At 40.0% G+C, this 250,145-nt stretch overlaps 1 protein-coding gene across 1 annotated transcript; it reads left to right on the forward strand.

The window, feature by feature from the left end:
• The first annotated feature begins 37,525 nt into the window (after positions 1–37,525).
• LOC149168155 (Peptidyl-tRNA hydrolase II (PTH2) family protein) lies at positions 37,526–242,856 on the forward strand. The gene is made up of 6 exons (XM_089426892.1): positions 37,526–38,191; positions 65,009–65,067; positions 150,938–150,997; positions 167,795–167,864; positions 242,204–242,273; positions 242,700–242,856. The coding sequence occupies exons 1-6, from the start codon at positions 37,973–37,975 to the stop codon at positions 242,849–242,851; spliced, it is 630 nt and encodes a 209-aa protein (XP_089283018.1). The 5' UTR covers positions 37,526–37,972; the 3' UTR covers positions 242,852–242,856.
• Positions 242,857–250,145: the final 7,289 nt, after the last annotated feature.

A 250,145-nucleotide genomic window follows, 5' to 3' on the forward strand; every position in this document is an offset into this window, starting at 1 on the left:
GCATTTTTGAGAATCACAATGTCTTGCAACAACTACGTTGTGGAGTGAGGATCGATTAATATTTGTTTAATTTTTTTGAAGCTCTAAATGTTTTGATAGTGGAAGAGCAGGCATATTTACATGGACAATGTATAAGATTTTTAGTTTTAATTGAGGTTGACTCAGAGAAATATAGAATTTCCTTTTAACAAAGTCAACTATTTTGTAGGGTGTTATGGAGGCAATTAGAATCAGCTGTGCTGGGTATCCAACAAGACGAACATTTGATGAATTTCTTGATCGTTTTGGTATTCTTGCTCCAGGTGTGCTTGATGGAAGGTAAGTAAATCATTCAATATATGATGGGTTAATGCTTGATTCAGATTATCAGCTTAAAATACCAAAATCTGGTTTTGGTAGTTTTCTTGTTGTAGCTATGATGAGAAGACTGCAAACAAAAAGTTGCTGGACAAAATGGGTCTTGAAGGTTATCAGGTATGTTATGTTGTGTGGCTGCACTTGTTAGGTATGTGCCACATCTTACACCAGAATCATAATTTCTGTGGCTGGTCCCGCAGGACCTTTTATGCACAAATGGTTAAGCTAAACTAAAGTACTTAAAATTTTAATTGCCTTCACACAACCATTGTTAAGGTTTTTGTTAATCAGTAGTACATAAGTAAATTGTAGTAATCCGCTTGTTTCTTAATTCAACTTTTGAGGCATTTAAGGCTTTTTGTTACATGAATAGCCCGTCGGGAAACTTTTTTCAAATCCATAAGAGCCTCAAGTTTTAAAGCTATTATTTTACTGGTCATTGTAGCCTATTGATCAAAATCTTTTTGACAATGCAATTATGTAACGAACAGGACAGCACAATCAGTACTCGACACTTTTTACTTTTTAACCTTCTATATGTTGCAATTTTGAATTGTATGACCTAAAACATTATTGATAAAAATAGAAGGGATTATGAAATGCATCCTTCATGTTGGTTTGTGAAAATCTTGTTTTGCCATATTTGAAAAGAAAAATCACCCTTTCTGACATTTTACATGTCAATATCCAAGCTTAGTGGGAATCCATGATAGACTACAGCTGTAAAGAAATAGCTCATACAAATTGATTTTCAGCTGGTGATTCTAAAGGATGAATTGTAAATACCACTTATGAAGGTGCCTACTGTATATCTTGGCCTGAAGAATGTGTAGCACTGGAAATCTAGGTAATGTAGTCCACCACATCACATATAACTACTTTTTTGTTTAATGCATTTCTATGAACGCAAGGTGGATGATAAATAGTCTAAGAAAAGGAGGTCTTTATGCCCCATTGTTAAATGCCTATTCTACTACAAATGACAAGTACGTAACCCAAAAATATTGAAATCAAATGTAAATCCTTTTCTGTTTATTGCTTTTCATTTCCCTTTACATTTAACAGATTCATGGAGTCACATTAATGCCTATGAATCTGTTAGTTGGAATCCATGATAGACTACAGCTGTAAAGAAATAGCTCATACAAATTGATTTTCAGCTGGTGACTCTAAAGGACGAATTGTAAATACAACCTATGAAGGTGCCAACTGTATATCTTGCCCTGAAGAATGTGTAGCACTGGAAATCTAACCCATAAAGATTGAAATCAAATGTAAATCCTTTTCTGTTTATTGCTTTTCATTTCCCTTTACATTTAACAGATTCATGGAGTCACATTAATGCCTATGAATCTGTTAAATGCCTATGAATCTGTTAGTGGGAATCCATGATAGACTACAGCTGTAAAGAAATAGCTTATACAAATTGATTTTCAGCTGGTGATTCTAAAGGACGAATTGTAAATACCACTTATGAAGGTGCCTATAAATACCACTTATGAAGGTGCCTACTGTATATCTTGGCCTGAAGAATGTGTAGCACTGGAAATCTAGGTAATGTAGTCCACCACATCACATATAACTACTTTTTTGTTTAATGCATTTCTATGAACGCAAGGTGGATGATAAATAGTCTAAGAAAGGGAGGTCTTTATGCCCCATTGTTAAATGCCTATTCTACAGACTACTACAAATGACAAGTACGTAACCCAAAAAGATTGAAATCAAATGTAAATCCTTTTCTGTTTATTGCTTTTCATTTCCCTTTACATTTAACAGATTCATGGAGTCACCGTAATGCCTATGAATGAACAAAAAAGTTGACCAATGAGATTATATCATCAATACATGATGAGTAGATTCATACTTTCTATGAAAAGACCTTAGAGCTATGAATCTGACAAACATTCTAAATCTCTCAAAACTTGGATTATATTCTTTTCTCTTCTACTGTCTGCCTAGAATAGTGTGCCCAAGCTATTAGCTCTTGTTAATTCTTACACTGCTCTATTCAGTATCAATTACTTTAGCGCAATTCAATTATTGAATTAGCAATCTTTTCTACAGTAATTAATTCTTCCATTCATCCACAGTAATTGAAGATACCACAGTAAATGCAATGACAAATAGGAGACAATCAACACATCAACAAGAGACACCGGTTTGGTCAAAGACCAGGGAAAAAACTCCACAAGGGGGAAACCCCTTTGTAATTCTTCTATTAGATTGTCATAAAATGTTCAGCAGAGAGTACAATGAGCAATATCTGTCAACAAGAGTCAAATCTGGTCAACTGTCTCAAATATGCAATTCTGTCCAAGTCAACAGCAGTCAAAGTCTGCCATAACCAGTCCATAACAGTCAATGGTCAACCCTCCAATTAACTTTGTCAAAGAAGATGTTGGTCAAGTTTAGCCCAAAATCAGTGAAAGTAGAGAGAGAAAATTGCTGTCACAGTCTGAAATTTCCTGTGGTCAAAGTCTGAAGTCAACACTTGGTCAAACTGCCCAGATTTTCTTGGTCTTAGTGCCAGTCAGGTTGGCCTCTGAAAAACAAAATTTCCACACTCAAAGACAGTTAAAACATGAAGGCAAACTCGGTCAAACTGTGGTCAAAATATGCAATTTCCCTGAAAAGATCAAACCAAAATTTAGCCCAGAATGATAAAGTCAACGCTGGTCAAAGTTGGTCAAAGTTGCAGTCTGCTTTAGATTTCGTCCACCTGAAATTTTGTCCTTCTTTTCTAGCCCACATGTGAAGAGACACTGCAATTTGTAGGAACCAATGAGGAGAGGAGAGATGAGAAGTTGTGAGTTGATGTGTGTGCAAATGAGTTGGAGGTCTCCTGTATTTATAGGCATTGGAGGAGGGCTAATTAGTCTCTCTAGGCTGACTTGAAAATTTGTGCAACCGTGGACTTCACTTCAAAAATCCACTTTCCCTTCTCCAAATCAAGTGCTTCAAAAGTCAACATTGGTCTTCTCGAAAAGAGGAATCTAGTCCTATGGTTGGAGTTTGTCACTGAGCTGCCAAAAATTAACAGCTTTTGGGTTGCTTTGAAAGTGGTTACACCATGCTAGGGTTGCTTTGCATGTGATATGGGGAACATGGTGAAACCCTATTCCCTTATGTTAAATTTTTGGTTGATTGACATTTAGAGAGTTCACTATTGGCAAATGCTTGTCCTTGTTGTTGCTCAAATTGTATAGGCACGGTGCGATGACGACTCAGGGTAGGGGCTATCACTCTGATCCTTGCGCACTCCGTTCTAGTTGTCTCCCAATAACAGGCTATGGGGGGTAGTCCCTATGGAATATGAGAATGTAAGACTCATTGGCAACCAACATGTTCGGGAGCTATATTGAATGGCCTAGCCACTCGGTTGATTTAGCAAGTTTTAAGGATTAGATTAGATTAATATGTGGTACTAGTGCCTTGTGGAGTCAACTACTTGCTTTATATTGATTAAGAACCATATGACTAGATGAACAATCGCTGCTTAAGGGATGCTAAGCTATCCTATATGCTATGCAAATCCTACAATCTAAGTGAAATTCAAGATCTTGATTTATTTTAGTTAATGCCTAGCTAAGTGTATCCCTTAATCCTTAGTTGTTTTGAGGCTAGTCTCTAAAGTAGGTTGTAGAGAGAAGTCAAGGTGAAGCAAGCAAAGGCTTGATTAATGATACCTCCCCTTGAAATCTAACCACCTAGTGCCTCCGACGTTGCAAATACTGTGGCTCTGACGACTGCAAGGTCACCGTGTTAACCACTAGAGAGGGTCTATCATTCGCAAGCTACAAGATGAAGGGTGTTCCTATCTTTTTATCAACCAAACTTAGGCTTGGAGGTTAATTCCTCTGCTAACCAGACCTTAATCCTTTGCAAAACTACCCCTGCACCTTGATAATACATAGTAATATCCTTCTTATTGTTAGACTCAGAAGATGGATTTTGGTCCTTAGGAATATGTTGCATCTCTGATTCATCGTCAAAAATGGGTTCACACTAAAAATTCATCCAATATTTCTTAAGATTTTTGTGTCCAACATCTAACCTTCTATCCACATCAACTTCAATGGTGTTCTCATACCCATAAATACTTGGTTGAGTCTCCAAAAACTTTCCAAGAACAGAATCCTCATCTTCCAGGATGGTCATTCAGCCTCTCTTCATCCCCATCTTCAATTACAAGGGTATTAACTTATGGAGCATCCCCTGAGATATATCATATTGTGAGGCTAATTGGTCTACTCAAATTTTCACTTAGGTCTGCATCGTTTGTATTCAAAACGTTCAATGGTCTATCAAACATGTTAACATATGATTGGGTCTCTAAATATTCTTGAATCAAACCTGTGAGATAATTAGACTTAGACTCCTTATCATCATGAATGCAGATCTAATTCAGTTAAATACCATTGAGATTGAACATCACTCAAATCCCAGGTCATTTTTACAAAGTCACTATTGTGAATCTTTTATGGACTTCTAAATGCTTTACTAGCTTCACAACTAATATGGGAATGTTTAACTAAGGATCAAAGGCAACGAGGACCTATGGGCTAATATTTGTAATGATTTTAGCATGGTTTCATCAATACTTTACAATAAAATATGATTATATTATTGCTAAACTATCAGTCTCCTCTTATTCTTCATAATTATTCTTTGTCTGTAAATTTCAGATACCAACGAGAAGAAGCGAGAATTGAAGCTTGGATAAATCTGCAGACTTCAAAAGCTGAAGCTGAAACAAAAAAACTTGAGGTATAAAGAGTGTGCCTTTAAATATTTGTGCACATTTTTCTATTAAAACATTCAATGATATTTCGTCCAGGAAACATCTTTGTCTGCTACATAATAGTTGGCAAATTGTCTTGGATATCTTAATAATTAGATTGTAGAGTATAGAAATTTGAAACATCATGCATTTGGCATGAATCTTACTTCTATTGAAAAGGAAATGTTGGTAACCACATTTATCAACGTGACAGAATGTGAAAAATACGAGCAAAATGGCAATCAAGAAATATGCGATCCAATTACGCATAAATCTCCATTGGTGTTTGGTATGCCATCGTTGACCTTGCATCTTCGACTAACAATATTTAAATCCCCATGACAAAAGTAAGTTCATTCCCATTCATTCCAAATTCATTTTAACACAACTCACATGCAAACTATTACTAATAAATTTCACAATTAATTTACATATTACAAATTTTAACCAAATATACATTTTGCAGGTTCATCGCTGCTTCTTCAGGACTTCGATGCCTCCAACAAATGATTATGCATCTTCAAATATGGAATGACAACCACAATGTTCTTCACAATATTATATTTCTTTTGTCACCTCATCTGTTACAATTTACTAGTATTTTTCAATTGAAACTTGAAAAAGGATGTTTGAAGATCAAAAGACTTCCTTTGTTACAAACATTCTACTTTCTGTAAATTATACCTTATGTATATCACTTGGCTTCATCTTCCACCATTACATGCAATCTTATTTATTAAATATTATTATCAATAACCTTTCCCATGTAAACTACTACTAAAGAATTTCCATAATAAATTTACATTTTCCAAAATATCAATATTACTTCTACAACACATTAACAAAAAAAAATTCAACTATAAAATGACAACCATCAGGTTGTTCACAATCTCGTATCATTGTATCGCTTTTTTCAACTCTTTCATTAAAATCCACTTGTATTTTTTAATAACGACATAAATATGTAACATATGGAAAAACATAATCTCCAAATACAAAAAAAAAAAAAAAACCTTACAATATTGAACAAAAACATGTTCACATCAACAACAACTACTTCATTGATAATGGATAACCTATACATGACATTAACTATAACTCATTATGATCCACCATTTCTTTCAAGAATATCCATTCAGATATTGCTATTCTTCCAAACACTATTGTTACTTACAAAATATCCATATTCAAAACACACATAACTAATACTTCAATTGTAACTCAAATTGATCCACCCCTTGCTTTCAACAATGTCCATTCACATGTCACTATTCTTCAACACACTAATTTTATTTACAAAAAACCATATTCAACATACACATAACTAACAATTTCAGTTGAAACTCATTATCATTGACCCTTGCTTTCAACAATGCCCATTCACATGTGGCTATTCTTTCACACTTTATACCTTATGGCGTTTTCTTTGCAACATTAGGTGCAAATGCTAGTTATTTATAATCAATATGAATTTAGTTAAACAACTGCGTTATTTTATATGATATTAAATTTTATATTTATTTAAGAGCAATATGAATTTAATTTTAAAATACCCGTGACAATATTGAACTCTCAAATTAATTAATGACTGTAATATGTCATTTAAAAATACCGAGAGAAAAAATAGTATTTAATATACGGAGGTTCCAAACCATATATATATATATATATATATATACACACACAGGTTCCAAACCATAGTAATTAAGGGGGGAATTAGAAATAGAAGGTACTAGGATTCTTATCCATTATTTAAAATAAACTTAATTATTTTAACCCAAAAAAAAATTATAAAATAAATTAATATATATGTAATTTATATTTATTTAAAATAAATATAATTATATTAACATTAAAAATAATATATATATATATATTTCGCACAATGTAAAGTAAATGGTAATGGTGTATTGTTAACTTATTTTTTGATATAAAGATTATTAGTTCAAAATTTAGTGAGAAAAATAATATTGAGTTAGATTATTAAAAAAATTAGTGAAATGAATCATATAGCATCAATCATTACTTTCGGTACTTGCACCGGGTAACCAAGACTCCCTGAGAGGTCACCCATCCCCTTTGGCTCAAGAGCCCTTAACTGTGGAGTTTTCACCACAAACAAGCCCCCTTAGCTTGCTACCCCATTTGCAAAACCTTAACGAATATTGTGCCTCATAAACCATTCAAGTAAAGTTCCAATTACTTTAACAATTTATTTACTTTTAAATTCTATAAAAATTTGGTCTTTATAAATCTTACCATTTAATCTCGAACAAATAAATTTACACTTAAAAATTACTCCAAACACCTCAACAAAATTTCCTCAATTAAAAAAAAAATAAAAAATTAACAAACGCTCAAATGGCAAGAATCACATCACGACATATGAAGAAATCCCTTAAGTAATATCAACATGACCATTAAGACATGAAATGATAAGACATTCTTAATAGCAACCGTTTTACATATTCGCTTTAGCCTATTTTGCCGTAGGGATTGGATCACATAAGAGCAATTACCCCTACCCGTTGTCTTAGTGTGTCCCCTCGATGTCATAGAGTGAATGATGGTACGATGCCTAGTGATTTAGCCTTTTCAATATTCAAAGAATATTTGAAAGAGAATTCACTATTTTTTTATTATAAAAACAATCCATTTAAATTATAGTTAGTTTTAATATATTTTCATGTTATATTAAGTTAATAATATTATTTTATTTATTATTTAAAATTAATATAATTATATATTTTTAAAAAACAATTTGGTAAGTTACCATGGAGAGATTTCTTTAACATAAATTACCTTTCTTGAAAACAAGTTTCCCATTTATCTTTTCTAAATTTTATGTGCCACTTAAACATGTTAAAACAAATGATTCGCATAAAGTTTTTATGAGAGCTCTTCACTTAAACGCCAAATGGCCCTAGGTCACTTTAAAGTGAGATTTGTTTTCCTAAAGCAAATGTGGATGGGATTAAAAAAAAATTGTGAAGATATGATAAACTATTTTGATGCTGGTATAATGAGTAAAATTCAGATACAAAAAGAGATGTATATAAGAATAGATATGAAAAGAGATGTATGTTTCACATATTCATCTCTAAAAAAATTGAAAATGGATCCAATGTTATACTATTTTAGGATGGTTACATTGTTTCGGAAGAATTATAATATATATATATATATATAATTTTTATTATTTGGATAGATTTTTAAGCCAATTATTATGTTTGGGAATATAAAAATTAAAATTTATTTATTATAAGTATGAATATTTCAAGTTATCCTTAAGGTTTTATGAGATTTTCTATTATATTTGTTGTTTCTACTTTTTTGACATTTACATTTTTTTTTAATATTTAAACTTTTCATGACAATATTTATTAATAGATCTGTTAGGATCATGAAATCGAGAGAAGCGATGTTGTCTAAAGACATTGTTGTTGAGATCTCAATGGTCATCAAGGAAAATTTATCTTGAGTTTTTCTGCTTTTAAATAGGCTATATTAGAGATGAAGACCATGGGAAAAACCATGGGTTCTCATGAACCTGGAGCTCAAAAATCGTTGATAACTTAACCGAGTCAAGTTTACCTTAACAACCCTAACAATCCCCCCCTTAAACATAACTCAAAGAGATTAACCTGGCCCAATCACTCTGTTGAGGTCCATATAAAAAGGTTACTATCTACCAAAGTACATGGGTAACTTCTCGTTGTTTCCACTAGTTATCTACGACACCTTTTCACGTACATGGTTCATCAACAATCCCACATTCCCACACTACCTCCCATAAGCTAGGATACCAGTACACTAGCCACCCTAGTACTTATCCAAGTGGTCTATTCCATAACTTTATAATTCCATGCACCATTACACTACATGTATGCCTGACCAAAATCTTAAGGTCTTATAACAACCAACCTCAAACTAGTGTACAAGTACACATGCCACCCTCATACATATCCAAGTGGTTCATTCCACAACTTGAGTCATCACATGCTCATGTGCAACATGTATGCCTAAAAAATAGGTCTTACAACTTCTTGGGGGAATACACCTTCCTATGGCAAGATTTCACAACTTTGACCAAAAACCCTTAGGGTGCACACCATTTCAGGTCTCATCAAAAGCTGGCTCCTTCACTAAAATTTAAACCATTGGCTCCATCTGCATTTTCTTTTCCATACGACCACTCTCTTGCTACATGTGTAGCTTTGTTAATACATATCTTGACTTTGCCTTTCTCGCTATTTGGTCTCTCTCTCCTTATCTCTCCAACTCATGTTATTCATCTGCATCCTTTGAAACACTTTATTTAATAGGTTAATTTTCCTTGCCAATATCATATTTCTTTAGCATGTGTTCCTCAACTTCTTCATCTAGGGGAGGAATGCACCCTCAAGAATGAGTTTCAATTAGTTAACCACAACTCAGCAACCAATTTGCATTCCATCTAATAGATAACAAATTGAATGACTGCAACCCCAATGCGAAACCTTCTTCTTAGTCTTCAGAATATTCATAGCATATTGGATCAAACTCTCACATAATCTAAAATCCTCTTCATGATATTTTCACCGACAACAATGCAAACGAGGCACCCGAACACCTCACAAGTACAATTTTGTTCATAGAATTTCCTCAGCTATTAGTCCTCCCTAAAAAGCTTTGGGGGAAACTTTTTGGAATAGAATTCCTTCCTTACAACAATGCTACTTGGCATAGAGGTTGCATCAATAGTCATTCCTTCATCATCTTCTTCTTCAACTTCTTCTTGTCCTCATAATCCCTAGTCAAAAACTCTTTAAAAGCCCTAACAACCTTAGGTTTCATATTAACATTTGTGAGATGCAACCGCTCCCCTTCAGTTAAGAGCTTAACCAATTTTTTGCTCGATGAACGTTCCCAACAACCCAATACAAAATTCTAATTTCTATAAGCATTTTTAGGATCCTCAGCTTTTTCGTGTGAGTCCTTAGGTTTCTTCTGTTGAGTGTTTCTAGAGTTACTTCTTCTCCTTCCTTTCTCATTCATTTTTCTTTTTTTCCCTTTGATTTCTTCTTTTTCTTCTTCTTCTCACTCAAAGGTTCAATCTTCGTCCACTTGCTATTGTTTCCTTCCTAAGAAGGAGCAACATCTTCAACACGAGTTCTTCTCATGGGGGAACCTTGACACCACAAGGAATGTAGATACAAAACCTCTTCAACTAACCCCTACTCAAAATCATTTGTACCTCCTCTATAATTCGTAAAGATATGAGAAGATGCATAATGAGCTGAAGATAGATGTATGGTGAATTCAATCTTTTTCTAAATTCGCCAACCCTCAAAGATCTATATATGTTACCTAGCCTCTCTGCATATCTCAGTTTCCCTATCGACATGGGAATTTTTCTTCTTCATGTCTTCTATGTATTTCTCATAGAACTCTAGCCATTCATAACCATGCTTTGATCAACACACAAAAACTTTAACTATAGCTTTGATTGATTTACACACATTTTCTGCTAGGTCATCCATACTTAGCTCTAGCTTTGAAATTCACTAAAGCTCTAAAACAAATTGTTAGGATCGCAAAACCAAGAGAAGTGGTGGTGTCTAATGACACCATTGTTGGGATCCTAGTGGTCACTAGGAAAAAATTACATGGACTCTTTCCGCATTTAAATAGGCTACATGAGAGATGAATACCATATGAAAAAACATGGTTTCTCATAATCCCAGAGCCCAAAAATCATCGGTAACTTAATGCATCAAGTTTATTGGAATTACCCTAACAAGATCAACCCTAGTTCAATTGTCATAAGGCCAAAGTGATTCATACAATCATGCCTCCATTCAATTTCCCTTAGAAACGTCCCTCTGTTAAAGCATGAAGAAACAACATCTATGAAAGTTAATATCAAAAGTCTTCTATGAGGAGATAAAATTTCGTATAGTGAAAATTGTTATTTATTTTTTTGTTAATGAATATGACAAATATATATATATATAGGTAAGACCCGTGGGGGATTTGAATAAGTGACCTATTGCAAGGAGTACCTTAATAGTGCACCCATTCAGCGTCAATCCAAAGCCCCATAGGCGTTAGTGAATATGATATTGTGTGTGAACGGTTTATGATTATAAAAAATTTGGTTACTTTATGGGTAGAATTCCCTAAAAAAAAAATATTAGGGATTGGGATAAGGAAGCCTATGAATCCTATGGGTAATTCTACATGACTACTCAAAGCCTAACAAAATTTTAACCCACTTTCAAAGAGGATAAGCAGGATGTTGATGTGGTTACCTAGGGTCCACTCATGTTGTGATCTACCCTTTTCATATTCTTTAAATGGTATAAGGAATTCTCTTCCATTCAATCTACTAAGATGCATTGTTACTTATAGATTGAATTCCTGGGCCCTCTAAAGAAATTTGAGGATTTTCTTGAATGCAACTCAACCTCCTTAGGTAATTAATATGTCATAATCCTCAATATCTCTTAATCCAATGTTTTTGTAAACGTGTTTTCATATGAATTAACCTATCTCAAGATTAGAAGGAAACAAATACTACTACATTAAGCATTTAGTATTATATATTTGTGTCATTAAATATGAATGATTCATTTTTCTTGTTGTTCAATGTGATGTAACATTATGCAATGCATCATATTTAAGTTTTGTTGCAAATGTTTTGTGGCATAGAATGGTGTTAAATGAAATTATTTTAATAAATTTGTGTTGTATGCATACCTCATTGCTTCGTAATTATGTCTTATTTTCATTAGCTACATCACAATTATGATGCATAATCCAATGTAATAAATGATTTTGATTCATTTTAATGTAGTATAATACTAAATAAGGTTTATCCACCATATTTCATTTTAAATATATCTTTTTGCATCATATTCGTGTCACTTTTACATTATATGTCTCATATTAAAAAAAAACAGTGTGCCATATTTTCCCCATAGTGGGTGGCCGAACACAAGTATGATGGAGTTAATGGTTCGACAACAATGGAGAAGGTGGGAGGGAGCAATTCCCTCCCCTCGGCACATGACTAGTGAACTTGATTCCAAAGGGGATATTGTCACACCCTATGCATTCAAGGCATTTGCAATGAGAGAGCAAGTATGATTATTCATTGGTTAATCGACAATTCCATATAGGATTTGAGGTACTATTCTGTAATGGAGGATGTAGGGGTTGATTATAAGAAGGATATAAGCATTAGCATCATGACAAGAGGTCTAGAGACCACACAAAATTTTTAAGGTCAAGGACTCGACCAGGAGGATGAGCCATTGTATTTCCACTTGCTATTAAACTAGGTGTTTCCATTCCACCCTTGGTTATTTCCTGCTATTTTTTTCTCCCATTTTAATCATTTCTTAGTTATGTATATTTTTCTTTGGCAGTGGGTTATCCTATAGTCACATGATTTACATGTTGTGGTAAATTTTCAAAGAAAGGTGGGTTCCTTTTATATAACATAGCATTGGAAATTATTGAATGTATACAATGTGCCACTCTCGACTCTTTCTGGTCACAATTTCCTATAGGTCCTTTGTTCTTTGTACATGTGTGGATAAACTTTAGTCCACCTCGCTACCTTTTATTCTCAATTTAAGTTTCGGGCTTCAATTTTTCCTGCTCTTGGTCTTGCTCTCTATCTTGATTTGAACTATCCTCAAGTAAGATATCAAGAAGCCAACTCCCACTTCAAGACTCCCAACAATTTAGAGGTCAATGGTCATGATTGGATCCTCTTACACACATCCTCTTTAGGGTATCTTCATAAGGGTTCCACTCCAAGGATTTCCCTAGTTCCCTCTCTTGGTCATTTTGTCTATCAGTCGATGGGGTATTTATATTAGTTTTCTCATTTCTCCATGGGTTTGATCTCATCTCCCTACTACCTCAATCTTATTATGGTAAGAGGTAAGGGAGAAAGAAGTCACAAGGGGGTGATAAGAGGGTTTGGGGCCCTCTATGTCCTAGGCACAAAAATTTATAGAAAGCTTAGCCCATATATATCATAGTACCACTCCTTGTCTATCCAACAAGAGATTGAGAAGGTATAAGAGGATCGTTTGATTGAAAAAAAGCTTACAACCAATGAGGAAGCACTAATGCTAAAGGGGAAATGGAATCCTAACACCGGACCAATTAGAACTCGCAAATACAAAATACATGTAGCTTATTGACATATAATGGCAAGTTAAAATGATAATGGGGTGAGTTTTGGTGGAGCGATCAAAGGAGCAACAAAAAATACTTTTATACCTAGATGAGACCCAAAAATAGATGAGGAAATTAGAAATGAAGGTGACAAAGATGGCATGGGCACTAGCTAATCTAGAGTTTATGGACTCCAAGAATGGTACCAGCCCACCTGTTAAGGGGAAATGGATTCCTAACATTGGACCAATGAGCACTCGCAAATACAAAATACATGTAGCTTATTGACATATAATGGCAAGTTAAAATAATAATGGGGTGAGTTTTGGTGGAGCGATCGAAGGAGCAATGGGAAATACTTTTATACCTAGATGAGACCTAAAAATAGATGAGGAAATCAGACATGAAGGTGACAAAGATGGCATGGGCACTAGCTAATCTAGAGTTTATGGACTCCAAGAATGGCACCAACCCACCTATTACTATATAGGTGGATTCACCCTTCGAATGATCATCTTTGTTATGCAATTCTATCAATCAGTTCAGTACTTCTTTATGTTTGTTAGTTGTAAATGATATGGATAGAATTGGCAAGGTGAGTTATGTCAGTATTAGCATGTAGTTTTATTTAAATTTCTATTTCAATTTTCGACGTTTCATATGGACAAATTCAATTTTGAGGTGTGATTGGTTTGGTTTCCCTAGTGGCAGGCTAGTCACATGCATACATAAGTGTTATCAAATTTGATATAATATAAATTTTATCATAATTATATAAATTTGATATACTATATTGTATTTGTGTCATTTTTATGATAAAAAACATCACAATAAATAATAGTGTATTATTATTGTTGCATCATACTTATGTCATTTTTGCATCTTGTTTCCATTTTGATTGCATCATATTTGAATCAATTGCCGCAATTATAGAAATTATACTAATTATTATTTTTACTATTATTACATTGCTTCAATCAAAAAATATCATATTTAATAATAATAAAAAATAAAAAACAATTTAATAAACTATTAGTATTCAATTGTAATAATTTAAAAATAATTTATTTCTAATTATTTTATTTTATTTTAATTAAAGGAATTTATTATATTATATTAGTAACCATTTATAATAGAAAAAGATATTGAGGTCATTAAATATTTTTTTAAGAAAAATATTATGAGGAAAATTATTTTAGTTATAATTAATAATGATTATATTTGATTAACAGTCATAATAAATTTGTTAATTTCAATAATAATTACTCAAAGCATAATAGAAATCAATAATGACAAAATGAAACCACCAAATACATGTATCAAAAGAACAAGTGAGACTACAATTAATATTTGACATCACAACGTTCCTAATTCTACATCTACAACATATTTTTTTTAACTTGATACAACCATTATAACAGACATATTTTCAAAATCCATTTGTCCCCTAGATGTACAAGGAATGACAACACACCACTTTTATGAAAAAACACCAAAATGAAAGAAAACATGTTCACAGCATTCGTAAAGCTCATATGGTTCAGCTTGAGATGCTAAAATTTCTCTATGTATGTCGACAAAATACAATCCACTAATTACAGAATGTCTAACCAATATCCTTCTATTAAATAGATGAAACCTTTTGTATTTAAAAATTATCAACAATCCACTAATTACACGATTCTAACCAATATCTTTCTATTAAAAAATAAAACCTTTTATATTTAAAAATAAAACATATAAATTACTTATATTCCAAGTCAATTATCTCCTCAATAATAGTCCAACTCAATTATCTTCTCAATAGCCATTGTTATTCTTATAAAAATACATTAATGTGTTAAATTTAAATGTCTATTGTTATTTACATATTCCATCACATATTTTCCTTTCACAACCAATTCCTATGTTCAATGTATCTAGTTCGCTTTCCTAGTTGGTTAGTCCCAATTTATAAATATGTTCCTTCCCATGTGTTTGAACACATTATTGGTCTTTGACTATAATTCTTCAAGCAACAAAATAGGAAGGTTTCACATTTTAAATAATTATGTCTTTTTATTTTTTTTACCAATTTCATTATACATTGCAACCTACTTGATAGCCTTCATATTTAACAAAATCAATTTAAAGCTTTTATCATGTGTATCTTCATTTACAATGCTAATCAGCATTTAATATAATTCATATTTTATAACGAAAATAATTATACATAAAAATACCAGGAGTGAGTGTTTTCTCTCGTGTTTATATGATATTAGCTCATACGAAAGGGGCTTGTGGCTTCCACTATACTTGGTGCATTGCATGCGCTTCCATCACTTCATCGATCATGGCACAAATCTAACACTAGGTTAAAATTCATTTGATTATTATAGGTAGCATAGAGAGGTAAATGAGGACTTAACAGGAGAATTCTATCATATTAGCAAAACTGGAGGAAAAAATTGACAATATAGACCACAAGTTGACTATTCTAGCCTAGAGATCGGCTAACATCTCCTTCTCAGATGAGAGTAATGACCAACGAGTATGGATGTCTAAAGATTCTACCCAATAATTATTATGATTCATTAATTTCTTGCTTGCCATACTAATAGTTTTCTTTTCTTTTCTTTTCCCATATCAATATATATTAAGCTCTAAAATCAAACCAATACCATATAAATATAACCTAATTTATAACTCTACTAATTATATACATAATCTATTAATCTACTTTTCTGATTTTGAAACACACGAAGATGGTTTAATCATACATGCCACTCACTTTAATTTCGTCACCATAATTATCGAAAGTGAAAATCTAAAATTACTTACCCCAAAATTGATTAATGTGGTAATTTGAACTAATTACTATAAAAAAGTATGCTAAAAAATATTCATACCACCTTTGATGTTTTTGTTATCCATGAGAAATTTTCATACTAAGCATCAATCTCCATGAAAAAAAAATCAAAGCTCATATATCGGTCGTTACCTTTCACTTTTTCATGCGACTTCAAGTAAGGCTCCATGCACCCATTAAAGCAATAGAAGACCACCGCACTTAGCCTACATGAATTGTTACATTGGCTCAAGTGACTAATCACAATTGAAGTCATGAGTGTGATCTTTCTTACATCCGTGGAAGATTAATTTCATGCCCATCAAGCCAAGTGACTCATTTTCCTACTTTTGTCTATCTAGATGCTTGCACGTGCACCTCTACCTTTATCATAATTCATTTTAAATACAATTGTCTATTTATAATTTTTTAAATTTCCATCACATGGTAGTGGTTGAGGTAACCAAATTTGAGTCATCCTTTCATCAAGATTAAAAGAGAAGATAATTTAATCACTTATTTTTTCCCATAAAAAAATATCAAATGCAAAGTTTACATATAAACAATTGCAATTAGTAAATGTTTTCACATGGGCAATGAGTATGCATTGCTCGTTTCACAAGAACACATTTACCGATGTCACAACTATGACCTTGATGATGACTTATTAATTACTAATTTTTTTAATTAAGTGTTAAATTAGTATATTAAAAGATAAAACCTAAGGTACAATAGTTGTCCTTGAATTAAAATAAATTTATAGCTTTTATTAAATAAAGTTAATTTAGAAAATAATATTATATATATATCTTTTTTAAAAAGTATAATATATATTTTTCCTCAATCAAAGTGGAGACCGAGGATGGGCAAGCTTGTCACCTCACTGTCTCATGCAACATTTAAGAGGGGGTGGCATGGGCTGACCCCCACATGCAGATGTATGTGAATTCTTTTTTTAGTGATTATGAATATAGGAATATGGCAAGCTTCTCTTTTGGATTGCACTTTGGTTTTAAAATGTCGCTACAACAAGTTAAATGGTATGAACCAACTTCCCACCCCCCATCCTTCGACACAGGTGGGATTTTGGTCAAAGTCTTATTGTGTCGAGGGACTTCTGAGGGGTAATTGTCTTTCTTTTCTAGCATTATTTCCTATTTTTTCTTCAGACCAAAACATGTTCTCCTCAGGTAGAGGCACGGGGGTGGTGCTTTGTATATTATTTGATTTTGGACTTATCTATCTCGTGGCTAGGTACTCATGGTGAGAGTGGAGTCAAGAGTTCAGGGGCGTTGTTGGTGGTGTGGTTCAACCTCTAGTTGTTTGTTGTGTTTTCGGACCTTTGGTTGTTCCTCTTACTCAAGCAGTTTCATCTTCAATTGGTTGCCTCCTCTTCTCCCCCTGGGCCTTTGCATAGTACTTTAATGGCAATGCTCTTTGTGACTTATAGCTCCATTTCCTTTTCTCTAGATAGGAGAATTGTTGGCTTTAGCTCGGGTCAAGGATTTGTAGCTAGTGATTGTAGGTTCCAAGATTTGTGATATGTTGATTATGGTTGGATGTATTGCACTATTATAGTCTTCTTGCCTCCCCTCATGACTCATTGCCTTGTTTTGTGCTTAGACCTTCCATTTGTTTTCTCCTTCGTTGTTTGTTGGATATTGAATGTCTCTATATCATCTCCCCTGGTCTTTTGGTCCTCGCCCTCTACTCTAGGTGTATCTTTTTTCGTTGCTTCATGCCTCAACAATGCATGTGTAGCTTCCAAGGGGGGGTGGGGGTGGTTGCATGCCTTAGGGTATAACATGTGCCCAAGCACAAGCATAGGAAGTCGAGAACATTTATCAATTTGATGTCCCCCCTGATATTCCTATTGAGATCTGTGACCTAGAGTCTCTTTCTGATGATGAGTGTCATGTTTTCTATGACTCAGACATCCTGGAATACATTTCCCATTAGGTTCCTAACCATTTGACCATACCAGGGGAAGAAGGAAACAATATCTTAATTCAATTACCCTTCATCGGAAGCTAAAAACCCTCCTTGGCCAAGTGTTGAAGGATAAGCAAGAAGAGTAGTACAACATCTTTTCTTCCTTGAATGATATCAAGTGTGCTCAGGGGTTCCAACATTCATGCTTGGAGAGTCTATATGCCTGACTAGCTCATTTGGAGAGCCATCTCTAGCGCAAGATTAAACCTCCAACTCTTATGGTTTCTAGTGCCAAAGATCCTGCTCCAGTGACTTCCTCTTACTCTCGATTATCTATTATGTACTTCAGTGATGTTTTCCTTATAATTCTATAGTTGATAGACTAGTTTACTTTCAATTTCTTTTGTATTTGCATGTTTATCTCTTCAAAAGGAAGTTAATATATCTGATTTCCCTTATGGAAAATTGAGATTGCCTTTGGTGAACAACTAGCTAATGTATTTTGATCTTTTGATCTTTTGAGGTAATACAAACTTAAATTCACAAAAAATATATATAATATATATTTATTTTTCATTATAAAATAATTGTTATATTTATTTTGAATTAATTATTTATATCTAATATATAATTTAATATTTAATATTCAAAAGCTAAATTTTGTTAACATGATTGGATTTTAATGGTAGCTACTTCAAGAATTCATCCATGTTAAGTGTTGGTGTGGCCAAGCTAGGTATATTCTAATTGATGTGATAGCTTAAATTTTAATGGGTCATAGTTTCTTAAATCATAGGCTAGTGGTGATTTGAGAGCTTAGGTTCTGTTAGTTCTAGTCTTCGCAGCCTGTCACCAGGGATCAAAATGGGCTCTTACTATGTCTAGTTTTCAGAGATGTTTTGCACATGAGTTTCAATGCAAATCATATCCTAAGTATGTTCATCAAAAGGAGCTTGGAAAAATATTTCCAGCGGTATATCACACTCCCGTAACCGGCTTCCGGTTCAAAAGATATGACTGAAATGAATGATTGATTCTTGGTTATGCATGTTTTGAGGTCAGTTGCTGCACACAGGGACAAGTTTACTACAAAATCATTTTCTGAAGTAATGGACAAGATTTTACAAGAGTGAAAGAGGTTTTTGTCAATCACATACCAAATAACAAAAACCTCCTTCAATTTATGCACAGGTGTTAATATGTTGGAGATATGCAGTGATATTTTAAGCCTACATTAAAACAAAACAAATTTTGCAGTTATTTTATTGTTTTAGTCATTTTAGTACGGTGTCATTTTACAACAGTTGGAAAGTAATTTTGAGAAACCCAAAGAGGTTTTTGTCAAACACGAGCCATATAACAAAAACCTCTTTCATTTTATTCCCAGGTGTCCTGAGTTGGAATATTTGACTAGATCTTTACAGGTTATTTTTACAGTTTTAAATATTTAGTGATTTTCTGTTTTAGAGATTATTGTGTGACACGGATTCCGAGCAACTGGAAACTAATTTCTAAAATTTGAGAGACATGTTTCTCACACATGACCTTATCTACAAAAACCTCTTTCAGTTTTGTAACAGGTGTTATTGTTCAAGAGATACGAGTTCATCTTTGAGACCTATTTTCAGAAATTCGGTCTAAAATTAATGTAACTGATTCTATCTTGAAGAAGATGGTTGAGCTCAATTCCCTTAGTACAGGGATGAGAAAATTGTATATATTTTATGAATTTCAGAGTGTAATGGTTCGATTTTGGCAACAGAGAGGCTGCTTGGCATTGTGTAAATTTTTCCTGAATATCATTTTAATAAAGCAGTTTTCTACCCTTTGGACCTGGGATCCATCACAGTGTTATTGTTCAGTATGTTTTTCATGTAACTCACTTACATATTTTGTTTTTTCTGCCTTGTTACAACATTATCTAAGAGATATGTTAGGAATTCATCCCCTATGATGCTCCTTTCATGATGATTTTGTTGTTAGATGTAATGGTTGTCTTTGCAGAATTCATCCTTTGCTAGATGCTCTGTTGAGCAACCTCGTGATTCTCTTTCGTCTAAAGTTGTTGTTGTAGATCCATCCCTTGTTTGATGCCTACAGGGCAGTGGGCTTTCTCCCCTATTTTTCTCACATTCACAATCTTTATCTGGCTTAACATGGCACTTACTTTGCCCCAAGTTTTCCAGTAGAAATTGGCATTGGCTCCATAGCCCAATCGTCCTTTCTCTTGTTGTTTCGACCCAAAACTTTTCAAACAAATTCCCATACTCCATAGCTAGCCTAAGATTTCATTTATTGCAGCCATGTTGTGTTGGAAAAGAGAGAGCCCTCTCTAGTCTGGAAGGGCTAGATGCCAGATCGAAGCTTGGCCTATGGTTACCTCGAAATTGCCTTTTCGCAGCCTTAAGGTTCATTCTGAGTGCTAATAGGTTCCCTAGGTTACAGAGTATTAAACCACATACTAATGTCACAAATCACATACATGTGAATATATATTATATATGAGAGGAAGAAAAAATAACAAGGTCCACATTTTTACAATGAAGAATAAGAAAATTAATATCTATTAAAACTTTATTTGGTTTAATGGTTATTGAGAAAGTTGAGGACTTACTTAGCACTTTGAAATTTATTTTTTACTCTATAAAAATTTTTAGAGAAATTTTAGTAAATTACCATAGTATTATGAGTGAAAAGGTTTGGAAGGTATTACTAGGTTAGTAACTTGATTGGTTGGGAGCACTGTTTGTTATCCCCTCCACCCAGGTTCAATTCCAAGGGACATATTTGGCCTCTTGTGGTAAGGCTTAAATATTAGGCCACCCTTGGGATAGATATAATTCTAGTGGGGTCAAGACATCTCATCTCTTTTTGGTATACCTTGCTTGTAGGACGTTGGATATACACTTGGTGTTATAGTGGCAGCAATTCACCTAACAAATTTCTTGAGATTGTTATGTAGACATCTCAACCCTTGTTAGTATACCTCACTTGCGGGCTATTGGATATGCCCTTGGTGTTATAGTGGCAACAATTCACCCAATAAATATTTTGAGATTGTTATTTAATGTAGATGCGTATTAAAAAATGTTTTTGGTTTTCAACCTTTTTAACAGCACATAAACTGACTTATATCATTTCAAGGATTATTTAATAAATTATTGGTATACCTAGCAATTATTTAATAAGTTATTGTTATACCTGGATTGCAGATTGTTGGATATACTCTTAGTGTTATAGTGGCCACAATTCACCTAACAAATATTTTGAACTTGTTATTTAATGTAAATGTGTACTAGAAATTATTTTTAGTTTTCAACATTTTTAACATCACATAAACTAACATATAACATTTTAAGAATTATATAACATTATTCAGCAATACAATTTCAAGCAAGATTGTGATTTCTTGTTGTTTAAAATGCACTTCTAAATACATAAATAGATTCAACACCCAAAAAAATCTGAGACACTCAAACTTTACATATTAAACAACTTAAACGTATGATACTTAAACATATTTACTAAATTATAAGCAAAATTCACTTGAAAAAATACCAAAAAAAAAAAAAAAAAAATTCATCTATATATAAATATTATTCTAATATAAGTTAAAAATTATCATCATATATTTAATAAACTGCTTTGGTATAATAAAAGGTCTTCTTCATTAAAAAGTATGGTTATGTTATGCTTTTTTAAGTCAACTAGTATCCTTTTATAGTACTTAAGGGTACACAACAATATACACATTTATTTACAAATAGTATCCAACTCATTGATTTCCTAAGTTATTTCAACATATGAGGTAAAAAGCACTTTTAAGCACCTTTATTTTTATGTATTAATAATGGTATTGAATTATTTTAAATTTTGAAGTTTTTGGTCAAAATTTGATGAACAACAATATGGATATTTATGTATAAATAACATCCCACTCATTAATTTCGTAAGTTATTTCATTATATGATGTAAAAGAATTTATATTTTTATGTATTAATAATGGTATTGAATATTTTAAGTTTTAGAGATTTTTTTGTCAAAATTTCATGAAATAATTTTTAGTTAGATCATGTTTTTTATTGCTTAAAATTGTTTTTGGTTATAAAAATAGATTTAATGTTTTTTAGAGCGAGATGTGAAGTTATGCGATATTGTTTCTAGTTGTTGTTGATCACAGATTCGTCTCTCTTTGACTCTCTTAGGGTGAGGCCCTATAATCAGGGTTTGCGGTTTAACCAGTTTATCATCCATGAAATATGAAGAAGTACTTAGAGTTTCTCATGCTTTCATTCTAAGTTTAAAAAAAAATAGTGCCTTGAAAAATTCTTGGTGAACTTATATTATACAAAGTTCATAGATCAAACTTTTGATTCCAATAATTTTTTGTCGCATTTTGAACAGAGTTGACTAAAAAATATGTCCAAGAATTTTCCAAAACATAAAACAATTTGACTACAACAATAAAAATCTCTATGAACATGTGAATGCATGCCATAATTTTTATATGATAACAAATAAATTGAAATATTAAAGGATAAAATAATGGTGAAAATTTTACTAATATACCTTGAAAAAAAAATATTAAACTAGCATAGGTCAATTTTAACAGATCAAATCTCTGGAGGTGCAAACCCTTCCTCAAATTTTGCACTCAAAAAAGAGGTTTGCACCTTGAGATATTTGATCCCTCTTGGTACTTGATAAATCCAAAGTTAAGGTAGATTTAGAATGGTTTAATTTTTAATTTTTTTTGTGTGATTCAATGTACCGGAGATCGATACTAGCCACATCAAGGGAAAACCAACCCATGTCTAAGTGAGCCATATATATTTCATGTAGAAATGACTCCACAGGAGCAAGCATGTCAATCCCGATGGGACTAGAACCCGAGTCGGGATGATAATAGAAACTCATCCCTACCACCCAAGCTATTCCCACTTGAAAATCTAGTTTAATTATTAATATTTATAATTATTCAGTTTTTATTTTATTGCAAAGAAGAACGACAACTCAAGTGGAAGAATTCCCACTACACGAGTATTGATTGCTACAAAGAAACCATATATTCCTATTGTGCCACTTGTATAACTTCTTACAAACTAATGGAGGAGTAAGATGTATTCGCACTTCATTGATAACTACATGGATGTTTTGTGAGTTGTTGATGCTTCCAGGATGTGACAATTTTCTTATCATTTTTATGCCTTGTTGATTGATTGTTCTTCTGCCATGAGTTGAGAGTAGCCTCAGTTGTTTGAGTTTGAATTCTCTACATATTTTCTTTCCAACAATGAGACTCGGTACTCCAAAGTACCAATTCAATCGCAATGTGGATCAATGACTTCACACAGATCAGATATTGCCTTATCAATGTGGGATCAACGTTGATTTTCCCAGTTGAGCTCCTCCCTAATTGAGGCAGCGTCACCTTGCAAATATTTGATGGAAGAATTACACTGTCAGGTGGAAGAATTACACTGTCAGGTCTGTAATAGATTTCTGGTATTTGTTCCTGAGATAAAGAGGAAGTCTCGACAATTACAGATGTCTGAGGATGTACCAATCGATCTTCTTCCGGTAAGGTAACAACTTCTGATTGTTCAACCTCAAGATCCAAATGTTCTGGTAAAAGAACAAGTTCAAGTTGGGCTTCTTGAACAACTTCTGGTTCAGAAGTAACTTCTGATTGAACAATGATAGGTTCAGGATTAACTTTTGGTTGAACAAAAATTTAGATTCAGAAGTAATTTCTTGTTGAACAATTTCAGGTTGAGAATCAACTTGTTGTTGAACAACTTGGGTTACCGTTTCACTAGATTCAGTTCTAGTTTCCTCAGGTAATTGTGGAGATTCCACTTCAGTAACAGATGTACCAGTAACTGTAGGAGTAACTGGGGTCACAGTACTTACTGTAATAGGTGTTTCTGGTAATTGAGATGAAGAACCAAATGTTTGTGAAGTACTGGATCCAGTCAAATGAGACCACTTCGACCGAATGGGTGTAGCTTCGGGCAGTAAAGGCAGTTTACTCGCTTCTCTCCGTGAACGACGAGGTAAGGGTTGATTTTCCTCCATGATTATTGACTGATTTTATTACAAAGAGGAAATAAACAAAAAGGGGTAAGCTAGGCAAAAAGGTTTACCAAGCAACTGTGAACTGCAGAATACCTCCTGGCGAATCGAGAAGTATGGGTAGGCAATCTCCCCGAATGTTGTGTTCGGTGTATCACAATGTACAAGGCGGCCAACTCGGTTACCTAAGGATGGATAGCAACCTAGTGTTGTCCTCCGATGTATACCCAAAAGTACGTGGAGGCCCAATCCATATTAGCGTTGTCTAATGCGAAACCGCACAGTGAGAGCATTCCTTTATACTTTACATATTATAACACCGCCCTATATACCCGAAGGTACATGGACGAGCTACGATATACTCATGTACATGGAATTAGGTATCGCACTTGGAATGTATCACAAACAAGTTAGCAACAACTGCTATGTTTTACAATGCTGGAACACGTCTCTAGCCTAGAACCTCTAAATGTTTTACTTTAGGTGATAATGCTTCGTTAGGTTAATTGATGTTAATTTTAAGTTGATCTTGATTAAGAATTTGCCTTTCAAGGTTCACCACGTGATGTATTTTTTCAATTCCTAGAATGCAACTAATATGATAAGCATCCTTTTCATTCAATTTTGACAATGAAAACCTTAACTAGTAGGGATAGAGCAATCAGATTCTTGTAATCAAAGAACAAAGAACACATCTAATGCAATTTCCCTACACTATTCCTATGAGCACACACAAACTCTTTCAATTCAAAATGCAAGTTTTTCTTTTCAATTCCCTTAATGTTGTGATGAACAAAAGGAAACTAATGCACATACAATCAATCAATCTTTTTGGAAGAACGAAGACTTTACGACATTTCCATTTCGAAAGAAATGAAGAATTTTACGACACTTTATTTTGAACAAAGATTAATCGACTATAAACTAACTTTGACAATGAATTTATAGTGATAAAGAAATCATTTAAGAAACACTAAACAATCAAGGCCAAAGTAGGGCTAGCAAAGGAAACACAATTTGATTTTAGAGAGACAAACATCATTGATCATTCAGTAAGTAGAAACAGAAGGCAATTTGGGAAAAATCAAGTCAAAGGAGGGATTTTTTACCTAAGGAGGAGAAATGTAGCCTTGAGTGGGAGAAAGTGCGCTTCAAAGCATTGTCCTCAAGCCAGGGGTACTCTGCAACACTTTGTCTCTTGACCAAACCTGCGCTAGTGCCAGAGAGGCCATCCTAGGGGCTTGCAAGCACAATTTTTACCAAAAAACACTTCAAAAAAGGCTGAAACAAGATCAATGGAAGCAAGTAAAGTCTACTAGGGTGTACTAGGATGAAGGTAAACTACCTAGAATGATGATCGTTCCCCAGTGGAGTCACCAATTTGTTATGTGGAATTTTGCATCTACGGATAAACACAATTTCCCTAGGTGGGTAGCTACACCTAGAACAACAGATTTAAAGTGCTTAACCTTTTTCTATAGAAGATAAATAAGACAAGGGACCTACTTGTTATCTTTCACTTCCCTTTGTCTCCTTTGTTTGGCTCCCGTCGCTCCTTCTCGAACTTAATCCACTCGACAAGTACCTGCAATCATAAACAGAGGACAAAAACCAATCAAAGCAAGAGATCTATCTACTATAAGCAAATGGAATCGAAAGCATTTACACATATAATCATCATACATAAAGACAAGAATATGGGAAAAGGTGTAAACAACTTTATTAAGTAGAAGGAAGAATTACAACCATGAAGTCTGATCCATTGTCACTCTTCCAGCTTGGGTTCCAACCAACATCACATCAAAAGCACAACACTTTGGCAGCATAACAATACTTGCTTACAATCTCAAACCTCACACCAACAGTATCTCCTTACAAATTCTCAAAGTCCAGCCCCTGATCACTTAGATGAGTGCTCAATTTATAGGAAAATGATGGTGGTTTGGTCATAAATGAGGGTATTGAATGGCCTTCCAAACTTAGATTTAGTTTCCATGGAGGAAGGGATGAGAGGATAGGAGGTTACTTAACTCATTCCCTATCCAATTTCGAGCTCATAGGAGATGATAAGTGTGGGAATCTTCTAGATGGCTCCAGAAGATAAGAATATTCCCAGAACCCTATGATGATTTCGCTCAATCTCACCCAACACAAGTCAAAGTGGGCCTAAGTGCTCTGGAAAGAAACCTGACATGGGCCTACAGAGTATACAATGCAATTGAAGAAAGAACTAGTAGTTAGAGCGACCGATTTTTCTCTGATTGTTGGGCATCTCTATAAAATGGGCCCTGATGAAATATTGCGCAGATATGTCCCTGAGCATGAGCGACACAATATTTTGGTAGAAGCACATGGTGGTGTCACAAGAGGGAACTATGCAGGAAAAGCAATCGCGTAGAAAATTTTGAGGGCAAGAATATGGTGGTCCACAGTGCACAAGGATTCTAAGGAATATTGTAGTGCTTGCAATGTTTTCTAAAGGACTGAGAGACCATCGTAGAGAGATGAACTACCGCTAAATCCATAAGTTACTTTACAAGCTTTTGATAAGTGGACGATTGATTTTGTGGGGCTGATCAATCCACCCGGGAAGAATACTGGTGCGCGCTACATTATTACCACAACAAATTATCTAACCAGGTGGGCTGAGGCACAACCGGTAAAGGATTGCAGCGTAGACACTGCTGCGCACTTCATCTTTGAGTATATATTGTCAAGGTTTGGGTGCCCAAAGATCTTGATGAGTGACAGAGGAACACACTTCCTCAAAAAAACTATTGAAGCATTAATAGAATAATTTCAGGTACATCACCAGAAGAGCACTCCTTATCATCCTTGGGTGAATGACATGCTTGAGGCTTTTAATAAAATTTTGGAGACTACTCTGATGAAGGTGTGCAATGTCAACATTAATGATTAGGATGTGAACATACCTGCAGTGTTATGGGCATACAAGACTACTTGCAAGAAGCTGACAGGGTACACTCCGTTCAGGCTGGTGTATGGACATGAAGCTGTAATGCCGATGGAATATATAGTACCTAGTCTTAGAATCACAGCAGTTACGAATATGGAAGACAACAATATTATGGAAGAAAGATTAGAACAACTTCTCGCGCTAGAAGAAGTGGGAATTGAGTGGTTTGAATTTGAAAATGGCTATAAATAATGCACCTCACTCCACATTCAGACACTTTGTTTGTTGAGAATTCATTGTGAGATTTTGCGCCTAAGTGTGAGCCAAGCATTCTGCTGCATGTCTGATTGGAGTTGGAAGGAGCTTAAGCAGGAGTTTCTGAGTCGAGGGCTAGAATCCATTATAATCGCTTCACAACCTGTGCATACTACTGCACCAATATCGTAAAAAACTAAGCCTATTGCCGCAACAATAGCGACCAAGAAGCCCTAGAGGAGCCTGGTTAGGCAACCACTGATGAAAATCCCCACGCAATTACGAAGTAAAGAGAAAATAGATGCACAAAAGCAACAAATGGAGCCCCAAGATCTGGATGAGGAAGAAATGGCTGGAGGATTTGAGGATATCAACGTAGACAAGGTGGAACCAATCTCCAGGTTGCCACCCTATATGCCGCCGAGGAATCCAACTGTAAAGGTGACAAAGGACCCAAATTATATAAAATATAAGGTATTTAGCCCCTTGTTACTAGAGGAAGTGCCAATTGAGGGAGAGTTGTTGGCCAGTGTCCCACACTTGTGCATGGAGGACTGGGATTTGAATTATTGCAACAAGTATCCCCAATTCGAGCCCAACAAGTACCTTCAATCTATTTATTACGAAGAAGATGGAGTGATAAGGGTTGAGCCAATGAAGTGGGTAGTCGGGATTCAACATGTTGGGTTGTTGAATATGCTTTATGTTCCACATTTTGGGCGCAGCAACATAAACACAATCTGTATGCGCTAACTATTGGCATTGGTACATGATGGGTGTCTGTGGCTCAAAACACCATTCCCAATTGACGATATGTTAATCTGAAGGATCATTGCGCTACCTCACCAAGGAGCGAACCCCAATGATGCATTTGTCAGGAAACCTCAAGAGAAAAAGTTGGCCGATCAGATGAAGAATGACTTTGGCATAATCAAGAAGTCTCAGGGATATGCTATTAGTTCTATTAATGATGAGGTTGTGCATTTTTCTGCATCCATTTTGGCCAGTAAGATAATGTGGAAGTGTCGGAAAGACAAAGTGTCAGCCCCAATTGTATCCTTGGCTGCACAGTGTAGCAATGGGGTCTAGTTTAATCGGGTCAGGTATTTTTTTTCAGGAGTTTTTGGATGACTGTTGAGAAGCATAGGAAGAAGGGAATCCATTCCACTACGCATGGTTATTACTCTTAATTGCATTGGTAGCATGGCGAACACTGGAGGATTTATAGTTCCCCAATGTGGAACCTGATGTGTGTGAGGCTACAAAGTTTGCCTCGCTGTGGGCATCTAAGGAACTGACCTGGGTTATGGAGAACAAAATATTATGGGTTCTCTTTGAGATGGATCTACACATAATCATCAACCAAAGGCCACGACTATCACCCGTATTATTTTAACGATATAGTGGCATTTATAACTTTAAAGAAGACTTTCACAATGTCTTTATGCACCAAGAAAAAAATGGAGAAGTTATGACATGAGCTATCATACTTAGTTTCTAAAAATGACATCTTGATGGTCATCAGTAAGTGGTCGAGTAATTGACTTACCCAAAAAACAGTAACAGTGACAGCGAAGGCAGGCACAAGTAAGACCACTACAGGTGCATAGGTCGAAACATCAACGACCAAGAAGGATACTGAGAAGGTGCCTCCGACAGTCACAATTGACCTTGAGGAAAAGACTACCGAGCACGTAGTAGAGTAGGAGACTAATGAGGGGGAACAGGTTGGTGGAGACCCTGTTGTGGACACAGAGGACATTGATTCCCCATTTATAATAAAGAAGCAGCGAAAGCAAAGTGCTAGTGGTGCGTGGAAGAAGCAGAAGTCAAATAAATCCACCAACGTAGAAACTTTGGTCCTCACTAAGGGGGACTTTGGTGAAATCGACGACATTGTTCGTGCTGCGATAAAGGAGATGTGGGGGAATATTGAAGATCAATATAGGGAAATATTGACAAAGGTCCAGCAGGGCCTTAAAGAATTGCAGGTTCATACAAGCGTGATCCAAGCGAGCATGGTTCAGACGAGCGTGAATCAAGCGAGCGTGGTTCCCTCGACATCAGAGCTTACCGCAGACCTTCGAGCAGTCCATTTTCCAGAAGGATCACTACATGTCGAGGTTGCAGAGGAAAGGGAGAGCACACAAAAATTGAAGAATCTGAGCCTCAATCTTGTGACGCTCCCCCCTCAGATGTTGCATAAGCTGGATCAAGGTGTCACAGATGAGCTTAATATACGGGAGCAGTGAGCTCTATTGGTCATCAACGAAGTCAAAACCAACAACCAACAGATGTTCGAGGAAAAGAATAAAGCAATGCAAGATCGTGAGGAGGTAACTGCGCGCAACCAACAACTGGAAGATGCCATAACCAAAGCATGTAGTGAGCTTCCAAAGCTCCAGATCCCAGCCAAGGCCGCTTCAGCAGAAAATATTCAGAAATTGGCAACAACAGTCAGAGAATTGAAGGGAGAGGTGGGTAAGGTTAGATTTGAGCTTCAGATGAAGTTGCAGCCTACAACGCCACCGAAAGTTCAAGAGAAGCGCGAAGTTGCCATTAAAGTTGCTACAACACAGATAGCGACTATAGTTTAGGACTGCAGTCAACTTTTTGAAGATACAATGGAAGTGTGGGCCTTGTTGTAGGAGGACCCACATGTACAAAAGATCAAAGCGGAGATAAGAGACAAGAAAATGCAGTTCAATGAGCTTAAATCACGATGTGGATCTTAGCACATGTGCAACAATTCGCTCGTCTCTAGGAAGGAACACTTTTGTGGGACAGATCAATGAGCTGCGAAGAAAGGCACATATCATCTCCGCACATATGCAACCTTGGGCAGATGAGGCCCACCAACTCTCACTAGAAGTAGAGGGAAAATTTAAGGGCATGCAACAAACACAGAGGACAATCGATATCGGAGCAGAAGGGCCGACAACAGAGAATCTTGTGAAAGAAGTTCGACAGGCTGCAGAGTAATGCACAACAACGCTCAATCTATTGATGACTACATATAGAGGCCTAAAAAAAAAGATCGAGGACGTACCGGCTGAGTGACTCGAGGACGAGTCACATCTTTGTGTTGGGGGCCTATTGGGTAGGGGTCCCCTAGGTCTAAGTTTTATTCGAGTCATGTAAAGTCTTTGCATTTTTTAAGAGCGCAACGTGATTAATGCAAGGTTATAAGAGTCAAAGGGGCTTTAGGGTGGGTCAAATCCCTTCTTTTTTAAAGGGATGGGATTATCTAGAGGATTTTGAGCTCCACCCATGGTTTGCGGACCACAGTATTGCAAGGGTAAAAACATATATAAAGGGATGCTTTAGGAACTATAAGGAAATGAACTGAATTGATGAATCTTTGAGTCTATTTTTGTAAGATCTTTCTGTAGTCAGGCAAAGGGGAAGGCTCCAGCAGTGGTGTGCGCGGAGACCTTGGTAAGTCTGCAACTGTGTGCGCAGGCCCCTGCAGCTGTGTGGGTAGGGTCAAAAAGATTGTATACAGGAAGACTTGGCTAATAAAGAAAAATCTTGAGACAAATCTGTGTATTTTCTTAACTTCGCATAGTTTCTGTGTTTTGGCCTGTTTATGGTTCGTTTTTATATATTTCTTTTGCAATCGCATCACGAAGGTTCAAATATTGTTTTATATGCTGAATAATACATGTTATATTAGTTTCATGCAATTCACAAATATGCTAAGTAGGAAAACACTTTATGATTGTAACAATAAGGTTAATGGTTTGCAAAGGTCGAATTAAGCTTTAAACTGATAAAAACCTTATAGCCACACTGCATAATCCCTCTAGATGCAGAAACATAGTTCTAACATCCCCCAATATCGCCTAGGGTGAGATTGCAGTCTGCGCTGCACAGATCGTTACCGAAAGGGCCGGTGGTATAGAGTTTTGTTGGTTAGCACAACTAACTTTGAACCTAGGTCTAAGCCCCTAAAGCCAACATAGATCCATTGAGTAAGCAAAAAATAAAGGATTGACTAAGGCATGGATTACAAAGCAACATAAGGAACAAAACAATGAGAAAATCCTTAGAAGTGAAATTTGACCAAGTCCCAAAATGACAGTCAACAAATCAATCACATTGGAAGGAAGGAGATCTTCTACTTATCGAGCACAGAAGGAGACTAGATTCTTAGGTCGAGTTTTCCATGTGAAAAGCAAGTTTTATAAAACTTGATGAAGGAAATAAAGTAGAGGAAAAACAAGCAAGCAAAGTTTTTACATGTGGGGTTTTCCATTTACAGGGGAAGTTTAAAAAATTTGGAGGAGAAATCTTCATAAGCTAGAAAAGCTCGTGGGATCTAGAAACCTCAAAAGGTCAAAAAATCTGGTCTAGTGGGAATCCTCAACTAAGCCTTGGGAGGTAAGAAAATGCCAAGGTGACTCATCCACCATAAAAATCATTACCCATTCCATATTGACAAGTGTATAACATGCCAAGGCCATAAAGGCACCATGTCAACCAACTATTAGGAAACATTTGCTAGGTAAAGGAGATAGTCACAAGAAGGGATTAAAGAGCTTAATCACCAAGGAAAATGTTGAAATGAATCTTCATCCATAAGCGTCACAAGTGTCTCGAGGTTGGCATGCCAATCAACGAATAAGGGTAAACCACCAACTACAGATTCATAGGTGATGGGTGGTAGACATCAAAGTTACTGGAGTCACACATTGGAAATGGGCTTTATTCCCTATAACTAAATTTTACAAGGAGATGACAAGAGAATGATGACGAATATAGTATACAATTTAGCAATTTTGGGGATTTTGGTTCCTATTGAGCATTTGATACTAAAGATAATTTATGGCGAAACAACGAGATGATGATGTGAGAGCTATTGGAGACACTACTTGTAAAACACAATATACAACTTTATGGAGAGGGTAAGTTAACTAACATCAACATGTGGTAGATGAATGTGAAATGAAGTCAGAACTATTCAAGGAGAAGATTGATGGTTGAGAGATAGCTTACCCACTAGAAGTATTGGATGACCAAAAATCCTATCATGAACTCTTCCTCGATTATACAAGGAAATCTATGAGAGCCCCAAGCCAAAACATAAGTGAAGAATAAAGTTGTAAGATCATTTGTTGATTCAATATATTTTAGAGTTTTTAATCCTTGTGAGGGTATTTTTAGTTAAGAAGAATTATAGTGAACAATCTATATAACCATGTGATGGTGATTGTTGGCAATGTTCCCTTTTTTGGTTCTTGCATTATGGAATAAACCAACAAAAATCTATATGCAGGGCATAGACACCAAGTTCGACACTTGAAAAGTTACAATATTTCAATTAAAATCCATTTTTTAGTGTTATTAGGAAAATTCAACTTTCTAATTGGACTCACATCATTTGAGTTCCCCACACTTTGAGATCCTAGATTCATTAAGAATATGCCCTTTTATTAGAGCTCTTACTTGATTTAGAAAGCAGTTATTGCATATCGTTGGACCTAGTGTCATGTGGGAACCCTTGTCTTATGATCTCCTTATTCAAGCAAATTATAAAAGACACATGGATCTTGTCGACTTTCAAAGGAGCACTAGATGTTGAATCTTGTCCACATGCTTAGTTTATTTAACACATAACTGTTTTTCTTTTCTTTTTTAAGAAAACCCTCTCCTGCCTAAAATATCTGGATGGAGGATGAAGTCAAACACTCTCACCAATAGTAACCATGAAGGACTGATTGGATTGGAACCTTTAACCTCCCCATCAAAAACATTTTTTTCATGAATACAAATGTTTTTTTTGGTAAATCAATTAGAGATTATAATACCTAATTAAAATATAACATACATCATATTTTATGCCTGCTAGTTTGCCACTGAGGAAGCTAGACTAGTAGCATAATAATATAGCTTTTGTTCATTTGTATTGTTTGAACTATATAACAAAAACTAAATAGATAATATAGCTCGAAATAATTTAACAATTTGCAAGACAAATTTGAACTAACAATATTTATGATCGTAGCTAAGCTGCTACTATCATATTTAAGCAAATGGTGAAGGGGAATCATCTATTTCAATAGAGAATGGACATGAATGGTGCTAGTATATCACCCTCCATCTCAGATGTCGAGAGATAAAGGTTTGCTTGCTGCTTAGCAAGGATTGAGACTCTATCCATCAAATTCCTGTGTGGTGTTGCATTTTGTCAATGCAAAGGAGAATTTCTTGTTGTATTTCTAATAATTCTAATAAGACCTTCCCCATTATGGTTTTCATCCGCTAATAGGTATCCATTGTCTGCATATACCTTGTATATTTGGTTATGGTATTTCTAGTATTTGGCACCCAACTCCCTACCTCTTCTTCGACTTTTGTCAATGATGAAGTGTCTTTCAATTATGGCCTCTCAATTCAATTCTTTAATTTCCCTACATATGAGAGGAGGGGTTGCCATAATATGAACAAAAACATATCTCTCTGCCACAAGTTGGGTTCTCGAGCTAGAAGGGGAATACTAAACTCACCCCCTCTACAATTACTAGTATGATGAGGACAAATCATTATAACTAACGAATCAACAAGAGGAAAGGGAAGTGAAAAGGGGAAGAGACTAAAGCTAGAACACCCAATAAATAATAAAACAAAGGTCCTTGAGAAGAGACAGGGTGCCAAGGATAGATCGAAAAGAGTAGGGGTAGAATGCGCATTCAAAGAAAATCCAAGAAGATACTCTAAGGAGAAAATATTAGAAAGTAAAAGAGAGCGGTCTTGACTGAGTTGAAATAAAAGGAAACAACAAGCCAAACATGGAAATATGACTAAAGAGAATTGAACAGTCACAAATAATAACTTTTAGCTTATAGAAAGCCTTAAGTAATTACCAGAGTGAAAGAGAAACATATAAAGGAAAACCTAAAGGGATGAGAGAAAATAGAGGGAACTAATTGGTTTTAGACAATAGAATTAAACTACTTCTGAAACCAAAACCATGACCTTTGTGCCTGCCTCCCAGACCCTGAGCTTGAATTGACCACTTGGAGGAATGAATTAGATGCCCTAGAGAAGGGAAAAGATCCCATCCCCTAATTTTCAACTCCACTTCTTTATTATCTATGGTATCAATATAACAAGATTCCTTAATAGATATGCCTTTTACCCACAAAATTAATCTCAAAAAGAACAAAATGACACTCTAAATTACTAAGAAACTACCAATCTTCAACAAGCATCCTGTTAATATACAAATGACACCAATCATCCAAGGTTCAAGGCATGTATTATAGAATTCTTCTCGAGATTTATGTGCCCTCACTATGGAGTTCCAATCCATACCATGAAAATAGTTCAGACAAACTTCCAACAAAATAATATTTTCTAGTGGAGCTAATTGCCACATCAAACCATAGAACGTTGAACATTATGTTTTGATGAAGTTCTTAGTGCATTTTCAAGGGAATTGAATACCTATGCTAAGTGGTTGATTGCTTAAATGATTCAGACCTTGGGGGCTAAGATCTAGGAAGCTTGAATGTTGAGAGAGGAGGAGAGAAAACATACAGATCTTCCATGAAACTAATCACAATAACATTAATCAAAATGAAAGAACTGAATACATCACAAAAGAGAGAGAGAGAGAGAGAGAGAGAGAGAGAGAGAGAGAGAGAATGATTCCATTAAGAAGAACAATTACATGTAACGAGGTCAATTTTGGGACCTTTGCTTCTGAACCTTTACTCTCTTTTTATTGCCTTCTTATAAGGTGTCTTATCGCCAAAGTCAACTTTTAATTAAGGTTTTCTCCCTTAGTTACATATCTATCAAGTTTCTATTTTACATAAATATATGACTTTATGAGTTATAGATTTGAATTTAGACTATAAGCCTGTGTAAGATTCAGATAAATCCCATGCGCCAACACAACCCCACCCCCCCCCCCCCACCCCCCCCAACCTAGAAAATGATGGTCCCCAACATTCACCTATGCCAAAAAAAAGGGAGGGACCCCATTATGATTACAATATGCCATGTGGCAATGAACATAAATGTTTTGTGTGGTTAACTCATAACCATGGGTTTGTGGATGACCCATAACCATCATGATTACAATGTGCCAAGTGCTAATGAAGAGAAGGGTTTTATGTGGTTAACCCATTACCGTGGGTTTGCGGATGACCCTTAATCGATTTGGAAATGACAAGCTTAGAAAAGGGTTTTGTGTGGTTTACCCATGTCTGTGGGTTTGTGGATGACCTGTAAACATGGGTTTATTTTTATTTTTTTGGCAATGGACCTATTGCTAGAACTTTGTTGATAACTTTTGTTGTAGATGATAAAATCAAATTTTGTGAAACATCCATTCGAGGTATTAAAGATACCTTCAAATTGATATAAGGTTTCTTTGTAATGATATGTGGATTGAGAAAATCATTTTTGAAACTCAAGGTACGTGTGCTCATGTAGCTTTACGAACATGTATGTCTACAATCAATTATATCTCTCAAATGAGGAAGCCAAATCAAATTCCGTAAAAAATTCACTTAAGGTAACGACAAATCCTTTGAAATGAGCTATTGTCCACCCTCTGAAGTGCTCTGTAGAGGTTGTGACACCTACATGAAGTTTGCTGCCATGTGTTTCATCCATTATTGTGCTTCTATGACGGCGATACCACCATGGACAAGCTGAGAAATGGGTGAATTGAGGATGTCCAAGTTTCTATGTGCTTCATAAAAAAATGGCATGGTTGAATAAATCTACAATAAAAATGAATGTGGGAATACCAAATGTAGAGGGCCATAAAGGATGCCAAGGGTTAGTAGAGTGACATGTGTTGCTATAGAGGTTATGGAACCATCATGTTGCAAACCAATGGATGTAGTGAATCCATGTATGAATGCTCCTGCAATGTTGAATGAAGATATGGGGGTAGAACACCCTATAATGTTCATGGACCAACTATGATACTTACAGTGTATGGCTAAACAAATGATCTCCAAAAGTGCCAAAAGGAGGTGCTGGAAAACTTTGAAACTGAAATATGTTTCAAATTCTTGTTCTCATGGAGTTGTAATATGCTCTAATACCACTGACCTGGATCTTTGGGGCTAAGATCCAAGAAGCTTGAACACCGAGAGAGGATGAGAGAGAACATACATATCTGCGATGAAATTAATCACAAGAACATTGATAAAATGCAAGAACTGAATACATCACAAAATAAAGAGACAAAGATTTTGAGAATGACTCCATTAAGAAAAAACATTACATGCAATGAGACCAATTTTGAGACCTCTCCTTCCCAACCTTCACTCTTCATATTGCCTTTTTTATATGGTGTCTTGTTGATGGAATCAACTTTTAATTAGGGTTTACTCTGTCAATTACATATTTATCAAGTTCCATTTTTGCATAAAAATATGACTTTAGGGTTTATACATTCGAATTTAGACTATAAGCCCTCCTAAGATTTAGATCCATTGCCTTCACCCATCACATCCCTTGTGATTACAAATGTAACATATAGAACATTCTTCCCATATTTTCTTTCTCGAGGTCATTTCATAAAACTTAATTTTTTATATGTAATCTCCTCTACCTTCACATTTTTCTACTCTCTTTTAAACTAAATCTTGATGTAATTTTTTTTTTACACCAATAGGCATCCCCTATTGAACCTTCACACATTAATCTGTCTTTTAATTACAAACCCCAATTTTATGGTGAAGAATCAATTATGCTAATATATTCTCGTCATCTCCTTTACATCAACCAAAAATAATTTTATTACATCTCTAAATCCATATTTATATTTTTATATTTACCTATTTATATTTTTATATTTACCTAATAAGATTATGATTATAAATTTAATGTAACTTATTGATAGCCACATACAAAGATTAATGAAAATGGAATCAAAATAGTTTGTTGTAACCTATTTCTTCTACCTAAACATTCTAGTTTGTTTTATATAGTTTGATTTTTATTTCATTTGCTTTATTTTATTCAATTGACATTCAAATGGATTGCAATAGGCCAGATCACTAAATCAAGATTTATTGCATAGTGGAAGTGGAATGACACCGATCTAAGAACCACATTCACTCATGTGATTATGCTAGTATATATCTTTTAGAGGTTTTTAATGTCATGTGATGGTAAGTGAAACAAAGTTAAAGTGAGTATAAAGAATGATTATAAATTCGAAATATAACATTCAAGTCACACTTTTTAAATGTCAGACACTCTAACAACCCTTTGGAATTCTGACGGCCAGCGCATTCTCGCTTAAAACAGGGCTTACGGCGTTTCCATTTCCCCTATTGATTTGTTTAAATGCTTCGTCAAAACAGCCCATGATCAGAAGCCGTTCAAATCAATCCAGTTGAACTGTTTGTACGCAACACGGGAAAAAAACGAATTTTAGGATCTCAACGAGGATTCAAAAGTTGAAGACAAGTTCTAGGACACTTAGGGCTTTTCTTAATTGCTAGGCTTTCCAGCAGAGATCCTTTGCATACTCGAGTCTAAGGATTTGCACGCAACGTTATTACAGGATTTGCTGAACGTTTGGCCGCAAAGACTAATTATTCAGCATTTGGCTTCAAGGATCAGAATTTGAGCAGAAATTGGAAAAAAAAAAGGAGTGTTCACTTTTTTTTTTACAATGTTCGCAGAGATTCAAGGACGAAAATCAATGGATCTTACGTGTCTGAAAATTCTGGCAGTCGGTGCTGGATGTCTTGGACTAGGTTACATTCTGGGCAGACGTTTCAGAGTTCCATTGCCTTCCAATGCCGCTGTTAATGCCTTACCTCCGTACGATGGAAAAAGCGAAATTCTCGAAATCGAGAAGATTGCAGAAGTTATGGACGACTTTAAAATGGTAGACTGCCCATTCCTTTATTCCCTACAGTTACAGTAAATGCTTTAGATTTAGTCCAAAACATGGAATTCATCTCCGAATATCATGAAGGAACATAAATTTTATATAAAAGTAATTGTCCTAATTTGTACAATATTTTGTTGAAAGTACCAGGTTTTAACTTAACTTTGCTCTTTTTTTGGTTGTAATTAAATTGGGCGGATGAGTAAAAGTTTGGTGAAATCAAGCTAATTGGTGATAAATAGCGCATCAGATTTATCTCGTTCCAAATGACAATTAAGAAAAAGGAAGAGGGGAGTTTGTCATCACTGATATTTTCGAAGATGATATATGTTTTGTCCAGCATGATGATTGGAAACATTGCTTAACATTTGGTTTCCTCACTTAAAGCAGTTCCTTGTTTTACTGCTGCCCGGGAACGATGGGTTGTGCTGTTCGCCAACTACCCATTGGACATTGTGGAAACCTAACATGGTGAATAAGGTCATTACTTTTAAAATTGAGGTTCAGCTGATATTCGAGATTTGGTTATGCAACTTCGTGATAGCACACGCTGTCTAACAATTCAATTTATAATTATAGTGTAAATATTAATGCCAACTAATTCCTGAAATCGGCTAGTGTATACAATTACAAAGAAAAGGAAATACCAGGAGTGCTAAAGCACCCCTACGAGACTAGCAAAAGGACAAAAATAAAATAATGCTTAGGGAGTACTAGAGTCAACTTTAGGAAAAAGTGGCAAGAGATTACCAAAAGAGCAAACAGAATACATAGGGAATGCTAGAAACATATCTATGAAAAAGTGAAAAGTAAAAGAAGGCTTTAAAGAGATACAATCAACGTAGATTGATTTTAATCATAGATATAAGGAGCATTGAGAAGGATCCAAAGAAAAATAGATATAATTATCTCGAGCATCCTACCAGGGGCAAGATATAGATCATTAATAGTACATTCCTTGGCTCGAGATTAGTGCAAGCTTGGGGGACTATTACCACCCCAGGGACATGGCTGCTCCAAACCTTGCACAAGTAGCGAGGACTCAGGAGAGGCCTCCCAGGGGTGACCTTGTGCAGAAAACAACAGAGTACATAGTCCAGATTATGTTCTAGTATAATGTTCTATCCTAAGCTTCTTGCATTTGGCCTTTGAATGTTAGGAGAGCAGTTACTAGCAGAGCTTGAATGACTCTTAGTCTTTGTATTTCAGATTTTGGGTCCATCTCACCCAACTTTGTAGTTCCCTTTCAAAGCTCTACTTAGATTTTAGATCAGGGTATTACCTCATGTTGTTCCTCTTACTTTTTGTCTCTTGCTTTATTTAGGAGCTAGATTTGTACTCTCATTTTGTATCAATATATGTGCACTCAACAGTCTCATTGACCTACTTATTGTGGTCATTTGTTGGACATCATAAAATGATCTATCTTATCTTATAAAGATTTATAATTATTATAGTTTTTTTAGTTTTTTATTATTATAGTTAGTTTTTTTATTTTTATTTTATTTTATTTTATTTTATTATTTATTATTTATTTATTTATTATTTTATTTATTTTTATTTATTTATTTATTTTTTTATTTTATTTTATGTATATAGTGGAATCGGCAACAGGGGCAGCCTCGCGACTCGCGTTACACGGGGTCGATTTTGACCGCTACCTCTATAACCACTGGGAGCTGCGCCCGCCCCTCTCCACAGCGCTGGGTTAGTCCGGGGGAATTGAACTCGTGACCTTTAGTACGGAGCCCGCCTTTCTAACGAACTTCACCGTAGTGTGATTACCAACTCGCCTATCCTCGTGGGGCTGTTAATTTTAAAATTTTTCATTTTTATTTTTGTGGACATTTTTTTTTAAATTTAGTTTTAAATGTTATAGATGTGACACATCTTACTTGGCCTGTGCACCTTGCTGCTCTTGGTGCAATCAACCACTAGGAATCTTATAAGAACACAATGCACAAGGATCCAAAAGGCACCATCGAAGAACCTAAAATGATGTCACCTAGAAGCTCTCTTAAGACGTGGGTACTAGTTGGGTGCATTGGACTTTGCATTGCTTGATCGACCTTCTATTGGAAATTTGGCCACGATGCCTCTTGCGAATGGAAGTTGGAACCATATAATGGCTGAAAGTAAGAAGTGATGAGTCTAGAACTAGCAATATAGCTCTAAAGGCATTTTATTGGAGGTGGAAGTGAAGCATCTTATGAAGGAATGGGTCCTTGTACTGTGCAAAAGCGTGCAAGGAACAAGGAAAGTTTGTGTACAAGTAATGATAATGGTCGTAGATCTCGTAATGATTGGGCATATGACAATGAAATGGTCTTATGACTTAGGTTTTTTTAATGAGACTTAGTCGTTGGTTTATGACTTAAGTCTGAACACGTATTATATGTGTATTTTATTTTTTCTGTACTGTTTACTTTGTAGTTAATTAATGGCTATAAAATATAAATTATGAAGAGAATATAATACATATTCAAGGCACTAGGTGTGATGCTCCTCTGAAAAATGATGATCTATCTCTAAGTGCAGTTGATGGGAACAAACTTGAAGCTAATCTAGAGGAACTCTTAAACCACAAGATAATTACAATCTGATATAATTTTTAAGTATATACATGAGGTCGTCCACTGCATGTAAGTGTGGAATTAATGTTGAAGCTTTAGAGCTAGGGGCCCTTTTGGCTCAATCCATGTGGATTTCAAGTTTGCTTTATAGATCGTTGCTTTAAAATTTTTATCAATATCTCTCTTAGTAAGGTAATGGGAATCGATATCCAAGTTTATTTGTTGGAGGAGAAAAAAATCTCTATCATGCCAACTAGATTCATTACCTTAAGTAGTAGGTTGCGTAGAGGATTAGAAAACTAGATAGGGATGTCTCTTAAACCTTGAGCAGGAGTCAACCATACATTGAACCTTGTACAACATGGTCATGTCATGGAAACCATTGAGGTGAAGAGAAGGCAAGCATCAAACTCAACTAAGGAAATAGAGTGCATAATCATTTTCTTGGTTCAAATATGCTTTGAAAGCATAGTAATGCGTATCCTGTCAATGTAGTGTTGATCTATTTGCCTTAGGAATAAGCTTCATTTCTCACAACGATAAAGGTGAGGAGATGAAACTAAAGTATTGAAAAGGTAGATCTTAACCAATATATTCCAAAATTAAAGCTAGAAACCTCATCTTTCCAAGGTGGTTATTATCGTATTTCGTTTACTCAACCTTAAGCTTGCTACTTGGATTGTACTATAAGATAAATTAGAGAATATCACTCCAAGGCATGCCTATGTTGTCATTTCTTCTACCACTTATCCTTCGTAGGTGAAAATAGTATTCAATGTCTCTTTCTTAAATATGTTGAAGGTCATAATCTGTCTTTGCAAGGTTGGCCTACAAATTTGTAAACCATGGTTATCCCATGATGATCTCGAAATGGCTAGTTAATTTTGGAGGTTTGCAACTGTGTGGGATAGGTCGACAATGTCATATGCAAATAATAAAATGGCAATAGGAATCCCAATGTGAAGGTAGCTACTTTAATCACCTACAAATTTTGAATAAAGTTCTCTAATTTATCACCAGAAATCCTAGAAAGTGTGGGAGAGAGTGGACACCCTTGCTTGATTCTTTTTTATCCAAGAGAAACCTCGTGAGGAAACCAAAGGGATGCTTCCCCACATTTTTTGGTAGCATCCCTAATAAACCCATTAACGCAGACTAGTGGGCCTATCCCATGAAGATTCAAATTAGGAACTTCTTGTCATGGAATTAGCCAAATGCTCAACAATATCGGGGACAACTGGTTGAGCTATCCCTGGGGCTCTCTCGCTTGAATCTTCTTGTGCTATGTCATCAATATTGCTTATTCTACTACGGAGCTTACTAATAGTCACCTCATAGGATCATAAATAGTGACATTGTCATGTTTGTGAGCCCCATCAACTTGTAAAAATTTCTCATTTCCCACCTCGGTTTTCAGTTTCACCTTATTTCTCCAAAATAGTTAAATGCCCTTTCCCATATCCATACATTTAACAACTGAAAAATAAATTTTGCTGAAAACACAAATTCTGGAAATTTTACAGAATGCTGGAAAATGCAGAAATAAAAAATCAGCAGGTACAAACAGCCATTTAACACATTTAAACACAGTAATTTTTGGTCAAGGTGACCCTGGAAAAACCCCCTACAACTCTTGGGGAAAACCAGTTCGAGAGATCCTTCTTATTTCTGAAAAATGTTTTTTACAGTGAGAAATATTCAGCAAAAATCAGCATGTAAACTTTTACAACTTATCTCGTTTTTCGTGCCTCACAGCCAACTGGAAAACTGCTGTAAAACTGCTGTACGACCCTCGATTTTTGTGCAGAAAATCAGCTGTACGGACGCTGTATGGATTGCTGCACTGTTGTACGGCCTGCTGTATGGCCTTCTCCTGCTGTACGGCCTACTCCAAGCTGCTGTAAACTGCCTTGGAATGTGTGCCAAGCTGCTGCCTCCTCAGAAATCTCCCTTGCTCTCTTGCTCTCTCTCTCTCAATCTGCTCATGAAAGAATGAATGACCTTTTCCTCCTTTAATCTAACCCTAAATGACTTTTGGGTGATCCTTAAATCCAATGGCTGAAATAGATTGAGATCCAGGGCTGAGATTAAATGCTCATTTAAATCTCACTTTCTATTTTTTAATTCACCCCACTTTAATAAAGACCCACTTAGTCATTTATTTCCAAAGTCACTTTTCCTTTCTAATTTTTCATTGACTTTAATAAAGTCACTTTAAAATTAGACTTTAGTAACTTTATCACTTAAAGTCACTTTTAAATTAGATTTGACTTTATAAAAATTATAAAGTCACTTTAGGAGAAAAATTAAATTCTTTTGGACACTTTTCCCTAGGCCAAAGATCAAAGCCTTAGGGAACCACCTGTCCTCCGGTACCAAATTTCAACACTCCCTCTTACCGAGGAAGGTGTTCCTCACCACACCCATCTTGTCTCTGAAGTAGTCATGCTTGCCCCGTGGTAAGGCTTTGGTAAGAATATCTGCAACTTGCTCATCATTGGGAATATACTCAAGCTTCACAGCGCCCTCCTGAACACAGTCTCTGATGAAATGATGTTTGATCCCGATATGCTTTGACCTGTCATGAAATACTGGATTCTCCGTGAGTTTAATGCAACTCTGATTATCACAGTAAATCACTGAAGGTCTCAACGGCTGACCAAATAAGCCAAACAACATCTTGCGAAGCCAGATGGCCTCACAACTAGCTAGACTGACTGCCATATACTCTGCTTCCATTGAACTCAATGCTACTGACTGCTGCTTTCGGCTGAACCATGACACTACTGCCGAACCCAACCCAAAACAGCACCCTGAAGTGCTCTTCCTATCAGAAGCACAACCTGCCCAATCAGAATCAGTATAACCTGCCAGTCTCACTCCATCCCCCTGCTTGTAGTCCAGACCATAATCCACTGTCCCCTGCAAGTACCGCAAAATGTGTTTTGCAGCCACCCAGTGAACCTTCCTAGGCTCACACATAAACTGACTCATCGTGTTGACTGCAAAACAAATATCTGGTCTAGTGCTGACCAAATACATCAAGGAACCAATCAGTTGCCTGTACAATGTGGGATCCACCAACTCGGAATCCGAAGCATGAAGCTTCTTCCAGTTGGTGATCATCGGTGTCGACATGGGTCTACAATCCTCCATGTGGAATCTGCCAAGGATGTCCACAATATACTTCCCCTGCCCCAGGAAGAAATGCCCCTCCTCCTGCCACACCTCCAAACCCAAAAAGTAATGCATCAAGCCGATGTCCTTCATCTCAAACTTCGCCGCAAGATCTCTCTTGCAGTGCTCTATGAGTCTCTCTGCACCTGTAATGACCAAGTCATCCACATACAACACCAGAATGAGAGGCTCCTCACCTATCACAATAAAGTAAAGGTTCGGATCTGCCTCACTCTTTGTGAAACCCATCCCTGCAAGTATGTATCTATCCTGGAGTACCAAGCTCTGGGAGCTTGCTTTAAGCCATAAAGGGCCTTCTTCAGTCTGCACACATGGGACTCCTTCCTATGCACCTCAAAGCCCTGTGGCTGCTCAATGTACACCTCCTCCTGTATGAAGCCATTGAGAAATGCAGTCTTCAAATCCATCTGGTGGATCTTCCAACCCATCTCTGCTGCTATCGATATAATGGAGCGGATCGAAGTATATCGAGCCACGGGATCGAAGGTCTCCTCATAATCAACTCCCTCTACCTGGGAGAACCCTCTAGCCACAAACCTCGCTTTGAATTTCTCAATGCTGCCATCTGCAGCATGCTTTACCTTGTAAAGCCATCTGGAAGTAACCATGGATTTGCCCTCAGGCCTCGGCACTACCTCCCAAACATCATTCTTCATGATAGAAGAATACTCCTCCTGCATGGCCTCTCTCCAGACCTGTTGGCTAGTTGCATCCTCATAGCTAGAAGGCTCAGAGTCAAGGATGCTGGTAACCATTGCCATATAGCTACAAAACCTCTCAGGTGGTCTACTCTCTCTGACCGGCCTCTTAGGCTCAGCAACAGATGTGGCATCTCTCAAGGTGTCCTGAAGCCACTTGGGCTTCCTCTTCCCTGAGTGCACTTCTCCCATAGGAGAATGAAATTCCTCCTCCCCATCATCATCAGGAGCCTGAACTCCTGACTTTCTGTTTGCTGTCCTCCTGCTTGCACCTGAACCTGTAGAAGCTGAGGTACCGTGTGAACTGTCCATCAGTGGACTCCCTAGCGAACTGCTCTGCATGCTGCCCGGAGCACCACCCCTCTGGCTCGGTGAGCCACTGCTCACTGACGAACCTGACATCCTCATAAATGTACCTCCGGATCCTCCTGATCCCTGCCCACTGGATCCCTGCGACTGACTCAACTGCTATCGAGGGTCTGACTGATCCAGATACTCTAACTCCTGTGACCTCCTAAAGGCCATGTCCTCCTCGAACTTCACATCCCATCTGACAACAACTTTCCTCTTGGCAGGAATGTAAATCCGAAAGGCCTTTGAGGTCTCATTATAGCCCACAAAGATACCCTTCTCTGCGGTGGGCTCTAGTTTGGTCCTCTTCTTTTTGGGTATGTAGGAGTATGTGATGCACCCAAAGATACGAAAATGACCAATATCAGGCTTCTTCCCAGAAAAAGTCTCCTCCGGAGTCATGTTCCCCAAGGCACGATGCAGACTCCTGTTCTGCAAATAAACAGCTGTGTTGCAGGCCTCTGCCCACAAGAACAATGGCAACCCCTGATCATGTAACATGGCTTTGGCAGCCCCTACGATGGATCTGTTCTTCCTCTCCGCAACCCCGTTTTGCTGGGGGTTGTAAGGAACAGTGAACTCCCTCCTAATGCCTGCCTCCGCACAATAGTCAACAAACTCTCCAAGGCTGTACTCTCCCCCATTGTCCGACCTCAGGGACATGATCTTCCGACCTGTCTGTGTCTCCATAAGAGCTCTAAACTCCTGAAACCGCTTGAAGACCTCACTCTTGGTCTTCAAGAAATAAATCCAGGTCCTCCTGGAGTGATCATCAATGAATAAAACATAGTACTCATATCCACTCAAGGAAAGATGAGACATCCGACCGCTCACATCAGAATGAATCAAATCAAGTATCCCAGTCGCTCTGCTGTCATTGTTGGGAAAAGGGGATTTGGCAAACTTGCCCATCGCACATCCTCTGCAAGTATCAAAGTGATTAGTACCGAAATCTAGCACACCTGTAGTGATTTCCCGCAAGGTCCTCAAGGCTCCATGATACATATGTCCCATCCTGCGGTGCCAAATCTCACTCAGCTCAGAACTGCTAGCTCTGCTGTCGGTACTACTGCTCAATGCCAAAGGGACTGGAATGCAAACTTGTACACCTTTGCATGGCGTACACCTATCACTCTAGCTGAATCTGCTAGAGTACCCCTGGGATACATCAACACCTGTCCTCCTCTGAACAGTACCTCATATCCTCTGACCTCCAAAGCTGAGACGGATATGAGGTTCTTCCTCATCCCTGGCACATAAAGAACATCTGACACCTTCAAAGGAGGTTTGGACTCCCTCTGAAATGTCAGTGTCCCCACCTCGACTGCTCTAACAATTCTGTCATCACTGAGTACTACCTCTATATCAGTGCCACTCTCTGAAAGCTCTGAGAAGTACTCACGGACTCCTGTCATGTGACGTGAAGCCCCACTATCCACATACCAGATACCTGAAGATGCTCTGCTAATCGAGGGAAAAGCATGCTCCCTCCGAACTTGTGTGGCAGGTGATCCTGCACTAGAGGACTCATACGCAGTGAACCTAAACTCCCGGTCAAAACGAACTGCAAAGTCCTCAACCTCTGCTGAAGCTGCCACGCTCTAGGTCTTCCCCTTCTTCTTCTTCTTCTTCGGACACACAACTGCATAGTGTCCCATCTTTTGACAATTCCAACACTTCACCTTGGAATAGTCCTTCTGTGTGTTACCCTGTTTACCTTTACCTTTGCCTTTGCCCCCACCATTGCTTGTGGAAGCCTGCTTTTTCCCTTTGCCTTTCTTGCCTCATGCTGACAGTGCTACATCCTCATCCTGCTCAACTGGCTTGGCTGCCCCACGCTGACCTTTCTTGATCTCTGTCTGAATGCAATCATCCCAGAACCTCTCCCATGTGGGAAGGGTCTCACGTGCACAAATCCCATCAGCAAAGTTCATCCATGAACGGGGGAGGCCATTCACTGCAATCCGCACCAACTCAGTGGGTGGAATGTCCTCTCCAACTGCTGCCAACTCATCTCTCACATTAGTAATCTTTGTGAGATATCCAGCTGCACTATCATTGCCCATCTTAATAGTCTTCAGCTTCTCCTTCAGGACCATTTTCCGGTTCTCATTGGTAGTCTGGTAGAGATTGGAGAATGCTGTCCACATCTCATGGGCATTTTTGTTTCCTTTCACATGAGGAATGCAATGGTCTTTGACTCCGTCTAGAATCAGTCTTTTACCCTTGTTATTTTTATTATACTCAGCTAACTGAGTGGCATCAGTAGGCACAACAACAGGGTTCTGTGTGGTATGCACCATGATGTCCCAGACTTCTGCCTCCTCAAAGATACTCTGCATTCTCTCATTCCAAACGCTGTAATTGCTATGCCCATCCAACCTATCCTCCACCCTCAATCCCAATGACATCCTGCTGTCCTAAAACTGAAAAATAGCATTGCTGTAGTAAAGATAAAACTGCTGTTTGTGAAAAATCAGCTTGCTGGAATTTTCTGAGTGAAAAATCAGCAGGCTGTAATTTTCCTCCTTGCTGTCCCAAACTGCACTTCAGCACTCAACCTCTGATACCATGTAAAAATTTCTCATTTCCCACCCCGGTTTTCAGTTTCACCTTATTTCTCCAAAATAGTTAAATGCCCTTTCCCATATCCATACATTTAACAACTGAAAAATAAATTTTGCTGAAAACACAAATTCTGGAAATTTTACAGAATGCTGGAAAATGCAGAAATAAAAAATCAGCAGGTACAAACAGCCATTTAACACATTTAAACACAGTGATTTTTGGTCAAGGTGACCCTGGAAAAACTCCCTACAACTCTTGGGGAAAACCAGTTCGAGAGCTCCTTATTTCTGAAAAATGCTTTTTACAGTGAGAAATATTCAGCAAAAATCAGCAAGTAAACTTTTACAACTTATCTCGTTTTCCGTGCCTCACAGCCAACTGGAAAACTGCTGTATAGCTGCTGTACGAACTGTACGAACTGCTATACGGACCTCGATTTCTGTGCATAAAATCAGCTGTACGACCCTCAATTTCTGTGCAGAAAATCTGCTGTACAGCCCTCGATTTCTGTGCATAAAATCTGCTGTACGACCCTCGATTTCTGTGCAGAAAATCAGCTGTATGGACGCTGTACGAACTGCTGAACTGTTGTATGACCTGCTGTACGACCTGCTCCAAGCTGCTGTAAACTGCCTTGGAATGTGTGCCAAGCTGCTGCCTCCTTCTCCTCCTACTCAGAAATCTCCCTTGCTCTCTTGCTCTCTCTCTCTCAATCTGCTCATGAAAGAATGAATGACCTTTTCCTCATTTTCCTCCTTTAATCTAACCCTAAGTGACTTTTGGGTGATCCCTAAATCCAATGGCTGAAATAGATTGAGATCTAGGGCTGAGATTAAATGCTCATTTAAAACTCACTTTCTATTTTTTAGTTCACCCCATTTTAATAAAGACCCTCTTAGTCATTTATTTCTAAGTCACTTTTCCTTTCTAATTTTTCATTGACTTTAAAAAAGTCACTTTAAAATTAGACTTTAGTAACTTTATCACTTAAAGTCACTTTTAAATTAGATTTGACTTTATAAAAATTATAAAGTCACTTTAGGAGAAAAATTAAATTCTTTTGGACACTTTTCCCTAGGCCAAAGATCAAAGCCTTAGGGAACCCCCTGTCCTCCGGTATCAAATTTCAACACAACTTAAGTCTCTCAAATAGGGAGTGCCCTGGAATGATATCAAAGGCTTTGCCAAAGTCCACAAAACGACATTTGATTGAAATGGATTTAGGAAGATAATGAAGTCTCCTATGCCTATTTGGCGGCACCTTGAAATTGCTTCTACAATTATAGAATATCCTCTCTCTGCACTCCTTTGAAAGGTTTTTCTTCAAGATCAAGTCTTTGTTTAAGTTGGGAAATAGGCTTGCAAAGCCTTTTACAAGATCTTGGAGTGAATTGCTTTGGAGTATCATGAGTAAAGATATCCTTGTGCCTTGGTTTTATAAATTTTGAAGCGTCTCGAATTAATATCCTTTAAAAATCCTCATAAAGCCTTTGGTAAAGCAATTGGTTTATGCTTTGGCATGTTAAGTTGTATGAGATCAGTGCCTCCATTTTGAAAGTTTGTTGTTGTCCTTTAAAGCGGTTGGTACATTCTAATGAACTGATGTCCTCCATCAAAGAGGAGCCAATGTCTTATTTAAGAATGGGTTGATATCATCATTTGTATAAAGTTGATGTGATTGTTAGAAGGGGCTGGTGCCTTCATGAAAACATGGTGGGTGTCTACATTGAGAAGAGGTCAATACCATGGTTTGGAAAAGGGCAAATGCATGCCTTCCATTAAAGTGTAAAAAAATTAAAATCATGGTTTTATAAGAGGCCCATTCCAAGCTAACCTCCATGAATAGACTCCACAATGGATTAACCCTTGAATCCAATTGCCAGATTGTGCCTTCACTAGCATGGAAAACCATTCAAAACAAATTGGCACGAGTTATAGAAGAGGAAGCAATCTCTAAAGGGAATTGAATCCTTTTGGCCAAGAAAATGAAATTCAGTTTCTATTCCTAGGACGGAGATTGAGTGGCTTGGGGAATTTACTATTAGTGGAAAAAAATAAAATGAAGGAGAAAATTTAGTTGAGGATTTGATTGCTTGAGGGAAAGAGAGTGATTTCCTTTGAATGAAATGGATTTGGCATTCCTTTGATTGAAGTGATTTGGTTGTGAAGAATCATTTGGCATTTTTAGTAGCCTTTATGGAAAATTGATTTAGCATATGGATTTACTAAACAAAGATTGATTGACATTCATTGAGACAAAATCGATTTGGCATCCCACAAGTTGGTTTTATCTATTGAAGAAATTGATTTAGCTCTTGAAGGAGGTATTTTCCAAAACACATTTTGGTTTGAAATTTGTTAGAGGAATCATTTTGGGGCTTGGAAGAATCAATTGGATAACATTGTGAGAAATTGTTTTGGGAATTATTCATAGAAAATTTATTTGTCTTTCCTTAGAGGAATCAATTGGCCAAAATAGTGAGGGATTTACAATCCCTTGGAAGAGGCGATTTGGGCATGTGAAGAGTCAATTGCCACAACCAATTGGCATAATTCTTGAATATTTGTCTGAGCATATGAATCTATTTGTACCATAGGAGATGAACTGACTTTGCATAGCAAATTGTTGAAGAAGAGCGTTCCATCTCATTATCTGAGGAAAGACACCATTGAAGAATAAGGACAACACATTGAGATTCTTGTGCGTTTGTAGATTGCGACATTGCATACCTACAAAGGGGTATACAAAGGGGTATTTGCATAAGAGAATCAAAGGGCTCGCAATAGTTTCTAGTTAATGTAGCATTGTGTTACCCCTCTATCAATGGGAGTACATCGATTTTTTTCAAGTAGATCATTCACCACCATTGTAAGCCCAAGGTCACAAGTCAAAGCCTTGTAAAAAAACCACGTGAGGCTATGTATTAAGCATCCCGGACCTGGTGTCTTATCTTTCGAGTCTGTATTTATTATGATTGGTTGGACCATGCCTCGTCCCTTGAGAGCTTCATCTTGGCGATGTCGTCCCTAACTAGATTGGAGGACCTTGGGAGGTTTTTCATGAGGACTGATGTTTCTATGGGAGCCTTGTCTTTGTATGGGTGGTCACTTGTGTATGGGCCAATCCAACCTGTGTCAAGGTGCATCTATGTCATTCTACATGGTTTTGTGTCTATAGAGTACGTAGGTGACCTTGGCATTGGTGCAATATTGCTCATTACAACTCTCACAACATAGCAGTTTCATTTGTCAACTTTCATGTTTCCCAAAGCAAGATGGTCCAGGGGGTTAAAAAGTCACCAACCCCAAATTGTAGAGCATGACTAGAGGATTCCATGCCACGTGGAATTTTTTCAATTAGAGCATTTGGTGGATAGTTATAGTCCGGTCAAACTTGGTCAACAGTGCAGGAAATGTTTCCAAGGGATTTTTAAGCAGAGCATTGGGCAGAATCATGCATGCATTACATCAAAATTGATCATCTCGACGAGATGAAGAAAACCAAGGCGTTAGAATTTTGAGATCAACAACAATGTTGGAGATCAGACATAGGGGCAGTATGACGTGTTAGTTAAAGTGGTGATGTGGCAATGTCCTAGCAGATATAAGGAAATAGAGACAGTCTCAATACAAATTGGGACATGCTGAGCAAAACCCAGGTTCCAATTTTTCTAGCAAGGCTAAAGTGTTGGAGATATACCATTGTGGGCACATGTTGAATTGCTAAGGGAATATTCAATGCCAGGTCAAAGTCAAAAAATAGTTGTTGGAATCTTGGATCAAATCTAGCCATTGGAGAAAAGTCTACTAGCCATTGTAACCAAATTGGATCGAGAAGTTGGAAGATAGACCTATTAACTAGCTGTTACAACTAAATTTTTCTAAAGGGACGAATTGTTTTCGTTTGGTCAATTCACACCCTTTTATGTGGACAAATCGACTCACTCATGGACCAAAAATGCTAGACATTGGGGGGAATCATGATGCTACTTCTCTAGTTTGGTTGGGTTGCCTCTTTGAATTATCAGCTCGAGTGCCCATATATGCTTTGGAGACTTCCAGATTGTTTCTAAGGTCCCTAATTCCATCACAGAGACATGCTAGGTGAGACTTGAGAGGCATTACTGCTGCTGGGGGGGCAAGGGGGTTGGGGGAAGGGAGACGACGGGGTGGGGAGCATTAAAAGAGAGGGAAGCCACATAGAAGGAGGGGCTTATACTGCTATGGAGGGTGGGATGGCCAATATACTGATAAGCAAGGGTAGAATTGAGCATGAATGAGGGAATTGGAGCCTGCTGACAGGAGGATACATGAGAAAACAGTGGAATACTATAGGACTGATGTTTCTATGGGAGCCTTGTCTTTGTATGGGTGGTCACTTGTGTATGGGCCAATCCAACCTGTGTCAAGGTGCATCTATGTCATTCTACATGGTTTTGTGTCTATAGAGTACGTAGGTGACCTTGGCATTGGTGCAATATTGCTCATTACAACTCTCACAACATAGCAGTCTCATTTGTCAACTTTCATGTTTCCCAAAGCAAGATGGTCCAGGGGGTTAAAAAGTCACCAACCCCAAATTGTAGAGCATGACTAGAGGATTCCATGCCACGTGGAATTTTTTCAATTAGAGCATTTGGTGGATAGTTATAGTCCGGTCAAACTTGGTCAACAGTGCAGGAAATGTTTCCAAGGGATTTTTAAGCAGAGCATTGGGCAGAATCATGCATGCATTACATCAAAATTGATCATCTCGACGAGATGAAGAAAACCAAGGCGTTAGAATTTTGAGATCAACAACAATGTTGGAGATCAGACATAGGGGCAGTATGACGTGTTAGTTAAAGTGGTGATGTGGCAATGTCCTAGCAGATATAAGGAAATAGAGACAGTCTCAATACAAATTGGGACATGCTGAGCAAAACCCAGGTTCCAATTTTTCTAGCAAGGCTAAAGTGTTGGAGATATACCATTGTGGGCACATGTTGAATTGCTAAGGGAATATTCAATGCCAGGTCAAAGTCAAAAAATAGTTGTTGGAATCTTGGATCAAATCTAGCCATTGGAGAAAAGTCTACTAGCCATTGTAACCAAATTGGATCGAGAAGTTGGAAGATAGACCTATTAACTAGCTGTTACAACTAAATTTTTCTAAAGGGACGAATTGTTTTCGTTTGGTCAATTCACACCCTTTTATGTGGACAAATCGACTCACTCATGGACCAAAAATGCTAGACATTGGGGGAATCATGATGCTACTTCTCTAGTTTGGTTGGGTTGCCTCTTTGAATTATCAGCTCGAGTGCCCATATATGCTTTGGAGACTTCCAGATTGTTTCTAAGGTCCCTAATTCCATCACAGAGACATGCTAGGTGAGACTTGAGAGGCATTACTGCTGCTGGGGGGGGCAAGGGGGGTTGGGGGAAGGGAGACGACGGGGTGGGGAGCATTAAAAGAGAGGGAAGCCACATAGAAGGAGGGGCTTATACTGCTATGGAGGGTGGGATGGCCAATATACTGATAAGCAAGGGTAGAATTGAGCATGAATGAGGGAATTGGAGCCTGCTGACAGGAGGATACATGAGAAAACAGTGGAATACTATAGTGCTTTGAGAAGGTGCAGAGTTGAGCTAGATTTAAGGATATTGGAGGCAGTTTGGCCATCTCAAGCTTAATGTGATTTCAAAGGAGGTAACCATGCTCTGCAATGAATGCGATGTTTCTAATGAATTATGAGATTACTGATGATTTGTGACTTGATATGGGCATTTGCACTTCCTAAGCTAAATTGAATTCAAGCTTTTATAATAAAAGCTCATCATAATAAGAGTTTAATGTTGTCCCCCATTTAGCCCTTTTACTTATCAAGGTGTCTGCCTTACTATTATACGTTTGGGACTAGCTTCAATGAAATATGATAAAAGATGAGGTCAAAATCTTACACTTTTTCATTGCTCTGGTAAGGCTGATGATTTTAGGTGCCACCTTATATCTCATAATGCTTATTATCAGCTGGGAATCTCCAGTACATTTAAGTCCTTAGATTTTCAATTCGGTAGCCAAATACGTCCACTTTAGTGGACTAAAGTTTGTTTCGTGGGTCTTAGATTGTCCCAGACATGAATGGAACTCTACAATCTTCTCACCTCCTCCTGCTGGTCCTTCTTTATCTCTTAGGAAGAATCCACAGTTAAAACTTATCTTATCTTCTGTAAATATTGTGTTTTTCCTTATTTTCTTGTCTTTTGAAATTATACTCCCTAATCGATCAGCCATTAATGTCTCTCTTAAAAAGTCCCTTCTGCGTTCTTTGCTCAACTGCCATGGTGATCTGTAAAAGATTTGAATTGTGGGTCTTGAGAGTAAAAACTTCTGAGATCTTGTTTTGAGAAAAACTGAAACAATATTAGGGTCCCACCCTAACCCCCTTATTTATGTCATGGGATCACGTCATAGTCAAGAGTCAATAAAGCCCATATTAATATTTGTAAGTGGTTAACCCGCAATTAATGACGGGACCACAGTTAGTTGCAAATGGGCCGTAGTATTAGATAGATGGTATTAATAAAATCCACGGTATTGGCCCGTGGTATTGCATGTATGAGTCATATATAAAGAATAGAGACTCCCTGCGAGGAGCATTGTGTCTTATTTTGTAGTCGAGTTCTGCTCTATTGGAGGTTGCCCCCTCGAAGAGGCAAGTGAACATTACTCTCTGAATAATAAAATCATTGCTATTCTATGTTCTGGGTATCTTTTCTTCGCATATTCTGTATTTGGGTATCATTTTGCAGGTTAAGAGCATAACAAGTGGTATCAGAGCACTTTCCAGGGCCGGTGGGATCTCCAATTCTTAGCAAATTTTTTTTCGGCTAGAGACGTGTTCCGGCATCTTTAAACCACGGGATCTGTCGTTGAGCGCATAAACCTGCGGATTTGGGGAGGCATGCACGCAGGAAATACAAGAGGTGGTCACGTCTGTTGGACTCCCTTGTAACCCCTGTGGGTACCCCTTCGAGTAGTAGCGCATTAGACAGAACCGCGCACGGATTGTCTTCCACGTACCCTCTGGGTATATCGGAAGCCCCCTAGGCTCCCTTGAAACCTCGCCATAGATAAACCGTCGGCCGTCTTGTGGCTACAGTACACCGAGAACAGCACTCGTAGAGATTACTCGCCCGTACGATAGGGAAGTCGGGTTGTACGGCTAAGGGTACGGTCGATCCTCCTTAGTTAGAGCCCTGAAACATTGGGCCGAGTACTACTGCCAGACCCTTATGTATATTGCGATCTGTAGCACCTAACACTCCTCACGACCATAGTTTCCTTTTCTATCGGGGGATCACACATCATCTATTCCCGATCCGCGGGTGCAAAGAGGTGCAGCAGCAGCAGACATCAGTCTCGCAGATCCATTAGATCCGCCGCAGCAGTTGATCCGCCATTCAGATCTCCCAGACCCACCAGATCGGAGTTGTTGTGAAGGGTTCCTATACCGGGGTATACTTTTCGCAGGACTTTTGGCAGCATTGACATTTTGAGGATTTGGCGACTGTAGTATTGATCAAGAAGGAGTAAAACTCCGTTAGGAGTTAAGTCTGAGCTCTTTCGGGGCGCTTATTGGTGATCTAGCCCATTAGAATCAGGACGACGAGCTGAGCAAGGTGGTACCATTCAATTTATTAGTCAAATTTTTTCGGCGGTCCCTATTTTTCATCAGGTTGGTGTATGGTAGAGACTAGAGCTCAAGCGATGGCAAATGAAAGGATGGACAAACTGGAAGACTCCGTGCAATCCCTCAAACATGAGCTTCAAGGAATAAGTATCCAGATACAGCAATTACTTCCGAAGGGCAAGGAGCAAGCCCACGAGGAGGCGTATAATGGAAATGATTACAATGAGGGTGAGTCTAGCCACTCTCCTCACGTCTGGCACACCCATCCACCACCCAGTCAGAGACCTCCCAAGTTGGATATGCATAAATTTGACGGTTCTCACCCGTCCGCATGGCTAGCACAAATGGAGCAGTATTTCAAATTGAATCATATCCCAGATGATGCGAGTCCCAATGTTGCACGAAGCGGGAGTGGGAGCGCGGAAGCGTCATTTTCCAAAAATCTAGGAAGCGAAGCGTCCGCGGAAGCGTCTGCTATATATATATATATTTTATATTTTTTTGCATTTATACTCAAAACAAACATCCCAAATACCAAATTAATTGTAGAAGACATGAAAACATGCATATTTTTGCATAAATCAAGATAGATATGGCATCCATGATTCCATTGTAGTTACTAGTATGTACAACAATCATCTATATTCTAGCTATTACAAACATACATCAAATTTTTAAGCATATTATAAAACATAAAACATTTAAGCATATTATAAAACATAAAACATAGAGCATATTATGATTTATCTAGCAAGTGAGCAACTGTCAACATTTGTCATGTCCAAAATTCAAATAATAATGTTTACAAAATATGTCACTTGGTCACCGCCAAGCCAAAAAGGTTCAAAATTCAAATTCACAAGTCTACAAGTCTAATGAGTAATCTATGACAAAAAGTAGTAGATTGTGAATATATCTACTAATCTCTCCTCCTTCCACCACGAATAGAACGTGGTGGCGGGCCTCCACGTGGTGGCAATGAAGAAGATGGTGCCTGTGTAAGTCGTGGCACTGAAACTGATGAAGAAGAACCCCCTGCTGTTGGTGTTGAACCATGGAACCTAGGAACCAAGGGACCAGATGGGGGTGGGGGTGGTGGCATATCAACACGGTCATCATCATCCTAGAATCGCTCAAAAAATTCATGCAAAAAAAAAAAACACTAGTTAACAAAAAAATTAAAAACATGAATTAGAGAAATGCTTTATAAGGGAAAATTGGAAAATTCATACCACAATGGACATACCTGGATAAGAGCATCCTCTAATTGCTCTAGTCGCAACACTCCATCCTCCAAATTGGGCTCCTCTGGATTCTTGTCCCAAATCAACAAGTCTTTATTAGACTTTGCATCTTCACAGTAATGGGACAACAATCGCAAGTTGTAATGAACATAAACCAAGCTCTCTGCCCGGTCTAAATTCAACCTGTTCCTTTTAACACTGTGGATGAAAGAATAAGAGCTCCAACACCTCTCTGCAGAAGAAGTGTTTACCACCTGTGATAGCACCCGCAATGCCAAACTCTGTAGAAGTGGAGTACCCCCTCCATGCATGTTCCACCACTCAAGAGCAGAAAAAGTCTCTCGATCTTGAATTGCATGCATGCTCCCAAATGGACCAGTGTTGAGCGTATAGTTGCTCACCTGTCTCCGTACCAATGCAGCCTCCTCCTCATCAGGGATTAATTTACTCAATGCAACCATATATTTTTCGTGAACCTCTCTATCTTGGTGTGGTTTTTTCCTGCTTCCCCCCCCAGGTGCTGGTGTTGAAAGCCATGATGGATGATAGTATTTAGGTGTCAAAACATATGCTAATGCATGCAATGGAATATTTAGCATTTCCCATCGGTTTTGCACCTCTACACGAATATAATTGTACAAGGTGGTATCTCTAGGCTCAACAATGTCTTTAATCTGCCCCAACATGCTATCCATTTGCTCATACACCTCCCCAATTACTGGTCGATCTGAATCTGCAAACTTGATCATGTAATAAATTGGTTTGGTGAATTGCAAAACATATTTAACCTGTGACCAAAAGTAACTGTCAAGAACAGTGTCCTTGACTGCATTAGCACCATCTGTGTCAGTGTTAATTTCATCCCATGTTTCAGCACACACCAGATTAGTTAAAGCTTGTCTCACCCTCACTAGCCGCCTAAAGGTGAGGTAATAACTAGCAAATCTTGTCTTTGCAATTTTAAGCAATTGCAACTTGGAGTAAGTGCCATAGAAGTAGTTTACCCTTGTATGCCTTGTGATGAATTTAATGAGTTGCTTCCCTTTCCTGTAAACCTCAGCAATCCACCCACAATCTTTGTGTTTCACAATATCATGCATCAAAAGGTTCAATGTGTGAACCAGGCACCCAGACCAAAAGATGTGTGGATGAGTACGCTCAATAATTTTTCCTGCTGCCTTACAATTTGCTGCATTATCTGTGATCACTTGAACCACATTATTTGGACCAACATCTTTGATTGATTTCAATAGGAGATCTGCAATGTTTTGTGCAGTTGCACTGATGGAGGAGGAGTCATGACATGCAATAAATACTGCACCACTAGAAGAAACACCAAGAACATTTATCAAATGTTGGTTTCTAATATTTGTCCACCCATCTGATACAATGGATACCCCAGAATCCACCCACTCATGTGTAAAACGTGTCAAAGCTCTTTGAACCTTAGCTTTTTCTCTTTCTAATAACACTGTTCTAGCTTTCTCATAGTTGGGGGCCTTGTATCCTTTTGGGGCTTCATTGATGGCCTTTACCATGTCATGCCAATAGGGAGAGCGAAGCACATTGAATGGTACACCGCAAGCACAAAGAAAACGGACTATCTTTCCATCCACATCATCCCTCCCAGCAACATTAAGGAAATCCCCTATTGTTCTTCTACCTCCAGAGGTTGCAGAAGTACCATGAGGAGATGGGCAACTACCAAATTTAGAGGTTGCACTTGATTCAGAATGAGTTTTTTGTTTCTTGTTTTTTTGTTGTGCAGCCATCTCTATTTGGATGTATTTTCTTCTTTCTTCAGTTGAAATGTTTGGGCAAATTTGTACCCCCACAGAACCCTTTTTTTCATCACTGTCCAGCACCCCACAAAGATGCCTCCTCAGACGGGTATATGAACCACAATATGGTTTTCCTCCATGAAAACCATGAGGGCACACAAATTTGTAAGATCCACCACCCTTTCCCCCATCAAGTTTGGTCACATAGTTCCACAAGGGTGTTGATGTACCTTTCCCATCTTGTGCTTCAGTGTCCCCTTCAAGTTCATCCCCTTCCTCTTCAAACCCTTCCTCCTCATCATACGTTGGGTCACTACTATTAGGACCAAGTTCATCCCCTTCCTCTTCCCTTCTATTCCTCACCCTTGCCATCATTAAAACCAAGAGTGGAATGATACATAGAAGCCAAAAGAACACCATCTTGGAATATGGATATAGGTGGTGGACAACCTGTAAATAAAGGAGCAAGTAGAAACAATGGGAAAGAGTAGGAGAGGGAGGAGAAAAATACAAATTTTTTTTCAAAAAAACAAGGGAGTTTGGGGTTTGAACTTACCTCTTTAGCTCTTGTAGATGAAGTCCTCCAAGCTCTTGCTCCAAGCTCCTCCTCCTTCTCCTAGCTCCTCCTTCTTCACTCCTCCAAGCTCTCCTTTCTTCTCCTCTCCTTTCCTCTCTTCTCTTCTCCTCTCCTCTCTTCTCTTCTCCAACTCTCATAAACTCAAAGTGAGAAAATGAGGAATGAATGGGAGCTTTATGCTTTTCATTCCTCACCCTAAACTCACCCTAACCCACCCCCTCATTGCTAAGTTAAGTTAACTTTAAAAAAAAATTAAAAAAAATGAGACATTTTTCCTTGCCCGCGCGGTTTTTTCGGAAGCGCTCCGAAGCGCTCGTGAAGCGTACGCTTCCGGGCCCGAAGCGTGGCGCTTCGGAGGCCCGAAGCGCCATCCGAAGCGCGCTTCGGGGCCCACGCTTCATAAAAACCAGGAAGCGCATTAAAAACTCGGAATCGCGCTTCGGGATTTTTGGAATCGCGCTTCCTGGAGCGCTTCCGGAACGCTTCCGTACGGGGCGCGATTCCGGCCTAGGATCCGGGGGGGGGGCGCTTCCTGCAACGTTGGATGCGACTAAGCTTATGTTGGGGAGCATGTACTTGGACAATGAACGGTGGCAATGGTGGGAATGGCATCAGCGTTGCAATGGACCTTTTAGGACTTGGACCCAATTTACCAAAGCTCTTCGAGATCGCTTTGAACAGGAAGACTCTTTTTTGGGTCGTCTCACTAAGCTCCGACAGACTGGTACAGTGGAGGAATATATTACCGCTTTTGAAGCCTTAGCCTTCCGCACTAGGGGTCTCACAGATGAGTTCTACACGGAATGTTTTATCAGTGGTCTTAAAGAAGCCATCAAAGCTCAAGTTCTACTTCACCACCCTCCCACGTGGACGAAGGCTTGCCAGGTAGCTCGTAAAGTGGAACGTGCATTAGCAGCCCAATACAGTCGCCCAAATTTCCCCGCTAAAGGTCGTCCCCCACAGGCTCACAACACGACTCAAACACTTAAGGTCCAAAAGGTGTCACCTGCGGAAATGGCCGACAAAAGGAAGCAAGGACTATGTTACTACTGTGATGAAAAATACTCCCTAGGTCATAAATGCAAGGAGCCCAATTTTTTTCAAATAGATGCCACTGACTACAGCTCAACAGAGGAAGATCCACCACTTGAGGAACATGAGGCGCTAGAAGAAGACAACCCAAAGGAGAATGTCTCTGACGAACCAGTTATTTCGCTGCATGCGTTGGCAGGGATTTCTTCCCCTCAAACTCTCAAAATCCGGGGTTTTCTTAAACATCGCCCAGTAGTAGTCTTGATTGATAGTGGAAGTACCCATAATTTCATCCATCAAAAAATCGCAGAAGCAGCGCATTGTTTTGTACGAGCAGTTTCTAACTTCCAAGTACAAATTGCGGATGGGGGCACAATGAAATGTGAAGGCCGCTGTGAAAATGTCAAACTTCAAATGGGGGATTATCAGTTGAAAACCCACATGTTTGCCATACACATGGGGGGTTGCGACATTGTCCTCGGCGCTGAATGGCTCCGCACTCTTGGGCCAATCACAATGGATTTCCAGGAGTTATATATGAGTTTTAAGCAGAACAACTCCACACATACCCTCCGTGGACTCCAGGCGGGAGTCCCCTCTATCATCAGCTCGCATAGGATGGAAAAATTGTTAAAAAAGGGCCATCATGGAGTGGTAGCTCAATTTAATGCCATCCAGGTAGTCGAAACCATGTCTCTGCCAATTCATCCTGAGATGCAACAGATTTTAAATAACCATCGGACGGTCTTTGACAAGCCTCATGAGCTTCCACCCTCGCGAGGGGAACATGATCATAGCATCACCTTGGTTCCAGGGGCCCAACCCCCAAATGTGCGGCCATACAGATATCCGTTCACCCAAAAGAATGAAATAGAAAAAATCATTAAGGAACTGTTGGAAGCAGGTGTCATTCGTCCCAGCATTAGTCCTTATTCATCCCCAGTGGTCATGGTGCTCAAGAAAGATGGGGAGTGGCAGATGTGTCCCGACTTCAGGGCCCTCAATAAGTTGACAGTCAAAGATAAATTTCCCATCCCGGTGGTTGATGATTTGCTGGACGAACTCAATGGGGCTCAATTCTTCACTAAGTTGGATCTTCGCTCAGGCTACCACCAAATTCGCATGAAGGAAGTCGACATTCCCAAGACGGCTTTCAGAACTCATGAAGGCCATTATGAGTCCCTGGTCATGCCATTTGGTCTTTGTAATGCCCCCTCTACTTTTCAGAGCCTTATGAATCACATTCTCAAACCATATCTCAGAAAATTTGTCCTTGTCTTCTTCGATGACATCCTCAACTATAGTGGCACTTGGGCTGCACATCTTCAGCATGTAGATCTACTCTTGCACCTGCTCCGCAAGCATAAGTTATTTGTCAAGATGTCCAAGTGTTCGTTTGGCATGGAAGAAGTTGAGTATTTGGGCCACATTGTGGGGCGTGAAGGTGTCAAGGTGGACCCCAAAAAGATCCAGGCAATGCAAGAATGGCCTCAACCTAAGACCTTGAAGAGCTTGAGAGGATTTTTGGGTCTCACAGGCTATTATCGTAAATTTGTCCGCAACTATGGCCGCATAGCGAAGCCCCTCACTCAACTCCTAAAGAAAAATTCCTTCTTCTGGAACGAGGAAGCACAACAGGCATTTACCGCTCTCAAAAACGCCATGTGTTCAACTCCAGTCTTAGCACTACCTGACTTCACCAAATCCTTTGTCATTGAATGTGATGCTTCGGGTACAGGTATTGGGGCGGTCTTAATGCAGGAAGGGCGACCGTTGGCCTTCACAAGCCAACAACTCAGTGGGAGGAATCTGGGCCAATCTACCTACGAGAAGGAAATGATGGCCATCTTACATGCAGTCGAGACCTGGCGACCTTACTTATTGGGGCGACGTTTCCAAATCCGCACAGATCATCACAGTCTTAAATATTTTTTGGAGCAACGCCTATCCTCCCCACAACAAAATAAATGGTTAGCCAAAATGCTGGGATATGATTATGAGATCATTTACAAGAAAGGGAAAGACAATAGTGTAGCAGATGCATTATCTCGCCAATTTGAGGAGGAAAGTACTCTGCTCGCAATTTCCCTCCCCATTCCAGACTGGATTGAAGAGGCTCGCAGGGAATGGTTTTCACACCTCGGGCTCTCCCAACTCATTTCTCAATTGCAGGTAGATCCTAATTCCACCAAGGGCTACTCGTGGCAGAATGATATTCTTCGCTACAAGGACAGAGTCGTAATATCACCAACATCCACCCTCAAAAGTCGCATTTTGGCAGAATTGCACTCATCTCCCATTGCAGGACATTCGGGCTTTCAGAAGACGTATGCTCGCACCAGAAGATCATTTTTTTGGACAGGCATGAAAAAGGACATCCTTACTTTCGTAGCAGAATGTGATGTCTGTCAACGCCACAAAGGGGAAACCGTCAACACACCAGGCACATTACAACCATTGCCCATTTCGGCATCAATTTGGACGGAGGTTTCTATGGATTTCATTACAGGTCTTCCAAAGTCAGGGAACAAGTCAGTCATCATGGTGGTTGTGGATCGACTGTCGAAGTATGCTCATTTCTGCGCCCTACCCCACCCGTTTACACCAACTTTGGTTGCTCAATCTTTCATGGATCAGATCTTCAAATTGCATGGCATGCCCACTTCTATTGTGTCCGACCGCGACCCGATCTTCACCAGTAATTTTTGGCAGGAACTCTTCAGAATACAAGGCACTCAACTCAAACTCAGTACTTCATATCATCCGCAAACAGATGGTCAAACCGAAGCCGTCAACAAATGTCTAGAAACCTACCTTAGGTGTTTCACTTCAGAAAAGCAACACCTTTGGGTACAGTGGTTACCTCTGGCTGAATGGTGGTATAACACCAACTATCATGCCACCACCAAAATGACTCCCTATGAAGCAGTATATGGTCAACTTCCGCCTTCCCCTACTTCTTATCTCAAGGGGTGCTCCAAAGTACAAGCAGTGGATCAACTCCTACAACACCGCGCAACCATGCTCGCCCATCTTAGAGAGAATCTTCATCAAGCTCAGAACCGCATGAAGCAACAGGTCGACCAGCATCGCTCAGAGCGCCAATTTCAAGAAGGGGATCAGGTCTTTTTGAGGCTGCAACCATATAAGCAAACATCACTCAAAGACAAGGGTTGTCAAAAGCTCTCTCCAAAATTCTACGGACCATACCAAGTACTTCAGCGCATTGGAGAAGTGGTTTACAAGTTGGCTTTGCCACCTACGGCAAAAATCCATCCAGTTTTCCATGTATCGTGCCTCAAGAAAGTGATTGGGAACAATTGCTGAGTTCAAACCAGTCTACCTGAATTGGACGAAGAAGGGTCAATCTGGCTTCAACCCGAACAGGTTCTAGACACACGAGACAAGCACCTGCGCGGCCGCATGATTAAGGAAGTCCTCGTCAAATGGAAAGACACCTCTCCAAAAGATGCAACTTGGGAACCAACCACTATTCTTCAGTAGTTTCCGCAACTTCAGCCTTGAGGACAAGGCTAGTCTTAAGGGGGAGGGCATATTAGGGTCCCACCCTAACCCCCTTATTTATGTCATGGGATCACGTCATAGTCAAGAGTCAATAAAGCCCATATTAATATTTGTAAGTGGTTAACCCGCAATTAATGACAGGACCACAGTTAGTTGCAAATGGGCCGTAGTATTAGATAGATGGTATTAATAAAACCCACGGTATTGGCCCGTGGTATTGCATGTATGAGTCATATATAAAGGATAGAGACTCCCTGCGAGGAGCATTGTGTCTTATTTTGTAGTCGAGCTCTGCTCTATTGGAGGTTGCCCCCTCGAAGAGGCAAGTGAACATTACTCTCTGAATAATAAAATCATTGCTATTCTGTGTTCTGGGTATCTTTTCTTCGCATATTCTGTATTTGGGTATCATTTTGCAGGTTAAGAGCATAACAAACAGGTATTCCCACTTTAGTGTAAATGAAAGCTATGCATGAATGAAAAGAATATAGAGAGATGAGAATTTCCTTTGTCAGTTGATATCTTTGATTTGTTGTATCATTATCCACATATATGTTGGTTGCAGGGTTGCCTGTGTCAAGGAAGGAATTCTTATGATGATGTAGTTCTGTGCATGCTAGGTATTCAAGCTGTACCTATCAAAATGTACTGGGTGTATTGCTTGGTTTGCTATTTTGTGCAATGTGCATTGCTACTCAGATTGGACAATTAAAATTTAAAACCAAATACTCTGGATATGCTTTTATGCACCTGTTCTTTAAACATTTCTTTCTTTAAATGCATTTCATAGTGATATTTGGAATACTTTGCCTATCCATAGTGAAACCTCCTAGATTGTTGATTGCTTTGAAAGGCCCAAACTTCTATCTCATTTGGAATCAATCAGCCTTTCTGATGACTCAAAACCATCTCAAGACTGTCAGGGTTTATACAAAAGATTCGAATATGGTCATGGGGACACAAGTAGCATTGATTGAAGGTGCGCTCTAAATATTGATTTATCGATTGCTTTGAAATACCTGAAGTCTACAGATGTGATCATCTTTTCAATAAATTGCAAACAATCTGACTGGATTTCTATGAACATTGAAATGGAACTAGTTATCAACATCTTGCCAGTTAACATAAACAAAATGATGGAAACTTGTCACTGAACTCCATTGCTGTCTTACTAGAAATAACTAGATGGGTATTACATACCATAAAAGTCTCTTAAAGGGCTAGGAAATTTGACTGAGGTATATAGTTTGTCTATTATATTGTGAATTTGCTAGCAGGGGGTTTACATACAAGGAGTGTAAGCATGCTTATAAAATTGTCTAATGTGATAGTCGTTTTAGTTATTTAACATATATCTCATGTTGGAAGTTGTTATGTAGATATAAGTACTTACGAGACACTTAAAATCAAAATAATTTGAATGTAGTTAAATTATATTTATAGTATTATATCTTTTTGATATGATTACATTTTTCTGAACCATGATTGATGTTATCCATGGTAAGCATTAGGAGCTATTCACTAACTCAAAATCTTAATTCAAGTTGTGTTGACCAAAATATCATCGTTGTTTGAATTTCTTTTTGTGTAGGTATTGGTTGTCAGAAACGACTTAAAAATGGGCAAGGGCAAGATTGCTGCACAATGCAGGTAGTATCCAAAGGATATAAATACAAAATATGTGATTATTTCTTATTCAACAGGATTCATTTTTCTTCTTAGAATGCTTTTCTTTTCACTTTGCATAGCCATTTGGGCTAAGGCACTAGTCAGAGAATCACTTTTAAAGGAGTAATTTTTCACTATTTTGCATTCAGATTTTATTCGCTATTTTACTGCATATCTGCAAGCTATATTGCAGATTTGGAGCGATTTTGCAGTAGATTTGTAATGTATATTCTTGTAAATCTGAGGTTTATGCTTGCTGGCAGTGATTAGAGGTCGAAACATGAATATTTTTTTGTTGTTGGTATATTGCAACAAGTTTTAACTTTTTATTTCAGATTTGAAGCTTTTTATTGTTGGTTTTGAAGGATTTTTAGTCCAGGTCATTAGAGATTCCCCGCTTAGGTCAGAAGTACACCGACCTAAAAGTGAGAAGAGACCTAAAAGTGACAAACACCTTCCCTAGTTGTTCATTCAGACGACTCACATTCAAGGTTGGTGAAAACTTCATAGCAGATGATTTCCAGTGATAACCCTTTCAAACATGTCAATCCTGTCATCACATAGCTCCTGCATACTATGATGTCTTTCACAGGAATGGTTGTACCATTAGTAGAAATTGGGGTTATTTTCCTCTTTTGTACTTTACCTCAGTGTTGTGAAAATCGCGATAAAATCACTGAATCGCAATTTTGCGCGTTGGCGATTTTATCAGCGGATTTTATCGATGATTCTTTCAAAAATGATTTTATCGCGATTTAATTGTTGTTATCGGCAAAAATTGTGAGTCGATTGGAAAAAATCGCTGGCCCGTTGGGAAGCAACTTATTAAAAGTTTTGACTTGGTTTTTTCAATTCATTTTGCAAATAGAGGGCAAGCAAGAGAGCTAAGTAGCAGGAGGACGATTCTACAAGGGAGATAGAGGAGAAAACCCAATTTATTGAGGATCCTAAGCAAAAAAAAATTGATTTTGGACCAAGTTTCTTCATCAGACCGCGAATTTTAGGTACTGGCATCAAATTTCACTCTTTTTTGTTTTCTTCTTGTTTTTCCTTGGGTTTCAATCACCCATATTTTTTCCATGATTTTTGCTTGGGTTTGAGTGTGTTTTTTTGCCATTATTGTTTCATTGAGTGGAGAGGGTTTTTTTGTCAAAAATTGAAAATGCTAATTGTTAATTTATTTTTCTTAAATTCTTCTTGTGCCCTAGGTTCAATCTTACATTAACAGTTCAACAAACATGCCAAGACATTTGGACCCTATGTGGAAATTGGGTGAATTTGATGGGGGCTTTGATATATCAAATTTGAGTTCGAAATTGTGTGGGAAGCATATGACAGGGGGAGTATTCCGATTGAAATTCCACCTTGCACAAATTCCAAGACATGAAGTAGAACTTTGCCCAGATGCAACTCCAGAAATCATCCGTAGAGCCCTCAAAGCAATAGAAGATATGGACTCATCCAAAGTGAACAAGGAAGCTATGAAGACTCAAATGGAAAGGGGTGGAGTGGCTATAGGTGACCTTGAGAGTGGTTCTTCTTCAACATCAACTTCTACAATGAACCCCATAGTTGCGTCGTCATGTTTTGTTCTTGAGACCACACCTGATGCACAACCATCTGTCAGGTCAGCTCTTAAGAAAAAAGAGAAGGAAGAAACTGACAAGCTGGTGGGTAGGTGTTTTCTATGTAGTGATATTCCCTTCGACATTGCCAAGAACAATCCATTTTACCAGCCTATGGTTGATGCTATTGCTATTGTTGGCCCGTGTTACAAAGCCCCTTCGTATGATGACTTGAGAGGGCCTATTCTTCAAAATGAAAAGGCCAATTGCACTACGAGATTGGAGCAATTCAGGGCATCATGGGCACATACGGGATACACTGTGATGTTAGATGGTTGGGTTGATCAAAATGGTAGAACCCTTATTAACTTCTTGGTTAATTACCTCAAGGGGACATTGTTTATGAAATCTGTTGATGCATCTGCACATATCAAAGATGCATGATTATTATGTGATTTTTTGGATGTGTTCATTTAGGAGGTAGGTCCACAACATGTCTAGGTCATAACAGACAATGCTGCGAATTATGTTGCTACTGGAAGAATGCTTATGGAGAGACATCCTAACTTATTTTGGACACCTTGTGCTGCATATTGTATTGACTTGATGTTGGAGGACAATGGAAAAATTCTTTTTGCCAGGGATATTGTTGAATCATTTCATGTCCCCATTTTTATTTTTCTTCATAGTACAACTAGGATGGACTTTTAGGACAAGGGATGGCCAGGTCAGTGGAGCAAGTTTATTTCATCAAGGGTCACAATGGAGTTTTGAGGAGTTTTTATGGGATTTGACGACATTCACTTGGCATATTCCATCATCAGCGCAATTTTCCTTTTGTTCTGTTGCATTCCGACAACTTTCAAAAAATCAGCATTATTATTGGGTATAACGTAATTAATTATGCTCGAGGTGGCATTTCGGGGAGATTAATTGATGAAATGCCTCAGTATAATAGCTCGTTGGAACCGGAACGAGAAGATCTACATGATGGGACTTTTGGATGTGAGTTTCAGTGCCCTGAGGAGACATGGTGACCAATTTACCCTTTTCCCGCATTAAAAAGACTATTTTAATTAAAATAAAGAGGGAAAAGTGGTCCATAATTAAAATAATAATAAAATAGAAGGTTTTAGAGGGGTCCATCAAATCTATAAAAGAGGAGGAGGCCATTGGAGAACATCTTGTATTTGATATTATTTCTTGTATGAGAGGTTGAGAACCCTGTTCTCTACTCCAGCAGTAGCCCTAGGACGGAAACCCTCGGGTGATTTAGAGAGATTAGGCGAGCACCCATCTTTCCTTCGTGAATCCATTCAGGGTTCACAGGTTGCAATGTATTGTTTTTTAGTTGTTTGGAGGCCGATTTGTGTTGAAGTTTCTAAGTCCACTAGTTAGAAACCGTTCATGCACTTTACTGATTTATTCCTACCTACTTGTTTTGTTAATTAAAAGTTATTTACTGTGTAAATACTGAAAATAAATACAAGTGCATGCTCAACATATTACAGATCATCAACTGAAGGAAACAGAAACAAGCACACAAATGACACCGTTATTTTTTGATTAATGTCCCCAGAAAAACCCAATGCGGGAAAACCAATGTAGCTATCTGAGGGTTTTATTATTAAGCAACTCTTTTCTGAGTACACTGGGTGCCAAACTGGCTAACCCAACAGAGATAAAAAAATATGGCAGCAATACCTCTCTTCGGGAACAAGTATTCGGAAAGCCTGCTCCACGAAACCCCTCTCCAACATAATCTGAAGCCCAGCGTCAGGCCTCCTGGCCTCTGCATTAGCCTAAAACCCTTTGCGTCAGCCTACTGAGGCTCTGCGCAACCTCTCTGGCTCTCTTCGTCACTCCTGCAGCCTCTGCGTGGATGATGCAGGCCCTTCATCTACTCCACATTCGCCAGTCCTGCTACTCCTCTTTGGGGCTCCCGTAGCATGGTTTAATCCAAGAGGCTGGGTACCTCGAGGATCCTGCCCCTCATCACCTGTAGTCCGTTTGACTACAGCTCGATGTCTCCCCACTCCTGCTCAAGTGGCGTGTGTGCACTCATGGCATAGTCATCGTCTGTCTCTACTTCCTTCTCTGCCCTTGCTGGCGCTGCCTTGGTCTTGGAGGCCTCTCCCTTACTCTTCTTCCTTGGACACTAGGTCGCATAATGACCCAACTCCTCACAGTGGAAGCATTTGATCTTGGAGAGGTGCTTCTTCTTCCGTTTCTCTTGCTTTCCCTCAGATGCTAGGCAACATCCTCCTCCTGCTTGACTTTGATCGCTGCTTCCCGTCTTGCTTAGCCTTCTGATCTCTTCTTGGCGAAGAGCCGCCCACATTTCCTCCCAATGTGGAAGGGTTGCTTTGCCCAGTATACTCTGGACAAATACCTCCTAGTCTTCTGAGACTGCGTTCAAGGCTATTCTCACCATCAATTCTTGATCTGGCGTGGCCCCTATGGAAGTCAGAGGATCCCGAATTTCATTCAGTCGACCGAGGAAGGTGTCGATGGGTTCTCCCTTCTTCATCTGGTATGATTGCAATTGATTTTCTAGTAACATCCTTCTTTGCACAAAAGTATGCTGGTACAATTTCTTTAGGGCCTCCCACATCTCATTTGCCGTTTCTTTCTTGGCAATGTGTGGTACTACATGGTCCTTGACCCCTTCAAGGATGATGCTCTTGGCCCTCGCCATTGCCTCCTCGTACTTGTCGTTTTCAACTGGGTCAATTGGGATTGCTATCGTTTTTAAGGTGAAGTGCTTGACACGATTTTTGTCAAGTACGGATAAGATTCTGGCCTTCTAGACTGCGAAGTTTGAAGCTCCATCCAGTCTGTCCTGGTCTCTTACTCCGTGTAGTGCCATGTTGCTCTTCTACTTCCCTCCTGGAAGTTCTCGATGTGACTCCCTCTGAGCCTTGATTTCCCTCCTGGAAACCCTTTTGCCGATGTCGAGATGCCCCCTACTCTGATTGTCTGTGCAACTGCACCACTGATCCGGATTTCTCGGCTAGAAACCCTCGGTAGCAACTCCCTCCTCCTTGGCCTTGCCCTGTTAGGTACTGTTCTGACTACAGTACCCCACCAGCTCCACTCTGCAACTTACCCACAGCCTCCTAAACCCCAACAACCTGAAGGTGAGAGCTCCTAGGCTTTGTGCAGTCTCGACACCGACAAACTAGCTCCCTCAGCCAACTGCGTTAGCCCTCCTGGCCTTTGCGTGGCTCTGCATGAGCCTGTCTTTGCCTCCTTCAGCCTCTGCGCAACCTCTTCTTGTCTTGAACTTGATGACATAGGCACTGCGTCACCCTCTTCCTTGCTGCTTTGCTACTAGGAACAACTCTTGTCACTCGGGACAACTGTTTTCTGTTGCTGTTGCTCTGCTCTGCTGATGTCCTCAGTTCTCATGTGATCTGCAACCATGCTGTGATATCAAGTTGAAGTTTCTAAGTCTATCAGTTAGAAACCCTCTATGCCCTTTACTGATTTATTCCTACCTACTTATTCTGTTAATTAACAAGTTATTTACTGTGTAAATACTGAAAATAAATACAAGTGCATGCTCAACATATTTCAGATCATCAACTGAAGGAAACAGAAACAAGCACACAAATGACACCGTTATTTTTGGACTAATGTCCCTGGAAAAACCCAATGCGGGAAAACCAGTGCAGCTGTCTGAGGGTTTTATTATTAAGCAACTCTTTTCTGAGTACACTGGGTGCCAAACTGGCTAACCCAATAGAGATAAAAAAAATCTGGCAGTAACACCTATCTTCAGGAACAAGTATTCAGAAAGCCTGCTCCACGAAATCCCTTTCCAGCACAATCTGAAGCCCAACGTCAACCTACTAAGGCTCTGCGCAGCCTCTCTGGCTCTCTGCGTCACTCTTGCAGCCTCTGCGTGGATGACGCAGGCCCTTCTAGCTCTACGCAGTGTCTGCTGCCTCCACGTGGATCCCTTTGGCTCTGCGTCTGTCTCTCTCTGCTTCTGTGTTGGTCTCTTGGCACTATCCTTGCCTCTCTGCCTCGTACTCACTGCCCCTCGCTGGAACTGATCATTGATTCTATCTCTCTTAGCAAACCCCACTCTAGAGAATAGAATGACTAATCACTCTGGTGTATTCTCCAAGTGACCCTCAAGCCTCCTCTTATACTTTTCTCGTTGACAAATCAACTGTCGAGATTAAGTCCCTAATCGACGGCGAAGATTAGATCTGGCTTGATCCATGTCTTTTGGACCATTCTAACACAATTTTATATTAATTCACATTAATATTTTAATTTCCCTAAGTTTAGACTTAGGGACTCCATTAAAAATATTAATTATTTTAATACCTCCCAAACTGTTTAGAATCTACCCAAACTGTTTCTGGGTATTGGAGATGTCATGTGCCCTAACCTCTCCACCAAATTTCGTGGCTAGAGCACATCCGATGCTACCCCAAATCAACAATTTGTGGCATTGTTGTAGATCTGTTTGGGGCGAGATTATCTCAGCTGTATGGGTTGTATGTGCATGTAAAACCCCAGTTATCTAATATAATAAAGCTGGGAGTTTTCTTATTTATTATGTTGTGAGATTGTAGTGTTCTATTTATTTATTTTTACATGGCAATCTCCTGTTTATGAATCAAATTTTTATCTGGAGTTTTTCTGTGTTAAAAATTCGAGCTTGTTCCAAACTTTTCTCATTTGGGACATTACAAATCATCAAAAGATATTACAAAATTTATATATAATCATGCATATGTGCTTCATTTGATGAGAACATTCACCAATAACAAGGAGTTGGTGCGCCCTGCTATTACATGGTTTTCGACTAGCTTCATATCTTTTCAGTCTCTCTTGAATTCTATGTGGGATTTGTTACCGCTCAAACTAGTAGGGGTCCTAGGAGGGGATCCTAGAGAGTAACTACTAGGTCAAGGGCAACAATGGAGTGATAGGCCACTGTCACCTCAACTAAAGCTCCCTGCTCTTTATGGACTTTCACCATTGGGAAGAGACCTTAGTATAAAAGGTAAACACTAGATCAATGGAACGAGAGGACAAGGAGTGATTTTTAAGGCCTATTCACAAGAGAAACTCAATTATATGGATTTGTTACTCGGGAAGCAAGGTGATATGCTCTCTAGGAAGGGGTAAGAGGATTCTCGAGGCTAGGGTTTGAGAATATATCTTGCAAAGATGATTCCTAGGCCTGGAAATTCTTATGGTGAATTGGTCTTTGTGTGATCTTTATGTAATTGGCATCAACAGGTTGTGGGACCACACGAGACCAAGCAAACCCAAAATTAGGTCAAGGGTATGGAGTTGATCACCCAATGAGGGACTTGACCTAATTAGGGAGGAGAAGAGGATCAAAGGAAAATTTTTCTTTGAGGTTTAAATTCAATGATCCAAATGAGGACACTAGCCAAGGGAAACCTAGAGAAAGAAATGATCCTTGAGATAGAGCTTGCTATATCTTGAGATCGCACCACCGGATTTGCTTCGAATTTGGAGGGCCTATAGAGAAGACCTCAACACAATTGTGGACCAAAGATCGAAGTGTTTGGATGGCTAGATCGTGAGAAAATTGATGCCCTAGGTGACCTATGTAGGCCAGGTCTAGAAAAAGAGGGAGGCGAAAAGAATAAGTATTGAAAATGATCACCTATAGAGGATTAGTGCCTTGTCCTTTGGGAGAGATGGAGTCAAGGGGAATTTATAGTTTGGGAAGATTTCACCGAATCAAGGAGGCCTTCAACAACTTCGCATGGCATTTAGAGCATGAGAACAACTGTTGCAAGGACTTTATACTTCGATTTGCAATAAATGATGACTTATCGAGATGTATTTAACATAAATCATCTCTAGGAATATTCACCCATTCATAGATGGTCCATGACATGATGCAATGCTATAAAGAACAAAAATTCCCATAATTTCGTATAGAGCAATAATAAATTTCAGACTTGTATAACGAAAATCCCAGCAACATTCATGTGACAAAACTAAATGACAATAATAAGCATTAAAAGAGTACTTACATGTATAAAAAGAGTATATCCTATCATGAAATTATGCCAATAATGAAGCTCCAAGACAAGAGAGAGATCCAAACATCAAAATTCATCCGTAACATCTAAACTTGTCCTCCAAAAGGGATAACAAAAAATGTCACAAGAGCAAATAACCCAATCCAAGTGATGATCAATGAGAGAGGATGCCTCTCTTCTATTTATACAATCCTCTAAGGGATTCAAATGGCCTAATTTGGACTAATAATGCCCCTAGGATAGAAATAATGTGCATAATAACAATACTTTTGGTGATAAGCCCAACAAACAGCTTAATAACATAAGAATAAGCCTCTCAAGAGGGTTGAATGATCAATAAAGTGAGTCGTTGTGCCTTTGAGGAGGCCTAATGAAGTCTAAGGGGTTCCATGATGTAGAAGGGACTTCAAACATAGTGGACAAGGGGTTGGACCCTTGTTTTCCAAGGGAGAACCTGTGGTGCTTTTAAGTGGGTGTGGGGGCACAAGGACATCCTCATGGGTCTCCGAGTGGATAAAAAATGCCTAAAGACCATCTATAAGGGCTAGGATGATGATATAAGCCCTCCCTCTGCATTGGGAGACATCCTCCAGACCTTGGAACATCTACCAAGTGTATGGTGCAAGTGTGGAGTTGACTAGGCATGGTGAACCAAGTGCATCATCTTCATCCAAAAGGTGGAACACAAGCAATCAATGAACGCTGTTGGGGATCCATGAAGTAATCTTTGCTATGGTGGAGGTCCATGGCTCTCAACTCTCACCTTACAGGCTGTGTCACAGGGTTCGTCGAACCCAAAGGTTGAGGTCCGAAATTCGTCGAATTTCAAAAAAAAATCTTAAGGTTCGTATAAGTTCGAAAAGGTTCGGTTCCTGCTGCGTTATAACGGCATCCATATTGTTTGCTTACGCGTTGAAAGCATTATATTATAATGCTTACGCGTCGAAATCTGCGTACATACATAATACATTATAATGCGTTAAAAGCATTATATTATAAGGCGTCAATTATAATTACGTTGTTTGATTACGCGTCGAAATCTGCGTACATACATTATAATGCGTTAAAACTTTTAAAATAATGCTTTGGATGGGCGTCCCCTTGCAGATCCACAATCCCAAAAATAAAATATTATCCCTATTTGAATTATTTCGTGCCCACTTTCTCCAGTTTTAAATTAGGTTAACTTTTAAAACTTTTATCATATACATACATTATAATGCGTTAAAACTTTTAAGTTAACCTAATTTAAAAATAGGGATAATAAATATAAGTTAACCTAATTTAAAAATTATATATTTTTACAAGAATTATTTTTAATATATTTTAAATTATAGTATTGTTATTTTAAATATTATAAAATAATATAACGTATATTTATGAAAAATTATAAATTTATTGATAGTATATGATAAAAATTATAAATATATATTAATTATAAATGAATATAAAAGATTTATGTAATTTTAATTATTATATATATTTTTAAAATTATATACGTGAACGAACTTAATGGCGAACCTCATTCGAACCTCATCGAAAAATTCGAACTCGAATCGAACTTAATTGTAATCGAATTCGAATTCGAACCCGAACCATGTGACATTGCTTACAAGTGCCAATGTGGCCCTCTAGAGGGCTAGGTCCCTATATAGGGAGACGAAGCCTCAAATGGAAGCGACCTGCAATCCTGCATAAGATCCAATACTTGCTCTTACCTTCCAATACAACAAATCATTGGAATAATCAAGTAAAAGAGCTTACAAGTCATGGGATTGATGGGGCACTTCATGGTTGCATGCCCTTCTATAGTGGGTTTTTCCATGTACAACTGTCTCCAAGCTCAATAGGGGGTTAATCAAGGACCCTATTAGGTGGTTTCAACCATTAAAGGGGGTAACATGTCCATGGTACATCCCTAAAGTGGTAGGTGGCAAATGATATGATAATGGAATGGAGTGGCGATTAGGGGAATGATCCAGATTCCAGACCACATGTCATGGTACAAGGGTAGCCATAATAGGGGAAGCCCACACCTGGGTATGTGAGTGTAGGAGGGAGCAAATCGTGGTACATGAGTTACCCCAACCTTTGTTTTTCCACCCTTCTTCATATGCCTTTTGCCTTTGATTGAGTTTTCTAGATAACTGCTCAGGGTTGCAGGGGATAAGAGCATGATGTGTAGTATATAGTAGTGGATACCCCCTTACGGTGGGATTGTTCATTGCCCACCAGGGATTGTGCCAATCATGGGTTCCTTAATGATGGATGGGGCTCATCTAGGGGCCACATAGGAAGCAGGGTGATGGCCATGGATAAGGGGTAGAGCTCATGTTGGGCTTTTGCCCATGTGCTAAATTTGTATGTCGTGACCATCTTTTGCTTTTTCTAGTACATTTGCTTTTGAGAGTGGCCAAATTATGCTTTTTATTTTCTTTTTAGCTGCATCAACCACTGGGGCATTGTTCCAGGCTTGACCTAAGGTGTGGACAAGGGGAGGGGGAGGCTAAACCTATGTGGACCCAGATGGGGAAAATAGATGAATGGGGCTAAAATGAGTGGAAGGGGCGATGTAGATGGTATCGGGAAGTGGGTCCACGCAACCAAAATCAGATTTTCGATGTAGTGCCAACCCTAAAGCTAATGGCCAGTAAAGGAGATCCCACGAGACTAGGATACAAGGGTAACCATGAAATCGGGAAGTAGAGACAAGAATACAGACCTAACCCACTCTTTCTACCGAATCCCCCCACCAATCCATGCCCAAAAGTGCCCATGACAAATAAGAAAAAATACTCAACTATACCAATGAAAAGCCATTCCTTTGGGGCCGGGAGGCCCACCTTCAAAGATACAATCATAACAAGTGGGCAAGGGACCATATGGCTGGCTTAGGTGGCAGAGACAATGGCACATCGAGCAGGCTGTCGGCTGTAAGGGGCAGCAGGCTGTCGGCTGAGGACCATCTAGGAGAAATTGTTTCTCCTAATTACACTACCCAAAGGTGGTGGGTAACATCTGGCTCCAACTAGGACACGATCTCTCGGGAAAGTGCGTGAAGCTATTGGAACGGGAGGTCATGAGAACACCAACAATCTCTTGGTACCACAGACCTGTTACTTGTGCGTATTGAAGACCAAGTACACCCATGGTTATTAGTGTTAGGCCATACAATTAACAAGAAAGTAAAATGCAAGTTTAATCTAAATGCAACTAATCTATCATGAAAATATCATATGATGTTAGTTCTAATGAGAAAATGAGCATGCAATGCATCCTACCTTAACATGCATATAGTGTAATGCCCATGCTAAGTGTAATCATAAAGCAAATGCAACCAACATATCATCAAATCAATATACACATGCCTGCCTATATGATTACTTGTGTAGCAAATCCCAACGTGAATGCAGACACAATCACATGGAGGATGAAGCAGGTGGGAGGTGGGAAAATATGATTTCCATGTGAGGTAAGAGGAAGTCGTAGGAGAAGGAAAATAAGTCAATCTAGAAGCGCGAGGCTTTCCCTCTAAGTATACATTGGTGGAATGAATGATCACCCTTAAAAACTCCCTATCACAGTCACTGTTCATAATATTATGCTTTATAGATGCCAGAAGGTTATGATGGGAAGAGAAAGGAGACTTGGGACACGAAAGGGGAGAACATATTGGTTGCTCAATGGAGTGATTGCATTCACAACCCTGAGGGTATGAGGGGGAAGGAGGGATGCATCTAGTGGATGGTTCTTCCTCAACATCATACCTAGGGAGGTGAAAGGGCCCATGGTCATTGGAGATCATACGAAAAGGGGTGAGGGAATCACTTGTGGAAGACTCAAGATGATGAACGAGAGAAAAAGGGGAGGGTGAAGTCTCATATTCAATGGGTTTTTCCTCCTCAAAATCATAATTTAAAGGCTCAAGTGATTTGAATATAGAATCATAAGGAGGATAGGTGGGAGCTTTATTGATTTCATCATTGTCAGTATCAAAGATTTGGTCTTTCCTAAAAGGAGAATCAATTACTTCCAATTGCCCCTCTTCATGCAAGGGAAAATAATAATTCCCCTTCCCAAGGGTGTCGATGGATATGTCATCATAAATAGTGCCCGAGAGAAATGGAAGACCAATCTCAACCTCATCCTCCTTGTCGGTATCATAAATGGGAGCAAAATCAAATTGAAGACCAACTATTTCCCATTTCTTCTTTTCAATGCGGAAGTAATCTTCCAAGGGGCTAATGGGATCACCTTCCCCAAGGCTCTCAAAAGGAAGGTCATCAAGAGTAATATTCTTGAGAAAGGTAAAGTTAATGTCAACTTCATTTTCCATAGCCTCATCTTCCCCAACACATGTGCTCACAAAATCGTCCTTTTCATCATGTGGACCCTTTGACGACTCATATTTTTGCTCATTATTTAGGTTCCCAAGGTCCTCTCCAACTTCTTTAGATTGACTCCACTTTTCCATATATTCCTCACCTTGATCATCCAATTTACCTTTTGTGGGGTTTTGGGACTGATTATAATATTTTTCATTGATTAGGTCATTCAGAATTAAAGCATAGGTGAGGCTGGCAAATTCAAAGAGATGACTAGGATCCCTCTCATAAGTACACATTGTTATGTAGAGTGTTAGGATATTCTGACACATAGGAAATAGTTAAGTATAACTTGGTCTAGTATAGAGTTAGGTAAAGTGTGTTTCTTTATTATGTACTTTTGTAACTTACAATCCGATGGTCACTATATGTTCTAGACATGAAGTGATCTGACAGTTCATTCTCTCCTCGGTATTACCGACACTTGATCCGTGGCTTAACACCCGATTGATCCATGATTTCTATTTAAAGAGCATGGAGGGTCATTTGTAGGGTGACCGTTCATGAGAGAAACTTATGTAATTTTTTTTTCTTTTATTAATAAATTGCCTGAAGTGGTTGTGTTGGCTCAGGGCGTGGACTGTTTCCCTCTTTGAGGGTTTTAACCACGTCAAAAATACTGGTGTATTGATCTGTGATCTGTTTGTGAGCGGTGTCCTTTGGTGTTCTATCTGAGGAACTTACCTTGTAAATTCCTACATGGTATTAGAGCATATTTGAGGGCCGCATCCGTTGGTGATCCAAATCGGAAGCTGGTACAACTGCATTCGACTGCCATTTACTAGATCTACTGTTTCTGACCGCTTTCGGGCCGAGAGGACTGCTCTATTGTGTTAGGAGCATCTGTTCTAGTCAGGAATCCCTTTTGTTTCATGCGAAAAGGTTTCCGGTAGCTCTAGCTACGTCATTTTTAAGATCTGGAGGTATACAATGTTTATTTGCAGTTTTAGTTATTTATCTCTCTGTTTATTTCGGTTTTTTTATCTCTCTGTTTTTTTATTACCGGATCTATACTTTTCATTTATGCATATGCTCTTTGCCCCGCGACTCTGTGCGATCTGGGCAAATCAGAAACAGAAAGGAATGATTCTTCTCATGCATATGCTCTTTTCTGCCGTGCCTTAGTGTGATCTCGAAAAATCAGAAACACAGAGTAAAATATTTAGTTTCCGGCAAAAGCTAACTTCAAGCCATAAGGTTTGGTTTTTTTGTATGTCCGTGTTGGGTTGTGTGGTTTTTTGTTTTGTAGGCAAAAAGAGCTTTTCAAGTAAGCATGCACCCCAAAACTTCAGTGACTAAAAAAACCCCTTCCTCTTCTCCAAAAATTACTAACCTTTTAAACTAGCTCACTTGGTCCAAAGTTACTTTATGAGAATAGAGGTCTTGAGTTCAAGTCTTTCTTTTTGTTGAGTTATTTTTTCAAAAAGCACATGTAACTTATGTTTTAAAGTTACTTTATGTAAAAGTGTTCTCACCCATTATGAAAAGTGAGTCACTTATAATTCTAAAGTCTCTTTATCTTTTATTTAAGTTACAATTTAGTGGGTAGCTCATAAAGTACTATTGTAAAAGTGACTTTCACTTATTTATAAAAGTGGGTCACATAAATGTTTTTTTAAAGTGAGCTAATTAGATTAAGTTTGGAAGGGGGGGGGATTTTTCTAAAAATATAACATTATCATTCACTTTTGCACATTCACGCACTTTGTTGGCATCTTCAACAACTTTTCTTCAAAAGGCCATAACTTCTTCATCTGGAAGCCGTTTTTAGAGCCATTTTTTTGAATCTGCCTAATTTTTTGAGGTCTTTCCATTGGAACACTTAGTTTCAACATCTACAGTTTCAGTTTTTGTTAAAATGGAAAGTTCATGCCAAGTTATTCTTGACAGCACCGACTACTTCCAATGGTGGTCCTACATTGTGGATTTACTTAGAAGTAAAGGTCTTTAGTGAATAGCCTCAGGCCAAGAAACCAAATCTAAAGATGATAAGACAACCAAATGGAAAAATAGGCAAGATCAAGCACATGGGTTGATAGGGATGTCTATTTCTCCAGACCTTAGATTCCACATCGCAAAACTTGATACGTCTAAGGAAGCAATGAAATAGCTCACTAAAGTTTTTGGAATTACAAATGAAATTAGAGCCCATCAACTTGAAAATGAGTTGCTTACGTTGGACTCCAATAATTTTTCTTCCATTGAAGATTTTTTGTCCAAGTTCAAGACCCTTAGACTTCTCTTGGAAGGTGTTAAGGTTAAGAAAGAAGATGGTAGCCTTATCTATTCCATTCTTACTAAGTTGGGACCAACCTACTATGTGTTTGTTTCCACCTTCCATTCTACTAGAGAAGCCTTTATTTCTCAAGGACAAGACTACAAGTCCCCCTCTTTTGATGCCTTTTGTGATTCTTTAATAAGAGAACAAGAAAAACTCTTACATCTTGGTCTTCTTAATCTTGGAAACTCTTCTAAGAAAACCTTAGCTGCCCAACAACAACCAAATTCAAAAAATCCTATGAAGTAGTATCCTAAAAAGAATGGTCCTAAACCAAACAAGGGTTCCATGCAATTTCATTCTCAAAATGAAAAGTCAATTTAACAAAATGATAAGGCAAACAAAAACAAGGGGAAGAAGACTGATAGACATTGCAACTTTTGTAATCGAGATGGCCACTTAGAATCTAAATGCTTTAAGAAGATGGAAGCCACAATGAAGAAGCATAACATCCATTTGGAGCACTCTTCAATTTCAACTTCATCCTTCAGGAATTGCACTTCCTGCATGTGGTTGTCAAGCATCTCGGTCTGGTTATGCACTAAATGTATCTTCTTCTTCTCATTCTCATGAGTGGCTCATTGATTCTGGAGCTTTTTATCACATGGCCAAAATAAAGCCATGTTTTCTTCTTTAAGTGATTGTAACACCAAAAATATATATGTTGGTGATGATAGATCTCTTAGAGTTGTAGGGACTGGAACTGTTCATCTAGACAATGGTCAATTTAATGATGTATTATGTGTTCCAACCTTATCCTGCAACCTTTTATCTGTATATCAGATAACTCATTCAGGTGACGGTAAAATCGTTGAATTTTCACTTGATGATGTTATGATTAAGGACCTAAGAGATCTTAGATAGTTTTTAGGTAATGGCATTGCTAATGATTCTACAAGGTTGTATAAGTTTAACAACTTTGGGTCATCAACTCTTCCCTCGGTATTTGTTGCTCATAATGATGAAGTGAACAAACTTTGGCACGAGCGATTTGGTCACTTAAACTATCGCTCCCTTCAAAATCTATGTAAAGGAAATATGGTGACAGGTCCTCCTATGGTATTTTGCAGAGATGGTGTTTGCTCCGGATGTGTACTCATAAAACATCATTGGGATAGTTTTGAAAAACATGCCTCTTGGCACGCCTCAGCCCCTTTACAGCTTGTGCATAGTGATTTATGTGGTCCACTTCCAGTGGTTTTATTCTCTGGCTACAAGTATTTCTTAACTTTCATTGTTGATTTCTCCAGATGCACTTGGGTATACTTCTTAAAACTCAAGAGTGAAGTATTTAACATGTTCTTGGCCTCTAAGGCCTTTGTTGAGAAACAATCTGGACATCAAATTCTTAAGCTAAGATCTGATAATGGCGGAGAATATGTTAACAACAAATTCATCAACTTTTGCACTGAGCATGGAATTCAAATGCAACATATTGTTCCATATACTCCACAACAAAATGGTGTAGTTGAAAGGAAGAATCGCACCTTAAAGGAAATGGCTAATTGTATGCTTCAATATAAAGGACTTAGTCTTAATTTTTGTGCAGAAGCAATTAACTATGCAAATTACATAGTAAATCGCACTCCTACTAAGGTTTTAAAGAATATCACTCCAGAAGAAGCATGGAGCTCGATTAAACCAGATGTAAGTCACTTTTGTGTTTTTGGAAGTGAAGCACAGACCCATATTCCAGATGAAAAACATAAAGCCTTAGAACCTAAGAGTGAAAAATGTATTTTTGTTGGATATTCTGAAGAAGTCAAAGGATATAGACGTATTCCACTTAAGTCCAAAAATGTTATCATTAGAAGAGATGTAAAGTTTGCTGAAAATATATCGGCCTGCAAGCCTAGTTCGGCGAATGTGCCACCTCTCTCTATCCCTTCTACTTCTGAAAATATTTCTTTTTCAGATGATGACAGCTAGGATGACAATCCTCCCTCACCTTCTTAGGATCTTCATTCAGCTCCTCAGCTTCCAAAATGGGTCCGTGCTACTCGGGATGCAATAGGTGCTCTTTTAGGTGATCCTACAGATCAATGACGTACATGTTCTCAGTTCGATAGAGCCTCTTCTTTACTAGCTCAAGCTTCAGTGAATTATGATCTTGACACATTTGCAGAAGCTTCAAACCATCCAGATTGGGACGCATCTATGAATGAAGAATATCATTCATTATTGGCAAATGATTCATGGGATCTTGTTCCTTTTCCAAAGGGACGAAAACTTGTTAGATGCGAATAGGTTTACAGAACCAAGTTTGGACTAGATGGAAAAATTGATAAACATAAAGCTCGTCTTGTTGCTAAGGGTTTTTCACAAGTTGAAGGCATTGACTATACTGAAACCTTCTCCCCTGTTGCCAAAATGAACTCTATCCGCCTTGTTCTTTCCTTTGCTGCCTCTTTCAAATGGGAAGTCCATCAGATGGATGTTAAAGCTGCCTTCTTGCATGGGGACTTGCATGAAAAAATCTATATGGAACAACATCCCGGCTTTATAAAAATAGACTCCAGCCTTGTATGTCGGCTTAAGAAATCCTTTTGTGGTCTCAAGCAAGCCCCTTGGGCTTGGTATGCCAAAATGGATAGCTTTCTTTTAGATACCCACTTTTCTAGGTGTCATTCTGACAATACTGTCTACACCAAGAAAGTGGGTAAGTCTCTGATCATTCTTGTTCTTTATGTTGATGATCTTATCCTTACTGGTAGTGATCACAACCTTATAAACCATGTGAAGGCCAGCCTTAAAAATAAGTTTGAAATGACAGACTTAGGGCACTTGCATTATTTTCTTGGTCTTCAAGTCTTGCAAACCAAGGAAGGTATTTCCCTTTCCCGGTCCAAGTATGCCTGTGATCTTCTACGCCACTTTCACATGGAAGACTGTAAGCCAGCCCCTTCTCCCTTTCAGTCTGGAGCCAAACTTTCAGTCACTTGTACTTCCCCTGAAGTTGATGCTACCTTATACCATGAGCTTGTAGGAAAACTTTTGTATCTGACCCATACCCGTCCTGACCTTTCCTTTGTTGTTGGCCTTATTGCTCGGTTTATGCAAAACCCACATGAAGTCTTTGGAAAGCAGCGAAAAGAATACTTCGTTATGTTCGAGGTACAATTCAGTTTAGGATTCATTACAATGCAGAAGCATCTCCTCTATTGGTTGGTTTCATTGATTCCGATTGGGCTGGTGACCCTGATGATTGGAAGTCTACTATAGGTTATGTCTTCACTCTTCGTTCTGGACCTATTACATGGGCTTGCAAGAAACAAAGTGCCATTTCTCTTTCTTCAGCAGAAGCAGAGTATCGTGGCGCCATAGAAGCTAGTAAGGAAGCCTTGTGGCTTTGCTAGACCCTATTAGAGTTTGGCTTTCAGTAGCAACATCCGACTACACTTTGGTGTGATAATCAAAGTGCCATTCAACTATGCAAAGATCCAGTCCAACATTAGCACAACAAACACATTGAACTACACATGCACTTCATCAAAAAGCTCATTCATGACCACGTTCTTGAAGTGCAATATTGTTCAACCGATGATCAAGTTGCAGACATTTTTACAAAGGCTCTCACAGAGGCGAAGTTTACTAAACTTCGATTTATGGTTGGAGTTCAGGAAGTTGTCACTAAGGGGGGATAGGCTCTAATGCCTCCTTCCTTCTCCTATTGTGTCATATTTGTACATCCTTCAATCCTATCCCAAGTTGTTCTTAAGGGGGGATGTTAGGATATTCCGACACATAGGAAATAGTTAAGTATAACTTTGTCTGGTATAAAGTTAGGTAAAGTGTGTTTCTTTATTGTGTACTTTTGTAACTTACAATCCGACGGTCACTATATATTTTAGACATGAAGTGATCCGATGGTTCATTCTCTCCTCAGTATTACCGACACTTGATCCGTGGCCTAACACCCGATTGGTCCATGATCTCTATTTAAAGAGCATGGAGGGTCATTTGTAGGGTGACCATTCATGAGAGAAGCATATGTAATTTTTCTTTCTTTTATTAATAAATTGCCTGAAGTGGCCGCATTGGCTCAGGTCGTGGACTGTTTCCCTCTTTGAGGGTTTTAACCACATCAAGAATACTGGTGTATTGATCTATGATCTGTTTGTGAGCGGTGTCCTTTGGTGTTCTATCTGAGGAACTTACCCTGTAAATTCCTACATAGAGTCGTTTTTGTGTTACTCCATGAAACCTGAGCATGAATTTTTTATCCATGTTTTCTAACAAATCTTCACAAACCTCAACATATTTGTCCACATTTTCTTGCAGTTTTTGTAGTTCTTGATTGTGGAGTTTCGCAAATGGAGAGCCACAAGTACTTTCTTCTTGACAACAAGGCATTTTTCATGATTTTGCATATTAGGATTAAAATGGAGTCGCCAGGGTGAATTGAAATGCCTTGAAGGATGCTTGTTTCACCTTACAAGCATTAACCTTGAAGTTCAATGAAGAACTAGGGCTTCGTTCTTCCAATGGAGACACCAAATGATATATCAATAATGTTGTATGGAGAAGAAAACACACGTTTTGTGTCCCCGACAACAACGCCAAAATGTTACCGCTCAAACTAGCATGGGTTCTAAGAGGGGGTCCTATAAAGCAACTGTTAGGTCAAGGGAAACAATGGAGCGAGAGCCCACTGTCACCTCAGCTAAAGCTCCTTGCTCTTTACAGACTTTCACTGATGGGAAGAGACCTAGTATAAAGGGGAATCACTAGATGAATGGAACAATGAGAGGACAAGGAGTGATTCCTAAGGCCTATTCACAAGAGAGACTCAATTATATGGCTTTCTTGCTCGGGAAGCAAGGTGATATGCTCTCTAGGAAGGGCTAAGAGGATTCTCGAGGCTAGGGTTTGGGAATATATCTTGCAAAGATGATTCCTAGGCCTGGAAATCCTTATGGAGAATTGGTCTTTGTGTGATCTTTGTGGAATTGGCGTCAATAGGTTGTGGGACCACACGGGACCAAGCAGACCCAAAATTAGGTCAAGGGTATGGAGTTGATCACCCAATGAGGGACTTGACCTAATTAGGGAGGAGAAGAGGATCAAAGGACAAATTTTCTTTAAGGTTTGAATGCAATGATCCTAATGAGGACACTAGCCAAGGGAACCCTAGGGCAAGAAATGGTCCTTGAGCTAGGGCTTGCTATATCTCGAGATTTTACCGTCGGATTTCCTTCAAATTTGGAGGGCCTCTAGAGAAAAGCTCAACGCAGTTGTAGACCAAAAATCAAAGTGTTTGGATGGCTAGATTGTGAGATGATTTATGCCCTAGGTGACCTATGTAGGCTAGGCTTAGAAAAAGAGGGAGGTGAAAAGAATAAGCATTGAAAATAATCACCTATGGAGGATTAGTGTCTTGTCCTTTGGGAGAGATGGAGTCAAGGGGAATTTATAGTTTCGGAAGATTTCACCCAAAGGAGGAGGCTTTCAACAACTTCAGATGGCACTTAGAGCATGAGAACAATTGTTGCAAACACTTTCTACTTCGATTTGCAATATATGATGACTTATCAAGATGTATTTAACATAAATTATCTCTAGGAACATTCACCCATTTATACATGGCCCATGACATGATGCAACGCTATAAAGAACAAAAATTCCCACAATTTCGTATAGAGCAACAGTAAATTTCAGACTTGTATAGCAAAAATGTTGGCATTATGACTCAGGTTTGGCGCTATGGCACAAGTGTTGTCCTTGATGGCAACTCACTCAAGTGGAAAATCACTGTTCAGGCTCTCAAAATAATAGAAAATGAGATACCCGCAGGTGCGCCTAACAAAAGCTGCGGACCCGCAGGTGCCCCGAACAAGAAGTGCGGACATACCCGCAGGTTCTCCGAACAAAAGGTGCGGACGTCAAATTCACTCACTTCAATGCAGAAAAGCGCGCGCACGTGGGAAATTTTATGATTGATCCATGGTATTTAGTCCGCAGTTTTTGATCCTATGGTTTTGGTCCGTGGTATTGCATTCAAAAGAGTTGAACCCAAGTATTGAGTCCTTGGTATTGTTTCTCAATGGTTTTGGTCCATGGTTTGAGAAAGGCCTAGACTATAAAAAGGGAAGGAGATCATTTGGCCCAGACACTTGTGAATATTGAATATCTTAAGACCTGAAATTTTGGTGATCGGTTTGTGAAGCTAGATCTGAATCAAGGAGAAAACCGTGAATTATAAGACGGATCTATTGATAAGTCGAGGTCTCTTTGGCGCATGTTCAGATCTGTGAATTCAACAGATTGGGGTACAATTGAGGACTGATAAAGTGTTTATATCCGGAGGTCCGCAGGCGAGATACGGCTCAGGTGCGAAGGTGCGCAGACCAGTAGACGACGCAGGTGCGGAGGTCCATAGTCCAGTAGACGACGCAGGTGCGGAGGTCCGCAGTCCAGTAGACGACGCAGGTGCGGAGGTGTGCAGTCCAGTAGACGGATCAGGTGCGGGGGTGCATAGCAGTGTTGCACACATCGCGATCGGGATTTAATCGGCGCCGGGAAAAAAGCGGAAAAAATCGTTAAAATCGGGAAAAAATCGGAAAAAAGCGGGAAAAAATCGTTTGGCACAAAAATATTCATTTTTTTCATTTTTTTTCAATTTTTTTAATATCTAAACCATCTACAACATAAAATAAATACATTGACACATAAATATGATAAAAAAACTAATATATAAGATGTTTAATATCATTTCTAGCGCTAAAATCACACATAACATTGAATCATGCCCTGAATAGTAAGTCCCAACTCAGCCTCAAAATATCAACAAAAAATATGATAATGTATCTCATCATGTCATAATGTCATATACAATAAAATGAAAGTCTAATCCTATTGATTTCCTTTGCCCCTCTTGCGAGAAAATGCCACAGCTTTCCCTTTCCCTCTAGATGTAGATGCTGGTGCCCGTGCAGGTGGAAATGGCAGTGGAGTCTGATGTGATCTAGACGTTGAAGAACTAGAAGTAGGAGCTATAGGAGGTAGACCACGTCCTCTACTGGTGGCAGGGGTAGCCCGGGCAGGTGGTGTCACCTGGAAACATTACAATCTCCCAATCCTGAAATCCTGAAAAATTGATAAGTCTGCTGGATTTTAAATGAAATCTAAAATTCTACTTTCTCCATATGAAATCCAATGAGGCTGGAACCACTCTCAAACATCCTGAGTCATTTCATGGTAATGTTAAAAATTTAAGTAAAAGGATGAAAATGAAGATTAAGGAGAATGTCACTTTTACTTTAAGAATTTAACATTACCATGAATAGCATATCCATACTAGGGCCTAGACTTGATCATTAAGCTACCCCACTCAAAAATTATTTGTTTCTTTCAAAAAACATTGCATGAAAAAACCCAAAAAAAGTTATAAAACTATGCTGTCCTGATCCCCCACGATTTTTTCGTTAAAAATCGCGCTTTTTTCGAAAAAATCGCGAATTTTTTGAAAAAAGCGCGATTTTTTCAGTAAAAATCGGCAAAAAAAAAAGTAGGCGATTTTTTCGTATAAAAATCGCGATTTGATCGGCAAGATGAAAAAATCGCGATTTTCCGATAAAATCGCGATTTTATCGCGATTTTAACAACACTGCATAGTCCACTAGACGGATCAGGTGCGGAGGTGCGCAGTCCAGTAGACGGATCAGGTGCAGAGGTGCGCTGTCGAGTAGATAGATCAGGTGCGGAGCTGCGCAGGCTAGACACAACAGAAGTGCGGATATTCACAGGTTTCTATTGGTGAAGTTGCAGACTTTTCTTGAAATATTTGTTGGCTGCCTTTTGTCTATTGCTGCAGAGTTCTGGGTTTAGATTACTAGTATTGCTTGTCTGGTTACTGCATTCTGAGAGGCTATTGGTTGATTCATTAGTTGATTGTAAAAGGAGATTGGTTGATTCACATGTACTTGATGATTATTTGATGTTCATGGATCCAGTCTGAAAATTGATGAAACGTGGTCCCTGGAAGAAAAGAAGTAGGTCAGCACCTACGTACTAGTAGCTCAGCTAGTACAAGAGCTAAGGGGGTTGTAGCTCCCTTCCAGGAGAGTCTGGAAAACGAGAGAGGGTTGTAGCTCTCTGTAGGTTGCAGCCTGCGTACTGGTAAAGGACTGCACCAGTACAGAATCATTGTAAAAGAAGTTTCTAATTGAAAGAAGATAGAGACACATTGCAGCAGGTGGTTTTCACCCACATTGGGTTTCCACCTTATATCTGGTGTTCTTTGGTGTGACTGTCTGTTTTTCTTGTTCCTGTTCATTATTATATGGTACTGACATTCAAATTAATGGTCAACATTTGAAGAATAAATTAAATTATAAATCTAGAGGGAATATTGAAAAGAATTTGATAATATTGATTCACCCCCCCCTCTCAGTATTATTTCCAACAATTGGTATCAGAGCAGGTCCTTTAGAAGAAGCTTGATCGCTTGAAGGAAGATCTATCATCATGAGCAACTACGAGAGAGAAGCATTGATTAGGCCACCAATTTTTGATGGGACAAACTTCGTATATTGGAAGGTAACAGTCACTGCCTATCTTCAATCTCTTGGTACAGAAGTTTGGGATATCATAGATACAGGGTACACTTTTCCGTCAGCAACACCTACAGATCCGGCTGGTAAGAAGCAATATGAAACAAATGCAAAGGCTGTCAATACTCTATTAGGATGTCTATCTCTTAGAATTCGTCAAGGTTATGCAGTATAAATCCGCAAAAGAAATATGGGACAAGATTGTTCTGAGCTATGAAGGAGATGAACAGGTAAAACGAGCAAAACTTCAAACCCTCAGAATTCAGTATGAAAATCTCAGAATGCACAATGATGTAAGTGTGGCTAACTATTTCCTTCGTGTAGATGAGATTGTTAATTGTATGAAAAACTTGGGTGAAGAAATAAAAGAGGCTGTTGTGGTTGAAAAAGTTCTAAGATCTTTGTCCCCTAAGTTTGAACCTAAAGTTCTTGCAATAGAAGAAAAGGAGAATCTACGAAAACTTACCATGTCACAGCTGCACGAAATTCTGACTGCTTACGAAATGAGGAAAGGAGGACCATCAGACAGGAGAGAAGCTGCTTTCAAGGCTTCAGGCAAAGGAGATTACCATGAGTCAGGACATCTATCAGAAGAAGAAGAGGAATCAAATTTTGTCAAGAACCTTCAACGAGGTGCTGGAAGATTCAGAGGTAAGTTACCTTTCAAATGCTTTGCTTGTGCAAGAGTCGGTCACTATGCTGCAAAGTGTCCTCATAAAGATAAGCTTGATAAAGGTAAGGAACTTGTCAGATGGAACAAGAAACAGAATGTAAATAAGAAAAGCTATTACACTCATGAAGACAGTGATGGACTTTCAAATAGTGATGAAGATGAACAAGGTAACAATTATAGACTTTTAATGGCTTTTGAAGATGATGATTTCATGGATGCTATAGATGAAGAAGGCCTGTATGAAGAGATTTCTAAACTCAAAATTTGTTTAGAAGAGAAAAATATGATTATTGATACTCTGCAATTCCAACTGGCTGAAAAAGAAAAACTTCATGAAAAGTTAGAATGTGAAATTGTTGGTCTTAGAAAAGAGATTGAGAAAACAAAAGCTCTTAATCTTAGATTTGTTAAAGGATTTGAAACTCTGGATGAGATTATCAATGTGCAGCGTTCTCCGCTAATCAAGACAGGTCTGGGATATAATGAAGAAGCATCTTAAGCATCCACTTCCAAAAGTTATCTTGATGCAGCAAGGAGGAGCGAGCAAAGGCCTAATAAGAATCATCAGGTAAATCAGGAACAGTCTACCTCAAGAATGAACAAAGACTATTAGGTAAATTGGGGGCAATCTACTTGAAGGACAAACAGAAGCTACAACTAGCCTCAGGTAAAACCTTTTCAATTTGCCTCAAGAATGGATGTCAATAAAAACTACAATCGTTTCGCTGGTAGATTTGATAATCACAGGAGTTTATTCAATGGCCAATGTTTCTCTTGTCATAACTTTGGCCACAAAGCAGCTCAATGTGTTGCCTATAAGACAATCATGACTAGAGAAGCTCAAAAACAAAGGAGTATGACTGGGATCGTGAAAAGAACCTACAATAACTTTTCTGCTCTTGAAAATGAAATAGAATGCTCTATTTGTAACAACTTCGGTCATGAAGATTCTGAATGCAGGAGCAGGTTTCGGCAGACAACTCAGAAGGAGCAAGCCTCAAGTGTCAAAACATGGAGAATGAAGGAACCACAACCAGAGAGATGTGGTATAGCTTTATATGCGGAAGGGCAAGAAAATCAATGGTACATCGACAGTGGCTGTTCGAAACACATGACGGGTGATAAGGAAAAACTTCAGTCATATAGTGCCTTAGAGAAGGAGAAGAAGGTCTCTTTTGGAAATGACACCCCTGCTCTCATAAAAGGTAAAGGTTCTGTTCAGTTAAAAGAAAAGGTCAAAGCTGGAAATGTCATGTATGTTGATGGCTTAAAGCATAATCTATTGAGCGTCAGTCAGATGTGCGATCAAGGAACGGAGGTAATATTTCGATCAAATGGATGTAGTGTTTGTGATCTTGATACAGGAAAAACAATGATCAAAGGCATAAGGACTCCAAATAATTTATACATATTCAAAGAAGGACAAATCAATGCTATCTAAGCAAGAACGATGAACACTGGCTATGGCACAGAAGATTGGGGCATCTTAGCTTCTCACAGATAAGGAAAGCATGTAAATACCAGGCAGTTCGTGGTCTTCCAAACATCAGAATTCCAGACAATACAATTTGCAAATCATGTCAGTTTGGTAAGCAAACCAGAACTAACTTCCCTGAGAAGGAAGGATCAGCTAGCAGGCCACTTGAACTTGTCCATACTGATGTATGTGGTCCATCTAGGAAAAGGTCACCTCGAGGAGAAGAATATTTCATATTATTCATTGACGACTTTTCCAGGATGTGTTGGATAGGACTTATGAAGCACAAAGACGAAGCCTTTGAAAAGTTCAAATCATTCAAAGCCTTGGTGGAGAACGAATCAGATCACAAAATCAAATGCCTCAGGTCTGATAGAGGTGGGGAGTTTACCTCGAATGAATTTTTCGATTTTTGTGAAGAACATGGAATAAGAAGGGAATTCTCTACAGCTAGGACTCCTCAGCAAAATGGAGTAGTGGAAAGGATGAACAGAATGGTTCAACAAATGGCTTGTGCTATGCTTGATGAGTCTGGAACTCTCGCAACCTTCTGGGGTGAAGCCGCATTTGCTGCAGTTGTGATTCTCAACAAGACAAATATCCGGGTGAACAACACTCAAACTCCTCATGAGCTCTGGTATGGTGAGACTCCTTCGGTAAAACATTTCAAAATTTTTGGAAGCAAATGCTATATTAAAAATAATGATGAAAATCTTGGCAAGTTTGAACCTAGAGCAGATGAAGGCATTCTCCTTGGTTATTCTCCTCATAGCAAAGCATATAAATGTTACAATAAAAGGCTTGGAAGAATTGTCGACAACATTGATGTAGTGGTGGATGAAAAAGAAATCACTCCCAAACAGGTAAGATCTGAAGACTTCGAAGATGATGAGGAATATCCATCAACATCAAATCAGATTCATGATAAAGAAGAAACCCATGAGGCACCAGAGGAACAGATAAGGATAGAAGAAAAAACTCCATCCAGGTATGTTCAAAAGAATCATCCAGAATCTCAAATTTTGGGGCAAAAGGAGGCAGGTATACAAACAAGAAGAACAATTGCAGAAGCTTCAAGCCATTTGGCATTACTCTCCTCCGCTGAACCACAAAATGTAAAAGAGGCATGCAAAGATGAAAGCTGGGTCAAAGCAATGGATGAAGAACTTGAGCAGATTGAAAAGAACAACACTTGGGAGTTGGTTCCTAGACCGAAATATAAGAATGTCATAGGGACAAAATGGATCTTCAAAAACAAGTTGAATAAAAATGGGGAAGTAATTAGAAACAAGGCCAGACTTGTGTGTAAAGGGTATGCACAAGAAGAAGGAGTAGACTTTGAAGAAACTTTTGCTCCTGTTGCTAGACTTGAGGCCATCAGAATGTTCCTTGCTCTCTCTAGCTTTCAGAAGTTCAAAGTATTTCAAATGGATGTGAAATCAGCCTTTCTGAATGGAGACTTAGAAGAAGAAGTGTACATTGAGCAACCAGATGGTTTCATTCTTGGGAATGATCCAAATCTTGTATGCAGACTAAAAAAAGCTCTCTATGGTCTTAAACAGGCTCCAAGGGCTTGGTACTATCGCTTGGACAAATACCTTCATCAACAAGGTTTTTCAAAAGGATCAGCAGATAATAATCTTTATATAAAAATTGAAAATGACAAATTGCTAATACTTGTTGTGTATGTAGATGATATTATCTTTGGCAGCAATGAAGAAGCTATGAGTCAAAACTTTGCCTTGGTAATGCAGAAAGAATTCGAAATGTCATTGCTTGGAGAGCTGACATATTTTCTTGGTCTACAAATCCAACAAAATAAAGGCGGTATCTTTTTATCTCAAACCAAGTACCTCAAGCAGATCTTGAAGAAATATGGCATGGAAGATTCGAAACCAGTATGTACCCCTATGGTTACAGGATGCAGCCTCAGTGCAAATGATGAATCGGCAACAGTGCATCAACCAACCTATAGATCCATGATTGGAAGTCTGCTTTATTTGACAGGTACCCGACCAGACATCATGCATGCAGTGGGAATAGTTGGAAGATTTCAGGCAAATCCAAAGGAAACTCATCTTCAGGCAGTTAAGAGAATCTTCAAGTACCTTCAAGGAACTCAAAACTATGGCTTATGGTATCCTAGAGATATAGATCTCACACTTCATGCTTATACAGATGCAGATTGGGCCGGAAGCGTGGATGACAGAAAAAGCACTAGTGGTGGTGCATTCTTCATGGGTTCCAGATTAGTATCTTGGTTTAGCAAGAAACAGAGTTCAATAGCATTATCTACAGCTGAAGCAGAGTATGTGGTTGCTGCATCTTGTTGCACACAACTTCTTTGGATGATGCAAACTTTGCAGGATTTTCAGATCACTTGTACTCCACCTATCTCCATCCTATGTGATAATACAAGTGCAATCAGTATTTCAAAGAACCCAGTCATGCACTCAAAGACCAAGCATATACCTATCAAATATCATTTTCTTCGGGAACAAGTGCTAGAACAAAAGGTCAAGTTGGAGTATGTTCCCTCTAAGGAACAAGTTGCTGATATACTCACCAAACCGCTGCCCAGGGAGACCTTTGAATACCTCAGGCAAAAGCTGGGGGTAGTTGATGCATCATCTTGCTGTTGAATCTTGTCTGTTTCAGAGATTGTTGGTTGTACACGAGTTTCATATGGGGTATACGCGTACATTCGCTGGTTTATGGATTGGTCAAAGACCAAATGGCACAGGTTCAGGGGGAGCATATATTCTTCTAATAATGCATTGTTGGCATTATTGTAGAAGATCTTGGAGGAGCAAGTACAGAAGGAGAACATGGATGCTGATCTGAATATTGCTGCTAATGTTTTGTCTCTATGTCTTATATTTCTTTTGTCAAGGTCATGTAACGGCCTATGTCTGGGATGAATGATATAATGTACTTGGTTGTCATATGTAAATTTCTGATGTAACCCCACTTGGTTGGGAGGATGATCCCCACTTGGTTGGGTGATGAATGTATGTATAGAGTCTTTTGGTGATAGGAAGGTCATTTATGGTGTATGGTGGATTATGGTTCTTCTTGAAGAAAATTTCTTTTGCAGATCTGGCCTACAGTCAGGGGGAGCACGATCAGCACAACAGAGCAGAGTTTTCAGCATGTTCTCAGGGGGAGCATAACCCTTTGCCCTTGATGACAAAGGGGGAGAATGACTTTGAGGATCTTGGGGTTGCCATCAAGTCCAAAGGGGGAGATTGTTGGCATTATGACTCAGGTTTGGCGCTATGGCACAGGTGTTGTCCTTGATGGCAACTCACTCAAGTGGAAAATCACTGTTCAGGCTCTCAAAATAATAGAAAATGAGATACCCGCAGGTGCGCCTAACAAAAGCTGCGGACCCACAGGTGCCCCGAACAAGAAGTGCAGACATACCCGCAGGTTCTCCGAACAAAAGGTGCGGATGTCAAATTCACTCACTTCAATGCATAAAAGCGCGCACACGTGGGAAATTTTATGATTGATCCATGGTATTTAGTCCGCAGTTTTTGATCCTATGGTTTTGGTCCGTGGTATTGCATTCAAAAGAGTTGAACCCAAGTATTGAGTCCTTGGTATTGTTTCTCAATGGTTTTGGTCCATGGTTTGAGAAAGGCCTAGACTATAAAAAGGGAAGGAGATCATTTGGCCCAGACACTTGTGAATATTGAATATCTTAAGACCTGAAATTTTGGTGATCGGTTTGTGAAGCTAGATCTGAATCAAGGAGAAAACCGTGAATTATAAGACGGATCTACTGATAAGTCGAGGTCTCTTTGGTGCATGTTCAGATCTGTGAATTCGACAGACTGGGGTACAATTGAGGACTGATAAAGTGTTTATATCCGGAGGTCCGCAGGCGAGATACGACTCAGGTGTGAAGGTGCGCAGTCCAGTAGACGGCGCAGGTGCGGAGGTCCGCAGTCCAGTAGACGGCGCAGGTGTGGAGGTCCGCAGTCCAGTAGACGGCGCAGGTGCGGAGGTGCGCAGTCCAGTAGATGGATCAGGTGTGGAGGTGCACAGTCCAGTAGACGGATCAGGTGCGGAGGTGCGCAGTCTAGTAGACGGATCAGGTGCGGAGGTGCGCTGTCGAGTAGACAGATCAGGTGCGGAGCTGCGCAGGCTAGACACAGTAGAAGTGCGGATATTCGCAGGTTTCTATTGGTGAAGTTGCAGACTTTTCTTGAAATATTTGTTGGCTGCCTTTTGTCTATTGCTGCAGAGTTCTGGGTTTAGATTACTGGTATTGCTTGTCTGATTACTGCATTCTGAGAGGTTATTGGTTGATTCATTAGTTGATTGTAAAAGGAGATTGGTTGATTCACATGTACTTGATGATTATTTGATGTTCATGGATCCAGTCTGAAAATTGATGAAACGTGGTCCCTGGAAGAAAAGAAGTAGGTTAGCACCTACGTACTAGTAGCTCAGCTAGTACAAGAGCTAAGGGGGTTGTAGCTCCCTTCCAGGAGAGTCTGGAAAACGAGAGAGGGTTGTAGCTCTCTGCAGGTTGCAACCTGCGTACTGGTAAAGGACTACACTAGTACAGAATCATTGTAAAAGAAGTTTCTAATTGAAAGAATATAGAGACACATTGCAGCAGGTGGTTTTCACCCACATTGGGTTTCCACCTTATATTTGGTGTTCTTTGGTGTGACTGTCTGTTTTTCTTGTTCCTGTTCATTATTATATGGTACTGACATTCAAATTAATAGTCAACATCTGAAGAATAAATTAAATTATAAATCTAGAGGGAATATTGAAAAGAATTTGATAATACTGATTCACCCCCCCCTCTCAGTATTATTTCCAACAAAAAATCCCAGCAACATTCATGTGACAAAAGTAAATGACAACAATAAGCATTAAAAGAGTACTTACATGTATAAAAAGAGTATATCCAATCATCAAATTATGCCAATAATGAAGCTCCAAGACAAGAGAGAGATATCCAAACATCAAAATTCATCCATAACATCTAAACTCGTTTTCCAAAAGGGATAACGAGAATATCACAAGAGCAAGTAACCCAATCCAAGTGATGATCAATGAGAGAGAATGCCTTTTTTCTATTTATACAATCCTCTAAGGGATTCAAATGGCCTAATTTGGACTAATAATGACCCTAGAATAAAAATAATGTGCATAATAACAATACTTTTGGTGACAAGCCCACCAAATAGCTCAATAACATAAGAATAAGTGTCTCAAGAGGGTCGAATGATCAATAAAGTGAGTCGTTGGGCCTTTGAGGAGGCCTAATGAAGTCCAAGGGGTGCCATGATGTAGAAAGGGACTCCAAACATAATGGACAAGGTGTTGGCCCCTTGTTTTCGAATCAAGAACTTGTGGTGCTCTCAAGTAGGTGTGGGGGCAGAAGGACTTCCTCATGGGTCTCCAAGTGGATCAGAAATGCATGTAGACCATTTGTAAGGGCTATGATGATGATATAAGACCCCCCTCTGTAGTGGGAGACATCCTCTGGACCCTGGAACATCTACAAAGTGTATGGTGCAAGTGTGGAGCCGGCTGGGCATGGTGAACCAGGTGCATCATCCTCATCCAAAAGGTGGAACACGAATAATCAATGAGCGCTGCTAGGGATCCATGAAGTAATCTTTGCTATGGTGGAGACACATGGCTCTTGACACCCACCGTACAAGTGCCATTGTGGCCCTATAGAGGGTTAGGGTCCCGTATAGGGAGACCAAGCCCCAAATAGAAACCCACCTGCAATCCTGCATAAGATCCAATATGTCCCCTTGCCCTCCAATACAACAAATCATTAGGATAATCAAGTGAAAGAGCTTACAATTCATGGGATCGATGGGGAACTTCATGGTGGCATGCCCTTCCATAGTGGGTTTTGGCATGTAAAACTATCTCCAAGCTTAATAGGGGGTTAATCAAGGACCCTATTAGGTGGTTTAAACCTCTAACTGGGGTAACATGTCCATGGTACATCCCTAAAGTGGTAGGTGACAAATGATATGATAGTGGAATGGAGTGGGGATCAGGGGAATCATCTAGACCACATGTCCTGGTACAAGGATAGCCATAATAGGGGAAGCCCACACTTGGGTATGTGAGTGTGGGAGGGAGCAAATCGTGGTACAGGAGTTACATCAACTTTTGTTTTTCCAACCTTCTTCATATGCCTTTTTCCTTTGATTGATTTTTCTTGATAACTGCTCTATGTTCTAGGGGATAAGAGCATGATGTGTAATATATAGTAGTGGATACCCCCTTATGGTGGGGCAGTTCATTGCTCACGAGGGGTTGGGACAATCATGGGTTCCTTAATGATGGAGGGGGCTCATCTAGGGTCCATGGGAACTAGGGTGATGGCCATGGATAAGGGGTAGAGCTCATGTTTGGCTTTTGCCCATGTGCTAAATTTGTATGTCCCGACCACCTTTTGCATTTTGTGGTACATTTCGTGTTGAGAGTGGCCAAATTATGCTTTTTCTTTTCTTTTTAGCTCCATAAACCTCCGGGGCATCGTTCCAGGCTCGACCCATGGTGTGGACAAGGGGAGGGGGAGTATCCTATGTGGACCCAGTGGACACACGTGGACCCGGATGGGGAAAATAGATTAATGGGGCTAAAATGAGTGGAAGGGGGCGATGTAGATGGTATTGGGAAGCGGGACTATGCAACTAAAAATGGGATTTCCCTTGTAGTGCCATCTCTAAAGCTAATGGCTAATAAAGGATATCCCATGAGACTAGGATACAAGGGTGGCCACGAAATTGGGTAGTGGAGACAAGAATACAGGCCTAACTCTCTCTTTCCGCCGAATCCCCCCACCAATCCATCCCTAAAAGTCCCATGGCAAGTAAGGAAAATTACTCAACTATACCAATGAAAAGCCATACCTTTGGGGTCGGGAGGCCCGCCTTCAAAAATTCAATGATAACAAGTGGGCGATGGACCACATGGCTGGCATAGGTGGCAGAGAAAATGGCGCATCGAGCTATTTGGTGGTTGCAAGGGGCTGCCGACTCAGGACCATCTAGGAGAAATTTTTTCTCCTATATACACTACCCACAAGTGGTGGGTAACAGAATGTGAAGAGAATGTTTCTTTCAGAGGAGTGGCATGCTTTATCATTTAGCCACAAACCAGAGGGAGAGGGCGAATGCAAGCTAGTCTCATACTAGAAAGCTTTTGGGCAGGAGTGCTGTAGGTGTGTTCCATTATTGAACCTTTGGTAAAGGTTCTTCTATTAGTTGATGGTGACAAGCCCGCAATGGAATACTTGTATGAGGCCATGGATAAGGCCAAACAATCCATTCACAACTATTATGTTGATAAGGGGGACGAGGGGTTTGAGAAACAACAACTAATATGGAGAGTGATTGATGAGCAATGGAGCAATACACCCCATTGTCCGATGCATGATGCAGGGATCTACCTGAAGCCTACATTTTCTTACTCCTCTGGTTTCATATTTGATGGTGAGGTCATGGATGGATTCTTTACTTGTGTTCAGAAGATGGTGCCATTTCCATCAAAACGTGCAAAAATGTCCAAAGAAATGGAGATATATAGGATGACAGGTGGCACATTGAGCTTTGACATGGCTATCCGGGATAGGACGAGCAAAATGCAAGGTAAGCTTTAGTTTGTTTCAAATTTCATTGTCTCTTCATACTTTGCTTCAACTTTCAACTTTCAATTTGTTTCTTGTATTTCTCTTATTTGTTGTAGATGCGTGGTAGAGAAGCTATGGTGGCAGAGTACCCAATCTCTAAAAGCTTGCCATTCGAGTGCTCAACCAAACATGTATGTCATCTGGATGCAAGCACAACTAGAGTGTATCTGAAAAATACACACCAAGAAGCGCAACAGGTTAAAAGTTTTCAAATTAAATTTTTTGAATTGATTAAATAATAAAAATTATAATTTATTATTTTTATAATTTATGACCCTCATATAGGTTGGAGTCCCAGTGCCTTAATGACATGGTCTACGTCTACTACCATCTCCAATTGGGGGTGAGGCAAATTCAGAAGACACCTGACATGGAGGCCATTTCATTGGATGGGATTGACACCATTGCTACATGGAGGGTTGAGGCCGATAGGCCTGTGTCATGGAATCAACCCTTGATTGGTTAGAGGTGGAGGCAGTTGAGGAGGTAGTAATGGCAGTAAAGGAGGAGGAGGAGGAGCAACCGGAGGAGATGGTGACACCACCTACCATGGTCACCAGTAGAGGACGTGGTCTACCTCCTCTAGCTCCTAGTTCTTCAACTTCTAGAGGACATCAAAGTCCATTACTTGACCCAGGGCCTTCTTCATTTAGACGGAAAGCTATTACATTTTCTCACAAGAGGGGTAGAGGAAATCATTAGTTACTTAGTGGTTCATTTCACTGTATATGACTCATGATATGAGATACATTATTATATTTTTTGTTGATATTTTGAGGTTGAGTCAAGACTCAGGATTCAAAACATGATTCACTATTATGTGTGATGTGGCGCTAGACATATTACACATCTTATATATTAGTTTTATTTTCATATTTATGTGTCAATGCATTTATTTTATGTTGTGGATGCTTTAGATAATAAAACAATTGAAAACAAATAAATATTTTTGTTTTTGTTTTTTTATTTGTTGTTTGTTATTTTTGCCGATTTTTACCGATTTTTTTCCCGATTTTTACGATTTTTTCCTTTTCCAGACCCTCGTCGATTTAATCCTGATTGCGATGTTTGCAACACTGCTTTACCTACCTCATCGTAATTGTTTCAGGAGTGACTTCGTCAAAGATGATTACTCACTGAAATTTGTATTTTATATTTGTTACCCTAGGAGATTTGGCAAAGATGATCACTCTACACCAATTTTTAACTTCTATAAATACCTAATAGCAATCTCATTGTCTACTCGTATTCTTTCTTCTTTTGTTTGTGATTATTTTGTGTTACTATAATTCTGCTCGTATCACAACCACGTCGTTTTGCTAAGGTGTTGTTAGCATAGAAATCCACTCCCCAGAAAAGTGACTAACTTGATGAACCTGCGGAGGAAGTTTCAGTGTAATGTTTAGAAGAATCTGCCCAATATAGTCACATGCAAATTCTTATCTCCATTCGGCTTGGTGCTTGCCAACCTCAAGGGGGTGTCCCTAGATTTGCATGTATTGTGTTCCTCGTAGGTCTACAAATTAAACTCATAAAAACACACGCAAAAGTTCCTTTGGCATCGATCAAGTTGCCAACGGGGTTATAAAAAATCTCTTATAAACAATGATGGAATTTCCTTCAACATTGGCTTTCATTGGTGAAATAAAATTAAGTAGAAAAATGCTTTAAATGATAGACTTGTTACCAAACTAATGGCCTAAAAAGTTCTAAAACATTGCATTAGAAAGCATCAAAACACAAGCAAGCTTTGTAAGCCAGATAAAGGCACAACAACAATTTATTTAGCTTATAGCAAAGAGAGATACAAAATTGGTACAACAATGCTTCCTGCACAAGAATGTAGAAGTTAGAAGATAAGATAATTATATTAATGAACAACGAATGACCACAAAAGTAGGTCAATGGGACTGAAGAATACAACCAATATGAATACAATGTGGGAGTGCGAGTGCAATGCCTAGAAATGCCAAAAATAATAAAGGAAAGAAACCTACGTAAGTATAACATCATAACATATGTATATAGTCATGACAAAGGTACGATGATATAAAACGAGCAAGAGTATGTCGCTGTTGAAGAAGATCCCCCAAAACCAAAGGGACCTCCTCCTTTTTAATGACTCTTTCCTCCTATATGCATTAATTAGTTCAGTTGATTTGGAGAAAGAGTAGAGTGAAGTAACTAAGTGCTTGAGTTTCACTGGAGAAGGTTTGAGTTGTCATGAGATGAAGTATCCTTGAGTGTAGTTTGAGTGGAGTCAAATTGGAGGAGAAGTGTTAATGTTCACTAGTGGAGTTAGGAGTCTCTCTTAGTTAAATGGCAATGAACTAGAAAAGAAACTATGTGCTTGGGTGATGTGGAGGTTTGCCCGAGTGTGACTAACAATGCAAGTGAAGAAAACTTAGTTAATTGGGGGGAAAAGTGGAGTGGATAATCCACACGCCTCGTTGACTAAAGGAAAGGTGGAGTGAAGTAAGGATAAAGTGGAGAGAGGGAAACAAATTTGGATAGAGTGGAGTGAAGTAAATAGAGAGAGTGCATGTGCTTAGTTAACTCAAAGAGTGTGCCTTGTTAACTCCATGTATGAATGTGACCCAATTAACCTTCAGAGGGTGGCAACTCATCCTACATCTATGCATGCATCCCTAGTGGGCTATAGTTGATTCATGCACTTGCAACATCACTACTAACTCATTTGTGCATCTAGATTATGCCACTTGTCTCAACCAAAAGATGCCACATGTCATCACATGATATTACCCCATGTCACCCTGCTATAAATAGACATGCCAAATATAACAGTCCCTCCTAAAAAATAGGAAAAAATAGAAAATGTCTAGAACAACAACAGAAACCTTGCCAAATATAGTACGCCTAAAAATAGGCATTGCTAAAAATAGAAAGTGCTCACATGTCCATGAAACTATACTTGTCAGACTTGATTTCCAGCAAGGACTCTGACTATGTGATCAGATTTGACATGCAATTCTTGATAAAAATAGCATTGTCTGGTATGTTGCTCGAAAGTAGTCCATCAAAGTTGTGAGTTTGCAAGGATCTCAAATATACCATCATCAATGACATGCAAGTCTTCAAACCCTATCTCCTAAGTTGTGGGAGCATTGCCAAAATAGTAACTCTCTCCAATTTGTTGAAAAGCTTGTGTATTATCTCTCTCTAAATTAGGATCACATCACTTAACTAATCCTATACCTCAAATCCATGGGTATTGTTAATCACTCAAATGGGTAACCCCTAGGAGAATTTTTTTCTCCTATTTGATTAGCTTGCTAGCTACCAACCCCATGACGATCCACAGATAACTATGCCTCAAAACTCTCCACATATGCTCTGGTTACTGTTGTTCTTCCATCTGGTATACTTCTTAAAGGAAGATGGGTCATATGTTATAAGGTACACTAACCATTTATGTAATTATGTGCCTTCATTTAATGTTAAGGGCATTGTAATATGAATCACAGGTTGAGTTGGATGACTAACCACTCTTGATTGTATCTTTGTTCCCATGCTTCACTTGGGAGGTTATCCCCCTTTCCCCTAGTCCAACGTGACCTCCCTGTGTTGATTTTATAACTTCAGAAGGTCTTCTGCATATGATTGGTGTTTTGGCATGCAGGAGAGAAATCCTCTTTAGGTGGTTGTTCGAGAGGAGCAACTAATATGATTTCCTCCCAAAGTTTTTAACTTAGGAAAAGTACATTGATTAATTATTTGATTAATGTTGACTTTGGGCTAATGTTTATCTAAAGATAAATATTAAATTATTTATGCGACTTAGATCTAATCTCCACTGTTGATCTAAGAAGCATAAGATTTAATCCTATCCCTTTATCACTTTGGAGATTAGAGATTTGGCCTATGGAGAAATTATAAAGAGAACCTAAGGGAGAGGATGGAGACACACAAGAGAAATTCAGAGAGAAATTTTCTGAAGAATTTGCATGAGTCATAGTGCAGATTTGGTGAGTGAGAGATTCACAGGCAGAGGAAAAAGGAGCAACAGGGAGTTTTTCAGTGGAATCTTTTTGTAGAGAACCTCCACGTGGGAGTAGGCTGAGTTGTTTTTGTAGGTGGGAGGCCACACTTGGGAAGCCAAGAGGGTGTCTGAGCCAAGGAGAGACAACACGTATGACATGAAAGAGAAAGGAAAGGCCGCACATGTGACACAAAGGAGAAAGGAAAGACCACATGTGTGAAGCAAGCTGCTGTATTTTTACTGGAGAAAAATCTTAGGTTTTGTTGGTGTATTTTTCCTGTAATTCTGTGGGCCATTTTCCCTGGTAAGGGAACTCGTAATTTCTCTGAGAAAAATTTAATGAAGAGAGATTGGAGGGCTAAAATAATTGTTGTTCTTATCTGATTTTTTCTGGGTTATTTTATGAAATATTTTTTGCTGCTATTTGTTGAGTTAAAGTGCCACATAATTTTTTTGTTTGTGGTTTTCAAATTTTATTTATTGCGGAAAAAATCATTTGTTGGGTAAAATAATTTCTGAGGGTAAATAATTGCATAAGACATTAAATCTGAAACTGGCACTTGAAAAACAATATGGTATCAGAGATGTAGCAAGCTTTGTGAAAGGAAGATCAGTGGACAAGGGTTACAATAATAACATTCTTTCAACAATTTTTTTTTATTTATAGCAAGGGTTTTGTGGGTACTTGTTGATCTTGACGAAATGGCATCAAGTGGTTTGAGATTTGAGGAATTGCTGGAAGGGACATCCAACTTTAGTCCATGGAAGGAGAGGATCACACTTATTTTGATGATAACAACTAGTGGGGATTTGCTGAAAGAAATATCCAGCTTCCTTTGGTTTCTACAAAACAGGTTGTTCACAACTTGAAACATGTGAACACTAGGCACACCATTTTGGATGTTATGAAGTATCATGTAATTCCGCACATCTCGGGGAGGAAGACAACCCATAGCATGTGGACAACCTTGACAACACTGTACCAAAGCAGTAACTAGAATTGGAAGATTGTGTTAAGCAATAAATTTAGAAACATTAAAATGAACAGATCTCAAACAATAGCCTCATACCTCACTAGGATCCAACAAGTTTGAGATGAACTTGCAACTGTTGGGGAAGTTGTGGATGAGGATGAACTTGTTAAGACAGGCCTGCGTGGTTTCTCCAAACAATGGGCTACCTTTGTGACAGGTATCCTTGGACGTGACGATAAGCTTCTGGATTGGACTAGGTTATGGGATGATTTCACCCAAAAGGAGATTTGGGAGGAATCATTAATTGGTGGACAACACAAGGATGGGGATGAGGAGAATCTTTCTCTTGCTAGGAAAGCAAAGAAGCGCAAGAGGAAAGCCAAGGAGAACTGAGGTGGAGGATCATCTTCACAAAGTGAGAAAAAGGAGAACATGAACAAATTCAAGTGCTTTGCATGTCATAAATATGGACACTATGCAAAGTTAATGTCCAAACAAGAAGGGCAAGAAGGGGAAGACACCACTGGCTACATCTTACACAGAGGGATGAGCTTGACAATAAAGTTTGAGAAGGAATTTTCCTTGGTGTCTTGTCTTTCTAGCACCATTACATGTGGGGTGTGGTTTGTGTACAGTGGGGCATCTTGTCAAATTATGGGATCTCAAAACCTATGCCCCAGTATGGCGAAGGAGCACAAAGACCTACTTGGTGACAATGCAAAGTATGCAGTAGAGGGTGTGGGAAACATACAGTTCTAGTTGGCTTCTGAGAGTCCTATGGAAGTTAATGAAGTGTTTTACGTACCAGGGCTTGAAAAGATCTTACTGTTAGTCTTGACCATGGAAGACAAGAGGTACGAGGTTAGCTTTACAAGAGGATAGGTACTTGTCAGACCAAAAGGATCTAATGCTAGTGTGAGGCGAGTAGTAGGAGGCAAAGAGGGTAACATATATTTGTTGAGAGGACAACCAATATGAGCCCTAGTGCATGACAATGATAACCTATGTGAGTTGTGGCAAGGAAGGATGGGTCACTTGCACTATAGAGCTCTACCACTATTACGGGAGATGGTCATTGGTCTGCCAGAGTTCAATGTTGAGGATGATGAGTGTGTAAGGTATGTGCGCTTAACAAGTATCAATGCAAGAGTGAGTTGACTTCTGAGTTCGAGATGAAGGACATAGGATTGATGCACTACTTCTTAGGCTTGGAGGTTTGGCAAAAGTCGGGTGAGATTTTCCTTTCTCAAGGAAAATACATTGTGAAGCTACTAGAGAGGTGTGGGATGGTGGATTGTAAGTCTGTGTCTACTCCGATGGAACTCAACTTCAAGAAGTTATGTGGAAGTGCTTCTGGGCTCGAATTGGCAAATCCTTCCGAGTATCGACAACTTGTGGGGGCCCTAATGTTCTTGGTAAACTCTAGACCAGACATATGTTTCTTTGTGAATATTTTGAGTCAATTTATGGTTGAGCCTCATCACATACATTGGATTGTTGCTAATAATCTCTCGAGAAATCTCTGTGACACAATCAACTATGGGCTGAGATACACTGCTAGGAATTTGAGGCTTCATGGATATTTTGATGCTGACTGGGTAGGCAGTGTGGTGGATCAGAAGAGCACGTCTGGATGATGCTTCTCATTGGGGTTTGCTTCGATTTCTTGGATGAGCAGGAAGCAAAAATTGGTTGCTCTAAGCACCTTAGAGGCCGAATACATCGCTGTTAGCATGGCCTGTTGTGAAGCATGTGTTGGATACCATTGTGATCTATTGCGACAACCATAGTGGGATTCGCCTTTCAGAGAATCCTGTGTTCGTCGACCACTCCAAGCACAATGAAATTAGGTACCACTTTATTCGGGATATGGTACAACATGGAGCAATAAGGCTGCAACACTTCGGGATTGATGAGCAGATTGCTGACATTCTCACGAAGCCCTTGGGGAAGGTCAAATTCTTAGCCTTCCGAGAGAGACTTGGAGTCATGGAAGGACCCTCCCATGAGGGTCTTGCTTGAGTTGGACACTGAGCTTTGGGAGCTCCTGGGGGCTTGGGGCACTTCTTAGAGCTATGAGCAGCGATAGGGTTAGTTGTTCACCTTCCTCTATAGGTGCCCTATGTACAAGGTGAGTGGTTCACCTTCCCCTGTGATACCCCATTATGGTTGACATGTGTGTAGGGTGAGTGGTTCACGTTCCCCTACCCGGACACATGCATGTAGGGTGAGTGGTTCACCTTCCCCTATGATTGACATATGCATAGGATGAGTGGTTCGCCTTCTCCTATGTCATATGAGCAGGATGAGTGGCTCACCTTCTCATGTGGATACCCCAACATGCATCCTACCCATTAGTCTGGGACTCATGGGAAGTACCTCTCATCTATGCAATGAGTTGGGAAAAGTGGATAGGGACCATAACACTATAGATGGGCGCATCGTGTATTATCGTACTCCCTATGTTTAGGATGCATGGTGTTCAACAACTTGAACTGGGATCAAGTTTGATTGGGGTTCTACCTCTAGACTGACTTCAGCCAGTGGAGAGTGGCAAGGTCTTGTGACTCACTCTCGATTGATTCTTCTTCATTATTACATCAATGTTCATCAGAGTATAGATGAGACACAAAGATGGTACATGATGACAGGATGGCATGATGATGGATGGATTGGCAGGTGGAATTCGCCCTAGTTGAGAAGGAGTGTTTAAATTGGCAACTAGGGCCAAATTCCACATTGGACAGCTCATTTGATGGTAATGATTATTGCATTTAATTCTTCTTTTCGAGAGAACCAAAATTGACTTAAAGATCATCAAATTTGGACAATGAAAAATATGTTTTTCAGGTCAAGCCCCCACATGTCCAAATTGCCAAGGTCGGCCACATCATCATGTAGGCTCATGATGCCTAATGGACATGTCACTTGAGCCCCAACGACTTGTATAAATATGAGAGACCTCAAACCTCATTTGGCATCATCTCATCACACACATTCTTCTCTCTCCTTCTCTGATTGGTTCTCACAACTTATTTGGCATATCTTTTCTCTCACACGTGGCAAGAAGGATGAATTTCAGGAAAAATTACAGGGCTGAATTTCAGACTTTTGCTGCAGGTTTGGCCAGCATTGACCAGGCACTTTGACCAACAATTTGACTGTGATTTTTGGGTCGAAATTTCGGTTTTTGGGAGCTGCTTCTGCTAGCACAAAAACCAAGGCATTCTGGGCACATTGACAGAGGCTGACTGCAGAGTTGACTGCAGTTTTCAAGTGCAGAATTTGACCAAGTTTGACTGCTGATTTTAGGATTGTTTTGGGCTGACTTTGACTGAGCTCAAAAGAGGACTGTTTGCTGCTGATTTGACTAGCATTGACTTTCTGGTTAGGGCTGTTGACTACTGCAGAAAATCTCAGTTTTGACAGGGTTGTTTTGACTGTGATTTGGCAAGTCAATTTTGACTTTTGTACTCTCTCTCTCTTTGCTGAACATTTGATATAATAATAAAAAGAATTGATCAAGGGTTTTCCCAATCTTGGGGTTTTTCCCTGGCATTCACCAAATTTGATGTCCTCTTGTCTTGTCTTGTCTTCTGCATTTTATTATTCATGTTCTATATATAGTGACTTTCAATGTGATTTATGGTTAATGTGATTGCTATTGGAAAACTAAATTGGAAATTGTCATTGGGCTGCTAAAGGAACATTGAAGTAACTGTGTTGAGCATAGAGCATACCATTGTTAACTAAAATTAACATTAGAAGTTCTAGAATCAAATAACTGGTCACTGAAAGATTCTCATTGCATTCCAAAGAAGAGAAAAATTATAGTTTGGAAGCCCAACAATGAAGTGAAGGAAAATGCAAATGTTGTGCAGACAAGTGGTCACCATGAAATAAATGCAACAAATGGAAGTCATACAACTATGAAGAAGAAAGAGAATCAGAGACTTCCATAAGTCACTTCAATTATGAAGAAAAAGAAAGAAAGAAAGAAAGTGGAGACAAGTGGTCACCATGGCACAAATGCAACAAATGGAAGTCATACAATTGTGAAGAAGAAAGAGTATTAGACACTTCCATAAGTAACTTTGGCTATGGGGAAAAAAGAAAAAGAAGATGAAAAGTAATTGTCAAAAGTGTGATAAAAGTTGGTTTCCATGTCACAAATGTGCACCTAAACACCTATATCGTTGCATAATTATAAACAGGAAGAAGTACAGGTTCTTGTTGAAGAAGGTATGTTGGATTCTAATGAAGATGAAAAATCACTAAAGGTATCATTAGCATCAATCACATGTATTAAACAGGATCACAATTAAGATGAATCAAGGGGTTTTAATAAGGCTATAGTCCAAAAGCAAGAAGTGCACCCACCTACGTCATATTATATCCCACTTCATTTGAGGAATAGTGATACCATTTGTAATAATCACGATGGAAAACCCATGATATCACATGTAACAATTACAGGAAAGATGGAGCCAAGAACCCTAAAATTCAATTGAAGCATTAAGGGCAAAAATGTCACATTCCTAGTAGATTCACAAAGCACCCACAAGTTTGTGAATATTAATCTCGCCAGACAATTAAATCTTTTCGTGTACCCTGTAAGGAACCTCATGGTCACAAAGTTGATGATCAACAATTCAAAGGCTAAGGAAGATGCCATAAAGTTTATGTATTGTTGTTGCGGCTACAACCACCCTCCAAAATTTTGGCTTGCATGCAAATTTCGGAGCCTACCTTAGATCCTGCGATCGATCGTCCTTGGTCACTTGTTCATAAGCTGATGATCTCAAGCTTCCCCTCCTTGATCTTAAGAGTTGTTCATGTTCTCATCTTTATGCAACATGTGTCATCTTTGGGCATAGGGGTTGTTGTTTGTCATGCAAAGGGAATGTTGTTTTGCTTCAAGGGAAAGCATGCGCACATGAGTTGTCATCATCACATAGACATGTTTCACACTCACTTCACGCACTCTTGTCACGAAGGTTGTTGCATCAAGCAGAGTATGTTTTATACATTTTGGATGGTCTATGTTGCATCACTAAGTGTTCGTGTGCAATCACAGTCAAGTCTTATCGATGTTTACATATGTTTCATTGATCTCACACTTAGCCAATTTCCCAAGCAACTTAGCCTCATCCAGCTTCCCGGAATTGTGCACTTTGCTTTTGCAACCATCAAGCTTCCTCCCTTGCCTGCTGGAACTCCGCAGTGCACAGAGACCCCAACATCCCTTGGCATCCAAAAACTGCGCAGTGGTTTCCTCCAGTGTCTTCCCCCAGCTGGAACCCATTGTCTCCAGAAATTGTGTAGTATTGTCCCCCAGTTGCGTAGTTTGCCTTGCAACCTCAAACTGTGCAGATGTGTCCTGGAACACATCCCACGACAGTGCCTTGCATCTAGAAACTGCACAGTATTACCTCTCAGCTGCCCGGGCTGCACTGCACTTAGAAATTGCACAGAGGTGTCCTCTCGGGACCCCCATCCCGCAACAGTGTCCTGTGCCTCAACTGCGCAGTGTTGTCCAAACTGCCCTGTCTGTCTTGCATTCAGAAACTACGCAGATGGGCCTCCCAGGGCCTCATTCCGGTAGCAGTTCCTGCCCACTAAAGATGAGCCGATCTATCTCTCAGTGACTACAAGAAAAGGTGACATGCTAAGATCACAGATCACTCCCAAGGAATTGAGGAGAAGGACCAATAGACCAAGTGATGGAAAAAGATCAGGACCACATGCAAACTTCGTCGGATGCATGATCATCTGGAGGGTATGGTAAGTAAAGAATACCTTTCAAAGCACACTTCGTAGTTGAGTTTGCAACACTGCTTATCATTGTCATATCATCCTGTCTTCAGTAACATGCATGTGTGCAAACATAAAATGTCATTTCACGTGTTTCCTCTACATGTCTTGCTTCCTTTTCGCGTGATTAAGTAGTTGTTGTATTCAGCATGTTGATTGCTATGTCATGCTTGCGACTTGTTCTGGTGATGTCTAAGGTTTGTCTTTGTGTGTGAGTTGTTTTCGCTATGTAAACATGTATCGCACTCGCACACAATGTTGTAAGCACTGTCGCTCAAGTGTTGTCACGGTCGTCCAAAGGTCTATCCCAAGTGTCGCACTTGTCGCTTTCACCGTCGAGTCATGTTGAGTGTGTGTTCGCAAGGTTACATGAGTTCACTCGCTCACACACTTCACCATTTTTCTGAAGATCTGTTGGCCAGACCACCCTCCATCAAGCGGACCTCCACTGAGCTACACTGAGCAGTCTCACCCCTCAGTGACCAAGCATTGTTGCCCAGGACTGCGCAGAGCTTGAGGCTGCCTTCCAGGCACTCTGCACTGCGCAATCCTGGAATCAACCTGGCTGATTGTCACCCATAACAACATAGAAGTTGCCCAAGAAGCCATCTTAGTCTGTGCTTCTCGCAAAGCCTATCCATTAAGCCTATCGCTGGTCAACCGGAGAATTTGACTTGGGCAGTGACCCAGGGCTGCACTCTAGCCAAAAATTGCGTAGAAGCTGCCAGCTAGCTTGCTTGCACTACCTGAAGAAATTGCGCAGACAAGAGGGACAAACCTCTGCTACCTGTCATTGCACTGTCTTTGGAAATTGCGTAGTTTTGTTAGTCAGTCCCCCTGTTGGCCTGCTTGCCACTCCTCCTGAAAATTGCGTAGTTTTCATGGATAGTCCACCTGTTGCCCAACACCCCGCTCAGTTCAGAAACTGCGCAAACATGTCTTGCATGACTGCCTCCCAGATCTACGCAGTTCTAGCCAGCAAGCTCCCGCAGCTCGACCCGACCTCCTTTGGAAATCTGCGTAGTTTTTGCTGCTAGCAGCTCCTGCTGCCCGTACTTCCTTCCCCTGAAAAATTGGGCAGTTTTGCCACCCAGTTGAGCCAGATCCCGCAGATGTCATTGCTATCCTGGACTGCTCAACCCAGCCTCCCAGTGATCTCTGCGCAGTTTTTCCCAACAGTGCCTTAGAACCTCGCATTTCGGCCTGAAATTTGCTCAGTGCAGTTTCAGAGCCTTGTCCTCTCTCATGGTCACCTGCACCCGAAAACGAAAGATCATGCATCATGGTAAACTAGGGGATTTTTGGATTTGATGTCGTCTCGTCGTGAGTGATTGCAGATACAGGTACATGGATGAGACATGCCGCGACGACCAATGAGACGAACAAGGAGCGGATGCTAGGAGACTTGTTCGTGAACGGATGAACACATGAAGCATGCCAAGTACCAATGAAGGGGATACATGCACATGCAACATCAAGCGAACGCCAAGACCATCGAAGATTCCGCATACCTTGTCATGCTGAGGTGAAGCTATGATACACCGAGAGCACATTCATCACTCAGCACTGCAACTTGACATGGACACGACCATCAACATGAACATACCAGCACTATCATGTCAAGTCATGTCATGAGTCGCCTCGGCCACATCACTACTGTGGGCCATACTGCTGTAATCAATGTAATGTAACGTGGAAGTCCAGGAGACCCACATCGAAGTTGAATAGTCATGTCAGTGGAAGAGTCATGTAAGTCAAACAGTCATGAGGGAAGTCGAAGAGTCACAAGGGTCAAGTTCACCCTTGGCTATATATATACCCCTCATTTGTACATGCAAGAGACTTTTCACCCCTGCTCCTCCCACATAGCCTTGAGTTGTAGTCTTTTATTTGAGGAGCGATTAGTGGCTCCAATTCCACTCTATGTGGGTTAGTGATGTATGGTGTATGGATGTGCCTTGGAACTTTTGCTTAATTCAGAAGCCTGTCACAGGCTAGCACGTTTTCACACATGTATTGTATTCGTTTGTAAGACTATTCTTTGGACGCTTGTAATGCATGTTGCTTTAACTTGTACTAAGATAGTTGAACTATTTCGGTTGTTTTAGTGCATATGCTGTTGGAAATGTGTTGTATCAGTTGTTATCACTGTCTCGCCCGTGTGGACTACTCCGCCGGACACTCGACAGACTCATTCTTGTAAACTTGTTATAACGACCGTCGCACTCATGTGGACTACTCCGTTGGGTGTTGTACGTGTTATCTGTTCACTTTGTGTTTGTGACTGCCGCATCCATATGGATTACTTCGCCGGAAGCTGCGCAGATTCTGCTGTGTGGTGTGTCCCTAATTGAGTTGGGACTATTCCCTTTTGACTTGAGACTTACTCTCACCCTCTCCCTATGCAGTGAAAGAACTTAGACACAAGTTACACTAAGCACTCACCAGGCACACGGACCTCGCTGTTTGAAGACTAAGTATACCACTCTCATGTGCTGACAAGCAAGAGCTAAGGCATATATTTAAGATAATGGCAACCTGGCCATCATATCGAATGGAACTCTACCAAACGATGTGAGGTCTAGTCAAGACTTCATACCAGGGAAATCCCTTGAATGTTGGTGGGTCCAACACCGTCAACATTTCTGGTGCTTGAAGGAGGTCCAGATGACAAGCTAAGTCCTCTCAATCTGTTTTGAATCTTCGCACATCTATTATGGAGTTTGTTATAGTCCACCCTCCGAAATGTTTGTCTAACGGACATATCTTTGAAGTCGAGAGGGAGTTTTGTGATGACTTGTCAGAAATCACGTATGATGGTGAATGCGAAGTGGCCTGGCTTGAGCACTTAGATGACTTCCATGCACTCATGGAGAACGTGGAAGGTTTTAATGAAGCAGAGGTCTATATGTTGCTCGCACATACACTTCGCGACTAGCCATTGCTATGGTGTAGCATACTGCCTCGTAACTTCGTGTACTCATTCAAGCAGTTCAGTGATATAATAGAATATTTTTCTCACCATTTCGATCCTGAAGCACTTGATAAAAAAATGTTACAACAACGGAAGACCCCGCATGAATCTCCAGAGGAATTTTGGGGGCGCTTTCATCCACTGTCTTTTGAAGCTCCGAAAAGTCAGATGAAATTCCAATATCTTTGGGACAGATATGAGTATGTCTGTATCAAATCCCTTTGTCCAAAAAGGAAGAAAAAGCTCAAACCTCGCTTAGCATACTTCGGTGCATTGTTTTAAGAAACGGCCGTTTCGAAACCGAAACGGCCTGGTTGATCCGAGTTATTGGCCCAAGTTATGACCCGGCCATGGAAACGGTTCAGTCGGCCGAGTCATGGGTGACTCGGCCAACTCGGCCGTTTCCGTTATGACTCGGCCGAGTCACAAAAAAACGCCCAGCATCACATCAAACTGCGATTTAATTACTTTCCTTGGGAAAAAAATGTATGTATTCAGTCTTGAGTCTATGAACTAATAAAATTCACTTATCTGTCTTTCCCGAACTTAATAGCGAATTTTATTATGCTTTTTTGCACTAGTGAACTCTTCAATTTTCATTGCCCCCGGAGGTGACATAGTATTAAACTATGAAACAGGCTACAGAATTGTATGCATCCAGTTTTGCACATTGACCCAAATGGTTACCACAGCTGTAAATATCCAGTTCCGTGAGTTCATAATTTTGTGTCAGAAGCTGTAGGGATTGAATAAACTGGTATCAATTTTGATCATATAATTTAGGGTATCAAATCTTTTGTTTATCTAGTTTATAATGTGTGAGTGATCTTAGTTTGGTATTACAGCCGCTTAAATCCGGTATTGTTATGAATATAGATCAATTTTTAAAATTTTTGGTATCAAAGCATTGTGCATATCCAGAGCATTAATGCCTAGAGAACAAGAGGCATGAGAGCTTTGAAAAATCGGATAGTGATAACAATATAGTTCATTTATTACTAGTCTGCTTATTCAGACTATTGATACCTAGGTCCTGAAGATTGAAGTTTGAACATAATGTTTGGTATCTTTAAAATTATGTTTAAAATCTTTAAATTATGTTTTTTTATAAAAAAAAAATATTTAATGTATTTTTTACAACGACCGAGTCATTGAAATCGAGCCGGCCGAGTCATTACCGTTTCGGAGTCGGAGTTGGAGTCGATCCTCGGCCGAGTCGGAGTCGGAGTCGGAGTCTTAAAACATTGCTTCGGTGATGGAGCTGCGCAATCTCAAGTGACTGTCCGCCTTCCCCTCGTCAAACAACTCCATCCCCGCAACGTGATGTGGGTGTGTGTGCACACAAGTTTGTTCAACTATCACATCCTCCCACCCTCATTACTCAATTTCTGCGTAGATTTGGTTGGGAAGCCCCTGGGTTGTCATGACTCATATGTACTCATTACCTCAACCTCCGTCCCTGCGTTCTGCTGATCCTCTGGATTCTATTGTCTTGTGTTCTTCTGTTCCGGATTCCACACTTGTTGTGAATGAGGATCAAGTTGTCGACAGAGTTGGTGTTGTGTAGCCAACCTGCGCTATCATTCACGATGAGTGTGTGTGGGAATTTGAAGAAGAACCCGCGGTGAAGGATGACTCCCTTCCATCTGCACCTCATCTTCTCTGCTTTGACACCTCTTGGGATTCTGCCACTCTTGATTTTCCCTGTGAAAACTCATCTTCGGATGTTTCGACTTCCAATCATTCACAGGACACACTGGATGTCAGCCTTACATTACATTGCGGAGAGGACACATCTTTCTCTGAAAATCTGTCCTCTGTCATTTGTCATTTTTGAAAACACAGTGGGTGAGCATCCTTGTTTCTCATCTACCCCTCTGCATGATTCATCAAATCATGAGGATGTTGACGAACATCTCGATTTTTCTAATCTTGGTTGTCGTGATCTCTGTACTTCATTTGATCACGATGTTGATTCACTTGCTGTTAATCTTTCTAAGCCACTAGTCTACGATGATCTATCTATTGACGAAGTGGAAACCTTGCAGGTCGTTGAGGCACTTAAGCCTGAGTTGATGGTTATGTTAGGCCTTCGCTGTCTTGAGGATAGTTCCACTTCCGATCAAATTTTTTTTGAAACACCCAAGTCTCCTCATCACTCATTTGTATGCATTGAAGCTTCTGAAGCAGTGTGGCTTCACAAAATTCCTTAGTGGTTTGATGGTTTAGTAGCAACAACCAACTCCATGTTGGTGGGATAATCAAAGTGCAAATAAGATGGCAAAGCATTGGGTCTTGTTACCTATTATACTAGCAGGGGTACCTATACATTCATGTAGCATTTTTTGTATCAATGTCAGACCAAGGTCACGCGTCAAGAGCCATGTAACAACCATGTGAGGCCATGTAGGCATCCTAGACCTTGTGTCATGTTGTGTCAATTTGTTTTCGTCAGACCATGGCTAGTCCCTTTGAGTTCATTTATGGTTTGTTTCATTCTAGATAGGATTTGAGGACCTTTGATGGGCTAAAATGGGGATTCATGGCTTTAGAGGAGTATTCTTCTTAGAGGGGTGATCACCAGCATAGGGGCTAGTTTAGTCCATGTTGGATTCACTTATGTCTTTCCACATGATTATGACTCTTGTTACCCACCAAAAGTGGGTGACCCCTAGGAGAAGCTTTTCTCCTATTCATCTTTTCTAGTCGATAGCCAACGACCCCTAAGAGCCACTAGTAGTTGATGTGACGTGCCATTCATATCTCCGCCACCTACATTAGTCATATGTTTCTTCGCCCATTTGTCGAGAGCACATGTTGGAAGGTGGGCTTCTAATCAAAATGTACTTTATTCATTTTGCAACTGGGTGCTTATGCTTGTTTGTATTTGGGCATTTTGACATGGATTATGGGGTAACTTGGAAGGAAGAAGGATCTTGGCCGTGATCTTGTTCCCTCACCTTAAATGGGGAATTAATTTTCAATCCTAGTGCAGTGGGACCTACTCGATTGACCTAGCAAGTATAGGGGGGACAGTACTTGGGAAGCCATGATTGAGATAACATAGCCCCATTTTTACCTATTCCACACTTACCACTTTCCATCTTACATTACAAATCCCTATTCCACCTCTATTCTTTGAGTTCAATTGATCATAGGTTCATTGGGATTTGGCACCCACACATTCTCATACCTGGGTAGGGCTTGGACATGTACCTTGGGAGGTTGATGCAACTAAAAGAAATGAAAAGAGCATATGATGGCCAAGAAAAACAAAAGAAAACTCAAAATGCAAAAGATGGTCGGGACATTCAAATTAGCATGTGGACAAAAGCCAAGCATGAGCTCTACCTCACTCATATGGCCATCACCTGGTTCCAGGGCCATTGTTGCCCTATCTCATAGAAGACAAGGAACCCTTGCACGTCCCAATCCTTGATGGGCGGTGAACTACCCCATCCTTAAGGGGGTAATAACTGCTATACATCATGCAAAACAAGCTCTCATTGCTTGAGCTGCGAGCAATAATACAAAGAATAATCAAGAAAAAGTAAAAGGCATTCAGAGGGGTGTAAAAATAAAGGCCAACGTAACTCATGCATCCACGATTGCTCTCTTATATCGATACACCCAGGATGAGGTACTCCATCATAGCCGGTCCCCTTGACCATAACACTTGGCCATGAAGTCTCTCCCCTTCCATTCCATCATTACTCAAATGGCACCTATCGATTGAAAGGTGGACCAAGGACATGTCACTTCCCCTTGGGGGTTGAGAACATCTAATAGAACCGTCTATTAACCAGTGTTGCAAACATCCCAATTTTATCGCAATAAAATCTTGAAATAACAATTTTTTGGCCTAATCGATGCTTTTCGATTTTTATTGATATTTTGGTGGTATCTTAAATTTGCCACTTTTTGCCGATTTTTACAGATATTTTCCCGATTTTTACAATATTTTGGTTTTTTCTACCCTTGCCGGTTTATCCTGATGCTGATCTTTGGAACATTGCTATTAACCACTCCTACCTAGGGAGGCAACACCATTACATGACTAAGGCATCGATTTTGGAAGAGAAGCCTTATATTAAGTGTTAATTTGCCAATTTCCTTCAAGGTTGGTTCACTTAGATGAAATATTGATTAAATGTACCTAATGGTGAAAGTTGCAGCACTGAATATTGTGTGTAATTGGCAGGTGGTTCCATCTATAGGTTTGGGCAACTTAACTGGGGTCCATGATGAAGTCTTCACGAGATTTCAGGAATTCATAGTTGAAGTGGAAAACTTGACAGGTAAGAAGATCAAGATTCTAAGATCTGATAATGGAGGAGAGTACACCTCAAAGGAACTTGTTGCTTACTTAAGAATGTTGGGATTAAGAGGGAGTTGATTGTTCCCTATAATCCACAACATAATGGTGTGGCAGAATGAAAAAATAGGTCCACTGAGAATTTGTCAAGGCCATGATGCATGATCAGGATTTGCCGATGTTCTTATGGGGAGAAGCATCATTGACAACTGTATATATTCATAATAAAAGTCCTGATCGAATTCTTGAAGATATGACTCATGAAGAAACGTTCTCTAAACGAAAGCTAGAGGTTGGACATATGAGACTATTTGGTTGCCCAATCTACATTCACATTCCTAAGGATAAAAGTAACAAGTTAGAACCTTCAGGAAAGAAAGGCATATTTGTTGGTTACAGTGAATCATCAAAGGCCTATAGAATCTACATTCCAAGACAATGGCATATTGAGGTGAGCTGGGATGTCACCTTTGATGAAAAAGTTGCATATTTGAAATCTAAGGAAGTCTCCGTGGATTCCTATGATGAAGTAAAGCATGAGGCTTTGAAGGAAGAGCGTTTGAGTTCTACAGAATGTCCTAAAGAGCCAGAAGAGCATTGTGAGCCAGTAGAACTAGTTGTCGTTCCAGGGATAAGGAAGAGACCAACATGCCTTAGATCTACATTGGAAGATGCAAAAGGATGTGTAGCTCTTGATGGCACATCCAAAGAAATTAAGAATCCTGAAAGGTTTTCTAGCTATGCAACTTCATGACTAATCTTATTGATGCAGAGCTTTCCACTTATGAAGAAGTAGCTAGCCAACAAGTATGGAAGGAGGCCATAGATGAATACCAATCCATTGTGAAGAATGATGTTTGGGAATTTTTTTCAAGGCTGGAAGGGAACTCAGTGGTGACTTCCAAGTGGATATACAAGATCGAACATGCTACAGATGGAAGTATTGATATATATATATATATATATATATATATATATATATATATATATATATATATATATATATATATATATATATATATATATATATATATATATATATATATATATATATATAGGTGCGATTCGTGGCTAGAGGGTTCTCCCAGAAAGAGGGAGAAGATCATGATGAGACCTTTGCTCTAGTTGCTAGGTACACCTCCATTAGATCTATTATTTCTCGTGCTACTTCATTGGGATGGAATTTGCATCAAATGGATTTGAAGACTGCTTTCCTCAATGGTGTGATTAAGGAAGAGGTGTATATAGTGCAACCTCAAGGTTGTGAGGTGCATGGAAAGGAATCTCATGTTTGTAGGTTAACGAAGGCCTTATATGGACTCAAGCAAGCTCCTAGAGCTTGGTATGCTCGAATTGATAGTTATTTGATGAGACTAGGATTTATTAAGAGCGATGCTGATCCAAACCTTTAATTTAAGGTTGTGAAGAATGCACCTGTGATCCTATTGCTATATGTTGGTGGCTTGTTTCTGATAGGTGCCGAGCCTTTCATCATTCAGTTTAAAAAGCAATTGGCTTGTGAATTCGATATGAAGGATATTGGTTTGATGCATTATTACTTCAGATTGGAAGTATGGAAGAAACCCGACGAAGTTGTCCTTGGTCAAGGAAAGTATATTAGTGGGATCCTTCAAAAATTTGGCATGATGGACAAAAAGTCAATGGCTACTCCCATGGTGACTAACTTGAAGAAGTTAAGAAGCTCTGAATCCAATTTGGTAGATCCATCTATGTACCAACGGTTGATTGGTTTGTTGATGTATTTGGTTAATACCAAATTGAGCATTTGCTTTGTTGTAAACATATTGAGCGAGTTCCAGGTGGAACTGAGACATGAGCATTGGATTGCAGCAAAGCACATTCTGAGATATCTACGTGGTACTGTGAACTATTGTTTAAGATATGTTACAAACAAGGATGTACAACTTCAGGGTTATACAAACGCTGATTAGGAAGGAAGTGTTGATTATAGGAAGAGCACTTCAGGGGTATGCTTCAGTTTGGGCTTTGCTATGATATCTTGAATGAGTAGGAAGCAAAGATATGTTGTACTTAGCACTATAGAAACAAAATATATTGCAACCAATGGAGCATGTATAGAAGCAGTGTGGCTTCAAAAGTTGTTTGCATGATTGTTCGACCAAGAGCTGGGACTGACCGTGATATACTGTGATAATCAAAATTGTGTAAAGTTTTTAGAGAATCCTGCGTTCCATAACAGGTCGAAGTTAATTGAGATCAAGTACCACTACATCTGTGACATGATACAGAGGAGAGTGATAAGGCTCAAGTACATCTCCATCGATGAGTAGACAATTAATGTTTTGATGAAGCGATTGCTTGGAGAGAAGTTCTTGTACTTTGGAGACAATTTGGGGCTTGTGGAGATCACTGATTTGACACGAGCATGGATGGACATTCTCCCAATGGAGAGAATGATTTGAAAGGCCTAGAGTGCTCACCGGGTAGAGTGGAGTGAGTGCCTCTCGGTGAGGCGACCCGATTTCTCACCATGAAGGGCTAAGTAAGGTCTGGACCCAATCACACACCAGGGAAGGGTGTAGTGAGGTCTTTCAACATTTGGACCTGATCACTCACCAGTGAAGGGTGGAGTGAGGTCTTCACAACATCTAGACCCGATCACTAATTAAGGAGGGGTTGAGTGAGGTCTTGGCCCAAAGAGCTCACCGGGAAGGGTGAGTGAGTGCTTGCTAGTTGAGTCAGTATCTCAGCATTTTGGCCTAGTGAGAGGCCTTGAGATTTGAGGACTGATCACTTTGGAGGAGTGAGTCCTGATATGTTGATGATAAGCCATTGGTTAGGTACCACCCTGAATATGGCCACTAGCGGATGCTGATGATTTGATATAACCTTTTCTTTAGAGAAATTTGTCAACTTGAGAACATCTATGACAATCACTATGAATACCTCCCTAGTTAAGAGGCATGTTGAGTTTTGTAACTATGGTCGGTCTTCATAATGTATATTTGGCCACTTGATGTATTTGTATTGATTATTGTAAAACATATTTAAATGCTAGAGTCAAAAGAAAAATATATTTTGAGTCAAAGTCCCATTGCGACTTTTAAAAGGCGAAAATTTGAATTAGTAGATTACTATATAAAGGTAGCTCGACCTCATTCTTTCACTACCAATTTGCACTTCCTCAAGAAGACAGTTTCTGGGCATCTTAGTGTAGATCAAGAAGGACAAGAAGGATGAGAAATAAGACGAATTACATCTCTTTATCTCTCTCTCAATTTTGCATGTGTGGATAGTCTCTCTGTCTTTGCAGTTCGCATTTTTTGGGCAACTTATGTTGTAGGGGCCATAATTCTGGGCAGTTGCTAGGGGCCGAAATTCTGGGAATTTGGCAGTTGCAGGAGGGTCGAAATTATGGGTTAGATCAGGCAGAGCGAAGTGCCGGATCAGGTTTGGATGCTTGACTTGGAGGGGTTGACTAGGGATGACTATAGGTCTAGGTGTGTCTCTTGTTGAACAGAAGAATTTCTCTATTGAAAAGGTCGCTAGGTTTTTTCCCTTGTGGGTTTTCCCAGGGTAAATCTTGTCTCTCTTTGTGCATTGTGATCTCTACCATTCTACTGTTCCTTTTTGGTTGAATTTTTGAAATGTAATTGCTAAATGATATATTGCAATAATTAAAAGAAGATTATCATCAAAAGTAATTATCAATTTTTTTTTTTTGGTCAGAAATATTGTGCTAGTATCTATTGTGCTTGGAAAATTCAACATTTTCTTCTTGATGATTGGCTATATTATTGTGCTTCTAAGGACTACTTGCAAGTATACTTAACTATCACAACACTATTATAGCAATCCATTGAGGGATAGATGATCACGTGGCTAGGAATATTTTTATCTTATCTTTTGTTAGTTTCCAGGGATACACTTTTCCAAGTGTTGGACAAGCCCTCTAGGGGGGATCTTCATCCATAATTTTGGGCTATTGACACTGCTGTTGCTATCATACTTGGGACTTTTCGAAGGATTAGATCCTCATAGTGAGGGTAAATTTTCTTGTTGTTTATCCAAGGTTAGGAGAGTGGGATAGTTTCATGCCCAATTCCTTAGTTACATCTAATCTCAAAGGGAAAATCAACAAAGAAAGGATTGTGATCGCAACTTTGCAGATCAGTAAACACAAAGGGCAAGGTAAGCTTCACATCTCAACCACTTTATTTAGAAACCTTAAAATATTTTTATTTTACTAACTTGCTGTAATTTCCTATCTTTCTAGCTAGTAAAACCCTTGAAAAAGAAAGAACAAAATTTAATATCTAAACCTATGTTGCACGCAACTTATAGGAACCCGATGTTTTGAGCCGTACCTGTGCCTGAAACTCTGAAACTCGCCCGAAACTTGACCATCATGTAATCATCTATGAGAGTTAATATAGACCTGGAATTCCTTCTAAATTGTCATCTAAGGGTATTTTTCCATTTTTTCTTGCAAGATAATGTGTTATTCACTTATTTATAAATTTCTTTTTTTATATACATATACATACATGACGTTTCGACTGATGTTTCCATTTTTGGGAGGTGAAGTTTCTAAACATACCTGTTTTGGAAACTCTGAAACGTTTCGACGCTTCGTGCAACTTAGATCTAAACCAAGAAACAAATATATCTAATTTTGAATTTATTTCCCATATCTTTCACTATGCTTGGATGCTTATTAGGTAGCATAGCAACACTACTCTCTATTAGATTCATATTGGACTTGTGATAATCTAGGGATAGAGGATGACAGGTCATAGGGATGGATAATGTTTTATTCCACCTTCAACAGTAGGGGAGCAGGAGAGAAGTCAGGATGGAAAGTGTATAGTCAGAGGTATGGATCTTCCCAGACATAAGACCACATATATTCCCATTTAGAGACATAGAATATAATTATCACCATTCATCCACCCTATAGTAAATGCATGTCTTCTTCCAAGAGAAGCCACATTCCTCACCAAGTTTGGGGATACTTAAATGTCTTATATACTTGCTAACAATCTACTATTCTTAAAGTCAATTTGCTTCATTAGATTTTAACTAGTTACGTGGGGTGTCTAGATCTCTTGAATACTTGGCCCAATGTAGCTAGGTTTATGGTGTACACTTCAAAAGTGGACAATTTTTTTTTTTCAATTTTGCAAACATCGGCATCAAGATAAAATCATCAAAGGTCCATAAACCAAAATATGATAAAAATCGGGAAAATATCGGTAAAAGTAGGCAAACATCGACAAAATTAAGATACGATCCAGGTGGATATTGGTGGTCACCTGCCTATTCCACTTGGATCCCCAACACTGTCTCTTTCAATTTTTCAGTTTCTTTAATTGTAGCACAGTTTACTATTTTTGGTAGTTTTTTCGAGTCCTGAACTTCCTGAGTTGTTTTGAGGCCCTAAACAACATTTCTAGGGAAAACAGAGAGACCAGAAACGTCCCAAACCGACTTCTCATTTTGTTTTCGTCCTTCTCTTTGAGATCTTCGAAACGAGGTATCATGATAGCCAAACAGAGATTGTATGCTAAAGTTACGACCCCGGGAAGTTGATGTACCAATTTACCCAAACAGGGCCCACAGTTTTGGTGCTTCATCTTCTAGGGTTAGGTTTTTGGATGTTTAGGGGTTTCCATTATTTCTCAATAATAAATAGGCCTTTGAGCTTCATTGTAACACATTTCACAGGCATATAGCCGCCACATCTCTTCTAACTGCTTAGAGATAAGATAGCATCGCCCGAGCTAGTCTTATTTCCATTCTATTTGTAAGCATATTTCAATATTTGATATTAATGAAATGAAGTGTTATTTCTACTGCATCTTTGTATTTATGGTTATATCTGTAATTTGTTGCGTTCCTGTTTAACTCTGGATTAGTGGTATCAGAGGGGTCTGCTCTTTCTCTGTTTTTCTTTGCATGTCCCCAATGAGGTCGGGATATAAGGAGTTAGGGCTTGAACTGGTCGAACCTTTGCAAGACCAGCGTTGCAAATCCCGACGGCCTCCCATAGCAAATGAAAAGAAAGACGAGGGGGCAGGAGATCGTATCAAAATATTGCTCGAATAAGCCTTCGAGCGACAAAGGAACGCAATGATGGACAATTTTGTCTAGATCCTTCAACGGCTACCCAAGGACGACGCATCTACTTCCGACAACTACTTTAGAAGCGCCACACCATTTAAGGTACAAGTTAACTTTGACATTCCCATACTTGAGGGTCGAATAGATGTAGACGCTGTAGATAAATGGTTAACTGTGCTAGAAGGATATTTTTCCATTCATGATTTTTCCAGCCGGGAAAAGATCACTTTTGCACTTCTCAAAGCAACCCCCCACGTCAAGGACTGGTGGGAAACCTACTGTGAGTAGAAGGATGAAAGTACGAACTCACTGTTTTCAGCCGCACCCACTTGGAACTTGTTCCGGGATGCCATCAAGGAGCAGTACTACCCTGTTGGGAGCTATGAGGATAAATACATAAAGTGGATGATGCTGCGGCAGGGAAGGGACCAAGATGTACCAGAGTTTACCAATGTTTTTCATACCCTTCGCACAAAGTTGGGTATCAAGGATTCTGAGAACCATTTGGTTCTCAAGTACTGTGGCTGCCTACACAGGTACATCCAGGATGAGATGGAGTTCTTGAACATCTCCTCACTCGGCACGACATACAGATATGTTGTCAAGATCGAGCAAAAGTTTAAACAGAGGAAGCGAACCTTTGGATCTGCGAATCCGAAGCAAGGAAAGGTACCCCAAAACCACAGAACAAAGGACAAAGCCAAGTCGGGGCGGCAGAGGACAACCCGCCAAAGCCGCAAGCAAAGAACAACACCGCGAAGCCAAAGAAGGACACGGGAAAGTGGTGTGAGTTCCATAAGAGCTCCACTCACAACACAAGTGAGTGTTAGGGCAAGCAATCACTGGTGGCTGAGTTAAAGGCTTCAGAATCAGATGCATGTTTCGACTCTGAGTTAGAACCCGACAAGGGGAATGAAAAAGGGAAGTAGATTATCGATACAGAGCCCAACGCCACCGTTGCCACCACGAAGATCTAGAAGGAGGAACCCGAAGATCCGGAGGAGGACGAGCACCTCTTCCACTCCCAGATGGGGGTAAAGGGTTCTCGCTACAGTTCATTGCTGACAACGGGAGCCAAAAGAACCTCATTTCGGTAGAGGTCGTGAAGCGGCTGGGCTTACCGACCATAGCACATCCACAATCATACACCATCGGGTGGCTTCACCAAGGATGAGATCTTCACGTGAGCTAGTAGTGCCACCTTACATATAGCATCAAGCCCTTCACGGATAAGGTATTATGTGACGTTGCTCCCCTTGATGTTTGTGATGTATTATTAGGCCAACCATACTTATGGAAGCGCCATTCTGTCACCGTGTATGAATCAAGGCCTTGTGCTGTTATTGTTACTTTGGGAAATAAGGTTTACAGGATACTAGAGGTAGCACCGCCTACCGTCATCTCTTTGGTTACTGCAAAACAATGTAGTAAGCTCATTTCCAAAACTGACAAATTTGTTTTCCTGATGATACGCCCTAAGGGAAAGAAGAAGACGGTGGCCACAACCTCCATACAAGGCCCCTCCGCATGACAACAACAGATGGACAAGGTCGTGGAGGAGTATGAGGACATCTTCACCTCCCTCGCAGGGGTGCCTCTGCACTGTCAGGTCAAGCACTCCATCGATCTGACCCCAGGTGCGCCACTGCCCAATGGACCAATCTATTGGCGCTCCGTTCTGGAGAATGACGAAATCAAGAGGTAGATTCAGGCGCTGTTGCAGAAAGATCACATCTGGCCAAGGTCATCGCCCTGTGGGAGCCCGATTGTGTTGATACAGAAGAAGGATGGGACTTGGAGACTCTGTATTGACTATCAGGTCCTGAACAAGATCAGTGTCTGGAATAGGTACCCGATCCCACAGAGTGATGACCTTTTGGACTAATTGAATGGGCAAAATATTTCAGCAAGATCGACTTGAAGTCAGGATATCACCACGTACCAATCGAACCCTTGATGTGTGGAATACTGCCTTCAAACCCAAGGAGGGCTTTTTAAATGGTTGGTTATGCCTTTTGGGTTGACGAATGCTCCTGCAACCTTCATGAGGCCGATGGATGACATCTTGCGGCCATTCACCAACTCATTTGTAGTGGTATACTTGGATGACCTCCTGATCTTCAGCCAGAGTTGGGAAGAGCACCTGCACCACATCCGACAGGTTCTCCAAACATTGTGGCAACACAAGCTATGTGCCAATTTGGAGAAATGCACTTTTGGCATGACCCAGGATCAGTATCTGGGATACATTATTGATGAACGGGGGGGTGCATGTGGATCCAACCAAGATCCAAGTCATCCGGGATTGGCCAGCTCCAACCACTGTGACAGAGCTCTGTAGCTTTTTGGGTCTTGCCAATTTCTACCGCAGGTTCGTGTTGGGATTCTGTCATGTCACTTGGCCCATGAGTCAAGTCACCAAGGGAGGAGCGAAAGAAAAATTCTTTTGGTCTGAATCTCAACAGAAGGCATTCATAGAGTTGAAACATCGCCTCTGCTCTGCACCAGTGCTCACATTACCAGACTTGCAACAACCATTTGAGATCGAGACAGATGCCTCTGACTATGCTATTGGGGTAGTCCTTACTCAACAGGGGCATCCAGTGGCATATCACAGTGAGACACTTTCAGACACAGTCCAGAAGTATCCCACTTATGACAAAGAGATGTATTCTATTGGGCAAGCTTGACGACAATGGAAGCATTACATTTTGGGGAAGGAAACGATCATCCACACAGACCACCGACCCCTGCAGTTCATACAGATGCAAGGGAAGTTGCAGAATGATCGCCATCAGAAGTGGTCCACATACCTGCAACAGTTCCATTTGAATATCAAGTATAAGAAGGGCAGCACCAATAATGTTGCAGATTGCCTCAACCGACCACCGATCATGGTGTTAACCACTGTGCTCAACTCTTGTGGGCACGAGACTTTTGATTGGCCACTTCTCTACAAAAGTGACCCAGAATTCGGCCACACATACCAGACGCTCTTGGAGGGTCAGCAAGTTCCAGATTTTCACCTCTAGGATGCCCTATTATGCCACCTGGGACACCTTTGTGTTCCTTAAAGAGAGCATGCGAAGATGACTACAGTCGGGCTGCTGGGCATTTGGGGGTTGAGAAAATGGTGGCAATACTGCAGAAGTATTTCTATTGGCCGAATCTTCGACAAGATGTTGGGAAGTACATCAGATCCTGCACTGCCTGCGCCATTGCCAAACTGACCATCAAGAAGCAAGGCCTCTATACTTCGCTGCCTACCCCTAGTCGACCTTGGGAATCCATCTCCATGGATTACATGTCGGGCCTTCCTTCTACTAAGCATGGCAACAACTGTGTTTTTGTAGTCGTCGACAGATTCTTGAAGATGGCCATTATGGCGGCCTGCAAGAAGAATATCACAACGGAAGCCACTGTTAAACTCTTCTTTGAACGAGTGTGGGTACACTTTGGGATCCCACAGTCTATCATCTCAGATCAGGACAACAGGTTCCTCAATACATTTTGGTCCAGTCTCTGGTTGATGTTGGACACGAAGCTCACTAAGTCCACAACTTTCCATCCCCAAACTGATGGCCAGGCAGAGGTCGTCAACAGGATGATCAATACATTTTGGTCCAGTCTCTGGTTGATGTTGGACACGAAGCTCACTAAGTCCACAACTTTCCATCCCCAAACTGATAGGCACAGGCAGAGGTCGTCAAGACTCGATCGTACTCATTCCAGCATTACTGCAGTATAATAAGGATGAGCTTAGCATTTTGCATCTTTCTGCTATTTCTTGAGTATCTGCTTTTCATATTTCATAGAGTTCACATTATTATTTGATGTTGTTGGACTTCACTATTCTGAGTGTATTTACTCACTGCTATGAGTGGTCACTATATCATTTGGACGTTATTTGGTTGGAGTTTGCTTGGGTTTGAGGGATATCCCGGAAACGAGATATTACAGTGGTATCAAAGCATAGATCTGGCTCAGCCTGTGGAGCTAGCAATCTATGACACCGAGGGAAAGCCCTACATATGTTATAGAGGTAGGAGATACAGAGACACTGGGCGTAGGTTGGAGAACACTTACGGAGAGGGAGACTGTGTTCGGGTGGTGGACACAGAACAGGAGGAACCTGTGGTGAACGCAGAACAGGAGGAGCCTGTGGTGGACGCAGAGCAGGAGGATCCGATGGCGGATGATGACGGGAAGAAATTTGTGGACATGCTTCTCAAATCCATGCAGGATCTGTCAAGGCAGATCGAGGTGATGGGGCAGAGATTCACGACAGTGGAGGCTAGACAGTGTGAGAGCCCACGGGTTTTCCAGGTTGGAGAGGGATCAGGTGCATCTCACCATTTGCTAGAGCAGGGTGCCACTGAGCGTGATACTACTCAGCAGGTGGCCTCACATGCCCCTATATGCTCTACCATGCCCACTTTCCTAGGAGCAGACACGGGGACCGGAGCACAGCAGGAGGCAGAGCTCGGTCATATGGGCGATTATTTTGCGGAGTACCAGGCCTATGGGCAGGAGTTCAGGGATGCTCTCTCATTCAGAGACTTTGTTTAGCTCCAGCGGGATAGTAGACCCCGCGACCATCACAGAGGACACCGACATTATCATGATGGAGACACCCACCGCATAGCTAGTAGATTCCACTTGCCTACGTTTGATGGTTCATCAAATAGTTCGGCAAGGTCTTGGGTGGAGAAGCTGGACATCTATTTCCAGCTTAACCAGATGTCGGAGGCAGAGGCCATCAAGGTGGCGACATTACATTTGGATGGTGAGGCCCAGGATTGGTGGTTCCATGGGATGGTTACACTCGGACATTCCACAGTGACGACATATGCCGAGTTTACCAGGAGATTGATGGAGAGGTTTGACCGGAGGGATCCGGAACAACACTTTGTTGAGCTGACAAGGCTCAAGCAGACAGGGAGCCCAGAGACTTACATTGCAGACTTCTTGAGGATTTCAGTGATGGTGCCAGATCTATCCACGGCACGGAGGATCTACATGTATGTTGAGGGGTTAGCAAAGCCACTTCGGGGTCTAGTCAGGTCCACTAGACCAGCCACACTCCAGGATGCTATTAGCAAGACCCGGGACTTACAGGATACCTTACTCAGGGCCCGGACACCTTACCCCCAGAGACAGGCCTTCCAGCCTAAGGGGAAGGATGTGAGGATTCCGCTTCCAAAGGGGAATCTAGGACGAGCACAGATTGATGATGATGCCAGGAGGGAGTTGAAAAAGAAGCAATTGTGCTTTACCTGTCAGGAGCTGTGGGCACTGGGACATAAATGTGCTGCTGGCAAAACATATTTCATTGAGGTCTTCTCTGAGAGTAGCGGGGAAGAGGATGAGGAGGATGATGTGGAGGCAGGAGGTAGTCATGCCGCGCAGGATCGTTTGCCACCTCCACCACCAGCAGTAGGTGGTGCAACTTTTACACCTACTAGAGGGGCCCTTGCAACATTGTGAGGAGTTCCCAAGTATTTGACGTTGCGCGTATGTGGGACAGTACGTGGCCAGCGTGTATCAGTTCTGGTTGATAGTGGGGCAACGACAACTTCATCGATGCATAGATGGTTGAGCGGAGAGGTATACAGACAAAGAGCTTCGATGGCTTTTCAGTTTTGGTCCCAGGAGACCAGACCATGGTGTGTGCTCGTTATGTCCCAGAGTTATCAGTGACGATGGGCACCTACACACTGATTGACCACTTTTTCATGGTCAATATCCTGGACACCAACATAGTACTGGGTGTTCAGTGGCTTATCACTCTAGGGAAGGTCACGACAGATTGGAAGGCCCTAGAGATGGAGTGGGATGATGAGAAGACAAGGAGGCATGAGAAGATACGGGGACAACACACATATCGGCCTTAGACTGTTTTGGCTCATCGGATGGAGGCAGTCTTCCGGAAGGGAGACATAGAGTGGGTAGTAGAGCTGAATGCATCAGAGATAGGGACTACAGGGCAGACAGTACACCCGGAGATACAATCCATCCTTGACCGGTATGCCATAGTAGTTGGGGAGATTCCGCTGGGACAACCACCGGACCGACGGTTTGAGCACACCATTGAACTTGAGCAGGGCATACAGGCAGTGATTACAACCCCCTATAGGCATCCCAAGGCCTATCGGGATGAGATTGAGCGGGCCATTCAGGAGTTGCTGGCTCTTGGGCACATTCGGCCGAGCACGAGTCCTTTTGCTTCTTTCATGGTGTTGGTGAAGAAGGACGACACATTGAGGATGTGCATTGACTACAGGGCCCGGAACAAGAAGACACTGAAGAATAGGTATCCCATACCCAGGATCGATGAGTTGATGGATGAGTTGAGAGGAGCACGGTTCTTCTCAAAGATTGATTTGAGATCTGGGTACCATCAGATTCGTGTGAGGGAGTAGGACATTCCCAAGACTGCCTTCAGGGGTCACTATGGGCACTTTGAGTTTTTGGTGATGTCCTTCGAGCTAACCAATGCCCCAGCTACATTCCAGTCTTGCATGAATCACATCTTCCGCAGTTACTTGAGGAAGTTTGTGTTGGTATTCTTTGATGATATACTCATTTACAGCAGGACTTGGGAGGAGCATCTCCAGCACATTGAGACAGTGTTGCGCATCTTGGAGGAGTAGCAGTTCTATGCCAAGCTCTCCAAGTGTGAGTTTGGATTGACGGAGATGTTGTACTTGGGACACATCATAGGGGTGGACGGAGTGAGAGTCCACGAGGAGAAGATTAGGGCCATCCGAGATTGGCCAGAGCCGAGGAACGTGACGGAACTTCGGGGATTCATTGGTATTTGTACTTACTACCGGAAGTTCGTCAAGAGTTTCTCACAGCTTGCTGCACCCCTGATAGATTTGACGAGGAAGGGGGCATTCAGTTGGTCGGATACAACGCAACAAGCCTTCGATAGGCTCAAGGAGGTGATGAGCAGCTGCCCAGTGCTTGTGTTGCCATATTTTTCGCAGCCATTTGTTTTGGAATGTGATGCGTCGGGAGAGCGGATCGGCGCAGTATTGATGCAGGGAGGTCACCCTATAGCCTTTGAGGGCCGGAAGCTCCTTTCGCATGAGAGGTTGTATTCTATATATGACAAGGAGATGCTGGCCATCATGCATGCATTGGCCAAGTTCCGACAGTATTTAGTGGGTAACAGGTTCAGGGTGAGGACTGACCACAACAGCCTCAGGTTCTTTTTGGAGCAGAAGCAGCTACAGGAGAGGCAGCAGAAGTGGATCAGTAAGATTCAAGCATATGACTTTGACATTGAGTATGTCAAGGGTAAGAACAACATGGTAGCAGATGCCTTTTCACGTAGACCAGCCACGTTGTCTCTTATGAGTCTGGACGCAGACTGGAGGGCTCGACTCTTAGTAGAGTACTCCAAGGACAGATTTGCATGTGAGGTCCGGGATGGGTAAGTGGCAGATGACAGGTACAGGGTGGTTGATGAGATCATCTACTACAGGAACCAGATCTTCTTGATTGAGAGATCTTAGCTCAAGAAGAAGATACTTCAGGCGTCACATGATTCACCATTGGCAAGCCATCAGGGGTTTACCAAAACCTACAGGGCCATTAGAGAGAGGTTCTCATGGAAGGGCCTCAAAGAGGATGTACTCCAACATGGTCGGGAGTGCGACGTTTGCCAGAGGAACAAGGGGGAGATGAGCCATCCTGCTGGATTATTGCAGCCTCTTCCCATTCCGGAGGGGAAATGGGAGTGTATTTCGATGGACTTCATCACCGGGTTGCCCATGGTATAGGGCAAGGATTGCATCTTTGTCGTCGTTGATTGATTGACGAAGTACTCACACTTTTTCGCCATATCCGCACACTACACAGCAGCACAGGTGGCCGAGCTGTTCTTCAGAGAGATCTTCAGGTTACATGGTCTTCCCAAGACCATCACCAGTGACAGGGACAACCGTTTCATGGGCGGATTTTGGCAGGAGCTTTTCTGGTTGGTGGGGACGGAGTTGACACCGAGTACCAGTTATCACCCACAGACGGACGAGCAGACAGAGATAGTTAACAAGTGGCTGGAGGGCTACTTGCGTAACTATGTCAGTGGGCAACAACGAGCATGGCTGAAGTGGCTGCATCTGGGGGAGTACTGCTACAACACTACACATCACATGTCCATTGGTATGTCACCATTCTATGCTTTGTATGGATATCATCCCTTATCTTTTGCTGATGTGATGTTTGGTGCTAGCAAGGCTCTGAGAGCCAAGATTTGGATCCAAGAGAGTCAGGATATTCTCCAAGCTCTCAAGGATAATATGGCTACAACACAAAACCAGCAGAAGCTGTACGCCGACAGGGGTCGGGTGGAGAGATAGTTTGAGGTAGGGGACTTGGTCTATCTACGGCTACAGCCATACCGACTGTAGGAATTTACAGGGTAAGTTCCTCAGATAGAACACCAAAGGACACCGCTCACAAACAGATCACAGATCAATACACCAGTACTTTTGACGTGGTTAAAACCCTCAAAGAGGGAAACAGTCCACGGCCTGAGCCAACGCGGCCACTTCAGGCAATTTATTAATAAAAGAATGAAAATTTACATAAGCTTCTCTCATGAACGGTTAACCTACAAATGACCGTCCATGCTCTTTAAATAGAGATCATGGACTAATCGGGTGTTAAGCCACGGATCAAGTGTCGGTAATACCGAGGAGAGAATGAACCGTCGGATCACTACATATCGTGACCGTCGGATTGTAAGTTACAAAATGTACATAGTAAAGAAACACACTTTACCTAACTCTATACTAGACCAAGTTGTACTTAACTATTTCCTATGTGTCGGAATATCCTAACATCCCCCCTTAAGAACAACTTGGGATAGGATTGAAGGATTTACAAATATGACACAATAGGAGAAGGAAGGAGGCACTAGAGCCTATCCCCCCTTAGTGACAACTTCCTGAATTCCAACCATAGATCGAAGTTTAGTGAACTTCGCCTCTGTTAGAGCCTTTGTAAAGATGTCTGCAACTTGATCATCTGTTGAACAATATTGCACTTCAAGAACATGGTCATGAATGAGCTTTCTGATGAAGTGCATGTGCAGTTCAATGTGTTTGCTGCGCTGATGTTGGACTGGATCTTTGCATAGTTGAATGGCACTTTGATTATCACACCAAAGTGTAGTCGGATGCTGCTGCTGAAAGCCAAACTCTGACAGGATCTGACGAAGCCACAAGGCTTCTTTACTAGCTTCTACGGCACCACGATATTCTGCTTCTGCTGAAGAAAGAGAAATGGCACCTTGTTTCTTGCAAGCCCATGTAATAGGTCCTGAACCAAGAGTGAACACATAACCTGCAGTAGACTTCCGATCATCAGGGTCACCAGCCCAATCGGAATCAGTGAAACCAACCAATAGAGGAGATGCTTCGGCACTGTAATGAATCCCAAACTGAATTGTACCTTGAACATAACGAAGTATTCTTTTAGCTGCTTTCCAATGACTTTCATGTGGGTTTTGCATAAACCGAGCAACAAGGCCAACAACAAAGGAAAGGTCAGGACGAGTATGGGTTAGATACAAAAGTTTTCCTACAAGTTGACGGTATAAGGTAGCATCAACTTCAGGAGAAGTACAAGTGACTGAAAGTTTGACTCCAGACTGAAAGGGAGAAGGGGTTGGCTTACAGTCTTCCATGTGAAAATGGTGTATAATATCACATGCATACTTGGATTGGGAAAGGGAAATACCTTCCTTGGATTGCAAGACTTGAAGACCAAGAAAATAATGTAAGTGTCCTAAGTCTGTCATTTCAAACTTCCTTTTAAGGCTAGACTTCACATGGTTTATAAGGTTGGGATCACTACCAGTCAGGATAACATCATCAACATAAAGAACAAGAATGATAAGAGACTTGCCCACTTTCTTGGTGTAGACAGTATTGTCAGAATGACACCTAGAAAAGCCATTTTCTAAAAGAAAGTTATCCATTTTGGCATACCAAGCTCGAGGAGCTTGCTTGAGACCATAAAGGGATTTCTTAAGCCGACAGACAAGGCTGGAGTCTGTTTGTATAAAGCCAATAGGTTGTTCCATATAGATTTCTTCATGCAAGTCCCCATGCAAGAAGGCGGATTTAACATCCATCTGATGGACTTCCCATTTGAAAGAGGCAGCAAGGGAAAGAACAAGGCGGATAGAGTTCATTTTGGCAACAGGGGAGAAGGTTTCAGTATAGTCAATGCCTTCAACTTGTGAAAAACACTTAGCAACAAGACGAGCTTTATGTTTATCAACTTTCCCATCTGGTCCATACTTGGTTCTGTAAACCCATTTGCATCTAACAAGTTTTCGTCCCTTTGGTAGAGGAACAAGATCCCATGTATCATTTGCCAATAATGAATGATATTCTTCATTCATAGCTGCTTCCCAATCTGGATGGCCTGAAGCTTCTGCAAAGGTGTCAGGATCATAATTCACTGAAGCTTGAGCCAGTAAAGAAGAGGCTCTCTCGAACTGAGAACGTGTACGTCGCTGATCTGTAGGATCACCGGCAAGATCACCTGCTGCATCCCGAGTAGCACGAACCCATTTTGGAAGCTGAGGAGCTGAAGGAGGATCTTGAGAAGGTGGGGGAGGATTTTCATCCTCGCTTTCATCATCTGAAGAAGAAATATTTTCAAAAGTAGAAGAGATAGGGAGAGGTGGCACATCCGCCGAACTAGGCTCGTAGGCCGATATATTTTCAGCAAACTTTACATCTCTTCTAATGATAACATTTTTGGACTTAAGTGGAATAAGTCTATATCCTTTGACATCTTCAGAATATTCAACAAAAATACATTTTTCACTCTTAGGTTCTAAAGCTTTATGTTTCTCATCTGGAATATGGGCCCATGCTTCACTTCCAAAAACACGAAAGTGACTTACATCTGGTTTGATTGAGCTCCATGCTTCTTCTGGAGTGATATTCTTTAAAACCTTAGTAGGAGTGCAATTTATTATGTAATTTGCACAGTTAATTGCTTCTGCCCAATAATTAAGACTAAGTCCTTTAGATTGAAGCATACAATTAGCCATTTCCTTTAAGGTGCGATTCTTCCTTTCAGCTACACCATTTTGTTGTGGAGTATATGGAACAATATGTTGCATTTGAATTCCATTCTCAGTGCAAAAGTTGATGAATGTGTTTTTAACATATTCTCCGCCATTATCAGATCTTAGCTTAAGAATTTGATGTCCAGATTGTTTTTCAACAAAGGCCTTAAAGGCCAATAACATGTTAAATACTTCACTCTTGAGTTTTAAGAAGTATACCCAAGTGCGTCTGGAGAAATCAGCAATGAAAGTTAAGAAATACTTGTAGCCAGAGAATGAAGCAACTGGAAGTGGACCACATAAATCACTATGCATGAGCTGTAAAGGGGCTGAGGCGTGCCAAGAGGCACGTTTTTCAAAACTGTCCCGATGATGTTTTCCGAGTACACATCCGGAACAAACACCATCTCTGCAAGATGCCATTGGAAGACCTGTCACCATATTTTCTTTACATAGATTCTGAAGAGAGCGATAGTTTAAGTGACCAAATCGCTCATGCCAAAGTTTGCTCACTTCATCATTATGAGCAACAAATACTGAGGGAAGATTTGATGACCCAAAGTTGTGAAACTTATACAACCTTGTAGAATCATCAGCAATGCCAGTAGCTAAAATCTGTCTAGGATCTCTTAGGTCCTTAATTACAACATCGTGAGGTGAAAATTCAACGATTTTACCTTCACCTGAATGGGTTATCTGAAGGTTGCAGGATAAGGTTGGAACACATAATAGATCATTAAACTGACCATTGTCTAGATGAACAGTTCCAGTCCCTACAACACTAAGAGATCTATCATCACCAACATATATATTTTTGGTGTTACAATCATTTAAAGAAGAAAACATGGCTTTGTTTTTGGCCATGTGATAAGAAGCTCCAGAGTCAATGAGCCACTCATGAGAATGAGAAGAAGAAGATACATTTAGTGCATAGCCAGACCGAGATGCTTGACAACCACATGCAGAAAGTGCCATTCCTGAAGATGAAGTTGAAGTTGAAGATTGCTCCAAATGGATGTTATGCTTCTTTATTGCTGCTTCCAAGGCTTCCATCTTCTTAAAGCATTTGGATTCTAAGTGGCCATCTCGATTACAAAAGTTGCAATGTCTATCAGTCTTCTTCCATTTGTTTTTATTTGTCTTATCATTTTGTTGAAATGATTTTTCATTTTGAGGCGGAAATTGCTTAGGACCCTTGTTTGGTTTAGGACCATTCCTTTTAGGATACGACTTCTTAGGATTCTTTGAATTTGGTTGCTGCTGGGCGGCTAACACTTTCTTAGAAGAGTTTCCAAGATGAAGAAGACCAAGGTGTAAGAGTTTTTCTTGTTCTCTTATTAAAGAATCACAAAAGGAATCAAAGGAAGGGGACTTGTAGGCTTGTCCTTGAGAAATGAAGGCTTCTCTTGTAGAATGGAAGGTAGAAACAAACACAGAATAGGCTGTTCCCAACTTAGTAAGAATGTAGTAGATAAGGCTACTATCTTCTTTCTTAACCTTAACACCTTCCAAGAGAAGTCTAAGGGTCTTGAACTTGGACAAAAAATCTTCAATGCAAGAAAAATTATTGGGGTCCAATGTAAGCAATTCATTTTCAAGTTGATGGGCTTTAAGTTCATTTTTAATTCCAAAGACTTTAGTAATCTGTTTCATTGCTTCATCAGGAGTATCAAGTTCTGCAATACAGAGTCTAAGATCTGGAGAAATAGACATCCCTATCAACCCACGTGCTTGGTCTTGCCTATTTTCCCATTTAGCTGCCTTGTCTTCATCTTTCGGTTTGGTCTCTTGGCCTGTGGCTATTCTGTAAAGACCTTTACTTCTAAGTAAATCCACAATGTAGGACCACCATTGGAAGTAGTTGGTGCTGTCAACAATAACTTGGCATGGACTTTCCATTTAAAAAAAAACTGAAGCTATAGATGCTGAAACTAAGTGTTTCAATGGAAAGATCTTGAAAAATTACGCTGTTTCAAAAAAACGGTTCTGAAAACGGCTTCCGGATGAAGAAGTTATGGCTTTTTGAAGAAAATTTGATGAAGTCGCCGACGAAGTGCGGGAATGTGTGGAAATGAAAAATCCGCCCCCACAAAATGGAGACTTGAACCCAAGACTTTTACTCTCATAAATTAGCTTTGCACCAAGTGAGCTATACAAAAAGTTTGAGAGAGAGAGAGGGGGGTTGATGCTTTGGGTTGCGTGCTTGCTTTGAGAAAGCTCTTTTTCCCTACAAAACAAAAAACACAAAACCCAACATGGACATACAAAAAAAACGAATCTTGCGGCTCGAAGTTAGCTTTAGCTGGAAACTAAATATTTTCAAAAACGAACCTTGCGGCTTGAAGTTAGCTTTAGCCGGAAACTAAATATTTTCCTCAATGTTTCTGATTTTCCGAGATCACACTAAGGCGCAGCGGAAAAGAGCATACGCATGAGAAAAAATCCTTCCTTTCTGTTTCTGATTTGCCCAGATCGCACAGAGTCGCAGGGCAAAGAGCATACGCATAAATGAAAGGTATAGATCCAGAAATAAAAAAGCTAAATAAACCGAAAACCGAAATAAACAGAGAGAAAATAACTGTAAACTGCAAATAAACACTGTATACCTCCAGATCTTAAAAATGACGCAGCTAGGGCTACCAGAAACCTTTTCGCGTGAAACGAAAGGGGTTCCTCACTGGAACAGATGCTCCCAGCACAACAGAGCAGTCCTCTCGGCCCAAAAGCAGTCAGAAACTGTAGATCTAGGAAACGGTAATCGGATGCAGTTCTACCGGCTTCAGATTTGGATCACCAACGGACGCGGCCCTCAAATAGCTCTGATACCATGTAGGAATTTACAGGGTAAGTTCCTCAGACAGAACACCAAAGGACACCGCTCACAAACAGATCGCAGATCAATACACTAGTACTTTTGACGTGGTTAAAACCCTCAAAGAAGGAAACAGTCCACGACCTGAGCCAACGCGGCCACTTCAGGCAATTTATTAATAAAAGAATGAAAATTTACATAAGCTTCTCTCATGAACGGTTAACCTACAAATGACCCTCCATGCTCTTTAAATAGAGATCATGGACCAATCGAGTGTTAAGCCACGGATCAAGTGTTAGTAATACCGAGGAGAGAATGAACCGTCAGATCACTACATATCGTGACTGTCGGATTGTAAGTTACAAAATGTACATAATAAAGAAACACACTTTACCTAACTCTATACCTAACTCTATACTAGACCAAGTTGTACTTAACTATTTCCTATGTGTCGGAATATCCTAATACCGACAGTCATCACTGAAGCAGAAAGGGGCTGAGAAGCTCAAGCCCTGCTTTTGTGGACCATACAGGGTGATACGCAGGATTGGACTATGAGTTAGAGCTGCCCCAAGGCAACACGATTCATAACGTTTTTCATGTATCATGCCTGAAGAAGGCATTGGGATAGCGTGTGACAGTGACAAATGAGCTACCGCCCACAGATGATGAGGGGCATTTGGTGTTGCAGCGAGAGGCTATTATTGATACCAGGGAGAGGTGGCTACGGAGCAGGACGGTCTGAGAATTCTTGTTGAGGTGGAAGAATTTACCGGATGAGGATGCCACTTGGGAGAGAGAAAATTTTGCAGCATCCATCACTTCAGTTGCTTGAGGACAAGCAACATTTTGCTGGGGGAGACTGTAATATTCCTAATTACCTATGGCTAATTGGAATATTCAATTTTGCTCAATTTTGCCTTCTATAGTTATTTATAAATAAAAAGGTGAGGAAAAGGGGAACATAAATCACCTTTAGAATAAAGTCACTCTCTAGTAGCACAACGTTGTGACTTGAAGGGGAGCCGAGGGGGCCAAAGGACCATGCAGAGATGGGGCCCACGTAGACACTTGGAGGCACTGCGCAGATGGAAAGGAACACGTGGCAAGAGAGGGACTGCGTTGGAGGAGGTGGGCATTGGGATTGAGAGAGGCCAACTCTATAAAGGAGAGGGGAGCCTCCTCATTTGGTCATTCGATTATGTGCATTTGAGCTAGTCACTTCGACTTAGAGCACGCTGGCTGTTTAGCTGGTCTGCAGCACTGTTTAGTGCATTGAGTGTCTCCGTTCGGAGATCTCACCCTTATAGCCCCGAGGGACTTCAAGTGCCTACTCGGGCAAGGTAGTTTCCAGCAGTCTTTTTCAGTAGGATTGACCTTTGGCGTTGTGGAGGAGCTGAGCATTTGAGGACTGCGCAGTCTTGGAGAGAGGGACAGTTCTTTTGGTGGGAGTTCCAGATTGGGGGTTTGTTGAGGATTATAGCTGGGATTGAGCAAGGGATCAACTCTTGCATATTGGAGGATTTTGGCAGAGTTTCGGGCTGAGTTTTGGTGGATTCTATTCAGTGGCAGCGCAGAGCCTTGAGGGACAACGTAGATCCCAAGGGGGGTGATTTTCGGAGGTTGGCTATTTCAGAAACGCTTTCTGGGTTTTTCTAGGTTTTTTGAGTAGAGTTTGATTCCAGAGATTCAGCATTTTCTGAGGAGGGGAACAACCCCAAATCCTCATTTGATTTCCAGTAGTAGCAGCAGCACGACAGTTCTCCATCAGCTTGGACGCAGTTCAGAGAGAGGCCATTCCTTTGCTATTTAGAGTGTATTTCTTCACTTGCCCTGTGCAAGTCGAGGTGCCATCTTTCTGATCACCTCCTATACTCATTCCATTACTCAGTATGATAAAATGGCTTAGCATTTCTCTCTACATTTCTTGAGTATCTGCTTATATTTCATGTTCACATTATTATATGTTGTACTACTGTTATTTTTATCACTTTGAGTTTCCCGGTCACTATATCATTTGGATGTGTTTGGTTGGAGTTTGCTTGGGTTTGAGGGATATCCCAGAAATGGGATATTACACACAACTATAACCGGGCTCTCCACAACTCTACTGGCCACAACCCTTTTTAGGTGGGCTTGGGATTCCAGCCACTATGTCCCATTGGTGTGGCCATGCCATTTGCAGCTACTCATGCAGATTCGGCTCATGTCCAGTCTGAAACCGATAAGGCAAATAGCTTCATTGAGCACATCCAACATATTCGCCAGCAGGCCCACGACATTCCGGAGAAATCAAATGCCAAGTGCAAGCAGCGACATGATCAACATTGGGTCCCACACAAGTTTCAGGTGGGCGACAAAGTTTGGTTGCATTTGGAAAAAAGAATGCCTTACGGAGCCTATCGGAAACTTAGTCCACTCTGATATGGTCCTTACACCATTACCAAGGCAATGGGAGACAATGCATTTGAGCTCAACATTCCCCCATTCCTTGCCTGCACCCAGTGTTCAATGTGGAGCACCTTCGACCATACTTCCCACCATTGCTAGACACATCAAACATTGCAGAACGACGCACTCCTATAGAGTTAAATCCATATTACATGGAACAAGCCACAACTAATCAGATCATGGACACGCAAATCAAGAACACCCTACAATGAAGGATCCAACTATATCGAGTTGTCAAAGCAGGCCAACTCCTTCACCAGGGCAAGTGGCTCACCAGGGACCAAGTTCAGCAGAAGTTTCATCATCTCATGGAGGAACTCAATGCAATGGGGACCATTGCTTCCTAAGGGGGAAGGAATCCATTGCTTCCTAAGGGGGAAGGAATGATCCAAGTGGATATTGGTGGCCACCTGCCTATTCCACTTGGACCCCCAACACTGACTCTTTCAGTTTTTCGGTTTCCTTAATTGTAGCACAGTTTACTATTTTTGGCAGTTTTTCAGGTCCTGAACTTCTGGAGCCGTTTTCCTAAACGACGTTTTTAGGGAAAACGGAGAGACCAGTTCAACCTTCTCTTTGAGATCTTCGAAACGAGGTATTATGATAGCCAAACGGAGATCGTATGCCAAAGTTACGACCCTGAGAAGTTGATGTACCAATTTACCCTAACGGGGCCCACAGTTTTGGCGCTTCATCTCCTAGGGTTAGGTTTTTGGATGTTTAAGGTTTTCCATTATTTCTTAATAATAAATAGGCCTTTGAGCTTCTTTGTAACACAATTCACAGGTATGTAGCCGCCACATCTCTTCTCAGAGATAAGCTACCATCGCCCAAGCTACTCTTATTTCCATTCTGTTTGTATGCATATTTCAGTATTTTATATTAATGAAATGAAGTGTTATTGCTACTGCATATTTGTATTTATCGTTATGTCTGTAATTTGCTGCATTCTTGTTTAAATCCGGATCAAGATACCACCAAAATATCGGTAAAAATGTTATGAATATAATTTATATAAAAATAAAAATAATGATAATAATGATCAACTAAATAGTAATTAGCTAAATGAAAGGCATGTCTAAAGGACATGACCATTGATGAAGGGGCACTTGCCTAGGTATATAAGCGCGTCCTCATTGTAACATTCATATCCTTGTACATTCGTCATCTTATTGATTATATTATTTACTATACATTTGTGTATTTTACATTTAAGTACAAACAACTACAATGTTCGTTGCATTGGTATCACAGCTGTTCGATGATCGATCCTCTGGCCGCTCAACCACTGCACAAAGCCACGTTCTCCGATCTCGGCCTTTGGCCATCAATCCTTCGTCAACCTTGTTGTCATAGCAACTAAAGTGTTTCACTACACAAGTTGGAGTTTCTCCATTTTCGCTAATTGGCCCTTGGCCATTAAAAAAAAACATCAAATACCTATATTTGAAAGAAGAAGAATAAAAAAAAATAGAATTTTTTTAAATTTTTTTTATGAAAAAAGGCTAAAAAAGAAAATGATCTTTTTTAGAAAAAATAAAAAAGAAAGACAAATGTTGAAAGAACTTTAGGAAAATAAAAAAGAAAAAAATTATAAAAAATGAATTATATTTAAAAAATCATTAAAAAGAACTTTATTATAAAATAATAATAATAATAAACAACAAAAAAACAAAAACGACTTACCTGTGGTTGCCGCAATCATCCTGACCGTACCCTACAGAGCCGAATATCTGATGACCACAGTTACCTAGACAGCCGGAGTCACCGATTGCTGCACCACCAATCTACTGTTACTGTCTGAGCCAGACAACCACAACTGTGTAATTCGATTGTAGTTTGAGGTCAACACTGATTCTCTGATATATCTGCCAGCCGTTGGAAAGCCATCGCAGTTGCTGCTACAACCGCCAACTAGCTGCTGCCGCACGCACCCTTATCCATCGTGAATCAAACAACACAAAACCCCCGTTGCCCCTTTTTTTCACCTTGTATGTTGCAAGCAACCTCAATCACAACCGCTTGATGTCTCTCCAGTTGCCACAGACCGATGCCTCATCTCCCCAGCCACTATCCCGACTTTCCTAACTCAAAGAATAGTTCCATTCTAACTTGTGAAAGGTCATAAATCTCCCACATCGATTTGAAAATCGTGGCTGCCGATTCATTACAGTAAATAATTTGATATGAAAATACAAGTGATAAGTGTAAAAATTAGTTTTTATATGCATGGTGCAAAAGGAATTTATTAAAGGGAAGCATTATTTAAATAATAAAAGGTGAAAAAAAGGGTTTTTATTTCAAAAATAAATTATAAAAAAACAAGGGAAGAAGCTATTATTATAGAGGAAAAGAGTAGTATTATAAAAGTAAAGAGGTTTAGTAAGTTAAATTAAATTATATTTAAAAACAAAGAGAAAGAAAAGAGAGAAGGGGTTATCATTCAACCCTAAGCTCGTCTAAAAAAAATGGAGTTTAGTTGGAAAATGATGAAGGAAGAAAAAATTGGAGACCTGTAATGAAAGATTTCCTAAAACTTTTATGATGTGTTAATTCACTATTTAAAATCAAAGGATCACTTGTAGGAAGAGATGTTATAATCTCTATTGATCCTACTCAAGATAATAATTATGTTAGTACTGAATGTGTTAACCAATTAGTGATCCATGAATCTGTGGAAGTTCCTGAATCTATTACATCAAGAACCCCTACTGCATTTTCTGGTTTACTATCTCCTACTTGTTCTTTGCATTAACAAATTATTTAAATGCATAAATATCAAAGTATACACAAATGCAACCTTCACAAATATACAGATCGACAACTGAAATAAACTAAAACAACACAAGGGACACCGTTATTTTTGGACAATCGTCCCAGGAAAAACCCAATGCAGGAAAACCGATGCAGCATATAGAGAGAGGGTTTTATTATTAAGCAGATTCTAAATACAACTAGGGTGCTAGAAATGGCTCCCCCTTAAGAGAATATCCTTGGTAGCAATACCTCTATCAAGAGACAGATATTCCAGCTGATCAACAACTGGATAAACAATCCCACAGTGACTCCAACTGTTCCTTGTGCTGGACAGCGAAAGCTGCACCATGCACTCCTCTGGAACTGTGTCACCCTCTTTGGCTCTACGTTAGCCAATCAGCTCTCAGTTTGTCCCACAGAATCACCTCAGCGTAGCGTCTGAAGCTCTTTGCATCCTCTGCATCAGCCTCTACGACCTCTGCGTTAGCTTCTTTGGCCCTCTGCGTCCTCTGCGTTGGCCTCCTTAGCCTCTGCGTCAACCCTTGCTACCTCTGCATCAACCCTCCTACAATGGGTTTGGGAGCATTTTGGAGGCGATTCAAGCAACAGGTAAATGCATTTTGATTCTATTTTTTTTTCATTTTTATTACAGCAATTTGCATGTGCATTTTTTTTACAAGTTGTGCTTTTTTTCTTTATTTTTTTACAACATTCATGGCTCAATCAAGGGCAACAAGGAAGGGGCAAAGGAAGGGGAAGAATGTCCCCATTGGAGATGCCCCTCCTATTCCAATTTCATCAGGGTCTGTAAGTGTTCCCTCTTTTAGAAGTGGGCTGCAACAACAACTTCAAATGTTGAGGCAAGAATTAATTTAGAAAGATAACAGGCTCAAGAAAACAAATATCCCTTGTGGAAGCATGTCTTAAGATAGCAAGGGCTAGGCAACAAGTTGAAGGGAGGAGGCAATGTTACTTGGAAATGCAACTATTGCAAAAATCATTTCATGAGCACTTATTACCGTGTGAAAGCTCATTTGTTGGCTTTACCAGGTTGTGGAATTGGAGCATGTACACAATTGTCTTTAGCTAAGAGGAAAGAAATGGAAAAAGAGGCCAATGCTGGCGTGGCAGAGGTGGTTACATCATCTAAAAAACAAGAATGATGATCCCCTTCCATTCTTGAAGAAAAGCAACAACAAATTTCCATTTGACAATTTTGGTGGGGGACAAGCAGCAAAAAGAAAGGCAGTGGCACTTGGTCCAATGGACAAGATTTTTCAAAAGAGAAACGGGAAGAGCTTGATCTCACCATTGCATTCTTTTTCTACCAGAACTTCATATCCTTTAATGTTGCATGCTCAGCGTTATTTATTGAGATGTGCCGCGCTCTAACTCAAGGGACTCCATCAAGGTATGTGCCTCCTGGGTTAGAGAAGCTTAGAACCACATTGTTGACTAAGGCAAAGAAAGAGGTGGAAAAAATGCTTGAGCCTATTAAATCAGCATGGTCAACATCTCGGGTCAGTATTGTTTCTGATGGATGGACAGATCGAGCACAACATCCGCTCATCAACTTCATTGTGTCTTCCTTGAATGGACCAGTTTTCTTGAAATCACTGGATGCAATTGGACAATACAAGGATGCACAATATATAGCTGAGTTGTTCATTAAAGTTATTGAAGATGTAGGTGTTGATTCTTGTGTGCAAGTCATTACAGATAATGCACTTGTTTGCAAGGCTGTTGGCATGATTGTGGAAGCTAAATATACACAAGTATTTTGGACATCTTGCATTGTCCATTCCTTAAATTTAGCACTTAAATCTATTTATTTTGATGTGCCTTGGATTGACAGTATTATTGAGGATGCACGACATATCTGCAACTTTGTACAAAATCATACAAATTCCCTCACAATCTACAAGGAGTACACTAATTTATCATTGTTGAAGATTGTAGATACACGGTTTGCCTCTTCATTCATCATGTTGAAGAGGTTGAGGGAAGTCAAGACCTCTCTTCGGGCCATGGTTATTTCAGAGTTTTGGTTTTTTTGGAGAAAGACAAATCAAGCAATGTCCAAAAAGAGTGAAGGACATAATGTTAGATGATGCTTGGTGGGAGAGGGTAGATCTACTTATGAAGATCATGGACCCTATCATTGCTTTGTTAGGATTTGCAGATACAGACCAACCCATCCAAGGAGAGGTTTATGAGGGATAGGATTCCATGATTGAGTCTGTGAGGACTATTATTTTATAGAGTGAGTGCCCCGAGTATGAGACATCATCAGAGGCCTTCTTCACCATCATACAAGATATTCTTGTCAACAAATGGGACAAGAATTTCACACCTTTGCATTGTTTGGCTCACTCATTGAACCCAAAATACTACAACCATGAGTGGCTGAATGGTGGACGTTCTCGCAGATTTCCTCTTGACATGGATGGTGAAATTTCATGGGGGAGGAAGGATGCATTGAGGCAGATTTTTCAGGATAGAGCATCCCTTGATGAGGTGGATGATGCCTTTGCAAAATTTTCCGCTGGCACTGGTCGATTTGCAGGATGTGATGTGATTAGAGACAGGGGGGCTAAGAAGCCCTATTCTTGGTGGGCAACTCATGGGGCAACAAGTCCTCCTCTACAGCGGTTAGCCATGAGGCTCATCTCTCAGGTGACTTCATCCTCTTGTTGCTAGAGGAATTGGAACACATATGGGAATTTGTATAGTGTCAAGAAGAGCAGGCTTGAGCAGTCCAAGGCAGAGACAATGGTGTATGTGCACACGAACCTTCGTCTTATTTGCAGGCAGAAGGATGAGTGGTTGAAGGGAAAGACAAAGATGTGGGATGTCTTTCTTGATGATATGGGTTTGGACAATAGTGTTGAGTTGGAATTGGCCAACTTGGATCTTAATGAGCCAGTGTTAGAGTCTGCCACTTTTGATGTTGGTGACACTGTTGAGGGGTCATCCTCCACAAATGCAGAGATGACATTGGATACAAAGGAGGAGGATGCAGCAAAGGAGAGCAGTGGTGACCATGATAGTGACGCTGATTTTGATGATGAGGATGTTGATGACTCATGAGCTACCTACTGCCTTGTACTTGTAGTTGTTTTGTATTTGCTATTTCTATTTGCCATTGACATTGCTACTACCTATGTAACACATTTTGATTTTGATGACTTAATGAAAAAATTGCAGTTTCTTGTCTTTCTCCTATTGGATCATTGATGAATCTGTCACAATTTTATTTGTATGCATAATGTTACTTTGTAAAACTTACAAATTTTAAATCTACAATGTAGAATCTATATTTTTGTCTGAATTTGTATCATGAATGAGAATTTGTGTAAGAAATATATATATATATATATATATATATATATATATATATATATATATATACGTGTCCTAACGTGTTTTGTTCCGGGGGGTCAATGTGCTCGTGTCGGACACTCGAATTTTCGTGCCCTGCATGTCCCCGTGTCAGGTGACTTAGATATGAACTTTGCTCGTTGCATTGGTATTAGAGCCCATTCGACCCTTGGACGTTATCCACTGCACAATCTACCATCAAGCTTAGATTTTGAAATTATGGAGACATATTTTTAGGTATTAAGCGAGTCTCATAAATCTAAATTTGAACTGTTGAGTGAAATTCAAGAATCATTCCAACAGATAAAAAGATCAATTACAGAATCCCTAAAGGATTTTAAAACACCAAATTTAGTACCTATAATAGAAACTAACATCAGTGTCAAGGTGGATGAGTTTGAGCCAAGTGTTTTGGCAGAGAAGTACATGACAAAAAGGGATGATCAAATTTATGATACTGATGTACTAGAATCAGTTTTACAGTCCCTTGTTAATGCGAAGCCTCAAATCTACACTCGAGATGATGCGACTGGATTGTGGAAAAAGACGCCTGCAATGTGCTCTTCGATTTCTTCTCCTTACAACGATACAAAAATCCAAGATGATGCGACTGGACTGTGGAAAAGGATGCCTGCAATGTGCTCTTCGATTTCTTCTCCTTACGACGATACAAAAATCCAACTACTAGTACCAACATCAGATGGAGAAGGTCCAGGGAATTTAATAGATAACAATGTGAGTGATGATTCCCAAACATTTGTTTCTAATGCTGAGAAATTCATCGAGCCAATACTAATAATGGTTGAAACAAATATACATACCAAAATCTTCCTGTATTGACGGTGTGATTGGTACACATTTTTTTGGAATAGGAGTAGTCTTCCACCAATCCAAAACCCTGGGAATAGTTACCGTTGAGAATTATATAGTGCCCATTTCTTTATAAAATGTTACCTTAGCATTTTCTACGCACTCAGTAGAGATACCTAGAGAGGTTGTTTTCGTGCATCTTGTACACAATTATGCACTAGTAGCATATGACCCTGCTACACTAGGTCCATCCGAATTTGCAGCTATATGTGCAATTGTTCTTTGTCCTGAATCTGTTATGCGTAGGGGTGATGTTGTATATCTTGTTGGGCTGAATCAAAGCTTATAGGTTGAATCATGCAAGTTCATTGTCACAAATCCAGTGGCTAACATTAATCTTGTTCTATCTAGTACTCCCAGTTATAGAGCTATGAACATGGAGGTTGTCCAATTGGATATAGATTTTGGCTCCAAATTTTCTGGTGTATTGGCATATGAGCATGGAAGGGTTCAGGCTTTATGAGGCAAATTCTATGTTGAGTTAAAAGGGGATGTGGAGGATTTCGTTAGAGGAATTCCTATTTATTCCATCAGTGAAGTGTTAAGAAAGATTATAACTGAAACAGAAGGTCCACAGTCTCTTCTAAATGGATTGGGCAAACCCATGCCTCTTGTCCGCTATTTAGGGGTTGAACTTTATTCAGTTTTACTTTTGAAGGCCTGTGGCTTTGGATTAACCGAGGAGTGGGCTATATTGTTAGCAAGAAAGGATCCTGCAAGATGAAAAGTGTTAATAATATACTCTTGTTTCACTAGATCATGGGCCCAAGGTACATTGCAACAAAAGGACATGCTATTAGCCATAGATGGGGAACTGATTACTAGTTATCGTGATATTAAGGATGCTTGCCAATGTCTGGATGGGTGCCAAAATTAGAAAGGAAATTTGAGGATGAAAATTTTACGCCATGGTGTGGAATTGGAGCTTCTTGTGGGCACTAATGTGAGAGATGGGTTTGTAATTGTTACCGCTCAAACTAGCAGGGGTCCTAAAAGGGGATCCTTGAATGGCTACTACTAGGCTAGGGGCAACAAATGGAGCAATAGCCCACTGTCACCTCAGCTAAGGCTCCTTGCTCTTTACGGACTTTCACCTATGGGAGGAGAACCGTTATGCTGAAGATCACTAAATGGATAGACCAATGATAGGGTGAGGGGTGATCCTAGAAGCCTATTCACACTAGAGGCTCAAATATGTGGCTTGTTTGCTTTGGAGGCAAGGTTTAAAGCTCTCAAGGAAGGGCTTAAGGGGAATTTCAAGGTTTAGGTTTAGGGTATGTATCTTATAATGGAGGTTCCTAGGCCTCGAAATTCTTGTGAAAGCTTAGATTCCTAGTGATCCTTGAAGGATTACCCTTAATAGTGTATGGGATGACATGGGACCAAGTGGACCCAGGGGTTAGGTCAAGGGGGTAGGGTTTAGAAACCAATGATATGATTGACCTATTCCAGAGGGGGAAAGGGAACAAAGAAAGAATTTTAATGCCAGACAATGTGAGGGTCCCAATGAGGCTTCTAGCCTAAGGAAACCAAGGGCAAGATTGAATCTCGAGGCTAGGGATTGAGATATCTCAAAATCCCATTGTCGAAATTTCTTCAAAATTGGAGGGCACCTAGAAGACACACCAATGCAGTAGGGGCCAAGAGATAGAACCTTTTTTATGGGTGGTTTGCAAGATAAATGATGCCCTAGTAGACCTAATGGGCTAGGCCTAGAAAAGTAGAGGGAGTTGGACGAGAAAGGTTTAAGATGATCACTTTTGGGTGGACGAGTGCCTAAACCTTTGGGGAGAAATGGAGTCAGGTAGAATTATGACTATGGACCTTCAAATTTTCTAGGCCAAGGAAGCCTAAAAGACAACTTTGCTTCGCACTAGGGCAACAACAAAAGCAACTTCAAAGACTTTATACTTCGTTTTGCAAGATAAATGGCTTATCAAGATGAATTTCCGTAATGAAACATCCCTAGGAACATTCATTTACTATACATGGGCCACACATAAAGCATTCACTATCCAGAAACAAGTTTTCCACAACTTGGCATAAGAGATGCAACAAATAAGCCCTAGTATAGCGAAATCCCAACAACGATGTATGTGACAAAATTAGAAAGAAAGAATAGCGTTAAAATGTACTTACATGTATAAGAATATATTCAACCATCTAAAAATTTGCCATCAAGCAGCTCCAAGACATATGAAAATTATCCAAACATCAAAATTCATTCCATGCTCCAAAAATTCGTCCTCTAAGAGGGATAGCGAAAATCTCTAAAGAGATACAAGTTCCAAATCCAAGTGATGATGCTAAAATGAATCCTGATCACTTATATTTATACACTTCTAATGAGTTCGATTTAGCTACTTGGGCCTACATTAACCCCTAAAATAAAATAATGTGCAAAACAACTAACTTTTGGTGACAAACCCACTAAACTAGCTCATAAACAAAAGAATAAGCCTCTCAAGAGGTTGAATGATCAATAATACATGTCGTTGGGCCTTCTAAGAAGCTTGATGAAGTCCATAAGTGCCATAATGATGAATAGGACTCCCAAAAGTAGTGGACAAGGGGTTGGCCCCTTGTTCTCCAAATAATAAACCCGTGGTGCTCCCAATGGGTGTGAGGGCACACAAGTAACCTCATGGGTCTCCAAGTAGATCGAAGATGCTTGTAGACCATCTATAAGGGCTTACATGATGGTGTAAGTGCTTCCACATCAACATACAAGTCCTGGGTCATCTGCGAAGTGTATGGTACAACTGCAGGGCTGACTGGGCATGGTGAACTAGGTGCATCTTCCTCGTCCAATAGGTGAATCTCGTGCAATCTTTGAACACCTCAGGGGATCCATGGAGTGTTGTCTACTGCTATGGAGGCCCATGGCTCTCAACACACACCCTACATGTGCCAATGTAGCCCTTTGGAGGGTTAGGACCCCGTATAGGGAGACCAAACCCAAAATGGAGACCATCTGCAATCTTGCATAAGATCCAATGTGTCCCCTAGCCTTCTAGTACAACAAGTCATCAAAGGAAATTGAGTTAAAGAGCTTACAAACCATGGACAACAGGTGGGCACTTCATAATGGCATGCCCTTCCATAGTGGGCTTTGGCATGTGCTAATGTCTCCAAGCTCCAAATGGGGTTAACCAAGTATCCTATTAGGTGGTTTCTACCTTTAAAGGGGATAGTATGTCCAAGGTACATCCTTCAAAGGGTGGTGGCATGTGATAAAAAGATGAATGGAGTAGGGAATGAAAAGGGGCAGCCTTGGGCCACATGCTAGGGTACAAGTGTAGCTAATAAAAGGAAGCCCATACTTGGGTATATAATGTATAGGAGGGAGCAATCGTGGTGCATGAGGCGCGCTGACCTTGATTTTTCCACTCTTCTTGATATGCCTTTTTCCTTTTATGATTTTTCTTTGACCAACTGCTCGGGGCTCAAGGGATAAGAGCATGATGTGTATGGTATAACAATGGATATTCCCTTTAAGGTAGGGTGGTTCATTGGCCACCAGGGGTTGGGACAATCATGGATTCTTGAATAATAAAGGAGGATAATCTAGGGCTTGTAGGAACCAGGGTGATGGCCATGAGAATGGGTTAGAGCTCATGCATTGGCTTTTGCACATGTGCTAAATGAGTTTGTCTTGACCATCTTTTGCATTTTGTGGTACATTTTCCTGTTGAATGTGGCCAATTGTGCTTTTACTTTTCTTTTCAGCTGCGTCAACCTCCGGGACATCATTCCAAGCCCGACCCAAGGTGTGGGCAAGGGGAGGGGGAAGGCTAACCCTATGTGGACCCAATGGAGGGATGTGGACCTAGGTGGGAGAAATGATGAATGGGGTTATAATGAGTGGAAGGGGAGTGATATATGTGGATGAGAGAGCGGGACCACGCAACCAAAATGAGGGTTTTCCATGTAGTACTATCCCTAACGCCCAAAGGTTAGTAAAAGAGATCTCACGGGACAAGGGTCCAAGGTTAACATCCAAAAGAGGTTTGGGGGACAAAAGCACAAACCTAGCCCACTCTTTTCGTCGAATCCCCCCATTAATCCATGCCAGAAGTATCCATGATAAGCAAACTACAATACTCAATTACCAAATGACAAGACATACCTTTAGGTTCGGGAGGCCCACCTTCAAACATATGATCATGACAAATGGGTGAGGGACCACATGGCTAGCTCAGGTGGTGGAGAATAGCACCACGAGCTAGTTGGTGGCTGCAAGGGGCTGCTGGCTGCCGATTGAGGACCATCTTGGAATTTCTTTTCTCCTAGGGATATCACCCACAAAGTGGTGGGTAACAAGAACCACACACCTCGTCAGTTGGTGTGGATGTGTTGTGCAGAGGCCACACCTGGCTGTTGTTGCGTTAGGTTTTTAAGGGCATGGGGTATATGTTTCAAGTCGGTTTTGTGGCAGCCCTATTCATAGATATGGACTTTATTTGTGCGAGTGCGAGGAATTCCGATTTACACTGTTAGTGAAATGCTGCACAAGATTGTACATGGAATTGCAGAAGGTCCACTAGGTTCCGGTTACTCTCCAACCATTTGTCTCTTCGGTCAAAAAGCCACTAGTCGTGACCATATGAATGCCTATGGCAACTATTGGCATATAAAGTTCGTTATAAAATAATTATAATTTAACTTTATTAAATTATAAAGTTATATTAGAATAAATTTTTATAAAGTTACTTTTAAAAAATAATAATAATTAATATTTGTATAATAATAATAAAAAAAATTGAGAGGAAATTGGATGAAGCCCAATAGTACCACTTATACTTGCTGAAATGATGGGGACTAGGTGGATCAAAAAAGAAAAAGAAAAAAATATTTGTTAGCAATTAAGCTTTGAGGACAAAGCTTTTTGAAGAGAGGGGCAATGTCATGAATATAATTTATATAAAAATAAAATAAATATAAATGGATATAAATAATAAATAATCATAATAATGATTAATTAAATAGTCATTAGTTAAATGAAAGGCATGTCTAAAGGACATGACCATTCATGAAGGTGCACCTGCCTAGGTATATAAGCGGGCCCTCATTGTAACATTCATATCCTTGTACATTCATCATCTTATCAATTATATTATTTACTATACATCTGTGTATTTTACATTTAAGTACAAACAACTACAGTGTTTGTTGCTCAAAAAATCAAGAAACATCGTCTAGGCCAAAAAATTGCTATTTCGGTATTTTATTGCAATAAAATAAGGATGTTTGCAACACTGGTTTTTTTTGCGTCTGTGATATGTTTTGTTGGCTTCTCACTATTCTCTTTTATTTTCTCCCATGGTTTTCTTATTGTAATTAGTTTAGATATATTTCTCTCAGTTTCTGTGCTGATGCACTGAGCAGTTCATCATTGTATCTAGTTAAATACTGATTCTCTTTCAGTTGCATTGACTGTCTTTGGTCACTTGCAGACATTAGTGAAATTTCAATTTGTAGTTGATTTCTCAGTAGCACTGAGTGCCTTTGTGAGAATGCCAAGTTGTAGCAATACTAAAGTCTTGTTATAAAGTGTGTAGGGGAAGTCGTTAGAGAATCAAGATGTCCTTTGCATTTCAATTTCAACCTGATTTCTGTATTTATGTTTTGCAGTCATGCTACACTAGGCTTATATAAGAAGGTCTTTTACAGGGCTCCAAAGGCTTTACAAAGGTGACTCTCTCTTTCTCTCTCTCTGTTCTTTTGTCTCTCATGTTTCTACGCTGATGCAATGTTTGAAAGACCATCTCAAATAGGGAAGGATTTTATTTCTCTACGTGTAGATTTGTTTATCATGTTCAATAACACTAAAGTTCTTAAGAGTTTCACTTGCCAATTAGCTCCTCAAAATGCTAGGAAGTATTGAAGACAGTACCTAAGGGAGGATAAATGTAAATGTCTGTTCATATATTTCTTTATGTTGTAAGAGAACAGACAAATATGTCTATTTGGAATAGCACATTACTAAAACTCAATCAAGAGTTCTTATTGTGTATTTTTATGAAATTTTTAATCAGGCTTATTTCAGAGCACTTTGCCGATGTCCTGTATCATCTCTTGTATACTTGGACAGTCTTGTATTTTGTAAATGCATGTCTAAATTTTCATGGCTTAGAACTGTAGATTTAATGTTAAAAAAGCATCTTATGCACATGCAAAAGTCATATGGGATACGTGAACTGATATGCAATAAAGGACAGGAATTGTTAAGGATGTGCTTTGGTCTTTTAGACGTGAAAATTGGAAAGTACTATGTAAAAAGGCACATGAATTATCGAGAATGAGCTTTGTTCTGTTAGACCCAGAAATTGGAAATGCTTGTAGTTTTAAAAATCTGTTATTAAGATAGGATACTGTACAGTACAAGAACATGATCTGAAAGTAGTTTATGAAATGGCCCTCTGAAGATTTTAATGGACTGGAATGGGAAGAAGAGCTATGAAAGCACCCCAGATATCTTAAAGGTTATTTCAAATTTTTAAATTTTGAGATCAGTGCAGCAATGCTCTGAAATGGCTAAAACATCCATGAAGAGGGAAATAGTTCATTTTTTGAATCTTGTGGCTATATCTGGAATAGTTCATTTTGTTTTAATAATAAATACACAGGCAAACCTGGATTAATATATGTGATAACCAAAATATGGCTCACGAACTAATAATCCAGAATATTTGGAAAATAAAAATATCCATTGAGGATAAAATAATAATATATAAGTGTATGAGAAAATTGATACGATTTACAAATGAGGGCCTCATTATAAATACTAGGCAGAAGTGCCCTTTCATTAAGAGTCATGTCTTTTAGTTGGAACATGCCCGTTCATATGTCCCTTCATTAATTATAAGTTATTATTTAATGAGTTTGTTATTATTTATATTTTTATATATTTATGTTCATAACATTGCCTTCCCCTTTAGAAATGCTTTGTCTTCAAAGCATATTTATGGAAAGGCTTGACATCATCTTTGCTTGGTTTTTAATGTTTTTACATCACTCTTTGTTCTTAGAGCCATCATCTTTGATGATACAAGACGATATGAATTTCTGAGTGCTGAGCAAAATTGTCGAACTGAAAAATGATTTAACCATCTTTTGCGGAGCGCGGCACTTCAATTATGAATTGTTGTCATGAGAGTTAATTGCACAAACATCAATAATTTTCGCAATGTAATTCAATTGTTTTTGTCTTGGATGATATCGATACATTGATTGGTTATGATGTGGATGTCAATAAGGAATTCTTGTAATATGATTTTCTTTTATCATACTTGTAGAATTTTTTTTATTTACTTTAGTTATATGTTTCTCTTCATGCACCAATATTGTTTGGTTGATCGTTGAATGTTCACTTGAAATTTCCGTTATGTATATTGCAACATCCGAGTATGCCTTTACTTTAGTTGGATTGGGAACTTTTTGAATCATAATATTAACTGGATCTATATTTGTTCCTTTTTCTTTAACTTGGATTTTTTTAATCTAAAAACTTCAATGTTTTTTCCTCGATAAGTTGTTTTAACTTGTCTTCCAGTTACTCCTTATCATTCTTAATCTTCCTAATCTTTGTAAATAGATTTTGATTGTGATTATTAGATGTGAAATTTCCTCATCTTCTGATTCATCAATTTTATTTTTTTAATGTCTAATTTCTTCATCTATTGCTGATAGTGTCTTTTGAAATTCTTTCACGATATTTTCATTTTATTGTTTTAATCTTTGATAACTCTGTTTCGTAGCCTTGGACTTCTTGACTTGTGCAAGTGATTTCTGGCTGTACTCTTTTAAGCGAGAGGTTTACTCATTTTTATTCATGATAAGTTTGTTAAATTCTTTTCGCATATTTGATATTTATTTTTAGTTTTCCCAAATAATCACCTTTGATATATCTTTAAGGTCTTTTGATGAAGGTACTATTAAATCTGACTTCCTTGTAATGCCCTGAAGTGTTACCTTCTTCTTTTAGGGAAAAGTCACAAACGTTTTCTTTGTGTCTAATATGAAGGAACCCAATGTTCGGAACCATGGTAACTTAATAATTATGTCACTCTCCTCCTTAAACATAGTTGTAGCACTGAATTGAGATATACATTCATAATAATCAATTATCACTTGCAAGTCCTTGATTTCATATTGTCTCTTGCAAAAAAATATTTTATTTTTCATCTATATCTGGCTTTGGAAATGATAATTGATTTGCCAAAGCAATATAATGTAATTTTCTCTATGATTGTTAAAATTGGCAACTAGGGCCAAACACCATGTGGGTCTTCTTATTTATGGCAGCTGATATTTTTCTTGGATTCCTCTCGTCAAGAGGTGTAGGATTGATCTAAAGATCATTTGATTCTGTCATGTATTCATGGAGATATGAATTTATTTGTGTTATGCGACAATTCGTCAAGGTCGGCTAGCAACCAAATTGCCCCCATCTATCCTCAACGTTTTACTATAAAAAGATGTGGCTTAAGATGGGAGGAGAGATCTTAAGATGTTACGCTGCCCTAGAGGATGCCCTAGACCCTAACACTGTCATGGAGGAGACACAACTTCTTATACACTGCCAAGGAGAGCCCTAATCACAGTCAAGGAGAAGCCCTAGACGTGGAGGTGAAAGGGTTTTCTAAAGAGACCTACGCTGCCCTAAATGCAGTCATGGAAACACAACAAGGAGTGGCTAAAACACAGGTCTATAACAGACCCTAAGACGCTGTCCTTAAATGCCCTAACGCTGCCCTAAACGCAGTCATGGTGAAGAGACCTTAACGCTGTCTATAAGAGACCTATACGCTGCCTTATCTCAGCCCTAAAGGAGATCCCTAATACGTTGTCCTAGGCCGCAGTCAATAAGGGGTTTATCTACAGCAAAAGGAGGCATTACGCAGTCCTAAGGAGAGCCCTAGTTGCAGTCCAGATTCGCTCTAACTGCTGGGCTTATTCCACACTAGAAGCTGCCCTACATCCGCAATTGAAGAAGGCTTCAAGCATGCCCTAGCCACAGTCATGGAGGAAGCTGAATGATGCCTAATCTGTTTGGACAGGGACAGAGTCAAAGGAAGGTCTGGAAGTGACTTGAATGACATGGTGAAGAGTGCTGAAGGGTATGCATTGAAGTCTGTCCTGCAAGGCGTGTTTGGACAACATATGTTAGGACTGTGTTGACAATAAATGCAAGAGCATTATTGTTGTATCACTGTGTTGAAGACCTTGGTACAATGACCTTTGAAGCAGCAAAAGGGGACTGTTAGAGGACAGTTAATATAGGCCCTTTGTTCAGTGACCTTGGTGGAGCTTCGTCATTGATGAGCTGATCATGTAAGAGAATATGAAGGGGCAGACTCACTTGTGAGCAACAGAGGTTTATGATGCTAACTGAAGACTGTGTGTTAGGCCACAGGCCATAACACCACAGTCAATATCGTATGGGTATGAGGGCTTATATATGCCCACATCTTCAGCTATCCTAGGAGCTGTCTTATGAGACATTCTGCTGTGATCTCAGGCCATCATGATGACTATTAGAGGGCTGTATGGTGCTGTTCCAATATGAGATGGACAGAGATATAATCATGGGTTCATTGAGGATTAGACAGCTAGCTAGGTGCAGCATGGTGTTGAGATGCCAAATTATGGATGCAGCGTGGTTGGATGCAACATGGTGATGGAATCACCTTAGAAGAATGTTTGCCTTCACTCGAGTTCAGAACTGCAGTCCATGTCCTCAGATCTGCAACCTCTTTATGTCATCTTCGTGGTGAAGATCTTTGCTCTTATTTTGATAAGTCAAAGTGTTGACTTCTGATGTGTATGTTTTATCTCTCTCTGCTGAACTATTGAAGAATATAAGAAGAATTGATCAAGGGTTTCCAAACATTGGGGTTTGTCCGTGGCTGGCGCCACATCTTGTGTCCACTTGTTTTGGCTTGTTTTCTGCGATTTATGTTTATGTTCTATCTGCACTTTACTATCATGCTGATGTGATTGCTAATCTGAATACTGTCATTTTGCTAATATGAAAAATTGAAGTAAATTGCTTTAAGCATAAAACATACCCAAAATTAACAATGATTCATGTTGATAATTATATTAATTTATTTTCCTTGAATACTCTGTTGAAAAGTGTAACTAGGTTCAGTCTTCATAATGACATATGTAATTGTGATGTTATGTAATTGATGTAAAGAAGAAAAATAATATTATTTTGTAGTACTTGAATCATGGGTTTCATGATCAAGGAATTTTATTTTAGTTAAGGTTCCATTGTGAACCTTTAGGTTTTGTCATCAAGTCATAAAAGTCAAATTGAGTCAATGTCATGTATGAAGGACCCTTCTTGGGCATGTTACAATTTTTTATGAGTCATTGAAAGGGTCTAAAGACCCTCGAAGCCCAAGCTCAAGCACCTTCTTCAAGCCGGTCTTAAATGAAGCAATGGAACTCAACCAAAAGACATGTCGGCTAAGATCATTATCAAGTTGGCTTATTTGATGGCCTAATCATTATACATAGGGCAACTCGGCCTCCACTTGAAGTCAAATTTTCGGTCAAGCATAGAAGACAGAAAAAGTGCGAAGATCACAAGGAAGGAAGCCTAAGCGAAGGAAAGAAAGACCATTAGCGAGGTTATTTCAGATCTGTTTTAGGGTTGAATCTCTCCACATGCGCGAAGTAGAGATGTAATCTGTTGCAGAAGAATCTGAAGTATTATAGTCCCATTGGAAGGTCAAGTCAAGGAGGAAACTAAGGTGTATCTCAAGCCGAGTTGCCAAGGAAGCAACCTCCACCCAAAGTGAAGGGAATCAAGTTTCCAAAGCTGATCAATCACACATGCTAGGGTTTCTGAAGGAGGTTGAGAATTGCAGGAAGCCGAAATCTAAGTAATAGCCCAGAATGAAAGAAGAGTTAGCAGTTTGAACATCATTGACTCAAGGAAGGAGGGGGTCAAGCTAAGAAGCCTCGTGACTTGGTCTTGGAGTGGCAACTAGGTCAAGGGTCTTGGTCTTGGTATTCGTTAATTGAAGTCCCTATAAGAAGAAGAATTCATTTGGGTTTTCCTCTCAAGTGGGAGAGGTTTTGGCCCTGGCTGATAGCCTACATTCTGTATCTCGTCTCTTTATTGTTTATGCTTTGGTAGCTGTTTGATGAAGAAGAACACTATAATAATCTAACTAAAGAGAAGATCCTAATCTATTGAAGTAAAAAGCATTCACAAGCAGTTATCAAGAATAGAGAAATCACCTAATCTTGATGCCCTAGATTTCTCAACATGGTATTAGAGCTAAGGTGACAAAGTCAAGAAACGCATCTTATCAACGAACTCAAGGATCAAATCTCGAGGAAGGCATCAAAGCAAATTTAGAAGTCAAGATCTACAAGGAAGTGACAAAACCCTAATTGAAGAAAAGGTCTACATCAAAATGAAGTCTTGGGAACCTCCATTCATCATCAAAAGACCACAAAGACCCTCATTAAGTTAAAGAGATCTTTGAATCAAAGTAGCTTGAAGTTTATTCATCCAAAAGAAGCACTTCAAGATCAAGATCACATCATCATCTTGAAAAAAGTAAAAACCCTAGATTAATCAAAGAAGCATTTTGGGATCCACTCTCAATCATTTTGGAGGTGAAGTATCTTAAAGACTATTCATCTAAAGGAAGCTAGATCAAAAGGCGTTGTCATCATCAAAAGTGAAATCTCCTTTTATTGAAGCAAGGATTTCATTTGGAAGAAGATCATCCAAAAGGCATTAATACATCTTCATCAATCATCATCATCAAAGGGATCAAGTTGAAGATTTCATCTTCACTTGACAAGTAAGTACCTTTTCTTCTATAATCTAATCTAGTAAAATGACTTCATTTTGCAAGGAGATCTATAAGCTGGTTGGGTCATCGAACTTCCTTGCATGGAAAAGGAGGATAGACATAGTCCTCGAAGAAAATGAAGTCATTGATCATGTCAATGGAAAAGTCTCCAAACCATCCGAAGGTCAAGCACTATCTGAATACATGGAAAGGGATCTAAGGGCTCAAGAGATTCTTATGGAGTCTGTCAAAGATCCCCTCATTCCCTATATAGCAGAGCTGGAGACATCAAAAGAGATATATGATAAGCTGGTAGAACTATTCTTTGAAAGTGCGATAAGAAAGGTCATATCACTTAGATCTGATCTATTCAAATTGAAGGTATCAAAGGATGAAGGGATATCTACATGTCTCTCAAAAGCATCTCAAATAAGAACTCAACTGCAAGATCTAGGAGAGATGATATCTGATAAAGAAATGGTCTCCATTGTTCTAAATGCATTAATTGATGAACAAGGTAACCTCGTATCAAATTCCCGTAAGGAGAAGAATGCTATCCCATTCAACAACTTGTGGTTTCTATGCAAGATAGAAGAAGACAAGTTGAAGGCAAAAAGTGATGAAGGACCAAGTGAAAGGGGTCAAGCATTTACTAAAAGGAAAGAGAAGCTCGGGAAGCATATTTCTAAAAAAAACTTAGCTAAGATTCAATGCTATGGGTGTCAAGAATATGGGCATTACAAGAGAGATTCTCCTAAGATCAAGAAAGACAATATTGAAAGAGGAAGAGAAGAAGACCATATCATCGAAGAAGTGGAGGAAGCTGAAAAGAAGAAGCCCAAGAAAGAGGAAGTAAGAGATCTCTACTACGACTGAGATAGTCTTCCTCACCTAAGTTCTTTTCAAGTTCCTAAGTCTTCTGTTGTAAGATATGGCTATCATGATTCACTAAGAAAAATGATGGGATGCAACATGGCTTCATAGAAGCATTGAAAGCAAGAGCTCGTGACATCATCATAGAGAAGCATGAAAGATGGTTAAAGCATGGTAGTCAACTATGGAAGGATATAGCTCTTGGGAAACCTCATTGGAAGCATAAGTGGCACCTATGGAAAGGAGAAAAGGTCATCTAGTACAAGGCTCATCACACATCTGTCAAAAGGAAACATTTGCTGGATGAGGATACTTTTGATCCTCAAGATTCTTCGATGGAATCTTCATCTAAAGGTTCACCGATCAAGAGGGGAAGTGAGTGTTTCATCAAGAGATCCAACTTGTGGAATTCATGGGATGATGGTATGATGACAAAAGAGGTGAAGCAGATAAAGGGATTGAAGTTCCTTCATTCAAGGAAGCTGCTAAAGGAAGTTTGGATGACCTAAAGGACAATTAGGTATGTATGCTTGTGTTCGAAATTATAGAGTCATGTCATATGGTTGCAGGTAAACATGGATAAATGCTCTATCTTGAGAGCATGATCAAAAGAAAGTATCTCCTCCTTTGAAAAGGATGTAGGAAGGCATGAATCACACATTGTCTAGATGAAATCAACATAATATGTCCTCATATGAAATATGAGGTGGTTGACCATGATTGGAGGAATTTTGATTAAAAGTTCTTGGGAAGAAAATGTGTGAAGAAAGAAGGAAAGAGATCGTGGAATGTGTAACCATGAAAAGGGCAATCAACATCTGAGGCAGGGAAAATTTTAGGGGCTAATATTCGCAAGTGGGCTAATTTTCCATGCTTTTTGCAAAAAATGATTCGTCAATTTTCATTTTTTCTACAAATTGTTTGCCATATTTTTATAGTATAAAATTGTTTAACCTTAAAGATCGCCAAAATTTTATAGATACTATACAAAAACTCATTATAAATTTGAATATTTTTACAAATATATCACCAAATATATTTTATAGTTTACACATTAGAGACTAGTAAGATTTGCCAAGTTTTCTAAACTTTGAGATAATTTCCATCCTTAAAATTTTCCCTAATTTTCGAGGACTAATAAGAGATTTGACTAGGCTATCTCCATGAAAGATATGAAGAATTTGATGGAGTCTGAAAAAGAAAGAGACCCTTGACAATATATATCTTTGGGAGATATGTCAATGTGTATGCAGGATGTTGATGCAAACTAGAAGATGTCATGATGAAAGACCATCACAAAGGTAATTTTGATTTAAGTGTTCATTTCTTATTTTTGAACAAATATCTATATGGGCTTATGTAGGTTTGCCAAGGGAAGAACTATGGATGTCTTCCACCACTGTTGACCATGTAGCAGGAAGGAAGTTCATTCAGGAAACATGGCATGAAAGAAGGCATCATGGCATGAAGAAAGCCTAGATATGGATTGATAGATCACTTTCTGATGATGACATGACTGACTCATGAATGAAAGTGATGGATGGTCTGTGCCCTACAAAGAAGTCCCAAAACATAAAGACTCCTGAATAAAGAAAAGAAGTTCGTGACATCGTGTGAAGGGTTTCTTCAAGCGGTTGGTTGTCCCGTCATCTCCACCTAAGGAGCTGCTGTAGGTCCCTAATTAAGAGGGAGCCTGGAAAAAAGTTTCTTACTTGTTAGAAACTTGGAAGAAAAATTTCTAAGCCAAGAGGAAGCTTAGGTACATTCCTTTCGTAGGAACGAGTACATTCCTTTATTGGAATAGGTATTTCCTCCCTAATTAAGAGGGGGAGATAGACACGTCATTCTTGTCTTCACTTGGGAAGACAAAATGGAGGATTGGGTGAACATCTGGCATCCGATGCTCTTTGAAGATGAGTTAGGGCATCCAAGAGAAGAGTAGTCGTAGAGGACCGATATTCTTTGAGGACTTAGGAATCCAAGATAAGAATAGTCCTGGTGGAACACACCCTTGGAACCCGGGTGGGGTTTGTTCTAAGAGAGACAATGATGAGGGTGTCTATACATCATTGGTCTCGCTAGTTTTGAGCTCAGATCTTATGGAGAGATAGAGTTGTTAGTCAAGGCTTTGCTATGTAACAATGCTGGTTGATATGATGCTAAACAAATAGGTTACCAATCTGACTCTTCTTATGAGAATTCTTCAGATTGAGAATGACCAAGTACCATTATGAATACCTCTCTTGTTAAGAGGGAGTGTTGAAAAGTGTAACTAGGTTCGGTCTTCATAATGATATATGTAATTGTGATTTTATGTAATTGATGTAAAGAAGGAAAATAAAATTATTTTGTAGTACTTGAATCATGGGTTTCATGACCAAAGAATTTTATTTTAGTTAAGGTTCCCATTGTGAACCTTTAGGTTTTGTCATCAAGTCATAAAAGTCAAGTTGAGTCAATGTCATGTATGAAGGACCCTTCTTGGGCATGTTACATTTTTGTATGAGTCATTGAAAGAGTCTAAAGACCCTCCAAGACCAAGCTCAAGCACCTTCTTCAAGTTGGCCTTAAACGAAGCAATGGAACTCCACCAAAAGACATGTCGGCCTAGATCATTGACAAGTTGGCTTATTTGATGGGCTAATCACTATATATAGGGCAACTCGGCCTCCACTTGAAGCCAAATTTTCGGTCAAGCATAGAAGACAGAAAAAGTGCGAAGATCACAAGGAAGGAAGCCTAGAATCAAGCGAAGGAAAGAAAGACCATCAACGAGGTTATTTCAGATTTGTTTTATGGCTGAATCTTTCCACACGTGGGAAGTAGAGACATAATTTTTTGCAGAAGATTCTGAAGTATTCTAGTCCCATTGGAAGGTCAAGTCAAGGAGGAAACTAAGGTGTATCTCAAGCCGAGTTGCCAAGGAAGCAGCCTCCACCTAAAGCGAAGGGAATCAAGGTTCCAAAGTTGATCAGTCACACATGCTAGGGTTTTTGAAGGAGGCCAAGAATTGTAGGAAGCCGAAATCTAAGGAGTAGTCGAGAAGGAAAGAAGAGTTAGCAGTTTGACCATCGTTGACTCAAGGAAGGAGAGGGTCAAGCTAAGAAGCCTTGTGACTTGGTCTTGGAGTGGCAAATAGGTCAAGGGTCTTGGTCTGGTATTCGTCAATTGAAGTTCTTATAAGAAGAAGAATTCATTTGGGTTTTCCTCTCAAGTGGGAGAGGTTTTGGCCCTGGCTAATAGCCTACATCATGTGTCTCTTATCTCTTTATTGTTTATGCTTTGATAGCTGCTTGATGAAGAAGAACACTATAATAATCTAACTAAAGAGAAGATCCTAATCTATTGAAGTTAAAAGCATTCACAAGCAATTATCAAGAATATAGAAATCACCTAATCTTGATGCCCTAGATTTCTCAACATACTCCCGTTTAGAGTAAGTAATCCACAACATGATGAAAATGAAAAATCTTAATGAGAAAATCTTCCTTCATTTTTGAATTATCTTTTTTTCTAAATATCTCTAAGATACTCTTTTTAATCCTTTTATTGAACCTATCTTTAATTAAGAATAAGCTATTTAACTTTTTAATAGTAGCTTCTAGAAATTTTTTACTTAATTTAAAGTTGATACTTTTAAGATATAACCCCATTTTAATAATATATATAACTTGATATATATACCTTTTTATATTATACTTGATATATATATATATATATATATAATCTATGGTAACCCTTTTAATAACTTTATCTTTTATGAAAAAACTTGAATAACTTTTAAACTCTCTTTTTAATGTCATGGTGTATAACCTTGATATGACTTATAACTTATCGTCTTTTGATAAATTACATATGAGTGCATACAACCATTCATTTAAATCTTAGTGATTCTTCCTTCTGTCGTCACAATTGTTGGAAACATAATCCTCTTGGGTTATGTAAACTTGGCTTATTCATGTGAGAGGAAGGCAAAAAGCCTCTAGTGAAGGATAACAATCATGAGAAATCTAAGAGATCTCTTGGAAGAAGAAAAACAAGGGTCAATGAAACGTATTTATGTGTATATCTTGTGAATAAGAATGTATCACGCACTTTATCATCTGCTGTGTATTTTTCGTATGTACTCTAACAGTGGTATCAGATTAGGGTGCTCATTCAACCCTATAACTCCCACTGCTCAAAAGTGCCTTTTGCTATTTTTATCTCTGCCATTCTTTGCATATGGACTGACATTCCTGCATGGTGCCAATTTTCGTGTCAGGACCACTTGTATAACACCCCTCGTATTAGTTCGTTATTCCTCTGTCTCTAATTCCCAAGCCTCCAAGAAATTTGGGGAGGCAGACTTGGTCTCAAGCTATTGTCGCCCACATATTTCTCCTCTCTGTCCCCCCATCTGCCCCCCCAAGAGAGACTCTCTGGAGTTTCTTCATGGCCATGTTGACTTTCTTTGGAGCTGCAAGGGTTGCAAAAAGGTGCAAGGGAAGGGATTGAAGGACCAAGTCGATGAGGATTATTCTGTGAGCTAATGATAGAAATTTGTAGGTCCAACAACTCAATCTTTGCTCCATTTTGCTAAACGAGGTCCTCCAATGAGGAGCATCTGAGAGCAGGAAGAGCGATCACATGGATGCATGTTTCTTGTGAGTTTGGTTTTCTTATAAGGGTTGCAGAGACAACTACAATGTATTATGCGCATAATGCCTTTGGTGAAAAGTTATTCATTTCAATGTTAGTCTTTGCATCAATTATATTGTATTAATGGTTGCCTCCGATTGATGGCTTTCGAGAAAAATAATTCTTAGTTTGCAAGTTTATGTTTCCTTCAATTTGGCAATTTGTAGATTGCATAATGGTTCAATGCATTCAAGCAGATTTTATTTTTGTAAGGTGTTCGTAGGAGTTTCTCATGCTGTAAGGGCAGCGTATAAAGTGCATGACTGGTTTGTCATTGGTTTGAAGTTTATACAAATGATTATATAGGTGCCTTGTTGAGTGTTTATGTAGTGTGATCCCATAGTTTAGGTCCTTATGGTTAATTCTCTCTTTGTATGATGAATTATGATCATAATTACCTATTATGTAAAGTTACTGATTCTCATGCACTGTAACATCAGCATTGAAGAAGATAATAATATTGCAGATTGGAGAGTGGGGCTCCAATCACAATATTTTCTCTTCTTCCTCTGACAAATATTTTTGAAGCTAGTGGTTGGAAATTTAGTACATGTTCATCTCTAGTAGCTGAGCTGTTCATAGGTAGACTTCCCTTTTTATGGACATGTTGGGTTTGTGGTGGTACTTATGTATCTGTGAAGTTTCTTGCCACATTGTAGTAGGTGATTGACATAGCTTGCATATATGTTGCATGAGTTTCTGGAATGGGGGAACGTTGGGAACTTGGGTACGGGTGTTGGGAACAGTTAGAAGTTTCCCCAAAATTTACAGGAAACCACTGATCAGGAGCAACAATATTATATAATAAAAAATAAAAAAAATATAAAAAAAACTTTGTTACACCAAAATCGCTCCCAAGAGGTGGGAAACCTGTTCCAATGGTTCTCGCGCTCCCGGGAGCTTTGGAACTATATGGGAACGTTACCTTTTCAGCGGGAGATGCAACGGGACCTGGGGAGAGTTCCAAAATCGTTGAAGGCTGTTTTTTGGAGTTCCGGCGTTCTCACAGTTGAATTGGCGCCAAAAAAACTCCAATTCCTGCCAAACGTTCATATAGTTTTGCATGTTGATTTGTGAATGCAACTTTTGGGTGCCCATGAAACTTCAAAATTAGCTATAGTATGGTAGGGAATTTTGTGTTTGTTTCACATTTAGGGTCCCTGTTCCCTTAAATGGGGTTATCTGAACATGGTTTTGCTCCCACAAAGATTGAATTATTCATCTGTATGAGCTGGAGTCATTTAGTCCTCCTTTACTTCAAATAGAATCACAATGATTTCAAATACATTGGGCAACCGAGGATTTGTTTTTACCATAGTTATGCAGTGTGTGAAACGAGCACAAACCCATCTAAACTGGGGTTTGATATCCATTTCGAGGTTTTGATAAACTTGACTTATTCATCTGCGACCTTCTTAACTTGCAAAGAGGTACATATCATACCGAGGTTTATATAGGACTAGTATCCAAATTCAACCCACCCAATACACTACCTAGATTCAATGCATTGTTACATACACAACCACACACACACAAAGAGTTGATAGATCACCCCCCTCTCCCCCCTATCGTAGAAGACACCTCACTTCCCTTGGTGCGATTATCATCTCGGTCTGCTATTATAATTGCAATGGATTATAAATGCTATTATAATATTTTATATTAGATATCATTTTTTGGGATTCAATTGCCTTAAGTAAGTCATTCATCTATGAGCATTTCCATGAGAGGCAGTCATAATTGACTAATTTCTCATCATTGTTGAATAGTCCACTTAGCACTCATTGCATCGGGTGATGCTCACAGGGGTGAAGAAGTGGGATTGAAACTAGTGAAATGAATCACATAGCCGTCTATGTGATTCATTTCACTAGTTTCAATCCCACTTCTTCACCCATGTGAGCATCACCCGATGCAATGAGTGCTAAGTGGACTATTCAACAATCATGAGAAATTAGTCAATTATCATTGCCTCTCATGGAAATGCTCATAGATGAATGACTTACTTAATGTAGTTGAATACCAAAAAATGATATCTAATATAATGCATTGCGGAAACCCCCAATACTTAAATTCAAAAGAGTGAAGGGAATGCTACTTGAATGGTTCATGAGGCACAATATTTGCTAAGGTTTTGCAAATGGGGTAGAAAGCTAAGTGGGCTTGATTGTGGGGAAAACTCCACAGTTAAGCGCGCTTGAGCCAGAGGCGATCTGGGATGGGTGACCTCCCGGGAAGAACTGATTATCGGGTGTAAGCCCTGGAAGTGATGATTGACGGCTATGTGATTCATTTCACTAGTTTCAATCCCACTTCTTCACCCCTGTGAGCATCACCGACACAACGAGTGCTAAGTGGACTATTCAACAATCATAAGAAATTAGTCAATTATGACTGCCTCTCATGGAAATTCTCATAGATGAATGACTTACTTAACATAGTTGAATCCCAAAAAATGATTATCTAATATAATGCACTACGAAAATCCCTCAATACTTAAATTCAAAAGAGTGAAGAGAACTCTACTTGAATGGTTCATGAGGCACAATACTTGCTAAGGTTTTGCAAATGGGGTAGCAAGCTAAGTGGGCTTGATTGTGGGGAAAATTCCATAGTTAAGTGCGTTTGAGCCAGAGGCAATTGGGATGGGTGACCTCCTGGGAAGTCTTGGTTACTGGGTGCAAGCCCCGGAAGTGATGATTGACGGCTATGTGATTCATTTCCCTAGTTTCAATCCCACTTATTCACCCCTGTGAGCATCACCTGATGCAATGAGTGCTAAATGGACTATTCAACAATCATGAGAAATTAGTCAATTATGACTGCCTCTCATGGAAATACTCATAGATGAATGACTTACTTCACGCAGTTGAATCCCAAAAAACGATATCTAATATAATGCACTGCGAAAACCCCTCAATACTTAAATTCAAAAGAGTGAAGGGAACTCTACTTGAATGGTTCATGAGGCACAATACTTGCTAAGGTTTTGCAAATGGGGTAGCAAGCTAAGTGGGCTTGATTGTGGGGAAGAATCCGCAGTTAAGCGCGCTTGAGCCAGAGGCGATTTGGGATGGGTGACCTCTCGAGAAGTGCTGGTTACTAGGTGCAAGCCCCAGAGGTGATGATTGACGGCTATGTCATTCATTTCACTAGTTTCAATCCCACTTCTTCACCCCTATGAGCATCACCTGATGCAATGAGTGCTAAGTGGACTATACAACAATCATGAGAAATTAGTCAATTATCACTACCTCTCATGGAAATGCGCATAGATGAATGACTTACTTAACGCAATTGAACCCCAAAAATGATATCTAATATAATGCATTGCGGAAACCCCTCAATACTTAAATATTTTATATTTTTTATCGTATAATATAATCGCTCCCAATTAGCCATTTCCTGTAAATTCATTGGGGAAACCTCTAGCGGTTCCAGACACCGGTACCCAAGTTCCCACGTTTCAGAAACTCATGCAACATAGAAAAAAATGAATTATATAATTTAAAATCTTATATTTTTTTAACAGTTAAAATAACTTTTAATATAATAATAATAATTCTTATATTGTTTATTATTTATTACTTGAATTTTATGTAAAACTAGATTAATAAGGTCACTGTTGCTTCATTGTCAATTTTAATAGCACAATTATATATTGTTTGGGTGAAGACAAATAGGATTCATTCACATCCAATGCCTCAAGATAACATGAAAGCTTGTCTGGTCCAAGATCCTCTTTTCTCAGTAATGAGATCGCCTCTTGGGGCAATTATCGCGACACATCTTAAATCAACAACACACTTTGTATTTTATTCAGATTTTCAGATCTTCAAATACCCAATCTCTACACATCTGTCTGGATTGAGGGGAGGCTAGGGTTGAGCTTACATAAATCAACACTGCACACTACATTATTTATTCAGATTTTCAAATACCCAATATTATTAATACATATTCACTTAATATATATATAACGTAATGAAATCCAATTTAAAATTATGAATAACATGTAACATTATATAACTAATATTCATAAACCGAAGAAAAAAAGCTTAATAACAAAATAATGAAACGAAATTCCAACAACTTATACCACTCAAATATAACATTTTGAAACTAATCATCACAAACCAAAAACATGAGATCAACAACCGAATGATTTACCTGAAGAGAATATTCACAATTGTAGAGGAGAAGTGAAATGTCATCAAAATCTCTACGCATCTGATCGCCTAGACCAAGCGGCGGCTAGGGTTTACCTTTGCAGAAGCTAATGTTGTATTATTTGTACTGAATTGGATGAAGGTACGAGAGACCGGACGAGCCCTTTGAGCTTGTGGCTGTGGACTTCTTCATGAGTACAAAATGGCAAGGCTTTACCTACATGAAAAGAATACGAGTTGAATACACTTAATATAAATCTCACCACTCTAATTTTATAGATGGAACACGTGGCTGTTGAGAACAATTGAATTGTTGCAATGATAATAAATTGGCGGAATGGGATGGGAGAAAGCAAGTGTCTGCAACCTACTGGACTGATTCACGGGTGGGTCTCAACCGATAAGTGGGAACGCTCAAAACACCGCTCCCACGTTACCTGATTAGAGCCTTTGGCGTGCTAGAAATGTTACCTTGATCTATTTTCTGTTCCGCAAGAAAATGGAACGTTTTGCTTCCGTTCCAAAGCTCCCGGGAAAGCAGGAACTGCTGGAACGGGCTCCCTAGATGTCGGGAGTGGTTCCCGTGTAACTAAGCTTGCATATCAATTGTTTTTGTGAACTAATGGTTGTATACTTCCCACATGGTGAGGTGTTTGCAAGATCTTTTTGTGGAAATAGAGGTTTGATCTCGAAATAACAAAAGCTTACACCAACACTTACCATTTGAGTCAGTCATTTGCCATGCAGTTCAACACTTAGGTTATTTTCTATGGTATGAATTTCACTTTATCAATAATATAGTGCTTTTGTAAATCATCTTTCTACCGAATGGATTTTGCTTTATCAATTATACTGCTGTTATAAATATAATGCTATGGTACTATATATAATTAATAATTATAGCAATTCAGGCACATTGTATGAATTTGTGGTTTCATGTATAGGTGGGAGATGTGTGGTCAAGTGAAGGTGGTCACACGAGTTGAAAGTGAGGAGGAATTGCTACTTTTGCAGGTAATATGGTTCACAGTTGACAATCTCAATTTGTAGTTGCTTCTTTCTTGGAAGTTGCTTCTGAAACTTCATACAGTTTGTGTTTCTACTATTTTTATGTCAATCTTTGACTTTTTGTTTAAGGAAAATTTATTCCTATGATTTCAAGTTAAAGTTTTCCTTTCTTAATCTGAGAATTTGATATCCAAGGTATAAGAATAGTTTGAATTCTTTTCTAAAAGCTGAACCATGGTCAATGTTTGAGAATTGTGATGGTTGAAAGTTCTGCCTCAAGATGTTTCAGAACTATGGGTGGAGTGAAAATTTTTACTGGACTCTGTAGTGGGCCCATTAAATGCCAAGAAGTGTTGGAATGTTTCTGTGATGTATTGATAGATATTTTTCTGTTTTTAGCTACCCTTGAAATTCATGTTGGAACGTTGAAAAATTCTCTTGCATTATCTTCTGTTGATCCACCAATGTCTGAACACCTCCCATCGATGTATTTTATGTGGCCGTATGCAATATAAAGTTAGTTGGACATCAACCTAATCCCTGAATAATATTATATTGATTCTAATATGTAGGTAAAATTATCTCTGGGATTTTTGCATATGTCCTATACAACCTATACCAAATGCAGTAATGCATTGTGTGTAAGTGCAAATAAAAAGGAACTGAATAATTTTCCTTTTAAAGCATGTAATATTTTTTTTTTTTTTGAAAAATGCATCTTATATTTATAATCAGGTATGCAAAACTCTGAAGAGTTAATACAATGAACTTCCTACCCTTTTCGTGAGATCTACTAGAGCAGAAATAAAAGAAGAATACTCTGTGTGACCCACAGATTAGGCATCTTTGATTAACAAGGCTCTGTTTGCCGAGAACCGATGGTGAATCTCGTCTTTCGACAAAGAACTGAAAGCAGACAAAGACCTAATCTCCTGATCAAAAACAAACTTACATCTTAGTTTCCATATTACAAATAACACTGCGATCTGAAGCAATTCCAAAGTTCTGAGTAAGTATTGTCAACAAGAGAATGGCCATCTACAAGCCAAGCAGCGCAGCATGGAATGATTATCCTCAAACCAACTCCAACAATTGTCAGTGAACTCGTATTTCCAGAAGATATGCTTGATGGCCTTCAGGCATTGACATACTGGAGTAAGTGGACAGAAGCTATCTGATAGACTTCTCTTGACCGGATGCTGAACTCACTGTTCTTATGGGTTCTTAGGTGCCGTGATTACAAGGTTACAGGCTGAGCTGGAAGGGCATCTTCTGCTGGTGTGATTTATGGGACCCTGGTGCTCACTTGTAGGAGTGGAGACCTCTTGCTCAGGAGTATGGACTTCTTTCCATTAATTGTCTCTTGATGATGGACCGAGGAGTCCTCATTTCAGAATCCAACTTGTTTAAGATGAACATGTAATATATTCTTTATTAATGAATAAAATGTAATACAATGCTAACATTATCCATTAACAATTGAACTGAAAATATGTGACCTAAACCATCAGCTCATGTTTTTCTAATTAGAGAAACCATTTTACTAGAACATGTGCCGGTAGCTTAAAGACATAAGATTCTGCCCATTGTTTTGCAATGAGAGATTCTTTGCTTCTCTCCATCTTTTTCCATTAAGTACATTTTTGGAGGGAAATTTGAGTACATACTAGTGTTATGAGCATCATGATAAAATCACGAAAGAATCATACGGTTGCGATTTTTACCATGCACTGATTTTATTGCGTATAGAAATGGGTGCTTTTTTCCCTACCAATAAAATCACTATAAAATTGTGACATAACCCAAAAAATCACCAAGCCGCAGATAGTGGCAGTTTAAGTTGTCATTTTTGAGTTTTTTCACCCATTTTACAAACAGAAAGAGGAGTTTGGAGAGCAAAGGAAGAAATTTGCTTGAGCAAAGGAAGAGGACACCATTTTCCTTTGCCATCGTTGTGTTTTTTAATAGTGGGTATTGATTTCCTTCAACTGTGGATGCATTTGCATGTATGGGCATCAAGTTCCATCGCTTTTTTATTATTATTATTATTTGTTTTTAGATTTTTATGGGGTTTCCATTATCCATTCGTTTTCCTTCATCCTGCTAGGGAGAGTGTGTGTTTTGTTTGCCATCATCAATTTATTGTAGAGTGGAGATGGTTTCCCAAATTCCCACAGCTGGTGGTGTATTTGCAAGTATGTCCACCTCTTTTTATTTTTGTTTAGATTATTTTTAATTTTTATAATTGTTATAGGTTTTACAAATTTTTGATAGGTTTTGAATGTCTATCAATTTTCCCTCTTTTTTCCTTAAATTTTGTTTGACTGCAAGAGATCTATTGTTTATGTAAACTTTAGGTTTGTATATATTATGCATTTTTTGTTTTTTGTTTTTTGATTCTAAAAATGTCGATTTTAATTTGTTTCAAAATTTTTCATCCCCTAGGATTAATCATTATATTGAAAACTATAAATGTCGAGAAATTTAGAACCCATGTGGGGATATGGTGAACCCGAGGAGTTGTTCAATAAGCAAATTTTGAATTGCAAGTCGTGTGCGAAGCATATGATGGGGGAATTTCCAGATTGAAATTCCATGTTGCACAATTTTTGGAACATGATGTAGATTTTTGCTCAGAAGAGTTAATTTAGATAACAATGGTATGTTCTATGCTTAAGAGCAATTTACTTCAATTTTCCTTATTAGCCCAATATCAATTTCCAGATTAGCAATCACATTAACATGACAGTAAAGGCAGATAAAACATATATAAAAGCCAGAAGACAAGCCAAGACAAGAGGACACAATATTTGGTGGATGCCAGGGAAAAACTCCAATGTGGGGAAACCCTTTGATCAAGTCTTATTATTCTTCCAAAGCTCAGCAGAGAGAGAGTACAATATACAAAATTCACTTGCCCAATTACAGTCAAATCTCTTTAGTCACACTGCAGTCAATAGGATGCCCTAACCAAAAAGTCAACACTAGTTAACTTAGCAGAAATCTTCCTCCAAATCAGCTCGGTCAAACCCAGTCAACTCGGCCTCCAAGGATAGTCCGAATCAGCCCAAAACAGTCCTGAAAATCAGTCAAACTTGGTCAACACAGAGTCAAAGTTGCGGTCAACGCTGGTCAAATAGCTCAGAATGTCTCGGTGTGCCTAGAAATGCGGCCTGCACAAATAAAATTTCTCCAAGGAAAATTGCAGTCAAACAAGGTCAACTGCTGCCCAGTCACCGCTGGTCAACCCTTCTACAATCCGGTCAACGCACATAACAGAAAATTATAGACTTGTCCTTCGCACGTGTGGAGGAGAGAGGCTGCCCAAAAATTCGTATGCCCAATCAGATGAGGAGAGAGAGAGATATGTGAGTGATGAATGATGTCCAAATGAGGTAGATGCACCTTCTATTTATATGCAATGTTTAGGATGAAAAGACATATCTTTTCGGCTTCTGAGCCTACATTAGTTTGCTGGCCGACCTTGACAATTTGTCCATAAACGAAATAAATTCATAATCGCATTTGTACATATCAGAATGAGATGATCTTTAGATCAATCCTACACCTCTCGGAAAGAGGAATCCAATAAAAATATCAGCTTCATCATATGAGCTGTCCAAGGTGGAGTTTGGCCCTAGTTGCCAAATTTAACACTCCCTCTCAACTAGGAAGAACTCCACCTGCCAAATCATCTGTCAATCTGTACCATCTCTGACATCCCTGTTATACTCTGCTCTGCTCTGCTGAACCATGAAGAAATAATGAAGAAATGATTGAGAGTGTGTCATACCACTCTCCACTGATCTGAAGTCAGTCTCCAATGACTGAGAGGTTATCATACCACCCTCCACTGACCCGAAGTCAGTCTCCATTGATCCCAGATCAATTTCAAACATCTTAGCATAGGGAGTACGGTAGTACACGATGCATCCATCGGTAGTACTATGGTCCCTATCCTCATTTCCCTACTCATTGGCCAGATGAAAGGTACTTCCCATGAGTCCCGGACTGCATGGGTAGGATGTATCGGCAAGAGAAGGTGAACCACTCATCCTGGTCATATGCCATAGGAGAAGGTGAACCACTCATCCTATGCGTATCTCAACCATCACGGGGTATCACAAGGGAAGGTGAACCATTCACCCTGTACATCGCGCACCACGAGGGGAAGGTGAACCACTCACCCTATGGTCTCTCATCGCTCCAAGAAGTACCCCAAGCTCCTTGGAGCTCCCAATGCTCAATATCGAAATCAAACGGGACCCTCATAAGAGGGTCTCTCCACGACTCCAAGTCGTTCACGAAAGGTTAAGAATTTGACCTTCCTTAGGGGCTTCGTAAGAATATCTGCGACCTGATCATCAATCCCAATGTGATGGAGCCTTATTGTTCCCCGTTGTACCATATCTCGGATAAAGTGGTACCTGATATCAATATGCTTGGAGTGGGCATGAAACGCGAGATTCTCAGAAAGACGAATCCCACTTTGGTTGTCGCAGAAGATCACGGTGGTATCTAGCACATGCCCAAGTCGCTCACTAAAGAGCTTCCTCAATCAAACATCTTCACAGGAGGCCATACTAGCAGCAATATATTCAGCCTCAACGATGCTCAAAGCAACCAACTTTTGCTTCCTGCTCATCTAGGGTATCGAAGCAGAACATCCACCACACTGCCAGCCCATTTAGCATCAGAATAATCATGGAGCCTCACATTCCCGACAGTGTATCTCAGTCCATAGGTGATTGTGCCCCGGAGATATCTCAAGAGATTCTTGGCAACAATCCACTGTATGTGATGAGGCTTGACCATAAACTAACTCAATGTTTTCATTACAAAACATATGTTCGGACGAGAGTTCACTAAGAACATCAGGGTCCCAACGAGTTGACAATACTTAAAAGGTCTTCCCAAATCGGGCCCAACAATACTTTCGCATAACTTCTTGAAGTTAAGTTCCATTGGAGTATTCATGGACTTGCAGTCCACCATCCCAAATCTTTCAAGTAGCTTCACAATGTATTTTCTTTGAGAAAGGAAAATCTCACCTGCCTTTTGCTAGATGTCCAACCCTAGGAAATAATGCATCAGTCCTAGGTCCTTCATTTCAAACTCGGAAGCCAACTCCCTCTTACATTAATGAATAAGAGGGTCTGCACCTATTAGAAATAGATCGTCCACATAAAGTACCAAGCTGAGAGGTCTATCATTCTCAACCTTAAAGTAAAGGTTCAGATCAACTTCACTTCTTGTAAAACCCAACTTCATCAGATAGTTGTCGATCCTCTGATACCAAGCTCGGGGAGCTTGCTTCAACCCATAGAGGGCTTTCTTCAATCTGCATACATGTGTCTGACGATCTTGAACTTCGAACCCCTCGGGTTGTTCTACATAGACTTCCTCCTTAATTGAACCATGCAAGAAGGTGGTTTTGACATCCATTTGGTGTTGGTTCCATCCTTGCGAGGCAACAAGGCTATAATGGAACGGATGGTGGTATATCAGGCAACTGGTGCAAATATCTCATCGTAGTCTACACCTTCCTTTTGAGAGAAGCCTCGAGCAACAAAGCTGGCCTTGAACTTTTCAACACTTCCATCAACTCCATGCTTGACCTTGTAGAGCCATTTCGAGGTGACAATAGATTTGTCCTTGGGTCTAGGGACTACATCCCAGACATCATTCTTCATAATCGACTCATACTCTTCGTTCATAGCATCCTTCCAAACTTGGTGCTTCACAACTTCTTCGAATGTGCAAGGCTTAGTTTGAACAATGGTGCTCATGGTAGTTAAGTACCCTTGGTACCTATTCGGCTTCTTACTTTCACAAAATGTCCCCCTTGGTGCAATAAGTCTCTTGGCATCTACGAGAGTTTCCCTAAGCTGTGAGGGTCTCCTTTTTGAGGAGCAAGGCTCATGAGGGGGTGGATCAATGGGATCCATTGGTCCTTTAAAATAGGGCATTGGTTCATCGTGTGGTTCTCCCTGCTTTCCTGTATTTGCTTCTTTGTCCTTCCTTGGAATAGGAAGGTTACTAATCTTCCCAAGGGCAACATCTTCATAAAAGGTGACATCATGACTTATCTCCACTTCTCTTTGACCAGGCACATAGACTCCATATGCCTTAGAAGTTTCACTGTAGCTCACAAATGTTCCTTTCTTCCCAGATGCATCCAATTTGCTTCTCTTTTCTTTCGGAACATGTAAATATACGGGGCTACCAAAATTTCTAAAGTGAGAAACATCAGGTTTCTTTCTGATGAAAACTTCTTCGGGAGTTTTGGAGTCCAACTCTTGATCAATGTTTTTAAAACCGGAACCGGTGACCGGACTGGTCCACCTAATGAACCAGTTTACCGACCGGAACCGGTCTAACAGGCACTGGTTTGGTCTAAACGAACCGGTTTTAAAAAAATACATTAAATAATTAATTTTTAATGAAACAAAACTATTTTTAAGATGTAAAACCATGATTCCAAACCAATAGAGACAAAATATGCAAATTTTGCTCATTTATATACCATGTAAAGATGAATACATCAAAATGGCACCGAGTGCAATACATATCATCAATAAAATAGCAAAATACATAACAAATGAGGCTCTAAATGGCCTATAAAGTCCAAAAACATTGCTGCAAGCTATGAGGCCATTGGCCTACTACAAGTCTACAGTATACACATGATCAATCATCAAGTTCATTACCACTACTAGTAGTAGACACAAGATCATCATCAGGAGCTACATAGACATCATCTGGTTCAGAGTCTGAGGATGCCTCAGCCTGATCTGCAACCTCAGTATCAATGCCACCAATGACAATAGAAGTGGACCTAATGGAAGCACGAGTTTGTCGACCTGCATGACTAGTGCCTTCCATTGGTTCCTTGCTTTTCCTTGATGCCGCTATTGATCCTGGTTCTGATGCCACCACATAATCTGCTTCATCCCCCGCCAAAGCCATGTCGATATCAAAATCAGCCTCAAACATAGGTTCTTCAGTCTCCTCCACCCATTCTGAGGTTGGATCAATATCGTCCAACACAATGGGATCTAGATCAGGAGTTTTTCTTATCATTTGGAGCTCTAATTGCATTTATTGTTTACCCCCAAACCATGAAATCCTGAAAACCATTAAGTCTGCTGAATTTTGAGTGAAATCTAAAATTCTAGTTTCTCCATATGAAATCCAATGAGGTCGAAACCACTCTCAAACATCCTGAGTCATTTCATGGTAATGTTAAAAATTTAAGTAAAAGGATGAAAATGAAAATTAAAGGAAATGTCACTTTTACTTTAAGAATTTAACATTACCATTAATTGCCAACATTGTTAGGGTTGAAACACCCTTAGTCCCCCCCCAAAACCCCTCAAACACAGTCAAAAACATGTTTTTTTAACTTTATGGTGGTTGTGCCTAAAACCGGCCGGTTTAGGACAAAACCGGCCGGTTTGTAACAAACCGGCCGGTTTTGTCCTAAACTGGCCGGTTTTCACCGGTTAGGGCCAAAAATCGAGCAAATGAAGGGTCTGACCGGGTTTTTAGGCCGGTTCGGACCGGCCAGCTAGCTAACCGGCCGGTTTGACTGGTTACCGGTTTTTCTGAGCGGTTTTTAAAACTATGCTCTTGATGAGGGCATCTATTTTGAACATACACAGTAGTGTTGGCAGCTTCCGCCCATAAGAACTTCAGAAGGCTTTGATCATGAAGCATGGCACGAGTGGCTTCTATAATAGAACTATTCTTCCTTTCAGCAACACAATTTTGCTCATTAGTATATGTGGTAGTAGTCTCCCTCTTAATTCCAGCTTCTCTATAATAGTCATTGAACCGATTTGATTCATATTCGGTTCCATTATCAGTGCTCAATATTTTGATCTTCTTCCCTATTTGATTTTCGACCAAGGCTTTGAAAGAATGAAACCATGAGAATACTTCGCCCTTCTTCTTCAAGAAATCTATCTAAGTTTTGCGGGAGAAATCATCCACAAAGATAACATAATATAAATAACCCCCAAAAGATGTCACGGGCAACATACCAGATAGATTAGAATGAACCAATTGCAAAATGTCGGTAGTCTTGTTATCACTTGAGGGGAATGGTCCCCTTGTATGTTTTCCTTCGGCGCATCCCTGACAAACACCTTCATGTTCTGCTTTAAATTTGGGCATACCTGTCACCATTTTCCACACATCGAGTAGAGCCTTAAAATGTAGATGAGCAAACCTTCGGTGCCATAATTCGGATTGAAGAGATGTGTCGCAAGACATAGCTCCCAATGGGCTTCCTCCAACTTGATATAGGCTATCAACCCTGAACCCAAGAGTAAATGCTTCTTTGAAATTTCTTTTGCAAACACGTACCTTTCCATCAATGAATGCCACCTTGAATCCTTTGTCTTCCATCTCCGAGATAGATACTGAGTTCTTCTTTAGATCAGGTACATAAATAACTTCTTGTAGATGAATGGTGTTATCTTGATTCAACTAAAGAGTAACAATTCCAACTCCCTTCATAGGATAGGTGGCATTTCCCCCAAGAATGATTTCCAAATCCGTATCCTTTTCTATCAGATTTGAAAGAGCTTCCTTATACCCAGTGAAGTGCCTTGAGGCACCACTATCAATCAACCAATTTCCCAAGGTATCCGAAGGAGAGGTAGTAGAGAAAGTAGATATAAGATAAAATTCTTTTTGCTTGTTATCTACAAGATTAGATTCATCATACATGGAGTTTCTTGATCTTTTGGGAGGTTGACCATTTCCATGTTGAGTAGCGGGAGCATTCCTTTTTCCTTTGTTGTTGAATCGACCATTCCTTTGATTGTTGTTGCCCTTGAAATTGTTGTGGTTGTGGTTGTCATCATCATGAGGTGTATCCCTTCTATTAGGACACTCCCTAGCGTAGTGGCCAAATCTGTTACAAATGAAGCATCTTCCCTTCCATCTTTTAATCTCGGTCTTCCTTGACATTGCTTCTTTGAACCTGCATTGTTCTTGTTTTTAGCATGAGCGAAGAATGCAAAAGGTTCATTCCTATTTGAAGGCATGTCTCTCTCCATCATCCTTGTTTCTTCTTGACTGCATCTAGTCAACAATGCATCAAAACCTGGAATCCTGTCATTATTGAGGATAATACTGTTGAACACATGCCATTCACGAGGGAGACCTCCAAGGGCAATTAGAGTGAGCTCCCTATCAGCAATAGCTTTTCCAATTTAAAGAAGATCATTTTTGATCTCGGTAATCCTCATGAAGTCGGATTGGATATCTTCACCTGTTCCCTTCTTTATGTCCTTCAACTTGTTTTTGAGAAAGAGGACTTAGTTTGCATTGCTAACTTTGAACATGCCAACCAACTTGTCATATATCTCCTTAGATGTGTTCAAATTGAAGATGTATGCAACCAAATGCTTGTTAATAGAATCCCTGATGATCTTCTTTGCTTTGACATTACCTTTCTTGTACTTTGTCTTAGCGGCAGTCGGTGCATTTGAAGGAGGTTCAATAATCTTTCCATGCACATAGTCCATAACATCATGCTCTTCCAATGTCAAATGAAGAGACATCTTCCATGCATTATAATCAGACTTATCCTTGAACTTGTTATCAGGCTTGAAGTAAAATGCAAAGGCCATTGACTCTTATCCTTGTCCACCAAATCTTAGTGATCGCTTTTCTTAGTGATTTCGCTTTTCACTCTTGCTTGGGCTTTGTCTTCACCTCAGCTCCGATACCATGTTAATTTTAGATAACATTGGTATGTTCTATACTTAAGAGCAATTTACTTCAGTTTTCCTTATTAGCCCAATAACAATTTCCAGATTAGCAATCACATTAACATGATAGTAAATGCAGATAGAACATAAATAGAAAGCAGAAGACAAGCCAAGACAAGAGGACACAATATTTGGTGGATGCCAGAGGAAAACCCCAATGTGGGGAAACCCTTTGATAAAGTCTTCTTATCATTCTTCAAAAGTTCAACAGAGAGAGTACAATATACAAAATTCACTTGCCCAATTATAGTGAAATCTGTCTAGTCAAACTGTAGTCAACAGGATGCCCTAACCAGAAAGTCAACGTTGGTCACATAGTTGCGGGGGAGCCCCCCCCTCGAACCCGCTCCCGAATCGCGCTCCGGGCGGGAACGGCTTCGGAGCGCGCTCCCGAAAAAAAATTTGCGCTCCCTGCCATTTTCGGGAGCGTTGTAGGGAGCGATCGCTTCGTCGCTCCCGTAGCGAAATTTTAAGCCCGGGAGCGATCAGGTCCTGATCGCTCCCGAGCATTAAAAAATCGCTCTGGGAGCGTTTCGAGCGGCGCCGGGAGCAATCCGACGGAAAAAAATTCCGCGGACCTAAAAAAAAAATTAAATAATTTTTTTTTTTTTTGGTTTTAAAAGCCCAGTGGGCCTAAAAAAATTCATTATCACTTCATTGAGTTGAGTTTCTTGGAGAGCAAGAGCAAAGGAGCAAGGAGAAGCGAGGAGCAAGCCTGCAAAGAGGTAAGTAACTTAGTAATTTAGTTAGTTTAGTTAGTTTAATTTAGTTAGGTAGTAATTTAGTTAATTTAGTTTAAAAATTATGAATTTAAATAAAATTAATAAATTAAATTAATTAATCCCAATAAATTAAATTAATTTGCAGATTCAAAACCCTACAAACATCAAACACCATGGACCTGGCTATATTTCTTGGCATTTTCCTCTTCTTGGTCCCTTTTATGGTTATTATGGTGCTGGAGAGTAGGAAACGGAGGGGCCAAACTGAAGAGGGGGATGAAGAAGCTGGAGAAAGTCGAATTGATGAAAACCCCGGTGAGGAGGAGCTGGAGGAGGGTGAACATGACCCTCAAAAAACTAAACAAGACCAAACCCCATTGTGGAAATATGTTAACAGGGCTGAAACAGGGAGAGGGGGTGGAACCCCTAAATTTCATTGCCCCCATTGCAACACTGATTACACAGGCTCATACACCCGTGCTAGAAGACACCTCTGCGGGAAAAGGCCATGGGATGGAGACAAACAAATAGGAATCAAAACTTGTACACGGTGTCCGCAACGGATAGAGCCAAATACATAAGGGAAGAGGAGGAAGCCCAATACAAATCAAAAAAATCAAGGGGTTTCTTTGAACCAGGCTCACAATCACAAAGAAATCCTTCAGCATCTTCCCAAGGCAGTGGATATGGAGGCATAGGGTCATCATCTTTAAGGCGTAGAACCATATCAGATTTCCTTGATGAGGGGTGTAGGAATGATGTGGATTCAAAGGTTTACAGGTTTCTCTATGCATGTGGGATACCATTCAATGTTCTTCGCTCACCTTATTGGCATGAAATGGTTTCTGCCATAAATGATGCCCCTAAAGGATACAAGAGCCCTGGGTATGACAAGGCAAGAACCGTTGGCCTTGATCATGAAAAAGCAAAAATATCACATTCTTTGAATAAAATGACAAGTTCTTGGACTGACCATGGGGTGTCCATTGTATCTGATGGATGGACAAATGTAAAAGGCAAGCCATTGATAAGTGTTCTTGCTGTGTCTGTTAGTGGTCCCATCTTTCTAACTGCACATGATTACTCAGACAAGTTCAAGACCGCCATCAACATTGCAGAAGCATTACTTGAAACAATTGACCGTATTGGGCCATACAATGTCTGTTATGCTCTTAACCTGCAAAATAATACCCAAATACAGAATATGCGAAGAAAAGATACCCAGAACACAGAATAGCAATGATTTTATTATTCAGAGAGCAATGTTCACATGCCTCTTCGAGGGGGCAACCTCCAATAGAGCAGAGCTCGATTACAAAAACAAGACACAATGCTCCTCACAGGGAGTCTCTATCCTTTATATATGACTCATACATGCAATACCACGGGCCAATACCGTGGGTTTTATTAATACCATCTATCTAATACTACGACCCATTTGCAACTAACTGTGGTCCCGTCATTAATTGCGGGTTAACCACTTACAAATATTAATATGGGCTTTATTGACTCTTGACTATGACGTGATCCCATGACATAAATAAGGGGGTTAGGGTGGGACCCTAACATGCCCTCCCCCTTAAGACTAGCCTTGTCCTCAAGGCTGAAGCTGCGGAAACTGCTGAAGAATAGTGGTTGGTTCCCAAGTTGCATCTTCCGGAGAGGTGTCTTTCCATTTGACGAGGACTTCCTTAATCATGCGGCCGCGCAGGTGCTTGTCTCGTGTATCTAGAACCTGTTCGGGTTGAAGCCAGATTGACCCTTCTTCGTCCAATTCAGGTAGATTGGTTTGGACTCGGCAATTGTTCCCAATCACTTTCTTGAGGCACGATACATGGAAAACTGGATGGATTTTTGCCGTAGGTGGCAAAGCCAACTTGTAAGCCACTTCTCCAATGCGCTGAAGTACTTGGAATGGTCTGTAGAATTTTGGAGAGAGCTTTTGACAACCCTTGTCTTTGAGTGATGTTTGCTTATATGGTTGCAGCCTTAAAAAGACCTGATCCCCTTCTTGAAATTGGCGCTCTGAGCGATGTTGGTCGGCCTGTTGCTTCATGCGGTTCTGAGCTTGATGAAGATTCTCTCTAAGATGGGCGAGCATGGTTGCGTGGTGTTGTAGGAGTTGATCCACTGCTTGTACTTTGGAGCACCCCTTGAGATAAGAAGTAGGGGAAGGCGGAAGTTGACCATAGACTGCTTCATAGGGAGTCATTTTGGTGGTGGCATGATAGTTGGTGTTATACCACCATTCAGCCAGAGGTAACCACTGTACCCAAAGGTGTTGCTTTTCTGAAGTGAAACACCTAAGGTAGGTTTCTAGACATTTGTTGACGGCTTCGGTTTGACCATCTGTTTGCGGATGATATGAAGTACTGAGTTTGAGTTGAGTGCCTTGTATTCTGAAGAGTTCTTGCCGAAAATTACTGGTGAAGATCGGGTCGCGGTCGGACACAATAGAAGTGGGCATGCCATGCAATTTGAAGATCTGATACATGAAAGATTGAGCAACCAAAGTTGGTGTAAACGGGTGGGGTAGGGCGTAGAAATGAGCATAGTTCGACAGTCGGTCCACAACCACCATGATGACTGACTTGTTCCCTGACTTTGGAAGACCTGTAATGAAATGCATAGAAACCTCCGTCCAAATTGATGCCGGAATGGGCAATGGTTGTAATGAGCCTGGTGTGTTGACGGTTTCCCCTTTGTGGCGTTGACAGACATCACATTCTGCTACGAAAGTAAGGATGCCCTGTTTCATGCCTGTCCAAAAAAATGATCTTCTGGTGCGAGCATACGTCTTCTGAAAGCCTGAATGTCCTGCAATGGGAGATGAGTGCAATTCTGCCAAAATGCGACTTTTGAGGGTGGATGTTGGTGATATTACAACTCTGTCCTTGTAGCGAAGAATATCATTCTGCCATGAGTAGCCCTTGCTGGAATTAGGATCGACCTGCAATTGAGAAATGAGTTGGGAGAGCCCGGGGTGTGAAAACCATTCCCTGCGAGCCTCTTCAATCCAATCTGGAATGGGGAGGGAAATTGCGAGCAGAGTACTTTCCTCCTCAAATTGGCGAGATAATGCATCTGCTACACTGTTGTCTTTCCCTTTCTTGTAAATGATCTCATAATCATATCCCAGCATTTTGGCTAACCATTTATTTTGTTGTGGGGAGGATAGGCGTTGCTCCAAAAAATATTTAAGACTGTGATGATCTGTGCGGATTTGGAAACGTCGCCCCAATAAGTAAGGTCGCCAGGTCTCGACTGCATGTAAGATGGCCATCATTTCCTTCTCGTAGGTAGATTGGCCCAGATTCCTCCCACTGAGTTGTTGGCTTGTGAAGGCCAATGGTCTCCCTTCCTGCATTAAGACCGCCCCAATACCTGTACCCGAAGCATCACATTCAATGACAAAGGATTTGGTGAAGTCAGGTAGTGTTAAGACTGGAGTGGAACACATGGCGTTTTTGAGAGCAGTAAATGCCTGTTGTGCTTCCTCGTTCCAGAAGAAGGAATTTTTCTTGAGGAGTTGAGTGAGGGGCTTCGCTATGCGGCCATAGTTGCGGACAAATTTACGATAATAGCCTGTGAGACCCAAAAATCCTCTCAAGCTCTTCAAGGTCTTAGGTTGAGGCCATTCTTGCATTGCCTGGATCTTTTTGGGGTCCACCTTGACACCTTCACGCCCCACAATGTGGCCCAAATACTCAACTTCTTCCATGCCAAACGAACACTTAGACATCTTGACAAATAATTTATGCTTGCGGAGCAGTTGCAAGAGTAGATCTACATGCTGAAGATGTGCCGCCCAAGTGCCACTATAGATGAGGATGTCATCGAAGAAGACAAGGACAAATTTTCTGAGATATGGTTTGAGAATGTGATTCATAAGGCTCTGAAAAGTAGAGGGGGCATTACAGAGACCAAATGGCATGACAAGGAACTCATAATGGCCTTCATGAGTTCTGAAAGCCGTCTTGGGAATGTCGACTTCCTTCATGCGAATTTGCTGGTAGCCTAAGCGAAGATCCAACTTAGTGAAGAATTGAGCCCCATTGAGTTCGTCCAGCAAATCGTCAACCACCGGGATGGGAAATTTATCTTTGACTGTCAACTTATTGAGGGCTATGAAGTCGGGACACATCCGCCACTCCCCATATTTCTTGAGGACCATGACCACTGGGGATGAATAAGGACTAATGCTGGGACGAATGACACCTGCTTCCAACAATTCCTTGATGATTTTTTCTATTTCATTCTTTTGGGTGAACGGATATCTGTATGGCCGCACATTTGGGGGTTGGGCCCCTGGAACCAAGGTGATGCTATGATCATGTTCCCCTCGCGAGGGTGGAAGCTCATGAGGCTTGTCAAAGACCGTCCTATGGTTATTTAAAATCTGTTGCATCTCAGGATGAATTGGCAGAGACAGGGTTTCGACTACCTGGATGGCATTAAATTGAGCGACCACTCCATGATGGCCCTTTTTTAACAATTTTTCCATCCTATGCGAGTTGATGATTGAGGGGGCTCCCGCCTGGAGTCCACGGAGGGTATGTGTGGAGTTGTTCTGCTTAAAACTCATATATAACTCCTGGAAATCCATTGTGATTGGCCCAAGAGTGCGGAGCCATTCAGCGCCTAGGACAATGTCGCAACCCCCCATGTGTATGGCAAACATGTGGGTTTTCAACTGATAATCCCCCATTTGAAGTTTGACATTTTCACAGCGGCCTTCACATTTCATTGTGCCCCCATCTGCAATTTGGACTTGGAAGTTAGAGACTGCCCTTACAAAACAATGCACTGCTTCTGCTATTTTTTGATGGATGAAATTATGGGTACTTCCACTATCAATCAAGACTACTACTGGGCGATGTTTAAGAAAACCCCTGATTTTGAGAGTTTGAGGGGAAGAAATTCCTGCCAACGCATTTAGCGAAATAACTGGTTCGTTAGATATAATCTCCTTTTGGTTGTCTTCTTCGATCGCCTCTGGTTCCTCAAGTGGTGGATCTTCCTCGGTGGAGCTGTAGTCAGTGGCATCTATTTGAAAAAACTTGGGCTCCTTGCATTTATGACCCGGGGAATATTTTTCATCACAGTAGTAACATAGTCCTTGCTTCCTTCTTTCGGCCATTTCCGCAGGTGACACCTTTTGAATCTTAAGTGTCTGAGTCGTGTTGGGAGCCTGTGGGGGACGACCTTTAGCGGGGAAATTGGGGCGGCTGTATTGGGCTGCTAATGCACGTTCCACCTTACGAGCTACCTGGCAAGCCTCTGTCCACGTGGGAGGGTGGTGGAGTAGAACTTGAGAATTGATGGCTTCTTTAAGACCGTTGATAAAACATTCCGTGTAGAACTCATCTGTGAGACCCTTAGTGCGTAAGGCTAAGGCTTCAAAAGCGGTAATACATTCATCCACTGTACCTGTCTGTCGGAGCTTAGTGAGACGCCCCAAAAAAGAGTCTTCCTGTTCAAAGCGATTTCGAAGAGCTTTGGTAAATTGGTCCCAAGTCTGAAAAGGTCCATTGCAACGCTGATGCCATTCCCCCCATTGCCATCGTTCATTGTCCAAGTACATGGTCCCCACCATAAGCTTAGTCCAATCATCTAGGATATGATTCAATTGGATATACTGCTCCATTTGTGCTAGCCATGCTGACGTGTGAGAACCGTCAAATTTATGCATATCCAACTTGGGAGGTCGCTGACTGGGTGGTGGATGGGTGTGCCAGACGTGAGGAGAGTGGCTCGACTCACCCTCATGGTATTCATGGCCCTTATACGCCTCCTCGTGGGCTGGTTCCTTGCCCTTCGAGAGTGCTTCCTGTACCTGGAGACTTAGTCCGTTAATCTCACGTTGGAGGGAGCTCATATTTGCTTCAAGTTTGTCCAGCCTTTCATTGGCCATCGCTTGAGCTCTAGTTTCTACCATACACCAACTGGATGAAAAATTTGGGACCGCCTAAAATTTTTTTTACTAATAAATTGAATGGTACCACCTTGCTCAGCTCGTCGTCCTGATGCTGATGGGCTAGATCACCAATAAGCGCCTCGGAAGATCTCAGACATTTTTTTTTTTTGGAAAACTCCTAACGGAGTTTTACTCCTCCTTGATCAATACTGCAGTCGCCAAATCCTCAAAATGTCAATGCTGCCAAAAGTCCTGCGAAAAGTAGACCCCGGTATAGGAACCCTTCACAACAACTGCGATCTGGTGGATCTGAGAGATCTGAATGGTGGAACAACTGCCGTTGCGGATCTGATGGAGCTGCGGGACTGATGTCTGCTGCTGCGGCACGTCTTTGCACACGCGGATCTGGAATAGATGATGTGTGATCCCCCGATAGAAAAGGGAACTATGGTCTAGAGGAGTGTCAGGTGCTACAGATCGCAATATACATAAGGGTCTGACAGTAGTACTCGGCCCAATGTTTCAGGGCTCTAACTAAGGAGGATCGACCGTACCCTTAGCCGTACAACCCGACTACCCAATCGTACGGGCGAGTAATCTCTCTGAGTGCTGTTCTCGGTGTACTGTAACCACAAGACGGCCGAAGGTTTATCTATGGCGAGGTTTCAAGGGAGCCTAGGGGGCTTCCTATATACCCAGAGGGTACGTGGAAGACAGTCCGTGCGCGGTTCTGTCTAATGCGCTACTACTCGAAGGGGTACCCACAGGGGTTACAAGGGAGTCCAACAGACGTGACCACCTCTTGTATTTCCTGCGTGCATGCCTCCCCAAATCCGCAGGTTTATGCGCTTAACGACAGATCCCGTGGTTTAAAGACGCCGGAACACGTCTCTAGCCAAAAAAAAATTTGCTAAAAATTGGAGATCCCACCGAGCCCTGGAAAGTGCTCTGATACCACTTGTTATGCTCTTAACCTGCAAAATAATACCCAAATACAGAATATGCGAAGAAAAGATACCCAGAACATAGAATAGCAATGATTTTATTATTCAGAGAGCAATGTTCACATGCCTCTTCGAGGGGGCAACCTCCAATAGAGCAGAGCTCGATTACAAAAACAAGACACAATGCTCCTCGCAGGGAGTCTCTATCCTTTATATATGACTCATACATGCAATACCATGGGCCAATACCGTGGGTTTTATTAATACCATCTATCTAATACTACGGCCCATTTGCAACTAACTGTGGTCCCGTCATTAATTGCGGGTTAACCACTTACAAATATTAATATGGGCTTTATTGACTCTTGACTATGACGTGATCCCATGACATAAATAAGGGGGTTAGGGTGGGACCCTAACAATGTCATCCAAGTCATCACTGATAATGCTCCTAATTGTAGGGCAGCGGGAGCAATTATTGAGGATAAATACCCCAACATATTTTGGTCTGGATGTTTGGTTCACACATTGAACCTTCTGTTGCATGATATTGTCAAGAACAAAAATGAACAATACCAATGGATTGGTGATTTGTACAAGAAAGGCAAACAAATGATAAAATTTATTACAAATCATAGCAATACCCATGGCCTTTTCCGCAGTCACTCGAGATTAGAGTTGTTGAAGATTGCGAAGACCAGATTTGGTAGCTATTACCTCACCTTCAGGCGCCTTTTGAAGGTAAGAGAGTCATTGGCTAGCATGGTATCAAGTCCACATGGGCAGGTATTAAAGGAAAGGGCTACAAATGCAGCTGACAGGGGAGGTTTTGAAATGGTGGAGGAGGCTGCTCTTGATGGTCAGTTTTGGACAAGTGTGAGGCAAGTATTGGATTTCACCAAGCCCATTTATCACATGATTCGGTTTGCAGATACAGACAAACCAGTGATTGGCGAGGTGTATGAGCAAATGGATACCATGTTGGGGCAAATAAAAGATATTGTTCATAACAGAGATCCCGACTTGTACAAACTGATTCACGATTGTGTGTGTGAATGGTGGAATAGACTTAATCTTCCACTACATTGCTTGGCGTATATCCTTACGCCAAAATACTACTCTACATCTTGGTTGGGCCAACCTGCAGCAGGGGGTGGGGTTAGGACCAAACCCCATTTAGATCCAGAGGTAACTAGAGGATATTTGGAAGCATTAGAAAAATTGGTACCTGACAGGGAGGAATGTGCAGCTGTGCGCCTTGAAATAGGCAGATACTTCAGTGGCACTGGTTTGTATGGTAACTTCCATGCAATGGACGATAGAGATAGATTTGATGCTCTCACATGGTGGGAAACATATGGCGGCCAGGGACTTTTGCCAAAATTGGCAAAAAAAGTTCTTTCACAGGTTGTAAATACTTCTTCTGCAGAGAGGTGTTGGAGCACCTACAGCTACATACATAATGTGAAAAGAAACAGACTCAATGAAAACCGAGCAGAAAGCTTGGTTTCTGTGCACTACAACTTGAGGTTGTTGAGTCATTACTGTGATTGGGCTTATGAGGATCCCACATATAAAATTTGGGACAATCACCCAGAGGATGACAATTTGGAGGATGGCATTGTACATATTGAAGAACTGGAAGAGGAACTTGTAAGGGATGAAGATGAAGCAGCTGCAGCAGCCATGCCACCTCCACCTCCACCATCCAGTAGCAGTGCTCGAGGTCCGAGTCTTGTTCCTTTGCTGTCGCCACCTCCATCTACACCCTCACGTGGATGTTCTAGTTCTGGTCGTCGGTCTGTGCGGGAGACTCCTAGAAGACCACCACGACCTGCTTATACTCCTGGAGACTCTCTTGGCAAGGGCCACATGTAGATTTACAGTTTACTTGTCTTTTTTAGTTTCTATTAGACTTTAGTTTTCATAACTGTTGAGTTTTGAGTCCTTGACTCTTGACTCTTGACTCTTTCATATCATAATGATATTTTTTGTAAACAATATATCACTGTGACAATGAAAATTTGAAGTTTGAAGTTGGGCCTTGGCAATTATAACTCATTGGTAATGATTGTGAATTATGAATATGATGCTTTGTGAAAGACTAAAGTTGTTTCATTTCATTTCATTATTCATGTTTCATTTTATAAATTTATAACATTTCAGATCATGTTAACAGTTAGAAGTTAGGACTTAGAAATATCTAAGATATTACTTCTTGTAATGGTTAAACTTAGCTTACAAGTACAACTTTGGTTATCAATGATGATAAATGTTATTGAATTTTCAATTTTGAAAGCTTGAAGTTGAAACTTTAAGATTGAATTTGATGAATCATGATTCATGAGACTCAATATGTTGCAGTTGTAATATGTATTTTACTAACTTGTGGACATGGTTGATGACGATTATAATTTCTAGATGATTGATGTGATATGGTTCAATGATCAATCTATGTTTTTTTATGTTTTTTATGTCTAATTCATCATTCTACATGTTTTTGTTGACATATATGTATCAAAAATTAAAAAATATAAAATATATATATATTTTTAAAAAATCGCTCCCAGATTCGCTCCCAAACCAAGAGCTTCTGAAAATGGTCGCTCCCGCTCCCGTTTTCACTCCCGCTCCCCGCTCCCGCTCTTGCTCCCAAGCAACATTGGTTGGTCAACTTAGTAGAAATCTTCCTCCAAATTAGCTCGGTCAAACCCAGTCAACTCATCCTCCAAGGATAGTCCGAATCAACCCAAAACAGTCTCGAAAATATCAGTGAAACTCGGTCAACGCAGAGTCAAAACTGCGGTCAACACTTGTCAAACAAACTCAGTATGCCTTGGTTTCTGTGCCCAGAAATGCGGATTGCCCAAACAGAATTTCCCAAGGAAAATCGCAGTCAAATAAGGTCAACTGCTACCCGTTCAATGTTGGTCAACCCTTTTGCAATTCGGTCAACACATAAAACATAAAATTACAAACTTGGCCTTCGTACGTGTGGAGGAGAGAGGCTGCCTAGAAATCCATACACCCAATTAGATGAGGAGAGAGAGATATGTGAGTGATGAATGATGTCCAAATGACGTAGATGCACCTTCTATTTATATGCAATGTTGAGGATGAAAAGACATGTCTTTTGGGCTTCTGAGCCTACATTAGTTTGTTGTCTGACTTTGACAATTTGTCCATAAATGAAATAAATTCATAATCCCATTTGTACATGTCAGAATGAGATGATCTTTAGATCATTCCTACACCTCTCACAAAGATGAATCCAATAAAAATATCAGCTTCATCATATGAGCTGTCCAACGTGGAGTTTGGCCCTAGTTGCCAAATTTAACAAGAAGCAATTCTAGAAATCATTTGTATTGCCACCAAAGCACTACAAGATAAGGATGTAGCCAAAGAGAATAGGGAAGCTATGAAAAGTCAAGTTGCAAGGGGAGGAGTGGGGGAAAGAAGTGAGAGTCGTTTTTTAGCATCACCTTCCACAATGGTTGTCCCCTAATTTAACTCATCACCTTTTATTCTTAGAACCACACTTGGTGCACAACCTTCTATTAGGTCAGTGCTTAGAAGAAAGGAGAAGGAATAAGTTGACAAGTTGGCGGGTAGGTGTTTTCCATGGAGTGTCGTTGCTTTGAACATTGCTAAGAATAATCCATTCTACTAGCCTATGTTTAATGTTGTTGCTATTGTTGCCTTGAGGTACAAAGACCCTTCCTATAATGAGTTGAGAGGGTCTATTCTTCAAAATGAAAAGGTCAACTACACTACTAGATTGGAGGGGTTTAAGCCATTATGGAAATGATGCCACAAAATCTTGCAAGTCTTGGGAGGGGATCTCAGAAGGCATGAGATAGACCAAGTGATGATACTATGAGTGCGACCTACTGTCACCACAACCACTACCTCCTGCTCTTTAGTGGACTTTCACCACAAGGGAGGATTCCCTATTTTAGGTCACCTAAAGGGTATACCAAGTCCAAGGGTTAAAGGTGAAAAGGATAGGCCTAAGAGAGATACTCTACTTAAAAACAGGGCTCAACTAACTCAAACAAGGCAATGCGTACCCTCCAATAGGCCTATCTAGGGTAGAAAGTGACCTAGGGTTTGTGAGTAGGCAAGGTCAATAGGCTTACCGAGGTGCACCAAGGAAAAGAAAAGGATTGAATGAATAGGTATGATCAACTTTAGGAACGAAAGGCCTTAAATAAGCCCCAAGTTGAAGCCTAGGGCATGACTAGGGTTTAACTAGGGTAAACATTACCTAGGGCAAAGGACGTTAGCCATAAAATGGAAGAACTAGCCACAGGAAGAGGTTGATTTTGAGGCAGTGACCTGGTAATCAAGTGTTGAATCGTTCCACTATTGAGAAATCTAGGGCATTAGCATTAGGGGATTTCTCTTCAATTAGTGATTGTTTGTGAATGCTTTTTACTTCTTTAGATTAGGATCTTCTTCTTGTTAGATTATTAGTATTCTTCTTCATCAAACAATAACCAATACATGAAAATAAATAGACAAGAGACACAACATGTAGGCTATGAGCCAGGGCCAAAACCTCTCACTCTTTGAGAGGAGAACCCGCACAATTTCTTCTTATAGAGATTCCAATTAACAAATACCAAGACCAAGACCCTTGACTTAGTAGCCTCTCCAAGGCCAAGACACAAGTCCTCCATTTTTCTCGTTCATTCTTCTCTCGATTTCTTTTACCTCAGAGTTTGCATCATATGAGATCACTTTAGTCATGAGATGACAGTGGATTGAAATCATTGTAGGGATTCAAACGTCTTCTTCAATAGTAGCACCAAATCGTAGCTACACTGAGACCTTCTTCATGAGTGGCACCAAGACCACCTTTATGAGATAGTGGGGAGACATCACTGTAATATCATCGAAACTTCTCTTGTTGTACCGAGACCGAGATCCACTCTTCACTGTGAGACAATACCGAATTTGTTTGCGGCAATTTAGTACCCTGATTTTTACTGAAACATTTTTCTGCATTCCTATCCGAGCTTGCTTCTGTGTTTTACCTCTGAAAATCTCAGAGATATCCAAACCTTCTCACTGTGCCAAAGATCCGAAACTGTCTTCTGTTGTACCCATCCAAAATCACGGAGATGTGCGGAATATATCCTTCCACTGTTCAGGTGAAGTTCTGTCTTCATCACCGAAAAACTCAGAGAAGATATCCGAATTCCGTTCTGTGCTAATGTGAGGTGCCTTCACACCTATTTATAGTGGTGTTCTTGTCATATTAAGCCGACATGAACCATGTTAACTAATGTGACTTCATAAGGTAGGCCGACGTGATATTTACTTAGTTTGGAGGCCGACTTCAAGAGAGGAGAACCGTGTTTGTCTTTTGGAGGGCTTTTTAGACACTTAATTGACTCATATACATTTTACACATGCTCAAGAAGAGCTCTTCATGCATGACATTAATTCTTTGACCTTAATGACAAATCCTAAGGCTCTCAATGGGAGCCATCTAAAATTAAATCACTTGTTCATGAAACCCATGAAGCAAGGCTTACAATAATAATTTTATTTTCTTCGTTACATCATTTACAAAAGTCACAATTACATTTCATTATGAAGATCGAACCTAGTTACACTTTTCAACATCCACAAAGAAACACATCAACCCTAGTTGAATTCTAACCCTAACCCTAGCCTAACAACTTTCCTTAAGAGGTCGAAAATCAGAAATAGGGGAGAAAAATTGATTTGAAAGTGACTTCAAGTGTGATCAACAATATGAATAAGGCAGTGCCTTGACCTTAGGTGATGTAATCTATGGGAGATTTACTTAGGAGAAAAGACTAAACCCTAGGATGGAGTAAGGGAATATGAAAACCCTAGTTTCATACCCTAGCTATCATTTTATGAGGGAACATAGTCAATGAGGAGAGCTTAACATGAAGGATCACTCATGGGATTGTGACACAAATTCTACACGGGTAATGCATACACTATCATTGCCAAAATTTAATAGAAAAATTTCAATAATTACTAGCTCATAAAAACCCTAACAATATCCATTCCATGCAATGACCATAAAAGATATTTCAATAGAAAGAATACTTATAAGAAAAATGCATGAACCATCATTTATTGCTCCAAAATGACATCTACAAAACAAGAGATGAACTCCATAAGCCAACACTCTACAATAGATCACATCTCCACAAGATACAAGACAAATTTCAACTAGGTTGATATCTCTAAGAGGGCTGAATTGATCCACAAGTGATGATGAAAATGAAATGAAGATGACCTTTATTTATATGAGGTCTACCTCAAGTAATTTTAGCCTAATGAAATCCCCAATAACAAGTTTGATATGAAATGAACTTGGGTTACAAGCCAACCCACTAGCTAATGACAAAATAGACCATAATTTCCCACACATGTGAGCCGTAGCCTCTAAAAAATCTGATGTCGTGCCTTTTTAGGGCCTTAAATGCCATGTTAGGGTGCGCTGAGGTGTCCAAATGTGTGAAAGTTCCTGGATGAGCCAAAATTTGAGGGATTTTCCTCAAATCCACCTCAATTCTGCCTTCGAGGTCCCTAGTGCAGCTAGGGTGCCATCATGTGGTCTCGATGGGTTTCCAATTGTCAAATAAGGCCTCCTCTCCAACATTAGGGCTTCCCCAGGTGCAACAAGCACTCCCTAGTCGCTTAATGGGGGACCATCCTCATCTGGGCTTTTGAATCAAGTCCTGCCCATAAAGTTTTGTCACGGTTAGCCTAGGGGCATACTGGGTTCAATGGTGTCACATGAAGACTTGCCAAAGTTGACTTTGAGATATCAGAATAAATAGGTTGCATCTAGAAGTAATCAATCAAGGCTAAAAATTGATTGGGCTACATGGATAAACAATGTCAAAATTTCCGTTGCAGTGCTAGAACTTCTAAAGATTCCTTCTCAAAGAACAACATTCTTTAAAGCTTTAGGCATGGCTCTGTTGAAAAATGTAATTAGTGCTGGTCTTCATAATTGTATGAGTTTGATGTAATGTATTTGTCAAAAGAAAGAAAAAGAAATTTTATTATTAAAGAAATTGACTTATCAAAGCATGTGTTTCACGCTTGGGTCAATTGTTTATAGGACAAATCCTCCATTGCAGACTTCTAGGGTTTATGTCATGTATTATTGTCCATGTCATAATGTAAAGAACCATTCTTGGGATTTATTTGTCAAGAAAGAAATTTATTTTGATGTAAACTAGGTCTTCTAAGCCTCCTCCACCAAGTCGACCTCAAACTTGACAAGTCGACCTAAAATGACATGCATAAACTACTATATAGAGGCAACAACTTGATCTCATTTGGAAGACTCACTCACCAAGTTTGATCTTCAATTGCTGGGGCAGTGTAAAGTGTGAAATTTGAGGAGGAAGGTGAAAAGGGCTAGCGGAGGAGAAGGAGGTCTATCTCAAGCATAAAAGTCGAAATTCTCTCTCTCTCTCACGTGTGAAGCTGCTAGACTGCTAGAAGGGTCGAAACTTCTCTGCTCTGTTGTTGGCTTGAAATTTTGCTGCTTGGGGTCGAAGTTCTGAAGTTGGGAAGTCGAATTTCTTGATTGCTGCTAGGTTGAACAAGTAGAGACTATTGAAGGTTTCTGAATCATTTTGGAAGGTTGACTTGGTCGAGGCGGGAGGTTTATTGGTCTAAGGTCTCGGTCCATCTCATTTTGAACTATTGAAGGAAGAGTTCTTTGACTGGGTTTTCCCTTATATAGGGGTTTTAGCCATGGCTGAGTGCCTACATCTGGTGTCCATGATCTTCATGTTTTTTACTTTGATAATTGCTTGATGAGAGGAAGATAAAGGAAGAAAATAAAGAAGTTAATAAGAACATAATAATATCACAAATAATTATCAATATAAGGAAATCTTTCTGCCTTTTTGATTTTCCAACATGGTATCAGAGCTAAGGTGAAGAAGGAAGGAAAAAGGTAGGTTGAAGATCTATTGAGGAAAATGAGATCAAAGAGAGGTGATTAAGGAAAAAGGATCATATAAGGAGATAAGTCTCCTATCTACAGGAACTATGTCAATCACAAATGAAGGGAGAAAACAAACTAGAAGGAGCCTCCAACTATAGGGCTTGGGAAAAGAGGATAGACCTCATTCTCGAAAAGAACAAAGTTTTGGATCTCGTTCAAGGAAAAATCAAGAAGCCTATAGATGAATCAAGTGAAACAAAAAAAACAAAGTTTAGAGAAATCAAAATATTAGCTATAAACCTTATAGTGGATGGAGTTAAGGATAACCTAATTCCATACATATCCAACATAAATTCCGCTCAAGAAATGTATGAGACTATCTCCAAATTTTTCACCATCAAGAACATTAGTCAAATAGCAAGCCTCAAGAATGAAATAAGAACTATTAAGATGACAAAGGACAATATTGTGTCATCCTACTTTTATAAGGCTATCTAGAGTTAGAGATGAACTCCAAGCAATAGATGAAGTTGTCCCAGAAAAGGAGCTCGTAATTACTGCTCTTCTAGGACTATCAAAATCTTGGAGTGCCTTTGCAACAAGACTTAATAGTTGGAAGGATACTCCAACATTTGAACAAATGGAAGGATACTCCCAACATTTGAACAAATGTGGAATGCATGCAGTGAACAAGAAGCTCGAGTATCATTAGTAAACAACAAGAAGGAGGATGAAGAAGAAAACATCTCTAATGCCTATTCTGCTCATGAGAATATGAAGGGAACCTTCAAGAAGTTCAAAGGACCAAAGAAAAAAGTTGACCTATCCAAGATCTAATGTTACAATTGTCACAAGATGGGTCACTACAAAAATCAATGTCTGGAAAATCCAAGGAATAAAAAGAGAGATAGCGAACAAGCAAATGTTACCGATGAAGCTCCACCTAAGAAAAACAAGATTGAAGAATCAGAGGTCAAGTACTTATACTACTAAGTCCTCTTTCTCGTATATCCCTCATTGTCTTCTATTTTTAGTTTTGAATTGTTTTTCCTTTATGTTTTGATTTCTAGAATTTATAGGTCTAACATGTTTTGTTAGAACATTTTTGAATTCTTTTGCTAAGTTATAGGTATCCCTCGAGATTGGATTAAGAGGGAGTCCTCACCATTTTACCAAAGATAGTATCTTGTTCATTGTCTCCTCTTTTATGTTTGGCTTTTCTCTCATATCAAGATCTATTTGTGTTATATGCTAATAACCTTTTCTTTGTACTTTCCTTGGTAGGAAAAGATTGCAGAATACACAGGTTATGGGGGAGACTTCAAAGGATAAACTTGAAGCATGGAGGAAGTTATGCTGCAAAGGAAGCCCTTCAAAGAATTGTTCTACAAGGTTTGTTGAGGAACAACTCAAGGTATGTCTTAGACTATAAGTTTTGGAGTTCTCTTCATGTAAAGGTATGTTCATTCTCTTTTGAAATGTGCTTTACATTACTAACATCGTTATGTCTAGGGTTTTGAATCTTAAAGATTCTTGTTAAGGGTGATTAACGATTAGATTGAATCTAACCTCATGATATTATTTGATCATTCTTGTATAACCCTAACTCTTAGGGTTCACTATTTGAGGAACAACTCAAGGTATGTCTTAGACTATAATTTTTGGAGTTCTCTTCATGTAAAGGTATGTTCATTCTCTTTTGAAATGTGCTTTACATTACTAACATCGTTATGTCTAGGGTTTTGTATCTTAAAGATTCTTGTTAAGGGTGATTAACGATTAGATTGAATCTAACCTCATGATATTATTTGATCATTCTTGTATAACCCTAACTCTTAGGGTTCACTATAAAACCCTAGCCTCTTGTTGCTAAGGGTATGCCAATGATAATTATGAAACACTATGCTACATAGGGTTGTTGATGAAATCTAGAATTCCTATTCTTTTGATGTTTAGGGTTTTGATATTATAGAAGCCCTAGTTCTTTAGGTTTTGTTGTTAATGTCTAAGTTTTGTTTTGAAACCCTAGATCTTCAGGGTTTGGTGACCTAGGATTTATGAGCAAAACCCTATAATGTCTATAATAAGATCGAGGAGTGAAATCCTAGGTGTATGTTCATTTCTCTGATCGAAACCCTAGCCTGGTGAAAAGTGTTATATATCTAATTTTAATGTATTGATGTTTGTGTCTTGGGTTTACCTAGTAGATATTGTTGTGATATGCTAGTGCATGATTAAGAAGTCCTAGTTATGTATATGCGAGTATGTTTATTGATACTTATGTTTTAGTTTGTGAATTCTAGGGTTTGTAATAAAACCCTAGTAGAAATTGATATTCTAGGACTTGATGATATTATTGATATGTTTTAGTTTTGATGATGAAAATCTAGGATTTGGAACAAACCCTATTAGAGTTTGTCATAGATGTATAGTAGAAATATACTTGATTGAATTGCTGATATCTAAGGCTTTGTGTCTTGAAGATGGAGTCTAAGGGTTTGTGACAAAACCCTAGCAAGAGGTTAAAGTCTAGTATGTCTCTTGTTGATTATGAACCTAACTAGGTTCAAGTATTTGATGTCTAAAGTATTTGATTGTTTTGATTCTTCCATTATATTAACATAATTTTTATATAGTTAACTTCATGCTTCTGTATATGCATTTTGGTTGTACTTGCTATTAAAGTTTTTGCAGGTACATAATCTTCAAGATGATGAAGAGCTCGTATGATATTAATAAGCATGATGAAAGGAAGTTATAAGAATGATGATGATCAAGATAACCTTGATGCCGTGAGAAAGGATGGTGCCATGAAAGGTTCTCTGATGTTATAGAAGAAGGAAGCGATTAACCTCCCTAAGTTGAGAGGGAGCCTGAATAAAAGAAAGGGCATATCTCCCTAGTTGAGAGGGAGGACATATGATAATGAATACCTTGAAGTAAGAATAAAACCGAATGAATGAAAGTACTATAGATGAATGCTCGTGATTCATGAAGTTGCAATCAAAAGACTTGAGAAGTAATGAGGCTGTATTTGGTGCTGCTGAAGAAGTAAAAGAAGAAAGCTTCCAACAAGATGGATTTGATAACTTGATGATGATATTAGCAACATCCGAATGATTGAGAACCCCAAAGGTTTGTATTTACTTGTATATATCTAGTTTATTAGGGAGAGATGAAGCATCTAATGGCGGATGCCTGGGAGGAAATCTGGACGGCCTATGTGTTGATTGTGAAAATTTCTAACCTGAAATTCTACTGCATTAACTGATTTATTTCTCCTACTTATTTTCCACAATAAGTTATTTACAAAACCCTTCAGTAAACATTAAAATAAATTCTACTGCAGTTATCACATAATAGCATAGAGAAAATAACAATGATATACAAGCACAAGAATCAATCACATCAACACAGTTATTTTTGGACAACTCCAATGCGGGAAAACCGGTGCAACAGATGAGGGTTTATTTATTAATCTTCAACAACAATCTCTTTACAAAGAAAGATTCTACAAAATACTGAGACACTTCTGAGAGAAACACCTGAGACAATTTTTCTCCTCCTCTTGGAGAAGTTCTGACACCCTGGAGACCCTCTACCCTCCTTTGCGTCACTTCTGTGTTAGCCTGCGTGAGGACTGTGTCTCCAGTGGCACTATCTCACTGATCTTCCCTCTGCACTGTCTCTCAAATGCTCAATGTCACCTCTTCCTCAGTCTCTGACTGATGCTGATACCCTCCTCTTCCTTCACGCTGCTACTCTCCCTCTGAAATTAGATTTCTTATCCTTGAGAATCGATTTCCCTCGGGTTACTGAGTATTTCCCTGGTGTGTCTCCAAATGACTCTCAAGTCTTCTCTTATACTTTTCCTGTTTATGAATCAATGGTCGAGATTAAGTCCCTAATCAACGGCTAAGATTAAAACAAACTTGATCCTCGTCTCTTAGAAGCTTCTCACCCATATCTTTATTAATACCCATTAATATTTTTATTTTCCTAAGTTAGACTTAGGAACCCCATTAAAAATATTAATTATTTCAATAACCCATCATCCTGGTGGAATTTCTCCAAACGATTTTTGGGCCTTGGAGATCTCATGAATTCTAGCCCCTCAAAATTTCGGAGCTAGATCACATCTGATGCTACCCAAAATCAACACTCCCTTTTAGCGAGGGATGTGTTCTAGCAATGCCTCCCAATAGAAGCATCACCTTGATCCACGTCATTGGTCCTCTGCGCTACTGATGCTGGGCTTGCTGCCCCTCATCTACTGCGCTGCTGCACCCTGTATTGCTTCCCATGACCCTGCAACTGTCACTGCTACATTTGTACTGAAGCTTCTCTGAATATGCTGCATCATGCTGCCCATAGCACTGCAACTGCTAACTGTTGCACTGCAACTCCCTATACTATCCGATTCTGCTACTAAAACGGATTCTTAACCATCTCCATCTTCTCCCTGAAATAAGAAAACTTTGTTCTTCCTAGAGCCTTGGTGAGAATGTTTGCCACTTGTTCTCCTGTCGGGGTGTACCTCAATTGTATGACCCCTCGTTGGACACAGTCTCTGATAAAGTTACTCCTGATGTCAATGTGCTTCGACCGATCATGAAAAACTAGATTATCAAAGAGCTTGATGCAACTCTGATTATCACACAAAATATTGGTTGCTTCCATCCTTCTCCTGAATAGATTCACAAGTAATTTCCTAAACCATATGGCTTCACACGAAGCTGTGCTAGTTGCCATATATTCAGCTTAACCTGAGCTCAGAGCTATGGATTTCTGTTTCCTACTACACCAGGAGGTCATTCCCAATCCAATGTTGAAACAATACCCATTGGTACTTTTCTGATCTACTGAACTTCCAGCCCAATTTGCGTCAGTGAATCCACTCAACTTGATGTCATTGCCTTGGGTGTACATTAGTCCATGCTCGATTGTTCCTCGTATATATCTGAGAACATGCTTGGCTGCTGCCCAGTGCGCCCTCTTTGGTTCCACCATGAACTGACTGAGGGTGTTGACAGCATAACAAATGTCTGGCCTGGTATTGACCAGATACATCAGGGACCCTATGAGCTGCCTGTACAAGGTGGGATCGACTTCTTTATCTTCGGATGCATCAATCTTCTTCCAGTTGGTAATCATTGGAGTAGCCATAGGTCTACAGTCCTGCATTCTGAACCTTTTCAAAATCTCTGTAGCGTATCTCCCTTGTCCAAGGAAAATCCCACCCTTCTACTGCCAAACTTCCAACCCTAGGAAATAATGCATTCGTCCCAAATCCTTCATGTCGAATTCTGTAGCTAGGTTTTCCTTGCAATCTTTGATGAGCCTGGATGAGCCTGTCAGAAAAAGATCATCCACATATAACACCAGGATTAGAGGCTCATTCTCTACAACCAGATAGTAGAGGTTAGGATCTGCGTCACTCTTGACGAATCCCATCTTCTGCAAGTAACCATCAATTCGACCGTACCATGCTCTAGGTGCCTGTTTAAGCCCATACAAGGCTTTCTTCAACCTACATACATGAGATTTCTTCTCATGTGTCTCAAAACCCTTTGGTTGTTCAATGTATACTTCTTCTTCTATCACCCCATTCAAGAACGCCATCTTGACATCCATCTAGTGAATCTCCCACCCCATATGTGCTGCAAGGCATATCACGGATCTAATAGAAGTATACCTGGCTGCTGGGGCGAAGGTTTCTTCGTAGTCTATCCCTTCCTTCTGAGCATACCCCTTAGCCACAAACTTGGCTTTGTATTTTTCCACACTGCCATTTGCAGCGTATTTGACTTTGTCGATCCATCTCGAACCTACAACTGACCTATCCTGAGGCCTAGGTACCACTTCCTAGACATCATTGACCATTATGGAATTGTATTCCTCCACCATAGCATCTACTCATACTTGATGCTGAACAACCTCCTGAAAACTAGAGGGTTCTCCAACCTGAGCCACCAAGGCTTGGTATCTTTCTGGCTGTCTACGCTCCCTTTTCTCGTTCCTGGGCGCATCGAAGAAATCCTTTGCATCTCGTAGTATCTGTCGAAGTTCTCGGCTCATTCTTCCACTAGTAGTGGGTATATCTATCGGCTCCTCCTCTTCCTATTCCCCAGAAGATAGATTCTATATGCCTTAGCATTCTCGCTATATCCCACAAGATATCCTTTCTTTGCAATCTAATCCAATTTCTTCCTCTTTTCTTTGGGTATATGGCAGTATGCCAAACTCCCAAATAGCCTGAAATGACTCACCCCAGGCTTCTTACCGGTGAAGACACTCTCGGAGTAATCTTACCTAATGCCCTGTGAGGAGTCCTGCTTTGGACATAAATAGTCGTGTTGCATTCTTCTGCCCATAGAAACTTGGGCATATTTTGATCTTACAACATCGCCCTGGCTGCTTCAACAATAGTCCTGTTCTTCCTTTTTTCTACTCCATTCTGCTTTGGATTGTAGGGAGATGTCCATGCTCTTCTGATGCCTTCCCTTGCACAAAAATCAGTGAAGTCCTTGTTGATGTATTCTCCACCATTGTCTGAGTGCAATATCTTTATCCTCTTCCCTATCAGATTCTCAACTAGAACCTTGAACTCTTTGAATCGACCAAAAACCTCATCCTTAGTTTTTAGAAAGTAGATCCAAGTCTTTTTGAAATGGTCATCAATGAAGGTGACGAAGTATTCGGCACCACTAAGAGCTTTTGTGGACATGGGTCTACAAATATCTGAGTGTATCAATCCTAGAACACTCTTAGCCCTATTGTTACTTCTGGAAAATGCCGCTTTGGCGTACTTTCCTAGTGCGCACCCTCTGCATACATCATCTCGTTTGGTACTCAACTCTGGAACTCCTGTTACTGTTCTTCCGAGAATTCTTAGAGCCCCATGGTGTAAGTGTCCCATCCTCCTGTGCCATAGTTCATTCAAATCTTTTTCCCCACTGTTGCCTATCAGTGCCATTGGAGATTCTAGCTGTAATTTATACAACCTGTTACTTCTGACTCCAATCCGGGCCTTTCTTTTCCAACTTGGGTGTTTGACATATACTTTCTCCTTAATGAAGAAACATCAGCCCTTGTTTTGAAGCTAAGATACAAAGAGTAAGTTCATCCCCAATCCTGGCACATGCAACACATTGGTTGCTCGAAGACGATCCCATGCTTTTGTTTGAAAGACTACAGTACCTCTTCCTACGGGGGTACATTTTGACTTATTTCCCATGCTGATTTGGAAGTCCATCCTTTCTTCCTGATAATTTGAAAAACATTCTCATATTCCTGTCATATGTGCGAGGAAGCTCCACTATCTATATACCAAACCTCAGAGGAGGCAAAACTTGCTAAGCAAGTGACTTCTTCTCCTTGAGAATCGATTTCCCTCGGGTTACTGAGTATTTACCTGGAGTGTCTCCAAACGACTCTCAAGTCTTCTCTTATACTTTTCCTGTTGATGAATCAACGGTCGAGATTAAGTCCCTAATCAACGACTAAGATTAAAACAGACTTGATCCTCGTCTCTTAGAAGCTTCTCACCCATATCTTCTTTATTAATACCCATTAATATTTTTATTTTCCTAAGTTTAGACTTAGGAAGCCCATTAAAAATATTAATTATTTTAATAACTCATCATCCGGGTGGAATTTCTCCAAACGATTTCTGGGTCTTGGTGATCTCCTGAGTTCTAGCCCCTCCACAAAATTTTGGAGCTAGATCACAACTGATGTTACCCAAAATCAACATTGATGTCTAGATCCCGAAGAGGGATGGTGGCATTGGTCATGATGCTCTGACCTTGGTTAGGCACCTAGATCCCTGGGTTGATGGTTAGCAAGTAAGCTTGATGGTACCTAGACTCGAAGAAAGCTCGAGTCTAGTTAGTCCCACCAAGATAGAATACCCTGGTCAGGTTTTTAGTCCACAACACTGAGTGTGCTAGAACTCTTTGTAGTTCATTTTGGAGATCTTCCATGTATCTCTATATATTTGTAATTATGAATACCTCCCTAGCTAAGAGGGAGTGTTGAAAAATGTAACTAGTGTTGGTCTTCATAATTGTATGTGAGTCCTGATGCAATGTATTTGTGAAAAGAATGAAAAATAATTTTTATTATTAAAGAATTTGACTTATTAAAGCATGGATTTCATGCTTGGGTCAATTGTTTATAGGAGAAAGCCTCCATTGTAGGCTTCTAGGGTTTATGTCAAGTATCCTTGTCCATGTCATAATGTAAAGAACCTTTCTTGGGATTTATTTGTCAAGAAAGAAATTTATTTTCATGTAAATTAGGTAGTCTAAGCCTCCTCCACCAAGTCGGCCTAAACTGTGGGGCAAAAACTAGTATATAAAGGCAACAACTCAACCTCATTTGGAAGACTCACTCACCAAGTTCGATCTGCAATTGCTGGGGCAATAAAAAGTGTGAAATTCAAGGGAGAAGGTGAGAAGGGCTAGCGAAAGTGAAGGAGGTCTATCTCAAGCATAAGAAGTCGAAATTCTCTCTCTCTCTCTCTCTCTCTCACATGTGTGAAGCTGCTAAATTGCTAGAAGGGTCAAAACTTTTGTTTTGTTGCCAGGTCGAAATTATGCTAATGAGGATCGAAGTTCTGAAGTTGGCAAGTCGAATTTTTAGATTGTTGCTAGGTTGAAGTTGCTGGACAAGAAGAGACTATTGAAGTTTGTTGGATCATTTTGGAAGGTTGACTTGGTGGAGAAGGAAGGTCTATTGGTCTAAGGTCTTGGTCCATCTCATTTTGAATTATTGAAGGGAGAGTTCTTTGACTGGGTTTTCCCCTATATAGGGGTTTTAGGCTTTAGCCTTGGCTGAGTGTCTACATTTGGTGTCCATGATCTTCATGTTTTCACTTTGATAATTGCTTGTTGAGAAGAAGATAAAGGAAGAAAATAAAGAAGTTAATAAGAACATAATACTATCACAAGTAATTATCAATATAAGAAATTTTTTTTGCCTTTTTGATTTTCCATCTGGCTCAACAAGATAAGATTGATGTATGAGGAAATTAAGATAAAGGATCTGAATTGTTACATGACTAATGAAGATAATCAACCTTTCTTCCTTACTTTAGAAGTTAATGACCGCTTGCTTCACAATTGTATGCTAGATTCAGGGGGCTCAACTAATGTCATGACTAAGAAAGTTATGGATCAACTGAATCTGAGTATTTCAAGGCCCTATCATAACATATGCTCTATGGATTCTAAGAAAATTGAAGTTCTTGGTGTGGTTAAAGATTTATAAGAGTCCTTGGCTAAATATCCTTACAAAATAATCACCATGGATATAGCAATCATTAATGTGCCAGATGTATGGGTAATGCTTCTATCAAGAAAGTTTGTTGCTGACTTGGGCGGATGCATTCAGTTGGACTTATCATATGCTACTATTCTCACAGCAACAGGTGGTATGGTCAGATTATATAGGGAAGTTGAAAGAAGGTACCATGTTGAAAATTCAAAGAGGCCAGACAATGATGTGGAAATTGAACCACGAGGTCATCCTTCAGAGCATACTTTAGTGGTCATTGAGTTCTTCCAGCCTATATATCATTTTTCTTCATCTCATCTTCCAAGCAAGAAAAGAAGACGACTTGAATTCAACAAAGATATGCAGCAAGTGATGAAAGTTCGCATTAGCCAAAAACGTTCGAAAATCAATAAGAGACTTTTGACAAGTAGCCGATCAACTTACCCATAAGCAAATAGGTGTTCCAAATTGTGCCACAAGGATGACATCTGATGCCGAAGGGCATCCTCTGTATTGTATTTCTAACCCTACACTCTTAGTTGGTATTTTATTTATGTCATTAGTTAGTTTTCTTTTATGCATTTATATTTCATGTCTTTATGTTTTGATATGTTAGAGTATATTTTTTCTATTCCAGCAGATATTCTATATATACAAGATGATTTTGATTTTGAATGGATATCTATTTGATGAACAACTGTTTTCTTGGATACAAGATTCTGGATTCTCAGATTCGTTCAATGAAGCAACGTGTCCCCAAGTAGAGCCAGATGTTGACCACACTTTGTCAATAGTCCAAGGGAGCAGAATGCAAAGATACAAAGAAATTTTTTCAATGTTCAAAGTCATCAACCATCACTATTGTATCATTGTAAACCCAATTTTTGCAAGTTATATTGTAAATGATGCTAGTATGATCATTTATTTATGTAACAACACCTAGGTAAGCCTCTGATTTTGGCAAAGGATTTCATCCTAGGAAGTTTTTTAACTTAACCGAATTATGTGTGTTTCTAAACATGGATAATCGACAGAGTCTTTCTTGCAGCTTAAACCCTAAAGCTTGGGTGGAATTCATTAACAAGGTCTTAGGTGAGTCCTAGTATTATATCGAGTCTTTGTAAAAGTGTGTTTGGGAATAATTTAAGCACATTTGTCCAAATTATTTTATTACAAACGCACTTGGTCTATACTAGATTTTATTGTGTTGTAAAATTGGGTAAATTATTGAGGGTTTGAGTGTAATTGTGTTTTCCTCTTTCAAGGGTTGATATTGTAATAATTTGATGTAAAAAATATTTTGGTGCATGGTCTCTCATATAGACACCATGGCTAAAATATTTGAGGGTGGAAAATTATTATTTCCCTCTAGGGCCAATTGATTAATTTTTCTAGCTAAAGCAAATAAAAATCTTAAGCTAGAAAATTAATTAATTTTGAGTCAAAATTAATTATAGAGAAATTAATTTATCTCCAAGTGGAAAATAATAAAAATTTCGTGGGTCAAAGGAAAGTCAATTTTTGGAGGTCCCCCACTAAAGGAAAAATGAATATTTTAAGAAAATTTGAGCCCTTGGACCTTGGTTGTTAAGTCAAAGTCATATTTTTGAGGAAATTAATTCAAAATATTTATTTTTGGATTAATCAAAAGTGGGTTTTAAGAAAAATTCGAAATTTTCCTCAAATTAATAATTCGACGGTGGAGATTAAAAGATGATCAAGCTATTTTCAGTGGTCGAAATTATTTTGACGAAGATCAAGACAACTAGCTGTTATTTTCTAGTTGGAGGGGTTTCTCTATATAAAGAAGTCATTTTGCTTCTATTAGATATCTTTGGATGATGTAATTCTTAAACACTGGTATGGAGATGCTGCTTTGCTGGGAACATTTTGTATCATAATAGAAAGACTTTGGGGTTCAATTCATGGTGTTTCTCTTCCACTGATCTGTGGTATGTGTTAGCTATGTGTGTTACTATATTGTGCTGAATATGGCTAAATAATTGTTATTTCATTTGTCGGTGATAAGAACATTCTATTGATACATGCTATCTTAAGTGATTTGATTAACTATATGATCTAACAATTTTCTTTGAGAATATTACAAAGATTTACAGGTACGCTAGCCCTTGGGCTCCAAGTTCACAGCCTGTGGGAAAGAGGTGACTATGTTTGGGCTTTGAGATTTTATTGTGGTATTTAATTTTGCAAGAGGGTTTGGCCAATATCTATTTTTCTAAATATATTCATCCATTGCTATATACTGAAAATTATTTCTCCAAAAAATCATTATTTTGTAAATATTGTAAATTTGTAAATAATTTCTAACCCATTTGTTTTGCAGTGCTTAGGGTTTTATATTTTTTGGGGTTTTACATTTTGAATATATAATTGGGGTTTGGCATTCTTTGATTCATTTGTGCAGGTGGATTTCAAAATTTCTCAAGAGAATTTTGCTCGGGTTTTGAGGCAAATCTAGGTCTAGGAAGGCAAGATTTAGTCTCCAAGCTCAACGTTTAGCCCAAGAAGGAAGCCGTCCAACTTTTCGTAGTCAATTTGTGGAGAATTTTTGTTTGCAGGGGTTTCAAACTTTTTTAGGCCCTAAGGCCTATTCATCTAGCCTTTTCTTCCCTAGCTGTGAGCCCCAGTGGGTTCTTTAGGCCCTCAATCTTCCTTTTCCTTGATCTGCCAGCTACAACCCTTAGAGGTCCTTTCAGTGCCTCAAACCCCTTTATTTGTTTAGCCGTAGGCCTAGGAAGGTCTCAGGCCCCCTTAAACCCTAGGCTTGACGTCGGTCTTTATGGGCTCATTTCTGCTCATTCACCCCTTTTCTGGCTTCATTTGTCCTATCTTTTCCCTTCTTTGGCCTCTAGCCTTGTCTTGTGCCTCTTCTAGCCTAGTCTTGGTGTTTTCCTAGCCTTCAATCCTTGCCCTAGCCTTGTATTCAGTCATCTTTGATTTTGATATTTTTTGAGTGGGCTAACATTGTGGTTTTGCAGCAATATTAGAGCTAACTTAGTGGTTACAAATAGCCAAGCTCATTGGAAGTCAAACTAGCGCTCAACTAGGTCTTTAGGCCTCTCGGTTTGCCTCTCTTCCTCTCATTATTTTCTCTGCTTTGCTACAACCATTTATGTAGTCATATAAATCAAATAAAAACCTTTAAAATTGATTAAAGATCATTTAATAATCACTTAACTTAATTAGCTAATCATTGGAGCCTATTTAACATTGATAAGTTGGCATCTTGTTGGTTTATGAAGGATTGAATCATTAAATTTCTGAGTTATTTCAAGTCTGATATATGTTATTTTGAGGTCTGGTATAAACATGAAAAGTCTAATCTATAGCTTCTAAGCAGTCTCATAATCAACTGGATATCATTGGAACTTTAATGCATTGATTTTCTAACTTATGTTTGACATCTTGCATTGTTTCTTGACTGCTGATATAAATTTGCAGACCTCTGAAAACAAGGTTGCAACAGTGATAAATCACATATAAGTCTCTAAAATTGGTTAAGGAACTCTTATAATTCATAATTGTTGATCAGTGGTTGTCATTGATGTCAACCCAAGCAGCACCAGTGTTAATTTTTGGTATGTTCTATGCTAGAGCAATTTATTTGAATTTTCACAATTGGCAATCACATCAGCATTATGATAAACTGCAGATAGAACATAAATATAAAACGCAGAAGACAAGCCAAGACAAGAGGACACAAGATATGGCGCAAGCCAGGGACAAACCCCACAATGTGTGGGGAAACCCTTTGATCAAATCTTCTTTTATCTTCAAAGTTCAGCAGAGAGAGAGAGATAGAGTACAATGATTTTAAGTCAATACTTGACTTGCCAAATAGGAGATCAGACATCAGAGATCTTCACCTTGAAGATGACACAATGAGGTTGCAGATCTGATCCCAAGGACTGAAGATATGTAGCAGATGAACAGCTCAGTCAGTTACCCATATTACTGAAGCTTTCCTTCCATAAGACTCTCCTTCCTTTGCCGATTCACTGATCATGTCAAGGCTGCTAATCTGGTACCTTTCATAAGGACTAGTGCATGGCAGACCTGGTCATTTGTTAGGGCACCCTCTGAGAGCCACAACACCTTAACCATGCCCCACAGTTCACCTGATTACTGCAGCTAGCTTTCATACAATCCTCCAATGATACGCTGCCTTATAGGGCTGCTTACCTTCTGAACGCAGCTACTAAATAAAGGCCTCCAACTGCTGGCTATGGCCTGCGGCCTAGCCCATCAGTGGACTGTAACTTTAGTCCCTTCAAACAGTGATCCAAACAGCTCCTTAAACTACTGTCCCTAGCTCCTCCTTTTTGCGGATTCTTTTGCTCAGCACACCGAGATCAAGAACAGCTTGATTATGCCCAAACAATCCTGAAATAGGCCACGCTGTTACCTACAGCAATGTAGCATTATGTCAGCGGCTTAGGTGACAGCAACTGGGTCTCTTTGAGCTGCGTATAAGGGCTCCCCTTACTGCGGCTAAGGGCACTACTATACAGCTGCTTAAGACCTCCATTTGCTGTGGCTGGAACCTCCTTCTTTGACTGCGGCTAAGGCAGATTATGACTGTGGATAAGGAGTCTCTTTCTTGCTGCATATAGGGTCAATAGACAATGGATTCAGACCTTCATTTAGGGCCTATATTAGCCCTCCTCTCATCTGCGGATGGAGCCTCTAGAGACAGCGTATAGGGGCTTATTCATGCTGCACATAAGTCTCCTCTTATCTGCATTTAGATCTTCTTATAAGCCTGCGGCTAGGGCATCATCTGCACTGCGGCTAGGGCACAACTGAACTGTGGCTAGGGCATCAGCTACTGCGGCTAGGGCATCAGCAAATGTATATTTTAGGTGTCCCTCCTTCTCCAAAAACCCAAGACGTGGAGAGGAGGATAACACACCAAGAATGTGTGTTAAAATGACTTCAAATCCTCACCAATTTATACTAGAACGTAGATGATGAATAGACACGTCTATTGGGCTTCTGAGCCTACTCAAGTTGCTGGTCGGCTTGGTAATAATTATATAAACAAAATAAATTCATATCTCCATAAATACTTATCGGAATCGGATGATCTTTGGATCAATCCTACACCTCTCGACGAGAGGGATCCAATAAAAATATCAGCTGTCATAAATAAGCTGATCCACATGGAGTTTGGCCCTAGTTGCCAATTTAACAACCAGGGGCTACCCCGATATTGCATAGGCATTTTGACTTGACAGCTTACTCTATTTTGAGTCGAATATTTTCTAGATGGATTCTACTCGTCGAGATGTTTCTGTTGATATATGGTACACCACGTAATTCTTCATGGTTTGAGAGATATTCGTGTTTGAAGCTAGAAACCCCAGTGAGTGGGCTAAAACCCTATGGGGTTGTGGCATGTCACTTATAATTGGTTGTGGTCATTGAATAGTCAATAATTAATACTGTTTTTTTTTTCACTAAGTCATTGAATAGTCAATAATTAATATTATTTTTTTTTCCCTAAAATCCCTCCAACATTCACTTGTTGAGGACCCTCTCAACTCAAGACATTCATATAAATAGTGACCCTCATATCCTCCTCTAGTAGGGATTTTGTGGCTTCAAACAGGTCATCATGGCATTTTGCGCTATAACCATTTTTCTGCGAAGCTTAAGAAGTTGAAAATAAAACCCATTTGAACCGAAATCTTGATGAACCTTGTGACCAAATTTTAGATCTTGGTTCGCTAAATTTTTGGAGATATCATCTGAGGAAATAAGGGTTTTTACAGGCTCCCGAATTCCATGTCAAACAGGGCTGAAGGTCACAACAATGACACGTGGCACTTTGTACAAGTTCGCTCTACTGAACTAGTCTATAATCAAGTCATTGTGGGAGATTGGGCATAACTCTTTCGTGAATAATCCAATCTTGATCAGACCTGTGGGGTTGGAAAGAGGACTCAAAGGGCTACCACAGAACGAAATTTCAGACCCTGGAGATACGAAATTACATAGATACAACAGATTCAATATCGAGCTCCTAGAAGGCAAGAAAAAGCATGCATTCAAGGATCACTGCAGTAAGGACCACACATCAACAGTCAAGGGTAAGTCTCCTACAACAAGGTATGTATGATTAGTGTTTACATTTGAATTTTGAGTATCATCTCTGACATATGTTTTTGCAGGACAACGTAAGTATATACAGGGTCTCGGTTATATCTCTATGTCTCTATATGTCATAGTTAGTTTTGATACCACATTTTGGATGTCCTATTCTTGATACTACACATTTGATGCTACATATTCTTGATGCTACACCAAGTCTGCTAAATCTATATGATGTTGTAAGTTCATGTTACTTGTCTTGTCATAGTTGATAGAATGGTCTCTGTTGTTGTACTTAGAACTTGGTCCATCACAAGTCTAGGGTCTGTCATCAGTTTTTATTGTATATATCTTTAGGTCAGTTTTGGATATAGTCTTGCATAGAGTCCATGCCTATATCAAGAGTGGGAGTCTTTGTCTACTACTGCAACAAGTCAACAACAAAAGTGACAAGCACACTTCAGGTACGCATTGTAATTTTAATTTGTATTTATTCATTATTATGCACTTACATGTGTTTTGCAGGCAAAGGTAAGTTGAAGTTATTTTGTTTTGTTTTGGGATTGGTTGGGCAAATTTTGCATGCAGGTAGAAGAAGATTCAAGTACAACATCAAGCAAGAATTCACGAGTAGAAGTATCAAATCAAAGGAAGCATTGTAGTGGGACATCCTTGAAGACATGACAACCATCCAAATATCGTGAAGTATTATTAAGTCCAAGAGTCATCATTGTAAATTTGTAAAAGAGTCATTTATAGAAGAGTCATCATTGTAAAAGAGTCATTTGTAAAAGTGTCATCATTTGTAAAGTTGTAAAAGAGTCATCATTGTAAAAATTGTAAAAGAGTCATTTGTGAAAGAGTCATTCTGCCTAGAGTCGAAGGGGCAATGTTGGGAGGTATGGGAGTCACTCTTGAGATGATGTCATGGTTGGGTTGTAGGTCATAGAGTGATTGGGTATTTGGTCAAGTACACGGAAATCATTGTACATCTTATTGTATCGTGGATTGTTCTCCTTGGTTTGGGAATCCACAGGCTTGTATTATTTCAGTCATTATAGGGTGGTAGGGAGGTGCTAGGCAGGTGTATGAAGTTGCCTACAGGTTGGGTCCTATGAACATTTCAGGGTGGTAGGGTGGTGCTAGGGCGAGTTGTGGTTCGCTAGGTGTTGGGGCATCCATTCAATTGATCACTGAAGAAACTAGGGTGTTGGGGCATCCTTCCAGTGGGAGCTGGAGAATATTGCTTTTCTAGATTTCTAGGAAGTTGTTGCTTTCATTTCAGTTGGGGTTGAAGATTAAAGAATTTATTAGAAAAACGTTTGGTGGTTTTTGACCCGGAGGGGTTTTCCACCTAAAATTCTTGTGCCTGCTGTGTTATTTTATTTACAGTTATTACTACATAAACATTACTAATAATTAAAGATTAACTAATGCTTTGAAAAGATTTAAAAGTGCTAATTGCTAAGGAACACTGATTCACCCCCCCCAAGTATTTCCAACAATAATCATTTATTGTTGAAGTGATTTAGACTTAAAATTTGGTCATAAACATCTTTTTGTACTCTTTGTTTCATACACATAAGTGCTCTAATCAAGTTGATAAGTGTTTGATAAGTTTGGCTAATTGCTCTAAGTGGCATTGTGATCTTGTTTTTCATTGCTTTTGTCGTTAATGGATAATTGGGTACATTGTTCATTGTTAAATTGGATATCTCTTGTGAATGCTATTTTAATCATATTTGTGATAAGAAATCTAAATCTCTCTCTTGTGTATCCAATTGGCATATTCATTGATATAATCTCCAAGATTGTTAATTGTCTTAAGAAGCATTGATCTTGTCTTATTTATTAGTTGAGCAATTGTCTATTGGTATTACTGCTGAGAATTCAATAGGGAAATGAATATGTTAATTCTCTTAACTTGATAACTGTTTGTGTTATCTTTTACTTATTAGCTTTGTTCGTTATTATTCCAATGTGCAATACATCAAACAACTACCAAAACAATAAGAACAGTGACACAATATATAGGCTGCAAGCTAGGGCCAAAACCCCTCCTCTTGAGGGGAAAACCCATAAATCTCTTCTCTTCTTATAGATCTTTCAATTGACGAATACCATGACCTAGAGACTCAGACAAATACCCTCCAAGATCAAGTCTACCACGGCCTCTTGCTGCAATATCTTTGACCTCCCAGTAGATCCGAAATTTTTCTCCATAATAACTGCTGCAACTGCTGCTGCTTCTCTTGGAGACTTCGATCTCCCTCTAATAGCCTCCCTCTTGACTTCGTTTGCCTTGTCTTGAGTCTTAGGGCTGATAAGATACCTTAAGAGACCTTTGCTTGCCTTCCCTTCTTTTCTTCTTCCAAGATCGAACCATAGATGATCCCAATGCAAAAAACCTAACTTCGATCTTTACAAGAGAGATAGATAAGGCTCAGAAACACTTCGACTTCTTCGACTTCCTCTTCTTCGCACTTATTTCTTTGACTTCTTCTTCTTCTCCTGCTTCTTTGCATACGAGATGAGTGAGATGATCCAAATGGAGGACGAGTTCCTCTCTATATATAGGCTTCTTCAAGGGGTGGATGTGGCTCTTCATATAGGCCAACTTGACATCTCTTTAGGCTGACTTGATCTTGGAGGTATTTTGACACTTTAAAGACAATAATTTTTTCTTTACAATTTACAATGTGCCCATAGGGTCTTCAATATATGGCAATGACTCTTATACCTAGGACAAACCCTAAAAGCACTCAATGGATGCTTGACCTATAAAATAAAAGAACTTGAGCATGAAACCCATGCTCTAATAATAATAATAACTTCTTTTCATTTTATATTTACTGCTGAAGTTTCTAAATTTACTTATTTAGAAACCCTCCGTGCACTTTATCTGATTTATACCTACCTACTTGTTATTTTCCTTAATAAGTTATTTACAATGTAAATACTGAAAATAAACACTAGTGCATGCTCAACATATTACAGATCAACAACTAAAAGAAACAGAAACAAACACACCATATGACACCATTATTTTTGGACTATTGTCGTCGGAAAAACCCAATGTGGGAAAACCTATGCAGCAATCTGAGGGTTTTCTTATTAAGCAATATCAGAGTATAATCTGGGTGCCGAAACTGGCCTACCCAACAGAGAATTTCCTTGGCAGTAATACTTCTTAGTGTCTGACAAATGTCTTGGCTGAAACCCCGGATAATCCTTCCGGCAGCTACTCAGCACAAATCTGCCCCAGAAACCCCAGCGCCAGCCTCTCTCTGGACTGCGTTAGCCCCTCTCTGTCTCACGCTGGCCCTGCGTCACCTTGGATGGGTCTGTGTCAGCCCTTGGAGGCCCTGTGTCAACCCTCTGGCCCACTGCGTCAACCCTTTGGCCCTCTGCGTCAGCAACACTGGCCTCTCTGAGGCTCTGGACAACTCCCGACTGCCTCTGCGTGGCCCTGCGTGATCCCTGGCTGGCTCTATGTCACTCTCCTTGGCTACTGCGCTGCTCTCCCAGCACTATCTCTGCCTCTCTGTCTCTATGTACTCAAATGCCCCTCAGCTGCATCTTCTGATCTCTAATTCTATCTCTCTTAGCAAACCTCGCTCTAGAGAATAAAATGACTGACCTCTCTGGTGTATTCTGCAAGTGACCCTCAAGCCTCCTCTTATACTTTTCCTATTGAGATATCAACGACTGAGGTTAAGTCCCTAATCAATGACTAAGATTAGATTTGACTTGATCCATGTCTTTTGGACCATTCCAACACAGTTTCATATTAATACACATTAATACTTTATTTTCCCTAAGTTTAGACTTAGGGACTCCATTAATAATATTAATTATTTTAATATCTCCTGAATTGTTTAGAATTAGCCCAAACCCTTTTTGGGTATTGGAGATCTCATGTGCCCCAACCTTTCCACCAAATTTTGTGGCTAGAGCACATCCGATGCTACCCCAAATCAACACTTCCTCTTAGCGAGGACTGTGCTCTAGCAATACTCCTCACTGAGTATTACTCTGATCATCCGGCATCAGTACCTGTGCTGATGCTAGGCCGTCTTGCCCAACATCCTCTGCACTGCTGCATTCTGTACTGCTTCCCATGACTCTGCTACTGTCACTGCTGCATCTGTACAACAACTCCCTCTGTATCCGTGCTGCTGCTGGTCCTTTCTCCCAACACTGCATCCGCACTACACCTCTTCTCATCATGTTGCATCGTGCTGCCCACTGTTGCATTGCAACTTAGTTACTGAGAAGTAAGTAACTGATCTCCCAATCTGACCTCCCTGTTGGGCTAGAGATACCCACTGATGCTGAAGCTCCCTCTGCCGCTGACAAGTGCTCCCTCTCTGACCTCTACGCTGCTGCAACAACTCCTTGCATCTTGCACATCTCTCTGTGCCATCCTGCACTAGTGCAACACTCCCGTGCCTCTCCTATTGCTGCAGCCTGCTAGCCTTGCACTGTCTCGGGACTCCTGCACTGTAGCTTTTTCTGCCGCTCCATCCGCATCCGTCTCTACCTACATCAGCCAGTCCTGCTACTCCTCTTCGGGGCTCCCGTAGCAAGGTCTAATCCAAGAGGCTGGGTGCCTCGAGGATCCTGCCCCTCATCGCCTGTAGTCCACCTGACTACAGCTCGATGTCTCCCCACTTCTTCTCAAGTGGTGCGTGTGCACTCATGGCACAATCATCGTCTGTCAAAACTTCCTTCTCTGCCCATGCTGGCGCTGCCTTAGTCTCGGAAGACTCTCCCTTGCTCTTTTTCCTTGGACATTGGGTCACATAATGACCCAATTCTCCATAGTGGAAGCACTTGATCTTGGAGAGAGATTTTTTCTTCCGCTTTTTTTGCTTTCCCTCAGATGCTAGGGCAACATCTTCCTCCTCCTGCTTGACTTTGATCCTCTTGCTGCTGCTACCTGTCTTCGATTGCCTTTTGATCTCTTCCTGGCAAAAAGCTGCCCACATCTCGTCCCAAGGTGGGAGAGTCCCTCTGTGCAGTATACTTTGGATAAATACCTCCCAGTCTTCTGAGATAGCATTCAGGGTTGTCCTCACCATCAACTCCTGATCCAGTGTCGCTTCTATAGCAGTCAACTGATCTCGGATCTCATTCAGTCCTTCGAGGAAGGTGTCAATCGGTTCTCCCTTCTTCATCTGATACGACCTCAACTGATTCTCAAGCAACATTCTTCTCTGCACAGAAGTATGTTGGTACAATTTCTTGAGAGCCTCCCACATCTCAAATGTCGTTTCCTTCTCGGCTATGTGTGGTACTACATGATCCTTGACCCCGTCAAGGATGATGCTCTTGGCCCTCGCCATTGCCTCCTCGTACTTGTAGTTATCATTGGGGTTGACTGGGATAGATGTTACCTTCAAGGCGAAGTTATTGACATAATTTATGTCAAGTACGGATAAGATTCTGGCCTTCCAGACTGCGAAGTTCGACGCTCCGTCCAGTCTATCCTGGTCTCTTACTCCGTGTAGTGCCATGATGCTCCTCTACTTCCCTCCTGGAAGTTCTCTGTTCGACTCCTCTGAGTCTCTACTTCCTGTCTGGAAGTTCTCTTCTGGACTCCCTCTGAGTCCTGATTTCCCTCCTGAAAATCCTTCTGTCACTGTCGAGATACCCCCTACTCCGATTGTCTTGTGCAACCGCACCACTGATTTGGGTTCCTCGGCTAGAAACCCTCGGTAGCAACTCCTCTTGGCCTTGCTATGTCAGATATTGTTTTGACTACAGTACCTCACTAGCTCCACTTTGCAATATTCCCATAGCCTTCTAAACCCCAACAACCTGAAGGTGAGAGCTCCCAGGCTCTACGCAATCCCGACACCAGCAACCCAGCCTCCTTAGTCAACCCTCTACTGCGTGGCTTTGCATGAGGCTCCCTTTGCCTTCCTTAGCCTCTGCGCTGCCTCTTCCGGTTCACCTTTCACCGCGTCACCCTTCCCTTGTTGCTGCTCTGTTATAAACAGCTTCTGTCACCTCGGGACAACTATTTTCTGCTGTTATCGCTCCACTCGGCTGATGTCCTTAGTCCTCCTGTGATGTGTAATCACACTCTGATACCATGTTGAAGTTTCTAAATTTACTTATTTAGAAATCCTCCATGCACTTTATTTGATTTATTCCTACCTACTTGTTATTTTCCTTAACAAGTTATTTACAATGTAAATACTGAAAATAAACACTAGTGCATGCTCAACATATTACAAATTAGCAACTGAAAGAAATAGAAACAAACACACCATATGACATCGTTATTTTTGGACTAATGTCCCCGGAAAAACCCAATGTGGGAAAACCGGTGCAGCTATCTGAGGGTTTTTTTATTAAGCAATATCAGAGTACAATATGGGTGCCGAAATTGGCCTACCCATCAGAGAATTTCCTTGGCAGTAATACCTCTCAGTTTCTGACAAATCTCTTGGCTGAAACCTCAGATAATCCTTTCGACAGCTACTCAGCACAAATCTGCCCCAGAAACCCCAACGTCAGCCTCTCTTTGCACTACGTCAGCCCCTCTCTGCCTCACGTTGGCCCTGCGTCACCCCGAATGGGTATGCGCCAGCCCTGGGAGGCCCTACGTCAACCCTTTGGTCCTCTGTGTCAAAAACACTGGCCTCTCTGAGGCTCTGCGCTGCCCCCAACTGCCTCTGTGTGGCCCTGCATGATCTCTGGCTGGCTCTGCATCACTCTCCTTGGCTATTGCGCTGCTCTCTCGACACTATCTCTGCCTCTCTGTCTCTCTGTACTCAATGCCCCTCAGTTGCATCTCTGCATCACTAATTCTATCTCTCTTAGCAAACCCCACTCTAGAGAATAGAATGACTGATCACTCTGGTGTATTCTCCAAGTGACCTTCAAGCCTCCTGTTATACTTTTCCTGTTGACATATCAACGGCCGAGATTAAGTCCCTAATCAACGACTAAGATTAGATCTGGCTTGATCCATGTCTTTTGGACCATTCTAACACAGTTTCATATTAATACACATTAATATTTTATTTTCCCTAAGTTTAGACTTAGGGACTCCATTAAAAATATTAATTATTTTAATGTCTCCTGAACTGTTTAGAATCTGCCCAAACCTTTCTAGGTATTGGAGATCTCATGTGCCCCAACCTCTCCACTAAATTTCGTGGCTAGAGCACAACTGATGCTACCCCAAATCAACATTTACAAGAATAAATTTCATACTTATGAAGATCGAATCTAGTTACACATTTTTCAACAATTACCGGCAACACTTTTTGGCACCATTAATTTTGAGCACCTTCTCTTGTGGTTGAGATTTCCATTCATCTATTGTTTAAGTACTTGATTGTTCATAATTGAAAATCATTGTAATTAAGTACTTAAGAACATTAATTAATCTCACCTTAAGAGCTCTCAGATCTTGCATTTGCATCTTAGGAGTAGCCTCTTGCATTAATTAATTAACTTCCAAGCATAAGCTTGGTCGATAGAGAGAGGCCCACCATTCTCATCTAGCTTGAGGAGTCTAGCACTTCTTTAATGGTTAAAACGGTGACCTTGCAGTCGTCAGAGCCATAGTCTCTGCAACACCGAAGACATCAGGTGGTTAGAACCTAATGGGAGGTATCATTAATCAAGCCTTAGCTTGCTTCCCCTTGGCTTCTCTCTCACAACTTACTCTAGAGACTAGCTTCTAATCAGTTAATATGAAGGATACACTTAGAATAGGCATATAACTTAAAATAAATCAAGATTTTGCATCTCACCTAGATTGTAGGATTTGTATCTCATTTAGGATAGTGAAGTATCCTTAAGCAACAACTGTTCATCTAGTGACTTGGTGAAAAAATTGTTTTAAGCAACTAATCAACTCCATTCAAGGCATTGGTCTTCCACAATAATCTAATCAAATCATTTAAACTTGCTATTTCAACCAAGTTGCTAGGCCATTCATTTGTGTCTCTCGGACTGGTTGGTTGCCAACGAGTCTCCCATCTTCACATTTTATAGGGACTACTCCCATAGTTTGTTGTAGGGAGACAACTAAAACAAAGAGCGCGGGGATCAGAGTGATGGCCCCGTACTGAACGTAGTGGCGTCTTGCCTGTACAGTTTGGGCACAACATGTACTAAATTGTTGTTTCAGCTAGGTACTTGCACCACCAATCTAGAAGAACAATTCATGTGATTTTATTGGCAAGGAAAAAGTTATAAATTAGGTTTCCATAAGTTCTCATCTTACTAGCAATTTGATTCACAATTAATAAGATGAGGTCAATGAACATAGAATAATAGACAAACATTAAAGGAAATTGGTAAATCAACTCAAAACATTGAACCGTAAATTAGGATGAAAGTATTATGTGAATGAGCATCAAGGTTTCAGATGACACAATCAAATCGAAGAACTTCAAAATATGATGAAGAGAATAAAAAGTAACCTTGCTGGTGTTCAATATTAGATCAAAAATTGGGTCAAACCCTTGCCGACAGAGAGATATTGCCCCATCAAGATGTGGTCAACTGTAGGAAGTCCTAATAAACCATGCTTCAAGGACAAAGCATCATGAAAGGAGAGACATTACTATGAATGTAAAATAAAATTTATAGATATAGGACTTGTTGTCGCCTAAATTATACAAGTGAATGTGACAATGATTTAGGGTGTGGGCTGTCACTCTGATCCCTGCCCTCTCTGTTCTAGTTGTCTCCCTACAATAGACTATGGGGGGTAGTCCCTATGAAATGTGAAGATGAAAAGACTTGTTGGCAACTGACAAGTCCGAGAGACACAACTGAATGTCCTAGCAACTTGGTTAATTTAGCAAGTTTTATGATTAGATTAGATTGCTTTGAGAGAGTAGTGCGTTATTGGAGTCAAAATACTTGCTTTACTTGAATTATCTACCAAGCCACCGGATGAACAACTGCTGTTTTAGGATGCTTCACTATCCCATATGTAATGCAACACCTAAATCGAAGTGAAATCCAAGATCTTGGTTTATTTTAAGATAAATGCCTAACTAGGTGAATCCTTTACTTAGTTATTTTGAAACTAGTCTCTAGAGTAGGTTGTGGAGGGAATCCCAGGGAAAGATAGCAATGGCTATATTAACGATACAACCCCTGGAAATCTTACCACCTGATGTCTTCGGCGCTATAGAGACCATGGCTCTAACGATTGCAAGGTCACTGTGTTAACCACAAAAGAGGGTCTAGACTTCATAGACTTGATGAGAAATGTGGTCCTAAAAAGTCTTTGAACCAAGCTTATGCTTGGAGGTAAATTAATTAGTGCAAGGCTAATCCTAGAATGCAAAATATGAGTGATTAACTTTAGGCGAGATTGTTAAGTGTTTAAGTAAATTAAATTAAGAGCAATGAAGAGAAATACTTCACCCAAAGAAAGTGCTCAATGAACCAAACAGATGGCGCCAGAAAATGTTATCAAGATTACTAATATCACAATAGGTGATGCTCATCAAATGACAATAAATGAAAAGTGCACGAGTCCAATGTTCTTCTTGACAATATTAAAGTGTCAATTAAATAATGATAATCTTTCAAAACAATTAGCATTTACCACAATTACTCTTATCTCAATGTAGATTAGACAAGTGCTTTATGAGTGAATTGATTTGCAAGATTATGAGTTGAGATATGATGCTCACTTGCAAAAAAAAATCAATGTTAGTCCTTTGAAAAGCAATGTAACCACTTTACCCAATAACTGATTCCTCTAGCAATAATAATAACGACAAGAGAAAATTTTCTTTGGAAACCAATGTCATGATAGGTTCTAGCAATGTAACAATATTTTTCGATATCTAAAATGACTTAAAATGACTTGGCAATTTATATAAAAATGGTATGCCTCTAACTAGATGCTAAGATGGTAGTGAAAGAGGGCAGCAAGCTTAATTATGCATCAATTACCAATTCAGTCACAATGCCAATTTAGTCCAAGAGCACTTATCTTCTTGTTGGAAAAATTGATTTATTGCGAGCTCTTTATATTTGTGAATTAGATGAGATTGCTAATAGTGAATTACAACTAGTTTGATCATGCAAGTGTACCTAAGAAGAGCAATTAGTCAAGATAGTTCAAGGCAACAATGCCAATCCACTGCATGCCAACATCATTTCATAGATGAAAAACTTAAAAAAAATTGATGCACCAAACCTCAGAAATATTGTTGTCAACAATAATAAGCCCATTGTTATAGTATATCAACTAACTTGTTTAGTCAAGTTCAATTAGCAGAAACAAAACTTAATGCACAATAACCAAGCTTGTAATATTCTTAATGGAAATTTACAATGACAAACTGTTAAAATTGGCAACTAGGGCCAAACTCCATGTGGGTCATCTTTTTCATGGCTGATAATATTTTTATTAGATTCCACTCGTCGAGAGGTGTAGGATTGATATAAAGATCATCTGATTCCGATAAGTATTTATGGAGACATGAATTTATTTTGCTTATGGAATAATTATCACGCCGACCAGCAATTCATGTAGGCTCAGAAGCCCAACAAACACATCTATTCATCATCAGCGTTTGTATATAAATACATGAGGTCTTTTCCTCATTTGGACACTCACTCTCATCACATCTCTCTCTCTCTCTCTCTCTCTCTCCTGCGCAGAAAAGAGGCTCTTCTCCTACTGTGTAGAGAGGGACTCTTCTCTCACACGTGTGGAAGGAAGGACGTAGAATTTAGGGCTGCAACTGCAGATCGGAAGTTTGACTAGTGTTGACCATCTTTCTCTCTCTCAGAACTGCACTGTAGGTGGAACTGAGTCTGCTTAGAAGGCTGCATTTTTTGGTGAAGGAATCAAGCCAATCCGACGGTCGGTTTGCAAGATATTGTCTGCCCTAGTTGAGGGTTGATCTAGGGTTTGCTGCTGCTGATGTAAATCAGATTTATGTACTATTTCTCTCTGCTGAATTATTGAAGATAAAAGAAAATTTGATCAAAGGGTTTCTCCATCTTGGGGTTTGTCCCTGGCTAGCCGCCACATCTTGTGTCTCTTGTCTTGGCTTGTTTTTCTGTCGATCGTTTAATGTTCTATCTGCACTTTACTTAATGTACATGTGATTGCTAATCTGTGGATAATAATAAGAAAAAAAAGTAAACTGCTCTAAGCATAGAACATACCATAATTTAACATGGTATCAGAGCTGAGGTGAAGACAAAGCCTGAGCAAGAGCAAGAGCAATCACCGAAGAGAAGATTGGCAAGGCTATCCTAAAAGAACTATGGGGTCCTCAACACTCTTCGCTGCTGAAGACAAGTTTTGTGTAAAAATTTCTGTTTTCCCACCCCGGTTTTCAGTTTCTCCTTATTTCTCCCATGTAGTTAAATGCCCATTCCCATAACCATACATTTAACAGACTGAAAAAAAATAAATATTGCTGAAAACACAAATTCTGGAAATTTTTCAGAATGCTGGAAATTGCAGAATTAAAAATCAGCAATTAAAAACAGCCATTAAAACACATTAAAACACTGATATTTTTGGTCAACTTGACCCTGGAAAACCCCCCTACAACTCTTGGGGAAAACCAGTTAGAGAGCTCTTCTTTATTTCTGAAAATTGTCTTTTTATAGTGAGAATTATTCAGCAAAAATCAGCAAGCAAATTTACAACTTATCTCCTTTCCCGTGCCTCACAGCAATCTGGAAATTACAGCAAACAGGACAGCAATAAATGCTGTACGACCTCCGTTTTGTGTGCAGAAAAATCAGCAAACTGCTCCTCGATTTTTGTGCAAAAATTTGCCTTTCACTATGTGCTGAATCAGCTGTACAAATTTGCTCAACTGCTGCCTTGGAATGTGTGCCAAGCTGCTGTATCCTTCTCCTTCCTGCTCAGAAATCTCTCTTGCTCTCTTGCTCTCCTTCTCCCAATCTGCTCATGAAAGAATGAATGACCTTTTCCTCCTTTTCCTCCTTTAATATAACTCCAAGTGACTTTTGGGTGATCCAAGTGACTTTTGGGTGATCTCTAAATCCAATGGCTGAAATAGATTTAGATCAATGGTTGAGATTAAATGCTCATTTAAATCTCACTTTCTATTTTTTAATTCACTCCACTTTAATAAAGACCCACTTAGTCATTTATTTCCAAAGTCACTTTTCCTTTCTAATTTTTCATTGACTTTATAAAAGTCACTTTAAAATTAGACTTAATAACTTTATCACTTAAAGTCACTTTTAAATTAGATTTAACTTTATAAAATTATAAAGTCACTTTAGGAGAAAAATTAAATTCTTTTGGACACTTTTCCCTAGGCCAAAAATCAAAGCCTAAGGGAACCACCTGTCCTCCGGTACCAAATTTCAACACTCCCTCTTACCGAGGAAGGTGTTCCTCACCACACCCATCTTGTCTCTGAAGTAGACATGCTTGCCCCGTGGTAAGGCTTTGGTAAGGATATCTGCAACCTACTCATCAGTGGAAATATACTCAAGCTTCACAGCTCCCTTCTGAACATAGTCTCTGATGAAATGATATCTGATCCCGATATGCTTTGACCTGTCATGAAATACTGGATTCTCCGTGAGTTTAATGCAACTCTGATTATCACAGTAAATCACTGAAGGTCTCAACGGCTGACCAAATAAGCCAAACAACATCTTGCGAAGCCAGATGGCCTCACAACTAGCTAGACTGGCTGCCATATACTCTGCTTCCGCTGAACTCAGTGCTACTGACTGCTGCTTCCGGCTGAACCATGACACTACTGTTGAACCCAACCCAAAACAACACCCTGAAGTGCTCTTCCTATCAGAAGCACAACCTGCCCAATCAGAATCAATGTATCCTGCCAATCTCACTCCATCTCCCTGCCTGTAGTCCAGACCATAATCCACTGTCCCCTGCAAGTACCGCAAAATGTGTTTTGCAGCCACTTAGTGAACCTTCCTAGGCTCACACATAAACTGACTCATCGTGTTGACTGCAAAACAGATATCTGGTCTAGTGTTGACCAAATACATCAAGGAACCAATCAGCTGCCTGTACAATGTGGGATCCACCAACTCGGAATCCGAAGCATGAAGCTTCTTCCAGTTGGTGATCATCGGTGTCGACATGGGTCTACAATCCTCCATGTGGAATCTGCTAAGGATGTCCACAATATACTTCCCCTGCCCCAGGAAGAAATGCCCCTCCTCCTGCCACACCTCCAAACCCAAAAAGTAATGCATCAAGCCGATGTCCTTCATCTCAAACTCCGCCGCAAGATCTCTCTTGCAGTGCTCTATGAGTCTCTCTGCACCTGTAATGATCAAGTCATCCACATACAGCACCAGAATGAGAGGCTCCTCACCAATCACAATAAAGTAAAGGTTCGGATCTGCCTCACTCTTTGTGAAACCCATCCCCTGCAAGTATGCATCTATCCTGGAGTACCAAGCTCTGGGAGCTTGCTTCAGGCCATAAAGGGCCTTCTTCAATCTGCACACATGGGACTCCTTCCCATGCACCTCAAAGCCCTGTGGCTGCTCAATGTACACCTCCTCCTGTATGAAGCCATTGAGAAATGCGGTCTTCACATCCTTCTGGTGGATCTTCCAACCCATCTCTGCTGCTATCGATATAATGGAGCGGATCGAAGTATATCGAGCCACGGGAGCGAAGGTCTCCTCATAATCAACTCCCTCTACCTGGGAGAACCCTCTAGCCACAAACCTCGCTTTGAATTTCTCAATGCTGCCATCTGCAGCATGCTTTACCTTGTAAAGCCATCTGGAAGTAACCACGGATTTGCCCTCAGGCCTCGGCACCACCTCCCAAACATCATTCTTCATGATAGAAGAATACTCCTCCTGCATGGCCTCTCTCCAGACCTGCTGGCTAGCTGCCTCCTCATAGCTAGAAGGCTCAGAGTCAAGGATGCTGGTAACCATCGCCATATAACTACAAAACCTCTCAGGTGGTCTACTCTCTCTGACCGGCCTCTTCGGCTCAGCAACAAATGTGGCATCTCTCAAGGTGTCCTGAAGCCACTTGGGCTTCCTCTTCCCTGAGCGCACTTCTTCCACCGGAGAATGAAACTCCTCCTCCTCATCATCATCAGTAGCCTGAACTCCTGACTGTCTGTCTGCTGTCCTCCTGCCTGCACCTGAACCTGTAGAAGCTGAGGTACCGTGTGAACTGTCCATCAATGGACTCCCTAGTGAACTGCTCTGCATGCTGCCCGGAGCACCACCCCTCTGGCTCGATGAGCCACTGCTCACTGACGGACCTGACATCCTCATAGATGTACCTCCTGATCCTCCTGATCCCTGCCCACTGGATCCCTGCGACTGACTCAACTGCTGCTGAGGGTCTGGCTGATCCAGATACTCTAACTCCCGTAACCTCCTAAAGGCCCTGTCCTCCTCGAACTTCACATCCCGTCTGACAACAACTCTCCTCTGTGCAGGAATGTAAATCCGAAAGGCCTTTGAGGTCTCACTGTAGCCCACAAAGATACCCTTCTCTGCGGTGGGCTCTAGTTTGGTCCTCTTCTCCTTGGGTATATAGGAGTATGTAATGCATCCAAAGATATGAAGATGACCAATATCAGGCTTCTTCCCAGAGAAAGCCTCCTCCGGAGTCATGTGCCCCAAGGCACGATGCGGACTCCTGTTCTGCAAGTAAACAGCTGTGTTGCAGGCCTCTGCCCACAAGAACAATGGCAACCCCTGATCATGTATCATGGCTTTGGCAGCCTCTATGATGGATCTGTTCTTCCTCTCCGCAACCCCGTTCTGCTGGGGGTTGTAAGGAACAGTGAACTCCCTCCTAATGCCTGCCTCCGCACAATAGTCAACAAACTCTCCAAGGGTGTACTCTCCTCCATTGTCCGACCTCAAGGACTTGATCTTTCGACCTGTCTGAGTCTCCACAAGAGCTCTGAACTCCTGAAACTGCTTGAAGACCTCACTCTTGGTCTTCAAAAAATAAATCCAGGTCCTCCTGGAGTGATCATCAATGAATAAAACATAGTACTCATATCCATTCAAGGAAACATGAGACATCCGACCGCTCACATCGGAATGAATCAAATCAAGTATCCCCGTCGCTCTGCTGTCACTGCTGGGAAAAGGGGATTTGGCAAACTTGCCCATCGCACAACCTCTGCAAGTATCAAAGTGATCAGTACTGAAATCTGGCACACCTGTAGTGATCTCCCGCAATGTCCTCAAGGCTCCATGATACATATGTCCCATCCTGCGGTGCCAAATCTCACACAGCTCAGAACTGCTAGCTCTGCTGTCGGTACTACTGCTCAATGCCAAAAGGGGCTGAAATGCAAACTTGTACACCTTTGCATGGCGTACACCTATCACTCTAGCTGAATCAGCTGGAGTGTCCCTGGGATACATCAACACCTGTCCTCCCCTGAACAGTACGTCATATCCTCTGTCCTCCAAAGCTGTGACGGATATGAGGTTCTTCCTCATCCCTGGCACATAAAGAACCTCTGACACCTTCAAGGGAGGTTTGGACTCCCTCTGAAATGTCACTGTCCCCACCCCGACTGCTCTAACAACTCTGTCATCACCGAGTACTACCTCAATATCAGTGCCACTCTCTGAAAGCTCTGAGAAGTACTCACGGACTCCTGTCATGTGACGTGAAGCCCCACTGTCCACATACCAAATACCTGTAGATGCTCCGCTAATCGAGGGAAAAGCATGCTCCCTCTGAACCTGTGTGGCAGGTGATCCTGCACTAGAGGACTCACATGTAGTGAACGCAAACTCCCGGTCAAAACGACCTGCAAAGTCCTCAATCTCAGCTGAAGCTGCCACGTCCTGGTTCTTTCCCTTCTTCTTCTTCTTCTCCGGACACACAACTGCATAGTGTCCCATCTTTTGACAATTCCAACACTTCACCTTGGAATAGTCCTTCTGTGTGTTCCCCGGTTTACCTTTACCTTTGCCTTTGCCCCCACCACTGCTTGTGGAAGCCTGCTTCTTCCCTTTGCCTTTCTTGCCTCCTGCCACCAGTGCTACATCCTCATCCTGCTCAACTGGCTTGGCTGCCCCAAGCTGTCCTTTCCTGATCTCTGTCTGAATGCAATCATCCCAAAACCTCTCCCATGTGGGAAGGGTCTCACATGCACAAACCCCATCAGCAAAGTTCAACCATGAACGGGGGAGGCCATTCACTGCAATATGCACCAACTCAGTGGATGGAATGGCCTCTCCAATCGCTGCCAACTCATCTCTCACATTGGTAATCTTTGTGAGATATCCAGCTGCACTATCATTACCCATCTTAATGTTCTTCAGCTTCTCCTTCAGGACCATCTTCCGGTTCTCATTGGTACTCTGGTAGAGATTGGACAATGCTGTCCACATCTCATGGGCATTGCTCTTTCCTCTCACATGAGGAATGCAATGGTCTTTGATTCCGTCTAGAATCAGCCTCTTACCCTTATTGTTCTTCTTTTTATACTCAGCCAACTGAGTAACATCAGTGGGCACAACAACAGGGTTCTGTGCGGTATGCACCATGATATCCCAGACTTCTGCCTCCTCAAAGATACTCTGCATTCTCTCCTTCCAAACACTGTAATTTATATGCCCATCCAGCCTATCCTCCACCCTCAATCCCAATGACATCCTGCTGTCCTAAAACTGAAAAATAGCACTGCTGTAGTAAAGATAAAACTGCTGTTTATGAAAAAATCAGCTTGCTGGAATTTTCTGAGTGAAAAATCAGCAACTGTAATTTTTCCTTTTGCTGTCCCAAACTGCCCTTCAGCACTCAAGCTCTGATACCATGTAAAAATTTCTGTTTTCCCACCCCGGTTTTCAGTTTCTCCTTATTTCTCCCATGTAGTTAAATGCCCATTCCCATAACCATACATTTAACAGACTGAAAAAAAATAAATATTGCTGAAAACACAAATTCTGGAAATTTTTCAGAATGCTGGAAATTGCAGAATTAAAAATCAGCAATTAAAAACAGCCATTAAAACACATTAAAACACTGATATTTTTGGTCAACTTGACCCTGGAAAACCCCCCTACAACTCTTGGGGAAAACCAGTTAGAGAGCTCTTCTTTATTTCTGAAAATTGTCTTTTTATAGTGAGAATTATTCAGCAAAAATCAGCAAGCAAATTTACAACTTATCTCCTTTCCCGTGTCTCACAGCAATCTGGAAATTACAGCAAACAGGACAGCAATAAATGCTGTACGACCTCCGTTTTGTGTGCAGAAAAATCAACAAACTGCTCCTCGATTTTTGTGCAAAAATCTGCCTTTCACTATGTGCTGAATCAGCTGTACAAATTTGCACAACTGCTGCCTTGGAATGTGTGCCAAGCTGCTGTATCCTTCTCCTTCCTGCTCAGAAATCTCTCTTGCTCTCTTTCTCCCAATCTGCTCATGAAAGAATGAATGACCTTTTCCTCCTTTTCCTCCTTTAATATAACTCCAAGTGACTTTTGGGTGATCCAAGTGACTTTTGGGTGATCTCTAAATCCAATGGCTGAAATAGATTTAGATCAATGGTTGAGATTAAATGCTTATTTAAATCTCACTTTCTATTTTTTAATTCACCCCACTTTAATAAAGACCCACTTAGTCATTTATTTCCAAAGTCACTTTTCCTTTCTAATTTTTCATTGACTTTATAAAAGTCACTTTAAAATTAGACTTAATAACTTTATCACTTAAAGTCACTTTTAAATTAGATTTAACTTTATAAAATTATAAAGTCATTTTAGGAGAAAAATTAAATTCTTTTGGACACTTTTCCCTAGGCCAAAGATCAAAGCCTAAGGGAACCACCTGTCCTCCGGTACCAAATTTCAACATTTTGTGAGAAGTCTGATTATCACGGATGGAAGATGTCTCTCGATCTAACCTTAGAAGATCAAGGAGTGTTGGACCATGTGAGAGGCAATATTGTTGAGCCTCCATCAAATGCACCTATCGCTGCCAGGAACAAATGGAAAACTAGTGAAGTCAAAACAAAGAAGATCATTCAGGACTCTATCGACAAGTGCTTGGTGGCCTACATCTCCGACCTGAACACCTCCAAGGAAATCTATGATAGACTGGTGAGTTTATTCAAAGTTGATGATGCAAATCAAGTTTTGTTTCTTAGAAATAAGCTGAAGGAAATTAAGAAGGGCAAAGATGAGTGCATGCAAGCATATTTCTTAAGAATCACCGAGTTCAAGAACGATCTCCTATCTATTGGGGAGATTATTACTGATAGGGAAATGGTACTCTCAACCCTTGGAGGATTACCATCCGAATGGTACGTGTCCAGGACTACTCTTCTCAACAATAACATAATTCCTAGTTTCGAGGAATTAATGGCAAGATGCATTCAAGAAGAAACAAGGATAGAAGAGCAAGAAATGCCCATGCCTAAAGGTCCTCCTGCTGCCTTTTCTTCTCATGCTAAGAAAAGGAATAATTCGAGAACTAAATCAAAAGGAAAGGCTGGACCTAAGGGTGGAAGAAAATGACGATGCTACATTTGCGATAAAGCAGGTCACTATGCAAGGGAATGCCCTGATAGAAGGAACTCCCACCAGGACGACCATCAAAATCCCTCTCATGGCAATCAAAGGAATGGCAAATCTAATAGCAGAGGTAAAAGGAGTACTGGAAATCAAGGAAGAGGACAACCATTCAAGAAGGCTAGAAATTACAGGTATGAATCTAACACTGTTGACAATAAACAGGATGAATATTATCTACCAACTGCTCTATCTACCTTTGCTTCTCCGGACTCGCTGGGAAATTGGCTTATTGATAGTGGTGCCTCAAGGCACTTCACTGGTTACAAAGAAGTTCTCCATAATTTGATAGAGAAAGAAACTAACCTGGAAATTGTCCTTGGAGATAATATGAAATATCCCGTGAAAGGTGTAGGCAATGTCTCTCTTAAATTGAATCAAGGTAATACGATCCACTTATAGAATGTCTTATATGTACCTGACCTCAAAAAGAACCTGGTGTCCATCTCGGCAATGGAAGACAAAGGCTGCAAGGTGACCTTCAGTGATGGCAAGGTACGTGTATGGAAAAACAATGTTAAAGATGCCTTCACTCTTGGGTTTCGAGTTGATTCATTATATCAGGTTGGTGGAAGTCTGCTAGGTGTCATGTCTTGTGACACATCTCTTCAGTCCGAACTTTGGCATCGGAGGTTTGCCCACCTTCATTATAAAGCTCCACCCGGTGTAAGACAAATGGTGACAGGGATGCCCAAATTCCGAGTAGAGAAAGAAGGTGTATGTCTGGGATGTGTCGAAGGAAAGCTCCAAAGGGGACCATTCCCCTCAAGCCAAAGCAAGACCTTCGATAAATTACAGTTGGTTCACTCAGACATATCTGACGCTGGCATTAAGAGGGAGACTACTACACCATATACTCCTGAACAGAATGGTGTGGCGGAAAGGAAGAACCGTACGATTGTGGAAGCTGTCCGTGCCATGCTCCATGATCAAAGACTTTCGAAGTTTCTATGGGCCGAAGCTGCAAACACCGCCGTATATGTACAAAACTGATGCCCTCATCAAGCATTGGGTTCCAAGACTCCTGAAGAAATGTTCACCGGTAAGAAACCTGACGTATCTCATTTTAGAATTTTTGGAAGCCCTGTATATTTTCATGTGCCGAAAGAGAAAAGGAATAAATTGGGTGCATCTGGAAAGAAAGGAATCTTTGTGGGCTATGGTGAAAATACTAAGGGCTATAGAATCTATGTAGCCAGTCAAAGGGAAGTCGTGATTAGTCATGATGTCACCTTTGATGAAGATATGGCTCTCAACAAGGTGAACAATCTTCCTACTTCGAGGAGCTCTCAAGAGGCTGACACCAGGGAACCAAAAGAAAAAGATGATGTAACAATGCTCGATGTGGATGAACCCATGGATCCTATTGATCCACCTTAGCCTTCCTCTTCTAGGAAGAGGCCCTCTTAGCTTAGGGGGCTACTTGATGATGTTGAAGGACACACCGCACCCTGAGGAACCTTCCGTGAAAGTAAGAAACCTAATAGGTATCAGGGATAGCTGACCATCATGAGCACGATCATACAAAATGAATGAGTCTTCATCATTCTCTGATGCCATCGAGCATCAAGTATGGAAGGATGCTATGACCGAAGAATATGAGTCTATTATGAAGAATGATGTTTGGTAAGTAGTTCACAGACCCCAGGACAAGACAATTGTCACTTCTAAATGGCTTTACAAGATAAAGCATGCAGCAGATGGAAGTACGAAAAAGTATAAGGCTCGTCTTGTCGCTCATGGCTTCTCCCAGAAGGAAGGTATTGACTATGACGAGATATTTGCACCTGTTGCTAGATATACCACCATCCGCTCGATTTGAGATTTATGATCGAAAATCTCATGTATGCAGGTTGAAGAAGGCTCTCTATGGGTTGAAGCAAGCACCCTAAGCATGGTATGAGAGGATCGATAGCTACTTGATGAAGCTGGGATTCACTAGGAGTGAAGCCGATCCTAACCTTTACTTTAAGGTTGAAGATGACAAACCTCAAATACTGGTACTGTATGTGGATGACCTCTTTCTAATAGGTGCAGACCCTCTCATTCACAAATGTAAGAGGGAGTTGGCTTCTGAATTTGAAATGAAGGACCTAGGACTAATGCACTATTTCCTAGGACTTGAAGTCTGGCAGAAACCAAGGGAAATTTTCCTATCTCAAGGAAAATATGTGGTGAAGATATTGGAAAGATTCGGTATGGTGGACTTCAAGCCTGTAACTACCCCGATGGAGCTTGACTTTAAGAAGTTAAGCGGTAGCGCTGCTGGACCTATTTACGAAATGCCACCGAGTATTGTCAACTCGTCGAAGCATTAATGTTCTTAGTGAACTCCCGTCCAGATATATGCTTCGCAGTCAACACGTTGAGTCAACATATGGTTGAACCTCACCGCATACATTGGATTGGTGCCAAGAATCTGTTGAGATATCTTCGTGACACAATTACTTATGGGTTAAGATACACTGCCGGAGATGTGAGACTACTTGGATACACTGATGCTGATTGGGCAGGCAGTGTGGTGGATCGTAAGAGCACTTCCAGGTGCTGTTTCTCCTTGGGATCTGCTTCGATATCTTGGATGAGCAGGAAGCAAAAGTCGGTGGCTTTAAGCACCGCCGAGGCAGAGTATATCGCTGCTAGCATGGCCACTTGTGAGGCACTCTGGTTATGAAAGCTCTTTAGTGAGCTGTTTGGATTTACATTGGATACCACCGTGATCCTGTGTGATAACGAGAGTGGGATTCGTTTATCAGAGAATCCCGTATTTCATGATCGCTCCAAGCATATTGATATCAGGTACCACTATATTCGAGATATGGTGTAGCGAGGAGCTATAAGGCTCCAACATATCGGTACAGATGAACAGGTCGCCGACATTCTAACAAAGCCCCTAGGAAATGTCAAATTTTTGACTTTATGAGAACGACTTGGTGTCGTTCAGAAACCCTCTGATGAGGGTCCTGTATGATGTATGAAGCTTTTGGAGCTCTAGGGGGGCGTGGGGTACTTCTTGGAGTGACATATGACCACAGGGTGACTCACCATCCCTTGGTGGTGTACGTGTACAGGGTAAAAGAATCAAAACTTTCCCTGTGACACCCCGTGGCGACTATGTAGCAGGATGATTAGTTCTCCTGTGAGGTCTGGATGATGTGTTCTCCATGACGATTATGTAGCAGGATGATTAGTTCTCCTGTGAGGTCTGGATGATGTGTTCTCCATGACGATTATGTAGCAGGATGATTAGTTCTCCTGTGAGGTCTGGATGATGTGTTCTCCATGACGATTGTGTAGCGGGATGATTAGTTCTCCTATTAGGCCTGGATGATGTGTTCTCCATGGCGATTGTGGGCCAAGATGATTAGTTCTCCGTGGCATCCACTGGACAGGATGATTCGCTCTCCTGTGGAAAGGATGATTAGTTCTCTTGTCGAGGCATCCTACCCATTCAGTCTGGGACTCATGAGAAGTACCTCTCATCTGATCAATGAGCAGGGAAATGAGGATAGGGACCATAGTAGTATCGATGGATGCATCGTTGTATCTACCATACTCTCTATGCTAGAATGACCTTCATTGATCTAGGATCAATGATACTGGTCTGAGACCAGTGGTAGGAGTTGTACCCACTATGACACTGACTTTGGGTCAGTTGAGGACTGGTCTGGGACCAGTGGTACACACTTTGAGACTGACTTTGAGTCAGTGGAGGATGACACTGGTTTGGGACCAGTGGTAGGAGTTGTACCCACTATGACATTGACTTCGGGTAAGTTGAGAACTGGTCTAGGACCAGTGGTACACACTCTGAGACTGACTTTGAGTCAGTGGAGGATGGTATGATACATCCTCGATCATTTCTTCTTCTTCATAATTCGGACAAAGCAGAGCAGAGCATATCAGAACAGGGTAGAACAGAACAACGCAGAGTAGGCAGAATAGAGCAGAGTAGAGCAGGGGTCAAGCTGTACAGGGCAGTGGATTTGATGGATGAATAGTAGCGACCGATAGACGAATTGCTGATGGAGTTCTCCCTAGTTGAGAGGGAGTGTTAAAATTGGCAACTAGGGCCAAACTCCATGTGGGTCATCTTATTCATGGCTAATAATATTTTTATTAGATTCCTCTCGTCGAGAGGTGTAGGATTGATCTAAAGATTATCTGATTATGATAAGTATTTATGGAGATATGAATTTATTTTGATTATGGAATAATTATCAAGCCAACAGCAACTCATGTAGTCTCAAAAGCCCAACAGACGCATCTATTCATCATCAACATTTGTATATAAATACAGGAGGTCTTTTCCTCATTTGGACACTCACTCTCATCACATCTCTCTCTCTCTCCTGCGTAGAAAAGAGGCTCTTCTCCTATTGCGCAGAAAGGGACTCTTCTCTCACACGTGTGGAAGGAAGGGTGCAGAATTTAGGGTTGCAACTCCAGAGCGAAAGTTTTACCAGCGTTGACCATCTTTCTCTCTCTCAGAATTGCACTGTAGGTGGAATTGAGTCTCCCCAGAAGGCCGCATTTTTTGGTGAAGGAATCAAGCCGATCCGATGATTGATTTGGAAGATATTGTTTGCCCTAGTTGAGGGCTGATCTAGGATTTGTTGCTGCTGATGTAAATTAGATTTATGTACTATTTCTCTCTGCTAAATTATTGAAGATAAAAGAAGATTTGATCAAAGGGTTTCCCCATATTGGGGTTTGTCCCTGGCTAACCGCCACATCTTGTGTCTTGTCTTGGCTTGTTTTTCTGTCGATCATTTAATGTTCTATCTGCACTTTACTTAATTTACATGTGATTGCTAATCTATGGATAATAATAAGAAAAAGAAGTAAATTGCTCTAAACATAGAACATACCATAATTTAACACAAACAAAGCAAACATAACAAAAACACACAGAAAATTACTCAAACATCAAAGCATCATTTTAAAGTAAAAAACTGCGCTGCTGAGCCATTTTATTGATAAATCATGAAGTACAATAGGTGCCTGGAAAGTATGCACCTGGGCTTGCCCTAGTCAAGCTAGCTAAGCCCAAGTGATGGATATGAGATCTCGAAGAGTACTAGCTAGTTTTCCTTGGCTCTGCGCTGAAATGCCCAGAAAGTGAGCTGCTGGCTGTGTAGAATGGTTGCTAGGGCCTCCTTCGGTGCTCAAAAATTCCCATAAATTAACCCTAGGCTCTCCACCAAATACCCAAAATTACTCATGAAGGAATTGTCCAAATGTTGACTTTAGAATTTCGGCCCAAATTCCCCTAGCTCCTCCAGCTGCTGGCTGAGTTGTGAGCCCTATTCGACACCTCAAATTTGCCCTGAAAATTTTGCCAAATTAATTTTGGCCTCTCCTGAACAAACCTAGAAAAACCCATAAAGGGTTTTTCCTAGTTTTGACACTCCGAAATTGACCCCAAATGCTTGGCCCTCCTCCACAAGCAGAAGATGTAACCTGCAACAAATTCTATGTTTGCTGCTCCTCCAAAGTGCTAGAAAATCCCCCAAAATAGTTGCAATCTCCAACAAAGTACTCCCCTAGACTCCACCTCAAGTCTCAACACCAAAATCACTTCATTCCTCAACCTCCTAGTGTCCCTTCTCCAAGAACTGCGCAATCCCTGCGCTGCTACTGCTAAGTCTCTCCAAAAACTCGTACTCCCTGTTGCTGGTACGAACCGGAATAGATGGGACTCCCTCCTTGGGTTGGCACTCGAAATCCACCGAAGCAAGGGTTGAGATTTCCGCTCGGAAACACTCATGTGCTAAACAACACTTGCAAACCTGGCTTTCGCTCAAGCATGCTATTTCAAAGACAATTTTCTCAAAGATGAATGCATGGCCAAAATGAGTGCCTCTTGCTCTTTTTATCAAAGAGCCTCCAAGATGTCCATGTGGGCCGAACTTGAGTTTCCCCCACCAAATTCGATCCAATCAGAGTGTGTTGCCCATGTGGGCCGCAATTTTCTGTGAGTGGCCCCCACGGGACCACTAGTGGCTCTATTTTATCCTCCATCCTCTAATGTTTGGGCTCACATTTGATCAAAAATATATGTGGGGCCTCTAAACCCACACTTCCTAAGTGCTAATGCGAATTAATTCAAAACTGGCCAAAAATTGATATTTCCCTTAGCAATTTTGCTAAGTGGGAATATCATAGTCCTCCCTGCCAAAAATTGCTTGTCCTCAAGCAATGCTTGAACAAGCATCCTCTCTAGCTGCTGCTCCCCACTGTCACTGCAAAATGTGCCAAGTTCCCAAATGTGCCATTGAATTGTCCTTGGCCTTTGCACTGTCTTGACGTGAAAGAGTCCTTCAATACTAGGATCCCAGGCCATCCAGTGCAACGTGAACCTCCCCTCGCTCCACTCACTATCTTGCCCGGTGCGAGTACCTGAAGTCCGCTGCATACCATCAGTGAGTAGCAGATCGTGATAATGTGGCACTATGCCCAACCCCTTGTGCAACTCTCCTACCCGATGTTTTAAAACTCCGACTCCGACTCCGACTCGGCTGAGGGTCGACTCCAACTCGGTATCGACTTGTCGGCTCGATTTCAGTGACTCGGTCGTTGTAAAAAATACACTAAATATTTATTTCTTTATAAAAAAGCATAATTTTAAAGATTTTCTTTCATGTTTCCAAACACACAACATTAGAATATAGATAGAAGACAACATATGATCAAAGTAGGCTCATGAATATATCCATTATATCAAAATGGCACCCAGTGCACTGTCCAATACATACATGATGATGATATAGAGATCAAAACAAAAACACATAACAAAGGAGGCTAGTAACGGTGTTATCCTCCAAAATAGATTGTAAGTCATCAAGGAACTAATACAAGGGTCCAAGAGTGTTCCTCACTCCAAGAAAGTCCCAAAGTGCATGTGTACATCTTCAAAAGGTGCATCCTCCACCATGATGTCATCTAAGAGAGACCCTATGTCACCCTTTTCAAGCATGTGAGTGACATGGCACCCCTAAGGGTAAGCATTGGCATCAAAGAGGGATTTGCTAGCCCTCCTAAGTCATCTCAATGATAACCATCCTCATCTGTGCTTTGGAAGAAGGCACCATCCACCAAAATAGGGTGAAGGCCAGCCAAGGGGCATCTTTAGTCCATTTGGGCATATCATCAAATAGTTCAACGTCCAAGTGTTTAAGTTTAGTGTTTTAGCATTTGGAGGCTCATCAAGGAGTGTAGCATCACATGGAATCAACTCAAGGCTCGATGCTCATCTTTGGAGGGCCAAGGTTGGGGCCACAAAATTAGGTTTGCTTTAAGAAAGGGGCAAAGAACCTATTGGAAGGTTTTGAAGAAGAATGAAGCTATCCCTTAAGGAATCTCTACTACATATGTGATACCAATTAAACAAACCTCTCAAGATCAAGTGAGATAAACTTATTTAGGGACAAAAAACCATTAAAGTATCATTGTGAAAACCTTGGAGTCCCCCAAAAGAAAAAAATAAAAAAAATCATTGTTTTTTTAATTCACGGGCTGCTGTCATCCAACCCAGCCGAGTAAAGGCCGAGCCGGCCGGGTTATTACCGAGCAACTTGGACAACTCAGTAATAACCTGGCCGAACCGGTTCACTGGCCGAGTTGACCCGGTGAGGCCTTGACTCGGACCAACTCGGCCGAATCGGTTTTGAGCCGGCTGAATCTTAAAACACCGCTCCTACCATGTAGGCCATCTCATGCACTCCAAATGTATACTCTCGATGATACCACTCAATCCTTGCAGAGATAGCGTCTCCCTTATGTGAGCCTCTCCTGAGATCATCCTGTTGGCCCACCTACCATGCTAATGAAGTCCCTTGCTAGTCCCAGAGTGGTGCCACCATGCTGATGCTATGCTACTCTGACTATGACATACTCACCATCATGTGTTGACTGTATCCTCCTCGCCTGAGGCCTAGTAGCGAAAAATCTCTGAGAGCCAAGATCATCCTGGCAGGGCATCTCCATGATGCCCATATCGACCCCTCTATTGCCAATCTCAACCTTGAGCCATAACAGGATAAGTCTGCCTCGCCATGCAATGGAGGTCTCAGTGATCCACCATGTGTCAAACCCAAAGTGAGCTGGATCACCCTCTGCCATAACCCTGCTCATCACAAAATGGAGTGATCCACCCACCAACTAGATCCATGTATCCCCTAAACATACGAGGAGCTCATAATTCCCACTCCTCACAAGATGTCGCTGCGTAGCGCTGCTACCTGCTAGAATCCATTTGGCCCTCATCTTTGACCCCTGTATGTATCCCTTGGGTGGACCCCACGTATCAAGAGTATGTGCCACACATATGAACCTTCCTTACTCTTGCCAGACTACGTAGTTAAATTCACTATCCCAACTCTTGATGATACACTTAGACACTGCTCGGAGTCCAGGTACCCTCCTGTAGACGAAGTCTACCATCCACTGTGCCTTAAGTGTGAGCCTAGGGGTGGAACATATTGCTAACTTGGCAATCAACCACGCCATCCCTAAGCCTATATCCGACAACTCGTGCACCTACCAAGTGTCTCAACTGGAGAGTCTCCACCCAACTCATGACACATGGTGTCCCATCCAACTGTCTAGGGTGAGCCTCCCATGCCCTGCTGCTTGAATGGAGAGTGTTAAGGGGCAACAACCAAACACTCTGTGACTGTAAGCATCACTGGAGGATGATGGGCGGGTATGTCCCAAAGGGTATGATCAAAAGTCTGCCGGAATGCTCAAGATTAATCCTACGGACAACACTCTCTTTGCCTCAGATCTGCTGATAACCCCCTCGAAGCCCCGTCTCCGCTAAACATAGTGTCCCTAGATGCTCAATAATGTCCTCATCGATCCTAGGTGAGCTGCATCCAATGGTACACCCAATGCCTCGGTCCATAAGTCTCCTCGGAGGCAACACTCCAAGAACCCGCTACGCTGCATCATGTGTCACTGCATACCACCAAGTATCACCGTACTCCTCAACATGCCACTGTATGCCGCAACCTGTCCCTGTACACCACTGGATACCCTCGGCTACAACTATACCATCCTGTACCATCTTGCGTCCTGTCTGTGTCAAGGCACCAGTCACTCCCCGCGTGTACTCAATGTGATGTAAGACACTCCTACTCCACAACACAATCCAACACACTATGGTACACCACCATGCACCTCCATGTCCACCTGTAGTCCACTGCTCAATGCTAGATGCTCCCACACATCCCTGGATGTGATGGCCTAGAGTTGTGTCTCTACGTGTTTTCCCACACTTGATCAGTTTCATCACCTCCATTGTCGCATCACTATACCTGCCGATGAATGGATCTTCACTCCAAATCCTCCCTGAGGGATCTGAGAAGTGAATCTCCCTATCTGTCAACAGTGATGCCACCACTACTCTGCTCCTTTGCGTCGTCCATCCCCCACACAAAAGTGAAGAGTCCCTAGCTCCATACAAGGCACGGTTTGGTGGCCTGCCAACCCCACCTCCTCCAACAAACTCCGGCTAGAGTACGCTGATCACACCATGATCCCGTGTACAGATGTCATCCCAAGAGAACCAAAGGAGTCTGTTCATAAATTGGTTGGCCACTAGTGTTGACCCAACCTCCCTTAGTGAATGCACATGCTCAACTGTTAGGTCAACTATACCATCCAGGTTGTAGTCAAGCGGTATACTTGGGAAATGATAGGTGGTCCCTCTCAAATCCCAATGCCAGTCTAGGTTTCCGACATCCCCAGTGCCTGGAAACTCCCGCTGAGCTACACCCAGGTCCACTCCACCGAGTACCAACTCAAAACTCTCTCCATCCAACCCCAAGAGAGGGATCGAATGCACGAGCTCCCACACATAGAACAACCCCAACATGCGGGTGCTGCACCCTGTGCAACTCAGGTCGTCTCATGTCGCTATCCTAGTCAAAACATGAAATCTGACTAGGTAACTCTGTCTCTCTCTCTCTCTCTCCAATGGGGAAAGGTAACCTAATAGTGCTGCCAACTCCGTTTATGTATGCCTGAAGAGGGTTGTTATGATGCTCCAACGTGCACTCTAGTTGCACTAGTAGGGAATCCAACCGCTCTCCAACGTGAATCAATTTGGCCGTGGACTCGACACAAATCACTCTCATGCCCTCCAACTCCTCGTTCTACTGCAGAATAGCCTCTCACACTGACATGACCTTCCTTTTTAATGCTAGAAGGTCGGCCTGAAACTGATGGAATTGTCATGGGCATCTATCACCTGAAAACTCAGTGACAGCTCCAGATATCTCAGCAATTGTCGGCATCTCGTCCATGGGTGGCACCTCCTCAACAAATGGCTCTGTGGGTGTAGGATCTCTTCTCTCCACTAAGGTGTGAATTGGGTTATCAAAGAGTTCTCTAATAATGGTGACTCCTACGCCCCATCGGGTATATCGATGTCCTCCTCACCATCCTGTGGGCCCTCAACATCATGCTCAACATCCTCCTCCTCGGGTTCCTGATATCTAAAGCCAGGTCTCCACCAGCGAAATCGCCCCCTGGTCTTACCCTCTAAGTGTCCTTGGTTTGTCTGCTCCTCTTGAGGAGAGGTCTGATGTCCTGAGTCTGTCGACTTACCCCACATGGTGTAGATGGCTGCACCTCCACGGTCTGTGTACCTTTAGTGTCTCTGCTGAATGGATGAAGATGGGTCTGGTTTGTCACCCTCCTCAACTGGTTCAACCTCTCATCATTCCAACGAATTCCACCCCAGAATTCCTGCCTACTGAATTCCCTTGGAGCCATGGGTTTGTCTACGGTTTTACCAGTCATTGTGCGTACATCCCTGAATCCTCCATGATTTTACTGGTTTCCCACAACTGGGCCAAGATCATGCTCTGATACCACTGTAATATTCTTAATGGAAATTTACAATGACAAACAAAGCAAACATCGCAAAAACACACAGAAAATTACTCAAACATCAGAGCACCATTTTAAAGCCAAAAACCGCGCTGTTGAGCCATTTTATTGATAAATCAGAAAGTACAATAGGTGCCTAGAAAGTAGTGTTACTTGGGAGTGGGAGCGAAAGCGGGGAGTTGGAGCGACATTTTCAGAAGCTCCCGGTTTGGGAGCGAATCCCGGAGCATTTTTTATATAATATATATATATATATTTTATATTTTAATACATTTATGTCATCAAAAAAATGTAGAATAATGAATTAGACACAAAAACATAAAAAAACATAGATTGAACCATATAACAACAATCATCTAGAAGTTATAATCTTCGTCAACCACGTCCACAAGTTAGTAGCATAGTAACATACTACATATTGAGTCTCATGATTCATCAATCTTAAAGTTTCAAGCTTTCAAAGTTCAATATATAACATTTATCATCATTGGGTCCCCAAAGTTGTACTTGTAAGCTAAGTGTAACCATTACAACAAATAATATCTAACATGAAGTGAAATGTTATAAAATGAAATGAAATGAAACAACTTTCAATTTTCATGAAGCATCATATTCATAATTCATTACTAATGAGTTATATTTGCCAACTTCAAACTTAAATTGTCATATATTGTTTAAAAAAATATCATAATAAATATGAAAGAGTCAATAGTTATAAAAACTACTAGAAACTAGAAAAGAGAAGTAAATCTATTATCTATTTCTTATGCTTGGGCCTCTTGCCACCATGAGAAATGTCTAATTTTTTAGTCTTGTTGGAAAATCAGGATCTTTGTCATTAATATCACCCTCTAAGCATTAATATCAGAAGTATCTTTGTCATTATCTCTGTATTCGTATAGGGATCTTTGTCATTAATATCACCATTTAAGCATTAACATAAGATAGAAAAAGCATAGCATGTCAAGTCAAGATTTTGTTTGAGTGATGCGTACATTTTTAGGAGGGTCATGATAGAGGAGTTCGACAACCATTGTCACTAACATCAAGGTACATAGAGGGATTGGTGCTCTTGATTAAATACGAGTTCCATATCCTAATACATGACAAAATTCAATGGAAACATTGCAATTCCCCAATCCTGAAATCCTGAAAAACTGATAAGTCTTCTGGATTTTGAATGAAATCTAAAATTCTACTTTCTCTATATGAAATCCAATGAGGCCGGAACCACTCTCAAACATCCTGAGTCATTTCATGGTAATGTAATTTAAGTAAAATGATGAAAATGAAGATCAAGGAGAATGTCACTTTTACTTTAAGAATTTAACATTACCATGAATAGTATATCAATACTAGGGCCATATGCTTGATCATTAAGCTGCCCCACTCAAAAATTATTTGTTTTTTTCAAAAAAAAAATTGCATTTCGAACATTACTACAAAAAAATTTCAAAAAAGGAAAAACGCTCTCGAAAAGGCAGGGAATGAAAAAAATATTTAGGGAGCGCGCTCCCATAATCGCTCCCTTTTCGTGAGCGCGCTCTCGAGTCGCTCCCGCCTGGAGCGCTGATTGGGAGCGGGATCCGGGGGGGGGGGGGCGCTCCCCGCAACACTGCTAGAAAGTATGCACCTGGGCTTGCCCTAGTCAAGCTAGCTAAGCCCAAGTGATGAATATGAGATCTCCTCCAAGAGTACTAGTTCGTTCTCCTTGGTTCCGTGTTGAAATGCCCAGAAAGTGTGCTGCTGGCTGTGTTGAATGGTTGCTAAGGCCTCCTCCGGTGCTCAGAAAATTTTGGGAAATTAACCCTGGGCTCTCCACAAAATACCCAGAATAACCCACTAAAGAATTGGCCAAATGTTGACCTTAGTATTTTGGTCCAAATTCCCCTAGCTCCTCTAGGTGCTGGTTGAGTTGGAACCCCTGTTTGACCCCTCAAATCTGCCCAGAAAATTTTGCCAAATTAATCTTGGCCTCTCCTCAACAAACCCATAAATAGTCATAAAGGGTTTGTCCTAGTTTTGACACTCCAAAATTGACTCCAAATGCTTGGCCCTCCTCCACAAGTAGAAGATGTAAGCTGCAACAGATTTTGTGTTTGTTGCTCCTCCAAATTGTTGGAAAATCCCCCAAAATAGTTGCAACCTCCAACAAAGTACTCCCTCGGACTCCACCTCAAGTCTCAACCCCAAAATCACTTCACTCCTCAACCTTCTAGCGTGCCTCTTCCAAGAATTGCGCAATCCCTGCGTTGCTACTAATGGCTAGTTGGATCCTTGCATTGCTAATAATGGTTAGTTGGCTTGATCCTCGTCAACATAATTTCAACAGCCGAAGATAACTTGATCATTTTTTTATCTCCATTGTCGAATTTTTAATATTGAGGAAAAATTCGAATTTCTCTTAAAAACATTTTTTATTAATCCAAAAATTAATATTTTGGATCAATTTCCTCAAAAGTTTGACTTTGATTTAAATCCCAAGGTCCAAGGGCGCATTTTTTCTTAAAATATCAATTTTTCCTTTGGTGGAAGACCTCCAAAATTTGACTTCTTTTTGACCCAAGAATTTTTGATTATTTTCCACTTGAAGAGAAATTAATTTCTCTATAATTATTTTTTGACTCAAAATTAACTAATTTTATGTTTTAGGATTTTTATTTAATTTAGCTAGAAAAATTGATCAATAGACTATAGAGGGGATGAATAATATTTTTCACCCTCAAGTATTTTAGCTGTGATTTTTGATTGTGAGGGACAATGCACCAAAATATTTTTTAAGTCAAAATAAATACAATATCAACCCTTAGAAGGGGAAAACCCCTTTAGACATAGACCCTCAATAATTTACCTAATTCTGCAACACAATATGATCTAGTATGAAACTAAGTGTGTTTATAATAAAATAATTTAGCCATGGTTTCTGACTGCGAGGGACCATGCACTAAAATTATTCCTAAACACACTTTTACAATAGACTCAATAAACACTAGGACTCACCTAAGACCTTGTCAATGAATTCCACCCTAGCTTTGGGGTTTAACCTGGAAGAAAAACTCTACCGATTAGGCGTGTTTACAAACACACATAATTCAGGGAAGTTAAAAAACTTCTTAGGATGAAATCCTTTGCCAAAATCAGAGGCTTACCTAGGTGTTGTTACATAATTAAATGGTCATACTAGCATCATTTACAATAAAACTTGCAGAAATTGGGTTTACAATGATATAATCATGCTGTCGGATGAATTTGATCCTTGAAATTTTTTTGTACATTGCTTCCTTGGACTGTTGACAAAATTGTGGATAACAGGGCTTTAAGGTATGAAACAAATCAAATGTAATTATTGAAAGATACAATCATAAAGTTATGATTTCACGTGAAGGGTCATGATGGGCATATAAAGCCATCAACCTGACTTATGCCAATCATTGTTCATGATTCGTGATTCATCATTTTATATCATATATAGTGCATATTTCCAATTGGAAGATTCAGATTATAAACTTTTATAACAATATGGTAGAGGCCCTCGGTCTTTAGATCTTACATTTTTCAGCCACCCGGCTGGCCAGTGCAAAGATTGACTGAAGTTTTATGTTGACGAGATCCGTTTATCTTGCATCATTTTTTTAAAAATTACTTGGGCCCAAAATGTTTGTGTGTCTCTGCAGCTTCAATATCCATTCAGAGTTTCAAACTATATGTTTCCTGGTGGAGTGTTGGTAGTGGCTATTATGTCTAGATCTACACTTCCTAGCTATTTATATGCACAAATCTAATTGCTAAGATCTGAAACCAGCTTATACGGAATCCTATTTGATTTCTAGGATTTTTATGGATTCTCATACTAAAATTTGTGAAACATTGTATGTGCATGCTTTACCAATGAATGATATATCATGTCAGGTAAAATATGGCTAAGAAGGGAAAATTGTAGCTCTGATCCAGAGGACTTGAAGGGTCAGAAATGTGACGTAGAGTTCTGTGTCTCTTCTGACATTCTTTTGTTGCTTTGTAAAATATTGTCACGGAGTAAATACAAAGGTCGTCTGCTTTCTCAGTTATATTTTCTTTTATTATTATAATTGTAATTAAATGGCTATGGTTAATATGCCGTGGGCACATTACTGATGATGTTAACATGATGCGTGAGTTGGAACAGAATCGGGCAAAGACTTTGAAGTTACCACTGCATATTACTATTGATGCCGGGAAAACACAAATTGCGCCAAGTAAGCTACATAGAAGTAGAATAATGAATAACTTGTGTTTTTGTATGAGTATAATATTCTTGGTAATTGCAAGAACTATTTACATGATACATGAGTAGAAATTAGAATCTAAATGTCATAGAGAGCATGGTTTTCCAGTAAAACATGGTAGCAGAAAGAGGAAAGTGTTTTTGTATGAGTATAATATTCTTGGTAATTGCAAGAACTATTTACATGATACATGAGTAGAAATTAGAATCTAAATGTCATAGAGAGCATGGTTTTCCAGTAAAACATGGTAGCAGCAATTGGAAAGTTAATATCTAAAATTCTAAATGTGTTGGATGATTATGACACATAGCTATATTAGGTACGAAAGTTTTATTATTGATTGTTTAATTGGAAATGCATAATCCATCTCTGATATGCTTTTGTGTTTGTATACAGATACAAGAACAGTAATGGCAATTCTTGGTAAGCTTTTGACTTTAAGCAGACATGTTAGTGCATTGGTCCTTAAAGTTCCAGAATTCTGGCATTGGCTTTTAGTTAATCGAGTTTATCTGCAACTCTTTTGTATACTCTCAGATATGTACTAGTTTCTCTCAGAAATATCAAAGCTATAATGAAGGCTATTGACATAAAACAATATAAATTTGTTACGATTTCATTACATAGCTAATATGGAAAATAGGTAGATTTTTTTCCATTTTTATCTGCTTTTTAAGAGTTGCAAAAAGTATACAGATAGGAGGCTAGAAACATTGATGTAATTGATCACAATCCCTAAAACCATGCTTTGATTAAAATTTTCCTTCCATCAGTGCCATTGGACTTTGAAAGAAATATTGCATGCAATGTCTTCAATTTTACAAGGTCTTGTTACCACAAAATCTAGCAGGCCTAGTGCAAAGCCCCACTAGGAAACCTAGGTCTTATGGCAAAGAGAGATCAGCAATCACTGTCACCTCAGTGGCTTCTCTTCAGCTGTTTAGTGGTGAAAGTAATCTTACAAGCGAGATGTTTGTATGGGAAGATTTCGTTGGGATTGATTGAAAGCAGAGATCATAGTGCACAATATCGACACAATAATTACCCCAGCAAAACCCACTTGGGGTAAAAACCCAGCAAATCTTTCCTAAGAGAACCAATTCAACAAGAAATATCAAAGTCAGTGCTATGGAAAAACTAACGAGAAAGTGCATCTACCAAGTGTCCAAGCCAGCCCTTCTCTATCTGATGATGACCTTAAGAAAACAGAGAATTTCAGTTCCCTCTTCAACAAGCGATTCAACAATCTTCACACAGAGATTCAACTTCAGAAGCTTGACTCTTTCTCAGAGGGTTTCGGTCTCTTTTCACAGGGATCATCCACAGGGTCTCGGCCCATTCCCACAGAGATACTTTGACCTCCTTGCACATAAGTTATCCTGTCACTTTTCGCAGAGATTTACCTCAGACTTTTGGTCCTAAGCTACAGATGCAAATCACAGATATTTCGGCCATGAATCACAGATAAGCTCGTCATTTGAAGAGATATGACACAGAAGAATTCAGTTCTCTATTGATCTTTGTTTTGCTCCTTTTCACCTTCGTATTATCAGAAGAGACTATGTTATATGCTTGAATTGAATGTGATTTGAGAGGAGGCCGAGTGACTAGTCTTCAATATGTAGTGATTACATGGGTCAAATGTGTGCCAATCATTAGCTGAGCTGACTTGTAGGAGAGAGAACAGACGTGAACAGTTATGGGGACAAAATAAATATTTAAAAATTTAAATTGTCTTTTTGATAAATACAATAATTTGTTTTTCTCATGAGCATGAAGAACATGCTTTTTAAGAACAAATATATCAATAAATAAATCAATATGAAGACCAACCATAGCTACAAATTCAACACATAAACCATTTGATTTCTCTAATATTGCTGGTCAACCTCATTAATTGCCTAACACATTGGAAATGTGTTTATTTCAAGGTAATAATGTTGTTAAGGCTTATGAACTTTCGGATGCTTTCATGGAGTTTTCTAAAGCTGTTGTAATTAGACATTTTGAAAATGGTTTAGTAGATTGCTTGATAATAGTATTAACTCTTTAAATGCTTGTAAATATGGTTTCTTTGGTAGATGGTTGGAAAAAGAGATAGTAAGTTTGTTTTGAATGTTTTAGCTTTATGATAAGAAATGAAAAGGAAACTTAGGATGAATTTAATCTTAGATTTGATAAAATAGTTGAAGATATCCCTCAAAGCCATTAACCTACCCTATCCACTATGTTGTTATTCTAGTTGAATTCTTTCCATACCAATTCAGTTTCTTTCTAATTGAAGGCAAGCCAACTTATCTGATGGATGCAAAGAGGAAAGTAGGTCTTGAGCATAATCAATGGCTAGTATGTAAAACCCCATAATATAAAGGCAAATAAATGGTGGTTACCTTGGAGGTTGTGGTCAAAGAAATATTTATGCACAGGAAACCAATTTTAATGGAAGTTGAGATTCAAGTTCTAGTTCCAGCCATGCACACACTCCACTACCAAAGAAGTTATTTCATGCAATTTGACATGGCCAGAGACATATTTTATTGAGGAAGGAGCCATCTTAATGGGATGTTTTGGTTTTGGACAGAGGAGATTCACTCCAAGACCTTGGAGGTTGTGGTCAAAGAAATATTTATGCACAGGAAACCAATTTTAATGGAAGTTGAGATTCAAGTTCTAGTTCCAGCCATGCACACACTCCACTACCAAAGAAGTTATTTCATGCAATTTGACATGGCCAGAGGCATATTTTATTGAGGAAGGAGCCATCTTAATGGGATGTTTTGGTTTTGGACAGAGGAGATTCACTCCAAGGGGACTATGCATAGGATAGAAGAGGTATCCAATGCACCTGCTTTGAGGTAGGCATATCTTTAGGGAGTTGTTTTCACAACCCTTGAACTATCTTGCAGAAATCTGCATGGGTATCATTGAAGAGCATTCCCCTTGATTTGGTACTTGGTACTAGTTTAAGGGAGGTTGTTATCTTGAGGAATGCCCCCAACCTGAAGAAGTAGACAATCAGTCCGTTGATATGGTCAAATCAGATCAACATGCTTAATCAATCCTCATTACATCCACTTTTTCAATTAGTTTGTTAGTTGTTTGTTTTGTTTTAAGAGCTTCCAAACAAGTGATGACAGTTTGCATATCCTCCTTGATACTCAACATGATGAAAAGTCCAGTACAATTATTTTTATTTTGAGGAGCAGTCTAGTGCAAGAGGATACACATGGCAAGAAGAGGTGTTAGCACTTTCTCCAAGGCCTCCAAAGGTCCAAAAAATGAGGAATGACCTGCTTGAGGGTATCATTTAATATTATTCACTGGAGAGAGTAGGGATCTAGAGGTGACCAATATTTCATTATTTTCATCAGAACACAATTTAGATCTACAAACCACTTATTCCTATTTTAATTCAGAATGGTTAAGGAGGTTGAGGTATAATATTTAGTTGTTTTTCCTTGGAGAAACTAGTGGATTTGAAGACCTCTAAATTGTGTTTGTTGTAAGAGAGTTGGGCTCATCTCTATATAAAGAGGAACCCTCTCATTTATTGGTTATGGTTTGATTGATAGGAAAACCATGATGTAAAACATCTTATAGGAGGAGGGAGTCAAAAGGGAGGTTTCCATTTCCCTTATCTTTTCTTTTGGATGACTAAGGTTTTCTTCTATATTTCACTGGTGTTGAGGATAGGGGGAGAAGTTTTTGAGACGACTAGAGCAAGCTGGAAATTCAAATTTGTTGCAGGTCCGAGGCTCAAGGTTGGTCTAAATTGACCAATGTTTAGTATTTTATCCTACCCACTCCTAGATCCAAGATCTAGAATTGTTCACACTTTTGGCTGGCTTTTCAAGAGGCTGGTTTGCTGATTTCTGCATTTTCTGCAGAAATTACAGAAATGTCAAAAATAGAACAACAAACAATTTTACACGGCGACCCCCCTAACTAAGTGTCTAATGATTAAAACACTTCCATATTCAGTTAGAACTTAGGATATCTTTTGTACACCAAAATTGACAATCTGCATGCTATGACAGGAGCATTCAGCTCAGCAATTTCATTATATTCTAGTTAACTTAGGGGGTCTTGTGCTTTCAAGGAAGTTGGATTCCTATGTATGTAATTATTATTGTTTTGAGTGATTTGAATAGGAATTAATTAGATATTGTGAGGATATTTGTAAATGCTCTCGAATGTAGGAGAACATGAGTGATGATGAGTGATGACGAGAGAGTTGGAAATCAACTATAAGTCTTAGACTAGAAAGTGGTGTCGTGATTCATGGAACTAGAGAGGATTCCTAGGGATTACTGGAGTTAAAAGTGGACTTAGAGGATATTCAGGATTTAGTTCAGCAAATTAAGGATCTGAACTAGAATTGGTTAAATAGAACCTTTTGTATAAATGTAAGCCTAAAAGGCATAGTAGTCAGGTAGTGAGTCAATCAGTTAGGAGTCAGAGAGTCAGTCATTTAGGCCTATGGGCAGGAAAGGAAAGGCCATTGATATTGAAAATCAGGTCGAGGAAGAAATTCCTGTGTAATGGTTGTTTATTAATACAGATAACTTGATTCTGAGTTTGTGTGATGTGTATTTGAATTATAAGTTGTGTGTGAACTTGAGTAATTCTGTGTAACGTAGGTTGCAGGTGTGCAGAATCAGAGAAGAAATGCAGAGAGGAGTGTTATGGTTTTATACACAGACAATATTAGAGAAAGCCTTTAATGTTACAACGAAGGTGGAGGAAGCATAAATGCGCAAGCAGAGATCGAGATTAGAACAAGTGAAGATCGTGCGGCGAAGACAAAAACACAAGCAGAAAGCCGAATGAGCGATTACACATTAAGAGCCAAAAGAACGTAACAGTGTTTAGGAACCGTTGGATCCATTAGATCAACGAACGAGATTGTGTGTGATAGACGGATAAGATTAAGTTGTGTGAAATAAAGTCAAAAGATGAATGGCAGAGATTAACACCACGTGTTAGTAGAAGGACGGAGTGGTATTCACAAGGGGTAAGCCGTTTCTTGCGCGCCCGAAAGGTGGTAAGCGGTCTTTCAAAATTTCAAGCGATTACTTTTAGTGGCTAACATGTAGCAAACGATGGAGAGAGAAAACCACTTTTCTCACGTGCTTCCAATCTGATATCAGTCGTGCAAATATCTGCGCAAGATTGCACGATAACTGTTGGATCGAGCAGGATTGATCAACGGTGGTGATCAGCCAAGTTTGTTGGCGAGCGGATGACGCGATAGCCGTTGGATCGGATGAGACAGATCAATAGTGGAGATCGACTAAGCTAGTTAGTGATCGGGTGATGTGATAATCGTCAGATCGAGGAATGAGATTGACGACGGAGATTTAACGTGCTAAGGAGAGCATCGATGTATGTGCAAAGGTTTGTGGAATGGCAGAAAGGTAAGGTTTAAGTGTGGTTTATGAGATATTTCTATTATACGGAAATTATAATAGAAATAAGTGGATTAATGTTTTATGGGTTAAGTTTGAATTTAACCAAAGTCTAAAGACTAGGGTATGGTTGATAAGCGCCGGAGGTGAAAAATAACCCAAATTTATAACCTGTGGATAGTTAAATGAATGTTTCAGCGTAGAGTTTAATTAAGGAGCATTAAACATTGATTTAAGAGAACTTTCACTAAGTATGGAATTTTAGAATTCTTGGGACATATGTATGTGACATGCAATTTTATTTGCATACTGTGGGTATATGCGGCTTAGGCTGCATCATTGGGGTATATGCAGCTTAGGATGGCGTCATTTGGTATCAGAGCAGAACAAGGAAATTCTGCGTGTAAGAATTCTTTGAGAAAACTTAGAACAAAGTTATGTTTTGAAGGTGTGTATGCCGGCAAGAGATCAGATTTTAAATTTGGCAAACAGTAGGCACACAGAGATAAAGTGTAGCAGAATTTGCAAATGAAAGGAAACATAGAACAATCCATTCAAAGTGCAGGTGAATGGTAGAACAAGATCATGCAGAGGTCTTGAAGATAGCAGGTGAGAAGATTGCAACAACCTAGAGCAAGGAGTGCTCAATTGGTTCCAGAGGAGAGAACCAGAGAGATGCCAAAAGACTGAGCTCAGAGGAGAGAAGCTTAGTGAGGCATGTGTAGCAAGAAGGAGACTTGTTACTGCAGAGGTTTTGTTGCAGCTCACGGGAAGATCATAAAGGCAATTCCACAGAGGATGTGGGTAGAATTGCTAAGGGATGAAGAAGCTGGTAAGAATTTTTGAGTGAAAGAAGAGGTGGTCAGAACCTGGTATTTCATTGCGATTGAAATACAAGAGGATAGTTGTGTTCTTAAAAGGTGCAAGTGAGTTGAAGTCTAGAAAGAGCAGAGGGAAGTGCTCAAAGAGGTTCTAGAGAATAGAGAACCAAGTGCTTGCCAAAAGACCAGGTACAGAGGAAAGCTTAGTGAGGTAAGTGGCAGCAGGGAGGACTTGCTGTTGCAGAGGCTTTAATGTAGCTCATAGTAAGTGAGTGAGGAACTCATGAAGATAGAGAAGAAGATGACTACTGATAGTCATAACAGAGATAACAAAGGTTCTGAGGAAGACCACAACAGAAGAAAAGTGAAGAAGGAGGATGCCAAGGCAAATGGCAAGAGAATGAGTCAAGAGGAGCGTGACAAGGAGATTGCAGAGTTAAAAGAACAACTCAATGTACTAAGGATGCTACTAGAGGAAAACCAAAGACAAGGTTGGGTCTTGAGGAAAAAGGCAGTGAAGTGGTCTAAGTTACAGAGAAGGCTACAACAGAGGCAAGTGAAGTGGCTGGTGGAAAAACTCAGAGAAGCTGAGTTGGAAATGGAAGTTTCCATTTGTGAAGCAGAACAAGGTGAAGTTCTGGGTAAAGATGAAGACTGGAGATCTGTGGAAGATCTTATGAATTATTATGAGAATTCAAGACAGCAAGGAGATATGATGACTGAAGCATCAAGTGAGACCACAAGGTCTTATGTTTTTAAAACTGATAGTTTGTGTATGATTGCAGGTATTGCAGGAGAAAAGCAACTTTGTGAAGATGTCTTCAGGATGGATGAAGATCTTGAAGTAAAAGGTGACAGAAAATTTCTTAGAGGATGAAGAATTTGACTGGTTACAACAGAAAGAGTCGATAGATGAGTTACTTAATGAGAGAAGACAATCATTTAAAGCTATCATAGAGATGGAAGATCAGGATCTTATTTTGATGAAGAATGAAGGAATATTCAATATTGTCTCAGAGATGTTTTGCAGAGAATGAGCAGCCTTTTGAAGCTGTCAAAAGTATGGAAGAGTATCTTTCAGAAGATGAATACTCTGAAGTAAAGAAGGATGGAGAATGTCTCTTAAATGGGAAAAGCATTGAATTATGGCAGCAAAAAGAATTTAGTAATACATTGATGTTTGAAGCTGTTACAAACCAAGAACAATTTCTTGTGAAAGAAGGAGATGAGAATCAGTCTGAAGAGCTTATATGTGAAGCAACAATTGAGACTGTTGAACCTTGTAATTTTCAAATGGACAATTTGTGTACAAATGAAGGAATTATAAGTGATGATGAAGTACTTATGAAGTGTCAAAGAGAAATTGAATTGTTGGAATATTTGCTAGAAAAGTTAGAGTATGACAGTGTGATTGCAGAGGAAGGAGTTCACTACAGTGGACAAGAGCAGAAAGACATCATTGAAGTAGATGGTGTGGAAGAGAGACTTGCTGACAGTTTCAAGAGTCCTTTAGAAAATTCTTTGAAGAATCAGCATATTGATGTGCTGATAAAAGAGGAAAACTCAGAGCAACATATTGAGATGTTTCCAGAAAAGGAAGAAGAGGTAAAAGG

Source organism: Pinus tabuliformis, chromosome 4_2 (genome assembly GCF_031772625.1).
Source record: "Pinus tabuliformis cultivar Carrire ecotype Pingquan chromosome 4_2, CPIR1, whole genome shotgun sequence".
NCBI lineage: Eukaryota > Viridiplantae > Streptophyta > Pinopsida > Pinales > Pinaceae > Pinus > Pinus tabuliformis.

Bases quoted from the DNA above. Each gene is read 5' to 3' on its own strand.
- LOC149168155 (XM_089426892.1), top strand. From the start codon at position 37,973: ATGTTCGCAGAGATTCAAGGACGAAAATCAATGGATCTTACGTGTCTG. The intron at 38,192-65,008 runs GTAGACTGCCCA...CTTTTTGTGTAG, and splicing joins TTATGGACGACTTTAAAATG to GTATTGGTTGTCAGAAACGA. The intron at 65,068-150,937 runs GTAGTATCCAAA...TATGTTTTGCAG, and splicing joins AAGATTGCTGCACAATGCAG to TCATGCTACACTAGGCTTAT.